Below are 288,358 nucleotides of genomic sequence, written 5' to 3' on the forward strand. Positions count from 1 at the left end.
TTCTGCCCTTCATAACTACAGCTACAGTTCAAACAGCCTCTACAGGGATTTGGAGGCTTAAAGAAGTATCCCAAACGACTGGAAATCAGAGATCATTTCAATAGACTTAGCAATATCTACAGGGTTCTTTTTACCATTATTGGCAATACTGCCCTTAGACCCTGGTGAGAGAAGCCCTGCTCTGAGCTCTACGTTCTGACTGGAGCTACATCACAGGTAAAGAGGTCATGGAGCCAAGGTGCTCTTGCAGCTGGGGACTGGGGCTGGCTCTCTCCACACTGCCATTCTGGGAAGTCTGAGAATTCTAAATTGCAACCTGACCTCCTTCATGGTGGCGTATTTGTCAAGATAGGAGGATAAAAACATTTTACCTAACAGTTTGCTAGACTGACTTAAAATTTTTCAATATTTCAAAATATGGTATGTGGAAATCTGTATGACTTCATTTACATGAAATGTTCAGAATAGGCAAATCCATTGAGACAGAGAATAGATTAGCAGTTGCCGGAGGCTAAAGGGAGGAGGGGAATGATGAATGACTGCTGATGGACGTGGGGTTTCTTTTTGGGATGATGAATGTGTTCCAGAATTCCATAGTGGTGATGGATACACAACTCTGTGAAGACAGATTCCTCAACTATCTGAAAGTAGAGTGTTCCTATGAAACTTTTCCTAAGCTAAAATGTCCTAAAGCAAAGAAGCAATTACTATTGGGGTGCAATTACTCTTGCAACCACTATTGGTGGTTCAGTCTGTTGAGTGACCAACTCTTGATTTTGGCTCAGGTTGTGATCTCAGGGTCATGGGATCGAGCCCTGCATCAAGCTCCGAGCTCAGCATGGAATCTGCTTGAGTTTCCCTCCCTCTGCCCACCGCCCCCCCCCACTTGTCCACTCTCTCTCTCTCTCCCCCCCCCCTGAAATAAATAAATAAATCTTAAAAAAAAAAAAAGAAAGTACTATTAATTTGTATGGGAAAATTGAGTTTTCCCAGATCCGAATTATCACCTCTCTTGGGCTTTTCGATACCTTAGGACACATCTTGCTAACAGATGCACAGAATAAATCTAGATAAAGCACAGAGGCTCACAGACACAATTCAAAAGCTCAGGTGGCCTGTTGCTGGGATGCTGAGTGTGGTTCCCAGTAAAGGAGCTCGGCAGCACCACTCTCGCTGCTCAGGTGCAAGCTGCCTCTCTTGATGCAAAACAAATGCTGCATGCTATTTTCCCTTTTCTTTGTAAAAGTGAAAACACTCTTCAGATTCCTTTCAGTTAGCAAAAGCAGCTGCTAATGCAGGTTTTCCATAAAAGAGAAGTGGCCAAACTTGAACTTTCAAAAAACAGGGGATACTTGTACTAAAAGTCGGTGAATTATATGCTTTAAAAGGATGAGTTAAAAAAAAAAGGATGAGTTTAGTATTTGAGTGATATTGGAATAAAGCAATTACAAAAATATGTAGACTTCTGCAAAGAAGAGCTAAAAAATAATTTTGCTTTAAATTCAACCAAAAGTAGAGATATTTCTAATATTTGGAGCCAAAAGAAATGTAAGTATAGTGCTGGTGAATTTGTGTTTCTTAAGCCTATGCATGTTCCTATCTCTGAATATAAGGACATTTGCACCTATACAAAAGTGTATGTATCAGTGAATTAAGGTATGTAGTCATTTACTTATTCTCCAAGTGATGGGTGGTGGGAGGCAAGGGCTGGAGCATGAGGAGGATGCAAAAAAAAAAAAAAAACAAACAAACCTAGGAAACCATATGTAGCCTTTATGAGCTTATGGTATACATGAGTCTATATAGGGCTAGTTGTATAGAGTGATATGTAATGTAATTCAACTATGCCACAACTACCTATACACTTGGGAGAATACTCCAGATGTTAGTTCCTTAGTCTGCTAATTCTGAGGGTGAAACTCGGGATGCAAGCGCCGACAGACCCCACAGTTTAGACATCTTGCTCCTAGCTGCCTCTGACCAGAGTCATGTAATCCTTAGTTACTGTTAAGGAAACCTGTAAAAATGCCTCAGGAAATAATATCAAGTTGCCTCCCAGAAAGTCTGTGGGATGCTGTTCTGCCTGAGATAACAAACATAATGTGCCATGTATGCAAGAAAAAAAAAAAGTAATTTGCAGCTTAGCGATAGTTACAGGATGTAGCACTTTTGCCTTTGTACTCTAGGGATGACATCACCAATGCAATCTGCTCAGAATGTTTTGCAGTTCCAAGCCCCTAAAGCAGAACGACCAGGCCCCCGAAGCAGAACGACCACCTCGCTACAACCACACCGAAACCAGATTGGGAGACGCCGGAAGGGATAAGAGGATCAACAAAGGAAATATTATAGCTGACCCTAATCCGTAATCAATCAGCATGACCCAAGGCCCCGAGACCCTTACCCTGACTTCTCACCCTTTAAAAACCCCTGCTTGTAAGCCACTGCGGCGTTTGGGACTATTGAGCATTAATTCCCTCCTTCTCCTGGGTGGCGCCACATCAATAAATAGCCTTTCTTCACCGCAAAAGCTCCCTCTCAGTTGTTACTGGCTTGCTGCCCATCGGGTGGACGAACCCTCGTTGGGTTCGGTTACAAAGGTTGGACTGCATGTTAACTTTAAGATTCCTTCCAGCTCTAACCTTCCACAACGCGGTGATTTCATCCTCCTCCTGCAGCCGTATTAACTCGGTTCAGGAGTGAAGTAGATAATTAAGTCGTCCAATCAACATATATTTATTACAGTTCCTTATTATGTTTATCTATGTAGATAAGAAATTGTATTTTGGTGAACTCCCACCTATAAACGCCAACTACTCGGTTCAGCAACTCTTTCTAAGCTTCCGTGAGACGGGAGGCCCAAGATCACGTGCCAGTCATCGCCAGTGGTTGCTATGGAGCCCAACACGGTCCAAATCGGAAGTGGTCCTTCAAAAGGACTTCCCCGGGAAACTCGTATGTGTGTGTGTATATATGTACATATATACATACATTTTAAAAAAGATTTTATTTATTTATTTAACAGAGATACAGCGAGAGAGGGAACATAAGCAGGGGGAGTGGGAGAGGGAGAAGCAGACTCGCCGCTGAGCTGAGAGCCCGATGCGGGGCTCGATTCCAGGACCCTGGGACCATGACCTGAGCCGAAGGCAGATGCTTAACGACTGAGCCACCTAGGGCCCCGGGAAACTCGTATTTGAAAAAGAATGCTGTTGGAATTCGTTTTTTCTTAAAGTAAACCCATAAGCAGAGATACAAACTTTCACTCCCAGGACCGAGAACGATGCCTCTCCTCCTAAGGGACTTCACTCCTTCAGCGGCGGAAGGGGCCGGAACCAAAGAGCAGTGGCACCGGTTCTCCTGAGAGCGCTTCTCCGTGACGACCCAGACTCCACCCCCGCAGGGTTGCCGTGGAGACGGAGGGAGCTGTGTGGATGCGGAGAGGCGCTGAGGCCCGGCCTTTGCTGTCGGTCCCGGGAAGGGGCTTACCGAACCAACGCCAAGATGGTTAGTGGCTCGGAACAGTGAGGGAGAACTTTGAGTAGGACCTAGGATTGGAGATCAGAGGTTCCCAGCACACTTCTGCTTGAAGTCTAGGAGTGTCAGCGGAGGATGATCTCCCTGCCTTACCCCTGTTCTCACGGGAGACAGGGATGCAACTGTAAACACCTCGAAGCTTTCTTCCCCCTGCTTCTCCATTTCTCCGCACCTAAGCTGCGCGTGGGGCGGAAAGCAGACCAAGGAAAGGCTGAGATGACAGAAGCGGCGCGAAAGCATCTCTTAGCCCACTCGAATGAACTGATACAGAAGATTAGGTGTAGTAGCCGTTGGGTTCAGCTCAAGTGCAGGGTGATGGCCCTTTGAGTAAAATACGTGTTACAGAGAGTTTGAACGGGCTTCCCTGGGGTTCGTTGGTAAGGATTTGACATGCAAATCCTAGAGCTGTCACTCCGAGTTTAAAACTGACTATCGGAGTTGGATCATAAAGCTATCTTTGTCTTTGTTGCTTCTTTCACAGATGCTTTCAAGGGCCAAACCTGCTGTAGGCGGGGACCTACCGCACACTGACAAAAGAAAGAAGAAAGGTAGGAAGATTCCGAAACTAGAGGAGCTACTTTCACAAAGAGATTTCACTGGAGCTATTACCCTATTGGAGGTAATGTGCAAAGAAGGTTGCTTCTTAGGAGGTGGATACCAGAATATGGATGCATGCTAGGGTGAATGTTGGTTCTATGCTCTTGGAACAGGTGGGTGCTTTTCGGGGGCTTCCTGTAAATCTAGTCAGGCGCAGATTGCAGATTCCGTGTCAACGATAGACCTGATTAAAGATGAACTAAGAAGAGAGACTTACTTCTTGAGGGATACTTTTAATTATCTCTAGTCCCACTGATGGGGAATTCAGCTATATAATGGAGGGACATTTAGTACTGTATCAGTTCACACAGTGTTTATCCTGACTGCTGACCAATATATGCTTTATTCCTATTATATGTTATAAAATTTGGATCATTTAAATAATACCATCATGCTTCATGCTTATTGTCTAGAATACTATATCTTCAGAAAATACTTCGAATCTCTATGGCAGTAGTTCTCAACTGTTAATGTGCATCAGTATCACCTGGGGTACTTATTCAAATATATACTCCTGGACTCCCACCTTAGGGATTCTGATTCTTTCCAAATCAGTCTGTGGTGGTGCTCAGGAACCTGCATTTTTGACAAGTGGCCCAAGTGCTTCTGATGCAGGTTGTCCAAGGATACTACACTTTGAGAAACTGCCTTGTGGGATCACACGTTATAGGAGGATGAAGGGGGGCACCAAGAATGAAGAGAAGAGCTTTGCCAGCGCAGCCTAGTTATGTTGTGCCAGTCATTTCTCCATCGCACTGCTTCGGTTATATTACTTGTAATCTATCAACAATAACTGTTTTAATTAGCTTTATATATTTCTCAGTCTTCCATGTATAGTCTTCTGTTTCTCACTAGCTCTGATATCAAGCACCTTGTTTGACTTTTTTGGTGTCAGCTTTCTTATCTTTAAAGTGGGGAAGTTGGGGGCGCCTGGGTGGCTCAGTCAGTTAAGCGTCTGCCTTCGGCTCAGGTCATGATCTCAGGGTCCTGGGATCGAGCCCCATATCAGACTCCCTGCTCGCAGGGGAGTCTTCTTCTCCCTCTCCCTCTGCCCCCGCCTTTGCCCCCCCCCAACTCATGCGCTCTCTCTCTCTTTCTCAAATAAATAGATAAATCTTTAAAAAAATAAAGTAGGGAAGTTGACTTGGAAAGACCTTCTAGCTCTGTAAATCAACGGACTCAGTGGTAGGTATATGTCTAATTTTTTAAAAAAGATTTTATTTATTTATTTGACAGAGACAGTGAGAGAGGGAATACAAGCAGGGGTTAGTGGGAGAGGGAGAAGCAGGTTTCTGGCGGAGCAGGGAACCCGATGCAGAGCTCGATCCCAAGACCCTGGGATCATGACCGGAGCCAAAGGCAGACCCCTAACGACTGAGCCACCCAGGGGCCCCATATGTCTAATTTTTATCAGTCCCTATTTCTCTTCTCTCTTTTCTTTAAGACGATGACCACATTTTCCTTACTGTGTAATCCCACACTGTTTTTAAGTTGTCAGGGAGGCTCTATTCTGTGCTTACATTCTTAGGTGGGCAGTCACAGTGCTGTGATGTATGGGGGTGGGAACTGCTGTGTTTGGGGGAAGGAGGTCTCATGAGCTTTCCTGTGGTTCCAGGTAATTCCTGAAGCAAATTCAGGGAGCCTTCAAATAAGAATTTCTTCAGACTTAAGACACTGTACTCAAATCCACAGCATTTTGTGAAAGGAAGATTTCTAATGTTATGGAGTTAACTACAGGAGTAAGTTCTTATTCTAGACCAGAAAGTATTAATGGATGTCTTCATTTTGTAATAGTCAAGGCACCTAGGGTTCTATACCAATGATCTATAAATATGTGTTGGCTCCCTGTTTAATTTTTTACCAGTTTTTTGGTTTATCAGCCTGTAGAATGGAAAACTCTCACCTTACCATGGGAGTTCAAACTCCTCCTTCAAGGCCTCACTCCTTTCCTCCAGAACAGGACTTCGGTTCACTGGGGAATTCATAAATATTTTTTCACAATGGACATAAATGAGGCCAGTCTTCTAAATATCCTTAATTCTGATAGGCCCTGGTAAGCCTATTCAAGAGTAATAGAATGATTTAATGGCTTATTCTCAGTGAAAGGTCATACTTATGAATAAATATATGTGTGCACCACTAGGACAGATTTGAAGTGTGAGTTGGAGGGCAGTAGAGCATGGAGGGTGAGAACACAGGTGGTGGAGTCAGTGGGCTGTGGTGGTCCCTGCTAGTACCTTCCCTGGCTGTGGTGGTCTTGAGTTCATTGCTTAATCTCTCTAACGTTCAGTTATTTGGCATTAGATACTTTGCATAAATCTCGTGTTCCTTAATAACCCCCAAAATTGTAATGGGAATAACTCTTAAATACTTTCTGGAATAAGGTGTCAGTAAATACAGGAAAACAAATGTGAAATATTTGAAAATATATGTTTCTTTCAACTGGAAATATTAAGTGAACTAGATTTTTCATCTTGTGAATGTCTAAGAAATAATCTCTCTGTGCTACAGTTTTCTTGAATAATGTATAAAGCAAACATTAAAATTCTTTTAATTCCTAACATTGAAAGGAATTGAGAAGATCATACAGTCATACACATTGTTTCAATATAGCCTGCTTCAGTTGCTCTGCAGCAATAATTGTTCCAGCATTTGATGATGCTTCTTGGAATAAATAAAATGTATATTCTGTTGTTGCAACATTCAAAAAAACATACGTTTCTGTGACAGAAGGAAATTGTGCTGGAGTGCCTGGATGGCTCAGTCGGTTAAGCATCAGACTCTTGATCTCGGCCCAGGTCTTTATTACAGGGTCGTGAGTTCAAGCCCCACGTTGGGCTCCATGCTGCGTGTGGAGTCTACTTAAAAAAAAAAAAAAAAAAAGGAAAGTAATTGTGCTGAGTTCCCTAGGTATAGTCTTAATTAAACAGTATTGTCTTACTTTTATTACTTGCGATTTCCTTGCTGATTTATCAGTAGTTTAACATAGCAGGGTTTTTTCTTTGTTTGTTTTTAATTTTTTTAAAGATTTTATGTTTAAGTAATCTCTACACCCAGTGTGGGATGCAAACTAAAAACCCCGAGATCAAGAGTCACACACTCCACTGACTGAGCCAGCCAGGCACCCCAACATAGCAGTTTTTTAAATAGACGGTTTATTCAAAGTCTGTCTGTCTTTTTCTTTTTTCTTTTTTCTTTTCTTGTCCTTTCTTTTCCTTTCGTTTCTCTTCTTTTCTTTTTTTATGAAATTTTAACCTGAAGTTCAAACGTCATGTTGGGGAACAAGAAGCTGATACTAATCTGTGGATTGGATACTGTGCTTTTCACCTGGGTGACTACAAGAGAGCTCTGGAGGTTAGTAAAAAAAAAAAAAATTACAACACAAGGATTTTGAAAAGTTATTAAGCTTTGTATTATAATTATACATGCTCCTGGTAAAATTCAAACAATACAGGAGGGAACAAAGTAAAAAGAAAAAACATCACCTATTCGCCTTCCGCAATCCTATTTCTTTGTTAACAGAGGCAACCATTGGCTCTTGTTTGATGTATTGCTTCAGAAATCTTCTATATAAGCTCAAGTATATATATATATATACACTGTATATATATGTATATATATGAATGTCTTGTTTACTCTTTGCTTTTAGATATATACTAATGAGATTGTTCAAAATATTAATGTTAGTATTTCTTAAGAAAATCTTCAGAAGAAAAATAAACCCTTTTGATAAAATTTCCATAATGCTTTTCTCAAAAGAAGTTCATTTTTATTTTGTTTGGTTAATTTTAGACATAAAAAAGGTTATCTTTATATTTGTGCAAGTTGAGTTTTGAAAGTTGTTTTTCTTGGTCATTGTAAACAGCATCTATGTAATGAGCAATCTATAGGAATATGAATCTAGATAAAATTATAGTTGACTTTTGTCAAGCAGTTTTTAAAGCATAAATGAAATTGTTTAAACATTTCCCACATATTCTTACCCCCCAAATGTAACCTAAGGATATTTATAGAACATGCATAACCAAAATGAAATGTCCAAGATCAAGTAATGAGGAGAGGAGGTATGACGAAAAACAAAAACAACAAAATCAGTGAGGGCAAAGGGAAGATATGAAAAGGACAGAATAGAAGCTGGTAGTATTTGTGAAAGATATAGGGGAGAGAGAGTAGCCCAAAAGTAGTAAGAAAAATAATCAAAGGTATCTGGTATATACTGGTAAATAGTAAGAGTATATGGAAAACATAGTTACAAAGTAAATCTCAGAAAGTGTTCTTGTCAGGAAAAAAATGCCTTTTTAAAATGTAAAGCCAAATAAATAAAGCCAGAAAACAATTAGAATGAAATTATATTTGTAGTATATTAATATCAGATTTTAAGTTAACTGAACCTATGCATTTCTTATAAAGTATCTTTTGTTTTCCTTTTTTTTTTTTAATTAAAAAAAATTTTTTTAAAGATTTTATTTATGGGGTGCCTGGGTGGCTCAGTCACTTAAGCGTCTGCCTTCAGCTCGGGTCATGATCCCAGGGTCCTGGGATCGAGCCCTGCATTGGGCTCCCTGCTCCATTGGGAGCCTGCTTCTCCCTCTTCCTCTGCCTGCATGCTCTCTCTCTCTCTCTCTGTCAAATAAATAAATAAAATCTTTTAAAAAAGTAAGATTTTATTTATCTGAGAGAGGGAGAGATAGCGAGAGGGAGTATGAACGGGGAGGAGATGGAGAAGCAGGCTCCCTGTGAACAGGAAGCCTGACTGGGGGCTCAATCCCAAGAGCCTGGGATCATGACCCCAGCCGAAGGCAGACCCTAATGGACTGAGCCACCCAGGCGTCCCTCCTTTTTTTTTTTAAGATTTTATTTATTTATTTATTTATTTATTTTTGAGGTGGGGGTGGAGAGGGAGAGGGAAAGAGAATCCAAAGCAGGCTCCACACTGAGCTCAGAGCCAGATGTGGGGCTCAATCCCATGACTGGGAGATCATGACCTGAGCCAAAACCAAGAGTTGGAAGCTTAACCGACTGAGCCACCCAGGTACCCCTTTTGTTTGTCTTTTTAAGTTAGCAAAAATAAAAAATATTTTAGTTATTTTTCATTTCGGCTATTTGTTAGCCCATATCAATGTTAAAAAGGAGAGAAAAAAACAAGTTTAAAGTGGAAAACACTGCCTGGGTGGTGCAGTCAGTTAAGCGTCAGACTCAGTTTCAGGTCATGATCTCGGGTGTGAGATCGAGCCTAGCATCCAGCTCCACACTCAGCATGCAGTCTGCTTGATTCTCTTCTCCTTTTGCCCCTCCCCCCGGGTGTGCATCTCTCTCTCTCTCAAATAAATACATAAATCTTAAAAAAAAAAAAAAGATTATGTGGACAACAGCCCCTCCCCCCCAGCCCCCCATGGGTAGGATTGAGTTGTAGCTTCAGTATTTAACCTTGCAGGTGCAGAATAGTTGAGGAGCATATAGGATTCCCTAAATGCAAAGTTGCTCAATCTCAGTAAGAAATCCTATTCCATTATAGAGGAATTGCTCATCGATTGCTTTACTGCTGAAATGAGATCCCTGCTTAATATATATTTCAGGAATATGAAAATGTGACAAAAGAGGAAAATTGCAATCCTGAAGTCTGGGTGAACCTAGCCTGTACCTACTTTTTTCTTGGGATGTATAAACAAGCTGAAGCCGCTGGATTTAAAGGTAAAATGGCCCCTTTTAATATCTAGTATTCATCACTAATGGTATGAGTTATTTTGGAGATTTTAAAACATTTAATTCCTTTTTCTATTGAGGAAAAACCAAGTGCAATTAGAAAACTAAAAAATAGGGGCACCTGGCTGGCTTACTCCATAGAGCATGTGACTCTTGATCTTGGGGTTGTAAGTTTGAGCCCCATGTTGCATGTAGAGATCACTTAAAAACAAAATTTTTTTTAAAAAAAGAAAAGAAAACTAGAAAATAGATTTAATCTTCAAAGAACATTGAATCTGAGCAACTTTATGTTTAAAGAGAGAGTTAATCTCTGTGCTGCTTCCTCTCCCCACCCCACCACCCCAGAAGCTACAGCAGACAAGCAGGACGAGAGAAGCAAAAAGGGCAAGTTATCTTTTTTAGGCTCCCTCATAGTAGGATATTCATGTTGTAGGAGTTGGAGGTAGCTGTCTAAGCCCTAGGGATGTGGATTTTATAGCTGTTTTCCCTGCTTCTGAGTGAGAAGCCAGGTAATTTCTGCTTGAAGAATCTAGACTTGTTTTCATTTGCTTTACTTGTCCTGACAGCTGTCTAAGAAGAATTGGACATCAACTTGCAAATAAGAATAGGGCAAAGAGAAACAGGGGAGGAAAGATTAAGAATAATGAGAGTATGAATCAAATTAAATTCAAAGAAATGTAGAGAAACTGGGCAAGGGAATGTTTGTTAGGAAATTTGTTAGGGAAGAATATATTCCAGGATAGAATTCTTAGAGAATTAACTGATATATACATATTTAGGAACTATTCCAGCTCAAATTCATGGATCATGTGGAACTCGAAGCCTTTCTTCATTTGAACCCAAACTGTTTCCTGTGTATTCATGTAGTTTTTCTTAATCTAGTTATATGGGCCTTTAAGTTACATATTTATCTCATGTTTCTAGACTTTATCTGTGCCTAGAATAGTGTTAGACACATAGAAAGTGATCAAGGTAGCTATCTATCTTTCCATATAATTTTTTTCTTTTTAATGCTTTGAAGTATGAGTTTTTTCTGTAAAGAGATGTAGGGTTAGGTATCTAGAATTAGGAAAATTCTTCAACAGTGCAAAGTGGATTTGGAACTTGAAAGGTGTTAACCTTTTCGCTTGGTTGACTGTTTCAGTGTGGCAGATTATCATGCTAAAAGATCTGTGGAGTAGAGATTGGGCTAGTATTTAAGAAAATAAGGCCATATAATTGAAGAAAAGGAGATTTCAGAAGGAATTGACAAAGAATACTTGGAAGAACAGCTGAATGACATGGATTTCTACATGAATTGGGATAAACATAACTTTATTTCCAGTGTTTGGTCAGTGTGTGAACAGCACAGCAATGGGCTGCTACTGGAACTGTATGTGTGGCGTCCTGAGCTGTGGGTCACCATGATAGAAGCAAGTAGAACAAGTGCTGGGGAAGAAGAGAACAGTTTTTTTCTGGTTCCTGATGCCATTGCTGCTACTGCAGGTAGAGATCAGACTAAAATAGTATATACTATAGTAGAGACATATCAGGGTCACACAGATAAGGTTTTGGGAAGATTATCTGAGTCTCATGTCATTCTTGCACGGGACTAAGTGCCATAGACAATTAATAAGCAGTTTGAACGTTTTTTTCCAGCTCCAAAAAGCCGACTTCAAAACCGCCTCCTCTTCCACTTGGCTCATAAGGTATTTATCTTCTCATTTCACATTTTTTGTTTTTAAAATATTTTTTCTTCTTTCTTGTTAAAAACAGTGGTGAAAGATAATGAACTAGAAATGCTTGTTAATGATATTTCTAGAACAAGTAGAATATAGGTATTAATTTTATAGGATTTTCTTCCCCTTAGTATTCTTTACACTACTAATTAAGAGATGTTAGATTTTAGTTCTTCTTTTTTTTTTTTTTTTTTTTTTTTAAGATTTTATTTATTTATTTGACAGAGAGAGAGATAGCGAGAGCAGGAACACAAGCAGGGGGAGTGGGAGAGGGAGAAGCAGGCTTCCCGCCGAGCAGGGAGCCCGATGTGGGACTCGATCCCAGGACCCTGGGATCATGACCTGAGCCGAAGGCAGACGCTTAACGACTGAGCCACCCAGGCGCCCGATTTTAGTTCTTCTTAAGTAGTAGTCATTTAAGATTAGTTTGTTTCAACTATCCTATTGTTTCTTGGAAGCAGACTGAGACACCTTAACTCCTAGAAATACACACTTTTCAGAATTGCCTTATAGCAATAAGTTTTGTTTTGTTTTGTTTTTTAGGAGAGAGAGCGAGCATGCAAGAGCAGGGGAGGGGGACGGGCAGAGGGAGAGCGAGAGAGAGAATCTCAAGCAGGCTCCATACCCGGTTTGGAGCCTGATGCAGGGCTCGATCTCACGACCCTGAGATCATGACCTGAGCTGAAATCAAGAGTTGGATGTTTAACTGACTGAGCCACTAAGGCACTCCCCTTTTTAAAGTTTTTTTTTATTCATTTAAGTAATCTCTACACCCAACATAGGACTCGAACTCACGACCCTGAGATCAAGAGTCACAGGCTCTTCCAATGAGCCAGATGGGCACCCCAAATTTTCTTTTCTTTTCTTTTTTTTTTAAGATTTTATTTATTTATTCATGAGAGACAGAGAGAGGGAGAGAGAGAGAAGCAGGCTCCCAAGGAGCAGGGAGCCCGATGTGGGACTCAATCCCAGGACCCTGGGATCATGACCTGAGCCGAAGGCAGACGCTTAACCATCTGAGCCACCCAGGCACCCTCTTTCTTTTTTTTTAAGTAAGCTCTACACCCAAAGTGGGGCTTGAACTCATGACCCCAAGATCAAGAATCACATTCTCTACCTACTGAACCAGCCAGGCACCCCTGATTTATAGCAGTAATTTTGATCATCATAAAATGGTTTTTTAAAAATAATTTTCCATGTTATAGAAGTTACACATTAATTCTATTAAATAAAATATAAGTAAGCAAAAATTGAAAGAGGAAATAACATCTACACCCACTAAAAAGGAGAATTACAGACCAATATCCCTGATGAACATGGATGCAAAAATTCTCAGTAAAATACTAGCAAATCGGGGCGCCTGGGTGGCTCAGTCGTTAAGCGTCTGCCTTCGGCTCAGGTCATGATCCCAGAGTCCTGGGATCGAGCCCCGCATCGGGCTACCTGCTCAGCGGGAAGCCTGCTTCTCCCTCTCCCACTCCCCCTGCTTGTGTTCCCTCTCTCGCTGTGTCTCTCTCTGTCAAATAAATAAATAAAATCTAAAAAAAAAAAACAACTAGCAAATCGAATTCAACAGTACATTAAAAGAATTATTCATCACAATCAAGTGGGATTTATCCCTGGGCTGCAGGAGTGGTTCAATATTTGTAAATTAATCAATGTGATATACCATATTAATAAAAGAAAGGACAAAAACCATATGATCCTGTCAATAGATGCAGAAAAAGCATTTGACAAAATACAGCATCCCTCAACAAAGTAGAGATAGATGGAACATACCTCAACATCATAAAGGCCATATACAAAAGACCCACAGCTAATACTGTCCTCAATGGGGGAAAAACTGAGAGCCTTTCCCCTATGGTCAGGAACAAGCAAGGATGTCCACTCTCACCATTACTAATTAACATGGTACTGGAAGTCTTAGTCTCAGCAATCAGACAACAAAAAGAAATAAAAGGCATCCAAATTGGCAAGGAAGAAGTCAAACTTTCACTATTTGCAGATGACATGATACTCTACATAAAAAACCTGAAAGACTCCACCAAACAATTGCTGGAACTGATACATGAATTCAGCAAAATCATAGGATATAAAAATCAATGTGCAGAAATCTGTTGCATTTCTATACACCAATAACAAAGCAGCAGAAAAAGAAATCAAGGAATCGATCCCATTTGCAATTGTACCAAAAACAATAAGATACATAGGAATAAAGCTGACTAAAGAAATAAAAGATCTATACTCTGAAAACTATAGGGCACTTATGAAAGAAATTGAAGAGGACACAAAGAAATGGAAAAGCATTCCGTGCTCATGGATTGGAAGAACAAGCATTGTTACAGTGTCTATACTACCCAAAGCAATCTACACATTTGATGCAATCCCCATCAAAATACCACCAACATTTTTCACAGAGCTAAAACAATCTTAAAACTTGTATGGAACCACAAAAGACCCTGAATAGCCAAAGCAATTCTGAAAAATCAAGAGGCATCATGATTCCAGATTTCAAGATATATTACAAAGCTGTAGTGATCAAGACAGTATGGTACTGGCACAAAAACAGACACATAGATCAACGGAACAGAATAGAGAACCCAGAAGTGGATGCACAACTATATGGTCAACTAATCTTCGACAAAGCAGGAAAGAATGTCCAATGGAAAGTCATTCTCTTCAAATGGTGTTGGAAAAACTGGACAGCATCCTGCAGAAGAATGAAACTAGACCACTTTCCTACACCATACACAAAAATAAATTCAAAATGGATGAAAGACCTTAATGTGAGACAGGAAACCATCAAGATCCTAGAGGAGAACATAGGCAGCAACCTTTTTAAAACCTCAGCCATAGCAACTTCTTACTAGACTCCTCTCCTGAGGCAAGGAAAACAAAAGCCAAAGTGAGCTATTGGGACTTCATCAAGATAAAAAACTTCTGCACAGCAAAGGAAACAATCAACAAAACTAAAAGGCAGCCTAAAGAATGGGAGAAAATATTTGCAAACGACGTATCTGATAAAGGGTTAGTATCCAAAATCTACAAAGAACTTACCAAACTCCACACCCAAAAAACAAATAACCCAATTAAGAAATGGGCAGAAGACATGAATAGACACTTTTCCAAAAAGATATCCAAATGGCTAACAGACACATGAAAAGATGCTCCACGTCACTCATCATCAGGGAAATACAAATCAAAACCTCTCATACCATCTCATACGTCAGGATAGCTAAAAATAACAACACAAGAAACAACAGGTGTTGGTGAGGGTGCACAGAAAGGGGAACCCTCTTGCACTGTTGGTGGAAATGCAAACTGGTGCAACCACTCTGGAGAATGGCATGTAGGTTCCTCGAAATGTTACAAATAGAACTGCCCTGGGGTGCCTGGTTGGCTCAGATGGTTAAGCGTCAGACTTTGGCTCAGGTTATGATCTCAGGGTCCTGGGATAGAGCCCCAAGTCAGGCTTCTCGCTCAGTGGGGAGTCAGCTTCTCCCCCCTCACTGCCCCTCCCCCCACTCATGCTCACTCTCTCGCTCTCTCTCTCAAATAAATAAAATCTTAAAAAAAAAATAAAAATAGAACTACCCTATGATCCAGCAATTGCACTACTAGATATTTACCCAAAGGATACAAAAATACAGATTCAGAGGGATACATACACCCCAATGTTTATAGCAGCATTATCGAGAATAGCCAAACTATGAAGAGAGCACAAATGTCCATTGACTGATGAATGGATAAAGAAAATGTGGTGTATATATATATATGTACATATATATATATATATAATGGGCTATAATTCAGTCATAAAAAAGAATGAAATCTTGCCATTTGCAATGACATGAATGGAGCTAGAGTGTATTATGCTAAGTGAAATAAGTCAGTCAGAGAAAGACAAATACCATAGGATCTCACTCATATGTGGAATTCAAGAAAGAAAACAGATGAACATATGGGAAGGGGAAAGAGAAAAAAAAAAGGAGAGAGGGAAATAAGCCATAAGAAACTCTTAACCATAGTGAATAAACGGAGGGTTGATGGAGGGAGGTGGATGGGGCATGGGCTGGATGGGGGATGGGCATTAAAGGGGGCACTTTTTATGATGAGCACCTGGTGTTGTATATAAGTGATGAATCACTGAATTCTACTTCAGAAAGCAATATTGCACTGTATGTTAACTACCTAAAATTTAAATTAAAAAAATAATAAAGGTAACTGCATTTCAACCTTTTGGTATCTTATATCTCCTTTTAAGGTAATTATTTTTAAGGGGCACCTGGGTAGCTCCATTGATTAAGCATCTGACTTCAGCTCAGGTCATGATCATGGGGTCCTGGGATCGAGCCCCATATCAGGCTCCTGTTCAGCAGGGAGTCAGCTTCTCCCTCTGCCCCTCCCCCTGCTCGTGCTCTCTCTCTCTCTCTCTCTCTCCCCCTCTCTCAAATAAATAAAGATAATTATTTTTATACACATATGTACATTTTGTTCATTTTTTGTTTTGTAGAATGAAACTCATGCTGAATATATATTTTTGTCTTCTGCTTTTTTTTTTTTACTTATCTTTATACAATGAGTGTATCCCTGAGTCACTAGTCTTTAAGACTGTGACTTTTTAAAATGGTTTTTAGGGGCGCCTGGGTGGCTCAGTTGGTTAAGCGACTGCCTTCGGCTCATGTCATGATCCTGGAGTCTCAGGATAGAGTCCGCATCGGGCTCCCTGTTCGGCAGGGAGTCTGCTTCTCCCTCTGACCCTACCCCTTCTTGTGCTCTCTCTCTCACTCTCTCTCTCAAATAAATAAATAAAATTTAAAAATCTTTAAAAAGGCCTTTATAACATTTCACTATATGCGTGTATCATAATTTATTTAATGTTACCTAGTTATTTGACTTTTAGATTGTACATTGTATGTATATATGTATTTTTTTTAATACTTACAGCACCCCGTGATCATGACAAATGCATTCCTAATCCCCATCACCTATTTAATCCATCCCCCCACTCACCTCCCCTCTCGTACCATCATTAAGAGTCTGTTTCTTGGTTTGCCTGTCTCTCTCTTCTTTTTCCTATGCTCATTTGTTTTGCTTCTTAAATTCCACATATGAGTGAAATCATATGGTATTTGTCTTTCTCTAACTGATTTATTTCACTTGGCATTATACTTTCTAGATCCATCCACGTTGTCCCAAATGGCAAGATTTCATTCTTTTTTATGGCTGAATTATATTCCTGTGAGTGTGTGTGTGTGTATACACACACCCACACACATATATATATCCATATATATACACACATTTATCTATCTATCTATCTATCATCTATCTATATACATACATGCACGGATTCCCTTTCTCTAAAATAAATATTTTTTAAAAAATAAAGCTTTTAGGGACGCCTGGGTGGCTCAGTTGTTAAGCGTCTGCCTTCAGCTCAGGTCATGATCCCAGGGTCCTGGGATCGAGCCCCACATTGGGCTCCCTGCTCTGCAGGAAGCCTGCTTCTCCCTCTCCCACTCCCCCTGCTTGTGTTCCCTCTCTCGCTGTCTCTCTCTCTGTCAAATAAATTTTAAAAACTTAAAAAATAAAAAAGCTTTTAATTGATATTGCTAAATTATTTTACAGAAAGTTTATCAAATCATCCATAGGCAGTATATAAAAATAATTATTCTTAATGCATTTAAAAATTTCATAGTATAATTGTCCATCTCTATTTAGTTCTTTCAGTTTTTGCATTACATGTTTTTCAGACTCTATCATTAAGTATATACAAATTTAGAATTGTTCTGTCCATTTAGTGGATTGTAATATCATTGTGAAATGTCTGTCTTTATCTCTAAAAATTTCTCTTCACTTAAAGTCTACTTTGTCATATTTGTAGAGTTACACCACTCTCTTTTAGCGTTTGTCTATTATATCTCTTTATATACTTTTTTAAACATTTTTTAAGATGAGTCACCCAGGTGCTCCTCTCTTTACATACTTTTAAACTTTCTACCTTACTGTGTCTTTATATTTTAAAAGGTCTCTCTAATAAACAGCATATAAGAATGATAAAAAGAATAGGGGAAAAAATAGAAAGGAAGGAGGAGGAGGAGGGATCAAGTAATTAATATTAGCTGTGATTCAAAGTCTTTCCATTGTCAAGGCTATGGCTCCAGAGGCTGTTTTCATTCTTTCTCTGAAGGAGAGACAGGGGAGAAGACAAGGAACTGAAGGGAAATAGAGAGAACTGAGAGAAAAAATGGCTGAAGGAGGAGTTAAAATCTCTGTACCATAGGTGTTGATTAACTGTACTCTAACATGAATCTTTACATGTCTTTTTCTCTCTGACAATTTTAGTTTAATGATGAGAAGAAGTTGATGAACTTTCATCAGAATCTTCAGGATATCACGGAAGATCAACTCAGTTTGGCCTCAATCCACTATATGCGATCTCACTACCAAGAAGCTATTGATATTTATAAGCGAATACTCCTAGATAACAGGTCTGTGTCCTTTCATGTCTACTCCAAATCTCACTTTGTTAGCTTTTTTCTGGAACTGGTTTGGCTGAGGACCTAGTGTCCTTTTGATCTATTATCACCATGTGTTCAAATCTGTTTAGCTAATAATGTGGTCAGATTAAGAACTTCTTATTCTCCAGATCAGGATTTCTCCATTTTTATTTCACTATCACCCTTCCAAGGAGCCTTTTTGGTCTCCCTCCTCCCCCATCACCTTCTCATGAAAGTTTGAAACCACAGATGTACTGTATGTGCATTTATATACTGAACATATATCTATGCTTTATACTTAAAATGAGTACGATTTTCCATTTCTTCATAAGGATTTTTACCCCTTTGGGGATGATATGGCCCCTGTTGAAAATGCATGATCTAAATGTATCATTTCAGCATTGTAATAGGTTGTAGGGAATTTGCTGACAAAATTAGAAATAAACCATTCTGAAGAACTAACATTCCCACTTTATCACTGACCACTGGGTATCTTTCCCACTTCCCAAAAATACCTCATCCACCTGCCTTCTCCCCTTTTGCTTACCTGCACCCAACCCATTCCCCTTCTCAGTCATTGAGTCTGCCTGCTTTGTATGTCCATCCTTTGTCTGATGTATGCTTATTTACAGTTTAGACCAGTTACAGCATACATTAGTTTAGTCTTTTTAACATGAACTGGTAGGAGTTGAATGCTTCCCTTTCTCCTTTAGTTGTCATCTCTCGTTCTACTTAAATCAAAACATCCAAATATTACAATACAAAAGAAAAATATTGCACTGATGATATCTTGCCTTCTTTCTTCAAAAGGCAAATTCATGTCCTCCTCACCTGGTTGTCCATTTGAGCCATTAAAAAAGTCTTTGTAGTTTGACAACCTTACTATGAAGTAGACTTAAACTGTTAACCCTTAATTCTTTCATCTAATAGGGAATACCTTGCCCTCAATGTATATGTGGCCCTATGTTACTACAAGTTGGATTACTATGATGTGTCTCAAGAAGTTCTGGCAGTTTACCTTCAGCAAATTCCTGATAGCACCATCGCACTCAATCTTAAAGCCTGTAATCATTTTCGCCTTTACAACGGCAAAGCAGCTGAGGTAGTGATGGAAATATGTTTTTAATTTACTTAATTCCACTTTGAATAACCCTATACTTTTTGGGTTATTCATAAGACTCTATTATTTGTAACTCCTGGTTAATATCCCTTTGTTATCGCCAGGGTGATTCTATGAGAACCAACTATATGTAAATATTTATATTGATTAGATATTCAAAAAAAATGTCGATTTCTGAATTCTGTGTGTCTAATGTATTGTAGATATCTTTACCTAGATGCTTTACATTACCTTAAATATGTCAAAACTAAACAGTTCTCCTTCTTCCTCTAAAATAGGTTTGTGACTCTGTGGTTCATTGTCACCAGCATATAAATCACATCGCAAGCCTAGGATTTCCATCAGTCTTTTTCTTCACCACCCCATCTAATCATCTACCAGTTCCTTTCAGTTCTGCATCCTAGATATCTCTTTGATCTATCCTTTCTTCTCCTCTACCACTGCTCTAGTCTGGGCACTCCTCATCTTTTATTTCGGTTCTTTAAATAATTTCTCTGCCTCTAGCCTTGTCCTCTCCAGTCTAGCCACTGACATTGTTCCACACACCATGCTCTCCTACTATCATAGCTTTTCTCATTTCCTGGAATGCCTTATTCTGCTTGGTACAATTCACCATCTCTTTCAGGATTATCCCAAGAGGCAATAGTGATAAACATTTTATAAATACTTAGAAATTAGCTAACTTCTAGGCACTGTGCAGAATGCTTTGTATCTATTATTTAGTTCCCCTGACAATCCTGTGGAGAAATTCTGCTTTAGCTTTCTTTATGTAGGAAACTGAGAGTGCATAGTAGACCATACATGGGACCTCCTTTTATTTAACACTATATACACACACATATATACACATATACAGAGAGAGAAAAAAGAGGGCATGTTCTATACTATATTTATTTACAGATACTTATTTATTTATGTAATAAACAGGTGATTTTTTTTTAAAGATTTCATTTTTTTAAGTAATCTCTACACCCAACATGGGGCTCGATCTTACAACCCCAAGATCAAGAGTCACACACTCCACCAACGAGGCGCCCCTATACAAGTCATTTCTAGATTAACAGTGTGAGGGGGGCCATGGAAATTACTTCCTCAACCATTATTTTAGTTGCTGTCAGAAGCCACCAAGATTCAATGTAAAATTTGTGCATGTGTCAAAATTTTAAAATCCCACCCCTGCCCAAAAAACAGTCCCAGCTGGGATCGTGCCACTGGAGGAGGAGGGAAAGGAACTGAAACCAGCAAACTAACTCTATCAAAGCAAAATTCACTGTGTAAATGTAATAGCAAGGGACATTATTACATCGCTGACAGCAGACTCAGCTCCTGAGTGAAACAGTGTTTAGTAATTGTGGGAGAGGGGTGGAGTGGAAAGCATGTGTCCTGTGCATAGGCCCAGATTCACTTTTTGTGGCTTATGTCGATGAAAGTGGTCTGTCTGGCAATACAAATGCCCCCTACTTCAACTGCTTAGTATGCAACCGAGCAGTCCATTTGTATGTTGTGTATAATACGTTCTTGGGTGTACTCACTTCAACTACAGAGTCCCTGGAGTCTGCCTAATTGGCTGGTTTCCAGCGTCAGCAGTTTAATAGTAAACTGGTTCGCAATTTGATCTCTTTAGAGTTTATGGCCTTTGGTAAGAGCAAATAAAAGAAATATATTCTTGCCTTTCTACCTTGAGTTAATCTTGGGGATTTGCCAATATTTTCCAGTCTATTAAATGTTTACATTTTGTCTGCACGTGTTCTTTCCATAGTCTGGTATGGGTAGCGAGGTTAACCAGTATTCTGTAGGTCTAGCATGATGCAAGTCAGGGCACCAAACTATATTTCCTATCCCCCAAAAGACATGCTTTTTCACTTGAAATTGTGTCTGTGCCATTTACATATTAATTTTATAATGTATTCCAGCAGGAGATGACTATGTCAAATGTACCTTGACAAGCTTTTTTGGGGAGGGGGTTGTTAGCAGTAGAATATAGTTTGTGTTTGCCGATAATTTTATTAAACCACTTAAAAATCAGGCATTCCTCTAGTAATTTGTATAATCCATCCAATATTCTATGGTTCGTTCTCTCCACAAACACCAATAGCATTCCGCCCTTCTGTAGTAAGCATGATATAATCTGTACCGATTCACTTAATTCTTGAGGTACTTTAAATAACTTGCCCAAAGTTTTATGACTAACAAGTGACAAATTCAGGTCTCAAACCCTTGTCTATCTGACTCTAAAGCCCATAGACTTACCTGCAAATTTAGGGGTACTTTCTTCTTTTCTCTTATATGTGATTATAGGTAGATAGATAGATAGATATTTGTAGATATATATAGGTATATATGTAGATACAGATATAAAATGTCATGCGTGCTATTTCATAGTTGCCTAGTTATCTTTCATCTAGACAAGCTTATTGAGGATTGAAACTGTGTCTTTTGACATGTGTGTCCTGGTACCTGGCACAACGCACACACAAAGTTGGTATCAATTAAATATTGGTTGAATGAGAATACTAAGACTTCACACTTAGTATGACTAAGAAATTAAGGGAGACTCGTGTTTAAAAAAGGAGGAGGGGGCACCTGGGTGGCTCAGTCGTTAAGCGTCTGCCTTCGGCTCAGGTCATGATCCCAGGGTCCTGGGATCGAGCCCCGCATCGGGCTCCCTGCTCGGCGGGAAGCCTGCTTCTCCCTCTCCCACTCCCCCCTCCTTGTGTTCCCTCTCTCACCGTGTCTCTCTTTGTCAAATAAATAAATAAAATCTTTAAAAAAAAATAATAAAGAAGGAGGAGGTTCAAAAGAAGTCAATAAAAATGAAGATTGAGAAAAAGCCATTGGGTTTCATAGTATTTCCTACAATGTCCTACTCTGATTAGGATATCATTATTATTGGGGTTCGAAACTAGATGACAAAGAGATAAGCAATGGGTGAGTAATTGCTTGGATTGGGATTTGTCATAAAGGCTATGGCAGAGGGATGACAAGTAGGTCATGGAGCAGTAGAAGCAGTGACAATAAGATGCTGCTGAAAGGAAGGGGAATGCTAGTTTCAGAGGATAACTAGTTAAAAGAACTTTTTCCCCCAAACTGGGAAGGCCTCCAGAGCAGTGATTAAGAGCAGGAGCTTTGAGGGCGCCTGGGTGGCTCAGTTGGTTAAGCGACTGCCTTCAGCTCAGGTCATGATCCTGGAGTCCCGGGATCGAGTCCCACATTGGGCTCCCTGCTCGGCAGGGAGTCTGCTTCTCCCTCTGACCCTCTCATGCTCTCTCTGTCTCATTCTCTCTCTCAAATAAATAAATAAAATCTTAAAAAAAAAAAAAAAGAGCAGGAGCTTTGAAATCAGATAGACCCCAAATTCACTTCTGGGTGGTAGGTGTGTGGCTTTCAGTGAACTACTTAACCTCCTTAAGCATCACCTGCAAAATAAGGAAAGTAATAGACTGACTTATTATGGGTCTCTGTAAAGATTAAATGATATGATGTACGTAAAGTTTCTAACTTGATATACATAGTAAACTCTCAGTAAATATTAACAATTATTACATATTTTGGAGGCAGAAAGATTGTCAAAGCTATCTATCTTTTCCTTTATGTTTGGTGCTTTCTGTATCTTGTTTAAGATGATTTCCTGGCCCAAGATCATATTCTCTGGTATTATCTTCCTTTTTTAAAAAAAAAATTTATTTTTTAAAAATATGTAATCTCTACCCCGGGTGTGGTACTTGAACTCATGACCCCGAGATCAAGAGTCACATGCTCTTCTGACTGAGCCAACCAGGCACCCTTGGTATTATCTTCTAAAACCTTCTTGTTTTGCCTTTTTTAAATCCAAATTATCTATATTTATACTATATTATATTTATTATTTAAGATTTTATTTTTTTTAAGTAATCTCTACACCCAGCATGGGGCTCAAACTCACAACCCCAAGACCAAGAATTGCATGCTTCATCGACTGAGCCAGCCAGGCACCCCTATAAATATATTATATCTAAAAGGTTTAATTTCTCAATTAAAAGACAAAGATTGGCAAATTAGATTGAAAAGACAAAACCCTAATATATGTTTTAAATATAAGGACAGAAAATTTGAATGTAAAAGGATATGTTTCATGCAGAATATTTCTTACATGGTTTCTATCATTGGTGTCATGCTTTTAGAAAGGTCATTTTCACTTTAACATGGATAAGATGATCCATATCTTCCATTTTTAGTTTTATTTTTTAACATCTTCATTGAGATGTAACTCACAGACCCTATAATTCACCCTTTTAAAGTGTACAATTCATTTGTTTTTATTATATTCACAGATATGTGCAATCACCACCACAGTTTTAGAGCATTTGCATTACCTCAAAAAGAAACCCCATGCCTCTTAGAAGCTCCATCAACCCCTGGCCCCCCATTCCCCCAGCCCAAGCAATTGTGAATCTGCTTTCTGACTCTAGATTTGCTGATTCTGGATATTTCATAAAAAAGTAATATATAATATGTGAACTTTTATGACTGTCTTCTTTTACTTAGCATGTTTATAAATTTCATCATGTTGTAGCCTATATTAGTACTTCATTTTTATGACCAAATAATATTCTATTGTATCGATAGACTACATTTTATTTTTCCATTCATCAGCTGATGGACATTTGGGTCATTTCCACTTTTGGCCTATTATGACTAATGAATGCTGTTATAAGCATTTGTCTACATGTTCTTGGACATGTGTTGGATGTGTTTCCATTTCTCTTGGGTATATGTCTAGGAGTGGAATTGTTAGGTTATATGGAGCTCTATATTTAATTGAGGAACTGCCAGACTGTTTTACAAAGTAGCTACACCAGTTTACATTCCCACCAGCAGTGTATAGGAGTTTCCATTTCTCTACATCCTGGCCAGCAGTTATTATCTGACTTTTTTATTGTAGCCATCCCACTGGATGTGCAGTGAAATCTCTTTGTGGTTTTGATTTGCATTTCTCTGATGACAAATGATGTTGAACATCTTTTCATGTGCAGTGAGTTCTGCTTTAAATTCTGTGCCCTAGGCATCTCACTTGGCGCAGCCCTAGTTCTGGCTGGCCCTGCCTGAGATCAGAACTGTCCTCATGATACTAAAAGATTTTGTCTTTTCACTTTCCTTTGCTCAAGTGTGCCATGAAGCTTTCCAGAGACAGCATAATTTCAAAATAGATCAAATGCAGATGCAGACATGCCAATCTAGCTGTCCTCTTTTAAGCCAGACATTAAAGAGATTTGCAAAAATATAAAACAGTACTACTCTTCTCACTAAGTTTTTGTTTTGTAAATGCAGTTTTCTTAAGTGAAAAATATTTATGTTAATGTGTAGTGGGCTTATTATTATTTTTGATTAATTGAATACTTTAAAATTTCTGTTTTAATTTCTAATACAATATATATTGTACTGTGGGCTATTTATGTGGGCTATGACCCACTAAAACAAAAGCTCTTTGGGATCCTTAATAATTTTTAAGATTATAAAAGAGATCCTGAGATCAAAAAGCTTGAAAACTGCTGATCTAGCCTAATATTACCAAACACTTTGGAATTGCTGCTGTGGACAAGAGAAGGGATTAATAAAAGGGTTGCTGAGGCAGATGCGTAATCCCATATGAGATCAAATAGAACAAGTTTGTAGTGATTAGTGAGAACAATCAAGAATTTAATTATTTTATCCTGAGAAGCTTAGCTACCTAACTGATGGAAGTTGAAAAAGGAGGAGAGGAAAATTACTCAAAATTATAGATTGGCAAGGTAGGAATAACAGAAAGCTGAGGAAGGATAAGTGAATCTAAGGTGTTAGTGAAGATGCTGGAAATGACTGACCGTTTGTTCTACAGGGAGTGAAGGGGGTAATAGAATACAGAAGAGATCTGATAAGTCTAATAAATAATAGGAGAAGGTATTTTAATTGTGCTATAAGTAAATAAAGGCCAATGCAGCAGGAAGGAGGTACTGTGAGAATTCGGGATATAGGTGGAATGATCAGATTGAAGAATCAACCCCAGTTTTCAAAAGTTTAGCTCCTTTATCACCTTTGACTCTGCAAGAAAAGATTAAGTAGGAGTCTTCAGACGTGGGCTTACCAGTTTCAAACTTGCTGCTTAGTGTAAGGTTCAAATCATTTATTGTTTATAAGCCGCAATGTTCCCATCTGTAAAATGAGGTTAACAATCACACTGACTCTTAGAGTCCTGAGGAACAAATGAAATAGGAATGAAATGGCATGTTAAACTCTGTAAACTATAAAACATTGTGCAATTATGTGGCATAAGAACTGTACACTTGTCATTTTCCTAAGCCTTTCCTTTTTCAATTTCAGGCAGAACTCAAAAGCTTGATGGACAACGCTTCTTCTTCCTTTGAATTTGCTAAAGAACTCATCAAGCACAATCTGGTGAATAGCAGTTTCCTGTCTTGACTGAACTGAGTCTTAGCCTACTTCGGTATTTCCCAGCAGTTAGAAGGGTGAATGAAGGGAGATATTGCAACAAATACTTCTCTACTCCAAGTGAACCCCTCCTTGCTATGGAGGAGAGAAAATTAAGTTTCAGATATCAGGTCCTTTCCTCAAGGAAACCCCTACTGGGAGCGCAGTAATACATACATAACATTTAGAAAGAAGTGCAAGGCAGTGTAGGTCCAAGTGTTCATTCTGTTGGCAAAGACCAAAAGACATGTATCCTTGTGGGTTACAATAAACGGGAAGGATTTTCTGGTGAAAGTCCAACTCGAATTCATCTTTGAAGGATGGCTGAGATTTAGAGGGTTCGTTGAACGCAAGGATATGGAGTTAGAACAAAAATGACATATGTGAAAGATTATGAGCAGGCTAAGCTTACTAGAACAGAAAGTGTGTCCTGGGGCATAGTGAAAAAGAAAGTCTTAAGGAAAAATAAAGAGGCGGTCAGGTTTAAGGCTGGACTCTGACGGCCATTGATAAAAAAAAGTATCCATATTCAGGTGAAGTTTAATTGATAATGCAATATTGTGGACACAGAGCAGCTGCTTTCAACTCAGACACCTGGGGACACTGGGAAAATTACATAATATTGCTGAGTTTCAGATCCCTCATCAGAAAATGGCATTAATAATACCTACACCTTTTCCTTCTGATTTCTCTATTCCTCTTTTTAGCACCAATTCTGCTGAGACTCTCTCCTCCCCTTTACCTCTGATATCTGCTTGGTCACTTAATCCTACTGATTCTTTCTTGGCAAAGTCTTATATTTATTCCATTCCTTCTCTAATTCAGGCCTCCATCACAGATATAATTTTCTCTGGATAGTTTCTATTATGAGCTTCTGCCTCTTTTCACTTCTCATCTAGTTTATCAACTTAAATTTTTGTGGAGAATGATGTGTTAGAGATAGTAGTCTGGAAATCAAGCTTGGAGAGAGATTAAGACTGGAGAGTAGATTTAGGAGTTTCATAAGAGAAATGATAGCTACAGTTCTGACAACTAAACATGGAAGAAAGGAGAAAAATATGGTCCCAAGAGAGCGTTTAAGGAGCTGAAGGAAGGAGAATAAGCAGATAAAACAAGAAAGGGGGGATGGGAAATATCACCTAGATAATGCAATGCCATTTACAACTGCACATTTTAATCACTTGGGAGGTTTTTAAAAATAATGATGCATGGGCTCCACCCCCCAGAGATTCTTATTTAATGGTTGGGCTAGGGCTCGGCTATCAGTATTTTTTTTCTTAACAGTTTCCCAGGTGGATATAATGTACAGCCAGAGTAAAGAACCATGATATGTATATATGACTAGAGGGGGTATATCAGCTAGTAAATAGAGATTACCCTTGGAGAGTGGGATTAAAGAGAGAAGTGAGAGTATGGAAATTGTCCTTTGTCCTTTTGTAATACTATATATGTTTTTTTCCCAATGAACACATATGACTTTTATAGTTTAAAACAAAGTCTAAACATACTAAGCGATATAAATGGTTGTTCTGAGCATTGGCTTTTGCAGTCAGACTTGAGGTCAAAATCAAGCTACACCATGTACTAGCTTTGGACCTTTGGGTGAGTCCCTTAGCATTGTTGAGACTCAGTGTTCTCATATGTGCCATAAGGGAAATTACAGTACCTACCTTATTTTCTTGTGAGGATTAAATGAGGTAATGTATGTAAGATACTTTACACAGTATCTAACATAGAGTGTTTAGTAAATCATGCTTTTGTGGTCATGCTACAGCCATCAGTGTCCAAACTACAGACACATCATTGAGCAAGAGGACAGAAGAATCCATTGAATTGGTTAAAGGAGTTAATTCATGACTTGTGAGAGTAAGTTCACTAGTGTGCTGGGAATAGGAATTAAGGAGTGAGAGAATAATAAGGTTGAAGCAGTAAGCCACACAGTTTTGAAGTGTGGCATTGAAAGGAAGGAGAAAAATAGGGTACTATCCGGAGGGAACAATGGCACTAAGAGAAAGATTTTTGTTTGTGTATGTTTAAAGTTGAGAAGTAGGACCAGGACATATGAAGATAGAATAATTAATAGAGAAACAAGATCCAGATCAAGTTGAAAGTTATGAGAATCCATTGGATTGGGAGAACAAACATTGTCAAAATGTCCATACTACCCAAAGCAATCTACAGATTTAATGCAATCCCTATCAAAATACCAACAGCATTTTTCACAGAACTAGAACAAACATTCCTAAATTTGTATGGAACTACAAGAGACCCCAAATAGCCAAAACAATCTTGAAAAAGAAGAACAAAACTGGAGATATCACAATCCCAGATTTCAAGATATACGACAAAGCTGTAGTAATCAAAACACTGTGGTACTGGCATAAAAACAGACACATAAATCAACAGAACAGAATAGAGAACCCAGAAATAAACACACAATTATATGGTCAATGGCTCTTCGACAAAGGAGGCAAGAATATGCAATGGGAAGAAGTCTCTTCAACAAATTATGTTGGGCAAACTGGACAGCTACATGCAAAAGAATGAAACTGGACCACTTTCTTACAACATACACAAAAATAAACTCCAAATGGATTAAGAACCTAAATGTGAGACCTGAAACCATAAACATCCTAGAAGAGAGCACAGGCAGTAATCTGTCTGACATCGGCCATAAAACATTTTTCTAGCTATGTCCCCTGAGGCAAGCACAACAAAAGCAAAAATAAACTGTTGGGACTACATCAAAATTAAAAGCTTCTGCACAGCCAAGGAAATAACAAAACAGAAAGACAACCTATTGAGTGGGAGAAGATATTTGCAAATGACATATCCAAAAAACAGTATCCAAAATATATAAAGAACTTAAACAACTTGAGGCACCTGGGTGACTCAGTTGGTTAAGTGTCTGGCTCTTGATCTCAGTTCACCTCTGGATCTCAGAGTTGTGAGTTCAATCCTGCCTTGGGTTCCACACTGGGCGTGGAGCGTACTTAAAAAAAAAAAAAGAACTTCTACAACTCAACACCAAAAAACCCCAAATAATCTAATTTAAAAATGGGCAGAAGACCTGAACAGACATTCTCCAAAGAAGACAGACATACAGATGGCCAACAGACACATGAAAAAATGCTCAACATCACTCATCATCAGGGCAATGCAAATCAAAACCACAGTGAGATATCACCTCACCCCTGTCAGAATGGCTAGACTCAAAAACACAAGAAACAAGTGTTGGCAAGGGTGTGGAGAAAAAGGAACTTTGTGCACTGTTAGTGGGAAAGCAAACTGGTGCAGCCACTCTGGAAAACAGTAAGGAGGTTCCTCAAAAAATTAAAAATAGAATTACCATGTGATGCAGTAATTCCACTCCTGGGTGGAACCCAAAGGACATGAAAACACTAATGCAAAAAAATACATGCACTCCTATGTTTTTTGCAGCATTATTTACAATAGCCAAATATGAAAGCGACCCAGTGTCCATCAATAGATGAATGGATAAAGAAGAATGGATACAATGGATTCCAGTGGATACCATGGAATATTATTCACCCATAAAAATGAATGAAATCTTGCCATTTGGGACAGCATGGATGGATCTAGAGAGTATAATGTCAAGTGAAATAAGTCAGTTAGACAAATACCAAATGATTTCACTCATGTGGAATTTAAGAAACAAAATAAAGAAAGAAAAAGACAAACCAAAAAACAGACTCTTAACTATAGAGGACAAACTGGTGGTTAGCAAAGGGGAGGTGGGTGGGAGGACGGGTGAAATAGGTGATGGGGCTTAAGATTACACTTACCACGATGAACACTGAGTAATGTATATTATACACCTGAAACTAATATAACTAATATAACACTGTATATTAATTATACTGGAATTAATTTTTTTTAAAGTCATGAGATCAAGAAGACAAGTAGAAGAATTAATCTTAGCAAAAGAAGGGAACATCTCAGACGAGGAAGAATCAAGAAAGATGACCAAGTGGATATTTTTGAATTAGAAAGGAGAGATTAGGTAGCTCATGTCTGATGGCCTTGATTTCTGTATATTTATTTGTGAAACAACTTCCTATGTGCCAGACACTGTGCTAGGCTCTGGGTACACAACAGTGCACAAAACTGCTTTCCTGAATGGTATTTTGTTTTGGCTCTTCTCTATAGCATTTACTGTCATATAACATAATACTTACGTGTTTGCTGTTTGAGGCTCTCTCCCCAGTTGAGTGTAGCCTATGTAGTGACGGGAGTAATTCGTTCCTGCTGTAACCCCAGTGCTTACTACAATTCCAGGCATATGGTAGGTGCTTGTGAGTATTTACGGAGTTAATTAAATGTTACCTACTATGTACCACACATTTAGCCCATTTTAACTCATTCAATCCTCATAATAGTCCTGAAAGGTAGACATTATTAATGCCATTTAGAGATGAGGAAATAGGCTCAGAAAGGTTATATAAATTCCTTCATGGAGCTTGTTTGTTTGTTTTTAGAAAGAGAGAGCAAGCGGGGAGGGCCAGAGGGAGAGGGAGAGAGAATCCCAAGCATGGGATTCTCCATGCCCAGCAGAGCCCAACATGGGGCTCGATCCTACAACCCTGAGATCATGACCTGAGCCAAAATCCCAAGAGTTAGATGCTTGGGGCACCTGGGTGGCTCAGTTGGTTAAGCCTCTGCCTTCAGCTTGGGTCATGATCTCAGGGTCCTCGGATCAGGCTCCTGCTCAGCAGGGAGTCTGCTTCTCCCTCTTCTTCTTCCTCTGCCCCTAACCCTGCTTGTGGGTGTGCTCTCTCTCTGATAAATAAATAAAACCATTAAAAAAAAAAAAAGAATTGGATGCTTAACTGACTGAGCCACCCAGACACCCCCTTCGCAGAGCTTTTGATACAGAGTATCTGTCTAGAAAAATGTTTTATTAATTTTGGGGTACTTTAAGAGTTTTCTGCAGTTCTTGGGGCGCCTGGGTGGTTCAGTCATTAGGCATCTGCCTTCGGCCCGGGTTGTGATCCCAGGGTCCTGGGATCGAGCCCCTCATTGGGCTCCCTGCTCAGCGGGAAGCCTGCTTCTCCCTCTCCCACTCCCCCTGCTTATGTTCCTGCTCTCGCTATCTCTCTCTCTGTCAAATAAATAAATAAAATCTTTAGAAAAAAAAAAGTTTTCTGCAGTTCTTATGAAGAGAAAAGGAAAGGTATACAATAGGTTTATGCCTTTATTCTGTTTCTTACATTTATTATAATTTAGATAATAGCTTGCTTTCAATGGGGTCAAGGTGGTGTGTATACTGAGAGCTTCAAAAATATATTCAAGGAATAACTGAGTACCCAGTTGTAAGTGGCAACTCCTTAATTAAACATTTCCACCAATAAATATATTCATACTTATTGCTGTAATAACAGACTTTGTCTGTCTTTAGGTTGTTTTCCGAGGAGGTGAAGGGGCTTTGCAGGTTTTGCCTCCCCTGGTTGATGTCATTCCTGAAGCTCGGTTAAACTTAGTGATTTACTACCTTCGTCAAGGTAAGAAAAATTTGTCTTGGTTTTGCTTATAATGAGATATTTTAGAACATTTAATCTCTAACTGAACTACTTGCTTACCTTTTAAAATCCATAATACTTCCAAAAATATATTTGCAACAGGTTCATAGGAGAGAACAAATTTATTGGTACTTAATTTGTTGTACCTTTTCTCTTTATCCTCTCTTTCCTCTTCTGTTGCTTCCAACCTTCTCCCTCATTCTGTTTTTCTTTCTTCCTCTTCTTTTTCTGTCTTTTGTTCTCTACCCATTCTATTTCAGTTTTTCCACTGTTTTTACTTCCCCTTCCTTGTGGTTCTTTTTCTATGTATAAGGCACATCCACATTTTCTTGAGTTTCTTTTTTTTATCATATTTGCTCTAATTGTCTGCCTTTCTGTTTCTTTGTGCTTCCAGCTTCTTATGAGAAATATTATGATTCAAAGATAATGTGATATTTACTGCCCCTAAGTAAGGTTAAAATTGTTAGACACGTGCCTAAGCAGTCTTTGATCTAACGGTTTTGAGTGCAGGATAGTAGCTACCATGCACTGGTGGTGGCACTCTGTCATGGACCCTGGACTAACAGTGTGGGCCTTTTTAGGTGCATGGTAGAAACCAACCAGACAACATAGTCCTCATTGAGGAAAATGTAAGTGTTTATTAAAATAAGAACATGAACTTGCAAACAGTTCTATTTGATATGTAAGCACAAAGAAATAGGCGTTTGGATAAGAATTAAATATCTTATATATTTTAGAAATTATTTATTATAAAATTTTTCAAACTAAGCAAAATAGTTTAAACACCCAAAATGCACACCCAAAATATTCATTCCAGATTCAACAGTCTTCAAAATATTGCCATTCTTTCATCCATTCTCCCTGTCCCTTTTTGTTGCTGAAACGTCTTAAAGCAAATCCCAGACTTCATGTCATTTCACTCCTACATACTTAATATATATTGTCTTTTTAAAAAATTGGTTGTTTTACTTATATAACTACCATGCCATTGCTATTTAATACCCAGTCCATATTCTTAGCTTGAACATTTTTTTAGGTGCTTCATGACTTACAGGTTTCCTAAGATATTTGGTTATATTTAGGATAATTACTCCACATTGAACTTGATGGAGAGTTAGAGGACAGATAAAACAAATCATACTTGCCATGAACGTCTGAATGCTGAAGGATCTTACCTTTTCGGGACTGTTTCAGAAGGGTTTGCTGGAATACAGACTATTATAGCTACTTATTTCTTGTATTTCAGATGATGTACAAGAAGCTTATAACTTAATTAAGGATCTGGAACCTACTACTCCTCAGGTAATTGAAAATGTGTTACCATTTTACTAACCAACTTCTGTTGAAAGTAGAATTTCAGAAAGATAGCAGGAAGGCATATTAGAGAAGATTCCAGCTTGTAGAATCTCGGGAAAGACCATATATATTGATTTAGGAATGTCCTGTGAGACTTTCGATATGAAAATGAACATTCTGGATTTTTTTTTTTTTAAAGATTTTACTTATTTATTTGACAGAGAGAGACACAGCGAGAGAGGGAACACAAGCAGGGGGAGTGGGAGAGGGAGAAGCAGGCTTCCCACAGAGCAGGGAACCCGATGCGGGGCTCGATCCCAGGACCCTGGGACCATGACCTGAGCCGAAGGCAGACGCTTAACGACTGAGCCACCCAGGCGCCCCGAACATTATGGATTTTTTAATGTTTTTAAACTCCCTTATATGTGGTCATTTCCTCCAAATGGATCAGGTTTGAAAAAACTAAAATCTAGAATTCTGATGGAACTAACAAGATATAGAAACTTATCTCATTAGTATAATTGTAACTTGTCTTTCTCCCCTACTGGATTGTTATTAGCTCTTTGCAGTCAGGGCCTGTGTCTGTTTGTATTTCCAACACTATGTACACTAGGCATGTAACAGACATTGCACTTACTGAATGAAAGACTGAAATGTTTCTAGACCCCATGAAATCTAAACAGATACATTTCTCCAGGGTATTAAAAGTTTCAGCATCTTTTATACTGCTCTTTTTATGAACCCTCTTAAATAAAAATAGTACCTACATAAAAAATTTATAAAGCTTCTAAGGAAGGTATCTATCAAAGAATAGAGCCAAGTCTGACAGCGATTAAGGTGAGGCTCCAGGGCTCCAAAAGAGATAATACCTTACAAATGGAGATCAGAGGATACCTTTTTTTTAGGAAAAGGATTTTTAGCAAATAAAAGTTATTATATGATTAGAAAGGGAAGATAATATATATGATGTAGTCACAAAGAATGGCAGTGGCTAATAAAGTGATAAAAATTATTACGTAAATGTTTTATTGTTAATTTTTTCCACTGAGTTGAAATAAAACTTCTCAAGGTTTCCACTGAGTTTTTCTGCTTAAGATTGTAAATTTACAAATATGGTGAATTTATTATATGGACACTTTCCTGAAAACCAAATGAAAGTCTCCTAATTATTTCATTCAAGCCAGGGATGGAACAGAGAAAAGTGACTCTGGGTAACTTTTGATAATATATATATAGCATTAAGTCGAAATTAATTTTCATAGCTATGCATTCTTCCGAAATTAATTAGTGTTATTGCATGTTGCCAGGAGTATATCCTCAAAGGAGTGGTCAATGCGGCCCTTGGCCAGGAAATGGGTTCGGTGAGTATGAAATCACTGGTAATCTATAGTTGCAGTTATAGTGTGTGGAAAAGATCAAAATGAATGTTAAAGTTCAACCAGCAGTAAGCTCACAAATAGGCTTATCTACATTTCCTTTCCTGTCTCCATATCCCCCAACCCAGATTCCATTATAAAAAGAATTCTGTGATTTAAAGACAAAAAAAAAAAGAAAGCTTTAACTCTAAGAATTGCTGTTTCCTCTTTTAAAAGCCCAAATTTTAAGCAGTGTTTATATCTAATAATAACTGAAAATCATTGCACAGCTTCATTCTTATTTTCAGTGAGTTTGGTTAACCTTGCACACCCCTGAGCTATAATTTTGGCATCTGTAAAATGGGGATAGTTGTTTCTTTGGCAAAGACTTTTATAAACACCCAAACATTGTTTCAAATTAAGTTCTTATTCATCTGAATATGGCACATTAAGTTCTTTTGGGAACAAAGTGGATATAAATAAATATTTTTATCTCTAGCTCACTCTACAGTGCCTCGTATAGCAGATAGGGCGTAAATAGTTATTGAATAAGTGAATGAGTGTATTGAATTGATACTCCTTATAACTGTGGCTCCTACCACAAGGTCTAATATATGATAAAAGAGCAGTATCTGTTGAATGTGTGAATGAATGACTAAATGAATGAGTTCATTTAATGAAGTTACTTTTAGGATAGAGTTTGGGGATTGGATTTTTTTTCTTCTTTTTTTATCTGACCCAGGGAAGGTTTTAATTTCGTTTCAGGTTATGATTCTCTAGTGCTTATGCTAATAAAAATTAGTTTGTTTGGGAGAGGATGTAAAACAAGGGTGTATGTTAAATCCTGGCACATATTTTAAAACCATAAAGTGTAATACAAATAAAATATTTTCAGCTTCTGTCAGCTCTCTCAGCTCTGCTTTGTTTTTCAGAGGGACCATATGAAAATTGCCCAGCAGTTCTTCCAGCTGGTGGGAGGGTCAGCGAGTGAGTGTGGTATGTCTGAAATCAGTACTCATTCACATGATTCATAATTGGAGTTGGTCATATATTGACTGGTGAAGTTTCAGTCTCTGTCCAGGGTTACATGTGTCAGACATGAAAGAAAAGTATCAAAGTATCAAGTAGGAGGTCCTGTGGGAAAGACACAGGAGAGAATATTGGGTTAGCTCTTCTCAACATCTCAGCTGAAGTGGGATGAGAGATTATATAAATAGAAGAGAATGAATATAATCTTTAGTTCATGAGAGTTTTTAAAATTTGATTCTGTTTTTGATCTGAAATGTTAACTTTTATTGATTTTTTTTTTAATTTTATTTTATTATGTTAGTCACCATACAATACATCATTAGTTTTTAATGTAGTGACCCATGATTCATTGTTTTCATATTAACACCCAGTGCTCCATGCAGTATGTGCCCTCCTTAATACCCATCACCGGGCTAACCCATCCCCCCACCCCCCTCCCCTCTAAAACCCTCAGTTCGTTTCTCAGAGTCCATAGTCTCTCATGGTTCATCTCTCCCTCCAATTTTCCCCCCTTCATTTTTCCCTTCCTTCTCCTAATGTCCTCCATGCTCTTCCTTATGTTCCACAAATAAGTGAAACAGTATGATAATTGACTTTCTCTGCTTGACTTATTTCACTTAGCATAATCTCCTCCAGTCCCATCCATGTTGATGTAAAAGTTGGATATTCATCCTTTCTGATGGCTGAGTAATATTCCATTGTATATATGGACCACATCTTCTTTATCCATTCATCTGTTGAAGGGCATTTCGACTTCCCACAGTTTGGCTATTGCAGACATTCCTGCTATGAACATTGGGGTGCATATGGCCCTTCTTTTCATTACATCTGTGTCTTTGGGGTAAATACCCAGGAGTACAATTGCTGGGTCATAGGGTAGCTCTATTTTTAATTTTTTGAGGCACCTCCACACTGTTTTCCAAAGTGGCTGTACCAACTTGCATTCCCACCAACAGTGTAAGAGGGTTCCCCTTTCTCCACCATTTGTTGTTTCTTGCCCTGTCAATTTTTGCCATTCTAACTGGTGTAAGGTGGTATCTCAATGTGGTTTTGATTTGAATTTCCCTGGTGGCTAATGATGATGAACATTTTTTCATGTGTCTGTTAGCCATTTGAATGTGTTCTTTGGAGAAGTGTCTGTTCATGTCTTCTGCCCATTATTTGACTTGATTATTTGTTTTTTGGGTGTTGAGTTTGAGAAGTTCTTTATAAATCTTGGATACCAGCCCATTATCTGTAGTGTCATTTGCAAATATCTTCTCCCATTCTGTGGGTTGCCTCTTTGTTTTGTTGACTGTTTCCTTTGCTGTGCAGAAGCTTTTTACCTTGATGAAGTCCAAAAAGTTCATTTTTGCTTTTGTTTCACTAGCCTTTGGAGATGTATTTTGAAAGAAGTTGCTGTGGCCGATGTCAAAGAGGTTACTGCCTATGTTCTCCTCTAGGATTTTGATGGATTACTGTCTCACATTGAGGTCTTTTATCCATTTTGAGTTTATCTTTGTGTATGGTGTTAGAGAATGGTCAAGTTTCATTCTTCTGCATGTGGCTGTCCAATTTTCCCAGCACCATTTATTGAAGAGACTGTCTTTTTTCCATTGCATATTTTTTCCTGCTTTGTCGAAGATTATTTGACCATAGAGTTGAGGGTCCATATCTGGGCTCTCTATTCTGTTCCATTGGTCTATATGTCTGTTTTTGTGCCAGTACCATGCTGTCTTGGTGATCATTGCTTTGTAATATAGCTTGAAATCGGGCAACGTGATGCCCCCAGCTTTGTTTTTCTTTTTCAACATTTCCTTGGCGATTTGGGGTCTTTTCTGATTCCATACAAATTTTAGGATTGTTTGTTCCAGCACTTCGAAAAATGTCATTGGAATTTTGATCAGGATGGCATTGAAGGTATAGATTGCTCTGGGTAGCAAAGACATTTTAACAATGTTTATTCTTCCGATCCATGAGCATGGAATGTTTTTTCATCTTTTTGTGTTTTATTGATTTTTCAAGAGCTCTTTATATATTCGACTTTCATCATGTCATAGATATTTTTTCGGTGGGTCATTTGCTTTTTAATTTTCCCTATGGTATTTTTTTCACATGTAAAAATATTTAAATCTTATCGAAGCTTATCTTTTTATAATGATATCTTACATAGATATCTAGCTTAGAAAGTGCTTTTGTGCCCCCACAGTTATATAATATTCACTTATATTTCCCACCAGTAGTTTTGTTGCTTCATTTTTATTATTAAAGTATTGACTTCATCAGTCAAGATTGAGTGTAAGATTTCAGGAAGGGCTATTAAAAGAGCTGATAGTTAGCCAGTATGAACTGATATGGCTATTTGTACCAGTTGTCTAAGGCCAGCATCTATTTTGACGAACAGTATTTGGGGTGAACTAGTTGTTAAATATTTTTGTCATCCCTGAATATTCATTTTCTTTCAGATGTTTCACTGAAACCATTTATTGAATAATATTTCCTTTCTTCATTTGATTCATTCATACAATAAAAATTTATTGAAGTGTTGGGGATATAGTAGTAAACAAAACGAACAAGTCCTCCATCCTTGTAGAGCATACAGTCTAGTGGGACAGACAATAAACCCAATAAAGAAAGAGATTATATAGTATATCTGACTGTAGTAAGTGCTATGGGGGGAAAATTGAACAGAGCAAGAATGAATAGGAGTACCAGTGGCAAGGGTGGGGGTTAAACTAATTCTCTACTATCTCAAACAGGAATCCAAAAACAGACAGAAAGTTGGTCAGGATCAAGACCAGATGGTTCCATGGCAAATGATTTCTCCATTTGGGATTGGAAGTGCTGGGTTGTCTTAGATGAGTGATGATGGAGACTAAGCCATGTTAGTTGAATGTGCACGTGTCAGAGTGGGTGAGAGACTCAAAGCCCTGGAAAAACATCTGAGGAATACTGTACCCTGCAGGGTGGGTGTTCATTCTGGAGTCTGTGAGTTAGCCCCAAGAGAGATTATTGGTCACTCTCAAGTACTGTGACCTCCATTATGCTGAGGTTTTGTCCACTGAATAGAATCTATAATTTCAGAATCTGGAAAGATGTCTTGGAATACATTCCTATCTCTAAATTATAAAGTAACTCAAATTTCAGCTAAAGAGAACTTTCAGTTTCATGAATATACCTGGTTTCTTTTCCCATTCCATTTCAGATACAATACCTGGGAGGCAGTGCATGGCTTCCTGTTTCTTTCTGCTTAAGCAATTTGATGATGTCTTGATATACCTCAACTCATTTAAGGTCAGTATAGAATTTTCTAGATGAGTTTGTCTACAAAATATATAATGTGTCAGAAGTAAGTACTTTTAGAGGGACACCTGGGTGACTCAGTTGGTTAAGTGTCTTCCTTTGGCTCAGGTCATGATCCCAGGGTCCTGGAATCTTGTCCCACATTGGGATCCTCACTCCACAGGGAGCCTGCTTCTCCCTCTGCCTGCCGCTCCCCGTGCTTTGTGCTCTCTCTCTCTCTGATAAATAAATAAAATCTTTAAAAAAAAAAAAGATACTTTTAGAGATGGCCCTTTTACTATAGTGACATTGAAGGTGTCAGCTAATTCCTTAAAATTATTTTTGAGTTTATCTAGTATAATTGATATGTTATATTGGTATGTTAATACTCAATGTGACCTATTCTTGGGATGTTTTTCAGAGTTACTTCTACAATGATGACATCTTTAACTTTAATTACGCCCAAGCCAAAGCTGCAACAGGCAATACCAGTGAGGGTGAAGAGGTGGGTACATGCTTTTGATGCATTCAAATGATTCTGTTTAAAAACATTGTTATCTTTAACTTTTTGAGGAACCTCCATACTGTTTTCCAGAGTGAAAAAATAGATGAACATAGGGGAAAGAAAAAAAAGAGAGGCAAACCATAAACACACTCTTTTTAAAAAAATTTTTTTGTTGTTATGTTAATCACCATATATTACATCATTAGTTTTTGATGTAGTGTTCCATGATTCATTGTTTGTGCATAACACCCAGTGCTCCATGCAGAACGTGCCCTCTTTAATACCCATCACCAGGCTAACCCATCCTCCCACCCCACTCCCCTCTAGAACCCTCAGTTTGTTTTTCAGAGTCCATCGTCTCTCATGGTTCATCTCCCCCTCCGATTTACCCCCTTTCATTCTTCCCCTCCTGCTATCTTCTTCTTTTTTTTTTTCTTAACATATATTGCATTATTTGTTTCAGAGGTACAGATCTGTGATTCAGCAGTCTTGCACAATTCACAGCGCTCACCATAGCACATACCCTCCCCAGTGTCTATCACCCAGCCACCCCATCCCTCCCACCCCACCCCCCACTCCAACAACCCTCAGTTTGTTTCCTGAGATTAAGAATTCCCCATATCAGTGAGGTCATATGATACATGTCTTTCTCTGATTGACTTATTTTGCTCATCATAACACCCTCCAGTTCTATCCACGTCGTTGTAAATGGCAAGATCTCATTCCTTTTGATGGCTGCATAATATTCCATTGTATATATATACCACATCTTCTTTATCCATTCATCTGTCAATGGACATCTTGGCTCTTTCCACAGTTTGGCTATTGTGGACATTGCTGCTATAAACATCGGGTGCACGTACCCCTTCAGATCCCTACATTTGTATCTTTGGGGTAAATACCCAGTAGTGTAATTGCTGGATCGTATGGTAGCTCTATTTTCAACTTTTTGAGGAACCTCCATACTGTTTTCCAGAGTGGTTGCACCAGCTCGCATTCCCACCAACAGTGTAGGAGGGTTCCCCTTTCTCCGCATCCCCGCCAACATCTGTCGTTTCCTGACTTGTTAATTTTAGCCATTCTGACTGGTGTGAGGTGGTATATCATTGAGGTTTTGATTTGGATTTCCCTGATGCCGAGCGAAGTTGAGCACTTTTTCATGTGTCTGTTGGCCATTTGGATGTCTTCTTTGGAAAAATGTCTGTTCATGTCTTCTGCCCATTTCTTGATTGGATTCTTTGTTCTTTGGGTGTTGAGTTTGATAAGTTCTTTATAGATTTTGGATACTAGCCCTTTATCTGATATGTCATTTGCAAATATCTTCTCCCATTCTGTCGGTTGTCTTTTGGTTTTCTTGACTGTTTCTTTTGCTCTGCAAAAGCTTTTTATCTTGATGAAGTCCCAATAGTTCATTTTTGCCCTTGCTTCCCTTGCCTTTGGCAATGTTTCTAGGAAGAAGTTGCTGTGGCTGAGGTCGAAGAGATTGCTACCTGTGTTCTCCTTTAGGATTTTGATGGACTCCTGTCTCACATTTAGGTCTTTCAACCATTTGGAGTCTATTTTTCTGTGTGGTGTAAGGAAATGGTCGAGTTTCATTCTTCTGCATGTGGCTGTCCAATTTTCCCAACACCATTTGTTGAAGAGACTGTCTTTTTTTCATTGGACATTCTTTCCTGCTTTGTCAAAGATTAGTTGACCATAGAATTGAGGGTCCATTTCTGGGCTCTCTATTCTGTTCCATTGATCTATGTGTCTGTTTTTGTGCCAGTACCATGCTGTCTTGATGATGACAGCTTTGTAATAGAGCTGGAAGTCCGGAATTGTGATGCCGCCAGCTTTGCTTTTCTTTTTCAACATTCTTCTGGCTATTCGTGGTCTTTCCTGGTTCCATACAAATTTTAGGATTATTTGTTCCATTTCTTTGAAAACAGTGGATGGTATTTTGATGGCAATTGCATTGAATGTGTAGATTGCTCTAGGTAGCATTGACATCTTCACAATATTTGTTCTTCCAATCCATGAGCATGGAACGTTTTTCCATTTCTTTGTGTCTTCCTCAATTTCTTTCATGAGTATTTTATAGTTTTCTGAGTACAGATCCTTTGCCTCTTTGGTTAGATTTATTCCTAGGTATCTTATGGTTTTGGATGCAATTGTAAATGGTATCGACTCCTTAATTTCTCTTTCTTCTGTCTTGTTGTTGGTGTATAGGAATGCCACTGATTTCTGTGCATTGATTTTATATCCTGTCACTTTACTGAATTCCTGCATGAGTTCTAGCAGTTTTGGGGTGGAGTCTTTTGGGTTTTCCACATAAAGTATCATATCATCTGCAAAGAGTAAGAGTTTGACTTCTTCTTTGCCAATTTGGATGCCTTTTATTTCTTTTTGTTGTCTGATTGCTGTGGCTAGGACTTCTAATACTATGTTGAATAGCAGTGGTGATAGTGGACGTCCCTGCTGCATTCCTGACCTTAGGGGGAAAGCTCTCAGTATTTCTCCATTGAGAATGATATTCGCTGTAGGTTTTTCATAGATGGCTTTTATGATATTGAGGTATGTACCCTCTTTATGATATCGAGGTATGTACCCTCTATCCCTATACTCTGAAGAGTTTGATCAAGAAAGGATGCTGTACTTTGTCAAATGCTTTTTCTGCATCTATTGAGAGGATCATATGATTCTTGTTCTTTCTTTTGTTAATGTATTGTATCACGTTGATTGATTTGCAGATGTTGAACCAACCTTGCAGCCCAGGGATAAATCCCACTTGGTCGTGGTGAATAATCCTTTTAATGTATTGTTGGATCCTATTGGCTAGTATTTTGGTGAGAATTTTTGCCTCTATGTTCATCAAGGATATTGGTCTGTAATTCTCCTTTTTGATGGTGTCTTTGCCTGGTTTTGGGATCAAGGTAATGGTGGCCTCATAAAATGAGTTTGGAAGTTTCCTTCCATTTCTATTTTTTGGAACAGTTTCAGAAGAATAGGTATTAATTCTTCTTTAAATGTTTGGTAGAATTCCCCTAGGAAGCCATCTGGCCCTGGGCTTTTGCTTGTTGGGAGATTTTTGATGACTGCTTCAATTTCCTTAGTGGTTATAGGTCTGTTCAGGTTTTCTATTTCTTCCTGGTTCAGTTTTGGTAGTTGATACATCTCTAGGAATGCATCCATTTCTTCCAGGTTATCTAATTTGCTGGCATAGAATTGCTCATAATATGTTCTTATAATTGTTTGTCTTTCTTTGGTGTTAGTTGTGATCTCTCCTCTTTCATTCATGATTTTGTTGATTTGGGTCATTTCTCTTTTCTTTTTGATAAGTCTGGCCAGGGGTTTATCAATCTTGTTAATTCTTTCAAAGAACCAGCTCCTAGTTCCGTTGATCTGTTCTACTGTTCTTTTGGTTTCTATTTCATTGATTTCTTCTCTGATCTTTATTATTTCTCTTCTCCTGCTGGGTTTAGGCTTTATTTGCTGTTCTTTTTTTTTTTTTTTTTTAAGATTTTATTTATTTATTTGAGAGAGAGAGAGAATGAGAGAGAGCACATGAGAGGGGGGAGGGTCAGAGGGAGAAGCAGACTCCCTGCTGAGCAGGGAGCCCGATGCGGGACTCGATCCAGGGACTCCAGGATCATGACCTGAGCCGAAGGCAGTCGCTTAACCAACTGAGCCACCCAGGCGCCCTATTTGCTGTTCTTTCTCCAGCTCCTTTAGGTGTAGGGTTAGGTTGTGTACTTGAGACCTTTCTTGTTTCTTGAGAAAGGCTTGTATTGCTATATACTTTCCTCTTAGGACTGCCTTTGCTGTATCCCAAAGATTTTGAACAGTTGTGTTTTCATTTTCATTGGTTTCCATGAATTTTTTAAATTCTTCTTTAATTTCCTGGTTGACCCATTCATTCTTTAGTAGGATGCTCTTTAGCCTCCATGTATTTGAGTTCTTTCCAACTTTCCTCTTGTGATTGAGTTCTAGTTTCAAAGCATTGTGGTCTGAAAATAGTCAGGGAATGATCCCAGTCTTTTGGTACCGGTTGAGACCTGATTTATGACCTAGGATGTGATCGATTCTGGAGAATGTTCCATGGGCATTAGAGAAGAATGTGTATTCCATTGCTTTGGGATGGAATGTTCTGAATATGTCTGTGAAGTCCATTCGGTCCAGTGTGTCATTTAAAGTCTTTATTTCCTTGTTGATCTTTTGCTTAGATGATCTGTCCATTTCAGTGAGGGGGGTGTTAAAGTCCCCCACTATTATTGTATTGTTGTCAATGTGTTTCTTTGCTTTTGTTATTAATTGCCTTATATAATTGGCTGTTCCCGTGTTAGGGGCATAGATATTTACAATTGTTAGATCTTCTTGTTGGATAGACCCTTTAAGTAGGATATAGTGTCCTTCCTCATTTCTTATTACAGTCTTTGGTTTAAAATCTAATTTGTCTGATATAAGGATTGCCATCCCAGCTTTCTTTTGGTGTCCATTAGCATGGTAAATGGTTTTCCACCCCCTCACTTTCAATCTGGGGGTGTGTTTGAGTCTAAAATGAGTCTCTTGCAGACAGCATATTGATGGGTCTTGTTTTTTTATCCAATCTGATAGCCTGTGTCTTTTGATTGGGGCATTTAGCCCATTTACATTCAGGGTAACTATTGAAAGATATGAATTTAGTGCCATTGTATTGCCTACAAGGTGACTGTTATTGTATATTGTCTGTGTTCCTTTCTGGTCTATGTTGCTTTTAGGCTCTCTCTTTGCTTAGAGGACCCCTTTCAATATTTCTTGTAGGGCTGGTTTCGTGTTTGCAAATTCCTTTAGTTTTTGTTTGTCCTGGAAGCTTTTTATCTCCCCTTCTATTTTCAATGACAGCCTAGCTGGATATAGTATTCTTGGCTGCATATTTTTCTCATTTAGTGCTCTGAATATATCATGCCAATCCTTTCTGGCCTGCCAGGTCTCTGTGGATAGGTCTGTTGCCAATCTAATGTTTCTACCATTGTAGGTTACATATCTCTTCTTCCGAGCTGCTTTCAGGATTTTCTTTTTATCTCTGAGACTCGTGAGTTTTACTATTAGATGTCGGGGTGTTGACCTATTTTTATTGATTTTGAGAGGGGTTCTCTGTGCCTCCTGCATTTTGATGCCTGTTTCCTTCCCCAAATGAGGGAAGTTCTCTGCTATAATTTGCTCCAATATACCTTCTGCCCCTCTCTCTCTTTCTTCTTCTTCTGGGATTCCAATTATTCTAATGTTGTTTCCTCTTATGGTATCGCTTATCTCGAATTCTGCCCTCGTGATCCAGTAGTTGTTTATCTCTCTTTTTCTCAGCTTCTTTATTTTCCATCATTTGGTCTTCTATATCACTGATTCTCTCTTCTGCCTCATTTATCCTAGCAGTTAGTGCCCCCATTTTTTATTGCACCTCATTAATAGCCTTTTTGATTTCGACTTGGTTAGATTTTAGTTCTTTTATTTCTCTAGAAAGGGTTTCTCTAATAACTTCCATGCTTTTTTCAAGCCCAGCTAGTATCTTTAAAGTGATGATTCTGAACTCTTAGATCCAACATCGTACTAATGTCCGTATCGAGTAGGTCCCTGGCAGTCGGTACTACCGCTTGTTCTTTTTGTTGAGGTGATTTTTTCCGTCTTGTCATTTTGTCCAGAGGAGAATAGATTAATGAGAGAACAGAATGCTAACAGGATAACAACGTCCCCAGAAAATATACTCTAAACAAATCAGAGAAGACCTGAAGCCAGGGGAAAAGAAAGGAAAAGAAAGAAAAAAGAAAAAGAAAAAAAAAAGAAAAAGATAAAAACAAGCAAAAACAGAACAAAACAAAACAAAACAGAATATGATCAAATATGATCAGGCTGGTGCATAGATTAGTGCCACACACTAGATTTTGGGTGTATTTTGGTCTGTTAGAAGAAAGTGCCTCCCAAATTTTTAAAGAAAGAAAAACTTATATATGTACAAATATAAGGGTTCATATGATGAAGGGATGGAATACGACTGTAAAGATGAAAATTATAAAAAATTTTATAAAAGGAATTGATAAGAAGTTGTTTGAGAAAAGAAAGAAGAGGATTTTAAAAAAAAAGGAAAAAAAAGGAGAGAATGTGATCAGGCAGGAGAGTAGAACAAAACCATACACTAGAGATTTAGGGTATATTTTGATCTGTTAGAAGAAACTATCTCAAAATTTTAACGAGAGAACAACTTATATATATATATGCCGAAAATAAGGGTAACTACTATGAAGGGATAGAATATGACTCTAAAAATGAAAAATAGAAATGTCTTTTAAAAAAGGTATTGATAAGATGTTGGTTGAAAAAGGGAAAAAGAAAAATTCAAAAAAAAAAAAAGACAGTTAAAAAAAAAATTAACTTTGAAAGACTAAAGAATCATGGTAAAAAAGGCATGGATTCTATGTGCAGTATTCCCCTAGCGCTGGAGTTCTGCCGTTCTCATTGATCAGTAAACTTGGTCTTGTCTGGCTGTTCTCGCTGATCTTCTGGGGGAGGGGCCTGTTGCCGTGGTTCCCAAATGTCTTTGCCGGAGGTGGAATTGCCCCGCCCTTGCCGGTCTGGGCTAAGTAATCTGCTCGGGTTTGCTCTCAGGAGCTTTTGTTCCAAGCTTTCGGTACAGCTTTGGAGGCCGAGAGTGAAAATGGCAGCCTCCCAATCTCTGCCCTGGCGGAGAACTCGGGGTCCCGCTCCTCAGTGCGCCCCCAGAGAAAAGCAGTCAGTCACTCCCGTCTCCCCAGTCTCCGGCCGCACTCCGTGCTCACCCGGCCTGTGACCAAGCGTTTCTATCTCTGGCACCCGACCCCGTGTGGAGTCTCCAAACCCAGCAGATCCCTGCGGTGCGCTCCCGCGCTGCTCCTCCCAGGGGAGGAAGGGGAGTCTCCCCGGATCTGCTGCTTGTTGGGTCCCTGCTGGAGGAGCAGTGGCCCGACTGTGCCGTGGATCACGGTTTATGGGAACCCCGAGCTGAGAGCCCGCGCCTTGGCTCCGTCCCTGCAGCCGGCTTCCCCGCTCTGATACCTGGGAGCTCTGCCGCACTCGGCACCCCCGGTCTTTCTGTGACCCCAAGGATCCTGAGACCACACTGTCCCACGAGGGTTCCACCCCCTGCTTAGCCACTGGAGTGACGTCCCTCAGCGGAGCCGACTTCTAAAAGTTCCGATTTTGTGCTCCGCGGCTCTATCACTTGCCAGAAGCGGCGGACGGAGGCCCCTCCCCCGCCGTGTATTCTCCCGAATATCGCCTCGGATTCACTTCTCTGCCCATCCTACCTTCCAGAAAGTGGTTGCTTTTCTGTTCAGAGAGTTGTTGCTATTCTTTTCTTCGATCTCCTGTTGAGTTTGTAGGTGTTCAGAATGGTTTGATCCCTATCCAGCTGAATTCCTGAGACCAGGCGAAATCCTGGTCTCCTACTCCTCCGCCATCTTGCTCCGCCCCCCCCCCCAAACAGACTCTTAACTATAAAGAACAAACTGGGGGTTGCTGGAGGGCAGGGTTGAGGGATGGGCTAAATGGGTGATGGGAATTATGGAGTGCACTTGTGCTGAGCACTGGGTGTTGTATGTTAAGTGTTGAATCACTAAATTCTACACCTGAAAGTAATATTACACTGTACATTAGCTAACTGGAATTTAAATAAAAACTTGAAAAAAATAATTAAAATAAAAACATTGTTATCTTTTTCTCACTGAAATAAAAAGTTCAGGGGCAAAGGATTATAAAAATTTCCTTTGTTCTTAGGTTACATTAAAAAGTACAATGTAAATAGACATATAGATTTTATAGGCATATTACTGTTTTCCTTTTTCTGCTATATTTTATAAAAGCATAACATATGTTGAGAAAAGTATCCAAATTAAAGTATAGAGCTTGATGAATTTTTGAAGTGAATGTACCCAAATAATCAGTCTTCAGATCATGAAACATTATTGTCTTAACTCCATAGAAACGTCCTCATCTCCTTGTTTGAGTCCGTCCCTTTCTCCCAAGGCTAACCACTATTTTGACTTCTAATTCCATAGACTGATTTGGAATCATTCAAAGCAATTCAGTTGAATTATTCAATTCAATTTCGTTATCATTTAGCAAATTGTTCCACTTGTTATTATTCAAATTCTAATTATTGTCTAACTTCCATTATGTCTTTGTGAGTTATTTTAAAACATGTGTCATAATTTTCAAGTATGTGTATTATCTTGCCCAGGCTATTTCATTTTGATTTCTAACTTAATCGTATTGTGGTCATCCAGTGTACTCTGTATTACACCAGTCCTTCAGAATTTGTTGAGGCTTGCTTTACTGCCCAGTAACATGGTCATGTGTCCTTGAACAAAATAGGTGTTACGCAGTTGTTAATTATTCTGTTCAAATCTTCTATATCCTTACCAAATTTCTTCGGTCAGCTTGTGATATCAATAACTGAGAGAAGTGTGTCAACATCACCATAGTTTTGTCCTTTTCTTAGTAGCCTGTAGAGAATTTGACCATCTGTAAGGCTACACTAAGTATTAATCAAATAAAGCAAGCTGATATGGTATTTTTACCACAAAAATATCTTCATGTTTATTCTCTTTCTTTCCTCTTCTTACAGGTTTTCCTTTTAATCCAAAGTGAGAAGATGAAAAATGATTACATTTACCTCAGTTGGTTAGCTCGGTGCTGTGAGTCTTCTTTTAAATGTTACAGAGGAATCCTCTTTTTCTTCTCTGTTGCATAATCTTCTGGATGGAAATTAACAGTGAACATTTCTAAATTTGTTTCATAGAATGAGTAAACACTGAAATTAAGCATCGTTAATACAACTCAATAAGGGTGGTCCTGTACATGTATTACATACATTTACCTTGTGATTAGTTCTACCATACAATGTTGACCTAGCATGAACAGTCCTGAAAGATGCCAAATTTTTCCATCAGCCCTGTTAAAGTTTCCAGAATCTCAGTTTACAGGGTTCTTTGTTAAGTGATACTGTTATGCTAATTTTACCTTTTCATTATGATGCAGGCCTGAAAAGTGATAAAATGTCAAAAACGTAATCTTTTTGTATATTATGTAGCCTACAACCTCTATCTGTCTCTCCCCCTTCATTATCTTTTCTTGCTTCTTTTTTTCCCCTGGATTTAAAATGTTCACAGAGTTTTTAAAGTCATGGGAAAATTTCAGCAATCAGATGTTCTAAGTGAGGCTGAAACTATATAAGTGGGATTGAATGAATGATACATGACTTTTAAGCAGATGAGAAAAGTGGGAACTACTGGAAATCAACCCAATCTAAAAACAAACAATTATGTGAATCCTAACTTAAGTATTTTACATATGGTAGAGTTCTGATGGAGAACCAGCTTAATGCTAACATTGCAAACTTTCTACATAAGAGTTGTTTACCATTTCTTTGTCTGTTTGGAACATAGAACCAAATCCAAAGAATAACAAGATGCAGAATTATATTTCCTATACATTTAAGAGGAAAAATCTTTGCTTCTTTTTGTAGATATCATGAACAAGAAACCAAGACTAGCCTGGGAACTTTATCTCAAGATGGAAACCTCTGGCGAGTCCTTTAGCCTCTTACAGCTCATTGCTAATGACTGCTACAAGGTGAGTCTGAGTGAGATCTAAAGGGAAAACTGAAGATCAGTCTCACGTGCTACACTGATTAATTATTAGGGAGAGGTGTCCTAGAGATTAAATGGCCGTTGGTAAGAGGATTCACATAGAACTATCAGAAATGTCATCCCTGGGGCTCCTGGCTGGCTCAGCTGGAAGAGCATGGGACTCTCAATCTCAGGTTTGTGAGTTCAAGCCCCATGTTGGATGTAGAGATTACTTAAAAATAAAATCTTTAGAGGCACCTGGGTGGTTCAGTGGTTAGGTGGCTGACTCATGATCTCAGCTCAGGTCATGATCTCAGGGTCGTGAGTTCAGGCCCCATGTTGGGCTCCATGCTAGGTGTGGCACCTACTTTAATAAATAAATGAATAAATAAAATCTTTAAAAAAGAAAAAGAAATGTCATCCCTTTCATGAACAAACTGAACTCAGAGATAGACAGCATTTCAGGGTTTTACATGTATATTAAGTATGTATGCATATAAGTGAAATATGAAACAATGTATATGAAACAATGATTCAGAGAGATTGTTTTAGATTTCTAAAGGTTGTGTGTGAGTCTTTAGATACCATCCAAGTAGAGATATTCATCTGGTAGTTGGAAACTTGGTTCTGAAGCTCAAGAAAGATGTCTTCTGACATGTAGAGACATAGATTTGGATAAATCATCACCATTTCAATAGTAATTAAAGCCCTGGAAAACAAGATTACCCAGGTAAGGAAGGAAAGTGAGAAGAGTAGAGAGTTGCAAACCAAACCTTGGGGAATACTTAGGTGCAAATTGTAGACAGGAGAGACAAAGGAACCAGAAAAAAAAAAAAAAAGAATAAAAAAGCACTCAGATTTAGTAAAGGACTGTGTGTGTATGCAGGAGCGGGTCTGTGTGTGTGTGTGGGGGGGGACGTTGGAAAGGCAGGGAGAAGGAGAGAGGACTTTGGGGCCCTATCCTATAGATTAAAAGCTTTTTTACAAATTAGCCTCAAATTCTGGAAATTCCTTTTTTTGGAATATTTCTTCCTGTCCAAAAAACATGCAAATGTTAGGTAAAGAGAGTCTAGTGTTAAATTAATTAATAATAGCTCATTTCAAAATGAATCATTACTAAAATAAAGTCAATCACCATCAATGGAAAAGGTTTTAAAACATGGGAAACTTAAAAATGTTTAACATGACTTAGTAGATGGCAATGACATTAAGTGAGTTAGAAGAGACAGAGGGAAAGAAAACATTCAGAGAGGAATTTTGTTCAGTTGTAAATGTATTAAATCTGAAGTGTGTTTGGGGCTCCAGGTAGAGAGGTATTACATGGGAAATTATCAGGGCGAGCCTGGAGCTCAGATGTTCATGTGAGAAGTCAGGATTAGAAATGCAGTTTTAGAAGTTAACAGTAGGGGCACCTGGGTTGCTCAGTCAGTTAAGCATCCAACTCTTGATTTCAGCTCAGACTGTGATCCGAGGGTTGTGGGATTGGCTCCGTGCGCTGGGCATGGAGCCTGCTTAGGATTCTCTCTCTCCTCTCCTCCCTCTCCCTCTGTCCCTCCCCCTTCCCCACACGTGTGCATGCTCTCCCTCTCTCTCAAAAAAGAAAGAGAGAGAAGTTAGCAGTAGTTAATGGTGGTGGTGGTAGTGGTCGTAATAGTAATAGTAGTAGCAGCAGCAAAGTATGGGAGAGAATGAGGTTAACCAGTGAATGGGATGAGGAACCACGTGGACACCAGTGTTTAAGGGATAGAAATAGAATCAGTGAAAGAGACAGAGAATGAAGATGGACATAAAGAAAGAAAAGAACCGGGAGGGGGGGAAAGTGCTTTTCATTCCTGTTTTTCTTGTTTCTATTTTATCAAAAGCGAAGGGAGAGAATGTCAAGTCTGCAACCTGATGGAACTGTATGAGACCTGAGAAAACAATAGTGCGTAGACAAGAGAATGAGATTAGAAAGCAGATTCAGTGAGTGTAGACTACAGTAAAAAAATTTTTTCAAAAAAAAATTGATGCTAAGGATAAGGGAGGAAATGTGTTGCTAACTTAAAAGGGAAAACGGGGTTAGGGATTAGGGGTGGGGGAGTATTTTTCCAGGTGGAGGGAGAGGTTTTTTCCTTTAGAGTAGGGAGTAAGAGTATATCCTTAGGCAGTGAAGCTGTTGAACAGAGAGATATTAAAGATTCAAGAGAGTAGGAACATTTTTTTTATTATTATGTTACGTTAGTCGCCATACAATACATCACTAGTTTTTGATGTAGTGATCCACGCTTCATTGTTTTAGAAGATTTAAGGAACATTTTTGACGGAGGAAGACCCTAAAAGAGATGAGAGGAAGATGGGGTAAAGATCAAAGGAAGATAATGACCTTGAAAAACAATTTAGCATAACCTACTGTCTCAGTGGCTCCATGGCCACCCATTAGTTTGGTGAGTCACTGGAAGGGTTCACATGACTCAAAGTTACACTCATGGCTGAGACTTATTACAATATAGAAAAAGCAGGAAAAAGATATGTATAGGAGAAGACTGGAGAGGTCAAATCCAGACTTTTTTGCCCTCCCTCTGTGCTAATTGCACACTCACGTCTTTCTCCAGCTGCAAACTACAGAGACATGTGCGAGATATCCAGGAAAAACAGAAAAAGCAAGTAGGGAAAAAATGGCAGAATTAAGTCCTAACATGGCAATAATTGCATTAAATGTAAATGGTCTAAATATGCCAATTAAAAGGCAGACATTGACAGGATGGATAAGAAACCATGACCCAACTATGTGCTTTTTACAAGAAACTCACTTCAAATATAATGACATAGGTAGGTTGAAAGTAAAAGGACAAAAAAAATATATACTGTGAAATAGGCAGTTTCTTTAACAAACAAACATATGCTTACCATATGACCCAGCAATCACCCTCCTGGGCATCTATCCCAGAGAAATGAAACCTGTGTCTACACAAATACCTATTCCCAATGTCAACAGCAGCTTTATTTGTAATAGCCAAAAACTGGAAATAATCCAAGTGTCCTTCAGTAGTGAATGGTTAAACAAACTGGTTTGGGTTGGACTACTACTCATGGATAAACAGGAATGGTGATGACAAGCCTGACTCCATTTCTTGATGTTTGACTGCTGACAGCTTTTAAGCCTCACCCTTCCCTCTTCCCCCTGTGCCCCACATCTGGACAAGATGATAAGAAATGCTAGGTAGTCCCTTCTCTGACGCCATCAGGTGATTCAAACCACACAAGCCCCTGCTCCTGCTCGGGAACCTCATTCCAGCCCCACCCCCGGCCACAATAAAAACCCAGCCAGTCTCCTTGCCTTGCTCTCTCAGGCCATTTGGAGACTGCTTGAGAGGCCTGACCTACTTCCCCCACAGAACTCAATTATATAAGTAAGAAATCTTTCCATGCTCTCTTGGTGTGTGTGTGTGTGGCATCATCACTCTTGATATCCAAACCAACTTTGGGTGGAGGTCCCTCCTACTTTTTTAGAGTTATATAATAGGAGCAAACTATTGGTACACACAATAACTCGGATTTTTTAATCTTTTTTTTCAAAGACTCTATTTATTTGTCAGAGAGAGAGAGAGCGAGCACAAGCAGGGGGAGTGGCAGGCAGAGAGAGAAGCAGGCTTCCCGCTGAGCAAGGAGCCTGATGCGAGACTCGATCCCGGGACCCTGGGATCATGACCTAAGCTGAAAGCAGATGCTTAACTGACTGAGCCACCCAGGCGCCCCATAACTCGGATTTTTTTAATTGAAGTATAGTTACACACAATATGACATTAGTGTCAGGTGTACAACATAGTGATTTGACAACTCTGTGTGTTATGCTGTGCTCACAGTGTAGCTACTGTCACCATACGCTATTATAAACCATTGACTGTATTTCCTATGCTGTACCAAAATAACTTGGATTAACAAGGAATAACGAGGACATTATCCTGAGTGAAAAAACTCAATCTCAAAGGGTCCTGTACTGCTTGATTTCATATACATATATATGATATTTGTGAAATGACAAAACTGTAGAGATGTAGAACAAATTGGTGAGGGGCACCTGGGGGGCTCAGTCGGTTAAGCGGCTGCCTTCAGCTCAGGTCATGATCCTGGGGTCCTGGGATCGAGCCCCACGTCCAGCTCCCTGCTCAGTGGAGAGCCTGCTTCTCCCTCTCCCTCTGCCTGCCACTCTGCCTACTTGTGCTCGCTCTCTATCTCTCTGTCAAATAAAATTAAAAAAAAAATTGGTGATTGCTGGGAGTTAGGGCTGGTGAGCAGGGAGGGGAGCGCACATGACTATAAACAGGTAGCACAGCCTTGTGGTGATGGAATAGTTCTGTATCTTGATAGCAGTGCTAGTTACGTGAGTCTACACATTTGATAAAATGACGGAACTACACGCACGCATTGTAGCAATGTCAACTTCCTGGTTTCGATACTGTGATATTGCACTATGGTAAGCCGTAACTGGGGGAATTGGGTGAAAGGTACATGGGACCTCTTTGTACTGTCTTCATAACTTCCTGTAAATCTAGAATTATTTCAAAATAAAATGTTCTAAAAAATGAACCAACTAGAGTTATGTCCAGCAATATAGATGCATCTTAACATATGCAAGACACAAAAGAATATTATGGTATTCGTATAGATAAAATTTTGAGAGGCAGAATTTAATTATATTGTCTAAAGGTATATACATAGGTAATAAAACTGTAAAAAAAAGCCAAAGATTTTGACAAAAACTGATGACCATAAAAGTTGGAATAGTAGTTGCTTCTGGAGGGAAGGAGAAGATTGTGGTTTGGAAGCGACACAGAGAGCTTCTATTTTGCTGTCAATGTCTTGTTTCTGGACCTGGGTAGTGATTACACTTGCACTCATGTTATAGGCATTAAACTGTACATTTGTGTTTCATATACCATTCTCATTGTTATTTCACCCAAAGTAATTTGAATAGAATTTAGGAAGAAGGATTAACCTTGAAAAGGAATAAGAACACTTCTTCCTATGAAATGGGCAGAAATGAGGGAAGGATGAATGAAAGTACAAATATAATTTGAATTGAAGGGAGGAAAGTTGTGTTTTCCCTGAAAGATAGAAAAACAATAAGCTAAGAATGAAATAGAGATCTTAAGGAAACTGGCAAAGGTTTAGAACAACAGTTTACAGGAATTGAGAGGTAACTAAACCACCCTGAACAAGGGGGATTGCCCAGCAATTTGAAGCCTTCAGCGAATGGCAACACTACATTTATAATGGCCAGTCAAGAAAACTCATCTAAGCAGAATTTAATGGTATTAGGCATGCTCTATGAGGCCAAGGAAATGTGTAGTATATTTGGGAAAGAGGTCTATCAAAATGAAGTAAACATTTAGAAGATTTGGTGTTTAGAGTAGAAGTATCCATCTAGGCATTTTGAGAATTTAGGAACAAGGTCAAGAAAGGTAATGTTCTCTTGGGTTGAACATGATCAAATTAGCATAAAATGAATGATAGTAGTCATTTACAGAAGGTATCGAGGAAACCTGAAAGATACCCTGCTCAAATCACAATCATTGGTTTATCATCAAGATTACACTATAATTAGAAGAAATGATAAATGTGTTGATTAAATCATAGCTTGACTATATGTAGGAAAAATGTTATATTGTTGAAAACTGAATGAAGGTAAGTTGATATAAATTGAACTGTGTACTCAAATTGTGATTTTCCTTTTTGTTTTAATAAGAAATTGAAGTTTTATCCAGTTTGCTAGCTGAAAATGTTATCACTAACCATACACTTTTTTATACAGTTCTGTTTCATGGTATGTTTACATTTAGTTTCATTCTGTGCAATCTTTTGAGTACAAGTATTATCACAATATTTTCTTTTAATCAGATGGGCCAGTTCTACTACTCAGCCAAAGCTTTTGATGTCTTAGAGAGACTGGATCCCAACCCTGAATATTGGGAAGGCAAGAGGGGTGCCTGTGTGGGCATTTTCCAGATGATCTTAGCTGGAAGAGAACCCAAGTAAGTAATCGGACAAGAGACACTACCTCTGTCCTTTTGCTGGTTTGTGAGGAAAAAGAATTGTTTTCTTGGATGCCATCTTCTGAAAACCCAAAACTATAATGATGTTTTATAATGATGAATAGAAGATTAAGGTGTTTCATATTTCTATCTGACTTTTTTCCTCCAGAAATTTTTTATGTTGTAAAATCGGGTCATTCTAAATCATAGGTACTAGGGACAGTGAGCATACTATAGCTTTCAAATGTAAGAGTAAGATCTATATTTGGCTCCAAATGAATTGTCATTTTCATAAAAAAAAGTCTTTTTCAATCTCTTCTACTCTTTCCTTTGCCTATTGGCTTTTTCATGTCTTTTAGTTTAGGCTTCAAAGAATTAGGAATGGAGTGGGTATGGTTGATAATTCTTTTTTTTGTCTTTTGCCTTCCCATATTCCAGGAAATACCGAGACAGTAGAGTACATAAAATTAAATGGCATACAGTTCCACTTGTAACAAAAATGAAAATACTTAAAACTAAATTTCGTTTTCTAAAAATAACTTTGTGGAATGTATCTGTTACTGGTAAATGAATAGGAGATGTGATTATTTTTTATAAGTAAATAATCTATCAAAAATTACTTCATGCCTTGTATTTACTTCCAATCCTAAATACAAGTTTAAAGAATTTGATTAGGTGAAAGAAGATGCTTGAGGGAAAAAAGAAATAGAAAATACAAATGAACTCTTATGGAAGAGGATCAATAGGCAGTCACCTATACATTTGGTAAGGTAATAGGGAAGTTTTAGTATGCATTACTTAAAACATGAGTTTTAATTTTAATTAAATTTAAATTACTTAAAACATAAATATTGGGGGGGGGACTCCTGGGTGGTTCAGTTGGTTAAGCATCCGATTCTTTTTTTTATTTTAAAATTTTATTTATTTGAGAGACAGAGAATGAGCGAGCGAGAGAGTACAAGCTGGGAGAGGGGCAGAGGGCGAGAAAGAAGCAGACTCCCCGCTGAGCAGGGAGCCCCATGCTGGCTCAATCCCAGGACCCTGGGATCATGACCTGAGCCGAAGGCAGATGCTTAACAACTGAGCCACCCAGGAGCCCCAAGCATCCGATTCTTAATCTCAGCTCAGGTCAGAAAAATTAATAACATGTATATAGATAGTATAAGTAAATAAGGAAAACTTGGGTTAGTGAGACGGAGTTCATAGAATTTCCATTTTATGGAATATTACTCAGCCATCAGAAAGATTGAATACCTACCATTTACATCGACATGAATGGAACTGGAGGGTATTATGCTTAGCGAAATAAGTCAATCAGAGAAAGAAGATTATCATATGGTTTCACTCATATGTGGAATATAAGAAACAGTGCAGAGGATCATAGGGGAAGGGAGGGAAAACTGAATGGGAAGTCAGCAGAGAGGGACAAAAACCATGAGAGACACTTAACTCTAGGAAACAAACTGAGGGTTGCTGGAGCGGAGGTGGGTGGGAGGATGGGGTAATTGGGTGATGGGCATTAAGGTGGGCACGTGATCTGATGAGCACTGAGTGTTATACGCAACTGATGAATTATTGAACACTATATCTGAAACTAATGATGTACTATATGTTGGCTAATTGAATTTAAATTGAAAAAAGAATTTGCATTTTACTATGCCACCATAAAAATAGAAGGCTTGGGAGTTCATAACTGGTTTGTGAATACATAGTGACATAGTCTATTACTGAAGATGTCCTACTGGAAGTATGTGAAGAACAAGTATGAGTTTATGTTCCCTCTTAATTTACATGCTGTATTGAAACACTTTGTCCTTTCAAATCTTTTCCTCAGAGAGACCCTTCGAGAAGTGCTCCATTTACTGAGAAGCACAGGTAACACCCAAGTGGAGTACATCATCCGGATCATGAAGAAATGGGCCAAAGAAAACAGAGTGCCTGTCTAAAATAGCTCCAGAGTCCTCGGGAACCAGTCAGCACTTTGATATGAAATTGGAAATCATTTTCCTCAAGTTTAATGTAAGATGCAGGGCTCTGTTCTTGGACATTTCCTTCCTTGCCCTTCGAGCCAAGATCAGTGACTGACTTGCTTAGAACTAGCGTCCTGGCTGAACTAAGTGCCATAGTCCACGCTGTGGCCCCTGTATGATCCGACTAGCAATAAGACTTTGGACTTGTCTGGTGCCTTTCTTCCAAAAATACTCAGAGAACTCTTACATAATTTGCTGACTTTAAGGAGAATGGCATCATTTTTTTTAATATTGGCATTCCATGGCATTTTCCCCTCACTGCAATAACAAATGCCTTTAATGCTCAAAAGTCACTATCATTCTGTCATCTTCATCTTAGCCATCTGTACATTATCCCATTTTACTGCGGAATTCCAGAAAGAATTTCGTAATGCGTTTCTGAATCTCGGGAGAACAGAGGTTATAAGTAGCGAGATGATTCTAAGAGTGGCAGTAAGATCCTTTATCAAACTCATTAATAGATAATGGACTTTGGGGATTACTCTTGCAGTAATTCTGATGATAAATAACATGTTACAGTAGAGTAACAGGAGTACTGGAGTTTTTTAAAAGGTGAGTGCTATGAAAAAAATCTGTGTGGTACATTTAAAGGTATCCAAGAGATAGTATACAGATTGCCTTAGTCACTTCTCCATTATATTGTAGGGAACAAAACAGGTTAGGGATTTTTTTTTCATATACCGTGCTGAATAAACATCAATTTTGAAAGTAGGGCTACAAAGATTATATATATGCAGTGTGGCTATTTATTAATATAATGATAATAAAGCATGAACTGTGCAGAGCCCTTTGATGAACCTCCTAATGGCTGGACTCTGTCCTAAGTCATATTCCGGCCCCATGTTTCTGAGTTCTTGCGACATAAACCCATTATACGACTGAGCAGTTTTAGACTCACGGCTGATTTTTCAGAAAATAGACATACCTGTTTTTCTCTACCAGATTACCTTTGTTTCTTTTTTTTTTTGTATTTTGTTTCTGTTAGTTTAAGGCCCCCAGCCTTACAGGTGTACAAAGTGCAGAGCCATCCCTGTCCGGCATGAGAACTGAAAGAAAATCCTAATTCCTTGAGCACTACAGACAGCTTAGAGAATTCACGCCCCCGGCACGCGCTGCGGCCGAGGAAGCTGTACGGCATGGAGCCGGGAACATGGCAGGGGAGCAGCCAAGGAGAGAAGATCAGTGACTTCAGGGAGCCTTTGCTTTCTGGACAGTTGCAAGAGGTCCTTTCAGTTCCTGTCTTTTATCTTAGACCCAAATCTAATCAGTTCAGAGCACAACTGGCCCGAATAACTGAATTTTAGAAAACAAAATTGCATCATTTTTTTCATATGCCAAAGCTTCTACTTTCTCATTAATGCTGTTCCTACTTTTTCAGTAGTTGGTTCTCAGCATCTAAGGTACTCGGTGGATCAGAGCTGGGCAGAACCTGCTATAATTTTAGAATTATCTTGTGACTCTTACTTACTTAAAATATTAGGAAACATAGTAGTGGAAAAAGACAGACGGAACACCTCTGTGGCTTTTGGCAAAGAAATTTGTCTTCCAGTTAATTGCTATTATTTTCAAATTTCCTATACTTGATAAGCTTTTCCATTGATGGTGATTTACTTTTAAATGAGCTTTTGTTGAATTTAACACTCTTGTGTCTCCCTGCCATTTTCCTGTCTCTTGGGAAAAGCAGATATTCCAAACGTAGCAATTCCTGGAATTTTTAAACTAATTTTTAAAAAGTTTTTAATCTATAGAAGTGAGCCAAAAAAGCATAAGGACTAGTTTAAGAGGGGTACCATCCAATTCTGTTAGTAAGGATAGCTACTTCTGAACTGTGTTGACGGAGTCTCAAGATTGCAGAGTCGCGCTGCAGGGCGGCTTCTCTTACGTGTGATGATACAGGAGAGAAGGGGGATGCAGGCTGAGGAATGTAGGGTCGTGTGTACAGTTCAGAACATCCCTGTACTATGTACAGTTGGTAGCAGAGATTACTTGCAAATGGAAAACATTTCTAATTATTTTTGTATTTCAAAAGAATTATTATATTGTACTGTAATACACCCAAATTAAAGTTTATTGTTTGGTCTCATTACGGTATCCTGTTGAGTGTGGTGAATGCAGGTCCTGGGTATGTCATGGGCCTTCTCCCCTTTCTTGACCCCAGAGTGGAGGGAAAAAAATAAAGTTTGGGGCTCCACAGGTACTCTTTATGAGAGAGGAAAGTAGATATTTTTTTCGAAGCTTGTCCACTAGGGCTGTGGTTCCTGCTTGGGCATATTAAGTTTGGCTCTTCGCTGAGTCATAGCTCATTTCAAAAGTGTTATAGCCAGTGCATGGTATGATACCTTGCACAAGAAAGCTCACTGATACTTGTTCGCTGAATAATTAAGCATATCGTAGCTGGTAGAGCAAAGGACTTGTGAGACCTGACCTCATATAATTCTGACTCCCATCTAATTATTGTTTTATTGTGTGCCAAGCATATCCTAGGAGCTAGGGATGCAAAGATAGATAACGCAAATCCCGACCCTTAAGAAGTATATACAACTGAACACAGTAGTGTGTGATTGTTGTCAGCAATAGGAACAAAGTATTGAGAGAAAATAAGGCAATGGGTTGGGGCGCCTGGGTGGGTCAGTTAAGTGTCCAACTCTTGATTTCCGCTCAGGTCGCGATCTCGGGGTTGTGGGATCGAGCCCCGCATCGGGCTCCATGCTCAGTGCGGAGTCTGTCCCTCGTCCTCTGCTGTTCACGCTTGCTTTCTCTCTCTAAAATAAATAAATGAATCTTTAAAAAAAATAAAAGAAGGCAATGGGAATGTTTGTATCCCTTATAAATTGACACCTCCTGCCTCCTTGGGGAGCAGCAATCAGAATGGATCCTGAAACTCCGCAACTAGCAAGATGCCCCGGCTTCCAGCATGTGTGCAGCATGTGCGACATACATCCAAGCACATGGAAGCCGAGGACTGCTTTCCCGCTTTAAGGCTTCGTACACTTAAATAGTGGAGAGCAAGTGGGCATTACCAGATCATAATACTTATATCTACTTTCTAATGGCAAAAATGAATTTATGATTTACTACTTCCTCTACTTAGGAGTCTCTTAATTTGACTTAGATAAATGGTCATCTCTGCTTCTTCATCCTATAAAATACTTCTGAGGTTTCTAGGTATGTGATGATAGTGTTCAAACAGTATTCTGCCTATTTAGAGATGCTGTCGGAGAAGCAACCCTAGAGACCTGGTGATGTGCCTGAAACCTTAGCTCCGGGCTGCAGGACTAAGTGAAGAACCTAAGTCTCCACACACTCACTAGATGAATACAGCTGATAGGTGTGTATTGAGTGTGTAGCATATGGTCTAATTTATACTTTTTGTTGCAACAAAACCCTTCCTTGAAATAAAATCTAGATGCCATATACAACCAGAGGGGGACCACCTTGGTGGTTGGGGCAAAGGGGAGGAAAGAACCAGATGCAGCAGGGCCCCCACTCAGGCTGCCCCTCTCAGGGCGACACACTTTACAGACCATATATGGAGTGAGTACACTGCTATGTGAACCTAAACTGTGCCTAAACTATGGATACATCTTACCTAATTTTATTCATCATAGTTTTTGTTTATGCATTCATGTATTCATGTGTTTATTTGGTCAATTACTTATATCCCACTGTGTTCCAGAAAAGATTTGCAATAAATTACCAAAATACATGTTACAAAATATAAATAGAAGGCATTTAAGAATAAAAGAAGCCAAGAGTAAAATTCCTACACAAAAGTACATACCAGAATTACTAAAGATGGGCCAGAAGTTCACCTTTAGGCTTCCTACCAACTAAAGCAAAGGATGAAATATAACCAGATAAAAAATTCACAGTCCAACTATATGTGAATGAACTCCCTAATGGGAAGAAAAAACTGGATTCTCAGTGATCTCTGATTGTTCATGGGGTTCTAATTAGGTTTTCTGCACTATAATGAGACATAACTACATGCTTCACAAAAATCTCAAGGGAGTCTGATTGCTTCCCTAAACATGTACAGGTCATTCCTACTATGTACAATTAAATAATTACACTTGCCCTTCTACTTTTAATTTCCTCTAGAAACATATAATAATACTCTCCTTTGCCAGTTTTTTGACTGAGGAGTAGTTATTAATATGATGGAGCTGAGACATGTTATTCAAGTTTTTAAAATTCCAAGTGGGGGCACCTGGCTGGCTCAGTTGGTAGAACATGGAACTCTTGATGTCAGGGTCATGAGGTCAAGCCCCACGTTAGGTGCAGAGCCTACTCAAAATTTAAAAAAAAGAACTCAAATTACAAGTATATGTTGGGATGAAAATGTGGGTAACAGTGACCTAAAGAATAATTGCAAGGTACTGTAGAAGCAGTGAAATGATGGGATAGTGTAGTTTATACATTTACTGAGGAGAGTCAATAAGAAATTTAGGGAAATTTGTTTTCTCTCTTGTCATGTAAGTAGCTACATAATATTCTCAATTTTGCCTCTTGGCCTACAAAACCTAAAATATTTACCATCTGGGCCTTTACAGAAAAGGTTTGTTGAGCCCTGCTCTAGAATATTGCCTTATCAGCCTCAAGTGAAACTTTCTGCAGTGGGACATTTAAAAAGACAAATTGTTGGGACATGACTGAGGTTCCACACTGTATAAGTCCACTGACATATCTAAAGCTGTCAAGTTCACAGAAGCAAAAAGTAGAACGGTGCTCACCAGGGACTGGAGAAGGGAAAAGCAGTGGTTTAATAGGTATAGTTTGAGTCCTCCAAGATGCACAAGTTCTAGAGATCTGTTTCACAACAATGTGAAGATACTTCACGCTACTTAAAAGATGATTGAGATGCTAAGTTTTATGTTATGGCGTTTTTTGATCACAATAAAAAAGTAAAGGTACGTAGAAAGCTATGCCATCCAAATACTAGTCAGAAGAAAGGTGGAGTGGCTGTCTGAAGAAGCAGACAAAGAAGACTTCAGAGCAAAGAGCCCAGGAAACCACCTGAATCGTTCACCTCGTTTTTCAAATATCAGTGTTGCTCCCAATATCCCCGGCTCTTTGAACAACTGTTCTTGCCAAAGGCTAATTTATTTTCTTTGGATACTTCTATCAGCTGCTGCAAGCCAACAGAATTTAATTAACTCACCATTAGTAAACGGCTTTCCTTGCTTGTTTAACAAAAGAGCTACTCGGAAAAGTACTTTGGTCGAAGCCTCATTCTCATTTATTCTTGTGAAGCAATTCTGCTGTGATGAAATATCATTTTACATTTTCTAATTTTTTTTGACCTGTGTTTTCCTGTGAGTTGGGACTGTTGTAATGACTGCTTTGTCTGGTCGCGTGGCCTATATTGCATTCTGTCCCCACTACCACAGTGTCATTACGTAGTAAGCATAATGGGTTGCCACCTAATTTGACACAAAATAATTCACACTCCACTCTGCCTTAAAGGTTCTAATGCCACAGGATGAGGACCCATTACTGGAATTTCTCTAATTATCGAGTGTGTGGATCCTAATTATACATTAGAAGAAGGGAAAATGACCACTAGATGGGTCGTGGGCCAGTGGACCCATAGTAAGATGGCCTTTGGCCAGGACTATATTTATTACCTGGGGCCTGTACTCCAACAGTGGTGTCGTGGCACATTCTAGGACCCTGTGTCTCCTAGTTCTCGAGAGATCTGGGTATTCCTTAGTGTCCTGTCATCTGAGTAAATGGCCATAGGTCCTTTTTGGGAAAGGATTGAGGAAATCATGAAATATATATATATATATATATATATATATATATATATATATACACTCATACAGTTCTATGGGTTTTGGCAAGTGTATACAGTCATGTAACAAGCACCAGATAGATGATTTGGTTTTGTACAATAAAATTATTTTTAATAAAAAATCCCAGGGTTTTTTTTTTAATTTTTATTGTTATGTTAATCACCATACATTACATCATTAGTTTTTGATGAAAAAATCCCAGGTTTAAGTTTATGCTCACTCTCTATGGTCACAACCACTATTCAGAAACTGGGATTTGACCTGGGCAGAGGAACTAAGAAGGGCAATTAAAGGAACGTTGACGACAAAGAGAACTAAAGCTTCTGGGGCGGGGAGGGGAGGTGGACACAAGTTGCAAACAATCAAAAATCCAATCGATAAAAAAAATATGATGGACAAAGGGCATTGGATTTCTTAGCAGCAACTCTGGAAGCTACAAAACAATGCTGCCGTGCTTAAGAATTCAGAGGAAAAATTATTTCCAACTAGAAATTGTCATTCAAATACATAGTAGAACAAATATCTTTTCAAACATGTATATCTAACATAAAATTATCTCCTGAATTATGTGTTAGACCAAGAACATGGGAAAAAAGACTAAGGAAACACAAAGACATAGCATATAACAAGTGAGGACATATAGGAAGAGCAGGTGAAGGGGATCCCCAGGATAACACAGGGACATACTTCAAGACACTGTGCAACAGTCCCAGAGATCAACCAATACAAACCGGAGCAGGTCAGAGACTCCAAGAGAGACTCATTCAAGATTAAATAGAATACCTCATTTATTAACAGACTGAGAAGAGAGTTTGGAGATAAGCTCCATAGAAGACAAAGCAAATGAGACAATCATTATTAAAATGTTCAGGGAAGGAAAAGTAATCATAACGTACTTCATGGCTCAGCTGTAAAAAGCGTGTATAAGTCATAAAACTATAGGCACTGAACACTGATTCAACCAAAAATTGATCCAACAATGTTAGGAGGAGCGGGGATAGAAAGTGACCATGTATGGGGGTGTGAGGGAGAAAAAGCTGTCTTCATATTTCATTGCACAAAGATAAATGAAAAAAAAAAGTCTACAATTTAGTTCTAACAAGCAGGGGAGGCCGAGCAAACCAAAGAATTGCAGAGATGAGCCATATTTGCAGGAAGCACTTTGCCCTGTAGCAGAGAAGACATTGTTGTGAGCATTAAGGAAAAGAATAAATACAAGCCTCTGAGTCATAAGCTTAATACCTGCGAGGTGGACACATGGCCCTGGGGGCCCCAGATACGCATATTCACCAAAACAGCGGATCCAAGAAAATGCATCTTCCTCAAAGATGAGTAACTCAGACAGATGAATGGACAACACAGCTAAGGGTCTATAGAAAATTAACACAAGAGAAAAGGAAGGAAGGAAGTCAAACGGTAAACAAAAAATATCACCAGAAAATTGGTGATATGTACGTGAAAGCTGTAACTAAATACTTTACTCTGACAGAAAGGTAGAAAATAGTGGTAACTCACTGATATTTCATCTTTAAGGCATCATTAACAGTAATAAATAGTATATAAGTGTACTTTACAATTCCAATTTAAACATAAAAAAACATAAAGTATAAAAAAGAGAAAATACTGGGGTAGCTGGCTGGCTCAGCGGTTAGAGCATGCAACTCTTGATCTCAGGGTTGTGAGTTCGAGCTCTGTGTTGGGCGTGGTGATTACTTAAAAATAAAATCTTAAAAAAAAAGAGGGAGAAAATACTAAATTTCATCATTGGTCATAGTGTGGAATTATAGACAATGTCAAAAAGAAATTGAGGATTAAACGTATTATAAAATGATCTTATTAGAACAAAAATACAAACCTTCCAAATTATCAGAAGTAACATACACTAAACAAAGCAAACAGATCAGTTTAAGGGGGACGTTTAAAGAGGTTTAAAGGAGAGAGCATGACATAAAATAATGTGTGAGATCTATGCTCAAACATACCTCTCATGTCGAAAATGCTAATGGGCTCCACTCACCTATTACAAGAAAAAGATTGGCAGATTAGATCACAAAGCAAAACCTAACTCTGCTGTTTACACATAAATGTTGATAATAAAAAGATGGGCAATAGCATAATTGGGCAAATGCAAATAAAAGAGAGCAGGTGTCACAACCAAACAGGGTTGAATCCAGGTCAAAATCATTAAGCAAGTCAAAGAAACACAAACACATTTTGAATGATAAAAGGTCCATTTCTCAATGAAGATATAAGAGTTACGAATATGCAATGAAAGAAATAGCATCAAAAAAACAAAAATGAGGGGCGCCTGGGTGGCTTAAGTAGGTTAAGCCTCTGATTCTTGGTTTCGGCTCAGGTCATGATCTCAGGGTCCTCATCTGAGCCCCACATCTGGCTCCCCGCTCAGCAGGGAGTCGGCTTGTCTCCCTCCCCCTCTGCCCTTCCTCCTGCTCTGTGTGTCTCTCTCTCTTCAATCAATCAATCAATCAATCAATCTTTAAACAAACAAAAATGGTAAGAGCTACAAGGGCAGTAGTAGTAAAAGATTCCAGTTCACAGCAGTTGAAATGAAAAAATATAAGTAAAAGCATATAGGTAACTTAAGTATCACAACTAATAAGGAATATTGTTAATATAGCTTATACCTTGAAAACAGAATGACTTCCTTTTCAGGGAACCCTAGAACCTTCAGTAATGCTGACTGTAAATTAGGCCACAAAGCAAATAACATCAGTCAGTTTTGTAAGTGCTTACGATGCTCCAGTCACCTGTCAAAACACGTCATATATATTAACTCACTTAAACCCAACAACTTAGAAGGTGTGTATATTATCATCCACATTTTACAAACTAAGGTACAGAATGCTGAAGTTGCTTGCACCAAAGTCACAGAGTTAGTTAGTAACCAGGCATCTCAAAAATAGAACCAATGCACAGGTTTTAAATCACAATGTCGTAAGTAGAAGTTACCCACAAAACTAAGAACCCTGCCACCTAAACATTAAGAAGGAAAAGAAAAAACAATTTAGCCAACTGAAAAAAAAACAAAATAAAAACAAATAGCAAATAAAAACCTGGACAAAAACCCTCTCTTCATTTTGGGGTAAAAGAGAATATCCAAACTGTTTTCAAACTGGATTGGAGATAAAGCTCAGAGGACAGGTGAAGTTCTTGAATCCTTATTATTAATAAACAGAAAAAAATATTAAAACGAGTGACTTAAGCACCTTATCAAGAAGTAGGGGCGCCTGGGTGGCTCAGTCGGTTAAGCATCAGACTCTTGCTTTTGGCTCAGAACATGATCTCAGGATGGTGAGATTGAGCCCTGTGTCGGGGTCCTCACTCAGTGTGGAGTCTGCTTGTCTCTCTCCCTCTCCATGTGCCGTTCCCCCCATTGGCACGTGCTCTCTCTCTCTCTCTCTCTCTCAAATAAATAAATAAAATATTTTTTTAAAAAGAAGCTTCTTTTTAAAAAATATTTTAAACATAAGGACTCTCCAAGAAAAACTAGTAAACTCTGAAATCAATTTAAAACTAGAAAAATGGTGGAGTGCGTGGGTGGCTCAGTTGTTAAGCGTCTGCCTTTGGCTCAGGTCATGATCTCAGGGTCCTGGGATGGAGCCCAGCATCCGGCTCCCTGCTCTGAGGGAAGCCTGCTTCTCCCACTCCCCCTGCTTGTGTTCCCTCTCTCGCTGTGTCTCTCTCTGTCAAATAAATAAATAAAATCTTAAAAAAAAATAAAAAATAAAATTAGAAAAATGGTTACAACTAATAAGTAAGTGAAGGAATTGGTTGGTTGAAAAAAAAATTTACCTTTATCTAATGAATCAAGGTGAGGGGTGGGGGTGGGGAAACGCACATATACAAAATACTACAGCTCTTGGATAAATTCACAGAAGTGTAAGCATGAGGTTAAAGAGAGTGTATACTAGTATTCTGACAGATGTTACTGAATTGCCATCCGCTGAGGTTATTCGGACTCTGGTCTCCACTAGCAACTAGTGAAAGTGATTGTTTCCCCGTTCCCCAGAAGCGCAGTTTGGTATTATCAATTTTGTTTCGTGTGTGTCATCCTGATAGGTGAAAAATAGTATCTCTGCTTAGGTTGTTAATGTTTTTTCTTTTGGATTCAGTCTTTGCTAGAAGTGGAATCAGTGTTTTGCTTGAGTCATCGGAAGAAGCTGGAAGCTTTTCTTCTATTATATATATTGCACCACTTTAAGTAATAGTAGACCTATTGTTCAATAAACGCATGGTAGAATTTCCCTATGAAACTGGCTGGTCCTAGGCTGTTTGTTTTTTGAAGTGAAGGTTAGTTCTTTGGCAACATTCTTGATTTCTTCTATGGCAATTGAGGTGTCTGGATTTTTGTCATTTCTGGAATCACTTTTGTTATACGTGATGTATTTTTTCTCTAGGAAGCCATCACCTTGATTCACAGTGATTTCACCACAAAGCATCATCCACAATTTTGTTCCGCCATCTCATGCAGTGGACATCAAGTGGACCCCTGACAGGCTCCTTACCCTTTCTTGGAGCATTGCTCTGTCTCCCATCCCCATCCCCCGCATCACAAGTTCCTGGTAGCCATACCTTTTTCACAGTTGTTTGATCTGGGGGTGAGCACCAGACCCAAACTAGACCAGTCAGAGAATCCTCTCTACAATTTTGGAATTGAGTGTAAAATTTTCTTGTCTTAGTCTGGGCCGGTCTCTCCAACAAAGAAGATGTAAGAACAACAATAAAACAACAACAAAAACTGGGGGAAGTCTAACAAGGCCGTATTTTTAATCATGCAACTTGGGGAGCCGAGAAAGCTAGTCACAGAGAGAGGGAGGCAGAATGAACAGATCTGAGAGAGAAGCAGAAATGAGACAGAGAATATTGCCAGGAATCCACACAGCTTTTCTGGTCCCTGGAACTAGCATTCTGGTTCCAGCTTCTTGGGTCCTGATTGCATTCCTTCCAGTGGGTTCTGGGAGATATTCCCGCATCTGCTTTACAAACTTCTCTGTGTATTCAACTCACCTATGCTGATTTCTTTTATGATACTTGAAAATGAAAGTTATCTTATTATTCAGTTCTGATCCCCCCTGCCCTGCTTTTAAGCTTGTTGGGACAAGGCAGCTCACTCCATCCTCCCAGGTCATTATAGTCCATTTTGAAGGCCATGGTCATGTCTTCCCTTGTTCTATTTATCCACATCTTCATCATCCTTAAGAAGTAAGTCCCTGTTCCTGCCATAAAATTTTCCTAATTATTCCAAACGTTTTTGATTTCTTCTCTCTCTGGATATCCATGTACCATTTGTGTATTTGGGGAAGACCTGAAAAACATTTGCCCGGCCATGCCAAACAACACCCAAAGCTTTTTCCATTGCAAGCATCTGACTCTTCACACAGAATCTTATAGACCTCCTGCTTCTGCAGTGTGAAATTCCCATAGCCTTGCTCCATGGTCATGACCTCATGAATGTTTTCAACTCTAAATCTACTATTAGTTTAGTATTTCATTATTTAAAGCACAATTTGCAACAAAACCAATTCTGCCCAAGGGAACCTTTCAACATAAATTCCATGAAATTTCCCTTAAAATTGGAAAACAGAAAATTATTACACTTTATAAGCATAAAAGCTGAGTAAACATACAGAAAGTCCATCAATACAGTCACTGTATAAACAAATTGTGGTGTATTCATAACTGAAATACTAAACAACAAGAAAAAAGAGTAACCTACTGATAATATGCAATAACATGGATAAATTTCAAAACCATGATGTTGATTGAAAGAAGCCAGACATAATATATATGAGTACATACTGCATCATTCTGCATAATGTTCAATAACAGACAAAGGTAGGGGTGCTTGGGTGGCTCAGTCGGTTAAGTGGCTGCCTTCAGCTTGGGTCATGATCCCAGGGTCCTGGGATGGAGCCCCGCATCGGGCTCCCTGCTCAGCGGGGAGTCTGCTTCTCCCTCTCCCTCTGCCTCTCCCCTTGCTCATGCTCTCTCTCTGTATCTCTGGGTCTCAAATGAATGAATAAAATCTTAAAAAAAAAAAAAACAGACAAAGGTAATCTATGGTGGATAGAAATCAGAATGGGAGTTACTTCTGGAGGATACTGAATGGCAAGGGACATGAAGTACCTTTCTGGGGTGAAGGAAATCTTATTGCATCTTCAGTGAGTACTAGGGCAAAGGGCTATATACAAAACGTTCATCAAGTTGTATGCATTTTTCTGTATGTTAAGAATTTCTTAATTAAAAAAAAAGATGCAAATGTTTAGTTACCAGAGGTGGCTTCAAATCAACACAAGCACAGCTGGACTGTCTCCAGCTGCTATAAACCTCTTCTCTTTCTAAAACTGGCCATACTGTGTCTCTCCTCGGATCGCTTTTTAGTTTTGTGAATATACATCCAGAGATATTTTATGTATGTATAAATAATACATTATTTCTCCCTTTTTAACACAATGTTCTTCCTCTTTTTACACAAATGGTAGTATACTAAAGATTGTTCTGCATATTGCTTTTTTCACTTAAGAGTAGATCTTAGTAGATCTTAGATCTTAGATCTTTAAAAGAATTCCATTGTATGGCTTAGCTCATCATAAGTGAAATGTATGCCAAAATCAAATAAATATATCAGCTTGGCAAACAAAGAGCAAAAAGTTTGATAGCATAATATGTTGCTAAGGGTACTGGGAAATAGGAATCCTCATATGGGGAGTACCTGGGTGGCTCAGTTGCTTAAACGCTGTGGCTCAGATCATGATCCTGGAGTCCCAGGATCAAGCCCCAGTCGGGCTTCCTGCTCAGTGGGGATTCTGCTTCTTCCTCTGCTCCTTCTCCCTCTCCCTCCCTCATCCACTTATGCTTGTGCTGTCTCTCTCTCAAATAAATAAATAAAATCTTAAAAAAAAAAGAAACAAAAAGAAACCCTCATACATTGCTAGTGGAATATATACTGATACTTCCTTTGGAGGGCAATTTATCAAATCCAAAATGCACATATTCTTTGATTCAGCAGTTGAGTCAGGTTGAGCACATTGCATTTGCTGAAGAGTTGTTTCAATTTCCTTTCCTGTGAGCTAACTCTTCATGTTCATATCTTTCTCCACTTTTTCTATTAGGTTATTATTGTTGTTTCCCCTTGATCTGTAGGAGTTCTTTATAGATTAGGGAAATTCACCCTTTGTGAAATATGTTGCAAAATTGTTTCCATTTTGTCATTTGTTTTTGACTAGTGCTGTTTTTCTTTCCTGCAGCGATTTATTTTAAATAGTTGAAATTATCAGTCCTACTTGGAAAGGCTTTCCCTAGTGTGAGATTATTTTTTCAATTTCAGCTGATTTTTTCAAAAGTGTTTAGGATTTCATTTTTTACATTTAAAGCTTTGATTCACTAGAAATGTATCCTTTCGTAAGGTGTGAGATACAATTTTATTCTTGTGGGGATGGCTACCCAGTTGTCTTAAACTATTTACTGCATAACCCATTCTTTCCTCACTGATTTGAAATTATTGTATATTCAACAACAGAGAGACAGGAAATGGAAAATGCACAAGTGGAAAAGTGGAAAATGATTATAGAAGAGGAAACTTTAAAAACTAACAGGTATATGAAGCGATGCTCAACTCCCTTAGTTATGAGAGGAATGCAAATTAGAATAATAATGACTGGCAAAAATTAAACTGGATTTGATGGTGGTGGTGGAGCGGAGGGCTGAAGGGATATAGGAACTCTCATGCACTCATGCAACCATTCTAGAGAGCAGTCTCTTAATGTGTATGTGTGTCCTAGGACTCAGTGGTTCTCACCTGAGCATATGTCCCCAAAACATTTTCACACAGATCCAAAAGGGCATATGAGTGTGTTCATAGTTGCACTGTGGTGGTGTGGGGGGGAAGCAGGAAGTAATTTGAGTGCTCATCACTAAGAGAATAGGCAAAATGTGCTGCTGTAGATTACTCAAAAGTTGTAAACTGGTGGGGTGCCTGGGTGGCTCAGTCGGTTGAGTGGCCGACTCTTGATTTTGGCTCAGGTCATGATCTCAAGGTCAGGAGATGGAACCCTGCGAGCTGGGCTCTGTGCTCAATAGGGAGTCTGCTTGAAATTCTCTCTCTCTCCCTCTCCCTCTGCCCTCCTCCCCTGCTCTCTCTCTCTCAAATAAATAAATCTTTTTTAAAAAGTTATAAACTGGTATATTATTACACACAGCAACATGGGTGGATCTTAAAAATACGGTGTCAAGTGAAAAAGAAACAGAATGAGATTTATAATAAATTTACTTTTTTTTTTTAAAGATTTTATTTATTCATTTGAGACAGAGAGAGAGAGAGAGCATGAGCAGTGGGAGGGGCAGAGGGAGAAGCAGGCTCCCCGCTGAGCCAGGAGCCAGACATGGGGCTCAATCCCAGGACCCCGGGATCATGACCTGAGCCGAAGGCAGATGCTTCACCATCTGAGCCACTCAGGCGTCCCTAAATTTACTATTAAAAATATATACATGTAAAACCACATATTTACAAAGTCACATAGAAACAAAAAGTTAAACTTTATAATTTCTGTCATTGGAGATAAGGAACGATGATAAGGTGAAATTTCAGAGAGGGGCAGGAGAGAGAGAGATTGAGATGGGTCATCAATGATGATAATGTACCACAAACCAAGTATGATTAGTTCAACCTTCTTTGCCTGAATTGAAAACCAAACCAAACTCAAGGTTACCAACAATCTCCGTTTTGCCAAGTGCAGGAATCAGCTCCCTGTCCTCATCTTACTAGACTTGTCAACGGATAGTTGACAAGCCACTTTCTTGAAATGCTTTTCTTCTAAGATCATGTTACTCTTCTACTTAAAATTTTCCAATGGCTCGGGTTTCAATTATTATAAAATCCCAACTCCTTACACCATTCCGTGTAAGCTGACTCCTGTCTCCCTCTCAGATTTGCCTCTTCTATCTCTCTCCACCTAGTCACTTTGACCTTTCTTCTAACTCACCAAGTTTGCTCCCTTCACAGACTTGGCCCTTGCTTTTTTTTTCTCTTTTATATTCTTCCTTTTTGGATCGTCCCAAAACATTCTGGTCTTGACTCAAATGTGTCTAACATAAGAAGGATTAACATGACATTGAACTGTGGTCTGTTCTACTTTTTTATGTTGATTGTCACTGCTATTGCCAATTAAGCTTTCTCCTATTGTTCAACTCCAAAAGGCAACCATCTTACCATATTCATGGAATTTGGGGACAACCCTGCTGCTCTGCCTGTAAGATGTAACACTAAAGGAGAAGCACTAAGCAGTGGGTTTGGTTTGTCCCTTTTCTCTATATGTCTCCACAGGTGCAAGATTACCACACGCTGGACTGAACATTAATCTTCAATACGAGATTTGAGAGCTGGTAAAATTATCAAATTGCTGTGCTGAAGATGTCGTAGATAGTAATTTTTCATGAAAACGGTATGAGTAGCTTGATCTCACAGGATATTTTATATTTGTTGTGTATTTTATCCAACAAAAACAAAATGCATGATCTTATAGCATTACAGTTAGATAACGTGAATATCTTAGATATCTTAGATAATCTAAGATCTTAGACAAAGATATTCTGACTTTGCATTCAAGAGGAATTGACTTCGACCTCTTTGCATCCTCCTCAAAGGCCCTTACTACTGAACAAGGAAATGCATAGGTAGACGTGCTCTACCCCTAAAAAATCCCAAAAGCAACAAAATTAAGTTTTCCTCATCTATTCAGTCTCTAACTGCTAAGGTGGCTATCCATTTCAAACTGGTGATTGCAACCAGTTAGAAGACTATGAAATCAATTTTAAAGGTCAAAGCAGCATTTTAAAAAAATGAAATAGACTACAATAGAATTTAATTGGATTGAAAGTATTAGGGCACCTCACTAATCCTTATTCAAGGCTAGAGTCCAGGAGACAGCTGATATATGAGCAGATATCTCACTGGAATTCCTGGGTTAATTTGTTGGACAGATAACATTGTACAGTCTAATTTTATTTATCACAACTACCTGTGATTTATGAAATGATGTACAGGGGAATTTTATTTGCTGATAGGAAATCCAGACTCTTCAATTGAGTTCCAATGAAGAACTTAAAGTATGTTTTTGGGGAAAGGTGCATCATCACAGATGGTGTATGTGTGCGCTATACATGTATGTGTGTGTGTGTGTGTGTACTATTTATTAATCAAATCAGTGTAAATTGTTCTCAAAGAAGTTGCTTATTAGAAGAAAAAGAAATAATAAAGTTAAAAATACAGGAGCTGTGTTCAGTTGTACCTGCTAGATTTGGAAGTGCAGTGAAAATACTGGGAAAAAAAATGTTCCTCTAATAATCAGAAAACAGACTTTACATTTCATTCAAAGAAGAAAAAGATAATGCATTTCTGGCAAAGGAAAGATTAATATCTTCAAAATTAAAGGACATTTGAAAATATAGCATATAAATCCTTAAAATATGTTCTTAAGGAAAAGGGCATAAAGTTATTGGCACAATTTCTCAGTTGCTTCACAAACATTAATGAGAAAGACAATCTTTGTGTTTAGTTGTGGCAGAAGAGAAATGGTTCATACTAGGTGCTAAGAAACTGCTTCCTCCAATATGTCGCTGCATATGTTTTTGGCGGCAAAGAGGCTGATAAATTCAAAGCTATGCTTCCTGGCAATAACATAATATCAACTCAATTATCACAGAACATTGAGAAGAATCAATGATTACCATGCAGGCATAGTCCAACTTGATGAGAGTACTAATACTGCGAGTTGTGTAATACTTTTATGCCAGATATGTATAGCAAAACAATTTTATAGAGGAGTTATTGTCTGTATGGAGAAAAATATATTCACAATTAGAAAACAGCATTTAAGTCAATAAAAAACCTTTTTACAGTTTATAATGGATAAAATGTTATCCATTATATTAATGGATAATAATGTATTAAAAAACTTTATACAATTTAAAATAGAATTGCAAGTGATGGGACAACAAATATGACTGGGAAACTATAGAGATACAAAAAAATTATTGAAAACTACTAAAAGCAGAAGATAATTTAAAATATGAAATGAAAATTATATGAGTCATTTGGTTTTCAAAACCTTAAATAATTGAATTAAAGTTGATGTTCTATGAAGAGAATAAATTATTGTGGTTTAGTACCTCACTTACACAGAAAAAATGATTGCCATACATGAAATTTATCACTATGTTAGACTAAGATTAAAGAAATTATTGCTAAGAAGAAAGTGAATTCATGTTACTATTCACAATGCCTATGTATGTGAAGTAGGATTTTCAATTTGATCCATTTTAAAAATAAAGTTAAAGATCAGGCTCAATAGTAGACCAGATGTATATGCAGCATTGTCCTCATGCATTCTGGACTGGAATAAACCTATGAATAGGCAAAGACTTCCATGGTATTAAATAAAACCGTTACTAATTTGCTTCTGTACTATTTATATTAAGATTGGTTTCTACATTGTATTATAAAATACATTTACATTGTATTAAGTTTGTTGTTCTTCCTTTATTTTACACAATACATTTTGTGAAACTTGTATTTCAGACACGTATGTGTGTGTATACTGGGTTTCAGTGTAGAATCTATTTCTTGCTGTGAGTTGTGGTTCAAAAGTCGGAAAAACAATGCCCTAGGAGTTAGAAGATAACTTTGGAAGAGTAACACACCTGCAGAATGATCTGACCCACAGACCACCAGTTCGCTGTCTGAGCTAAACTGTGGATGATATTGACTATGCATTCCATATGAAGTATAGAATTTACTTTGTAGGTAAGTTGCAGCTAGGACAAATAATGGTGTAATAAAAATGTGTTTTAGGGGCACCTGGGTGGCTCAGTCAGTTAAGTGTCCACCTCTTGATTTCCACTCAGGTCATGATCTCAGGGCTGTGGAATCAAGCCCCCCCACCCCCAGTGCAGAGTCTGCTTCAGATTCTCTCTCTCCCTCCCAAATAAAATCTTAAAACAAAAACGTGTTTGAGAAGCATTAATATAGTCCCATTGCAAGACTGACAGGAAGAGACTGGGGACAGAAAGGTCACTTAAGTGCTACTAAAATAATCTAGAAATGAGACCACTAGTGCAGAATCAGAATGGGAGCAACTGCAAAGATAATGGAGATAAAACAGAGCGCCAAGGAAAAATGACAGCAATTTAGAGCTGGGAGGGACCTCTGGAGACATCCATTCCATCTCTATCTTCATACAATTAGTAAAAGTAACAGTTAAAAAATTGAGAATTTGTCTATGACCTCTTACTGACTCAATCAAATAGTCATCAATAGGTGTTAACATTGTTTATCCGGTTATTGAAATTAGCAGCAGAAGGTATGAATTCTCTTCAGGATTCAGAGAGCGGGCCCTCAAATTTGCGTTCCATTTAATGGATTAAAATGGGCAATAAACTCATCCTTTTAAATCTGAATTCCAATTAATCACAGGTGTGCCTACAAGGCATTCCCAATCAAGGTTCCACTCCATCCCGAAATGGGTCAGTTAGATTCCACTTTCATAGAGTATGTTCCCTAAAATATCACCAAATCCTCTTGAGAAGTTTTCTGTTAATTTCAACAGTTTATGGACGAGCCCAGAACTGTTCATTGACTCGTTCAATCACCCAACTGCACAACGGTATTGAGTATTTTACGACCGTGACACACACATTCCCCACCGCGGCCGGGCGAGAAAAACAGGAGTCGGTCTAGGAAGGGAGGCCTGTGGGAGTCAGTGTTGCGCTCTGCGGAGAGAAGCCGCAGGGCGAGTCCGGCTGGAGTTAGCCATTTCCTTTCTTCCCTCTATACTTCGGGCTGCGGGGCGCTGGGCGGGCAGGCACTGCGGCTGGTCCTCGCGTCCCTCAACCCTTTCTCCGTATCCGCCTCGAACAACCTGCTTGACAACCCCAGTTCTCTAGAGCCGAGCGCGGGAGGTATGTGCCCGGCGGGCCCCAGCGCCATGACGAGGTCAGTCCCAGGCACATCCAGACGCTCGCACCTAGCTGAGCCCCACATGCGTCGCCGGTTTCCGGGTGCAAAGGGGAAGCTCGGGAAACCCCGGACCCCTCCCTTTTAGGAAGGGCGCAGACGGCGTCGTCGTTTCCAAGGAAACCGGCCCTGCCACAACGTCACTTCCGCTGACCTGTCTGGACTCCAGACTGTTGGGAGGAAAAGAGGAAAACTGAGCCGCAGCCACGACGGTGGACGCGAGCGTCTCCTGTCTGCGCATGCGCCCGCTCAGCGGCCTGCTTCTATTTATGTGGGGGATCCAACATGGCGGCTGCGGCGACCCTGGCGATGGCGGTGGAGCCCATCAGAACATAGTGGCGGGGAAGGGGGCACGGTCCGCACTCACGGTGGCGTCGGCAGAGACGACTGAGGGTGGTGGAGGGAAGAAAAGCGACGGAAAGCAAAAGGAAGGGCGGGCAGGCAAACAACTCGGCGTAGAACCGAGCGCCGGCTCGAGCGAAGGCAGAGGGCCAGAACAGTGGGGATGGCGGAGCCACGCAGAGTAGCGTTTATTAGCCTGTCACCGGTGAGGCGGCGCGAGGCCGACTACCCGGGGGCCGAACGCGAGCCCGAATACCCTCGCGAGCCCCCCCGGCTGGAGCCGCAGCCGTACCGCGAACCGGCCCGGGTGGAGCAGCCGGCCCCGCGGGAGGCTGCCCCCCGGTCGGACGCACAGCCCCCGCCGCGGGAGAAACCGCTCCCCCAGCGCGAGGTCAGCCGCGCCGAGCCGCCCATGTCGCTGCAGCGGGAGCCCCCGCGGCCCGAGCCGCCGCCGCCGCCGCCGCCGCCGCTCTCTCAGCTGCACTTGCAGCCGCCCCCGCCGCGAGAGTCGGCTTCCCGGGCCGAGCCGCAGCAGAGGCCGCCGAGGGAGACAGTGCGCCTGGAGCTGGTGCTCAAGGATCCCACCGACGAGAGCTGCGTGGAGTTCAGTTACCCGGAGCTGCTGCTGTGCGGAGAACAACGGGTACAGAAGATTCTCCCTCACCCCCCAGTCCCGGGGAGCCTCAGGACGCGTCCGCCTCTCCCAGTGGTTCGCACCTTCCGACGCCGGCTTTGCGCGTCTCAGGTCGCCTGGGAGGGTGGGCTGGAGGGGGCAGGGGCCGAGCGGGTGGACGAGTGGTTGGTGCTGCTTTTCCCCTGCTCCCTAGGGTTGGCCAAGGCTCCCACCCGGCTTCACCAACCCCCCCCCCCCCCCCCCCCCGCCTCGTGCTCCCGCTCCAAATGCCGCTCCGAGCCGGTTTTCCTCTGCACGTTTCGAGACCTCAGAATTTACTCCTTTCTGCTCCCCACACAAAATTTGGGGTCTCTGCAAGTTACGTGGTTGGGTTTTCCTTGTGGAGCTCCAGCAGTCGTTCCAGTAGAAAGGAAGAGAAAACCTTGGGGGACACGCCCCCCATCCGAAGCAGCGAGATAGTGTAACCCCTCCAAAGCATCTTCCTCTTCATCACTATTTGTTATGCTTGGCGCCGAGATGTGCTTGCGAGCGTGGGGGTATTTCTCTTAATTGAAGGGTATTTGAAAGTAATCTAAAATTTTTCAGACTAAGGATTCCACTCTAGGAATGAAGAAGCGGATTAGTTACTTGGTTACTTATTTTCTTTCTCACCTTGGTATTGCTATACCTACTTAGCTTTGTTTTCTCTAGAGCTTGTTTTTACTGTAATTGAATGGGAAGGTGTCTCCTGTTCTATTTGGCGCCTACCGTCATACGCTCTTATTTTGAGTGTATATCAAAATAAATATCGTTTGGAGAACGATGAAAAACAGCTTTGAATTTTTAGGAACTGTTGAAAATATATAGGTATGCCTTTGATGGAACTGGTGAACAACAGTAATAGGAGAGGTTTGTTGGTAATTGTAATTTTTATTGTAGGTTTTGGTGATCTTTAGAAGTAAACCAGAAGGGGAAATGATAGAGTAACAGTAATAAGAGAACAGTTTCTTCTGTTGTTTAGAGATTATGCTCGTACGTTTTGCTTTAGCACAGGTCTAATGGACTCCAGAAGTCATTTGTTTTGTTTTCATTCTCAACTATCTTTATAGTTAAAACAATGATTCTTTGGTTTGAAAATATCATATTAAATAATGTCACTGGATTTTGTTTATTTTAAGGCAATCTTTTGATCATTATTTACAAATGCTGTTGTGTGGTCAAATCACTACTAAATGTTTGCAGGCAAAATGAATTGTTAAGGGTAGAGATCATTTTGGCCATTTCCACAAACATTTTGTCCTTCAGACCTACGTTAGTGCCCCTACTATTTATAAATGTGATGTTATTTTTTTTCCAAAAGCATTTTGAAAATACTAGATTGGAGCATTTTTCAAATTGTATTTGATCTAATCTAAGTGAGTTTGCAGTTTTACTCCCTAACCTACTTTATAAATTACGGATGAAAAGCATCATATTTGGGTAAAAGTACATTATGGTAGCTAACATTTACTGAATTCTTCCTATGTGCATGCTAGACACCCTAAGTAAGGTGTATGGCTTATGGAATTTAGTTCAGCAGAGCTCCTTGAGGTAGGAACCATTATCCCCACTTTACAATTGAGGAGGCTAATGCACAAAGTGCTTGTACGTAATTTTATTAGTACTTCTTTCTATACCAGTACCAATTCTTAGTAAAACAAAATTTCTTAAAATTGTATAGTTTAAATTTAGAGGATCCTGCCAAAATGAACAAAAATGAGAGTTATAGTAGAAATACAGAGATTTCTGTTATCCTCTTGATGCTATGATATTCATGCCATGATAAATTAATAATAGATATGTACCTTTTAATTATGACAAAAAAGTTAATTTTGACACCCTTCCTTGCTAATCTGATATCAGAACTACTAGTTTCCTGTAATAGGAGAAAGATAAATAATTCAGTTTAATTTTTCTGTTTATACTATCAACTTAGAGGTATATTGGTCAAATTTTCTTGTATATTCAGCCATATGTCATTTGTTGTATTCTGAATTTAAAAAATCCATTGTTTATACAATGCACCTTTGTGACCAAGTTTTGCCAGATTTACCAATGATTACTCCCAATGAACGTATTTATTACATAAGGAATTATAGAAAACGTTTCTCTAAATGAAGTTGTCATATTTCCATGAAAGGAAATCCTAGTAGTAGAAACCAACAAAAAGCACAATGAGACCAATAGAATTGATCTGCAGAGTGGCGATTCCCAAATTTGGTTTTTCTTCCCCTCAAGGAGAGTCTAGTTATTTTTAAGGATGTTATAATATTTTCAAAATAGTCTAAATTTTGAGTTGTTGTAATTGAGCAATTTATCATGTAACAGTTTGAGTAGAAAGGGGAGGGAAAGAGATGGTATAAAATGAAAAGAAAAAAGATTCTAAATTTTGAAGTAGCCATCTATCACTGAATAAGATTTTAGTTGATAGGTATAGTTATAAATCTGTCGCATGTGAATACCACCTATATTGGGTGCATTTAAATCATCCCCCTTCATAAATATGAAATGAGCAGTAAAACCCTGATTAACTGAGTGCAATCAGAATTTTTTGTACACTCTTTTTTAATGAGGAAAAGCACAGTTAAATGAGCATATGTTGGCAAAATATGAAAAACAAAACCCCTTCTTGTCAGGTCGTAAGGACACAGGGTAGCTAAACCTTTAACCTTGTTATCTCTGTAGACTACTAAACCCTGAGTGAGGTGGTTCAGGATGATGACTGAGGAGCTGCAATCGTCTCTGTCCTCAAAGATTAATTTGTTCACCATTTCTGACTAAAGAGAAATAGCACAGTTTAGAAATAAGTTCTGGCAGTAATTGATATGCAAGTAATTTTTGTTTAACTCATAGTAAATCAGAGAGTCACTTAACCAGAACATCCACTTGCGAATGTGGTTAATTGAGCATTTACTATAAAAAGAAGAATAAGTGATTATAGTGTCAATGTAGTTATACTCTTAGAGAATTCTGTACTATTCCATTGCTTGTCATACTGCATATTTTCGGTAACTTGTGAAAGATCTCCTGAAGATGGTGTTAATGAGTTAACATCAAAGGACAAAATTATTATAATCTTATTGCCTATCGGTAGTTGGTAATTTTGATATTTACTGATTTGCAGATTAGAAAAACATGAAGCTCATTTAGAGCCTTGATTGTGGGTAGGGGTTTATTTCTTAATATGAGAGAAAAGTGAGTCATTTTTCTTAACTCTATTTTTATAGACTGTCAAGAGATTTACTCTTGAGTCCTCTATAAAGTCTATACAGAATGTTATATAATGGCATTTAAGGTGATTCTTATTAAAAAAATACAAGTCCATGTGTTTATATTTCACATATAAAATGAGGCAGACCAGTAATAAGACCTTGTATTTGGACTTCACAGTGACATGAAGCAACAGTTGATAATGTCAAGGCATGGTGGTTGCTCACTGTCCTTTAGTCTTAAGTTAAGGCTATCCCCTGAACATGCCTAGTATTTATTTCATTGTCGGTCTCTTCCTGCTGGTTTATTTATTCCTTTCAGGTCATATATATTTATTCCACTGGTAACGCTGACTGGGATAAAGGATTCTGTAAATACATTACTTATTTCAATAGATAATTTAAAACATTGATTCTGAAATTAATTTTTTAAGCTTTAAGAGTATCCCCTTATTCTAATGCCTTAGGTCTGTGAATTGTTTGTATTTATTCTTTTCATATTTTTCTGTCATATTTTTGGACTAATCGTATCTCAGCCTTCATATCCAGGATGAAGTGTGTCATTTCCCAAGTGTGCAGATCTTTGTCCCTTCTGCATTTTTTTCTTCAGGTTCAGCCAAATCTGTATCCAGTCTTTCAGTTGTAATATACTTTATTTTTAATTACTTGAAGATGCTACTTCAGTAAAAACATCTAACCTTCCTTTTTTAAAAGATTAACTTTCTAGTCAGTTGTCCATAATTAGATACAAGTAGCATTTTTATTCATATGCAGCTCCTTGTTTTCCCTTTTTTGTATTGAAAACCTCTATTTTTATGAAAGGTGTCTGCTAAAGTAGTAAACTTGAATAAAGGATGTGATTTATCTTTTTGTTTTGGTAAATAGATGGTAAATGTGGGATCCTAGCTGTGTGTGTGGTTTTTTAAAACCATGTATTATGATAAACTTTCATTCTCCCCTGGTAGAAGGAAGCCACAGTAATGTAATCTATTTGCAGCTTTCACTTTTCTAGCTTTAAGAGTAGTATGTACTCCCTGAGTGAATATTCATGGACAAGAAGGAGGTGATGTAGATTGAGGTTTTGATGCTGGGCCTCAGCAGAAGGCTGTAGCAGCTACAGGTACCCTTGTGATAGCTCAGGGCAGATGATTCAGGGTTGATGCCGATTAATAACCTGGCAATCCTTTGAGAAGCATTTCCTGACCAAAGCAGTTATTTTTTGGGGGAAGATCTCAAACTAGAGTTATAAGTGGGATTTTCATTTTTACCTAATTTTCTTGGGGAATTTTTGGCCTTTTTATTTTCGACAGGGTGACCATAGATTATTTTGTAGGAGGAGACAATTTGATTTGTTGAGTTCTTAACCAACGAAAAACTTGAGAATGTGTAAGAATCCATTAAAACTGCAAGTATTTTTGCTACAAACCAACATTTCTTTCTAGTTATTTTTAATGCTTCTAACTTATTTGTTAATATTTGGAAAATTTGACTGTAATTATTAAATTTAAGGATACATTAAACTCCAGTTGAAGTAATATTAATACTTCTATTTCTTTTCCTCTTTACTTTGAATCAGAGGAAGCCCATTCACACAGAAGACCCATTTATTGATGAGCATCAAGAGAGGCAAGAAGTGGAAATGTTGGCTAAGAAGTTTGAAATGAAATATGTGAGTATAATATACTCTTCATTTAGGTAATTTTACCTTACTGGCTTTCCCCCCCCCCCCCTCCTGGGGACAGGTTGGGAGGGCTTATAGTATCCATTGCCCACCTTATTTTGTTCTCATAAATTGAATCCAGATAAATGGTTAGACAGAGATTCTGATAGGTTTGTGGTGGCTCTAACAGTAGCCATCATTTATTGTACTCCTTCTAGAGTCCAGGCAGGTTGCTTAACATATATTATCTCCCATCCTTCTAGTAAAACTACATAGTAAGTAATAGTGACCACATTTTACAAATGAAGAAACTGAGGCTCTGAGCTCAAGGTCACACAGTGGCAAGAACCAGGCTGCATAGCCAGGTCTGTCTAGCCCTAATCCTTTGCCTTTTCCACTGCCATTGAGAAGGCTACTTTAATTCCTCTGGTGCAGTAGTTCTCAAGCCTTCCTGCCTCTTTCGAGTTTAAGAGAATGAATGTGTGTATTTCTAGCACACACATTTCTGGGATCAGAATCAATCAGCAGCAGCATGGAATTTCTTTGAAAGTATCTTGTTTACCTTAAACATTCATGTACGTTTTACATCCTGTGCCATATGTAGATTGGTATTTGTTTTAATATAAAAGTGAATTCTAATTACCTGATTGTGCAGTTGCTTAACACTTTTCTCACATTTTCTAGTGTAATTGAGTTTGTAGGAAAGCTCCCTCCCTCCCCATCTTTATCCTATGGCTTTACTCCATGGCACTTTGCTGAAACATAACTCATGAAAAGCAAGACCCCTTCTGGTTCCTCTCTGAGCATTAAAAAGTATCTCACAGAGATAGGAAGTCAGCTTACATAGCCCTGTCATTCCTGTTATCCTCCAGATGCAACTGGGATCTTGATTGACAGTGGTTGGCTCCTTGTGCTAATGAATCTGTTTGGGGTGGGGGAAATGTATGAGAATACTTTGGAATGTAGGTCAGGTTGTAGGCCATACTTTGCCACCTACAGATTGTCCTTTGGTGAAGTTATTTAACCTTTTTGGGCCCCAGTTTTCTTTTTTTGAAGATTTTTCAAGGCTCCTTCTGGCTTTATATTCTGTGACTATATAATACTTTTAGGGATGGACTGGTGGGTGTTTTGATGGAAAGAGTAGCAGAAGTTGTTACTTAAACTGTAGTGTTTAATTACAATATAATGTTCTCAAATTATAAATCATAACATACTATGGCTTTTTTTTTTTTATATTTTTATTTTTAAGTAATCTCTACATCCAGTGTGGCGTTTAAACTCATGATCCCAAGACCAAGAGTCACATGCTCTACTGACTGAGCCAGCCAGGCGCCCCTATGGCTTTTTTATACAAGTTAATACGTTGGTGAAATTTAATGTTTTAACCAGGCAATATATTTACATGGTTCAGAACTGAAAAATTATAGAGTGAAAAATCTTTCATTCTGTTGTTTACACACATAATCTCACTTCCTAGAGGCATGTAATGCTTTTGGGGGTCCTTCTAGAGATGTTTATGTATAACTCTGTATACACATGTATTAACCCCACCCCCACATCTCTTTTTACACGTTGCAGAAGATGCAGTTCTGCTCTTTGCTTCTTTCCAGTTACTCTGACTTGGGAGATTTTTTCCTATCAGTACAAAGAGAGCTTTCTTCTCTCTCTCTCCTTCTCTCTCTCTCTCTTTAGGGCTGCATGGTATTCCATTGTGTGGACATACCACAATTTATTTAACCAGTCCCCAGATGATCTAAGTTGTTTCCAAAAATTTGCTTTTGTAAATAGTGCTACAGTAAATTACTTAGTAGCATGGCATTTCACACATTTGTGAGTTTATCTGTTGGACAGATTCCTAGAAGTGGAATTTTTAGGTCAAAAGATTTATGTGTTTATTTAGTTTATTTAGTTTGGGTATATATTACCAAATTACCAGGTCCTTAGTTACCAGTTTCCATTCCCTCCAGCACTACATTAGAGTGCTTATTTTTCCATAGGTTTTAGAACTAAGGATTAGAATTGTACTTTGCAAATGGAAAAATTCCTAGCATATGATCCTATAAGTAATGTGATTCAGTATGTGATGTACTGCCTCAGAGTTAGCATTAAATCATCTTGGGGAGCCCTTGGATCGTACTTGGCATGGAAAAACCAATGTTCTGAAGAAGTTGGTTGATGTGTAAACTTGAGTTCCACCAAATAACTGGGATATCTCCAGGCACTGTCATTGTGCAGGGATAAAATGTTGCTCTTGTTATAATTCAAGTTAATGGGCTGTAATTCTCTAGATTTTTCTTTTGGCTGCTCTCTTATTTCCATTCTAAGTAGAGATTTAAAATGTCCTACCTCTTGAAGCCTTTATTTGCCGTGAGTATTATAGGTATTAAATATGTATATTATAACAAATTATTTGGACCCTTGTAAGAAAAACGTCCAGCTAAAAATGACCTGGAAGAAGACGCTTCATCCAGCTCTAGGCTCTGGGCTGTCACAAAAGATGACTCCTAAACAACTAAGGTTTTTTTGGTATTCAGTGGTAGCAAATTCAGATGTCTATATATGTCTATTTAGACTTATGCATATATTATATGTTTATTTGTATTTTAAGTAAATAAAGTTTTAAATATTGTATGTAAAATCTTGCAAAATGTTAACACACCAAGGTTACATTTCCCTTAAAATTTTTTTTTGGCAGTGATAAAAAGAGGGCTTAATTCTTAGAGGCTTATAAAACATAAAACTAGCCACCTTTTCCTCTTACTTTTGTTTCCTTCATATTATAATTTAGATGTTCTTGTCATTATTTCTGAAAATCACTTAAGGTTACTACTAGCTCTTTGTTTCTTGGAACAAGAGGTGCAGTTTTTTGTTAAGTTTTGTATGTAAAAAAAGTATTTGAGCATTTACATTGGACATACAAAGGGGCATGATAGTTATTCTCTCCTGGAGCTTTCAATACAATTGGGAGGACTAGACATACATATGACACACAAATGTAGTACCAAACAGTGTCTATGGAATTGAAAGACTCTGGGGATTTGAAAGTGAGTAGAAGGGCCAGTTCCATTCTTGAAATTGGAAGGAGTTTTGGAGACTTTGGTGCAGAGTCATTGAATGGATTCTTCCAGTCTCTTGTGGAACCACATTTCTCTGTAATCCCTGGAATAGCTTTTCTAGCCTTTGTGGGATATCCAGTGGATAAGAGGCAGCAACAATGTATTGTAGTGGAAGGAGCACAGGATTATGAGTTAACACAGCTGGATTCTGATCCTGTTTTTGCCATATTAACTAGCTGGGTGACCTTAGTACAGGCTCTTGGCTTTTTTATGCTTTGCTATCTGTGAGGGGAAAACAAGATCTGCTTAGCCAACTTTATATTTATAGCACAGGGGTTTTGTCAACGTCAGATGAAAAAATAGATTTTTAATGTTGGAAATATTTAAAGTGCTATCTAAATAAGAAATACTGTTTATTTAAACATAACACTCTTGTAGAGAACTGCTGTGTCTTATTCTGTACGTGTCATAAATTCTTTGTAACATAAACATGTACGGGATTTTTTAACCTCTATTAACTGACTACCCCACAGATTTTGATCTTTTAGTTTAGTTCAGGCATTCTGTTCCAAACGGCCTTTATCTTTAGTCTTTCAGTCACTGTTTACAGGTTCTTCTTCATTATTAGGGTCTTCTTAAAGACCACAATAAATTATTTGGAGTCCTTTAAGAAACTCATTGGGCCAAAACTGAATGAGGAGAAGACACTTTGTCCCAGTGCTCTCACAAAAGATCACTCTTAAACAATCACTGAAGATCTTTATTGACTATGCTTTACTGTCTAATAGATCCTTTAGTGTTCTGTAGTTCAGGAGTAGCAAAGTCAGATGTCCCCCAGGTGCCCACTGAACTACCAGTGAAGCAGGCCAGGTGGACAGTAAAGTGGGGGATTATCTGAACTAGGGGACAGCTGCTACTCAGCGCCAGCCCTTGTCACTTTGCAGGGACCTGGGCTTAGGGTTGCCAGATCTTTACATGTCTCAAAAGAAGGCTGAAGTCTGGATTTTCCTCTTTCTTTTCTTACTTTTAAACATTGGCTTAAAACACCTGCTGGATGAAACAAAACATCTCTGGGCCACATCCAGCTCTCAAGCCCTAGTTGGAGACCTTGGTATACTTGCTTCACTATTTTTTTTTCTAATGTATTTAACTCATCAGTCCATCTACACTTACATTCTGCCCCTTCTGTTCTGTGAGCAGAGTGGTTGGTACAAGTGGGAGGGCATGCCATTTCCATCGTGGAGGAGAATGCGTTTGCGGGAAGTTTCAGAGAACTGAGCAAGTTAAACTGCATTGGGGGTTTCCAGATATGGGGACAAATAAGACGCACTGAGGGGTGGCTGGGTCTATAAGTGATGTTAGTAACGAATTGAGTGGTTTGTTGGAAGGCTGGGAGGCAAGTTTCTGGGCTTCTTGTGGTGTTGAGTATGTGTAGCTGTTGCTCGTGCTGGAGAGGAGTTGTGTGTGTGACGTGGAACAGGCTGCCGCTTGTGGGAGAAGGAAGGAGAACAGTGGGGCTTAGGACGTGCCCTTTTTCTTGCAGCAGTTGCTTGGGGAAGAAGGATTGAGGCAGTCTTGGTAGTTGAAATGCAGTAATAGAAATTACAGGGAGTATAAAATTATTAAAAATAGCACCCTGTATCGAACAGTTTGTTTTTTCCCCTCTATCCTGTCCTGTTTTTATTGCCTGTGTCTTGTCTCCTCTTATGTGACTCTTTAGGTAATGTGACGGCGCATGTTCAGCATCAGTTGCTACACATTTTCTTGGGAAAAGAGCAGTACAACTCTTCGGTACTTAATTTTGCCTAAAGTATACTAAATTGGTTATTGTACATAAATCTTGTTATAGAGCTAAGTCCAACTTTGGACACTTCTCTACAGGCTCCAAGTTTTTCTTGTTGGTCACTATGGGAAGGAAGCAGGATACAGTTTAGAGACTTGTGTTCTTTTCCTCATTGTCAGTTTTAAGGCTCTAAATGTTTAGGCTAAATATCCTACTTTCCTGAATATCCTCAATTTCCAGCTCAGTTTTTAGATGGTTTCTAGACTGTGTATCCTTTTTCTGAGGCTGGATGTACCATAGATCAGCAAATACTGTTCGTACTTGTTCTCTAAGCCTTCTAGGGCATAGAATAACCTGTGGTGGATGGAAGATTTCTTTTAGTGATTTTTCTCACTCTGTTACCCCAGCCATCTTGAAAGATCATGTCATTCTGGAATTGGATATAAATTCAGTAATCTAAATGAAAGTGCTTAGCCCAGTATCTAGTGCCTAGCAGTGGCTCAGCTAAGACTGTTTGAATCTGAATGACCTATAGAATAGGAAGACATGTATTCTGCCAAGCATTTTTAGCATTTCTGAAATCACATTATGACTTTAAAATTCACTTACTTTGGGACGCCTGGGTGGCTCAGTTGGTTAAGCGACTGCCTTCGGCTCAGGTCATGATCCTGGAGTCCCGGGATCGAGTCCCACATCGGGCTCCCTGCTTGGCAGGGAGTCTGCTTCTTCCTCTGACCCTCCCCCTCTCATGCTCTCTCTCTCTCATTCTCGCTCTCAAATAAATAAATAAAAATATTTAAAAATAAAAAAAATAAAATAAAAAAATAAAATTCACTTACTTTACCATATAGACTTTGAATACCACATTTAATGCTTAATTCTATGTGATTTTAAACTCTCAGAGCCCTAGTAGCTTCATATTTATTTTAAAAGGGAGGATAAAGGTAGATTTGATGGTATAAGAGTAATTCTGAGCAGTCTTCTAAATAAAGCAGTTGAAAAAAAATAAAGCAGTTGTTCAAATGGAGTTAATACTGTTTTCAATCAAAAACAAAGTATATTTATAAAAAGTCTTGATTTTCTTGTTATAAGGCTTTTAAAATGGATTTTGTGCTGATATGTTTTAAAGAATGGCAAAGCTTTTAATTTAATTTAATTTCCAGTATACTTAACATACAGTGTTATATTAGTTTCAGGTGTACAATACAGCGATTCAACAATTCTGTACTTTACTCAGTGCTCATTATGATAAGTGTACTCTTAATCCCCTTCACCCATTTCAGCCACCCCCCCCCCCAATTCTGGTAATCATTAGTTTGTTTCTTTATGGTTAAGAGTCTGTTGGTGTGCCTCTTTTTTCCTTTGTTCATTTCTTTTGTTTCTTAAATTCCACATATGAGTGAAATCATATAGCATTTGTTTTTCTCTAATTGACTTATTTCACTTAGCATTATATCCTCTGGATCCATCCATGTTGTCCCAAATGGCAGGGTTTCATTCTTTTTTTTTTATGGCTAAGTAATTTCCATTGTATATATATATACCATATCTTCCTTATTCATTCATCTACTGATGGACACTTGGGTTTCTTCCATAATTTGGTTACTGTAAATAATGCTGCAATAGGAAATGGCAATATTTGGAATAACTGTAATTTCCAGTGAGTGACTTCTTCACAGTAAATACTGCTCAGTTGAGTGGAAAGGAAATATGCTTTTACACTTGAAATAATTATGGCTTGTTTAAAAAGTGTCCTCAAATATGAGACTGACACAAGTGGATGTGAGAAAACATTTATGCACTCTTTCTAGGAGGTTTAAGAATTCTCTACTCATATTAGATGATCATCTACACTTGCTGAGGGGTTAGTGCTTCCTTGGGAACTTCCTTGGCTGGTTTTCCTCTATATGTTTTGGCCTTGTGTTAGGTCTGGTCCATAAAGATCAACATGGTAGGACTTTGGGTAAAACAGTTTAGATAAATACTTGTTAACACCACCACAAAAGAAATTCCACTTATGAAGCACAAGTACCAGTGTATTTAGCTTTATAGGTCAACAACATTACTATATATAGTATGATACTACATATACAGCAAAAACATAACCTTTTAAAACAAACTGAGGTTGGGGGGTTTTTAAATACAGGGCAAGGAAGAATTCTTTAGTAATAGTTTTTTGTTTTGTTTTTTTGCAGTTACCAGTTGTAATCACTTGCCATGACATGCCCTTTCAGTTACTTGACCCCTTTTAGTTAAATTCTCTTCAACTTCCTTAAATCCATTAGGAACAATTGAGAATCAGCAGTTTTAGGGTATTTGGAAGGAAGGCCCTATATCCTAAGCGGTGATTAAAGAAATCTGTTTAGGGGCGCCTGGGTGGCTCAGTCGTTAAGCGTCTGCCTTCGGCTCAGGTCATGACCCAGGGTCCTGGGATCGAGCCCCGCATCGGGCTCCTTGCTCGGTGGGAAGCCTGCTTCTCCCTCTCCCCCTCCCCCTGCTTGTGTTCCCCCTCTCGCTGTCTCTCTCTGTCAAATAAATAAAATCTTTAAAAAAAAAAAAAAGAAATCTGTTTATACTGTATCTGTGCTGTTAAGTCAGCTCTTGGTTGTCTTTCCATTGACTTAAATTTCTCCTCTTTTCTATCAGTAGGTTAAGAAAATCAACAGAAGTGGAGAAGGATAAGGTTGTGACTGGGCTGGGACAAATAGGGAAGCTTGGTGACCAGGAGATATTTTCTTCTCAGTTATAAGACTGGAGTCTTAGCATTCACTGTCAGGCTTCCTCTGTCTTCCATAGGTGATCAATGAACGTTGCTTATTAGTTAGGTTTCTTATTACCTGGAGGCAACTGGGGGAGGGGGTCCTGTACTAAGAACATCTTTTTTTTTTTTTTTAAGATTTTATTTATTTATTTGACAGAGAGAGAGAGAACTAGTAGGCAGAGAGGCAGACAGAGGGAGAGGGAGAAGCAGGCTCCCCGCCAAGCAGGGAGCCCAATGCGGGGCTTGGTCCCAGAACCCCGGAACCATGACCTGAGCCGAAGGTAGCCACTTAACCGACTGAGCCACCCAGGCGCCCCTCTCTATCTTTCTCTTTCTTTCCTTCCTTCCTTTTCTTTTCTTTCCTTTCCTTTCTTAGGTTTATTTATTTATTTTAGAGAGAGAGAAAGAGAGAGCAGTGGGTGGGGAGAGGGAGAGAATGTTCAAGCAGACTCCTGATGAGCACGGGGCCTATGGGGGCTTGATCTCAAGACCCAAGAAATCACCACCTGAGCCAAAACCAAGAGTTGGATGCTCAACTGACTGAGGCACCCAGGTGCCCCTTGTTTGTTTTCCAGGTTAGTGTTATAGTGTAATCAGACAGCATTGACTTGAAACACTGATTATCAGGTTAAACAGGTACTAATGATTCAGTAAGTCATTTTCTTCTGAGTCATAGTAAACCAGTGCCCTAGGGGAATAGATTTAAAGTGGGTTCTTCATTTTAGGTGTAGCAAAACCCAAGGTTTTCTTCTTTAATTTGGGAAATAAACTTTGTGTTTTTATCAGAGGCATTTATCGTGTAAACCGTGAAACATCAACAACTGCAAAGGTCCAGGGAACTTATCAAATAAGACTTTGATTCTACTGCAGGGAGTCTCCATGCTAAGGCTGCTGGAAAAGAGACCAGTTCAAAACAGGCCTAACGGGGAGGACACTGTGATATAATCCTTTGCCAATTTATCTTGAGTTCCTTTAGGTGAAATTTTAATATTTGTGAATAGTCTTTTTGGCAGTTCTCCAATGTTTGGTTTCAGTTTATACCATTTGCGTATCACTGGACTTGAGCATAATTGGGGAACTAGAGAACTAGAGGGTGGAGAATAGAAAAGTGGAGGTGAGGCAGAAAGGGCAAGCCAAGGGAGAAGTGTTTCTAGGAAGTGTAGGAGATGAGAAAAAGTAAATCGAGGCCAGAAAACTGTACTCTAGTGGCCTCTGTGATGAAGGAAGGAACTGTGATGTGCCTGACCGTAAATGCTTTGGCAGAAAGCCATTGATAGGTAGAGGAAAGACTATTTAACCCCGGCTCTTGGGGAGGAATTTAAGAAAGAGCTCCTCAGGCGTGAGTGAGTCAAATACAGCTTGTCCACAGCTATTTCCCACGGTGGGACTAGTAGAAGCAGAACTGTATACTGAGTGAAAACCCAGTAGTATTGAACATGTGGTGGTCCAGACCTAAGAAAATAAAATTCTGAATAGGTAATACATGTACTTAACAAAAATTCAAAAGATACAAAGAGGGGAATAAGAGGTAAAGTAAATCTCCCTCCTAAACCTGACTCCCACCTAACCAGTTCCCTTCTCAGAGATCATCACTGTTGGAGTTTCTTTTCCTAGAGATGTATTTATATAAGCATTTCATATTTCAAAGATTTTGTTCCCTGTAAAAGAATATATAAATACAGATAAACAGAAGAAAATAAAAATCGCCTAATCATCTATAATCCCACTGCCAGGCGTAACCACTATTAATAGTTGGATGTGTATCCTTTCAGGGCTTTTAAAAATGATTGTGTGCTTACAAGAGTGCTCTCTTGCACTTAAAAAAATTATTTTTAATCATCCAAGTAACACGTGGATACATTCCTATTATTAAAAACAAATTCAAAGTGTTACAGCTCTTTTACAATTTGTCCAGCAGGTTTCCAGTTCCTACCAAAAGAAAAAAAATTCAAATGATACATATTAAGCCAAAATCTTCCTTCACCACTGCCTCCAATCATATCCCTTCCCTATTGGTAATACCGGTGGTGATCTGCTTGTTAAAATTCTTTGAGCCATTTTAGATACATCTGTAGGCATATATTGCTGTGTTGTGTTTCTCATAAATGAGATCCTACTGTTTGTATGAGAATTAAAAAAGCATGATCTTGTTATTTTAATGTCATCTCCACAATTACCCGTTAAGTTGGACACTGTCACATGCTTAGTGAATATTACCTTTTCTATGAATAGCCTGAACGGTACATAGCATTTGGTAAACTGCTTTTGTTGCCTTCTATATTATTAAATATTCCTCTACCACATTACTTTAAAATGGCTGTTAACGTTGAATGCATGTGTCATAGTATATGTAATTTATACCTTCATTATTGTTATGCTATAATTGATAGGATGCTTGGTGAAGATCTTAGACTTGTAAGATCCTTTTTTGAGAAGGATTATTATTAAGATTAATACTATTACTGTTAAGTAAAGCTTTAGCCATTTTGTTTACTATCATTGATTCACATTTACTTAATTAGCCATTTTATTGCATGTATTAGATTATGGATTCATAACTATTAATAACAGCTATACTTTCCTGTGGTAACTGCTGACCACCTTGACTTGACTTAAATGTTCCTAAATCTCTCTAGTTATGCCTTGTTTGTACTTCTGCGTATGTGTGATTGTGCCCATTCCGACAGAACCTATTTGCATTTTAGTGTTCCCCAGGTAAGTCTACAGGTAGCTAGCTGTGCCTAGACAAAAAATATGTTAGGAGAGCTGAAGAAGATCATTTTGATTTTAAGTAGAAAGCATCAAGGAGAAAAAATTTAAAACTTACTAGCTGGGAAGGGTGGGAGAATTCAGGGAGGAGTAAGATTATTCCCAGTAAGGGGAAGGCGGAGGAAAGATAAGCTTAAGTGTGTTTAGGAGGAGAGTGGACAGATAGATTGAATGGATCCAAATGTTCAAGTTGGAAAATTATAAGAAAAAGTTGGAAAGGTAGTTTAAATCAATATGTAGTAGGCATTTAATTAATGCCATATTAAAGGTTTTTGATTTATTTTATAATAGCTGAGTTGCTTCTGAAGCATTTTGAGCAGGGGAATGATATATGAAATGGTATTTTAGAAATACTAGATGATATTATGCAGGATAGGTTAGAATAAATTAAGGCATTCATTACATTTAAGTGAAAGACAATAGCCGACATTATAGCAATGGCGGGTGGAATGGAAAGGAAATTGTAGATGTGAATATTCACATGAACAAAGGTTTGTGGAGAGAGAGTTGAAGTAAAATCATCACGAGGGGTTCTAAAAATCAGCACTATTGATAGATAATTTAAGTACATATAATTAATTCATTTTAATTGTACAATTTTATGGATTTTGACAAATTACACAGTTGTATAACCACTACCACAAACATGATTTAGAACAATTTCATCTTCCCAGAAAGTTCCCTTTTACCTCTCTACAAATAATCCTCTCCCTTTAGCCCTGGTCCCTGGCAATCTCAGATCTACTTCTTGTCAGTATAGGTTTTTTGTTTGTTTTTGTTTTGCCATTTCTAGAGTTTTCTTTTTTTTTTTTTTTTTAAAGATTTTATTTATTTATTTGACAGAGAGAGACACAGCGAGAGCAGGAACACAAGCAGGGGAGTGGGAGAGGGAGAAGCAGGCTTCCCGCAGAGCAGGGAGCCCGATGTGGGGCTCGATCCCAGGACCCTGGGATCATGACCTGAGCCGAAGGCAGACGCTTAACGACTGAGCCACCCAGGCGCCCCTCTAGAGTTTTCTATAAATGGGAATCTTAAAGTCTTTTGTGTCTGGCCCCCTAGCATGAATTCAGCCATGTGTTGCATGTTATCAACAGTTCCTTCCCTTGTATTGCTGTGTAGTAATCCTTTTATATGGGTGTATCACAGTTTATCCATTCACTGGATGATGGGCATTGGGTTGTTTCTAATTTTTGGCTGCTATGAATATAGGTGCTCTGAACATTAGCATACAGGTCTTTACGTGAACATATGTTGTCATTTTTCTTTACTAAATAACAATAGTGGGATTGTTAGGTCATATGGGAAGCGTATGTTTAATTTTATAAGAAACTGCCAAACTTTTTCAGAATGGCTATATCATTTTGCAGCAGCCACGTAGGAGACCTTACTAGCTCCACATCCTTGTGAACATTTGGTATCATCAGTCTTTTTTAATTTTAGCTAACAATGGAGTTTTAAGGCAGAAAAATAGAATGAATGAAGTGGGAATGTCAAGTGGGAGAAGCTAATTTGGAGGTGACTGACAGTGGAGACACTGCTTCAGTTTTTGGTATTGAGTTTAAGATGTCTCCAAGTGGGAAAATAACCCCAGAGATTCTGTAACTTCTCTTACAGAACTTAAAAAAAAACAAAAAAAAGATTCGTTTATTTAGAGAGAGAACAAGTGCGAGTGGGGGTGAGGGGCAGAGGGAAAGAGAATCTGAAGCAGACTCCCCGCCGAGTGCGGAGGCCCCACTTGGTGCTCGATTCTACCACCCTGAGATCATGACCTGAGCCAAAATCAAGAGTCCGACGCTCAACCGACTGAGCCACCCAAGCACCCTTCTTTTATAGAACTTTTAATAGAATGGCACTTTGAAGTCAGGGAATCATGAGCTCAAGATTGGCTCAATTACTTTCCCTGTGATCTTAGACAGGTTATTTGCCCTTTCCAAGCTTTAGCTTTTCCCATTTGTCAAATATGAAATGTAGGTAGTTACACTTAGAATAACGTGCTAATGCGGGGTGCCTGGGTGGCTCAGTTGGTTAAGCATATTACTTTCTATATAGCGTAAGTTCTTAACAGATATTCTTGAATCTAAGTAGTAGTTCGAAATAAGCTTACATAGAATTATCAGGTCAAATAAGGTAAAGGGTTTTAGAAATTGTTTTAGTATATTTCCATTATGACATTAATACTTCATAGAAAGTTTGGAAAATAAAGAAGAAGCAAAAGAAGAACATTCAAGAGTATGGCAGAATTCTTGGCAGATTCTTTCAGATTGCTTTCCAAAAGAGTTTCATGCTATACTGTTGCCAGCAGTGCTTGAGTGGTCCTGTTTCTTCTCCATTTTGCCAGAATTTAAAAATTTTATAATTTGATAGATGATATAAGTATCTTTAATTCCATTTATTTGATCTATTAATTACTTTCCACTGAGTTGTAATGTTGCCTTTCTCGTGTTAAATTCTTACATACTAGGTTAAGTTTCTGAACATTGTCCATTTATGTTTATTTTTATATTCCTAGTATAACGATTTTAACTCCCATACTTTTATTTATTTTTAATTTAATTTAATTTTTAAATTTTAATTCCAGTATAGTTAACATCTGGTGTTATATTAGTTTCAGGTGTACAAAACAATGATTCAGCAATTCTGTATATTACTCAATGCTCATTAAGATAAGTGTACTCTGAATTCCCTTCACCTGTTTCACCCATTCCCCCCCCCCCCACCTCTCCTCTGGTAACTATCAGTTTGTTCTCTATAGTTAAAAGTCTGTTTTTTGGTTTGTCTCTTTTTTTCCCCTTTTCTTCATTTCTATTGTTTCTTAAATTCACATATGCATGAAATCATATGGTATTTGTCTTTCTCTGACTGACTTATCTCACTTAACATTTTACTGTCTAGATCCATCCATGTTCTTGCAAATGGCAAGATTTCATGCTTTTTTATGGGTAAATAATATTCCTCTGTGTGTTGGTGTGTATATACACTACATCTTCTTTATCCATTCATCTACTGATGGACCCTTGGACTGCTTCCATAATTTGGCTATTGTAAATAATGCTGCAGTAAACATAGGGGTGCATATATCTTTTTGAATTACTGTATTCATGTTCTCCAGGTAAATACCCAGTAGTGGAATTACTGCACCATATGGTAATTTTATTTTTAATATTTTGAGGAACCTCCATACTGTTTTCCAGAGTGGCTGCACTAGTTTGCATTCCTACCAGCAGTGCACAAGGGTTCCTTTTTCTCTGCACCCTTGCCAACGCTTGTTTCTTGTGTTTTTTATTTTAGCCATTCTGACAGGTGTGAAGTGATATCTTACTGTGATTTTGATTTGCATCTCCCTGAAGATGAGTGATGTTGAGCATCTTTTCATGTGTCTGTTGGCCATCTGTAGGTCTTCATTGGAGAAATGTCTGTGCATGTCTTCTGCCCTTTTTTCAATCAGATTGTTTTTTTGGTGTCGAGTTGTGTAAGTTCTTTATATATTTTGGATACTAACCCCTTACTGGATATGTCATTTGCAAATATCTTCTCCCATTCAATAGGTTGTCTTTTTGTTTTATTGATTGTTTCCTTGGCTGTGCAGAAGCTTTTCATTTTGATGTAGTCCCAATAGTTTATTTTTGCTTTTGTTTTTCTTGCCTCAGGAGACAAATCTAGAAAAATGCTGCAATGGCTGATGTCACATTATTGCCTGTGCTCTCTTCTAGTATGTTTATGGTTTCAGGTCTCAACATTAAGGTCTTTAATCCATTTTGAGTGTTTGTATATGGTGTAAGAGAGTGATCCAGCTTCATTGTTTTGCATGTTGCTGTCCAGTTTTCCCAGAACCATTTGTTGAAGAGACTGTTTCCCACTGTATACTCTTGCCTCCTTTGTTGAAGATTAATTGACCACATAATCATGGGTTTTTTTCTGAGCTTTCTATCCTGTTCCATTGATCTATGTGTCTGTTTTTGTGCCAGTACCATACTGTTTTGATTACTACAGCTTTGTAATATAACTTGAAATCTGGGATTGTGACACCACCAGCTTTGTTTTTCTTTTTCAAATTTGCTTTGGCTATTTGGGGTCTTTTGTGGTTCCATACAAATTTTAGGATTGTTTGCTCTAGTTCTGTGAAAAATGCTGTTGGTGTTTTGATAGGGTTTACATTAAATCTGTAGATTGTTTTGGGTAGTATAGACATTTTGATAGTATTTGTTCTTCCAGTCCATGAGCATGGCATATCTTTCCATTTGTATCATCTTCAATTTCTTTCATCAGTATTTTATAGTTTTCAGAGTACAGGTCTTTCACCTCCTTGGTTAAGTTTATTCCTTGGTATTTTATTATTTTTGGTGCAATTGTAAATGAGATTGTTTTCTTAATTTCTCTTTCTGCTACTTCATTTTCAATGTATAGGAATGCAGTGAGTTGGGGCACCTGGGTGGCTCAGTCAGTTAAGTGTCCAACTCTTGGTTTCATCTCAGGTTATGATCTCATGGGTCATGAGATCAGGCCCCGTGTTAGACTCCGTGTTCAGTGGGGAGTCTGCTTGAAGATTCTCTCCCTCTGACCCTCCCCCCAAATGTGCCCTTTCTCTCTCTCTCTCTCTCTCAAATAAATAAATAAATCTTAAAAAAAATGCAATAGATCTCTGTAAATTGATTTTATTTCCTGAGACCTTACTGAATTCATTTATCAGTTCTAGTAGTTTTTTGGTAGAGTCTTTAGGGTTTTCTATATATCGTATCAGATCATCTACAAATAGTGAAAGTTTTACTTCTCCCTTCCGGGTTTGGATGCCTTTTATTCCTTTTTCTTGTCTGATTGCTCTGGCTAGGACTTCCAGTACTATGTTGCATAAAAGTGGTGAGAGTGGATTTCCTTGTCTTGTTCCTAATTATAGGGGAAAAGCTCCCTATTTTTCCTCATTTAGGGTGATGTTGCTGTGGGTTTATCATATATGGGCTTTTTTTTTAATGTTGCTAACTGCTATAACTTTAAATATATTTACTGTGTGACAGGGCTAGTATTCTTCATTTGTTTTTATATTTTTTCATGAACTAAGTTATTTTTATATTAGTTTTCATATATCTTTGGGTTTTTATATTCTTTTTAGAGCTTTCTCTCTGGGTTTTTTTTTTTTTTTTAATGTTATGTTAATCACCATACATTACATCATTATCTCCCTGGTTTTTGGGTGAAATAGTCACTCATGTACCTAATTGCTTGTATGTGACTTTTCTTAACAGAATAACTCCTATCCTAGAAATACCTCTTTCTGTCCCCCAACTTCTGATTTTGGGTTTTGTTGGGGTTTTTTTTGTTTTGTTTTGTTTTTTGACTTCTGATTCTAATGGTAGATCTGTAACCTAGCTGTAAGGGTTCCAGTTTGCAGACCTGGCAAATGGAAAAAATTAGAACAACTTATTATGTGTGTTGCATGTAAGCACACACATGCTGAGTATATATGTGTGTATATGTATATATGTTACATATATGTCTGTATGTTTAAGGTTGCCAACTAGTATTTCTTGAGAAGGATTGTTGTTTTGAGATTATGTCTTTAATGGCCTTACTTAGCAAAATAAAAAAAGGGTTGTCACCTTGTGTTGGTCTTCAGAATTGTTTTTGAAATTTACCTAACTTGTAAAAGCTAAAAATATGGGAACCACTGCTTTATCTCACACCATAATGACTTTCTTGGTGGTAATGGTGTAGTGTTGTTTTGTCCCCCCAAAAGCATACAATGAAGTCATAGCTTATGGGGGTTAGGTTTTTTAACATCTGTATGTAATACAAATATAACATTTAGTCAGAATTACTTTTACAAATTATGTTGGTGACATCTCTCAGCAGGTCCAGCATAACCATTTTTTCCATCAAACACTGGAACAGATCATTTCTTTGCATGGAAATAAGATAGAACAGTTTGTTTTTATTTAAGGGCCATGTTGCACAAAACTTATCCATCTTTCACCATTAGAATCACTTTACATTGAGAGATACGCACTGAGAATTGAAACTGAATAAGAGATTCACATCTTGCATCCCATGCTTCCTGCTGGACTTACTCTGGTTCAGTGGTGGCGTGTTGGTAGGCAGAATCCTTACCGCTTACTGTTTTCTTTCCTTTTTCTGAGCATTTTCTTCCTCATGGCCCACTCCTGTGCTAAAAACAATCAGGGGTCAGGAGGTGTTAGGAAGATGCTTAGAAAGTATAGTTAAATTCAAGTGAATATATTTGAATATCTAAAATGAGTCTTAGAGACTGAACTAAACACTTGTTTTAGTAGTGCCACAATAATATTAGTAGGTGTCCTGCTCACTTAAACTACTTATAACAAGCTTATATGTGACTTTTAGTATACAGGTAACATTTATACCAAAGATAGAATGAGTTCTTTATAACTATAATAAAGGCTTCTTTAAGTATGACATGAATGGGGTGCCTGGGTGGCTCAGTCAGTTAAGCGTCTGCCTTCGGCTCAGGTCATGATCCCAGGGTCCTGGGATCGAGCCCCTTATGGGGCTTCCTGCTCAGGGGGAGTCTGCTTCTCCCTCTCCCTCTCCTCCTTCCCCCTGCTCATGCTCTCTTTCTCTCTCTCAAATAAATAATAAAATCTTAAAAAATAAAGTTACTTTGTCCCCTCCTTTTCATACCCTACTCTTTGAGAGCAAGTCCCTAAATACAATTTAACATTCAAAGTGTGGGGGGACTTAAATTCAACCTCTTGAAGGTCGGGATTATCTAAAGAAATTACTTGGCATTCTTTTGACAGGTATTTTTTAAGTTTATGGAAACAGCATGAGTACTGATATCAGTCTAACATATCTGTTTTTTGCAGGGTGGGAAACCCCGTAAACACCGGAAGGATCGGCTACAAGATTTAATTGATATAGGCTTTGGCTATGATGAGACAGATCCATTTATTGATAACTCAGAGGCTGTGAGTAATGTATCTTTAATATAGCAGCAATTCTTTGTTTGGGATAGAAGTCAAGGATAAAGTTACTAAAATAGTTCAGTATTTGTTTTTACTAACCAATCTTTTGTTGATGTACATCTAAATTGTTTCCACTTTTATGTGCTTACAAACAGTTGAGCATCTGTGTACATTTATCTTTGTGTACTTGAGTAAATATGTAAGATAATTAGTGCAAATATATGTATAGGATAAATTTCTAGCAGTGGGATTTACTGATCAAGGGTATTTACATCTTGAATTTTTATTGATATTTCCAAACTTGGGCAGGTGTATTTTCAAATGACCTGTAGATAAGAACCATATGAACTTGAAGATTGGAGCTACTGGGTGGAAGTTAATCTGGCAGACATCTTTAAAATGTACTTTATTTTTTTGTTGCTGCCAACCCTTACTACACTGGTGGTGACTGAATGCCATCCTTTACTGCCTGTCTGTTTTGATCACGCCCTGCAGCTTTTCCCCTGGAGTCCTCTTTCTCTTATAAAATGAAGAGGAATTTAGGAAAGCATTTAAGGACTGTAGCAGTCCATTGACCACATAGCAAGTGAAAGAGGGCATATCGTGTTTGGGAGTAGGTAAGGTATATGTTCTTACATTCTTCTCAGTGCACTAAAGTAATCTAAACCCTGGACTTATGGTATCCTCTGCATTGTACAGTGATTACTTAGAATATACAGAAAGTGACACCAAGGTAAGCATTGTAGTATTACCCACAAATCAGTATTTCTTTTTCCTGGCTTCTATAGATGAGTACAAGGCATACAGTGGTAGGAGAGTGATACGTAGAACTTCCAGCAGGGCATAGTGGATACCCTGTGATACTCCTAAGTTATTTTAGTGTCTTGACGTAAACTGGTTTACCATACCAGATAGCCTGGTCTATAGGAGTAAAATACTGACAATGCCCTTTGGAGTAGAGAAGTCTTCTTGTTACCAGAAAGGTTGACAAACCTTTTTGTAGGTTAAGGGATGAATGTTTTTAAGAGTCTTGACCTTGATATGAAACACAAGTCAAAATTCCTAGATTCTAGACTTGACTCGGTTTCTAAAGATTTCTAAGGAAATCTTGTAGCATTACCCAGTTTTCTCTGCTACAGTCAAAATATTTGAATAAAGTGTTTTCAGACTGACTTTTGCAACCCATAATTGGATTATATATCAATTTAGAGAGTGTGGCCAACATTTTTAATGAAAATGAAGTAGAATAGAATAGGAGCTACCATAGCAAATCATAGTAGATTATGTGTTTTTTAATGTGTATATGTGTGTGTGCATGCACTGGGTTTTGATGTGTAATGTATTTTCCACTTGGGTGGTGGTGAAGAAAATTTGAAAGCTACTGCTTTAATAAATAAGGACAAATTTTGTAGGTATAAGTTGTTGTATAGAAATTTTAGAATTAGTTGCTGACATTTAGAGGACAAGGTAGGTTCCTGCTTTGTAAGAGGAAATTGAATTAGAATACATCTTGTTTATTGACTTGCCAAATAATTTTGTATCATTATCTTTAATAGATTATTGGGTTCTTTTTATGAGATAATTCAGACATAAGACAATTATAATCCAACCAAATGATTTTCTTTTCTTTTCATTGATTGTATTACCAGTAAGCTTTCACTGTTTGTAATTATTTGATAGAGAGTGAAAATAATCTGGTTCTATTTAATTGTCAGAATCATGTACTACTTATTACTATAAATACCTGAAAATAAATGCTTTTGAAGATTATTTTTAGTCTCACTGATATTGCCAAATTTTGTAAAGACTAAAAGAAAATGTTTTTCTTTATTATTAATAAATTATAATACCAGGCATGAATAACACTTTTATTTAGGTTGTTTCTTTTAAATTTCACTAGATGTTGTCATTGTTACACAACCCCAAAGTATTGATGTTAAATGATTTCCTCTGGGTCACAATTGCCAGTCATTGAAAGGATCTAAATCCAGGTCTTCTGATTTTCAAGTTCAGTGCTCCATTGCCTCTTAACACATTGTACTTAAAAGGCTAAATTAAATATGCATAAAGAGCTTGTTCTCCTGAGGAGTGTTCCGATAGGGAAAGCTTAGTAAAATACTGCAGCATACAGATGTTGAATACACCCATGTTGCCCTATAATGTAGTGATGAACCTGTTTCCTGTCGGAGAAGCTGCTTGGTGTAGTGGATAGTTTGAAATACAGCCAGAGCCTCTACCATAAGCTTAAAAAATTATTCTGGCAAGGTTCTTAACCTCTAAATTTGGTTTTCACTTATAAAATGGGAATAATATTTGTCTTTTTTGCCTCAAAGGTATCAGGAGGACCAAGTGAAATAATTTATATGAAGAAGCATTGTAAATTATAAAGCAGTGTAAGCAAAAAGTACAGATGTGTTTGTCACAATTGCACATTTCCAAAAATAATTACTACAAAGTCATTTCACTTTTGATTCTCTGCTCTTCACATCACTCCTTTGCTTGCAGATAGTACTGGACCCTTTCTGAAGGTTTTACCAATAGGTCTTTATAATAGCCCATCAAGTGAAGCAACAAGAAAGCAATTCATTCCTTTTCTCCCCCCCACTTCATTACTTTTTGATTCAATATGATTAAACTGGAAATTCTTTCTTTTTCTATTCACCATTTAATTGAAAAGGATACAGGTTAAAAGCAAAATTTTTGTACTTAGCCTTAATATTCTTACAGTAACTAGTACATTCTCTGTATTCCTTGTCCATGGCAAAGGATTCTCCTTAAAAATCTAACTTTCTTAAAAATGTAAAATATGAAGAACCTGTAACTAGCGTTCTGGGGACCTCCGGTAGCAGGTATCTAGCTCTGTTAGATAAGTAGTTCCTTTTCTCTCAACCACTATGGACTCCATCATTTGGTGAAGATTGACTTTCATTTAAAGTTTGCTTTTTGTCCATTTTCATCAGGTGAGAAGTGATAAACTTTAAAATCCAAGCTTAGAGGACATCATCTTAAGTGGTATTTTAGGTCTGACTGTCAGTCTAGTTTAGATAATTTGCATCTCTTGTTCCAAGCAAAGTACCTGGCTCATTACAGTGTATGCTTACTGAACTGGGCAGTTTTTTTCTGCTTCCTTTTTAAACACACATGCTATTTTTGTTTTAAAAATTTTCACCTTGGGTGCCTGGGTGGCTCAGTCGTTAAGCGTCTGCCTTCGGCTCAGGTCATGGTCCCAGGGTCCTGGGATCGAGCCCCACATCGGGCTCCCTGCTCCGCGGGAAGCCTGCTTCTCCCTCTCCCACTCCCCCTGCTTGTGTTCCTGCTCTTGCTATCTCTGTCATATAGATAAAATCTTTAAAAAAAAATTTTTTTTTCACCTAGAAGCTTAGAGCTAAGACAGAAGAAATAACTTTGTTATTCTTTATAATCTCCTTATGAGTAAAATTATATACTGATATGATAGGAAATGAAATTTATTCTTTGCCTGGACATTTAGTCATCTGTTTTAACTTGTTTCAATTTCTCATCAGAATCATTTGTTCTTGGGGTGCCTGGCTGGCTCAGCTGGTAGAGCATGTGACTCTTAGTCTCTAGGTTGTGAGTTTGAGCCCCATGTTGGGTGTAGAGATCACTTAAAAAATACATAAATATTTATTTAAAAAAAAAAAAGAATCCTTTATCATTAAGAATAGTAGTAGTGATCTTTAAATTTTTCTCAGCAGATGATAGATAGAATTTGCGTTGTTATTCCAGAATTTCCGTTCTTTATAAATACTGAGTAATCCAGGCTCATTTTTATCCCAGATATTAACTTTTTCTAAATTTATTCCACAAACATCCTCATTGCATTCAGCTTTGTAGTTAGGATTTAAGAAAGATGCTGACATAGTGATTGAATTTCTTTGAGATGTTTATAGAATTAATAATAGGCTATGTCTAAAACCTTTTTTTTAAAATATAGTATGACGAGTTAGTTCCTGCTTCTCTAACAACAAAATATGGAGGCTTTTACATCAACACTGGCACTCTGCAGTTTCGCCAAGCTTCAGATACTGAAGAAGAAGATACCACAGACAACCAAAAGCACAAGCCGCCCAAAGTAAGTTTACCCAGCATTGCAATAGTAATGAGTGTTCAGTTAATAGGGTGTACTTTTTAAATTAACTTGTGAATGTAAGGAAAAGTAAAATGCTAACATTGTTTAATGAATCTATAGTTATTTACATGCTTTAAGGTAAAATTATGTAGATAAGGGGAAATTGATACATCATAGTAGAATTGTATTTTCTTTTAAAACTTCTCTCTCCATATGTGGTCTAATAATCTACTGTTTGGGGGTTAAGGGTAAGTTTCTAGGATAAGTTAAGACTTGGTATAGAAATAGGGGCGCCTGGGTGGCTCAGTTGTTAAGCGTCTGCCTTCGGCTCATCTGCCTTCAGACTTGGTATAGAAATGATTAAAAGCCATTACCTTTCCTAAGATGTAATTTATAAAGCTAATTCTATGGAATGTATATATTGTTTTAGGAAACATACAGAGTGTCCTTAGTTAAGTGTTTCTTGAAGTGTGATCCAAGGACTTACTTGTACCAGAATCACCAAAATGTTTGTTAAAAACCAGGCAGTGTTCGTAAACCCCAAGAATCTACATTTATAACAAGCACTCCTAATGTACACTGAACTTTGAGAGAAAACACTGCCCTGGATGGTAGATTGATAACATCAAAGAGTAACCCATTGATACTCAGATAAGTCTTATATTCTTCTATCATTTGCAGATTCCCAAAATAAAAGAAGATGATATTGAAATGAAGAAGCGGAAGCGGAAAGAGGAAGGGGAAAAGGAGAAGAAGCCAAGGAAAAAAGTACCCAAACAATTGGGGTACGTAAAATTAAACATTATAAGGTCATAGCATGACTAGCTGCCCTTTTAGGAAGATATATTTAGCATTAATTCATTCAGCTTAGCTGGGTCTAATTTAATACTCTATTTATAAATGTCAGTGACTGTTAACTTATATTTTAATAATATATTAAGTATAAGTTATTAGTAAATAGAAAGCTTTGTCATCTTAATTTTTTTTTTTTTTGCACATATATACTTTATTAAATTTTACTAGTATTCTGTAAGGGAAAAACACACAGACGAGTAGGCTACATTGAAGAAATCTTATTTTTATAAGAGAGTTAAGCCTTTAAGATACTTCCAGGTATTATCTTCAGTCATGCTTCTTACCTTTATTCTTGAACTCCAGGTAATATTCAGCCCCTACAGCTACCACAAATGCAGTAAATCCCCATTTGAATCCTTTTAACAATGCACCAACAGAGGAAACATTGTTTGCAAAGGCACCCGTGTATCTCCAAGCTCCATTGCGCCCCATGGATCCCTAACCCGTGTGCAGTCAGCTTCTCCTGGACAGTTTCTAATGGTGTCCTTTCTATCTTCCATTGTTTATAATCTGGAAGTTCCGGAGCGCCTGGGTGGCTCAGTCGTTAGGCATCTGCCCTCAGCTCAGGTCATGATCCCAGGGTCCTGGGATCGAGCCCCGCATCGGGCTCCCTGCTCAGCGGGAAGCCTGCTTCTCCCTCTCCCACTCCCCCTGCTTGTGTTCCTTCTTTCGCTGTGTCTCTCTCAGTCAAATAAATAAATAAAATCTTAAAAAAAAAAAAAAAAAAATGTAAAATCTGGAAGTTCCAGTTTACTATGGCCATGTTCATGCCCATATCTTTGGGCCATGTCTGACAGCAATCTGACCTCTCACGACACCCAGTATTCAATGTCATCTTAGATTTTAATTAATTAATTAATATTGTATTGATTGATTGATAAGTAGAAGGCTTTATCATTTTAGAGACTCATGGTGTTTTAGATCAGATTTACATATTAGTTCATTAAGTATTTTGCTCATTACAACTTTTTGCCAACAAGAACCAGCTTGAAAAGATGGTATAAACCTTAAACAAATGTTTTAAACTTTTTGTGCTAGAACTAAGCTAATTAGATGCCTGAGGATTGAGGATTGGCAGTAATCTTTGTGTGAACAATTTATAGTTGTTTTACTATTTAAAAAGTCAGTTATTTAGCTCTGCTTCACACTTATAACTTGTACAGTGTAACTTCACACTTGTAACTTTAGGTAATGATATTGTCTCTAAAAATCAAGTAGAATTTCTCAAAAAAGTTCTAAGAATAAAATGTTTGTACCATGCATTCATAAAATTACCAGTTGTTCTTGGTTCTCCATGACTTTTTTTGGAGAACTAAGGGACAGAAACTATGAGAGGCTTGATTTTCTTCCCCTCCTTACCAGGGGAGGTGCATCTGAATTTTTTGGGTTATCAGTATTCAAAAGGATATAGGGAGGTATTTATCATCCTGTAAGCATGAGATTTTAGTGACCCTGGAGTCATTAAGTAATTAAGGAAAAATATATATTACTAATGCATTTATTATTTACAGTAAGCTTCTTTGGGAACAAAGTCTATAATGCCTTTTATTGAATTTGTCATTTTCTCAAATTCATAGCTTATTCATGCAGCAAATATTTATTAAGTACTTGTATACCAGGTATTGTTGTGGTTTGGAGTATATAACAGTAAATGAAACATGGGCTTCCCTTGAAGGTACAAATCATCTTTTTTGATTCTGTAGTGCGCATAGAAGAATATAAGCCATAGAATGTAGAAAAGATGTCTAGAGAAAGTGATAAACTGAAACCATCTTTTCCCCATGGTTTCTGTAGGGAGAACATTGTCATAGAAAATTACCCATATATAATTGCCTCACATGGCTGTTCCCAGAATGGAAAGCGAAAATGATCAGAAGGTAGCAGCAGATAGAATAGGGTCTAGAAAGATTTTGCATTTCTTTGGCAGTTTGTAGCACAAACCACCTGGAGTTGGAGCGCCTGGGTGGCTCGGTTGTTAAGCATCTGCCTTTGGCTCAGGTCATGATCCCAAGGTCCTGGGATGAAGCCCCACATCGGGCTCCTTGCTCGGCGGGGAGCCTGCTTCTCTCTCTCCCTCTCCCCGCCGCCCTGGTCCCCCTGCTTGTGCTCCTTGTCAAATGAATAAAATCTTTAAACAAACAAACCCCACCTGGAGTACCAGCTTAAAGTTGTACTTGTGTGAGCTCTGGTTGTAAGCAACTCTGTTTTCAGCGAAAGTGTGTTTTTTTACTTGGTTAATTTCTTAGGTGACCACTTTAAAGAAGTGCTTAAGAATGTGAGCATTCCAAAAGGAGTAGTAAGTTTAACTTCATATATTCTCATAAACCTGAGCTACATTCAGTTTTGTTTCTTTCTGTTAACTTTAGTCCATTCATTTTCTTCACTCTGATGGCCATTTACCTGTCGACCTTTCCTCAGTGACAGTCCAGATGATGAGGAAGATGCTTTGATAAAATGATAATTTAATAAGAAATTTGCTCTCCCACCTATCAGATGATTGTTTTGATGATCTGTGTCTGCTTATTTACATGAGGCTTTAAACATTAAAATCATACATAGCCTAACGGATGACTTTTTTCTTCACAGAGTTGTGGCTCTAAATTCCCACAAGTCTGAAAAAAAGAAGAAACGTTATAAAGATTCTCTTTCTCTAGCTGCCATGATACGAAAATTTCAGAAAGAGAAGGATGCATTGAAGAAGGAGCCTAACCCCAAAGTCCCAGTGAACTTAACGACCTCCTCTCTGAATAAACCCCCCTCCACTGCTGTAGCGTTGGGAAATGATGTCCCGGACTTAAATCTGAACAGTGCTGATCCAGACCTCCCCATTTTTGTTGGCACAAATGAACATGAACTGTTTCAGGAAGCTGAAAATGCCCTAGAGATGCTAGATGATTTCGACTTTGACAGATTACTGGATGCTGCTTCTGATGGTAGCCCCCTCTCTGAGTCAGGGGGAGAGAATGGAAACACCACCCAGCCAACCTATGCCTCTCAGGTTATGCCCAAGGTAGTGCCTACACTCCCAGAGGGTCTACCTGTCCTTCTTGAAAAACGCATTGAAGACCTCCGTGTAGTAAGTGTAATAATCCCCTTGTTTCTTATTTGCTACATGAACTTAACAATAAATGCTTTTTGTAAGACAAAAATAATAACCCACAATTCCAGCACCCATATAAAGAACTTATAATTTTCTATATTTCCTTTTAGGCATTGGCTGTACACATAGGCCTTTGATTTTAAGTAGAAATATGTATAACTAGTTATAGCATCATATGGGTGATCGTTTTATTATTTTATTTCATCTTATACATTTTTTAAAGATTTATTTATTTTAGAAAGAGTGAGAGGATGCTTACACAAGCGAGCATGAGGGGGGAGGGGCAGAGGAAGAGGGAGAGAATCTTCAAGCAGATTCCCCACTGAATGCGGAGCCTGAAGTGGGTCTTGATCCCAGTACCTTGGGATCATGACCTGAGCTGAAATCGAGTCGGACACTTAAACGACTGAGCCACCCAGGTGCCCCTCATCTTATAAATATTTTTCAGCATAGGTTTCATAAATACAATTTTTATTGTAAAAAAAGTCGTGTAAAGACAATAGAGGGAAGATAGGAGCAAATAGTAACATTTCAAAAGTATACCTGAACTTGGTCCAAACTGTATTGGCATCTAGTTCTTTTATAATTGATTTTTCCAGCTATTCCTTTCCAGCTAATCACATTTAGTAAGCATGCACTGTGTTCCTATTAGGACAAACTTGAGAGCTGAGCTTTAGCATGTCACATTAGATACCTCTCTAGATTGACTTGGCTTCATAATCTTTGTTTAACTAGCTGCAAATCCAGATAAATGTCATCACACTTATCCATTTAATCTCAGGGAGATAGTATTTTGACTTAAAATAACATGCCAGTGGGCACCTGGGTGGCTCAGTGGTTAAGCATCTGCCTTTGGCTCAGGTCATGATCTCAGGGTCCTGGGATCCAGCCCCAGGTCAGGCTCCCTGCTCAGCAGGGAGTCTGCTTTTCCCTTTCCCTCTGCCCCTCCCCCCTCGCCAAACCTAGCTTAAAATGCCCTTTCTGATTATTTTGATTATTTTATTTTTTTAAAGATTTATTTGAGAGAGAGAGAGCATGAGAGGGGGGAGGGTCAGAGGGAGAAGCAGACTCCCAGCTGAGCAGGGAGCCGGATGTGGGACTCGATCCTGGGACTCCAGGATCATGACTTGAGCTGAAGGCAGTCACTTAACCAACTGAGCCACCCAGGCGCCGATTACTTTAATGTGTTTATTTGAACCCATGCCATATTTTAGTCCTAATTTTTTTCCTGACTACAAAAGTGAAATGCACAATACAAAATGTATTATCATACGTAGGGAAAGATCCCCCATAATCTGACATTCCCCACTCCCAGCAGAGATAACCACTATTAAATTAATTTATTTTTCTAGATCTTAATCCATGCATTTGCAAATGGTATAGTATTATAAAAAATAATTAATGAGGTGGTAATGTATGGACTATTCATCTTGCTTCTTTCTCCTGGGATTATAGTAACCCAACTTAAGTCACATTTTAAAATTTACTAATCATCTTTATATTTACTTCTCATAACTTTTCCTAAAATTTAAATATCTGATTACAGAATATTTAGATTTATTTAATTTTTCTGGTAACTGGCACACAGATTTGGTTTAGCAATTCTGTTTTTTATTATTTAGCATTTCTTCTGAAGTGACTTAATTTTAGTTCCCCTGTATTTTTACTTATTTTAATGTACTTCATTAGTCCAGAACTTAGCAAAGTCTGTTAAAATATCTCATTGCCAGTATTTCTTAGGTTATAAATTGTGTTTACCATCGTTTTTGCATTATTTCCATGATGTGTTGTTTGACCTATAAAAGTCTTGATCTTTGTGATGATTATCATTTGAAGGTGACTTTTTGTGCTATTACTGCCTTTTACCTTGAATTCAGTTTTGTCTGACTTACTGTCTCCTGTCTCTTTATTTTTACATATAGCTTTTCTCATCATTTACCTTCAACCTCTTTGATTTTCTTTATTTTAGCTTTTTTTTTTTTTAATTTATTTGACAGAGAGAGACACAGCGAGAGAGGGAACACAAGCAAGGGGAGTGGGAGAGGGAGAAGCAAGCTTCTCGCCGAGCAGGGAGCCCGATGTGGGGCTCGATCCCAGGACACTGGGATCATGACCTGAGCCGAAGGCAGGCGCTTAACGGCTGAGCCACCCAGGCGTCCCTTTAGCTCTTTTTCTTATAGACAGCATGTAATTTCTTTATTGACCTCATCTGAGTCTTTTCTCTTTTAACAAATGATTTTATCTTTTTACAGTTGTTATAATTATATAGTTGATCTTTGTCATTTTCTTTTTTATCCTGTTCTCTTACTCATCTCTTTTGTTTTCATTCTTTTGCTATTTTCTGTGCTTATTTTTTGAAAAGTATACAATCTGTAGTCTCGGTAATAAGTAGGTTTTTTTTTTTTTTTTTTTTAAAGATTTTATTTATTTATTTGACAGAGAGAGACACAGTGAGAGAGGGAACACAAGCAGTGGGAGTGAGAGAGGGAGAAGCAGGCTTCCTGCGGAGCATGGAGCCCGATGTGGGGCTCGATCCCAGGACCCTGGGACCATGACCTGAGCTGAAGGCAGACGCTTAACGACTGAGCCACCCAGGCGCCCCTAATAAGTAGGTTTTTTATTTAATCTCCTCAGCTACCTGTGTAGGAAATACAGGTATTATTTCCTTTTTATGGTTAAGAAACTTGAGGTAGGTTAAATAGCTTGGTCAGGTCCATGCAACTAGTAAGTGGTGGAGCCAGAATTTAGCCACAAGGGTTCACCTGACTCCAAAGTATGTATGTGCTTTTTGCTATCCCATGTTGCCTATCCCTAAAACCTTTAGTTTCTTCTAGGTTTTAAAACGTGTTAGTGATGTGACCCACATTTTGCAAGATACTTTTTTTTTTTTAAGATTTACTTATTTGAGAGAGAGAGAGAATGAGAGAGAGAGAGAGCACATGAGAGGGGGGAGGCAGAGGGAGAAGCAAACTCCCTGCTCAGCAGGGAGCCTGATTCAGAACTTGATCTTGGGACTCCAGGATCATGACCTGAGCCGAAGGCAGTCACTTAACCAACTGAGCCACCCAGGCGCCCTGATTTGCAAGGTATTATTAATAATAATAGCTCTTGGGGTGCCTGGGTGGTTCAGATGGTTAAGCCTTTGCCTTTGGCTCAGTTCACGATCTCCAGGTCCTGGGATCGCACCCCATGTCAGACTCCCAGCTCAACAGGGAGCCTGCCTCTCCCTCTCCCTCTGCCTCTTCCCCTGCTTGTGCTCTCTCTGTCTCTCTCTCTCAAATGAATAAATAAAATCTTTAAAAAAATAAAAATAATAGCTCTTGTTTATTTAGCAGAAACCTGTACTCTGTATTTAGTACAGTGCTGCTGTGTCTCACATAGCATTTACCATTCAGGAGACAGCACCCTGTTTGGGTTTAGTGTACTTTACCTACTGTGTAGTCTAATCCTCCAACAATCAAGTGAGGTAGGTAGTATTCTTCCATTTAATAGATGAGGAAACTAAGGTTCAACAGGTTAAGTGATTTGCCCAAGGCCACGTAATTTTTAAATGGCTGAGCCATGATTCAAAGTCAGCATTTAAAGGCAGGACCGTGGAGCTCCATAGTAGGCACTCTGTCTGCTGTGTTATATGCCATTCAGTTTCACTTAATAAATAAAATTGGTTAGTAATGAGTGTATTCCATCTTGTAAAAGCTTTGTCATATCTTATATACCAAAAACTGTTCTCTCTCTCTCTCTGTAATAGCCCTGCCAGGTTTAATACGGGTGCTCCCTAACTCCTTAGTAGGAAATCATCAGTGAGAAGTTTGATTTCACTTACTGGTATCTATGACTTCGCTATATGTTTTCTTTTGAAATATGAGATGGTATTTTTTCTTTGGGAGGTAAGAAGTCATCCTTGGCTTAAATGCTTATGTCTGTGTGATAAGGAATTGCTTCTTGTGGCTCTTTTCTTACTTTGTAATATTCTTCCACTGTTCAGCCTCTTGACTTTTTTTGATTCATTTCTTGAAGTTTAGTTTTCCTTATGCCTTTCATATATTTCCACCCACTGCACATACCCAGTTTTCATTCTTTCTAAGAAGTCCTGAGGCCCATCTTAGCAATTTTCTTCTATTTATTGCATGTACAGTTGTCAAATAACTTGGTGGATTGACAGAGTCAGCATATGGCTTGCTCAGATGATTAGATCAGGCTTCTTGATGTTTTATATCTCACGGACCGCAACTACATTGTTTGTGATTTTCCCAGTAAATTTTGCTTATGGTAGGGTGTGCTGATATACTTGATTTCTGGTCACCTGGTCGAGGTGACAAACATAATGATGAAATTAAGCTCATTGCATGAATTTTTGCTTATCCCTTGTTAATAACCTCGCCTACGTTTTTTTGTTGTTAGTAATTAGGTGGAACCTAGGCTGGCTGCAGTAAGCAGGTATCTTTGTACAGGGTGGCAGTGTTGCGCAGTTGAAGTCAGAAAGCTTGTGGTCTGAGTCCTGAATCCACCACTTATTAGTAGTGTGATTTGGGAGCATGTCATGTAACCTCTGACAGATTTAAGCTTCCTTGTTTGTATAGTGGGGGCTGTCATACCAATGTCATTGGCTGTTATGAGGATTAAACATGGTAATGAGTATAACATATAGAATATCAGACAGATACTTTGTAGACACTGTCGATAGAAAGTGAGATATCCGCTTATCTTGGAGATCACAGCAATAATTAATAAACCCATGGATAGTCAAAGTCCACAAGATACACAAAGCACTAAAAAGTCTCGTACGTATAATTTTGTTAATTTAGCAGGATTGAGAAAAATTAAATACAGAGATAATAGGAAACAATGGTATATATGCTAAATTTGTTTGAACACTCTGTAATTGCCTACTCATGCCAGGTACTAAGCTGGTTATGGAGGATACAAAGTAATGTAAATCACAGTAGCCCCACCCTCAGGAAGCTTATTCTTTAGTAAATAGATATGGAAACAGTGTTTTTATTGAAAGCATATTGACAGGACCCCTGGGTGGCTCAGTCATTAAGCGTCTGCCTTCGGCTCAGGTCATGATCCCAGGGTGTTGGGATGAGCCCCATGGCGGGCTCTCTGCTCAGTGGGGAGCCTGCTTCTCCCTTTCCGTCTGCCTGCCTCTCCCCCTGCTTGTGTGTGTGCGCGCGCTCTCTCCGTCAAATAAATAACATCTTCCAAAAAAAAAGAAAGAAAGAAAGCCATATTGACAATCTTATGTTTCTCTAGGCTGCCAAACTTTTTGATGAAGAAGGAAGGAAAAAGTTCTTTACACAGGATATGAATAATATTCTTCTGGAGTAAGTAATTTTCTTCTTTAATTAAAAAACCTAAAAAGTTATTTAAACTTTAAGAATTCATTTAAACATATAGTTGGTTACAACTTTACAGGTTGATATTATTTTAGATTTAAATGTATTTTTTTTGTCATTTTATATGAAAATGTCTTTCTGGAACAGCTCTGAGTATTCATATTAAATTTGGTATAATTTTCCTTCTACTTTCATTCAGACTTGGAAAAAATAATTCCATTGGTATCTAGCAAGGTTAATTATAATTCATACAAACATTTATAGCCAAATGGAAAGTATGGTTTAATGAAGAAATTCTGGTTGTGAGGTAGGAGAGAGGCAGTGTGGAGAAGACAAAGGAAAAATGGGAAGGGGAAGCTGAAGGCTGAGATACAAGATACAGATTGTATTTAAATTAGTGACAGTTTTTACTGTTAGCTGGAGTGTGATACTAAGGAAGCTGCAGCTTCTAAGACTGTGGTCCAGTAAGCTGCCCTTGTAAACCTATTGGCTTATAAATTTTGACCATTGGTTTTAGAAGTGGAGTGTATAATTGGCTGCAAGCAGAACTGCGTAAAAAAAAGCAATCCTGAAAAACAAAGTGAGGGTTCTAGAGGGGAGGGGGGTGGGAGGATGGGTTAGCCTGGTGATGGGTATTGAGGAGGGCACGTTCTGCATGGAGCACTGGGTGTTATGCACAAACAATGAATCATGGAACACTATATCTAAAACTAATGATGTAATGTATGGGGATTAACATAACAATAAAAAAATTAAAAAAAAAAAAAGCAATCCTGGAGAAAGCAGCAGATTTTACTCCGCTCACATGAAAATAATGTGTGCCTGCTTTTGGTGGTTCAGTAGTATTATATACAAAGAAACAAGCAGTGTTTCCTTGAGAGCTTGTTTGGAGGTTCTAGCAGGGGAGCGCAGCTACTCATATACCCTTGACCGAAGAACGGTCCTCCTCTATCGGGGAAGGTCGTCCTCTTCGACCGAGCGCGCAGCTTCGGGCGGGACGCACGTGGAGCAGTGAGGGAGGAAGGGGACACCCGCCTAGCCAGCCAGATCAGCCGAATCAACTCTGGCGATCAATGGGGTGACAGATGTCGCAGCCAGATCACCCTCACATCCACAAGCAGTGTTTCCAATACTGTGTGTGAGTCCTGTCTTTTAAATATATATTGGAGGTAGTTTCTCATAAGATACAAAGGATGATGGACTGGTTTGCTTTGATAACTATTTTCTTTTTTTGTTTTTCCCCCTCCCCCTTGATAACTGTTTTAATTAAGTGCAATCTCTCTTTCTCCGGAGTACTTAAAAAATCTTTTTTGTCCCCCATGGACCCATGAAACACATAACCTGGTGTGCTACTGGTATGGTGACAGACGAATTTCTTGTTCCTGTTCTTCTTTATTTTAGCCAGGGATTTTCAGATTGATTCTGTCTGCCTGGAAGCGAGGCGAATGCTTCCTGCCTGCACCAGCTCCTTTTACACCCCAGATTCAATAAACAGTGTAACCATTACTCATCGGAGCTGTCCCAGATTCCCTAATCAGGAATCTGACTGGCTGCTTTTTCTTTCTACTCGAGAGCCCTAAGTTTACTGGATCAGGTCCTTTTCCTGTGACTGACACAGTGCTTTTTTATTTTACTCTTCTGTAAGAGGGACGGACTTTTTCTCCCCTGAGAGAAAGAAAGGACCTTCCTTGGGACATAACATCTCAAATAAGCAGAATATCAGCATTCCATGAACAGGCTTCTCTCTTTCTTCTTCTTCTTTTTTTTTAAGTAATCTCTACACCCAGCATGGGGGTCGAACTCATGACCCTGAAATCAAGAGTCACGTGCTCTACTGACTGAGCTGGCCAGTTGCCCCTCCCCACCTTTAAAAAATGTTTTTAATTTTAAATTTTATTTATTTATTTATTTATTTATTTATTTATTTAAAAGTAGGCTCCATGCCCAACGTGAGGCTTGGACTCATGGCCCTGAGATATGAGTTGCATGCTTCTCCAACTGAGCCAGCTAGGTATCCCCCCCGCACCAGACTTCCCTTAAGCCTCCCTGTGTCTATCTTAAATCCTCTCGTTGGAGCCTGTTTTTTTTTTATTTCACAAAGTGTGCCTCCAGTTCTATAAAACCGTAGTATTCAGAGTTTAATGTTCTCCATTTTAATCACTTATTTATGCCCCTGGCGTCTGTTTCTACTTCCCTAAACAAACATCCCTTGGTTCTCTGGACTGAATCGATCTTCTAAGGGCACATGGTACGTAATTATTTTGGGTAGTAAATTCCTATGAAATTGTCCAGGTGTATTGGCTCTGCCTCACCACTGCTTCCTTACTCTGGGCAGAAAGAGGGGTGAGTTTGTTGGAATAGGAAACCTTTCTCTTTTTGCTTAATTGAATTTGACTTGGATCAGCAGATATACAGCTTGCCAGCTTGATCTCTTCCCCTCTTTGCCCCTTTACCTCAAGCATACATTGCTAACAAAATCTTGATACTCTTTGCCTGTGATCCCAGTCCAGCCTGAGTTGTGTTCAGCAGTTGCTCTAAAGTTGTTCAGGGGAAGGAGGGATTTACATCCCTCTTGTGTGTTATCAATCGACACATCAACAGGCTTTTGAATTGCTGTAAAGTAAGAACTATTTTGGATTTTGTGTTTGGGTTACTGCTCCCTAAGTCTTTCTTCAATTTCTAGCTTTCAGTGGTTCTGTTATGTGGACAGTATTGGTAGGATATTTGGAATACTTGAGGAAGAATTCAGGAAATTAAGTAGATTCCAGAATTCACTTGGAGTTAGTCAGCTTTTCTTTTACTAGTGTTTTCAAACTGATTGAATGAGATATATATTCTGGGTTTTTATTAAGATTTTATATATTTATTTGAGATACAGGGCATGAGTGGGGGGGAGGGGCAAAGGGAGAGGGAGAAGCAGACTCCCCACTGAGCAGGGAGCCCGACTTGGGGCTCTAGCCCAGGATCCAGAGATCATGACCTGTGCTGAAGGCAGACAATCAACTGAGCCACCCAGATGCCCCTATATTGTTTTTTTTTTTTTTTAAGATTTTATTTATTTATTTAGCAGAGAGAGAGAGACAGCAAGAGAGGGAACACAAGCAGGATGAGTGGGAGAGGGAGAAGCAGGCTTCCCACGGAGCGGGGAGCCCGATGCGGGGCTTGATCCCTGGGCTGAAGGCAGACGCTTAACGACTGAGCCACCCAGGTGCCCCACCCCCCAATATTCTGTTTTTTAAAAAGAGGGAGAAGGGTGCCTGGGTAGCTCAGTTGGTAGAGCATGTGACTCTTGATCTCAGGGTCATGAGTTCCAGCCCCACATTGGGTGTAGAGCTTAACTTTAAAAAAATAAATATAAAAAGAGGGAGTTGATGGGATAGGAAAATAAGTCATATATCAACTATGGGGAAATGACTGTTTCTAAAATTCTGTGTGAAAATACAGGTAAGACTAAGTATTCCTGAGCCAGAAGAATCCTGTTTATAAAGTTGACCATTGCTTCAGCTAGGGATTCCTATGTTGCGTTTCTTGGAGGCTTCCTCAGAGGCAAATGAGAGCCCTTGTAAAGATAGGGATATAGGGGCACCTGGGTGGCTTAGTTGTTGGGCAGTCTGCCTTCGGCTCAGGTCGTGATCCCTCATCGGGCTCCCTGCTTGGTGGGAAGCCTGCTTCTCCCTCTCCCACTCCCCCTGCTTGTGTTCCTGCTCTCACTATCTCTCTGTCAAATAAATAAATAAAAATCTTAAATATATATATATATAGGGATATAATAGTGGGTTTCAAGCTTATTTATTCACAAAGTCCAGTGTTTGTCCTCTAATGCATTATCAGCAGATGGTCCCAGTATATTTTTATCCATTTAGAACCTGTAGTGATCGCACGTTCATAATTTATTATCAGAGGTTTGAGACCCATCCATCATAACTTTCATGCATGGATATCTGCTTTGCAGATAGACTTCACTTAAAGAAGCAAAAGAACCTGGTGGGTAGAAGGAGGCAGGCTCAGGGAAAGTTTGTTGCTTTAGGGGAAACTTTATTTCCCTGAAATGTGAAAATAACTGAAATTCAAACTTTTCATTACCGTGTGTTTTAAGTACTTCTTAGACCTTAGAAGATTGGAATTCTTAGTGAGAAAAAAAAAAAAATTAAATGTGTGAGGGATGGGTGCTTAAATTATACTGTTCTCAGGTAGGAATTTGTTTATGTTTGTGATAGACCGATACAATCCGTAACCTTTAGGGTTAAAACGTTTCTCTGATTGGCTTAGGAGTAGGGAGTCAGGTCTTTGTGCTTTTGAGTTTCCCCCCCTCTTTGGAAACCACTGATTTTTATAAGTATGTCACTGAGTCACTCTGTTCTTACTTCTCTTACTACTTGGAGTTTCTGTTTTATTTTCAGCTGCAACTAATCTTTAATAACCGGGTAAGCCTAGAAAGCCCCCTACCCAGAGTCTAGACTTTTAATTAAGATCCACACATAATGTTACTTAACCAAATGTTTATACACAGAACTCATGACAGTAGTAATTGTTTCCCATATGATCCTCTGCATTTTGACCTTCTGGTTCTTATGGATTCTAAGCATTTTTCCATTTGTATGTGTTTGACTTCTCTAATACCAAGAATTTTTATTGCCAGTGCTAAGAGCATAGTTTTCCACATTTCGTTGTTTCTGAAATTACAGTGTATCTTGTAAGTGATGGACATATTTGATATGGGAGGGCTTCTTTTCTTCCCCAAAAGCTGTTAATTGAATCTTTGGATTCATCTTCTATTTGTGAAAATTATTTATTAAATCTATCTGCCCCTTCTTCTGTAAGAGAATGTGATGATCTGGACGTAGTTTGTTGCCGAGAGCCCCAGTTTGGTCTTGGCCTTCAAATTAACATCTGTTCCTGTCTTTCTACAATAGCACTTGCCGGATACAGTGTCTTCCATCTTGGAAGAAACCTCAGTTATTTATTAGTAGACTTGTCTGGCTGAGAATATGGCGGCTGTTAAAACTCTTTTCCTTTTTTTTTTTTTAAATAACTATTAAGTTAAATACCCTTTTAACAACTTACTTTTGGTCTAAAAAAACTAATTTACAAACGGAAACAGGAACTAAAGAATTGGAATAAATGGAACAGACTATTAAATATCTAGTTTGTGCAGTGCAGGCACAATGAGGGAGACAAAGATGGATGAAAAACAGTCTGTATCTGTAGCCAGAAGGGCTTCACCTTTTCCAAATCTGCAATTTTTTCAAACACCTGTAAGGAAAAAATATTCTAAATTCATCGAAACTGTGTAACTCTCTAGCTTAGCAGTTGCAATAGGGGAGAGAGGATATGAATATCTCTTTGAGGAAGAGCTTTTAGTAGAGTTCCTGTGTTTTACCCAAAAATGTAGACTTTGCCCCTGTTCTTCAAAAAATTATTCACCAGTTTATTTATGGTTATATAAATTCTCTCTCTATTTTCTCCTTGAAAAATACTGTCTAGGAAATCATGCAAAGATAAAACGAAAGAAGAGTCACTGCACTGCCTTTGCCTCCTTGCTTGTATCGGTACCTGAAAGAAATTCTGTACTATTTATTTGTTGTTGTTTTTGTTCAGCATTGAGTTACAGCTACAGGAACTAGGCCCTGGCATTCGTAGTGGTGTCTACTCCCATCTTGAAGCTTTTGTGCCATGTAATAAAGAAACACTGGTAAAACGTCTAAAGAAGTTACATCTCAACGTCCAGGTAAGACAAGGAAAATCCTATCCATACCTGAGGTTTTACGACCTATAAAGAAACTGGTTTCTGTTTGGGGCTTTGGCATATTAGCTGCTTTATAGTCTTATTGTATGTATTGAATAACTGTAGGAGTTACCAAAGGCACATTGGATCACTTGAAAAAACTTACTTTTCAACAATTGATAAATCTAGATGAGAATGTTTTCTAAGGCATAGATTCTTGGACTGGTAAATTAACTTCAGTTCCACAGCTGACACAACTTTGCCCTCAAAAAATATCTGACAGATTTATAACTCAAGTTTTTTTATTACTGAAATGGATCTATGCAGATATGGTTCACACCCACATTATACAAACCAGTGGAAAGAATCACAGGGTTACATGTAAACTTAGAGATTTTTTGGTGTAATCATCCATGTTTTGCTAGATTCTCCTCCCCTACCACCCCATAAGTAATTGTCCAAGTTTGAATGCTTCCTGTGGTCAGAAACGTATTTCATTGTAATATCAGAAAATTCTTCCATGCACTGAGACAAATTCAGGTGCTTTCCACCCCGTTGGTCATAATTCTACCTTTGAGTTCATTCATAAATCTAATCATTTGTCACCTTCACAGCTTTCATGTTTTTGAAAGCTTGTATTATGTCCCCTTCTTCACTTCATGTAAAATGGTTTTTAGTACCTTCACTGTCCTGATTACTCTTCCCTTTATGATTTATTTGATTATATATTTTTAAAATATTTATAACTTGCGGGGTGCCTGGGTGGCTCAGTCGTTGAGCGTCTGCCTTCGGCTCAGGTCATGATCCCAGGGTCCTGAGATCGAGCCCCGCATCGGGCTCTCTGCTCGGCGGGGAGCCTGCTTCTCCCTCTCCCACTCTGCCTGCTTGTGTTCCCTCTCTCACTGTCTCTCTCTGTCAAATAAATAAATAAAATCTTAAAAAAAAAAAAAAAAAATTTAAAATATTTATAACTTGCAAGTAATGGAAAAGAACTTAAATAGTTTAAGACAAAAAAGAACATTTTTTTCTATCAATAAAGGTGTTTCATGGAATTAAGGGAACTGATAATTTGGATTAACCCTTGTTTCTCTCTACCCATATCCCCGTGTCTCATTTTTATCCTTTTATGTGCATCTGAAAATACGATTACTGTATTCTCAAGGTTTTATATCACGGAAAAGCCACACACACAGACTGACTCAGCCCTCTCATCCCAATCCAAGTTCTTGGGTCAGAAAATCTGATTATACTATCTTGAGTCAACCAAAATTTTTCTGGCCAGAGGTTGGGAGTCACATAGCACAACATGGCTGTCCAAGGCCCCCCATGGCTCTAATGGGGGAATGAATGTGGTGCCCTGGACCACTAGTGATGTGATCTGAGAGACATAGAATTATTTATTGTAAGTGTTATACAGCTGTTAATGAAATAGTTCTGACTCTTGGTCTTGGCTCATTTCATGATCTCAGGGTTGTGAGACTGAGCCCTTTGTCAGGCTCTGCGCTGGGCATGGAATCTATCTGCTCAGGATTCTCTCTCTCCCTTTCCCTCTGCCCCTCCCCAACTCACTGCATGCTTGGGTGCACCCGCTCTCTCTCTCTTTAAAAAAAAAAAAAAATTCTTTTGAATTGAGAATTCTTTGTCAGTTTAAAGCAAAGAAATAAATGAAATTACTTGAGGTCACAGATTTTGTGTCTGTGCCTGGCTCCTTCAGACGTTGACAGTTGGAGCATACTGCCATACCGTCACATGGCAGAAATGGGCACCAGTGAGAAAGGATCTAGAGGCAGGAGAACAACTTTTTATACATTATAAGATATTTTCTAAGGAACATTTCAGATTTGATGTTTGGAGTTATTTAATATCCCTTTTGGCTGTAGAAGAAGACATTTGTCTTAGCCCTTGCTTTTCTTTATCTGGTTTTATCATGTGTACTTGTAATCCCTAAATATTATACTGTTTGATTTTGCATATTTTTGAGCTTCATATAAATGGAGTCATACTGTCTCCATACTTTTCTTCTGCAGCTTGCTTTTTTACACTGAACCATTATGCACCTCAGATTTATCTATGTCTTTACATGTGGTGAACTCCATTTTTGGAGTACATTTGCTGGGCAGTGTTTATGGTGTTCCATGCTATAAATATATCCCAATTCATTCATTTTACTGTTGATGGATATTTGGGTTGTTCCCAGACAGATAGTCTCAGCTACGTAATTACGAAGGATCACCTAGGAACCATGATACTGGATGTTCACATTTCTTAATGGGATTTTTATAGCAGACACTGTCATATGTGCAATAATATTTATTAGTTGGTATGTATGAAAATAGCAAGAGTCTTCCAGTTTCCTCTTTCTCTTTGGCCTTGACCTTGCATTTTTGCTTGCAGCATAAGTCACAATTAGGAACAATAAATGACAGAACAGGATGTCAACATCCTGTTGGTAGTCACCCAGACCAAATCCTATGTTCCAGTGTTGCAAAGCAATATCTCCTCTTATGGTACTGGTTCCCCACCATAATGGGTATCAACCAGCAGTAGTTTGCACAATGTAGATTTTGTTTTATTTGATCTTAAAGTGTCCATATAATTTATTGGCCGGGACATTTTTAAGAATGTAAAGGAATACATGTGTGTGTCAACTAAACTCAAAAATTTTTTAAGAAAAAAATGTAAGGAACACTATTAATTATGCTGGGGTAACAAGCAAAAACTGGGGATTCTCGTTGATTGCCTGCGAAGTATGGTCATCCTAATTTTATATCCAGTATGCATTACGAAAAGTCAGTGTGGTAGAAGAAGTGTCTGCATTTAAATATGTTTACATTAAAAAAATATGTTTACATTTCAAATCCATAATCAGTGTCTTTTGTGGATCTGCTTTAATTTTTGTAAATGTGTTTTAAAAAACTTGTAGTATATTTTTTCCTCAGGATGATCGTTTAAGAGAACCTCTGCAAAAACTGAAACTGGCTGTTAGCAACGTGATGCCTGAACAGCTATTTAAATACCAGGAGGACTGCCAAGCTCGTAGTCAAGCTAAGTGTGCCAAGTATGTACCTCTTCTCTTTGGACCGGCTTTTGCATTTGAGAAGTATTTTTAGCTCTTAAGGATTGGTCTTGTGTAGACGTTCTCACCAAGTAGAAATCCACATATACCACTGAAATGGTATAATTGAGTATTTTCTAAATGACACAACACTCCCTATTCAGTTGCTTTGGTGTCAGAAGCAAAAGGTCTCTTGATTCAGTGTGTGGGTGTGATCCTAGCAAGAGCTGTGGTACTGGTCAGACATTTCACATGTCAGCCAATTTGACTGGCTGAAGTTGGACACAAATATTTTCTGAACCGAAAGGTAAGTATTCATGGCCTTATGTTACAGTTTGAAGACCTTATTTACCAAACCACTTTATAATGCATTTCAAAGTATTATGTATAAAGATAGATTCCCCATTTACTTTCCCTTTTGAGTTAACATTCAGTTAAGCATTTTACCAGGTGTCTCTGGAGCATATCATAGGCACTGTTGGGTTAAAACTCTGCTTCATGGGATGCCTGGGTGGCTCAATCGGTTGAGTGTCTGCCTTCGGCTCGGGTCATGATCCCAGGGTCCTGGGATCGAGTCCTGCATCAGGCTCTTTGCTCGGCGGGAAGCCTGCTTCTCCCTCTCCTACCTCTCCCCCTGCTTGTGCTCTCTGTCTCGCTCTCTGACAAATAAGTAAATGAAACCTTTAAAAAATAAAAAAAATAAAACTGCTTCTAAAATCTTTTTCATTTTTAGGTTACAAACAGATGAAGAACGAGAAAAAAATGGATCCGAGGAAGATGATGATGAGAAACCAGGGAAACGTGTCATAGGACCAAGAAAGAAATTCCACTGGAATGACACCATCAGGTAAAATTGAACCGAAGCCTTCACTTTTAACCAAATAGATAATGCAGAACTAAGGTTTCTAATAAAAAGAATATATAGTAAATGGAAGAGTAGATTGGAAGCAACCAAAGATTAGTGTGTAGGAAAAATTCAAAGGAAGATTGACTTCATCCTGATATTCTTAGAGTGCTCTCACTTTTATTTTCATATCCTACTTTTTATAAGCTAATCTTCTAATAAGTAAGTCATACTGGTTTCAGAAGGTGAAGTACTCCATATACTTGTGTAATCAGTCATCTTTTTTACCAGTATTTCTGTACCCCAAGTAGAGGGTTTGGCTGCAGGACTATCCCTTTCAATCTTTGGTGCCTAGATGAAAGGTATCAAAGGAAATTGTTTCATATTGGGGATTTGGCTGTAGTGCAATGAGTGATGTATGTTGGAAAGTATTTATCTTCGTGTCATCTTCTGAATTCTTGAGATAATATTCTTTATTATTGCTGTCAGATTTATGTGCTTTTAAAGAAATCTGTTTCAAGCTTAATTTTCCACAATTTGCAGTCAGATTTACATATAAATATATATTTTTAATCTGTTTAGAACTTTGTTATGTAACCTTGTTGAGATCAAATTGGGATGCTATGAGTTAGAGCCAAATAAAAGCCAGTCCGCTGAGGATTATCTTAAATCCTTTATGGAGACAGAGGTGAAACCATTGTGGCCTAAGGGCTGGATGCAGGCAAGGTAAGAAATATGACATCCTAGATTTTACTTTACTTTCTTATTATTGCTATTATTAAAGATACATGTATATATACACATACACACATATGACATTCATTTTGCTAAGAACCTAGTCATCTCAGATGATCTTTGCCTTGAATACTTCAAGCACTTAAAAGACAAAACAATTAGTCACATGGACATGGAGATACAGAGATACACATAAAGGGTAATTTTTTTTTTTTTTGCCAACCACTTTTTCTTTATTGCACCTGAATTTGCTAATAGAGAAATGGGAGGAGGAGAAGATGGTTATGAACTTTGCGGGGGGAACTTCACATGGGTATCGTGAAGATAAGGAACTGAATACAAAATGGAGAGTGTAGAAAAAGTGATCCCAACCTTAGGTTCTGTTGAAAATAGTCAATGTAGAGTGGTATCTCAAAAATTAAGAGTAGCCCAATTTAAAGTTTAAAGAGTTAAGAATGTTAAAATTAATAGACTTGGCTATCTCTGTCATCTTAAAGCGTTCCGTCTTAAATAAAAAAAAATCTGTTGATCTGTTAAAAGATTTAAATAAATGTGCTATAAAACTCCCCATAAAATAGATTATTGAATTTACTCTGTGCCATTATAACTTTCATTTGATAAATGAACAAGTAATAGACTGTTGAAAACTATGTAACTAAAACGAGAAAGTGGCTATCATTATCTGTTACACAAAAATGATCATGTCTTTTTAACTTTTGCAGAATGCTTTTTAAGGAAAGCCGGAGTGTACATAATCATCTTACTTCTGCTCCGTGAGTAAAACAGACTCCAGATTTCTTCATTTATTTTTGCTCACCTTACGTGCTTTAGTAAACAAGTGCTATTTATTAAATGCTAGTTGAGGTAGTACTTAAACATACATTTAAACAATCTCCCATTTTACTACTGCTTTTTTTTAAAAAAAATCATTTTTCGGGGCGCCTGGGTGGCTCAGTCAGTTAAGCATCTACCTTCAGCTCAGGTCATGATCTCGGGGTCCTGGGATCGAGCCCCGAGTCGGGCTCCCTGCTCAACGGGCAACCTGCTTCTCTCTCTGCCTCTGCCTCTCCCCCAGCCTGTGCTCCCTCTCTTACTCTCTCTCTCTCAAATAAATAAAATAAAATCTTTTTAAAAAATCATTTTTACTGTTTCTATAGACCTAAGAACACATTTATCTATTAAACAGTTCTCAGGCTAGTCTCCAAAAACCTGAATGTGTGCTGGCCTGAGATTTGGTAGTTAGGAGCCATGTAAACAGGAAAGCTCTGATTGTTTCCTTTGTTCCTGGGCCGCCTTCCCTCCAGTTCTTTGGTGTCCTTTTTCTTTCCCTCTTAATGACCATTAATGTAGCTAACTTATAGCCTTGTGCATTCCAAGATGGTTTCGTATACATACCTACCCTGCCTTGCCTTGCAAAGTGTTTTATTCCACAAAATTAACTTATTCTTCATTTCTTTCCCTTCTTTTTAAAACTAGGTATTTCCTTAGTGATGTGATTACTAAAGAAAGGTCTTTTAACCTGATAGGAAGTAGTAAAAAGCTGGGGGTTTTGTGGTTATATTTTTGGGTGAATACTGGTTGACTTCAAGAATTTTATTTTTACCTACAACTTAGAGCTATTGCTCTGTAGCTTAGAAGTGTAGTAATAGTTAATAAAATATTAAATTAGCAAGTTACTGAGAATTTATGGATCACTATAATTCAATATTCTAAGAGGTCTGGTTAACAACTGGGTAACCTTACAAAATTCTGTCTCTTTATACAATTATAATGGAAATTTTTACAACTGTTAGGAAGGACACTTTGTTAGCATACTGTTAGATTTGTATTGAGTTGGTTGTGGTTGTCAGTTTTTGCTATTCTTGTTTATTGCTGGTGGTTTAGTTATCCTGGGGCAGGGGATACATAGGTACTGGTATCAATAATATTTCTGGCCTTTAATTTCCCCATAGTTATAAAATCACATATGTGTTACAATTCAGGTATGAGGAATTCCTTTAAACCTAAAGCAGATGTTTACAGAGATCCTTTTCCCCAGTTTTTTTTTTTTTTTAGTAGCTTTATCACTATGACTAACTTGTGTTTTGTATCAAAAAGTGGAAATCTGTGGGATACGTGGGCCTGGACATCTTTTGCCCCAATGGTCTTTATCAAAAAAACTTTGAAAATTACTGTTGCCTTAATGAAGTCGTAGACTGACAATTTTAATCAAGATATTTGTTAATTTAATGGATGACATTTCAACTTAGTGAAGTAGAAATACTCAGTGTGAGGTATTTTAGCTTGTTAATCCTTTAATTATTCAACAGACATGGAGTACTTTCTCTTATTATGGAACCCATAAGATTTTCTTCAAACTTTTTCACACTGGTTCCCACAGGTTTCAGGTTACATAGTATTTTTCTTGCCTTTTTTCCCCTGTCATTTTGACATTTTTTATTTGAATTTTTATATTAAAATATTTTTCTCTAAAAACAAAGATTTGTTTTGTTTTTAAAATGATATCTCATTTACAACATCTTGACAATGGTTCTCCTCAAATTATGGTTTAATTTGAGCTGAAAGTTTCTTGAAGCTCTGTTTTCCTATAAATAATTATAAATTCTTACCAGTTCTTTGAAGTGAGTCTCCTTAGGCAGCTTTGTTACCCTATCTTGAGGTTTTGTTTTTTTTTTTAATTTTGAGTATTTACATTTAATTTTTAAAAAACCTTTATCTACCATTGATATTTTGCTAATGGTTTGGCCTTTTTTCCAGTTGATTGAAATTGGAGGAAATGTTACTGTATATTCACATATAAACTGAGCACTTATATATAGTTCCTTCCTTCATAGAGTTTTCCAAATAGCGTAAGAAGTTACTTACCCATGTAATGACAATATTATAATTTCCTAATGGTGACCTAACTGCTACTGAAATGGCCTCCTTTTTTATCTTTTGTCTTAGGGCAAAGAAAAAGGTGATTCCTGCACCTAAACCCAAAGTGAAGGTAAGTATTGAACCAAATCTTTAATTAGTCATAATTGGGGAATGCTGAAATACATTCTTAAGATGCAAAGGATATATGTATTTGGCATAGGTGGATAGGTACTATATTTTTAAGAAGGGTATTTTTTAAATTTTGTAAAAATCCTAGAACCATTGTATTTCAGAGAATTAAATTGTAAGATTTAACCTAATAAAAGTTAGAAGCGTTCTATAAAATATAACAAATATCCTTTAAAAGCATAGTTGAGATTGCAAATAGATAATAGAAATCCCTAAGTCCCAAAACAAAGAAGAAGCTGCCAGAGTGTTAATCTGTCATTGAAACTTTGGTTGCCTTTAGGCGCATTTGCTGATTTTTATCCATCACTTTATGGTTTATTTTTAAATTTCTTCTCAGACCATAGCAGATGGGGGTATCTTCGCCTTATATAGGTTAGGAATTAGACTGAAACTCTGTAAACCTGGGACTTTCAAAGGGTAACATGTTTAGTAAAAGAAAGGACTAGAAAAGAAATCCACTCACCAGCAGAAAGATTAAGGAACTTGGGTGTCTTGGCCTGAGTTCTAGATTAGGGGAAGGAAGTCCTTCCTGAGAATTTTCCCTGGTTTAGGAGTTTAATTTACACTGCCTACAAGACCTGGGAAATCCTCAAGCTTTGAAAATAACTTAAAGGGATATTAGATTAGTTATTAACCCAAGGCAAATGGCAAATCAAACTCTCTCTGGAAAAATGCAGTTTCATCCCAGGCCCCAAAGGCTTACCACATATATACCGTGTCAAACATGACCTTAAAATGTGAAAACATAGAATACATAAGGAAGTAAGTTACTATGAGTGAGAGTCAGCAGAAACATCCAACAGAATTAGATCCCTGAGAAGGGCAAGTGATGGATTTATTGGGTTTAGAACATAAAGGAATTTAACTTGTTTAATATGTAAAGAAGGAGAAGAAGGGATAAAAAAAATACTAAAATAGACAAAGCAGAGTTGAAAAAGAATCACGTATAATCTATAGAAGTGAAAATTGTAATCATTTGAAAGTAAAATTGTAAAGAAAGCCCACACCCTTTAGGTTTTAGACTTTCCCCATAGCCTTCATCTCTTTGAATAAATGAGTTTCTTGGCTTCTGAGATTATGGCCAGAAGGTCAATATTTGTTATTCTCTAGCCTTCTTAACTTTTAGTATTAGAGGTTCTTTGAATACAGAGTAAATAGTCTTCTTTTTCTTACCTACCTCATTTGTCTTCTAATCCAAATAATATTGAACCAGTATTTCATCACATCTGTTGAGTTCATGCTTTGCTTTGACACTGTATTTTTAAACTCCTAATACTCTCCATAAAGTGTTGGTTAAATTTTGATACATCTATTCAAACATATGATTATCAGAATTCTAATAATGACAGGGATGGTATAGGGGAATTGCCTATTTTGTTTGTCTTTGTGATTAAATTACTGTTTCCTTTTCCCCAAATGGAAAAACTATATTGCTGATTTGTGTTTTTCCTACCCTACCACCCCTCAAATACCTATTTTAGTTATAAAGGTAATATAAGGAAGTACAGTAGAAAATGCAAATACAAAAAAGTAAGAAGGAGAAAAGTAAAAGTATCCAGGAAAAAAAGCTCTTCCTTTCTAGTACACTTCTGGAGCTCTGTCCTTGCCACCCCTCCTTCGATCCATCCAAATAGCTATTCATTTATTCAGATTGAATTAACATTTTATAAATGGGATAACCTGCTTTTTAGACTCAAATATATACCCTGGACAATTTATCTCTGCTAGTATAAATTTATATAGTACCCTGGTGGGTGGATTTAACATTATCCTAGAAGAAAAAATTAATTCAGGGGCACCTGGCTGGCTCAGTCGGAAGAGCATATGATTCTTGATTTCAGGGTTGTGAGTTCAAGCTGCACATTGGGCCCAGAACTTAAAATAAATAAATAGTAAATAAAAATGAAACCAGTATATTCTTTAAAAAAAATTAAAAGTTCCTTTAAAAAAGTTTTATATTGGTAATGCTATCATTATGATTCCAATACATTCCCCCACCCTCAGTTTGTATACTTTTTTAATAAAAAAGGTATTTTCACGGCCTGTCAAGCAGACGTGTCTCATATGTATTACCCATTCATCTTAACAGACAATTTTTTTTTTTTAAGATTTTTATTTATTATTGAGAGAGAGAGAGAACATGAGAGGGAGGAGGGTCAGAGAGAGAAGCAGACTCCCTGCTGAGCAGGGAGCCCGATGCGGGACTCGATCCTGGGACTCCAGGATCATGACCTGAGCCGAAGGCAGTTGCTTAACCAACTGAGCCACCCAGGCGCCCCTTAACAGACAATTTTGACCTTAGTGCAGTTACACTACAAAATTCTGAGAGGCAGTGGAGTTTTCAATCAGGGCTTTTAGACTAGCAGCTTAGAAAAATTGCTGAGGAAGTTAGAGTTTAACAGCCTTCTTACCAGCTTCTTTACTGTAATACCTTAGAAGGTGATGGTAAAGACACTTCCTCTCCATTCTTTCCCCACTATGGTTAAGGTAAGTGCTGTGATTGTATAAATTAATGTGTAATTTAAGACTTTGGGTTTAGGTTTATTTGGGTTTGTTTTTAAGAGACTAATCAAAGAAACTTTGAAGTGCTTTTTATGTAATAGTTTTATTTCTTCTTAATCTTAAAAATGATATGGGACGCCTGGGTGGCTCAGTCAGTTGGGCGTCTGCCTTCGGCTCGGGTCATGATTCCAGGGTCCTGGGAGCGAGTCCTGCATCAGGCTCCTTGCTCGGCGGGGAGCCTGCTTCCATCTCTCCCTCTGCCTGCCGCTCCCCCCCACTTGTGCTCTCTCTCTCTCAGAAATAAATAAATAAAATCTTAAAAAAAAAAATCTAAAAAATGACATGAGTCGAATATTTTATATTTCCCTTTTAAGGGAAACAGCTTTTTTTTTTTTTTTTAGATTTTATTTATTAGAGAGAGACCGAGCACGAGGGGGTGGGGGGAGGGAGAGCTCCGCTTTGAGCTCGGAGACTCACACAGGCCTGATCTCAGGACCCTGAGCCGAAACCAAGAGTCGGAAGCCCAACCAACTAATACATTAGTCCCAGGCACCCCGAAACAGTTACTTTTAAATTCTTTTGCTCTTGGAATATTTTAAATTCTGCTCTAATTCTCTTTTTTCTTCCTTGAATTTTAAGAAACTTAATTTTTTTGGGAAAAAAAAAATTCTCTTAGGTATTCAGAATTTTAATTCCCATAACCTTGTTTTCTTAGTGTATAGTGCCTTGCTCATAGTAAACATTTAGTAAATATATGTTGAATAAATTACAAATGACCATAATGAATAGAAGACTTAATTTAAGTATGCTTGGATTGAATCCCAGTTTATGTACCACTTCTCTACGTACTGGCTATGAGTGGCTATAGGACAGGGCATACAGCGGCAGAAACACAAGGGAGCAGAAAGTGAGGGTCAGTATCGTAGCAAAGCATACTGGAGAAGAAGGGCAGAGTCTTAGAATAAAGGCAGAATTTCTCCTAGGTACAAGGAGAATAAAAAGAGAATAGTCCCTGAACAGATGGATTTGGAATAGTATCTGAAGATCTGATGCAGGTGGGGTGGGGTGAGGGAGGGTTTCGCCAATAATGCAACTAGTATACGAATATTCCTTTGGCTTGGTGTCAAGTTTTCTTAGAAGAGCTTACTAAGGTACGGCAGCTGTGTGCACTGTATCAGATGCTTTGGCTTCTGAACGGTTCAGTCAAGAGCTCTATCCTGAGAACTGTTCTGGTTTTTTCAGTCTAAAGATTTCCAATAGAATTTTAATCATTGTGAGAAGTTCTTAGTCCTTTAAAAAAAACAAAAAAACTAATACTTAGTAATTATTTATTAATCATTTAATTTGTTCCAATATAATGCCGTTTATGCTAGGAGTGTAGTCCAAAAAAGGACCAGAAAACTCCTGCATCGTTGGTGGCTTCAGTTGGTGGTCCCTCAACGAGCTCTAGCACATCTGCCGTGGCCTCCACCAGCTCTAGCTCCACACCAGCCCAGGAGACGATCTGCCTGGATGACTCACTAGATGAAGACCTTTCTTTCCATCCACCTGCACTGGATCTTGTTTCTGAAGCTTTAGCTGTTATCAACAATGGGAACAAAGGCCCTCCAGCTGGCTCAAGGATAAGCATGCCAACTGCAAAACCTCGTCCAGGACTGAGAGAAGAAAAATTAGCAAGTATCATGAGTAAGTTGCCGCTGGCTGCTCCTAAAAAACTAGATTCTCCTCAGACTGCACATTCATCAAGTCTTATTGCTGGTCACACAGGGCCAGTACCAAAGAAACCCCAGGATTTAGCTCATACTGGCATCTCTTCAGGCCTTATTGCTGGTTCTTCAATTCAGAACCCTAAAGTTTCCTTGGAACCTTTGCCAGCCAGGCTGCTTCAACAAGGACTACAGAGGTCGAGTCAGATTCATGCTTCTTCCTCTTCCCAGACCCATGTGTCCTCTTCCCAAGCCCAAGTTGCTGCCTCCTCTCACGCTCTGGGGACACCAGAGGCCCAGGATGCTTCTTCGTTAACACAAGTAACAAAGGTGCACCAGCATTCAGCTGTCCAGCAAAACTATGTGTCTCCATTACAAGCAACCATTAGTAAATCACAGACCAACCCGGTGGTGAAGTTAAGTAATAATCCCCAACTTGCCTGTTCATCCCCGCTTATTAAGACTTCAGATAAGCCACTTATGTACCGCCTTCCCTTATCTGCTCCCTCACCTGGAAATGGTTCTCAAGGGCCCCACCCCCTGGTTTCTAGGACAGTGCCCAGCACCACTACCTCCAGTAACTATTTAGCCAAGGCAATGGTGTCACAGATGTCCACGCAGGGTTTCAAGTCTCCCTTCTCAATGGCTGCATCCCCCAAACTTGCCGCGTCTCCAAAACCTGCCACATCTCCTAAACCCTTGCCCTCACCTAAGCCTTCTGCCTCACCCAAGCCCTCTCTGTCAGCTAAGCCTTCAGTATCAACGAAACTTATTTCTAAGTCCAACCCCACTCCCAAGCCTCCTGTACCCCCAAGCTCTTCCAGTCCAAATGCACTAGTAGCCCAGAGTAGCCACTCCAGCAGTAACAACCCAGTCCATAAACAACCCAGTGGGATAAACCTCAGCAGACAGTCGCCCACCTTGAATTTGCTGCCCTCTAATCGCACTTCAGGCCTTCCATCCACAAAAAATCTTCAGGCCCCTTCAAAGCTCACAAATTCCTCATCCGCTGGAACTGTTGGGAAGAATAGCTTGAGTGGGATTGCAGTGAATGTACCTGCCAGCAGAGGTAGCAGCCTAAACTCAAGCGGAGCGAATAGGACTAGTCTCTCTGGGGGGACAGGAAGTGGAACACAGGGTGCTACTAAACCGTCGTCTACTCCACATAGACCATCCTCTGCCTCAGGGTCTTCAGTGGTAACAGCCAGTGTGCAGGTATGTATGTTACGTACGTTCGTGGGATAAAGTATAAGATTGTGCGGTCTTTCCTGTGAGTCCGTTTAATAACTATGTACGTAGGTTGTTCGTAATAGTTTATTACAGCTTATGGCCAAGGAATGTTCCTGATGTTCACATCACAGTAATGGGGATACTTGGTGGATGAGGTTTTTGTTGGGATGTCATTTTTTTTTTCTTCCAGGTAAAGTAGCACATACGACTTTTGCAATTTTTGAAAAACACATAATGCATATTTAAAATATGTTGTCAAAATTCACAACAAAGTAGTAACTTACGAGTTTAACATACCCTCACTTGTCTCCTTTCTCCCTCTCTCTAGTCCCCTTTCTCCTGTCAACTTTTTTATTTAATCAAATTTATACATTCATGGTTATTTTTTTTTTCCTTTAGCCATTTCTCTTTTCAAATAAAATTCTTATTTGGCATGAATTTTGCAGTTACTCATATGTAATTCTCTGTGTCAAATTACTGTCGATAATCCTTTTATACCACCGGTTTCCCCATTCGTGAGTTTTTAATTTAAATTTATCTCACAGTGGGAGTGCTTCACTCGGAGTCTTTTCAGGAAGACTAACACAAAACTTACTTTACCTTAGCTCCAGCATACCTGATCATTTCTGTGCTGTCACACTTAGGTATGTAGACTTCTCGGGTCCCTAACTGTCTCCTCCCAGTGTTATAAATACTGTTCCACTGACCTTTGCTTAGTATTGAGGATTACAGGGAAGTCTGAGGCCATTCCAATATTTTGTTCCCTTGTATGTGTTTTCTTTGCCTAAATGCTAGTAGGAGTTTCTCCTTTTCCTTGAAATTCAAGTATCCTCAAATTATGGCTAGGTTTTATCTGGAAGTTAATACCTGGTGGCTTTTTCAGCTCAAGAATATTTTGTTCTATGATGTGTTTCATTATCATTTCTGATCCATTTGGCCTAGGTTTGTTGAGAACTCTTTATCACTCATATTTCATCTCTCTCCTTTCCATGTCATCTTCTCTGTCATTGTTTTCATCTTTCTGCTACTCCTTGTATTCTGAGACTTACCAGATTTGTCCTTCATGTGACCAGTTTGATTTCTTTAAGATTCTTCTTCCCTGTCCCCCATCCCAAAAAGTAATACATATTCACTGTAGGCAAATTCACAACAAAGAAAAGTCCCCCATTATCCCACTGCTGTTTATATTTTCCTGGTACTTTTTTGGATTCTTGTCAAGAAAATGGGTTTCATATAATATGCTGTTTCATAACAAGCTTTTTAAAAATATGTAACATTTTGTGATGTTAGTTCTTAGGTTCCCAAGTGTTTTTTGAAAACATGACTTTTGTTGATTTGTGGGATTCCTTGTCTCAGAAAGCGTTCTTTTTACTGCCTCCTGTTGATGCGGAATAGGAGCATCTAATGAAAGAATTTTTACCTTGGTGTTTATAGATATTTTCTGCTCTTCAGTACAAGCTAAGCATTGGTATTCATAAACACACGAAACCCACATCATCGCTCTGCCATTACTGTAGGCTTAGTAATGAATTCATTTATTCCAGAATTCTAATATAAAACAAAATTCAATTAACTGATACTTTACTAGTTGAAATCTAGGATGTTTTATCTGTTTAGTTTTACTTTCATCAGAAATAAAATGAAAAAAAAAACACCCACTGATTAGGGATTGTATGTTAAAATTTAAGTTATAACTAAGGTCTGGGAGTTAGTTCACATTCCTCTTTGTGATACCTTTATTAAAATGTTGACTGTGTTTGACGTTAATCTTCAATTTGAGTAAAGGACAGAATCATAACAGAAATGCCAGTTCCCTGCCACAGGGGTCCCCCTTCCTAGTATCAGTTACTTTTAATTCTCATAGCTTTTTCTGTGTTTTTAAATATTAAGAATGGATGGAAGACAATTTATTCATTTTACTATTATCTCTTAACTTCTTATCATGATAAAGCTTTTAGCTGCCTTTATACCTTTGCCATTCTCCTGAAAGAGTAAAAGTACAACTTTTGGTTAAATCCAGGACTATGTAAAATATTGTCTCTCTTGAGCTAAATCGTAAACTATGGTTTCATTTGCTTTAAGTTTTTGGGTTTTTTTCCTGAAGAAAAATTATCTTTTTTCCCCCTTCACTTTGAATTTAAGGTTAAATCTTTCTCTAGCCTTTGTCATCTCCAGAGTCTCTCAGTTCTGTCCCCACCCTGCTGCCACCCCCTCAGCTCTCCCCCTCCTGCCAGTCCTTCTTGTATTTGATCATCTATCCCAGGAGAACCTAGATACTTAGCATACCAATTCATTTGTCAGCAGGGAACCCATATGGCAAAATTTGTGTTTCCAAAAAGTTAACTACTTTCTTCTAGTTTTCATCCTTTCCAATATGACTTTATGATTTGAAGGCCTTATTGTTCCTGCCTTCAGATCTGATCCTTTTTGTTCTGTCGTACTGGTTTGACTGAAGAAAAGGTCAGTAATTGAATAAGGTTGATCGTAACTTTGGGGGAACCTGTGGTTTGGTTTTGTTTTTTTGTTTTTTTTTTTTTAACGTAGTCTGTCATTGAAACCTCGTGGCCTCTAAATCCTGTCTCTCTAGCACTCTTAACACTAAAGGGAGATTCCCTATCTGTGCCTGCAAAACATTCGGCTCCTGTCTGAAAGGCATCTTCAGCTGTCTGTTCATTTGCAGAGTGAAAAGGACAGGCCCTGAGTTTAACAGAAGTTAAAATCTTTCCGGGTTCAGATTATTACCTCTACCTACTTTCTATTTAATAACTTCCTGCTCAAGGCTTTCCTCTTCTTTCTTACCCTTCAACTTACTGATATTCTATGAATCCATTTCTTTGCCACTTTATAATTCCCAAAATAATTAACTCATTAAGCAAATGTTTCTGAGGTATTTAATATGTGCCAGGCACTCTTCTAGGTGCTGGGGAGATAGGGTAAACACCATACTCAGGATCTCTCCGGTCATGGAGCATATATTCCAGGTAGAAAGATAAAACACAAATTTTTGAAAAACATGTTAAGTGCTATGAAAAAATAATATGACAAAGTGTGATTGCTGCTAACATAGATAAGGGAGTTGGGGACAGCCTCTCTCAGGAGATAACATTTGATCTGAGAATTGAATAAGCAGGCTAGTCATTTGGAGATAGGAGGGAACAAACAGTCCAGGCTAGAGAGATGGTAGGTGTGAAGACACTGAGATAGGAAGGAGCCTGATGTGTAGGTATGCATGGCTGGACTACGGAGAGATGGATAGGTGACGAGGTCTGAGATCAACCAGAACCATGTGATGCAGGACCTTGCAGGTCACGATAAGAACTTGGGGTTTTAATCTGTGCAGTGGGAAGCCATTGGAGGGTCTTCATTGATTTATATTTCAAAATATCCCTCTGGTTGTTGTAGAGAATGGGGGGTGGATGCACTCAGCGAGATAAAATGTGGTTTAAAAAAATTCTCGATAGATAGATAGAATGCCCACTGCAGGAAGAGCATGGTTTTCCTTCATATTTTCCCCTGGGAATGAAATATGGAGGTCGTGGAAGTATTTTTGATTATGGAGCATTATCCTGAACTGTCGGCCTGTTTTAGGTTGACCGCTTCTCTTGTATGCTTTCGAATGATATCAGCAGTAGGATACCTGACTTTTGAAAGGTCTCCATCTTACAGGGAGAGAGAAATTTATAAATGCCATGTAATATTTAGGTAGTCTGATGTTTCATTTTAGTTTTATAAACAAAAGTGGATATGGAAGTTTTTTGAAAGTACAAAATATTATACAGTTATGGCATGGTATCATTTTTTATTGCTCAGTTAATTTGGGAAGTTGCCCTAATTTACGTTTTCCAGCTATTTTAATACTTCAGTTAGCCTTCTCCAGAAAAGCTTGAGTTCTCCTCATTTGCTAATAATGCTATCTAATGTTCCTCTCTAGGGGGCTCCACTTGGGGCACATGGTCTTGGAGTGTGTGCCTCATATTATCCTGAGATTACAAGAGAACTATGATTTTAAAAAAACTCTTTTTAATTCTTAAATTGATGCAGGATACCTTCTATCCAAATTGCTTCAAAGTGTCCTTATTTCTAGCTTAGTAATTCTTTCCAGTGTATCCATTTTGTATATCATGGTTGGCCAGTAAGGGAAAGACTAGAAAATAAGAAAAGTAGCCAAGTCCAAGCATAAAGTGATGAAGGTTTGTACTTAAGTGTTGGAGCAAGTAGTGGTTTTAAAAAAAAAAAAATGGGTATGTTGACAGTGAGTTCACCTTGTCCATTTTTTTATGATGCCTAAAAACTAAGGTTTCAAGCCCTGGTGTCGGGAAAGAATGAGACTACTAATGATAGCATTTTAGATATAGGATGGTGTCACACGATTATAGGAACCGATGAGTTCATCTATTGATGAGTGTTCCATATCCAAGTGCTGTTCCTCCCTGAGCTTTTAGATTTACAGGATTGAAACTGAGATAGGATATAAAATTGAGAGCTAACAAAGGAGATAAGGGAAGGGAAGGCTATTGGAGAAAGAGTGAAAAAACCAGATTCGAAGCCTTCTGGAGGGTATTCTTCATTTTTTGTTTAGCAGTGGCATGGACTGTTAGGTGTAAGAAATGTATCCACTGTGATGTGTATGTATGGGAAGATCACTAAAACTTTTCTCATATATTAACTAAGAAATAAAATGATCAGCCCTTTATTAATAATGTTTACTGGAAAAGGAGTGAGCACACAAAATAAACCTGATAATAGTTAACATTGATTATTGACTTAAAAATATTCGAAGAATTCAGTTTTCTTGACTAAATTTAGAACTGTAAAATTTTTGGCCAGGGAAACTTAGAATTGGTAAGATAAGACTACAAAAGAAAATTCATAGTTGTACAAACTATCATAGATAATATCTGATACTGAGACAATTTTATTATAATGTTTGTTGATAAGTACATGTAGAAAAGAAAGTCAAAATGGGAAAAGATTGCTGAATAGAAAATTGTTCAAAGAATTAAATTAGCTTAATGAAGTGTATTTAACTAATTTCTTAGGGAAAGTTAATGTTATCATATTTCTTTCTGATTTAAATGTACTTTTCATACACATGGCATCAAAGCCCAGATAGAGGAGTAGTATGAAAACACCTTTTACTGCAAGGAGTCTTTAAGTTCTGAAAAGTAGTGAATATGGAAACCAGCTTCCAGGGGTTAAGGAGAAACTAGATAATGTGGGGAATGGAGGGTATCATTTAGTAAATTTGGTTAACAAAAGGAATACAAATAAGTTTGGTTTTTCTAGGGTTTGAGGAGCAGCCAGGAATAACTGTAGTTGTTTAAAAAAAAAAAAAAAAAAGATGAGGTCTCTGTATATGGCAAGACAGAGGAAACTTGGAAAAAGATGTAATACTAGATATTTGCACCAGAAAGTTTGGCATAGGGAGATGCATGGCATAGGTCAGTTTTGGAGAAGAGGCAGGTAAAGCTAATAAAGGAAGAGGAAGAACATCCAGATGGCCTCGTTTCTTTAACGTGTTCTGATGAAAGCAGAGGGTATTGTGTTATGGGCTCTGAGAGAGTTCTTGTCTGGAACAGTAACCACATGGATTGTATCAGGAAAGATGGTAAAACAAACAATGAAATTACCAAACATTTTCAAAGACCAAATTGAAATTGTATGGAATTAATGACCAGTAGCTCAGATCGAGGAGCTAGGGGCAAAAGTAGAAAAGTGGAAGTCTGAGGTGAGGAATGAATGAATGAGTGGTAATACAGGCGTTAAAATAAGGAGTTTAAACTGGCAATGAAGAGCTGAGTAGAGAATTAATTCCAAAACCAATATGGGTAGGTCTCAGAAATATATTTTTCACCTCAGTCTTCATTTTCTGTCTCATAACATTTCTGTTAGAGTAGATATAGGACACAGTCTTGCACCCATAAGGATATTAAATAAAATAAATCAATTCAGGTTAAAGATTTGATTTCTTATGTATTTTGACCCCTGGTTTCTGCAGTCCACAGCAGGAGCATCATTATTGGCTAATGCCTCACCTCTGACTCTCATGACATCACCTTTGTCTGTAACAAATCAAAATGTGACTCCTTTTGGGATGCTGGGTGGCCTTGTTCCAGTGACCATGCCCTTCCAGTTTCCCTTGGAGCTGCTTGGCTTTGGAACGGACACAGCTGGAGTGACAACCACCTCGGGATCTACCTCAGCCGCTTTCCACCACAGCCTAACTCAGAGTAAGTGCGGCTCCTTAGGCATTTGGCTGCCTAGTGTGACAGAACAGCAAACCTCAGGAATTTATACTCATTGAGGGTAGTCCATTTGGAGTTAGTGAAGATTACAGAATTTTTTTTTTTTTTTTTTTAAGAAATGCAGTTTATTTCATTTAAATATAGTCAAATTACCGGAATCAGATTTTATTTACAATCCTTAAAAGAACCGTCTATACCACATTTCTATCTTAATGAAAGTAATAATAAGAGGAAGTCCTATTTGCTGGGTTATTTGCATACACATACGTTTATACATATAAATTTTTCAATGTATGTGCTCTAGTTTAAGAAGGACTCTGAAGTCAGGGGCTGTACTTATATTAGATAAATTAAACTATTTTCATTTTTGATCTAAGAGGGCTCAAATCTTAGGTTGAGGAAGATCACTGACAAGTCTGTTTTTCTCTCAGATTTACTAAAGGGTTTACAGCCAGGAGCTCAGCATGCAGCAACACTTTCCCACTCACCTCTGCCTACACACTTACAGCAAACATTCAATGGTAAGAAAGCCACCTATTTTTTCCTCTTTTACTATTTATATAGACTTATAGATTGGATTATAAACCTTTTCTGAAAACTGAATGGGATGACAAAGGTTGGGAAAAAACAGGTTTTCATGACTGAATACTCATTAGCAACAAACTTTTTTTTTTAAGATTTTTATTTATCTGACAGAGAGATACAGCGAGAGAGGGAACACAAGCAGGGGGAGTTTGAGAGGGAGAAGCAGGCTCCCCACTGAGCAGGGAGCCTGATGCGGGGCTTGATCCCAGGACACTGGGATCATGACCTGTGCGGAAGGTAGACGCTTAACGACTGAGCCACCCAGGTGCCCCAGCAACAAACTCCTTATAAAAGAAAAAGGAACTAGGTACGAGGCCTTTTGTTACATGTGAAAAAAAAACCTTTTTGAAGACATGTGTTTGTTATATTGAAATCAGGACAAAGAAGAGGTTTCATAAAACAATGTACAAAAGTCATGTCCAGTGATTGTAATAATTCATATGTATTGAAGGTTTACTAAGTGCCAGGTAGTCTTGTGACTACTTACATGTATTAGCTAATTTAATCCTTGTAACAGACCTATGAGTGAGCTAATGATGATCCCCATTTTTATAGACCAGGAAACTGAATTCGAGGGAAGCAACTTGCCCAAGATGATAATCCTAGGAAGTGAGCTGAAATTCAAATCTGGGAAGTCTGACTTGATAGGCTGTATTCTTAACCATTAAACTTTTCTGCCTTTTAGCAGTGATTCAATCTATACGATCCAAACTGTATGCATTAGATACTTGCAGGCCAGCTAGATCACCCTGAAATCTGAAATTAGATAGTGGACACTGGACATCACATATTGGCCTCCAGGTTCTTGCTTTCACTAGCAGTTGGTCTCGGTGTACTGTTGATACTATTCTTGAAGACCATTTTCAGGATCTTTTGAACAGGAGTAACTGTTCAGCTGCCCTCTTAACTTTGGAAGTTGACTGGGACCTCACTATTCTTTTTGGCCACTGCATTTAAAATGATCTTTGAACAAGTTTACAGTTGACCACATGCAGAAATGGGAGCTATATGGCAATCTCCAGGCAGCAGGTTATAATTAATCCTGCAAAAGACCTAAGTGTTAAGCTGCCTCAGACTCAGCCCTCGGAAGAATGACTGTAACTTTTATATAGTCATTTTATATATAATATAAACTTCTTCTAAAAAGGCCTGAATAGTAAATATTTTCAGCTTTGCAGGTCATATAATTTCTATCCACAACTCCTCGACTCTGCCCCTCTAGTGCGAAAACAGCCATAGACAAATACATTAACGTAAGTGTGGCTGGGTTCCAATGAAACGAGAAAGCAGTGGTGGGCCACATGTGGCCCTGGGGCCAGACCTTGGTCTAAAGAATCTCACAGTCCAGTTAATAGGAGTCTTTTATTTTGCTTATTTACGGGCGCCTCTTTGGGCACAGCCCTACCTTGCCATGTGATGAATTTAATCATACCGCAGGTCAGATCATTGTCTCTACAAACAAGTACGTAATACCGCACTGTAATGGAAAAGCCATGCCTTCGATGTTGAATAGTGTTCTGTTCATACGGCTTTTGAAACAATTATCCTGTCTCATTGATCTATCATTTCTTCAATAGAGGCAGTTTTTTGTTTTATGTCATACGGGAGTAATTTAGCTATCACATTAATGAACCTAGCAATGTGACTTTCATGGTCTCCTCCAGCCTTAGGATTGATCTTGTAGTACAGTAATTTGTTCCTTTTCACCCGTGTGTTTCTACCATTCATGCCTTCCCCTGACTTTTTCTCTCAGGCCTAGGAGAGGGACGCTTCATTGTCCTTGCTAAGGCAGTAACCTGTTAAACTTTCTCTACATTTTGTTAGTTCTCAAGCTCACTGAGTCCCACTCTTGCCCAGTGTAAATAGAATAACCAACATTTTCCCAACAAAAGTTAAAAAGCCATATGTAAACCTAGAAACCATTGTTCCCAAGGAGCAGACTTTCCTTATCACTTGCAGCTTTTGCCAGGTTAGGATCAAAACAAAAACTCAGCTGGATTTTTCACTTACCAGTGTGTTGCATTCATTTACGTAAATAATTGAGAATTGATTATCAAATGCCATGTCATGGCAAGAAATTTAATTTCACTCGCAAGAAAATGGAATTGACCTTGTTGTCTAAAGAATTGAGAGATGTGGTAGGTTCCTTAAACATGGGGATTATGTCTTTTATATTCCTTTATAATCCTCACAGCATCTGACACAGTTGGCTCTGAGATAGATAATAAATACTTGCTGAAATAGTATTTCGACTGAAAACCAGTTGAACCACAGTCACTTGAGATAAGAGGATTGTTTTTGTTGCGTTAATTTATCTCCTTTATGTTTCTGAACCTCTGTGCTATACCATGTAAGATATTAAAGGTTATCTTTTTAGCAATGTCATTCACATGGAAATTAAAAGTTAATTGTTCTCTTTGGGGGTTTTTTTGTTTTGTTTTTACCTATTTTTTTATAACATGCCAACCCATGCCAATTAAACACCTCTTTTCTCAGATGGAGGCCAAAGTAAAGGGGACACTAAATTACCACGGAAATCTCAGTGACTTCCCAGCAAGCAATGGAGATGAGACACTCAGCCGGCGGATGGAATCTACCTGATGGGAAAGTCCTCATGTGGTCCTAGGGCTGCCGTTCTGTCGATGTTTACATTCTCTCGTCCCAAGCACTGTGGTGAGGAGGAAAAAAAGAAAAGAGAACGTTACTTGAGTAAAGCCAGGTGCAGGAGGAAGAAATGCTTTCATGCAAAGTTAGTGACCTTTGGTCTCCTCTAAAGAAAGACAAGGTTACCACATTAACTGACTTGAAAGAGACTCAGTTGTCAAACCCACAGAAGTACAAATTTGATTTTTCCCCGGGGGAGGAAGAAGGAATCTGAGGATTTGGGTATACTCCATCCATCCTGGGGGTTGGATCTGAACACTTGTAGACATACTTGCATAATAAAAGGCAATATATCTGGAATTAGGCCAGTTTGTCAGGAGTAACAATCACGTCTATTTGAATGGACTATGCAGCACATTTGCCGCACCGATTAATGACCCTGTGTCTGCTACAGACAGTAGCTGAGTAAATATCGTACCCTCACAAATCCTGAACAAACTTGAATCTTCTCCAGTGTGTAGCAACTCCCCATGTAAATCAGTGGACTAAAGATGCTTCAAGAAAGTTATTTTAGCACAGTGATATATAAAATCATTGAGATTTTTAAAAGTCAAGAAATTGAGCCTGTTGCTCTTAACAGACGAAACTTAGATGTCCCCTTTTTGTAAAAGGGTCAATTTCATCTTCCATTCAGAAGCAGGTACTTAACTCTTCTTCAGGTGATTTGTGCATCTGGTATTGACTGGTTAATTCTTATTTCCATTCTTGATGTTAAAATGTGGCTTTGTTCACATTTTTCTCTTCAGAAATGGGGATCTTTGATGTAGGGCTGCGACTTTGGTGCTCTTAGCCCTTGCAGGCCTACCGCTCTGAACTGTAAATTTCCCCAGCTTCCCCTCAATTCACAACTTCTCCTGGTCTTTTAGCTAGTGGTACTTCAGGTGATTCTTAATTATTGATATAGACAGGTGTAAGTGTGTACTGCACATGCCTCTTCATTGGTCATTCAAATGGCATATATTATATTTTTGGAATTTTTAAGATAGTATTTTAAAGGGAGGAATTACATTAGGATCATTACGTGTACAAGGGATTATTTTTTATAACAATCACAATGTATTTTTACTCCCTGTATCCAGTGTAGTGAAATGGATTTGGAGCATTTGGGATCTTAAAGCTTTATTAATATTTACTGAGAATATTGGTATGTGAGTAAACCTGCAGATAATAATAAGACTGCTTAGTTATTGTAGCTTCCTTATGCAAATACATATTCAACAAAGGATGTTAAGGGAGAAATTTATGGTTCCTTTTGGATACATTTAATTTTTTTTATTTATTTTTTGCCTCATCATTGGTCTTGTCTCTATCAATCTCTCTCACTCTTTTTTTTTCTCCCTATTTAGACTTCCGAATGTTTTCAAACCATGCCCAAGATTGGTGTAAGCTTGATCCATTTATAACAGACTAACCTAAAAAACAGCATCAGATTGGTAGTAGCAATATTTGCATGTTTTCATTACAAGTCACCCTATACCTTTAAATTTATTCAAAGAAGTATATTAACGTGGCCCCTTTTTTTCTTTTATAAGCAAAAGTCCCAAATAGCCTATAGGACTGAATGAGTTACCACAGATCTGTTGAGATCTGTGTTACCTGTATTTTGACTTCAAAGTCACATTGGCTTGCTTCATAGCAAAAAGTTAATAAGTAACTGAAAACTTTAGTTCCAAGAACTTGTTAAAGTAAGGGCAAAGGATTATTTCAGAGGAATCATTGATATAATTACTTGCCTCTAAGAATTTAGTTTACCAGTAGAACAAATAAGAATGTTGTGTCAGCCCCAGTAGATACTTTGAAAGGATATTGGGATGTTGCCCAGCGGTTTGACTTGAATTGAATATGTTTGATTAAAGGTTGTTTGGCTTATTTAATTTAGGGAAGCTTACCCAATTCTTGAGTTAATACAATGTGGTATACCTGTTGCTTTTATCTAAGTTGGAAAAAAAAAAGTCTTTGCTAATACTGTATAGGAGTTTGCCTTTGGGAAGCTAGCCCTGCTTTCACTCCCCACACCACGAGTCAGAGTGCATATTAATCTCTCTTCCTGCTGATAGTTGTGCATGTATTCATCTGTGTGTATACATAAATTTATTTCTGTATAAAAATTCATTGCCAGTTTAAGTCAGGGAATAATTTCAGTTTCTTAAATCCATCAGTTCTGAATCATGCCATGGGAAGATCCCTGGTGATTCTTTTGTCTCCATTAGAGAAGAACAGGATTATCAATTCTTCCCCCAAGTATTATTTTATAACTAACCAGTAAAAATATCTGGAGGCCCTTGGCTCTGAGAAGTCATATATATGGAGATGATATTCTATTTTCTTCAGTCTTAATTCCATGAGGACTGCTGCCAGATCCCGCCCTCAGCCCCATACCACATTTTCACTAACTTACGTCCGTTTCAGTCAAGACTACCCTTTTGTGTTGTACAGATGAAACAAGCATCTTTCTATTTCTTAATAGATAAGTATGATCAGAGAGCTCCTACATGTAAATACAGAACTATTTCTTTTCTAGATCATAACATTGAGAATGGTGGCCATACTTTATGGGCACCTGTCTTTACAGTTTTTCTTACTAAATACAAACATATAAATTGGTTATTTTTTAGCACAGAGACTTGTGACTCATACTGTATTTTTGCACTTAAAAGTCAAATCATGTTATTTTTTAAAATGGTGAGTAATCGGAAAGGATATAGAGCAATGTGTATTTCTGAAGAGCATTAGCAACATCCCAATGCAAAAATAATCAGCACACTTAATTCTGTCCCACTCAGCGGGATTCTTGATTCAGGAAAATTAAGCTGTTTGTTTTCAACGGTCTTGTACTTTAAATTGCCTTCGCTGATGTATAAGCTGTTACTGTACATACAAGTTAATCCTCAGTATTCACAAGCAATAATGGTCAGCAAAGTTGTCTTCCGAGATAGCAGTGCTGAGCCTCAGTTGGAGACTGTTTGGGAGCAAAGTGTCAAGCTCATTCCGAGCCTCCAAAATCAATGCAAGCAATAATTCCACTGTAACTCAATTATAATTCTTTCTAATATGCTTCTGAGATCAGAGGGTAAAATAAATTATGGTTTTAAACTGAAGAAAAACGTTTCGGAAAAAGAAGTGAAGTTAATCTGAAGTCACAAAATCCTGATATTCTGAGGAAATCAGAGGATTGTGTTCGTACATTATTTTATGCCTACCACCCCTTTGATGGATGTTGTTAGCCCAAATTACACTTTTTTTTTATATCACAGAAGTTGAATAGGGTTTATTGCATCACCAAGGAAGGGGGAAGAACCGGGCACATACATGTCTGGATACTGTGGGTTTGACACCTGTTTGAAAACAACTTACTGGAAAAGATTTTTAACCCAGGATTTTTTTTTTTTTTTTTTTTCCTTCCCAAAGCAGATCTAAATTGTTTACTACCCAGGGTTGGAAAGGGCAGGCCACTCTAGTCTTTCTTCTCCGGTTGCCCTTACCACACCCCTTCCCGCCTCTACTTGGTTCACGACAGTTTCTGAGATGGAAACTCTACTGTTATTCAAACTGCCATTGATTGTGAGAACTCTCTGTCCCTTGGGACTGTCTCCTAGAACTCCAGTTGTCTATCATGTTTGCTGCTACACTTGTACAATGAACTTTGCCTGTATTGGTTGATTATAATCTGATTTACAGTTCTTTATCTCTAGGAGGTTTTGTCATATAACTTGACCCATATATAGTTAGGATACTTTATTTTAGGAGTGTACCATAAAAGCACACTGGTCCCTGAGTTCTTTTTATTATCATGTAGGTTTTGAATTTGTGTTGGCTTACTTTTTGTTCGTTGATGTTTTGTTTCTCTTTGTTTTAAATTAGAAATAGCAGAGTGAGAAAAATCTATAATCAGGCCAAACTTGAGAACTTTCCCTTGTGCTTCAGCACTCTAGTTTCTGCTGACCATATGTTCTCAAAAGGGGCACTTTCACTTTCTATTGTGCATGTATGATTGTTTTGTTTTTTGCTTTTGTAATAATGAAGCAGAAATGCAGTAGTGGGTAAATGACCGATTACAAACATGCAGTTTTATTTTATAAAATTGAAGGGGAAAAGTTTAACTCTCTGTAAATCATTTCTTAGCTCTGGTAAAATGCTTCTATTACTCCTCTAAAACATGCTCAATTCAGGCCTTTGTCTTTGTTAAGTGCCTTTTTTTTCTTTCTTTTTCCCCCTCTTGAAAGTGTTCTCAGATATCCTAAAGTACAGGCTAATAAGTCAGGGGATTCAGGAGGAAGAATCTCAAACTTGCCAACGTCATGTCATGCTGTAATATTCTTCCTTTTCTTTATATGTATAAGGATATATGTGTAAGATACATACATATATATGTGTGTATATATGTATACATATGTAATATATATATGTGTATATATACACACACACACATATATATATTTATAACTAGTAGCTGCTGTACCATTGCATCCTTTCCAAACACACCCCTTTCGATGTTTGCAAAACTTCTGGCTTGTTTATTCCATTGCGTTTAGTCAATTCAAATGGGTAGATTGGGAAATTGTCTTTACACAAGATGCTATCTTCCCCCTTTGAATATCTGTTTGTAGACGTTAACAAAAATACATAAATATAATAAGTCATTTATTTCAATTAAAGTAAATTTAGTGGACTCATTGACTCTTCCTGGATGTAACCCACTGCTCTCTGCCCTTCCAACTTGGCATGAGTAACACTGGAGAAAGCATTGGAATAACAAGAGTCTTTTGAGGGTCAAGTTGATAAGGTGCACTTGGCAGGCAAGACTAAAGACGTGGGGGAGCTAGAGTTAGAAGCTCCGTATTGTATCTGAATAAGTTTTGAAGGAAGTTAGCAACTTTGTCCACATTAAGCGTGCATATTTTCTTCTGGAAAATGATCTTCGAAGAATTCATACAGCTGCATATCTGTGAAAAGGTTAATAAGCTTAGACTTCAGATACTCATGTAAACACTCATATAACCTATAGCATTCTTGAGAGAGCTTTAGTTTTCTTTTCATTTGCCAGATAATTACATTTGGCTTAATCTGATTTTACAGCTATTTAGATTTCTCCCTTGAGCAGAATAGCGTAATCTTCAGTATCTAAGATTCATCTGTTTCTTGTTGAAAACAGATATGACACATAAAGGGAGACTAAGTTGAACCAATCCTCAGAGCCCAGTACAAATATATCTAATAAGTGCCCCCTTTAAAGACATTTTAATTGGGAAGAGGAGACTGGTGACTAACAGAAAGCGGCAGCTCCTGGTAGTGTTACCAAAGCGCTTATCAGGCTGCCTCAGCTCAGACGTCTTACTCTTGAATTGCTATATTTAACAGGGGGAATATCATTTAACCTTCGTGCCTCAGATTACCCATTAGAAAATTGGGTATAATAATATTCACCTACCTCCCAGGGATATCAGAGACTTTACTATTTCAAAAATACTTTGAGTTTTTCTAAAATATCCTATATAATTAAAAAAGTATTACCATCTTTCCACAGAGGCTAAAAAATGTTTCCCTATGATGGGTATAGAAAGTACCATATGATTTTTAAGTTTAAAGAATAATCACTGGAATTCTACTTTAGATGCAGATTATTTAAACATATTTGTGGTGGGATTAAAATGGTTAGTTTCAGGTTAACAAGGGGGGGGGAGTAACACTAAGTTTCTTAATTATAAGTAGTTTTTTTTTTAGCCTTTTAGGATGTTAATACATGTGTGCTTTCTGCCAAGGTTGTGGGGCTACAGCTAGGTAGAGTTTGGGTGATTGGTTATTGGAGTTGATAAATGACCCTGCAAGTTTTATCTGCCTCACTTTCCCATCTTCTCAATCTAATTTCCTTATACCACTTGTCTGGTGATGGATGGCTAAGCTTTTAACCTTTCAGGAATGAATGGGCGTCTCCTCATTCTTGTGCATCAGAGATTGTGTCCTAATCCTGTCACTACAGGTCTGTCCGGCTTCGTGCCTACGGGGCAGGCACTACACACAGTCAGCGGGGTAGACATTAGCCAGTCTACCTGTGTGTAACTTAGGCTTCTTCCACCCGTGAAAGAGTCAGAGCCGTCCACTGCTCAGGTTGTAGGACAATGGGAGAGGGGAGGCAAGATTCACTTCTTAGCTGGGACGTGGGGTGGGAAGGGGAGGGATAGAAGGAAACATGTTTTGCCCATCTCTGAGGAAGGAATGAAGATCATTTTATCCCACCTCTCATCCTGGCATGTTAAGTAGCAAGACTTAGAATTTATCATTTCAAACAACAACAGCAACAGGAAAAAAATGGATGCTGCGTTTGTAGTTAGGGCTAAATGCTAAGCAACAATTGTTAGAGAGTGTGTGTAGATTTAAATTATAGCACATATTCAGGGTCAGGAAAGAAGAGAATGTAGAGAGAGAGGAACAAATTACCCAGCTCAAGTGAGTCAAGAGTAAGCACCAGGCCCAAGCAGACAAAGCATCCGGGTTAATTCCCACAATCGGCCAAGGCCCGTTTAATCTCTAGTGATAGGATGTTCTTGTCTTAAAAATCACTTTTTGGTTTTTTATTGCTTTTTTCAAGATAAAGCCTTAGTTAGTAACCTCTAAGTATCAACTATGCAGATAAACATACTCTTTATTTTCCATACTTTCCCTCTTTTTCCATTCTTCAAATACAGCTGTTAAATGACTTCTACCCAAAGAAATAAGGCATAAGGGTTTTGTTGAATGTGTGTTTGTTCCTCTAGGGAACATAAAACAGAGATATTTTGTGTGTTCATCTATCCTAAAATGTGAACTTTATATTCAAAAAAACTTAATTTTACTGGTGCAAAACTGTAGTGAGAATCATGGAATGTCTTTGGGTTGTTAAGATGAAATCATCCCAGTGTTCAATTCTGAGAAAGTTCTGGAATGTAGAGAGTGAGGAACAAATTACAAATTCTAGATTCTGTGGCACAGTGTTCAGGTATGTAGAGCAGAACAGTTGGTCAGACTCTAATTAAAAATAGCTTTGAATATTTATTGCTGAATTCCTTCTTTCTTCCTTCTTCTTACCTCTAGTTTGAGCTCTTAAATTAACCATTTCATTAGCCAGTTGCTACACTAGAATATCCACTGCATATTGTTAAGAGTCCTGAGAGAAAAGGTTAGACTTTCACTTCCTTTTCTCACTCACTCTGGCTGTCTTTCCTGGGTCTTCACTGCATTCAGAAGTGAAGACTGCAGGCATGGTCCAGGACAGTGTTCCTATCCTAGCATAGACTCAGACAGGGACTCGGAGGATTATCATCAGACTGCCTTTGAACAACTTTGAAATGAAAAATTACATTTTTCTCAGATACTCCCGAAGTATCATTTGCTCGAAAGTAGCTATTTGTGATCTTTATTTAATTTCTTCATACTGTAATTCTTTAACTTCTCAATCTTTCTTACATATTGCCATTTATAGTGGGTTAGCAGTTTTCCAAACTGTTTCCCAAACAGGTCAAGGATACTTTCAGAAATCTCAGTAGTATAATTAAAGGGGTCTGTGTGTCCAGGATTTGGAATCAAGTTCACTGGTGACTGGAATTGTTTTTTCTCTTCTCCCTTGTATTAAAAACTAGATTTCTCTACTACTGTACAGTGTGGTTGCTACAATTCATGGCTTCCTCTTAATACTTTTCAAGGTTATTCAAAAGAGATGCAGACCTTTGTTAAGGGTTCTTATTTCTCATAATACTCTGCCTTGCTTATTTTCGTACACTTCCCCTGGAATAAACCTGCTTTGCAAAGGTCTGTGTCACACAGGCCATATAAATTCTTAGAACCAGTTTTATGTTCCTCAGAAAATTGTACATTATTTGCTCCCATTTTGCTAATGATAATATAATTCTATTTTATCTTAAATCTAGTTTTAAAATATTTTATAATAGAGCACTAATGGAAACCTAAATGAAATACAAAAAAGATAACTATTACTCAAGATAACTTGGAAAATACTTCTGTTTTTGAAGGTAACAACTCCATCTACCCTCTAAGCACATTTAAGAGTCAGCAGTAACTGAGACCAGCCAGTCAGCATGTTTTTCTGTGTGACAGCCTGCCTTTAATTTGTCAGACCTTACCTATCTTGTATTTTCTGTCCTTGCGGCCATAACCTTTCCTCATTTGTTTGCTATTTTGTGCTGTTTGCAAGGTTAGTGTGCCCTGGACCAGCACATAAGAGTTTTTCTTTCCCATGCCTGCAAAACTACCAAGGATTACCCTGATTTTGGCTAGGGACACTAAAAGACAAAGAAGTTATTCTCAGCTGATAAAAGTATTGCTGTTTTATATAGTTAGTTAGAAAGTTGGCCGTCTTTAGCTGACTTTTTAAATCCTGGCTATGCCTACATAATTAATTACATATACCATCTGAGACCTTCCGATAAGCAAGGGGCCTTTCCACCGGTAGAGGTAGGTTTCCAACCTACAAATAATTTCCTCTGATCTATGGCCAGCCACAGAAAAGATTCAAGCTTTGTATTGTCCTTTTGTTGGCTGTCATTGAAAAATTATAGAAAGTATCAAAAATACCAAATTGTCCTTAAGAAAAGTATGTAATCTGGGGCTTGCCCTTGTGTTTTGCCTCACTAAACATGATTGTCAAGCTTAAAAGAAAAGGAAAAGAAATCTCTGGCTGGTGAGAATTTTGTGCCCCAAATAATATGTTAATCAAAGTCTACCAAGGTAACTAAGTGATAGGTGTTTTCTCTCTTTTATTACAAGCAAGAAAGTTTATTTGCAGTTGTAAAATTATTGTGGGACTGCAGACCAATTATTTGCTATAACTGATTGGGAATAAGGATTTTAATTTTTAGTCTGGGTAAGCACATATTTCCAACACTTGTGGTATGAATTCTGATAAGGGAAAGACTTTTGTTTGGTAACAGAAGGAAAAACAGGACTTACTGATACAGTGAACGTTCACTCTCTAGAGGAACTTCCCTCCAGGTACACATCTTCCTCTTACTTTAGCCGCCTCCACACTGGACAGAGCTGCCAACATGTTCCACAACCGATCTTGAAGAAAGGGGCCTACAGAATCGCAGCTCCTCTGGGTGAAGGGCACTGATTACTCTCTTGCATTTGTTTATAGGGAGGTGCGTTTGTGCTAACTTGAAGGGATATGCTGTATTTTAAATAAGTGTGTGACTTAATATTTTGGGATTTTTTTTTTCCTCCTTTAAAACTGGACCTGAACACAGCTTTGAGTTGATATTTGTAATAATCTCAGGACCTGAAAGATTGTAGCATTTAGTGTGTCTTAAAAATTATGTACTGTACCAGCCATGGATTTTTGTAAATATACCTGTCTCCCTTTTTTGTATTATTTTAGTAAAAAAAAAATAATAATAAATTTAAATAAAAGGGGGTGGTGATGACATGTGGATGGGTGTGGGTATGTATGTGTGTGTGTTTGTATAAGGCTCTTTTGAGACGAACTGGTGCTTGTTTAATTTCCGGCTCTACTTAGAGCAGGAATATGGACAAACTGCTGCTACTGAACCCTGCACTGAGCCTAGGTATTTCCATTTTGTCTTTCCCCGTGGTTGATTGAATATGGGCTGCCAGGAAATTCTTCTTCCCACTGCCATCTTGCCTTTGCATTCTCTGTTCTGCACACCCTGTGAACTTTAATGGTAACGCTTTCCAAACTCTGGGTGGTTTGCTGGTCTCTAGTTTTCAGAGAGCTCTTGTCACTATTTTCTAAGAAGAAAGAAGGACAGGTAAATTTTTTTAACCAAAAAATAATCACACATTTCATAAAACCCTGATGAATTTTGGATATGTGAGAGGGCTTAAACATTCCTAAATATGGATCTGTGAAGTTAGTAAATTAGCCCCCGTGGATATACTCCTTCAGTGCAGGGAATTTTTTTTTCTTTTTTCTTTCTTTTTTTTTTTTCTTTGCAACAGCCTTGCTCATATTCCAGGGATAGCTAGCAAACCCCTGTTTTAAAGCAGGAGCCTTATTTGATTCAGTGTAGATGTTTCCTGTCTATCCTTCTGTGACAGGACCTTTTACATGAGTGTTTTTTTCTTTTTGTATGTGTTATGTGTTGTATTAAATAAAGAGGAATGTACATATTATTCTCGTGTCTGTTGTATTATTTGGCTAACTTGGGTTTTAGTACCTCATTCTTTCAGTAGCGGTTGAGTGTCTGTTGCCTGTGTTGTACTGTGCTGAGCGCTATCAGAAACAGAAGGAAAGGGCAGGGTCCCCACCTTCAGTGTATTAACAAACACTCTGCAATCTCATGACAAGTTAAAAGATAACAGTTCAAAATTTATCACAAAGGTGTGGTCCATTGCTGCCTGACATACGAGTTCAGAGCAGGGAAGAAATTGGACTGGAGAGATCTGGGAAGACTTTCAATTGGATGGCACTTGAGCCAGGTCTCAGGATAGTGGGATTTGGCTAGGAAGAAGGAAAAGGGAATGTCCTGAGCAGAGTCAGGAAGAAGCAGGAAAGAGACTAGGCTGGTGTGTGGTGTATACTGGGATTAGTAGAAGCCAGACTGGGAGTCCTGCAACACAGGCTCACTAGGTTCTTCCTTTGGGTTATAGGGGTGTGTGTGTGTGTGTGTGTGTGTGTGTGTGTGTGTGTGCGCGCGCGCTACCAGGCTCAAGGCTTGAAATGTAGATGTGGGAATTATTTGCAGAAGTGATCATCCTTGGGGCGCCTGGGTGGCTCAGTCATTAAGCGTCTGCCTTCGCCTCAGGTCATGATGTCAGGGTCCTGGGATTGAGCCCCGCATCGGGCTCCCTGCTCAACAGGAAGCCTGCTTCTCCCTCTCCCACTCCCCCTGCTTGTGGTCCCTCTCTTGCTGTGTCTCTGTCAAATAAATAAATAAAATCTTTAAAAAAATAAAAATAAATTTACATCTTAAAAAAAAAAAAGACGTGATCATCCTTGGGGGAGGCTGGCTGGTTCAGTCAGTAGAACATCTGACTTGATCTCAGAGGAGTGGGTTCAAGTCCCACACTGGGTAGATTACTTCAAAATTTTTAAAAAATAAATGACCAAAAAAAAAAGAAGTGGTCATTTAAATCCTTACTTGTAGAAGACTTCGGTAGAGAGGCACCTGGATGGCTCAGTTAGTTAAGCGACTGCCTTCGGCTCAGGTCATGATCCTGGAGTCCCGGGATCGAGTCCCACATCGGGCTCCCTGCTCAGCAGGGAATCTGCTTCTCCCTCTGACCCTCCTCACTCTCATGCTCGCTCTCTCAAATAAAATCTTAAAAAAAAAAAGATAAAGGGTAGAAAAAGAAGTCAACCTTAGAACTCTGGGGAAGGAGTGGGGAAAGGATAAAGAGATAGAAAGCAACTTGTTGGAGAAATTGAACAGTTTATCATTTATAAGTGTGTTTGTATATATGCATAGAAAATACGAAAAAGGACTTACACTCCAAAATATAAAAAGTGGTTGATGAGTGCTTTTTCTTTTTTCTTTTACTTACATGTATTTTTAGTGCTTTATCATTAACATGAAGAACCGTTAAAAGGGATGGTCCTCATGCATGGGGGAGGAGGATAGGCTGCAGTTGTTTTTACTACAAAACAACATTTAAGGACAGATTTGCCAAAGCCAGTTCTTGGGAAGTAATAACCCCTAAAGATAATTGTTTTTATTTGACTACACTCAACTATGTTGTCACCATCTTGTAAATGTGTATTAACATATTAAAGGTGTTATTGTAAGCAAGATTTTTTTTTTTTTTAATGTAGACTCCATGCCCAATGCGGGGCTTGAACTCGTGACTCTGAGATCAAGACCTGAGCTGAGGTCAAACAACTGAGCCACCCAGGTGCCCCTGTAAGCAAGATACTTTTAAATCTATAATTTCCCCAAGCTTATTTGACCATGGAATTTTTTTCATGTGACTCCAATTAACAAATTATATAAGGCATGTAAAGCACTTAGCACGGTGACACGTAGGAATCTGCACTAGTAAGCCTTAGCTCTTATCATTCAAACTAGTTCTCTTTTATTATTTATTATATTCTGTAGTTTAGAAAAGTTTCTAAGAAGATACTTAGCTCGAGGAGTTAAGGATTTCAGAATAAACTTTAGAGAGCCAACAAGTAATCAGGTAGAAAAATGCAACCAATCTTCTAGAGTTGAATGAGGGTCAGGGGTCCAGAGGGTGGGGTTTTTCAAGAGAGTATAGAAAAATATATGGAGCAGGAAGTATGTTTTACACTGTCCGCGTAGGCAGGAAATTGTGTCAGACCTGAGGTTTGGGATGGGAGAGTGGTCGGCTAGGACCCGAGTGCATGGAACAGCAACTGCAGATGGAGCTCTAAGGCGAAGGTAACAAATTGGCGATGGAGTTACTTTGCTTTTATAAGTTGATTCTAAGGGGAAAATGGATTGTACAAAGATTTCTGTGCAATGGTGTAAAAGTTTGAAACAGTCTAATGCCATGTTAGGATTGGTTAAGTAAAGAAAAATAATAATATTAAATAAAAAATTTTAAAAATAAGAAATGGCCAAGATGTCCAGGCATTAAGAAAGAGCAGTTATAAGTATAAATTCACATAGGCACAGAAAAATATATAGGAAGACTTAACACTCCAAAATCTAAAGAGTGGTGGTATGAGCGCTTTTTCTCTATCCTTTTACCGAAAAGTATTTTCAACAAACGTGGATGACATGAGAAAGGGTTTTTTTTGTTTTTAAGAAACAAACAGGTGGGCTTGGTTGAAGAAGGGGAGAAAGAAATGGGAAAGATTCCTTGTCTCATCACTCGGAGAAGGGAAAAGAAAAGACCTTATTTCTTCTGCTCAGATCCTGCTAGATCCCAAAATTGGATCTGTTTTGGAGGGAAGACAGTGAACTACTTGATACAAAATAAAAGAGTTCTCGGGGCACCTGGCTGGCTCAGTCGGTAGAGCACGCAACTCTTGATCTCAGGGTCATGAGTTCAAGCCCCACGATGGGCATGGAGCCTACTAAATTTAAAAAATAAAGATTTTTTGGTGGGGAGGAGATTATCCTTGCACTTGGGGAAAAAAAAAAGTACCAAGTACATGGGCATACATTGAGTGCAAAGCCTGTCTTTCCTAGCCGTGATTCCTCTTTCCTTTTCTCAGAGCAACCACTGCTACTGATTTCTTCAGTTCCCTGACTCTTAAACATAAATTTAGCAAACATACCCTGCTATATGGTACTGGTATTTTTTTTTTTTTTCAGTTATCTTGGAGATTATTCCACATAAGTACATGGGGGTCTGTTCTTTTTGACAGCTCACAGTATTCCATACTTGTGGTGTCACCACTATTTATTGTATCTGTTTTTAATTGATGAGCATTTAGATGACTATCACAAGGCCAACTGTAATATCCTGTGGATGCACATCACGCAGACAGGAGTTCATTGTCATAGGTAATAATGACCTGACATACTAGATGTGAAAGTCAGTGTCTGGAATCTTTGACTTTGCTTCTTATCCAAGTAAAGCTTTGAGAAATCCTTGAGAAATCTTTTGCTTAAAAGGGTTTTGAAAAATTGGAAATCAAAGCAGAAGAGCTGATTCTGGGCACACTGCGGGTTGAATTACATGGCAAGTGAGATCATGAGCTTTTTTGAAGGATGGCCCCCTCTGATGCCAGTATCCTCTGGTATGTCATGAGGGTCTTTACCTCAAAAACGATGCTCTCTCCTATCAGTGTGTGCCTTGACGTGGCTTGGTTTTTCTGTCTGTATATTTACCTCTTCTGTGTCCCTGTGTCTGTCCCTCTGCCATTTCCCCACTCTCTTTTTTTCTAGTAGGTGGTATAGCATGAAAGAGAACAGGCTGACATCAGACAGATGGGTTCCCAAGTCCCTACTATGAAGCTGTGGCACTAATTTAGACAAGATGCTTAGCTCCTTTTAGCCTGTTTCCTTATTTCTACAGTGGTGATACCCAATGGTGGGGGGTGCGGCTGAATTAGAGACTAGATACGGAAAGCACCTAGCACAGTGCCTAGCACATAAGAGCTCATTAGTGGTGGCTATGTTATTCTCTCTCTCTTCTGCCTTTTTTCTTAAATTCATTTCTTAAATTCATGCTTCCTCTTGCTCTCCTAACGTCCCAAACTACAGAGGTGAAGCCATGTTGTTTTAAAAAAAAATCTTTCCTTTTTTTAATACTTAAAGTACAGAAGTGGATAAACATCAGAATTCTTTGATCGCAGATGTCAAACCCCTGGCTTAAAAAGTAAAGAGAAACTTCTCTAAAAACTAAAGTCTGTTAAACAAAACAGTAAAGGGAATCTTTTGGTTCATATAACTGAGTAGTCTAGAGGTAAGCCTGGTATACGTGAAGCTTTATCCAGTGATTCAACGTCATCAGGATCTAGGCCTGTCTCTGCGCTGGCATTCCAAGTGTCAGATTTCACAGATAGCCCTCTGACAACCTCAGGCTCTCCCATCATAGCCAGATGGACACTCCAGCTCCAAACTATATGTATGTGTTGTATGTAGTTTATTTTTGCTTTATCGTACCTCAAATGCAAAGCAATGCATTAATCAGGGGCCTCAATTCATAGCACGTGGTCATCATCACTTAGTACAAGAACTCATTCCCTCACTTTATTATAAATTCAGTTTTTCCTTCCTTCCTTAGTCCCCAGTCTCCTGTGTTTAATAGGTGCCCACTTGATATGTGCCCTTTGCCATCCATGTATACTTCTAAAATAGTGTTATTTCGTGTGTGTACATATTTAATTCATACAAATGGTCTGAGGCTATAAACCGTGCTGTTTCCTACTTTTCTAACTTTTCTTAGATTTGTCTGTGTTGCTATGTGGACATCCTGTGTGTTGCTTATCGCTGCATAGTATTCCACACTATATATCGACCACAGTTTACATATCTCTTTCTCTGGAGGTAGACACCTAGATTGCCTCCAATTTCTTATTACCGCAAGAAAGGCTATGGGTAGTCTTCTGCAAGTTGCCTGTTCATCTCTGCTCATTATTCAATTGCACTTAATCTTTTTGTTGTAGATAATAAATCTCTTATCAGTTTTGGATGTTTTTGATATTTTTGTCTGTAACCTCTTTTAACTTTGTCAATGACATCCTATATTGAACAGAAAATCTTAATTTTTAATAGTCAAATTGATCCATTTGTCTATATGTATGTGTTGAGGGGTTTGTTAGGAGATATTTCCCTCCCCCTAGGTCACAAAGATATCCTCCTACACTTTCTTCTGTTAACTTTATAGTTTTAAATTTTATCTATAAGGGATTTCTGGGTACTTTACAATTGTTGCTTTTATGAATGGTATGCTATTATCCATTATATACTCTAATGGTGTTTACTGGTATCAAGGAATGCTACTGATTTCTGAAAGTTGAGTTTGTGTTCAACAACTTTGCTAAACTCTCTTATTCAAATAACTCATTTGATTATTTTATTAGCTTTTCAATGGAGATGATCATATAATCTACAAAAAATGACAGGGGTGCCTGCTGTCTCAGTCAGAAGAGTGTACGATCTCGGGGTTGTGAGTTCAAGCCCCATATTAGGTGTAGAGATTGCTCAAATAAGTAAATAAATAAACTAAAAAAAAAAAAATGACAGTATAATCTCCCATCCCAATTCTTTTACTTTTGTCTTATCTTAGAGCATTAAAATGGTCCTTTAATACAGTATTAAACAGTAGTGGTGAAAGCAACATCTTTGTTCCTTTGTTCCTTATCTCAATTTTCTCCATTAAGTGTGGTGTTTATTCTAGATTTTTGGTATATAGTTTTTATGAAGTTAAAAAAGTTCTATTCCTAATTTTCTGGGACTGTTGATCATAAGTATGAGTTGGATTGTATCAGGTGCTTTCCCTATAACACCAACAACATGATCAACACCTCCAGAAAATTTCTTAGAAATGTATTCATAATTCTTATAATCTTTGATGTATCTTTGTTTTCCTCTTTCATTCTTGGTTTTGTTTATATGCATCACTCCCTTTTTCTTCTTCAGTCTTGCCAGTCTTATTCAACCTTCAGTCTTACTAATTTTTCAAGGAGCCATGAATTTTATTGGGTACGTAAATGTTCATTATGGTTATATCTTTTTGATCTAGTTTTTTCCACCAATATTTAATGTCCCTCATTTTTCTTTATGATGTGTTTTGCCCTAATGTTGTTTGATATCCCAGGTATCTATATTCTGAATAATATTCCACTGTATGAATATATCATTTTTTATTTATCCATTTATCAGGCCGTTTGCACATTTTGGATAGTATGAATAATGCTGCTATGAACATTTTTGTACCGTAGTCCCCCCTTATCCAAGTGGTATATGTTCCAAGACCCCCAGGGGACGCCTGAAACCATGGAGAGTACTGAACCCTATATATGTTTTTTCCTACATACATACCGATGATAAAGGTTAATTTATAAATTAGGCACAATAAGAGATTATCAATAATAACTAATAATAAAATAGAACAATTATAACAATATACTGTAATAGAAGTTATGTGAATGTGGTCTCTTTCTCTCAAAAATACTATATTGTACTCACCCTTCTTGTGATGATATGAAACAATAAAATGCCTACATGATGAGATGAAGTGAGGTGAATGACACAGGCATTATAATGTAGCGTTAGGCTACTACCCACCTTCTGACCATGCCAAAAGGGAGATCATCTGCTTCCAGACCATGGCTGACCATGGGTAACCGAAATTGCAGATCAGGGGGACTACTGTACAAGTTTTTGTGTGGATGTATGTTTTCACTTCTCTTAGGTATGTACCTAGGTGTGGAACTGCTGGGTCATATGGAAACTCTCTGTTCAACTTTTTGAGGAACCACGAAACTGTTTCCCACAGTAGCTGAAACATTTTGCCTTTCTGCTAGCAATATAGAAGAGCTTAAATTTCTCTGCGTCCTTGCGAACACTTGTTATTTTCCATTTTTTGATGAGAGCTATTGCAGTAGGTATAAAGTGATACTCATCCTTTTAATTTGCATTTCCCTAATGACTCATGGTGTTGAGTATCTTTTCATGTGCTTACTAAGTACTTAGTATATTAGTATAATTATAGTAGATACTAAGTATACTAAGTGTAAAAGTACTTCTTCAAGGAGAGTTTCCAAAGAGACTTTGTGCTGTAACCTTTCTAAGGCCTTGCAAGTCTGAACTTATCATTTTTACATCCTCACATTTATAGAATAGTTTAGCTGGATATAATATTCTAAGTTATTTTCCTTCATCACTTAGAAGATATGGCTTGATTGCTTTTTTGTCTCCAGTGTTTGTTAGAAAAACTAATGTCAATCAAATTCTTATTCTTTTGTGGACTAACTGCTCCTTCTCCCTAGCTTTTAGAATTTTGTTTTTGCCTTTGATGTTCTTAAATTTCACTATAATGTGTCAAAGTTTTGTTTTGCCATATTTATTCTGTTTGGTGCTCCATGAGACCTATGTATTGGAATCTTTTTTATCTTTAATTTTTTAAGTTCTTATGATTTCTGTAAATATTCTCTTTCCTAAATCCATTTTCTCTCTTTCCGGGACACATATTATACAGATATTTACATTATCATCACCATCATCATCATCATCATCATCATCTCTTAAATATTCTTTCATATTCTCCATCTCTTTCCAGTACCTTCTGGGAAAATTCCTTGAGCTGATCTGGATCATTATTCATTTTTCAGCTATGTAGCCATTCTTGTTTATATCTAATCTATTGGGTTTATTCACTATTACATATATCGTACCCAGTATTTCCATTTGGTTCTTTATAGCTACTTATTTGTTAAAATTGTCCTCCTATCTTGGGAAAGATCTTTATTATGCTTATTTTAAGTTCCTGATTTGCCTTGTTCCATTCTGGTTTATCTAGTACAGTTTGTTCCAGTTATTGTCTCTTTTGGTGTGACTCCGCTCCTCAAGTATCTGATTATTTTCACTTGTGAGCTTGTTTTTTCCAGGGTTTATAAACAGCTTTCTTAGCTGGGGATGTCTACTAAGGGGAGAGGCCAAGGTGGGGCCCTAGAATGTGCTTTTAAGAACCAGGCTGGGAGCCTCAGAGGGCATGTCCCAGAGCCAAGTCCCAGGCACCAGAGTCAGATCTTGACCCAAACTGTGGCTCCAGTCTTGTGGTTATTGTTTTCTGCTAACTTGCTCAGAGTGGCTTATTTCTGTATGTTCGGTGATTTTTTTTTATTATATATCTCTGCACTTTGTAACTTCAGCTATGGGCATTCTTTGAGGCCTAGATTTAAAGTATGTCCCTCTAAAGAGTATTTGAGTTAGCTTTTTCCAGGCTCCTTAGGAACATTATCAACCCACGACCACGTCAAACTAAATGTTAGTTTAAGGATTTCAGGGCCTCAGAGACAGGATGAATTTCAACCACAAATGCATGTGACTGGTTACTGCTGGTGGTTAGGAACTCTCACAGAAGGTTCTCCACCATGCTATCCCACCCTGAGCTGAGATTAAAACAGAAAGGTCTTGGGGCGCCTGGCTGGCTCAGTCGGTAGAGCATGTGACTCTCAATCTCAGGGTTGTGAGTTCGAGCCCCATGTTGGGTGGGTGGAGAGATTTTTTAAAAGATAAAATCTTAAAAAGAAAAAAAAAAAAACAAAAACAGGAAATTCTCTTCTTAGTGAGGTCAGGGATATTTTTTTCATTCCCACCAATGAGGTCAATTTTGGGGGTTCCATCATTTTGTAAGAGTTTTTTAATAATTTTTTAAAAAGATTTTATTTATTTATTTGTGAGAGAGAATAGGAGCAGGGGGAGGGGTTAGGGGAGGGGCAGGCTCCCCACTGAGCAGGGAGCCCAATGAGGGACTCGATCCCAGGACCCTGGGATCATGACCTGAGCCAAACGCTTAACCGACTGAGCCACCCAGGTGCCCCAATTTTGTAAGAGTTTTTGATCTGTCCTCCCCCCATGCAGATCTGAGGGTTTCTTTCCTTCTGACGGCCTACGGCAAATTGAAATCCAGACTCTAGGCCACCAGGGATCGACATATCTCTTCAGGGCGAATGTTGCTGTCAGTGCTCACTTTCCTATTCCTCCTCCTTTGTCACCTCTGGCTATTCTGGCTCTTTTACTGTCAGCTCTGTCATGCTTTGAAAAAGTGGTTTTTTGTGTGTTTGTTAAAATCCCACCCAGCGCTTACGGTGTTTTATATTGCACATCTCTCTTTCTCTGCACATCTCATCTTTCATAATGTCAAAAACAAAAGTCCTATATATATTTTGTATAAAATAGTTTATATGTAAATACATAATATGTACATATTAATATTTAATATAAAATTATAATACATATGCTATTTAGTATTCAATTCTATATTAACTGTACATCCACAGTCCGGCTCATAAGTCAGAGGACTGCTTGTCATCTGCAGTGCACCAGGGTGTCCTGATGAAAGGACAGGCGTTCCATGAGGAGGAGGGGTTGACAGTGGTAACTTCATTTACTAAAATAGGACTCTTTCTGTGTCAGTTTCACCAGAAACCCCAAAGGCTGAGAACCAAACAATAGGCGCCAAGTCTGTCCTCGTTCTAAAGGGAGGAGGAGCTGGTCGCCTCTGAGGTGCAGGCTGAGAGATTGTGACATGGATCCTGGGGCGCACTAGCTCGATGCTGGGAAGGATGAGCTTGGCATCCGGCCCCGGCGAGGTCACAGAATGTGAGAGGATTTCTGTGGACGTAGTTGGCAGGATGCTGGATGTTTCCCCGTCTCCCCAAGCAGGAGAGGGTGGGGGCGCTTCCTCTCTGCCTCATGCCAGAGGAGGGGGCACTTCAAGAGGACCATTGGAAGAGCCTGACACATGCTGTGGAGTTTGAGGGACACGGGGACCGGTGTCTGGCTCCCTCCTAAAAACCTACAGACACACTGTCGGGCGGCTAGCTCCTTGAGAAGACAGAAGAGGAGAGAAGGCTGCGTTCGGAATGGCTTGCATGCCCAAAGCTCCTGAGTTCTGTGGGCCTCATGTGGTTCTCAAGAAAGGGAGCCAGGTTTGGTCATTTTAAGAAGGCATCCAGCTGAAGGAAATCTCTGGAGGGTTGAGATGACCTCAGTGGCAGGGAGGCTGGGGTAGGAATCCTAAGGAACTAGAGAAGGCACGACCTACAGGGGAACTTCGGGTGAGATCCCCAGGATGGACAGAGTCTTGAGAGCCCATGAGAAAGCAACCCTGGAATCTGCCCCTCCCAGAGGACACCAGCACCAGATCACCCCTCTGCCCGAGTAAGGACAGCAGGCCCAGAACTGCAGCCGCTGGGAAGAGGGAGTGTGTGAGAATTCCGAATGACGCTGACCATGACCCCCATTCTCCCTCCGATCGCCAGGCTGGGGAAGGGGAGAAGTGTGAAATTAACTGGCATTTGAAGTTGTAATAGATGACTGGAGGGGACTTGTCAGCGCCCAGGAAAAGAGACTATTTCTGAAATGAGGAGGAGGAGGAGGAGAACTCTTCAACCTGCTTGTTACTTCACAGAGACTGGAAAAGCCAGAGATTTCATCCGGGCAGAAGGAAAAACAAAGCATCCCCAGCGGGTTTGTAGGGGCACTCGCGAGAACATAAAGCCGCTTGCTAGTTAGCCCTGCAAGTCTAGCTCGTTCCACAAACCGGTTGCATTTGAGGAGCGAAGAGCAGATCGGGGAGACGGAGAGGTTGCCCGTGTCCTCCACCCCTCACCGCTCATTTTTCAGCCCACGGCTGTCTCAGCCGACAACGCGGCGAAGTTCTATTGGGTGAAGTTTGGAGTTTTAATGTTACACGAATTGGACTTTTTTAAAAACCAAAGATAAAAGGCTAATCGTCCTGCTCTCTCTTGGAATAGCTGTGTGAACCACCCACAATTTCATGCTGGCGAGGAAGAATTCAGCCAGGAGGTTCTCCAGCCGAGCCGAGAGGAATAAATTGTTGCTCTCTGCCTGCATCTAGCAAGTCAGCTTGCTTGTTACTAGTCACATTTCCTTCCGAGTATCATAATGTACTGTAGTTTATACGCTACAGGAGGTTGTCGGTTACATTAATTTGATTAAGAGTAATACCTTTATAGAAGGAACTACTACGTAATGCAAAGTAGCCAGAAAATCCTGTAAACAACCAAGAGAGGGAGCGATTATCTTGTTGCAAAGTATTTACAAGAGTTGTCAAACTTAAAAATTAATGGCTATTTTTCTTTTACAAAAGAGGCAAGTGTTTCTTAATTGCTCTCCTTTTCTGTGATGACGAGAGGCTATCAGGAGGTTAGGATGCTGCTGTGGGGTCCACAGTCTGGTCTTTGTCAGCCAGCGTTCATTCCCACAGCCGTCTGAGCTACTCTATCTCTCCGTGGTACAGGGACCGGAATTCTGGAAACGACATCTCCCAAACTCCTTTGCCTTCAAGGTTCTGGGTGCGCTTTCTTTCTGCCAGTGTATGCATGTGAGATTTTGTAGGTGGGAGGGAAAAGTGGTATTATTTGTTTCTCTGGCAGCACCTACCAAAATGGGTAGGTCACAGTAGACTTCAAGTTCTGCCCTAGGCTCTAGGTGATCTGTGAGCCCCCCACCTCGGTCCTTGGCGCAGCACTGATCAGCAGTGGGGGTTCCCTGCATTTTTCTGACCTGGGTGACAGCTCCAACCTCCTAGTAACTGCTTAGAACTGCTGAAACGTGGTGGCAACTTCCCCAAACTCCTCCAGTCCTTCTAAACGTGCCCTAAGCATCTCAATGCCCTGTTTGCTTGGAAGGCATGCAGTGGGTTCTCTTTTGCTGACTGACCCCTGAGGGTCACAGCACCTACCTAGCTGGTATTGTGAAAGAAATGAACATGCTTAATGGGTCCCTTTTAAGTTAAGAGTAATTTTTTAAAGCTACAAATGAAACATTAACTGCCCTTTTTAAAAGAAACTCATGCTATGAAGAGAGAAATTTGAAAATCGGTCTTTAGAAATATTTATCACTATGTGATTCTGTTGCCCAAAATAATGTGTTAAACCAACATTTTCAAAATACTGAAACGTACTGAATTACATTGTTTTCAATAAAATAAACAACAATCTTTCTTTACTGAGAGAAATTAGGACTTTTTTTTTTACCGTTAGTGAATAAAATAAAGATATTTTCCAAATATTGTATGTTTTGTTTTTAAAAACAGCCTTTTAATTCTATTTTGTGCATTTTTTTAACGTATGTACTACATTGATTCAGTAGTACATGAATATAGTTTAAAAATAAATGCAGGGACGCCTGGGTGGCTCAGTCGTTGGGCGTCTGCCTTCGGCTCGGGTCATGATCCCAGGGTCCTGGGATCGAGTCCCACGTCGGGCTCCTTGCTCGGTGGGGAGCCTGCTTCTCCCTCTCCCTCTGCTGCTCCCCCTGCTTGTGCGCTCTCTCTGACAAATGAATAAATAAAAATCTTAAAAAAAAAATGCAAACACTTATGGGGGAGGCATAAGATTTTTACCGCTGTGGACACACAATCAAAAAAGTTTAGAGGGGCACCTGGCTGGCTCAGTCAGTGAGCTCAAGCCCCACGTTGGGTGTAGAGTTTAAATAAGTAAATAATAAAATTACCCTCATTAAAAAATGAGAAATCACCGCTTTCGGACACACATCTATAGTATCACAACTGATGGAAACCAGTGCCTATGCATGTATATTCTCCCAGATACACCCTCTTTCATTAGTCCTGGCTCTCTCCCACCAAAAACTCCCCCAGATTCCCATGTGACTGGCCAGGTAGCCAAGTCACTGCTGTAGTTGCAGAGTTAAGACTGAACCCTCTGGGTCTGTTCCTGCAGTTTCACTGGGCATAGAAAACTTGTCCCAAAACTCCTCCTCGTCCCTCACAGAGCCTGAAGGACAGAATGGTGGCCTCATGATGGTTGGAGAATGGAGGTTGGGTCTCTCTACTTAAAAGTACGGGCACTGTCCCACCCTGACACATGCAAACACACCCAAGCTCAAGATGCTGGATCCCTCACATCAGTTGGATCTCTGCTCAAAATGTCACCAAATCATTAAGGACATCGCTGAACATATATTAAGCAGCAGGTTGCAATCCGCTGCCCCCAGCTTTACTTTTCTCCATAGCACTCACCACCGGTTGATAAATTTGATGTTTGATTTGATTACTGTCTGTCTTTCTAGAATGGAAACTTCATGAGTATAGAAGTTTTACGTATTCTGCTTGCTTTTGCTTCCCTAGCATCTGGAAGAGTGCTTGACTCATGGCAGATGCTCAATAAAAATTCACTGAGTGATCAAATAGTTGCTTTCCTAGCCACCCTTGACCAAAAACATAGGAACACGGCCCAGCCTGTAAAGTGCTCTGGGACATCATCGTTCACACATTTGCAATCCTAGGTTAATATAAGGCCAACAGAAGGGGTTTGTTTGAGAAACTGCTTTTAACTTGATTGCTAACATTTAAAAGTTAGGGCATTTCTGGGGCGCCTGGGTGGCTCAGTCGGTTAAGCGGCTGCCTTCGGCTCAGGTCATGATCCCAGGGTCCTGGGATCAAGCCCCGCATCGGGCTCCCTGCTCGGCGGAAAGCCTGCTTCTCCCTCTCCCACTCCCCCTGCTTGTGTTCCCTCTCTCGCTGTCTCTCTCTGTCAAATAAATAAATAAAATCTTAAAAAAAAAAAAAAAAGTTTGGGCATTTCTTAAAAATGCTGGATTTACAACTATTGAAAAGTCAGCGGCTCGGGCAACACTGGCAATACATTCTTACTTAGCAACATTGAGATTGAGCTGAAAAGCAGCTAGCTCCTTTGCAGCAGGTAGAGCCCACCTGGCCCGTTTACTCTTGTATTACCTGCCTGGTCTCTGCTGTAGGGTTTTGAGTTTGTAGCCTTGCAACAAGGAACCTAAAGATTTTCTAAAGCTGCAAAATTGAGAAATTTGGCTAAATTGTCACCCACGAACTTTTTCAGACTGATTTGCTGTTTTGTTGTTGCAGAGTAATTCCAGAATTGCGTGGAATTATTCCCAAACAATAGCCATCTTATCATCTTTAATGATTCTTTGCATAAACTGGGTTTAGCTGAGCAATTCTCTGCTCCGTCTGACGTTGGCAGAGACTGTGGTCTTCTGGAAGTGCCGCCGGATTGGGACATTCAAGATGGTTTACTCCCAAGGCTGGCAACTGGTGCTGTCAGCGGAGAGCTCACGTGGGGGCTAGCTCAGTACTCCTCCATAGGCCTTGGGGATTTCACAGCATGGTAGCTCGGTAAGACGCAGGAAGTGAAAGTTGCCAGTTTTAAGGCCTGGTCTTCTATGGATGGCCTAGAATGTCACTTCTGCTATATTCTATCGGTCAAAGCTAGTCACAAGGCCAGCTCAGATTCAAGAGGGGGAGGGGCGGGTGGGATGGGAAATGAGCTTCAGCTCTTGATGTAAGTAGCAACGTACGTATACAAAGAGAAGACTGTTGGAAGGCCATCTTTGGAGGCTAGTGGCTACATACAGCTAACATTTCATGATTATTTACTCTTTCTTAGTGTGAGAATGGCTTAGAGCAGAACAAGAGAGTCTCTTGGCCATTCAGTAAAAAGGAATTCAGAATTACTTATTACTCCATACCACAACATACCAAGTTATCAAAGACCCATTTCCAATAAATTCTCCTACTTCCTCAGAGCTGGCTTAAATTTGCTACATCTTAGAAAGCTGGTTAAACAAATTTATATTGTTAAACAACAAAAATTCAGCTAAATTTGAAAGATCTAATGGGCTTTATTAATCAAGGCATGAATCAGGTAGCATCCCATCCAGCGAGTATAGGGGAGCTCCAAAGGGCTACAGAAAAGGAAAGGCTTTTTAAAGGTAGAAATCGTTGAAAAAAGGAAATTATTAGCTAAGAATCCATTGTTTCAAGCAATGCCGCCTTCCTGAGGGGAACGGAAGGAAAAACGGAAGGAGTCTATCAATTTCCTAGTGCTGACCAGGAAATTTCCCTAGTGACTGGTTATAGGTTCCACTTCTAGGGGGTTCTAACTGCAGTCAGGTTAGGTGTTAATTCTTGGTTTACTGACTTGGGGTCTTAACCTAAGTGAGGCCATTTTCAGCCTGTGGTTTTCTCGTTAACAATATTAAGAAGAGAATAACTGATAACATTCTCCCCAACCACTACTGTAGATGTGTCTTTTAAAATCAGATACTTGTGAATTAGAGGTTGATCAGTATTTTATGAATGTCACAGGGAGAGATTAATTCATTCACATTAAGTCATTCTAGTCTGGTTTCCTCTAATGTCAATTCTGGAAGTGTCAGGATTCCAGCCAGACTATGAACCGTTACCCTGAAGTTGGCCACAGCTAGAGCTGGGGGACCCTGACAGGGACCCAGGAGGAAGGAGCTGCTAAAAGTGGGAATTCAGGGGCGCCTGGCTGGCTCAGTCGGTTGAGTATCTGCCTTAGGCTCGGGTCATGACCTCAGGGTCCTGGGATTGAGTCCCCGATGGGGCTCCCCGCTCAGCAGGGAGCCTGCTTCTCCCTCTTCCTCTGCCCCTTCCCTCCACGATCTCTCGCAAATGAATGAATACAATCTTTGAAAAGGAAAAAAAAGTGGGACTTCAGGAGTCTGAGCAGTTGCATCCTGGCTCATGGGGAAGATGGTGGAGTGGAGACACAGGTAACCTACTTGTAAAAGGTAAGATTAACATGTAATCTAGAGGACCTCGAGGAGCTCAGAGGTGAAATGAATCATTTTAACTTTACCATATTGCCCACAGAGGCCTAGGGCAGTGTCTGACCTAGACTTCCCGAGGAAACTGGAAGCCCAAAAGGTAAATAGCAATATTAACACAAGGTTAAACCTCAGGCGGAGGGAATTAACAGAGTGGAGAAGACATGAGAGAAGCTGGGACACCTGGAGCAGAGGGTGCGCGGAAACAAGGAGAGATACAGGCAAGGGTCCCGTAGTCTCAGGGGCAAGGGGGAGCCACTGCGAGATTTTAAACGAGGAGTTAAGGTCGCTGATACTCAGAAGTGACTTATCCAAGTTGCACAATTAGGAAGAGAACCAGAAAAAGAGCTTCTAATTATTTCTAATTAACTAATTCCTAGTGAATTTATAAATTCCCGCTGTCCCACGTTTATCTCCGACCCGGCAATTCCGAACATAACGTACACGCCCCTAACTCGCCAATGGCTCTGCGGAAATGGCCTCAGCGCTCCAACCGGAAACAGAAAATGACCGATGAGGACGCCACCTAACGGCGGGCAGGAGGCAAGCTAAATCCGGAAAGCCGCTACACCGGAAGGGGCCGGCTGTTTCCGGTAAAAATCCGACACCTCAGAAGCTCAGAGGGCGAGTCTCCGAGATTCGGCCAGTGTACCCAGCGCCCTCCGCTCGGCGACATCGCATGCCCACCTTTGCGCAGGCGCGGAGACTACCGGGCAGGCAAACGCGTACGCAAAACCGTGCGCGCGCCCGTTCTCCGTCCGGCGCATCGGTGCTGTTTCGAGGGTAAAGACTTTGGAGCAGGAACGCGGACTCTTGTTCTCTGAACTACAACTCCCAGCATGCCTCACCCCTCATATTGGTACTAGATGTGGTTTCTCAGGATAGGTTAAAAGGGGATCTAAGTGACGATGACGTACCAAAGAGGAAAAAAAATTGAATACGTTGCTGGAGCGCCTCGCTCACAGAAGCCCCAGTGGCCTAATGGATAAGGCATTGGCCTCCTAAGCCAGGGATTGTGGGTTCGAGTCCCATCTGGGGTGATTAGCTTTTTGCATTGAAAATGACTTTGCCGTTCTTAAAGAACTACACCGAAATATGCTAACTTAATTTTACTTTTTTTTAAAAAATGGGAAGGATATGTGTGGTTTTCCTAGGTGATGGGCTACAGTTTGAGAGAATAAGAATACACCATTTCCTTCTTCCGAGTCGTACACTGCCGTCAGATTTCTGGGAAGTCAGTACTTTGAATTCTGCTATCCCCTCTAGATACCAAAACATATCTTTAGTGTTCTGTTTCAAATCAACACCTACTCCCGCCAGGCGCACTTATTCTCGAGACTCAGCGGTCAGCTAATGACGTTTTAAATGACGCAGTCAGCAAAGAACCTCTCCCTTAGCCCAGCCTTTCTCAGACTTTCTCGAGGACCTGGTGAGTCAGTTACACTCGGCTTTCGTTTGCTTCTCTCTTAACTCCTTAGGGTGCCTCTCGGTGTTTGATTAGTAAGGCTCCGCAGAGATGGGAAGTGAGATATTCCACTGTTCTGCGTTCGATGGGGGGACGTAGCAGTCTGGGTCCGATCGTACCATTTAGCGGCTGGGCTCGGGGGGAGGGGCGTAGGGCGCCATTGGGCACCACGCTCCGAGGACGGGAAAATGGCGGCCCTAGGGTCCCCGGCGCGCACTTTACGAGGCCTTCTACGGGAATTGCGCTACATGAACGAGGCCATGGGCCGACCCTATCGTGACACCGCGGCCTATCGGTACCTCGTGAAGGCTTTCCGTGCACATCGGGTACGGAAGCCCGAGTCCGGTGCTGCAGCGTCCCTTCCACGGGGAGGGGGAGGGGGTGGGACCTGGGCAGGAGTAGGGAGCGTTGGGCCTCAGCGCCTGCATTTCTGTAACCGACCCTCCTGCCCAGCCCTGGTTCTGGCCAAACAAATCCAGGCCCTAGGCCCTGGTCTGTGGCTCAAGCCCAGGAACTAAGGAGCAGGACAGCAAAGTTGCCCTGGGATGGAGTCGTCCCGAGGATTTCATTGGCTGGTCTTTTGCAGGTGCGGAGGAGAAAGATCAGAGTGAAATCGAGGAGATGGGGGAAAGTAAGAGATATACTTGATGGAGAGTGTAGAGTTACTATCTACAGCATCTGTCCGCCATTCTCTTCGCCCTTCCTCTAGTAGTTACTCTGAAAACCAATTTTTGAGGCAGAAAAGGGAACTGTAATGAGGAATATTAAGAACTTGGCAGGAACTGTGTTTTACTTTTACTTATGTTGTATCTCATACCCCACTTAAGGAAATGGTGCCTTGTAGAGCTGAACTAGAAACCTGTAATGAGATTGTGCTGTCACAACATTAACGTGATATCTGACCAGATACATTTTTTCCTTATGTAGCAGATAAATTTGAACATATGGGAGGCCATCCTTGGGAAATTCTTATGCGAAATCCACACTCCATATTCCCCTTAGGCAAGAGCAGGTAGAAGCGGTTTTATTTTTCAAGTGGGGCAACTGAGGCTCAGGGACACTGACCTGTGCGAGTACTTGTATAGGAACAACTGGAACCTCAGTTCCCAGATAGGGGTCTTCCATTTAATTGTTGCCTTTGGAGTTACGGATCGGGCTTCGAAGGAATTTGAAAGCAATCTCTGAAATACACGTTGGAGAGTCACTTTGGGCTGTAGGGTAGGAAGCTTACTGTCTTTTGAGCAATGTGGGAAAAAGAACCAGCATCTTGTTGAATCTTTGAGCCATGGAAGTTGGAGTGTAATATTTTAGAACTAAAATTCAAAAAAAAATTTTTTTAAGATTTTATTTATTTGACAGAGAGAGACCCACAGCGAGAGAGGGAACGAACACAAGCAGGGGGAGTGGGAGAGGGAGAAGCAGGCTTCCCGCGGAGCAGAGAGCCCGATGTGGGGCTCGATCCCAGGACCCTGGGATCGTGACCTGAGCCGAAGGCAGACGCTTAACGACTGAGCCACCCAGGCGCCCCTAAAATTCAAAATTTTTAAATTTATGTATTTTATTGAGTAAACTCTATGCCCAACATGGGGCTGAAATTCAAAAATTTTCTTTTTTCTTAAGATTTATTTATTAGAGAGAGAGTGGGCAAGGGGCAGAGGAAGAGGGAGAGGGCAAGAATCTCAATGGACTCCATGCTAAATGTGGAGCCGCCACCAGGCTTGATCCTAGGACCCCGAGATCATGACCTGAGGTGAAAAACCAAGAGTCTAATGCCTAATGGACTGAGCCACCCAGTCGCCTCCAAAATTCAAAAAATTTTAAAAGGCCAAAATGTTAGGGACTTTTAGGAACTTGGCTAAAATTATGGATAAGATGCACCTGAGTCCTGTCTTTTAGGAAGCTTGCAGTCCAACTGAGGAGCCATACAGCAAAGCACTTAGAATAAGTGCTAAGAGAATAAACAATAGGTGATCCTCGTATAAAGAAGTAGTGGGATTTCAGGAGGAAAGTCAAGGGTCAGCCGTGGGGCAGAGAGAGAGGGAGAAGCAGACACCCCCCCACCCCCACCCCGAGCAGGCAGCCCAATGCAGGACTTGATCCCAGGATCCTGGGATTATGACCTGAGCTGAAGCAGATGCTTAACTGACTGAGCCACCCAGGCACCTTCATTCTAAGATTTTTAAGGTGACAGGATTATAGTTGTACCTTATGGAGGCAATATTATTGCCCTTGAGAGAGGCTTGGTAATGGCTCTCAAATTCCTTGGAAATACATTTGAAATTCATGCTACAAATTCCAGAAACACCATTCTGTAGAATGCATATGAGGCTATGGGGAAGGCTTTCTGTTTCTGCTGGCGCAGAGCTAACTCAGTAACCATCTATGCCCATTTTCTTTATCTTTTTAAGATTTTATTTTTTGACAGAGACAGTGAGAGAGGGAACACAAGCAGGAGGAGTGGGAGAGGGAGAAGCAGGCTTCCCACTGAGCGGGGAGCCCGATGCGGGGCTCGGTCCCAGGACCCTGGGATCATGACCTGAGCCGTAGGCAGATGCTCAACGACTGAGCCACCCAGGTGCCCCTCTTTATTTTTTCTTAAACTGAAGGGGTTCATTTAGGGAGGAACCTCTGCTTTCTCCTTAGAGAAAATACAGTTTTCTTTTACCCTTTTTTTTTTAAGATTTATTTATTTGAGAGAAAGAGACACGGCACGAGCAGGAGGGGCAGAGGGAGAGGAAGAGATCTCAAGCCGACTCCGCACAGAGTGGCACTCTATCCCAGGACCCTGAGATCATGACCTGAGCTGAAACCAAGAGTTGGATACTTAACCGACTGAGCCACCTAGGCGCCCTGAGTTTTCTTTTTCATTTGATCTCTTTTGGTCTCTAGTTATTCATTTACTGTGTATATTGTTGACCCTTCTCTCCTGACTCATGATTCAGGCTCAGCTGAATCAAGATCCATATTCTCCTGTCCTACACTAAAGTAGAATTCCTGTTTCAAATCCTATCAATTGGGCTTATATAATAGACATGGATATTACCATTTGTTGTTTGACATTGGTGTTGGTTGCTCATAAATTTTTAATTATAAAAAGTTAAATGATTAAAGCAGATGAATTCTTTTTTTTTTTTTTAAGATTTTATTTATTTGACAGAGAGAGACACAGCGAGAGAGGGAACACAAGCAGGGAGAGTGGGAGAGGGAGAAGCAGGCTTCCCGCTGAGCAGGGAGCCCGATGCGGGGCTCGATCCAAGGACCCTGGGATCATGACCTGAGCTGAAGGCAGACGCTTAACGACTGAGCCACCCAGGTGCCCCAAGCAGATGAATTCTTTTTTTGAGCAGTTTGAGTGCCATTTTTACTATGTGATCTGCACATCTTTGTGTGTGTGTGATCTTCAGATCTTAAACCACACTTTCTAGTTTTCAGATTCTAACCCTACATATTGAAATAAAGAAAGGTGAAAGAAAGGGGTTTGCATAGGCCCTGGTGCCCAGAGATTAATCTGGAGTTAGATATACACAGGGCTCCTTAAGTCACTTGAAGCATGCACACATCTCGGTTTCACCTTTTCTGCTCTCTGCTCACAACCTCAGAACACAAAACTAGTCAAGTAAAGGACAGTGTACTAAATCTGGAAATTATGATGAAGAGAAAACAAGGTTTGGAGTCATTGGGGACTTCTGAATGGATATAGTTTCCAGCTACTTATAGTCATCAGACTCTGGATTTTTCAGATGGATAAGTACATTGAAAGCAAGTATAATTAAGTAATATTAATATATGCATATTACTTTTATATATAAAACCTTCATTTTGTTACTGTTGAGGACAAAGCTATTATTTTTCAGACAAAATGGTTTTACTTTTCATTGAAAGACATATACAACATTAACCAAAGTCAGAAATATAAAAAGCAGACTTTCATTTGTTTGAAGGGGAGAAAGTTCTAGATTTTATTCCTTAGGCGACATTAATGATTATAGTTCCTCATCTCTGTCAGTAACCAACCACTAAAGCCTCTCTGGGCTTTGGTTTCCTCATTTGTAAAACATTTGCAAGACAAGGGAGTTGAAATGACTTTTTTTTTTGGGATTAAAATCTGAGGACACTCAATGAAACTCTTCAGGGATACTCCTTGTGCAATTCCTCTTCAATTAATTGGAGGTCAGCTTTCCCAATCACCACCAACTACAGGGTGCCTCTACGTATGTAATTAGTATATACATATACATATTTATATTTCCTCTGTACAGTTTACTTTCATTCTAGAGAATGCTTATGAAATCTGTGTGGCCCTGTAGCTTAGCTGGGCTGCTAATAAAGTATGTGCCCTTGCTGTTTTCTAGGTTACCAGTGAGAAGCTGTGCAGAGCCCAACATGAGCTTCATTTCCAAGCTGCCACCTATCTCTGCCTCCTACGCAGCATTCGAGAACACGTGGCCCTTCATCAGGAATTTCATGGCAAGGGTGAGCGCTCAGTGGAGGAGTCTGCTGGCTTAGTGGGTCTCAAGTTACCCCAGCAGCCTGGAGGGAAGGGCTGGGAGCCATGAGAATGGAGAGAGTCCTTGGATGCTGCCGTCATACAAGAATTTCATCATCTTTCAATATGTATTTATCATTAAACTTTTATTTAAGTTTAGGGTTTTTCTCTAATTTTGTTGACTGAGTGTTTCTTAGGGAGGTTTCATCCTTTCAGTGAGTTTACTGAACTTCTTGTATTAGGCTGATTGATGCTCTTGATCTACTTTTAAAACTCTATTATTTTAAAAGTATACAAACTTACTGTTTTAAGTAACTCAAATGATATAGAATATAAAATAAAGGTGTCTTTTTTCTTTTCCTTTGTCCCTCCCCTATTGCATCCCCATTACCAGGTGGTTAACTGTTGCTAACAGTTTGGTGTGTCTTTGTAGCTGTTTCCTATATACAGGCATATAATTATATATATATATATATATACATACATACACATACATACACACACACACACACTCAGTATGCACACTTTACTTAAAAATACACAAATACAATGTGTTTAAGGTCCTGACAGAAAGGAGTACCAAACAGGGTTACTGAGGAGAGTTAATGAAGGGGTATAGGAAGATGTGGGCTGAATTACAGTCAACAAGTTGTAAAGCTCCTAGGGGCTAGCACCATTTGGACGCTATTACCTCCGTAGGCTGACAGAATTGACCCTTAGGCATAGGAATATGGCCACCACTCAACTACAGGCCACAGGGAGGAAGTCTAGAGAGAGGGCGATGGAATGAGCGTGCTGACTTCTGCCTTCTAATCTGTCAAATTGCTCTTCCTCTTGAATTCTTATCAGCGTGAAAGGCTCCACCATGCACTTGGCTGATCAAGTAAACTTTGACTTCGTTCTGTATTTCTGTCTCCTCACTCTCCGTATCTAATCAGCAATTTCTGCTTCTGCAATGGCTCTACTATCCTTTTCTCCCTCAGTCCTCATTGCCTCTCTTCTAGTTCAAGCACTGATAATCTTTTGGCTGAACTATTAAACTAGTCTCCTCAATGGTCTCTCTACTTCTAACATCCTCAAATAGAAATTACTGTTTCTGAGAACCATCAGCAGTTCTTTGTGCCCACTTTATTGTCTATGTCAGTTTCTTGTAGGCATGTCTTATGACTTATTTTTCCCTGGACTGCAAGCTCCTGAAGAGTAAGGACCATGTCTCATTCATCTTTGTAGTCTTCAAAGCACCTTCCACAGTGACTTTACATGTAGCATTATTCTGTATTTTTTTTTTTTTAAGATTTTATTTATTTATTTGACAGAGAGAGAGACCGCGAGAGAGGGAACACAAGCAGGGGGAGTGGGAGAGGGAGAAGCAGGCTTCCCGCCGAGCAGGGAGCCCGATGCGGGGCTTGATCCCAGGACCCTGAGATCATGACCTGAGCCGAAGGCAGTCGCTCAACCCACTGAGCCACCCAGGCGCCCCAATTATTCAGTATTTTGAATACATGGCTCAGTGAGTACTATTCACTAGGAGGTGTACAATCCGAACGGATCTGTTCATAAAGCAGTTCAAAACACCATCTAAGAGATTAACATGAAAACAATAGTATTAAGAGGTCAAACAAGCATTTATGCAATTAATGGATCAAAAAGATAGAAATACTTAACATTTTTTCCCTTGCTTTATTTCATCGGCATGAGTATGTTATTATCTGAAGATGTTTTACTTCGGTAAAATGAAGAAAGCAAAAGGATTAGGGTAGGTTCGTGTTTTGCTTTCCTCTGTTGTTACAAGAGTGTATATACAATAAAGATTTGGGGCAGAATTGCCTAAGCAACTTAAGAGATTTATTATGGGTTTGAAGGAATAGAGACCTAGGTTTTAATCCTTTTTATAATTTTTAATCCTTTTTATAATTTACCAGCTGTGTTACCTTGGGCAGGTTAGTTGACCTGAGCTTATTCTCTCTTCTGTAAAATGGGAATGCCAACAAGGTGGTTGTAATAAATACATAAAATACTTGCACAGTACATAATGAATGCCTGACAAAAAGAAAATCTTATTTTAATCATTTTACCATACCCTCATTCTTTTATCATGAACCTTTCTCTTAAACCCTATTGCCACCTGTATTCTGGATTATAGACTATATTATTATATATAATTATATATATTATTTTGTTTTTATATATTTTATATTATTTGATTATATATTGTTTTTACAGTTTAAATAATTTGCTCAAAACATTTCTATTCATATACATTCAAACCTGTGCCTCTTGCTAATGGACTTACCAAAAATAATTAGCTGAATTCAGTTTTAGAAATAGAAGGAAATGATTTTGGAACATAAACTATTAAAGATAAACTTTCTATACCAGGAAGTTCCGAGAACTGAGGTTTTGGCACTGTGTTAACTTACTATAGGTTTTTTTTTTTAATCTATCCATTTTAGAGAGAGAGCACACACGTGAGCAAGGGGAGGGGGAAGGAGGGAGAGAGAGAATCTCAAGCAGGCTTCACACCCAGCGGAGCCCGATGCAGGGACTGAGACCATGACCTGAGCCAAAACCAAAAGTCGGACGCCCAACCAACTGAGCTACCCAGGCACCCCTACCATAGCTTTTGATGTGGTACATGCTTTATCACATTCCTTCATTTGCTCTTTTTCCCTCTCTCTGATTTTAACTGCTTCCTCTCGCTTATAGTAGCATTTAAACATGCTCAAGGATCTTCCATCTAAAAACACTCAATCATGGGGCGCCTCGGTCCCTCACACTCAGAGCGGAGTCTGCTTGAGTTTCTCTCTCCTTCACCCCCTGCCCCTCCCCATCATGTTCTCTCTCTATGGAATAAATCTTTTTTTTTTTTTTTTTAAGATTTTATTTGAGAGAGTAGGAGAGACTGAATGGGAGGGGCAGAGGGAGATGGAGAAGCAGGCTCCCCGCTGAGCATAGAGCCCGATGTGGGGCTCAGTCCCGGGACTCCAGGATCATAACCCAAGCTGAAGGCAGATGCTTAATCGACTGAGCCACCCAGGTGCCCCTCTGGAATAAATCTTTTAAATAAAAAAATAGGGGCGTCTGGGTGGCTCAGTCGGTTAAGCGTCTGACTCTTGGTTTCAGCTCAGGTCACAATCTCATGAATCATGAGATGGAGTCCCACACTGGGCTCTGTGCTCAGCAGGGAGTCTGCTTAAGGATTCTGTCCTTCTGCCCCCCCCCCAAATAAATAAATCTTAAAAATAAATAAATAAAAACACTCAACCTCTTACACAAATGCCTTTACAGCTTCTACCTCTTCACAAATTGAGTTATTTATTTATTTATTTATTTTTTTTTTTTTTTTAAAGATTTTATTTATTTATTTGAGAGAGAGAGAATGAGAGAGAGCGAGTACATGAGAGGGGGGAGGGTCAGAGAGAGAAGCAGACTCCCTGCTGAGCAGGGAGCCCGATGCGGGACTCGATCCAGGGACTCCAGGATCATGACCTGAGCCGAAGGCAGTCACTTAACCAACTGAGCCACCCAGGCGCCCACAAATTGAGTTATTTAATGAATTGATGAATTATACTCATTTTCTACATTTTTAAATTTTTAAAGTTTTTTTACTTAGGTAATCTCTTCACTCAACATGGGGCTCAAACTCACAACCCCGAGATCAAGAGTCACATGCTTCTCTGACTGAGCCAGCCAGGTGCCCCTCATTTTCTACATTTTATTTTATTTTTTTTTTTAAAGATTTTATTTATTTATTAGACAGAGACAGCGAGAGAGGGAACACAAGCAGGGGGAGTGGGAGAGGGAGAAGCAGGCTTCCCGCTGAGCAGGGAGCCCGATGCGAGGCTTGATCCCAGGACCCTGAGATCATGACCTGAGCCGAAGGCAGTCGCTTAACCAACTGAGCCACCCAGGCACCCCCATTTTCTACATTTTAAAACATGAAATAGGCTGTAGTGAGGTATAATTTATGTATAATAAATATACCCATTTTAAGTGTGCAGGTCAACGAATAACGACAAGTGCATACATCTGTGTAGTAATAACCCCATTAAAGCCATAGATCATTGCCATCAGTCCCAAAAGTTGCCCAGTGCCCCCTGCAGTCAATCCCCTTCCCCACCCGTGGCCCTAGGCAACCACTGACCTGCTTGCTGTCACCATAAATTAGTTGGGCCTGCTCAGGGATTTCATTCAAATGGAGTCCTATAGTATGCATTCTTGAGTAAGCTGCTTTTGCTCAACGTACTGATTTTGAGATTAATAATCCATGTTGTTGCAGCATTTTCTGCATTTTTCACTGCCCAATCATCCTCAATCCACTGTAGTCTGGTTTCTGCCCCTCCACTCTACCAGAACTGCTTTGCAAGGTTACAAATGAGGTCACTAAACTCAGTGGATCATTCCTTACCTTGCTTGATCTCCAGGGAGCACTTTTTGTTTTGTTTTGTTTTTTAGTAAACTCTACCCCCAATGTGGGTCTTGAACTCATGATCCCGACGAGCTCAAGCGTCCAATGCTCTACTTACTGAGCCAGTCAGGTGCCCTCTAGGAAGCATTTGACACGACTGACCATTCTTTTCTCTTGGCTTTGATGACATCACATTCTTGTTTTCTTCTCTTGCTCTAGCCATTTGTCTTCAGTTTACTCTCCTGCATGTCCCTAATATGTTGACATTCTTCAGGTTCAAATCTAGATCGTTACCTCACACTTGATAGTCTTTCCCTGGGTGAGATCATCTCTACTTCCCAGGCTTCAATTATCATCAAGAGGCTAACTCCAGTCCAAGCCCTCCTGTAGCCCTCTATGTCCAGCTGCTTCAAAGACAACACCGCTTAGATGATTCAAAGGCATCTCAAATTCAAAGCATCCAAAATGGAACCTCATCATCTTCCCCTGTAAATCTCCTCTGTTACTGACACTTGTACTCAGTAGCTCAAACTAGAAAACAGTCATTCTTGACTGCTTCCTCCTTCATACCCTCAGTTAAATAATCACTGAATTAATTAGATTCTACCTCCTAAGAATCCCCTGAATCTAATACTCTAGTCCAGACCTCTTATCTCTTGCATCTCTTCCCTGAACCACTTGCTTGTCCCTTGTAAATGTAGCACATAAAGGCACATATTTGGCTTCAGGGTACTTGCTAGTTGTGTAGTTAATAGCTTTGTATTGAAACTGAGCTACACTTTTGGTAGGTTTGTAGGGTTAGGGATGCAAAACACAAAGTCTAGGGCCCACCAAGGTAGGCACTCTAAGAAATCCACATCCACTTGAATCTAGAACCCTGAAGTTCACCCTCAAGGAAGAGCTGTAAGTAAAAAGTCCTTGCCAAGTTTTCAGCTCAGATTTTTGTCATTTTGGTGGTCAAGAGGAATTGAGGCCTTGAACCTGTATTACGGTGGTCCTTGACTCGTAAGGTCTTCAGTTACCTATCAGAGAAAAATAAAGATCTCTGAAGGAAGATAGCATTATATCCTACTTAGACATATATTATTCCTGTATGTCTCTTTTCAAATACATGGTTCAACATATAAAGATAACCAAACACACAAGAAAACAAGACTCGCTAAGTGAAAACCAGCAGAAACAACAACAGAAACAAACTACAAAAAACTTCAGATAATTGGATTTAGCAAACTCGGATTACAAAACAATTATGTTCACTAGGGTCAAAGAATAGACAGCCTTGGAAATTTTATCAGGGAACCAAAAACTATTAAAAAAATGACACAGTAGACATGAAAAAGAACCCAATAAAAATTCTACAACTGAAAAAATAAATAATTCAATTGATGGATTTAACAGCAGACTAAATACAGCTGAAAGGAGACAAATGAACTATAAAATTTGTCAAAAAAATATCAAGAAGGCAGCTTGGCAAGACAAGGTAAAAAATGCAGAGAGTAAAGAGATATACAGGATACAGTGAAAACTGTCTAAATAAACATTTATTTGGAGTTTCAGAAGTGGATGAATGAGAAACAATATTTAAGAATAGCTAAACATGGGGCGTCTGGGTGGCTCAGTCGGTTGACTGGCCGACACTTAATTTCAGCTCAGATCATGATCTTGGGGTCCTGGGATCAAGCCCCACATCAGGCTCTTGACTCAGTGGGGAGTCTGCTTGGGATTCTCCTCTCCCTCTGCTCCCCTCCCCACCATGTGCATACATGCTCTCTCTCTCTCAAAATAAATAAATAAATCTTTAAAAGCTGAATGAATCCTAAAAGCAGAAAAAAATAAATCCACACCCAGATACATCATAGTAAAATTGCAGGAAACCCAGAGCAAAAAGAACAAAATTTTAAAATCTTTTTTTTTTTTTTAACGATTTTTTATTTATTTGACAGAGAAAGACACAGCGAGAGAGGGAACACAAGCGGGGGAGAGGGAGAAGCAGGTTCCCCGCAGAGCAGGGAGCCCGACGTGGGGCTTGATCCCAGGACCCTGGGATCATGACCTGAGCCGAAGGCAGACGCTTAACGACTGAGCCACCCAGGTGCCCCAAGAACAAAATTTTAAAGCAGCCAACTATCTGCAAAGGAGTGACAGACTTGGCAGGAGCAATGGAAGGTAAAAGGCAGCAGAAAGATGGAATGAATATGCTGAAAGAAAGTAACTTCAAACCTAGAATTCTATGCCCCAAAAAAATACCCACCTAGAATAAAGAAAGGCAAAAGAAAGACTGTCTCAGATCAACAGGAATGGGACAGTTGCCCACTAACAGGCCAACACAAAAGCAAACTCTGAAGCAGATTAGGCAAACTTCTGTAAAAAGCCAGATAGTAAATATTTCAGTCTTGCTGGCCATACAGTATCCGTCACAACCACTCAACAATGCTGTGGTAGTGCAAAAGCAACCAGAGACAATAGTAAATGAATGAGCCTGGCGGTATTCCAACAAAACTATTCAGAAAAACGGGCAGTGGGCTGGATTTGGCCTGTGGACTGTAGATTGCTGACTCCTGTCCTAAAGTTTAAACTTCAGACAAAAGGGAAATGATCCCAGATGGAAAGGCAGAGATTCCAGAAGGAATGAAGAGAAAAAAAAAAGTGGCAAATAAATGAACAGTATATGAAGTTTGATTTTAAAAAAACATAGAACTAAAACATGATAACAACGGTATATAACTTCAGGAGAGGTTAAATGGAGTTAGTTTTCTAGGTTCTTTGTATTATCTGGGGGAAGTGAAAAGGTATTAAGAATGCCTGTTATAACTTTTAGGGTAACTACTATAAGAATAAAAATAAAACTTCCAAACTACTAGAAGGGGAAAACATGGAATGATTAGAAAGCAGGCAGGAAAGGAGAGAAAATTGAATAGATGAGACAAATAGACAAAATAAGAACTTTAAGCCCAAACATATGAGTAATTACATGAATATAAATGAATAAATGCTTCAATTAAAGGACAGTAAATATCAGATTATTAAATAAAAAAAGCTATATGCTGTTTTTAAGAGACCCATTTAATGTAAGCAACCAGAAAAGTAGGAAGGAAAAAACTAAATTCTCTTCATTAACACATTAATTACTCAACATGTTAGTCTACTTCCCTCCTAAGGATATTGTTCTTCAGAAGATCATACTGTATATATGTATATATAATATGCCTCCCTCTAGGACAGAATAATTTGTACACTTTTCTCTTATTGTAAATTGTTTTCAAGATTTTATTTATTTATTTGAGAGAGAGAAAGAGACAATGCGAGTAGAGGAGAGGGGCAGAGGGAGAGGGAGAGGGTGAAGCAGCCCCCACTGAACAGGGAGCCTCACGTAGGGCTCGATCCCAGGACCCTGGGATCATGAACTGTGCCCAAGGTAGACGCTTAACTGACTGAGCCACTCAGGTAAATTGTTTTCAATGATATTCATAGTATTGGAGTTGTTGGAATTTTGAGTTCTTTGAATAATTGGAGGGAACCTATTTTGTCAGCTACAAAAGACAATGTAATTTAAAAAATTTTATTGGCTCAATATGCATTTTGGTTTTAGTTTTTTTTTTTTTTCCAGTAATCTCTACACCTAATGTGGGGCTTGAACTCACAACCCCTAGATCAAGAATCACATACTCTACTGACTGAGCTTCCCAGGTGCCCCTTGGCCCAATGTGCATTTAAAGGGATCTCAGGACTATTATTATTATGTTTTTTACTAATCTTGCTAATAGATTTTAAGTTCCAGGGTGATGCACATAAATTTTTAATGAAAACCTTTTACCATTACTTCTTTTCCAAGTATGTAGGAAGTACCTATATCTCATTTTAAGGAATTAATATTTTACAAAAAAAGTCAAAATATCAAGCTCGGCATTTTCTGTTAGCTTATTTAGTCCTCACAACTATGCTATAAGGTATGTGTGTTTAGACCCATAAACATGAGATTAAGACATAAATTACTGAAGGTCCCAGTTAGCAATCAGTCGACTAAGATTTTGAACCCAAGGTGATGGCAAGCTATGAACACACAGGCTTTCTTTCCCACTGTCAATGCTGCTGATACACTGAAAAGGCCTTATTCTTCAAACTCATCTTTTAAACAGGAAAAAAGAAACTTTCTACAAGATCACCTTTCCTTTCTGAGAATACTACTTAATTTTTATAGTTCCAAATTTAGACTAACAGCTTTCCGTTAAAAATAATGATAATCAATCCGAATCGGTTAGGTCATCGTTTCTTAGTGTATTAATTTCGGGTGGTATTTCCTGAACTTGATTTATCCTAATTCGTGGGGGGGGGGAGGGGTTAGCCTCTATGCATAGATAAAGGGAAATGACCCAAATGTCAGATCTCCAGGGCTCCTTTTGTAGAAGGTCAAGGCAGCAGTGGGGAAAGGTTGAGCGTACAGTGTTCTGGGTGGGCCTCTGAAAACGAGTTAATCGGCCAGTGAATAATCCAATACGCCTGTATTAGCTACTAAGACTGCTAACCTCAGTCGAACCGAGGGGTAAGGTCTCCACTTACTTTCAACTCGGGGTAACCCTCTGGCACATTTGCTAATTTGGGTCTGGTTCGCCAGCACAGCGTACCGCCCAGCCCTAGCCCACTCGCAGCTGGTAGCGTGAGGTTTGGCGCCTCGGGCAGATCCGGCTCGAGGGTCGTTTAATAACCCGAGTCTCGCGAGATCTGGGGCAAAGGGGGCGGGAGAAGCTCGCGTGCACGCGCCCGAGAGCCGTTAGGGTGGAACCTCTCCCGGGCGGGGCGGGTGGAGCAAATACAGTTGGACGCCAGTTGGTGGAGCCCCCGCGGGAAACAACTAAGCGCGAGGAGCGTGCGCGCTCACGTCGCGGCGACGGTGGCGGCGAGCGGCGTCAGAGCTAGAAGGGGGGGCTGACGGCTTCTGGCGGGTGGCGGTGTTGGAGGCGAGAGCTTGCTTAGCCCGTAACGCTTCTGTCCCAAGACCCGACGGAGAGCGAGGGAACGAGGGTTGCTTTCGAGGGCTGCTGCCTTCTACTTACGCATCGTCGTGAGGAGCGCAGCCCGGACTCTCCTACAAGCCCTCCGGCTCCCTTTCCACACGCCTTGAGGCGGCGGCGGCGGCCACTGAGACAGCGTCTCACCTTCCCCCACCCCTTCCCCTGTCCCCCCCGCCCGAAAGGGCCCGGTCTGCGCCCCACCCCCGCCCGCTCGCTACGCCGCCGCCATGTCGGCGCAGGCCCAGATGCGCGCAATGCTGGACCAGTTGATGGGCACCTCCCGGGACGGTAAGTGTCTGCCAGTGCCCTGGGGGTGGGGGAGGGGAAGGGGAAAGCGAGGGGAAGGGGCTCCGCGGGCGTACCTGGGCTTGCGTGTGTGGCTGAGTAAGGGGCTCCCAGATTGGTAACACGAGGTCCCGGCTCCCGTCCCATCCAATCAGGGCTGGGCAGGCGGGCTTGGGGGGCGGTGACCGAGCGGATTGGCGGGAACTGCTGCCAATGGGGTCAGGCGGGGCCTGGAGGTAGAAAGGAGAGTTTGAGATTCAATGTTGACTTGTCTGGGACGGGAGAGCCCACGTCTCTCTTGGCGTAGTCGGTCATCCCGTTTTGTGGCTGATGAGGTACCGGTGGACCGCTAAAGCCTCCGTCCCCTGAACTAATTCCTTACCCAGAGCTTTGGGATCATCCCTCGCCGCCGCCCTCCAGAGCATCCAGAGAGAACTGCCCCACCCCCGCCCCCCGCCCCTTACCTGGGTCTGGAGAAAATCTTCACTATGAACCCAGTCCCAGAAGTGCACACTCGATCCCACAGAAACAATCCTTCTTATGGAGAAATCTGACCCAAACCATGGTTTCTTGAAGTGGGTGTGTTTGGCCCCATTTTGTGAAAAGAAAAATGTTATGGCCTGTTTTTTCCGAGAGACCTCCATTTTGTTAGAGAATTTAATAGAAGCTTTGTTCAGTAAATATTGACAAGTCTTGCATGTGCCCCAAATAGAACCATTTTGAAAATGTGGTGCCCAGTGAAGTAGAATTGAGAGAAACAACGATCCTTTTAGGCGCTGAGGATAGTTTGTGTAGAAAATTACTAATTGCGGATCTTTTTTGTCGTAAAGAGAATTCCTAAATGCAAAGATGAAATGCTGTTGCTTTTTTGGTGATGATGATAATGTATTATCAAATTGAGCTCAAATCCATGCTAATATGGAGGAAAGGTCTAGTTCAGTACTTTCTCTCTTAAAAGCAAAAACACTTGCTTATTTTTATATGTTGCTTGTTTAGGCAGATCGTTTCTTAGCCATTAAAGAAATGCTTTTTTCTTGAAAAGTTACTTAAATTGCTTGACGTAAGAGAAAAGGCACACTTATATTTTTAACAGTTGCTCTTGTAATTTTCTTGAATACTTTGCAGCAAAATATGTGAGTAGGTTAAAAAATGTATATTGAATTCAGATATTTTTCTCAGTGCATACAGAGAATGGCTTTTCAGGGCTCACAGTTTAGTTTTAATAAAAACCCATATTGGGAACTTGTCTTCCTAGGACACATAGACAAATAGGTGGAGGTGGCAAACCTACTTGTGCTTGTGTAGAGAGGAGGGGAAGATTGGGAAGGAAATGAATTTTGTGTAGTAAACCCTTGCAAGTTAACATTAATTAAAAATACCCCTGCAGAAACTTCTACCTGTTCATTTTTCACTGTTAGATAAGAATGGTTATTTTATAACTGCAGCATGTCTTAACATTGCTCCTTTTCCATAATGAAGACGGTATTGGGAAGGGACCTAATTCAGGATTTTAGCTGACAGAATAACTAATTTTTGTAGTAAAAGTATGGAATCATTTAAGATTTTACATGAACTTTTTAATCCTAGATGGATACCATTTTTGGTACCTTCTACATGGATTGAATTTTCTAATTTTACTGGGAGGGTAGTTGGATCAAAGTAACTGCTATCACCTGATATCACCTGATAAATTTCCAAACGAGGTAGCCAATCTAGTATTGTAAAGCTACATTAAAAATATATATATATATACAAATATATATTCCTGTGTGTGTAGTCAGCAGAAACATGGATTTCTTAAAATCCATTCTGCTTTGTATACAAATAAATTTACATTTTTTATGTGTATGTTACCGGATTTTTTTTGCCTCCAGACTAAGAGGATTTACCAATGAACTCATGTTAACGAGTCCACGATATTATTTAGCTGAAATGACTGGATTTTCACTGCTGTGTTGGGCCAGAAGTAAGAAACATACTACTTTCAAGGAAAAGAAAAGATACCCATATTAGTTCTTTTATGTATACAAGATAAGAATCAGAACATTCTTTTCCTTACCAGATAATGAGTTTACATATTTCATCTTATGATTCAGGACCTTTAAATAATTAGGATTGTTCTTTTTTAGCATACAGTCAACTTCAAGTTATCCAGGGGTAGGGGAATATGGATACGTTCCTGAATAACACCATATACTTTAAAACCATATAATGGAAAGCTTTGTATTGGACAAAGGAACAGCTTACAGGGAATGCTGTTGGGTGTCTTTGGCACTAAGAGGTGGAAATGGGGATCCAAGAGGTGGGAGAGAGATGGAAAAGGTAGGTAGGGGAGGGTGTGTTTAAGGCAGCTCTGCGCCCCCCCCCCACTTTTTTTTTTTTTTTTAATCATCCGAGACTGACTATAAAACAACTATTGTCCTCTGGGATAGTGGGATTCAAGGTTGCCATAACCCCTCCTCAACCCTTAGTGTCCTGTCTCTGAGGGAATCTGAAGTGGCACCAGAAGCCTAGGGCACTGGGAAAACTTTGTTTCCCTTTCACCTCCCCCTCTCCTCCACCAGTAAAAATATTTATTCCTTCTTCCTCTGTCCCAACTCAGTTTTTAATTAGTTCCTTTTTAAACTCCTTGGAGATGTAAGTCTGTACCTTATTTTGAGTTACTTAATTCAGTTAATCATATAGATTACCTAAGCTTTATTGAAATTCTCAGAAATGGGAATTTTAGTGTCAAGGAAGTGGAGAGGTAATTTTGGATCACTGGGCACTTCCAGAAAGGACAGTCTTGGGTGAGTGGTGGAAGTGGGGGGCTTTGGACAACCAGAGGGCAGCATGATGGTGCTGGGAGGCTGGGCAGGGGGATGACCAGGAGGTGGGAGAGGAATGCATAAGGGTGGTGGGAGGGCCAAAGACAAACTTTGCCTTCTTTGCAATTTTGCCTAGGGCCCTGGTGGTGGCAACCGCCTGTGTGCCACTGAAAATCGTGCCGATGCCTGGCATACTGCATAAATGGAAGCAGGGTACCGCGTGAGTTGAAACATTGGTCACACTATATAAAGTTTGTATATGTGAATCAGTGTAACTCATACCCATGTAACTGGGGGTCTGACTGTATTTGGATTTTTCTGATAAGGCATCATGGGCTAAGGAAAAGAGCTCTGGGCTGAGACTCAGGAGACCTGGTTTCTAGCCCCAGCTGTACCTCTAATTGTAACCTTGGGTAAGTCACTTAACCTTTTTTGCCTCAAGTTAAATCAATAATCTGTTAAGTGGGAAACCAAATAATTTCCTATGTTACACTCAAAAACTGTTCAAAAATAAGTATATTTTAAGTTTTTTTTAGGAGAGAGAAACCATAAGTAGATATAAATTAGTATGTTATTTTATCTGAAGTTTGAGGTAAATTAAACTTTATAAATACCTTTCTCTTGTAGTTGTTAGCATTAATAGAAGAAGAGGGATAAATTTTTCCCGAACATAGTCCATTTGAAAGGGAGGAGCAAAAAAAAAAAATGAAAGGGAGGAGCAGTAAAGTAAAATTGAGGCAGCAATTTGAGAATTGTCTATGTGACAGTTGGAGGAACTCAGTGTCCTTGCACAGACTGTAGTTATTTTTTCTGAGTTGGGTTAATTGCAGAGATGTCCCTTAGCTAAAGCTCTTTTGCCAGCAAATAGAATTTGGTTATAAGCCTCTGGTCCTGACCCCTAAAAGGCCTGGCAAGGTGCAAGGGATAGGAATTAAAATGGAGGGTATGAATTTAGATTATATCCTAAGTTTAGAAACCAGGGAATTTACAGAAGTAGTTTTAAGGACTCCATATTTTTTAATTACTTATAACCTTTAAATGGCAGACATCATCTCTGAAAGGTTAAAACAGGCCAGGAATGGCAGTCACCTCCAACACACTCCCTCCCCCCACTTCGTGCCCCAAATGACCAGTGGACTAATAGAATGTAGAACATAGAATAGAATTTTATTGCATCATTAGTTGCCCATTATGATTAGGGAATGTCTAGGGCAAGTTAAAGCTTTCAGATAATTGTGCCTCTTTTTGAGGGTAATCTTTCTAAACATACAATGATGTACTTCCTTAGATAATAGAGTACATTTAGTCCTAATTTACTATTTTTGATGATCAGTTACATTGTGGGGTAGTTTTATAGAATGTAAAATTAAAAAGGGTACTACTCATCCTAGGAGGTAACCAGGAAAATAGAGTTCAGAAAATCATTTACTTGTTCCTGATATAAGGTTAGTGATACATAACTGTTGAACCTGTAGGATAGTGTGACATTGCTGCCTTTCTGCAAAATAAACCATTGAATCAAAGATAGAAGTAGTGTTTTCTTCAGTGGATTTTCTTCATAAAGTCATCTTTAATCTGTGTTCCTTGACTTGTCATCAACATTGAGAGCATTTTTTTTTTAATTTTTCTCATTAGCATAATGAGCCATATTTATTTCTTGGTCAGTTGTAAGCCATTCTATTCCACTTGGATTGTTCATTTTAAGTGAAGGAGGCATAGCCTTTAATGTACAAGCACACATTTTTAAAAATGATAATGGGTATATCTTACCCCAGAGCTTGTAAATTCTTTTAACATAAGAAATTTTGGTGAAAATAAGGTTAAACGGTAGTTAAACATCAGGCTAAATAAGAGTTGTAGTGAATATTTGACTTCATCAGAGGTTCAGGCATATCAAAACACTGAAAGCTCTGTTAACTTCCATATGGTGAAGCTGTTTTAAACAAACTTTAACTCATTTTGCATTTTGAACTCTGAATATTTCAGTCAGCAAAACAGCCCAGAAAACAGTAATAGTATCATTTCATATAATCTTGTTTTGTCCTTGGATTCTCTACAGTTGTTTAGCTTTCCTCAGGGAAGCCTATGCTTGTGAGATATTCTTTTACTTTGGGTAAAGAAATAAATTGAAACCAAAGAAAAATCATTTTGTCTATCACTGCATAAGCTCTGTAAGCAGCAAATAAGTGCTTTGATTTGGATAAGATGTCACATAAGGAAAAATGGTGATGAGCTGCATGTTCAAGCTAGGTAGCAGGAAAGGTGTCCTGGGTCATGGTCTTTTAATGAGTCAGATATTGGTGTTCAGTATCAGGTGGTTCGTACAGACATTAAAGCTTGAAGTTTAGGCAAGTGGTGGGATTCAGGCAAGTGGTGGGTTGCAAAGATAGGTAGATGGCTTAAAACTGAAGGTCACTTAAGTGTGGGCAAAACTAGATAAATGAGGCATATTCTCAAGGATGGAATTCTAGAAAGGTACATGAAATGGGTTGAATCCTAAAAGCCCAGGGCTATTAGTATAATCTATGAGGAAATATAAATGATTGTTCTAACCAGCTGAGTCTACTAAGAAGTTGTAGACGAAGAAGATGAAGAAAGTTGGAACATTTTGCTGGAGAAAGAATGAGGGAGCGAGAGAGAGGGTATATTTCTAACAGGAATCTTGTGAATTCAACACCTGCAGAAAAGTCATTCTGCTCCTTTTTGGTTTAAGTTCTCATGCACTTATAGCCGCTAGGGTAGAAATTGAAAGGCAAGGCCAAAATACATCAGTTAATCAATTTTTATAAGGTGATTGAGGTTATAGAGAAGCGTAGTTTTGTAAAAACTGAATAAATGTCATACTTTGCTGTTTAACATGGGCTAGAGAAAGGAGTCTTTTAAAATTTTTTTTCTAACAAAAAAAGCTCACTAGATATTGATCCATATGTTCTAATTTAGTTGTGAACCATGTGCAGTGATGTTTCACCTGTGTGATTCAACATGAAAAGAATTTAACCAGCTGCCCTTGCTGAGTCTTTTGTCATGTCTCCTGAATGCATGGTAAATTGTTTTGTTTTTATCTTCTTGAGACTTCAGTTTTCTCTTTCAGAGTTAGAACTTTCCAAAGTTTTACTTTTCAATAAAATAAGTTGGATATTTATTGGATAGTATCTATAGTATACTTAGCTGTTCACTGCCTCTTCATTTTGTCCTACTATTAGATTACACAGTATACCCTTTTTTAGTTATTTGAAGGTATATTTTAGATCAGGATTGGCATTATGGCTCCCCTGCATTTTGTAAATAAAGTTTTATATGAATACAACCATGCCCATTTGTGTACCTACTGTTCATTGCTGCTTTGCTTTAAAACAGCAGAGTTGAGTAGTTGCAAGAGACATATATGGCTGGCGAGTTTGAAATATTTGCTGTTTGGCCCTTTAGGGAAAAGCTTGTTGACCAGTGTTTTGATGAGTGATTCTCAAAGTGTGGTCCCCAGACTTTAGCAATACCTGGGAACTTGTTAGAAATGCAAATTCTTGGGCTGACTCCAGAAATTCTGGGGATTGGAACCAATAATCTGTGATTTAAGAAGCCTTCTACATGACTCTGATGCACATTAAAAGTTTGAGAAACTCTGTTCTAGGTAAATGTTTCCCAAATGTTAGTCACACATACCACCTTGACTGTTTTTTACTGTTTTCTGTTTAATATTTTCTTCATGTCAACTCACTTTCTAAAAATTAAAGTTAATTTTAAAATGAAAATTTATGTCACCAGAAAAATACAGTGAGAACAGCATGGTATTTTAAGAGAGAACTTAAGATTCAAAAAAAAAAAAAAAAAAGATAGCTTAGACTCTGTTGTCACACGTGCTAAACATTAGAACTTGTTAGATGTTAAGCACCAGATGGACTTCATCATGTACTTTTAAAGTTAATCATGATAATCACTAAAAGATTCAGTGGTGTTTAAAATGTTGGTGAAATCCTGTTGGTGAAATTGGATAACACCTAAAATCATCTTTTGTATAAATCTCATACTTCGGAAAATACTGTTCTGGTTATTCATGTGAAAGAAAAAGCTGTTTGAACTGTACATACCCAAGCCCTGAAGTAGAAATGAATGACCAGAAGAGATACATACCTATGAGATAGAGCCATCTAGGAGTCCCTAGAGAGGTTCATCTAGCCCACAGGGTGAAATTACCTCACTTAGCTTGAATTCTCACCTCTCCAATAGTGTTTTGGCCCATGGTAGCCAGCAGTTCTGTGGGATTTCACCAACCTGTTTGACAATGGGAATGTGGAAAGGTGCCTGGCTCTGGGAAAGGTTACTTACAAAAGATAGACTAGAAACTGGGGGGAAAGTGGCTGTGGTTTTATGTTGTGGATAGGGGAACAGCATGATATGCTTGCTAGGAAAATAGTTGATTCATTTCAGATTCTAGAAACCATGCTTTTGTATTTTGAGAAATTCCCATGTTACTTAACTTCCCTAGACATGTTGTTCTGTGTATTTACTGGCTGATGTGCTTTAGGGTATAGTAATTGTTGATAGGAATCGAATCTTTCCTTTCCTTTCCCGAATATCCCCAGGTTGCTGAGTTGCTTTAGTTACTTTCTTCCTTTCCTTAGAGATTATGGATACATTTGTTTCTATTGTCTTTTGTCTCTGCAATAAAGTAGTGATACAGGACTCTAATCTTAGAGGGACTGAAAGTCTAGTGGGGAATGAAGGTTTACACATGAACAGTTCTGTTTATTTATTTATTTATTTTTAGTTTTTTTTATTTTTTATTAGAGCACAAGCAGGGGGAGCGGCAGGCAGAGGGAGAGGGAGAAGCAGGCTCCCAGCTGAGCAGGGAGCCTGATGTGGGGCTCGATCGATCCCAGGACCCTGGGATCATGACCTGAGCCGAAGGCAGACGCTTAACGACTGAGCCACCCAGGCGCCCCCAGTTATGTTTATTTTTAAGTGATGAATTCTGTGATGCTGATTATAGGGGTCTAATTTAGCAAAAACTGTTAAAAAATACAAAAGACTATCAAATACCTATAGGAGTGAACAAATGTTATTTTGTATATTTTCTTCAAATTAAAAACAAACAAAACAAAACATTACAAATGAAGTCCCTCTGTCCCCTTCACAGTCACAGTCCTTTCTCCAGAGGCAATCCTTGTGAATTTGGTGTGTATTCAACGTGACACAGTATTTCTGCTGTGTCGTTTCAGTAGTTGTAAGGCTCCGTCTCCTTCATGGTAATCTCTGTTTTTCATTTTAACTTCCTTTATCATTGAGTTGTTTGTCACTTTTGTCCTTTGATATTCTCATTTCTTTTCCTTTCTTGTTTCTTTCCTTCACTGTTTTTTGATTTGGGGAGGCTCTGCTTAGCTTTTATAGCTATAGCCAACCGATGAAAATTTGTCTTTTTGGTAAATCAGCCAATCACTTTCTCTCTGGTTCTTTTCAGCTATATCTTCATAGCCAGAGATAGCTTTCATTACTTCTGTTTTTGTGTATAGAAAGTTCTGGATGATAGAAGGCACCAGATAGCCCCAGTACAAGTGTTACTGTATCAGCATAGCAGCTCTGCAAGTAAGTATCAAAATAGAAAATTTAGCAGGCTGCAACTTTTTAATGACTGACTTTCCTTTATGACATATATCATAAAACACATTCTATATAATCTGCTTCTAGGATTTAATTTTTAGGTAACAGTTTTTTCAGGCTTTTCTAATGTATTTCTTAAATCTAGAAGGAGAAACATGTTGATAGATTTCCTAAAGCATAGATTCCACCACCACCCCTGCCAGTGGCCAAGATTCTATGCTTGTGTAATGAGAGAAGATACAGTTGTGGCGAGGGGTGGAATAGAACCCTTGGAATGTAGCTACTTTAGTATTCCTGTTCTCACATTTCCATCACCATTCTGTTAGCTCTTAAATATCCTGTAAGCTTTTTCACCTAATAGCAAGGCTGTTCCCCTGTCTCGTTCCTTATAATTTTGTTACATGGATGTTCATAGACAAGTAGGCTGGTAGATTTAAAAAGTTATTTTAGCATTATTAATCTTTGATCATCAGTAAGAATGAACTTGTTCTAGCAATTTCTACAATGGGCATTGCGGTTTTTAAGTATTTTAAGTTCTTAAGTATTGGGCTTGTCTTGGGGGTTCTGATGGGATAATAGTAGTACCTATTTGTAATTATAAACTCTATGGAATGATTAGGAGGGATAGCCTTTCTGGACCATATAGTACCCTTACTTTTGCATTTTTTCTGGGGGAAAAGAAATTTGCTACTACTTACTTGGTATGACTTTATAAGTTCTGTTAGATAGAAGTGACTATATTTGGAAGGGACAATGCCATAATTGGTTTTTCCCACTGCCACCTTTGTCTGAGTACTCTTTCTTTCCTTATGTAATAAATACATTCCTGAAAAGTTTGACATGTATCATGTCGTGTTAACTGTTTCAAAGCACCTATAGTCATAATATGTTAAGATGTGGTAGTGAGTCCTTTTACAAAACAAATTCTATACTTTGAACTGTATAGTGAATTAAACTAAGTGTATTAACATTTACACGGAGTAATAGATTTCTTTTTAAAAGGATAATTACAAATGAGTTCTTATAGATGAGCTTTAGGCTGAGTTCTAAAGGAACAGCAAAGGTAGGTGGGACAAGTTAGTGGAGTTGATGTGAAAGTTTGCGAAGAATGTAAAAGTAATCACACTGGTTTTTCAGTGCAGCAGTCACTGTGCTGCAGGAATCACCTGCTTTTACCTCTGAAGACAAGGGTTTCCTGGGACAGGGCAAGTTTCTTCCTGCCCTGTACTAGACTAGAGATTGGCCTTTATGTAGTTTTTTTTATATAGTTTCTGTGTTACTATGTGGACTCAGTAGCTGATATATTATAAGAAGTGGTAATAAGAGAGTGAAACATTTCTCTGCATTTGATGATTCCGAGGCACAGGGAAATGAGAAACTTTAAGCTATCAGTTATACACCTCTTTTTCTTGCTCTGCTTTCCTTTCACTGAAGGGATATGGATTTTATTTCAGAGGGAATGTGCCTATCCTGTCCTAAGCCAGTGGTGACACTTGTTCCCTAACAAGTGTACCTGTGGGGAGGGCTTTGGTTGTCACATTGGAGAATATGGGAGGGCTTTCCCTCTTCTGGCCCCATTTATAAGCTAGGGGTTGCTTCCATTTGCTTTGTGTGCTGTTGAGTTTTCTTCTCTGTTTTCCCTAAGCTAAGCTCTAAGCTAATTCTATACAAAAGAAATACTAATTAGTTGTTTTTATAAATTGTTTGCCATTAATGCCTGATAATATGCAGTAAAATAAGGATTCTGCATACCATTATATATGTCAAATATTACAAACTTTAAGGTTCTTTTAATTACAATACTAAACTCAGTTCACTTTTGCTTAGCCTTCACAGTTGTTGATCACATAGCATGGTCATCCACTCACAGCTTAAAAAAATACAGGGAGCATCGGAGAGAATGGGTAAAGTAAAATTTTGATGTTTTTAAAATAGCACCTAAATCTATGAAAATTTATTTGATTTATTGTTTGTATGGGAGGGAGAGGGTGGGTGGCACTGGAGGGGGGAGGGGGTGGGCATTGGGAAAATAGCATGCACCATGTAAATTGTCAGATACCATCTAGGCTGAAGTTTTAAGTGTTACTACTACAGTTTAAGTCTAAGTCAGTTTCAGAAGAGGCAGGACCATAAAATAGCGGTGTTGGGATTTACAGTGGGCTTATTTTCCCCTCCCAACAGATTGAAGGGGATTTTGAGCATAGCAGTGTTTGAGTACAGTCTGGGCAGGAGCTGCCACTTTAGAGTGGCCTGTCTGTGTTCCCCAAGGGAAACTGCCTCAGTACCACGCTAGGCCCTGGTAACTTCCTCAGAAGCTTTGAGAGCAATAATAGGCGTTCCAGTTTTTATTGTACACTTGCAACTCAGGTGTTCCCAAGTACAAATTACAATTCATGAAACTCATGGAGGGGTTGAACCAAAGAGAGAATTAAAGTTTTTACTCTGAAGTTAGTTGCTTGGTAATAAATATTAACAGAAATTTTGATGCTTCCATTCAAATGAAGAACACTTTGCCTACCAAAGTTATAAATCAAGTTGCTAATTCTAAAAACTTAGATTTAGTTATGTACAAAGCCTAATTAATTATTGTAGAGGTTACAGGGCAGAGAAACCTCCATGTTTTTATGGGTAGGACACTGTATTGCTGTTAATTCAGATAACTTGGTTTAATCTCTGTTCGTTATTTTTGAACTTTTTAAACTTTGTTTACACTAAAAATCTGGATTGAAGAAAAAAATGAAAAAATTAAGAAATCAAATTTTACCCGAGAAATACTGTTCTGGCCTCAGCTTTGCTATTCCCCTACATGTAGCCATTTTCCAAAGCCGAATTTGACTTGGAGTATTTACTATTCCCTAAACCTTTCTGCCTTTATAAGCTTTGTCAAAGATAATACTCCAGTTTGAAATGTTCTTCTTCTTTCCTGTGGTCTGAGTCCTATCTTTTCTTTAAATTTTGGCTTCTACTTTTTGTATGAAGCCTTTTCTAACCTCTCCATCCTTGGTGGCCATTCTAGTCTTAGAATTCCCGAAGTACTACTGCTAGAGACATCCATTTGGCATTCGGGTCATGCTACTTTATTACTTGTTATTTCAATTAAGTGTCCTATTTCTCTGTCACCATAATGGACTCCTTGAAGGTAGAGAGCTTGTAATTATATGCCTATTTGTAACCCCATTGACTAGCACAGAGGATATATGTGCACTAATAGGTTTGATTCTATGATTTGGATCCAATGTTAGTGTAAGAGGGTAATTGTTTTTTTTTTAACTCAGGTTATTTTTATATGACTATATGCCCAGAAAACCCAAAGATACAGTATTTGAATTCATGAAGTAATTCTTTTTATTAAAAGATCTGGTTCATAATTGTTTTCTATTAATTGTAGTCTGCCCCCCCCCCTTTTTTTTGAAATGGGCGCTGTTTTACCTTGTTTCTTTTGAAAAACATGGTTTGGGCCAGATACCTTGATAGAAACCAAAATTACCAGTATTTTTATTTTAAAATTCTTTGTTGGTTTAGCTAAATTACACGTTTCATGGCATAAGCCCAAATAAATTTATTAAACACTGCATGGTAATGTAGCCAAATTATTTTAAGATATTAACCTTAAAGTCTCTTAAGTAAAACTTTAAAAATACCAATAAACAGATACTTAGTTGCTAGTCCATCTCGGGATATTTCTGTATCTGAAATTATTAGGGGTTTTATTATTTCATGGTCTTAAAGGTTTTTCTAATGTGTAAGCTAATATTTGATAGCTGTATTTATTGTGTTTGCAGTTATCAAATGTCTATAGAGCAACCATTCTTATGCAGTGAGAAGTTACTTTAAAATGCTTTTTTGCATTTATAGAAATATGCTTTTTGTAAGAGCTCATTGGGGATAATGTTTGCTAAATTCGTATTTGGCATTCTTATATTTTGCCTGACAGCTGTGTCTTCAGGGCACATGTATCTTAATATTAGACTTAATGTTGTGATTTCTGAAGCAAAAACAGTCGCCCTACTTTACAAAATGTTTGATTAGTAAAACTTCTAAGAATCTTGATTTTATTTTAAGGCCTGGTTTATAATATTATTGAGCCATTAGTTTGACATAGCATTGAAACAATACTGTTGTTGCATGCTAAAAAGCTTAGATACTGTAGTAGGGAGAGTCCTAGATATGTAAGGGTTTTTGTGGGTTTTTTTTTGTATTTAAAACTACATCATCTTTAAATTTCTTAGCATAATTTGGGTACAGATTGAAAATAAGACATTTTTTCTTACATGCCAGTAAGCAAAAAACTTGAATATATAGCATTGCCCTTCTGGTGCTAGCTTATCATAGTACCATTCTAACGTGAACTTAGGCCCTTGCCAAAGCCTTAATGAGATAAAGTCTTTAAAAAAGCATTTTTTTTTAAAACCCTAGTTGGCCCAGAGACCATTTCCCAGAGTTCTAGCGCTGGACTTTTTCCTATCTATGGTCAGTCTTATTCTTCTGTAGGGTTACACTTGTTAAGTCAATATTTTGCAAAATAAAACACCCTGATTTTGTTCACTTTTGTTTTCATATACAAGAATCTTTACAGTCAACATGTACTTCTAGATGCTGTATTGAAATTGCTGGCAGAGTCTATTCTATACAAACTGAACAATCTGGCCCCTTGTTTTATTTGTAAAGGTTCAATGTATCTATGCCTGCCTACTTCAATCTGCAAGGGAGTGTCAGAAAGGCCCCGCATTCGCCGAGCCGTGAGTTATCACTAACTTTTCAGATGTGTTAATGAATGTGGAACAAAAGCAGTTGTGTTTAAAAGGAAAAAAGGACCATCAAAATAACCTTTATTATAGTAGCAGGCGTGAACACTAAATGATTTATTCCAAATTGTGGTGTCAAAGTAACCTACTTGAACTAGAGACTAGCCTCTAGAAAACCTATTGTTGAACTGCTCTGAAGCTATCATTTTAGCTATAAATTACTTTTCTTAAATTTTATATACCCTGATTGCAAATGAGAATGTTCTTTAAGTCTTTTTAATGGAGTTAAAACAATTTGAACAAAATCTTACCCCACCTAAAAATGACATATTTAGTTGACTTTGCATTAAGCTCTTCAAAATAAGACTATGTGAAAGGGGTAAAGGTTTAACCTTTTTGTTATTCACATGCGAATAACAGAAATTAATTTAAATAATTGAATCACTTCCTAGATGAGTTTTTGGAGTGCCCCAGGCATCATGTGAAGTACAGAGGTATTTACAATCTCTTTTGGTACCAACAGTTCTCGCTTCAGTAATTCATCAGTAGGTTTTCGTTCATCAATGATGATATCAATTTAAGGCTAGAATAAAACACCTACATTTCTTAGGGCTTATCATTCTACGTAGAAAAAATGTCCTTAAGAGTTTTTTTTTCTTTTTTTTCCCCAAAGAGATTCTAAGCAAAAAAAATTGTAACTAACATCTGTATTTTGTTACTAGAGTTAGTTACCTTTCTTTTTCTTAGACTCTTTAAAGTTTGAGTTGGATAGGCATATTTGATTAGGAGGTTGGATGCTTCTGTTGCTTAGGAGGTGTACTGTGTTATATGAAGACAGAATAAATTTAAATATACCCGGTTTGGCCATATGTAGCACAGATCACCTAAAATTTGAAGGTATGGTACCTTTGGAGGCATTAAAGTTAACGTTTCATTTAGGCAATGTGCCTTTGTCTGACTGGTGTGTAAGTCCTTCTTCCAGGTTTGTACACTCTTAAACACGCTATTCTACCCTCTCTAACTCATCCCAGCAGCAAAAGGGAGACACTTCAGCTGGAACAAAATAGTGGAAGAAATGGCGTCTGGGGTTCAGTGGGGATTCGCAGTGTGTATGCAATGTTTGCAAGATTACTTTTTATGTTTTTCAATTAATGTAAATAATTACAAAATAAATCTATGCTTAGCATCAAGTAGGGAACATTGTATACCAGTAGAAACTCTCCTAGTGGGTCTGCTGCAAGTCACTTAACCTCTTGGGGCCTCAGTTTCATCATCTGCAGTGCGAAGGAGTTGGACTCGATAATCTTTAAAGTCCATTCCTGCTCTATATCCTATGCTTTTCTGAAGTACTCTGTTTAACAGAATGCATTGCTTTCCCACTTTGACTATTTGAATTACATTTGCAGTACACATACTGCAACTGCATGTCTAAAATAGTTTTTCTATAGGATGTTATATAAAAAACTAATCCCTCTTGAGCTGATTTATAAATAAATGTGTGTGTGTGTGTAACCACACAGGAAAAGCTAGAGATGATAGGGCTCTCAGAAAATAAGTATTTTCCAGTTGTCTAACCTTGAATGTTATTAACTTTTCTATATTGCAGGAGATACTACTCGTCAACGAATCAAATTCAGTGATGACAGAGTATGCAAGAGTCACCTTCTCAACTGTTGCCCCCACGATGTCCTCTCTGGAACTGTACGTATTTATTAAATTTATTATTTGATGATTGGTATCCTACAGAAATGAACTACTTGATAAAGACTTAATTCTTTGTCAAATTATTATGCAATGATTTTTTTTCTATTAACATATAATGTATTATTTGTTTCAGGGGTATTATGCAATGATTTTTTTAAAAACAGTGTTAGAGGAGGGATTTGCATCCCTTATATTGTTTATTCAGGTTGATGATTTAAAGCTGCAAAATGGAATTCCTCTGAAAAGTCATTGCTGTCCTTTGCTTTATAATTTTTTCCATTCTTCAGAGAAATTTCTGAAAAAGCATTTATTTGGAATATAAAGGCAGTTATTATACTGTAGTTGCACTTTTAGTTCTGAAATTATAGAAATGATTTTTAAAATAGTTTTCTTTACTGTTGAGCAGAGTAGACTTTTATCCAAAGCATTATGTTTACATTTGTACACATTATACTATGGAAATCATAGTGAGGAAAACCTAATAGTAAATACTTAAATTCACACAACTTAATTTGCTAGTAGTGTTGTCACTTAAAATGCATTTATATTTCTGACTCCTAATGATGTAAAGCTCACTTAATTTAGATTTTATATCTAGTGATATTGGTTGACCTTGGAGTATCATCATTTTAATTTGAAAAGATAAACCACATGATGGTGGACCTATTTAAATGGAACAAAGGATCTGATTTTCTGACTTTGGGGTTTGGTTGAAATGATTACTCACTGCAAGAGCTTCCCTTCGCGGCATGTGATGGCAGAGGAGGACTAGTAGGAGCTAAACATTTAGCTGGCTTTATTTCTCATTTGCCAGAAATGACTGAAATGAAGAAAAGATTTCTGACTTCCATTTTCAGACATGATGAGTTCCTGTAGTTAAAGTAGTCTAAATGAGTGTTTTTTTCTGGGTAGGAAAAGTTACATACCTCTAACAGAAATCAAGGCATATACAAGAGGAAACACCGCTGTCTTTTTCCAGTAGGAAAGACTGTTCAAACTGTATTATGTTAAAAGAGGGGGAAAAAAAGCCTACATTTAAAAATTTATGTGATACCTAAATTTTTTTTTTAAGTGTAATAACGTAATCCAGATTCTGAGCACTTGAATTAGAACTATGACAGATAATTAACCCTCATTCCTACTCTTTAGAATGTCCATAAAATATTTTTAATGTGCTTATAAAACATTGAAATCTGTAAAATAGGTAATTATCTGTAGTATACTTTGATTCTCCGCATTTACTATTGTATTAAATTTAATGGTCATTTTATTTAATGTCTAAATTATAACTTCAAATAATTTTTGAGGACAGGCTTAATTAGCAAAGTGACAAAGTTAGTTTTTTTATTTTTTAAAACTATAAAACCCGCCATAGCAAGACATGGACATAGTGTTATATTCTTCAGGTATGCCATTAATAATAAAAATCTGACATCACAGTTGTGCTTTATGTTTTATAATGTACATAAGCAGTTATGCTCATTTATTTCTTTTTTTAAAGATTTTTATTTATTACAAAGAGAGTGTGAGCCAGGGGAGGAGCAGAGAGGGAGAGAGAGGGACAAGCAGACTCTGCACTGAGCGCTGAGCCCAGCGTGGTGCTCGATCCCAGGACCCTGAAATCATGACCTGAGCCAAAACAAAGAGTCAGATGTTTAGGGGCAAACTGAGTGGCTCAGTTGGTTAAGTGTCCGACATTCTCTTTCTCTAAATAAAACAAATAAAATCTTAAAACTGTTTTGTGATCCACAGTTAGCCGTAATGATAGTAGATGAGTATTCAAAATCACATAGTTCTATTGATTTAAAGTATAATTGGGACCAAACCCAAGTTTTACTCAGCATGTTTTCTACTCTGTAGGGAATACTTAATTTTTTATTCTGTTAAATAAAAAAGGATGAGTGGTTGGTCTTGGACTTCCCTTCTTGTAAAGTTCTTGCCTGGTGGATTTATAAGATGCACATTTTCTCAAATTCTAACATCTCTGAAACACATATTTTAAAATGATGATAGAAAAATATTATCTTAATTGGTAACATTTTCTTATAGTACAGAATTGAATGGTGTGGCTTAAAATTGACGGTGCTTGGGTGGATTAAAAACAGTTAATGAATACCCTTCTACAGGCACTCGCCAGGGAAACTCTGGATGAAAATACCTCCTTTTTTGTCAATGTAATAGACCTGAGATTGCCTTATGTAAGGACGATACTAAGTAGTTGGGAACCTCTGTGAGAATTTAGGCAGAGCTTGTACAGATGGCTGTGGGACTTTGTGAGACTCCAGGGTTGTCCTATAGAGTGGTCTCCTTGATAACTCAGAACCATCCATGGTGTGACTTTCTGATGACCCTTATTAGGAAAAAGAGCTATTTATAACAGTTCATCCTGTGTACAAATGGTTTATAATTACAGAGTTATGACTTATTTAGCAACCAGTCTCTCTAGAACAACTTTTTTGGCACAGTCTAATAGTTCATACCTCTTTATGTTGAAATGCCTGTTTCTCTTTTTCTTTTTTAACACGTTAGATGAAAATAACTGAATTGTAACTTGATTTTATAATGCTTTTTCTTTGTTGTATAACTAAATTTTACCCTTTTCCTCAGATCTGTCACTTCCAGCAGAATATGACTCACTAGTACTCTAGATTATTTAGCAGAAGAATATACAGAAATGTATTTTCTGGCATTTTTGGAGATGGAGAGTCTGATTTCTAAAAACACTCACGACTGACTATTAGTATGAAATATTTGAATAGAGAGTCAAAATAATTGTGTGTGTATATATATATTTGGGTTACGATTTTTATAAGAAGCATGACTTTCTTGTAACTGAGGAAGCTGCTTTATTTCAAAGGCTTGTATTATTCTCCTAGTCATCAAGAATATTGTCTTGTTTTAGTCTCATTCTTTTCCTCCTTTTGGCACACTTACTTTCTTCCTGTTCTAGTTACTGTGCAAATAGTAGGCATCATCCCCTTTCAGATTTAGGCAAAACAAATCTAAGCAAAGTTGTCCTTTTTCCCCCTGAACACATTATTTCTGGTACATATCTTCCCTGAAGATAAGTACATCGAAGTGCTTAAAAAATCTTTCCATCTAGCTTCTTGTGATCTTGGAAAAAGATGTGTAGTAGTAATAATTTAGAGGCATTAAATCTAAAGCAGAGATGGTAACAGAAGCTTGAAATTAAGATCTGCAAAGATGAAAATGTATACTCTCGTGATGTGCCTGTCCTAAAATCAGAAATGGCCACTACTAATTTTATCACAGCCTTCATCGTAGTACGATTTTAGGGTTGACAGACCGTCATGTATTGTAGTGTAAGGTCATCATTTCATAGGTGGGAAAAATTAAGGCTCAGAGAAATTGTGCTTGTCAGATGTCTCACAGAGAATTACAGTATATTATACAACACAAGAATCTTGGAGTTATTTAAGTCTAAATACTTTAAAAAATATTTTTATGGTTTTTGTTAGTTTTTTAGATAGCACATTTACTTAGGGCAGTGACTTTCAAGTGTTTCTGAAGTATCTTTGGAGGCATTTCATGCACTAAGGTCATGGGGACTGGCGGACTGGCCAGTCTTTCCTATTTCAATGGGAATTTTACACATTTCAAGTTTAGGTATTTTCCATGAAATTTTGTTTAAAAAAAAAAGAGATTTTACTGCTCAGAAATAGAATTTAAAGTTTAAAATTGAGAAATACAAGGATAAAGTAAAATTTTTTTCTGCCTTTTTGAAGTGATTGAGTAGGAATATTAGTTGTCAAAAATTCTGACTGAGTTGATTTTACGTTGCCCAATAAGTTCTGGTTTTTATCTGAAGTGAAGTTTTTACTAATTGAAAGTCCTTTATTGCTTTTTAAACTATTCTGTTTAAGGGCTGGTCTAAAATCAGTTACTTGGGTACATACAAGCCTGAACTTTAAAACTGTTGAAGTCTATTTGATAGTACATATGTAAAAGCCATGAAAGTATGGGGAAGCAGAATAAGTGATAAGAAAGAAAGAAACCACAGAATTTTCTCAACCAGCCACTAGAATGTAAGTTTCATAATAAGGGCAGGGATGTTTTGTTCTGTGCTATGTCCTCAGCATCTAGAACAGTGTCCCTCCATTGTGTTGAAAGAGTAATCAGTCCACCCATAAGTCTGTTAAAAAACTAACTTGAGTTTGAAAAATTAACGATTGTTAGTGGGAAATGTGTTACCTTTTAACACGTAAGGAGCTGGAGAGTATCTTGGGTTTGTTGAGTTGCTTATCTAAATAATGACAGCAGTAGTTCCACATGCAGATGGGGAAAAATTAGTCTTTAGGTACTCTAAACTCAATTTCTCAAATTTGTTTAGGGCTATTTTGGTATTTTTTAGCAGTTGTTCTTAGCATTAGTCCAGATAACTGGCTTCATTTTTTTTCCTTTTTAATTTACATGACAAGAGCTGCCCAATTTGTAAAAATGCCAGATTTTGCAACCTAAGTTTTACCAGTTTTGGCCTTTTTTTTTTAAGATTTTATTTATTTGTCAGAAAGTGCAGGGGAATGGCAGGCAGAGGGAGAAGCAGGCTCTCTGCTGAGCAGGGAGCCCAATGTGGGACTCAATCCCAGGACCCTGAGATCATGACTCGAGCCAAAGGCAGACGCCCAACCCTCTGAGCCACCCAGGCGCCCCCAGTTTTGGCTTTCGAAGTATATTTTATGTCCTTGTATTAAGCAGATTTTGGTATTTGCATTTTATTCAATTAAAAAATGTGCATTCCTTTAACAAGCATTTATAGAGATTGCCTAAACCAAAACACCTTTGGTGCCTAGGAAGTCAGAGGCACATTAAAAGCTTCCCAGTGAGGGGCGCCTGGGTGGCTCAGTCGGTTAAGTGTCTGCCTTCGGCTCAGGTAGTGGTCTCAGGGTCCTGGGATCGAGCCCCGCATCGGGCTCCCTGCTTGGCGGGAAGCCTGCTTCTCCCTCTCCCACTCCCCCTGCTTGTGTTCCCTCTCTCGCTGTGTCTCTCTCTGTCAAATAAATTTAAAAATCTTTAAAAAAAATAAAAAAATAAAAGCTTCCCAGTGGGGGCGCCTGGGTGGCTCAGTTGGTTAAGCGACTGCCTTTGGCTCAGGTCATGATCCTGGAGTCCCAGGATCGAGTCCCACATCAGGCTCCCTGCTCAGCAGGGAGTCTGCTTCTCCCTCTGACCCTCCTCCCTCTCATGCTCTCTGTCTCTCATTCTCTCTCTCGCAAATAAATAAAATCTTAAAAAAAAAAAAATTAAAAAAGCTTCCCAGTGAATAATTAAAACTTTACTATTAAACTTTAAAAACTAAGTCCTCAATATTGTTTATAGCATTGTTGGCAAATTGGCACACGAATACCCTGAACTATTCAACTTGGGGTACGTATGCCCTTGGGAAATAACTTTTTTCTGTCGTACTAAGTAATCTTGTAGTCATTAATTTTATATACTTAATATACTTTAGGCTTATGGAAGTAATTTAAAAAAAAATTTTTTTTTTTTAAGATTTTATTTATTTGTCAGCATGCGCACGCTCAGGCGCACACAAGCAGGGAGAGTGGCAGAGGGAGAAGCACGCTCCCCGCTGAGCAAGGAGCCTGATTCCAGACTCAATCCCAGCACCCTGGAATCATGACCTGAGCTGCAGGCAGATGCTTAACCAACTGAGCCACCCAGGTGTCCCAGAGATTTTATTTATTTATTTGAAAGAGAGAGAGAGAGAGCGCGCACAAGCAGGGGGAGGGGCAGAGGGAGAGGGAGAAGCAGGCTCCATGCTGAGGAAGGGAGCCCAACGCAGGGCTCCATCCCAGGACCCTGAGATCATGACCTGAGTGGAAGGCAGACGGCAGATGCTTAACCCCCTGAGCCATGTAGGCGCCCCTGAAGTGATTTTTTTTTTTTTTTTAAGGTGACCCAGAGACCATGTATTCTAGCATCTTGTTCTAGTTTAGTGTGTCTTTAGTTGAGGTTGCTCAGCAAATTTATTCATTAATTGGATTAATGATTAAATAAAAATACACAGTTGATCCCTGAACAATACAGGGCTAGGGGCACCAAGCCCTGTGCAGGTATAAATCCCTGTTACAACTTTTGACTCGTCAAAAGCTTAACTACTGATAGCCTATTGTTGACTGGAAACCTTACTGATAACATAAACAGGCGATTGACAATATTTTGTTTATATTATGTGTGTATATGTATATTTATAAATTGTATTCTTACAATAAAGTAAGCTGGAGAAAATGTTAATGAAATCATAATGAAAGTACATTTACAGTACTGTACTATGAAAAATGCGCGTATAAGTGGACCGACCTGCGTGGTTGTTTAAGGGTCGACTGTACATGCATGTAGTTGAGATGAACTATAGTGTCGATGGTCAATTTTTATAAGTTAAATTACAACTTAATTGTACTTTTAACTTTTATTCTATAATGAATCATTCTGAGGGAAGAATCTTTAACTTCTGTAATAGAAAATTTTAACTATAAATAGAAGTAGAATTGTATAATGAACTTCATGTACCCATATACCAGCTTCAGTAAATCTTTACCACATAGCTACCTTATTTATAATCACTTAATGTCCTTTTGTTTGTTATTTTGAAGCAAATTTTAAATCTTGGACCTATCTGATAGGATGAATCTTGAAAAAATATAAAATAGTAAAGACCAGTTACTCCCAGGCTAAGTAGAATGAGATTTGGAAGTCATTGTTAAAGCATATTGTTTTTCATAGTTCGGTACTTTGTTAATATATTTCGGTGTCATATTTCTGTATAGTGATTCTCAATAAATGCTTATTACCTGAGAACCTCAAATCATCCTCTCAGTATTCCCTGAACTCTTCAGATCTGTTTTAGAGATGTGTACAGTTTTATAAACTGTTCTAACAAGTCTGAAGAAACTAGTGTGTCTCTGAGGCTATTCAGTGAAAAAGAGAAGGTGGAGTTACAAACACATCATTTGGATGTAGACAGTGAACACAGAATAGAGCAAGCACATGATAATAAATGAAACTTGAAACAAATATTTTTGTTGTACTAGGAGCTTAACGACAAACATCAAGCAAAGTCACAGATTCTCTGTCACTGGAAATATTTTTTAAACTGATGAATTTTACCTTGATATACAGGTGGCAAGTCAGATGACTTACTGAAATCCTTTTTAGTTTGATGATTCTCACTCATTAAGGGAACTTGTAAAAGCATTTGGTATTTTATTTTGACCCACATACAGTAAAACATTGTGAATGTATTTTGTCCCATAGGCATTACAGGTCTATAGGATCAAAAAATATAGGCATATATATTAATGTATTTGGGTAATATAATTTATGAAATTTCCACATTTCAGTTCTTATGTTTTTTTCCCTTTTATGGTATTTATTATAGTGTTTGGAGTAATGAAATTTAATGTTGAAATTAAGAAGAGTAAGAAATAGAAAAAGGTGAGGAAGGGAAGGTGGGTTGAATGGAGAAACTAAAGAGAATTCTCGGTAAAAGTTAACAAAAAATTTCTCTTCAAAAAATGATTTATTGGGACACCTGGGTGGCTCAGTCAGGCAGATGCCTAAAGCTCAGGTCATGATCCTAGGACCCTGGGATCAAGTCCGGCATCAGGCTCTTTACTCAGTGGGGGGCCTGCTTCCCTCTGCCTGCCGCTCCCCCTGCTTGTGCGCGCTCTCTCTCTCTCTCTTTCTCTCTCTCTCGGAAATAAATAAAATCTTTTAAAAAAAAGTGACTTATTTTTTCATCTCTTTGGGAGTGGTACTGATTGCTGAGATCAGCATTCATTCACTTAAGTACTTACTGAGGACCTACTATGTGCTATGTTGGGGATACAGAAGTAAACACCACAGGTTTCACCTTTAAGTGGTGGGAGCTAGCATTCTGATGTGGGAGACACACAACTAAGTGAAAAGAAATAATGTGATTTCAGGTAGTGATTTAAGTTGCTAGGACAAAAACATGGTTAAGTAACTTAGACTGTCTGAGATAGTGGTCCAGGGACTACTCAGGGTGGATAGAGAAAACTGTTCTGTTGATAAAGTGACATTTGAAGAGATCTAATGTTAAGAAATTTAAGCCAACCATTTCTGAGCAGGAATGAACTTAGCACATGTTGCTTCCTCACAAAACTTTTGGTGTTTTCCTATTGTACCTATGGCCAAAAATCTAAAATCCTTAGCCCAGTCTACCTCTTCCTTGAATGAATAAATTGGTTTGGTCCTTTTTACCAGACTGATTTATTCATTGTTGTCTCACTATTTTCTTTCCCTAACATGATTCTCATTTTAGCTTACCTCATTTTCTCTTGCTGGAATAATGTTTCTTTACACATTTATTTTATTTTTATTTTTTATTTTTTTTAAAGATTTTATTTATTTATTTGACAGAGAGAGAGAGAGAGCAGAAACACAAGCAGGGGGAGTGGGAGAGGGAGAAGCAGGCTTCCCGCCGAGCAGGGAGCCCGATGTGGGACTCAATCCCAGGACCCTGGGATCATGACCTGAGCCGAAGGCAGACGCTTAACGACTGAGCCACCCAGGCGCCCCTCTTTACACATTTAAATCCTGCCTGGCTTGCTGTATGTGATTGCCTGAGCCTATGGCCTTTTAGCCTCTGAACCCCAGTGTAACGCCTGCTCTCTATGCTACTGAATAGGCATTTGTTAGTTTTTCTTGTTTATATATATGTTCTCTCTCTCTTCTCAATTAGTATCATCTTTCTAGGGCAAGGACTTTTTTTTTTTCAAGATTTTTTATTTTTTATTCGAGAGTACAAGCAGGGGGAGCGGCAGGCAGAGGGAGAGGGAGAAGCAGGCTCCCCGCCAAGCAAGGAGCCCAATGTGGGACTCGATACCAGGATGCCGGATCATGACCTGAGCCGAAGGCAGACGCCCAACTGTCTGAGCCACCCAGGCGCCCCAAGGACTTTTTTTTTTTTTTTTTTTAAAGATTTTATTTATTTATTTGAGAGCGGATGAGAGGAGAGAGAGAGCACATGAGAGGGGGGAGGGTCAGAGGGAGAAGCAGACTCCCTGCTGAGCAGGGAGCCCGATGCGGGACTCGATCCCGGGACTCCAGGATCATGACCTGAGCCGAAGGCAGTCGCTTAACCAACTGAGCCACCCAGGCGCCCCCCCAAGGACTTTTTTTTTTTTTTTTTAAGATTTTACTTATTTGAGAGCACGCAATGGAGATCACAAGCTGGGAGGGAGCCCAATGCGGGACTCGATCCCAGGACCCCGGGATCATGACCTGGGCTGAAGGCAGACGCTTAACCAACTGAGCCACCCAGGCACCCCAGGGACTTCTGTTTCAATGTTATCTAGATATCTTTGCATATCTTGGTTTGGGATGGATAAGAAAATATTTCATGCTGTGTTCTTCAAAAATATTAAAAGCTAGAAGAAGAGCTCTGTTTTTCTTTATCCACTCAGGGATAAATGGACTTGGAAATGGAATGTACAAGTGGGAATGAGCAGTTAGTAAATGGGAAGTGGTAAAAAGCAGGAACTAATCTCTGCATGCACAGTGTGCCCCTTTCCTCTTCTCCCATCATTCATGTTGGACTGATTGATTTGAATACCAGGATTGGAATTAGGAAAGAAATACCGTAATTTTTATTTTAAGACAATATGGCATAACTTGAATGCATACTCAGGTTTTATTATTTCAAGGCTTTTTCCATATTATACTGGGCTTTCTCTTGTTATTAAGCTGGGGTTTGAATCAAACATTGAACATGGATGGAAGAGAGATTTTACAAATATGAGGAAGGAAGAAAGTTAAAGGTGTAAGAAGTGAGAATCAAAGTGTAGGTGACTTGTGTTTTAGAAAATAGCATTGACATTGGAGGGCATATGTAAGGGTTCACGTGGTCAGCCAGGTTCCCATGCTCTGTCCTGCTCTCGTGTCATTGTTTCACTTTTTCTCCAGCTGGTGTGTGTGCTTTTTAGTACTTAACCAATATCACTATATTCTTGGATTCCTTGCTATTTTTTTTTTTTAAAGATTTTATTTTATTTATTTGACAGAGAGAGAGAGACAGCGAGAGGGAACACAAGCAGGGGGAGAGGGAGAAGCAGAAGCAGGCTTCCTGCGGAGCAGGGAGCCCGATGCGGGGCTCGATCCCAGAGCCCTGGGATCATGACCTGAGCCGAAGGCAGACGCCCAACGACTGAGCCACCCAGGCGCCCCGATTCCTTGCTATTTTTGTACTATATCTAAATTATTGTTATATTTTGATGTGTTCCACCCTCGTCTTGAGACTCTTAAAACAGTGTAAGAAAACATAATAAAAAGACACATGGGAAGAATTATTATTTTAAACAAACTAATTAGTGTAAATAAATAAAAGAATTAAAGCCAGGTTGGATAACAGTAAAACTATTGCTCTCATGAAGGTGGTTTTTACAAAGTTAAAATTACCAAGCAGTGGGGTTTGTTTTTAAATCGTAAGTATGATAATAGGAATTTATACTGTTATTCTCAAGCATTCGTCCTCATCTTCTCCCTCATTAAATTTTCTTGTGGCAATATACTATGGTCTTGCAGGTGGCACCGTTCTTTAGAAATACTTTTCAAGGGGCGCCTGGGTGGCTCAGTTGGTTAAGCATCTGCCTTCGGCTCGGGTCACGATCTCAGGGTCCTGGGATGGAGCCCTGCATCGGGCTCCCTGCTCAGCAGGGAGTCTGCTTCTCCCTCTCCCTCTGCCTGCTGCTCTGCCTACTTGTGCTCTCTCTCTGTCAAATAAATAAAATCTTAAAAAAAAAAATACTTTTCAATATTTCTGTTGTTAATAAATTGACTTAGGGAAGTCGGATTTGGGGTTCCTTTATAATTTGTTAATGAGGGTCTCCTATTGAATACTTCTAACTTTAGAGGAAGAATATGTAAAACTGTCTGCTTGGAAAACTTAATTGGGTAAAGCAAGCCTTTAGTGAATGTAGTATTATATATGTACCATACTGGATACTGCTACTTAGAGTTCCTGTTGTTACATCACCTTCAACGTGTCCAGAACAAAATGTTTCCTTCACAGACCAACTCTTCCATTTGATTTAGTCATTTCTCTTGGTGGCATCATCATTTACTCATGCTTGAAATACTCCTGACCTTTTCTTCTCAACACTTCATTTCCAGTTGGTTATTGGTTAGTTGATAGTTCCATTTAATTAGTTGATTGAGAGTCATTGTGTTATCAAAAGAATATTGAACTATATTAAGGACTGGATTTAAATTTTTACTCTGCTCCTGCCAGCTTATAGTCTTAGGCTTATGATCTTATGACTTCTCTGAGCCTTGATTTCATTGTTGTAGGAAGGTGGTGATGGAATTGATGATTTCAGAGATCCTTCCCTCTCTAAAATGCTTTTATTCTTCTCTAGCACCCTATTTTACCTCCATCACCTGCTTTCCCTTTTCTAATTTGACCCTATGGCTTTATTTCTGGCTTACCCTAATAGCCTATCCCGCCTTGACCTATTTCTTCTTCTCAGTCCATCCAGTAGTATGGTGTTAATGCTTCTAAAATACAGATTTTATCATGTCCTGTTTCTGTCCAAGTAGTTAAGCATTCTTCTTTGCCTATAGAGAAAATTCTGCATGTTGATTCATATTCAAAAGCTTCAACAATCTAGTCAGAATCTGTAACTTGATTGATGCAGCAGTCTTGAAGTATTTGAGAAGAGAGAAGTTCAGAGAAATTAACTGAATTTCTCAGAGTTAAATGGATAATATGATGTTAAGGGAGGTCTTCTGAGTTGCTGAGTACCCAGTCTGTCTTATTTTATTACTTAGACAATAAAGTTTTCAAGTAAACGTGGAAAAAGCATAAAACGTGAATATTTTCCATTATATATCGTCCCCCATCCCAGACATAAAGCCTGTCAACAACTTAATGTACCTTTTTCACACTCCTTTGTGTGTGTGTGTGCATGCGTGTGTGTTTTAACGAATGACATTTTTTGATTTTTTTTTTTCCACCTGTCTTGGAGAAGTTTCCAAATTAGTGGTCTATATTTTAAAAACATGCCTACATAATATTTCATAATATGGCTGTTTCCTAAATTAATTATTCAGTGACTATTATTATGTTCATAGTTTTTGGTTTTGGTGCACAGTGTGGCAATGAAATCTTTGCATGTGCATCTGTGTGTATATATATGCACCTGTTGCTTTAATGTCTTTATTTTTTTCATTGAGAATATAAATTCCTTGATAGCAGGAATTATCTTATACTGTTTTATAATTCCCTTAAGGATTTAGCTCATTGATCTGAGTAAATACAACAAAGCAAGAATATTTGCAATTCTTGAAGTGGTTATTATGCCTAGTTTCTTTCTTTTTTTTTTTTTAATTTTTTTATTGTTATGTTAATCCCCATACATTACATCATTAGTTTTAGATATAGTGTTCCATGATTCATTGTTTGTGCATAACACCCAGTGCTCCATGCAGAACGTGCCCTCCTCAATACCCATCACCAGGCTAACCCATCCTCCCAACCCCCTCCCCTCTAGAACCCTCAGTTTGTTTTTCAGAGTCCATCGTCTCTCATGGTTCCTCTCCCCCTCTGATTTTCCCCCCTTCATTCTTCCCCTCCTGCTACATTCTTCTTCTTTTTCTTTCTTAACATATATTGCATTATTTGTTTCAGAGGTACAGATCTGAGATTCAACAGTCTTGCACAATTCACAGTGCTTACCAGAACACATACCCTCCCCAGTGTCCATCACCCAGTCACCCCATCCCTCTCACCCCACCCCCCACTCCAGCAACCCTCAGTTTGTTTCCTGAGATTAAGAATTCCTCATATCAGTGAGGTCATATGATACATGTCTTTCTCTGTTTGACTTATTTCGCTCAGCATAATACCCTCCAGTTCCATCCACATCGTACTATGCCTAGTTTCTATCACTGATTTATTATTAACGTATTACTGCCATTAGTTTATAACTGGCAGTACACTCAAATGTGTAGGTCAGCCCTTTGATTTGCTCTACTATAATATGTTTATTTGTTGATTTTGATGTATAATTTCTGCATGCCTCTGTTCTGTTACTTAGATTTTTTTTCTCCAAAATTAAAGTGGCTTTTTTTTCCTGATTGTAAGAATAATACGGGTTCATTGCATTTAATTCAACCAATATCAAACCAGTCTCACATCAGTGTCTGTACATGAATTTACAAAAATGGCATTTTGCTTTTCTTTGCCATCTCTTTTTCCCACTTAGTATCTAGATCATAATTTCTAATGGCTATAGAATGTGCTGTATGACTATGCCGTAATTCAATTAATCAAAACCCTGTTGCTAGGCTCTTAAAATGTTTCTAATTTTTTACATCAAAAACATCATTGTTAAAGTTTTGTCCATTACCTTTGTGTACTTACTTCATTGTTTCTTCAAGTTCTTAGAAGTAGAATTCCTTAGTTAAATCATCACATTTATTTAGTAGTCATGGGTTGTGTAAAACCTGGTCTTTTATATAGGAGGGGAAAAATAAGAGAAACTTCCTCATGAAGCTTAAAGTCCATTTGAGGAGATAATGTTCATTTTTGAAATTTGAAAACAACACTTAGAAAAGCACTTAACAGAATCAGCTTTGCTAAACAGTAAAGTGTAGTACAAAATGCTGAGAGGTTGTAAGGGAAGTTATCAGAATTAGATATAGTTATTTGGTCAAGACTTCACAAAGGAAATGAATTTAGGATGGAGAAGACAAAAATGCAGAACTGAATTTTTCCAGTTAAAAATAAGCATTTTTCTCATTTACAATCTAAGAATTTAGAAGTCTTAAAAATTCCAAGAATAAACTTGTGGGAAGAATGTAATTATGAAGTAAATTACTTACTAAATTTAAAAATTCAAAAACTCTCCCTGTGGCTTTCATTACAAATAGAGCCTTTGTAAGGTAAAATAAATAACCGAACATTGTATTATGTTCAGTTTGAAACTCATTTATTTTACAAGAGAAGCAGCAGCAAGTATCTGTGCCCTGAGTGTTCAAAGCACTATTGAACCATCAGTGATGAAGTCAGGATTGATTCAGGTTTTGAGGATTGGTCCATACTTGGTCATGGTGTGATTCTATCCTGGTTCCCTTTGTGGTGGCTTTTTAATTAGATGACCGCGGTCTCAAAGAGCATTAACATGGGCAGACTTCATTCACTTTTACATTGACAGGTAGTTGTGTTTGTTTTGGCTTGCTTATTCTTTATTTTAAATACTCCCTGTGTGTATGACAGTGCCAGAGTATGTTTTTATTTTTATTTATTTATTTATTTATTTATTTTTTTAAAGATTTTTTTTAAAAATTTATTTATTTGAGAGAGAGAGAATGAGAGAGAGCACATGAGAGGGGTTAGGGTCAGAGGGAGAAGCACACTCCCTGCCGAGCAGGGAGCCCGATGCGGGACTCGATCCAGGGACTCCAGGATCATGACCTGAGCCGAAGGCAGTCGCTTAATGAACTGAGCCACCCAGGCGCCCCAGAGTACGTTTTTAGTCATGATGGTATGGATAGAGGAAAATAGATGACTAGTATCTAGAATTCTGAAAATCTCTATACACCTACTGTGCTGCTAGATCCCTGAAGAATAAGCACTGAGGCTATTCTAGGCCAAAAAAAAAAAAAAATTATAGCTAGGCCCTTCCTCCTAGGACTTTGGTGCCCCACAAATCTACTATTGTAAGCTAGACTAGACTGGAAAGCTGCAGAGCTCATGGCCCAGGATAGTGTCAAGTCCAGGCGGTCTACCTCCTGGAGGACAGTAGCACACAGGGAATAAGAGAGAAGAGTAGCATAAAATACTGAGGAAGGAAAGAAGTCCCAGCAAAATTGATAATCCATGGAGAGGTGAAGAAGACCTTCCCCTCCAGAACTTAGAGCAGTTTTATACTGGGTTGCATCTTGACCACCCTTGCTTGTTAAGCTCAGGGCCCTGTATGCCAAATGTTCTTTGTCCTCTTTTACCAGTTTGATTCATTCAACAAATATTTATTTATTTATTATTAGTATTCTTTTTAATTTTATTTGACAGAGAAAGACACAGCGAGAGAGGGAACACAAGCAGGGGGAGTGGGAGAGGGAGAAGCAGGCTTCCCACTGAGCAGGGAGCCCAATGTGGGGCTCGATCCCAGGACCCTGAGACCATGACCTGAGCCGAAGGCAGTCTCTTAACCAACTGAGCCACCCAGACTCCCCACAACAAATATTTATTAAACATTCTTATATACCAGGCAAATTACATAGTAGATAAAACAGAAAAAAATTCCTTGTCCTTGTGGAGCACACATTCTAGTGAAGTAGTAAAAATTTCCCCCTTGCACAAATTCCCCTCCAAGGCATATATCCACCCCACCCCCCACCCCCAAACTTCTTCCTCTTACCAAAACTCAGCCTTACAGCAGTGGTATAATTGTGAATTGTGTCCTTTTTGGTGTTCATTTTGTTCTTGACCCACGTAGTTGGCTTTTTTCCTTTGGTTGGTTGTATGATTTAAGTTTAAAGATAGAGCAGAGGAAAGCCTAGAATTCCTGCCAGTGTGGGTAGGCAACAGAGATGTTTAGGTTAAACAGTGAGACAAGATTTTATAGACTCCTTTTAGGTTTTTATTGAGAACAGATTGGAAATCTAGTTAAGCAGAGGATAAAGATAAGGGAGATAAGTGGAGGAAAGGCAGCTAGACGACTGCTTTGGGTATCTGCTATGTGCAGAACACTAGCATGGTAAAACAGAAGGGGTGTTAGACTAGAAATCAGTCTAACCAGATTTTCTCTTAAGTATCTGGAATAAGTGTCTTTCTGGGCTTCGTTTCCTTTGTCTGTAGATTGGGAATAAAACTAGATCAGTGAGTGGTTCCCAACACTGTACTTTTTTTAAAAATTTATTTGATGGAGAGAGAGAGACAGCAAGAGAGGGAACGCAAGCAGGGGGAGTGGGAGAGGGAGAAGCAGGCTTCCCGCAGAGCAGGGAGCCTGATGCGGTGCTCGATCCCAGGACCCTGGGATCATGACCTGAGCTGAAGGCAGACGCTTAACGACTGAGCTACCCACGCGCCCCACCAACACCGTACATTAAAAAACACCTGGGAGGCTTTTACAATTCTGTCTTTGGAGAGTAGGGCTTGGACCTGTTTTCAGAAGCTTGCGTCAATATTATTACCCCGGGTCTAGGTTAAAAACAACTGCATTGGATCAGTGTCATTCCCAACTGGCATCATAACATTTTAGGAAATAAGTGTAGCATCCCATTAACAACTGTAGCTGTAGAAAAACACATACAAAGGGAGTTGTTGGAGAGATTAATGTTAAGATACCAATTAAGAAACACTCGCTGGGGTGGCTGGTTGACTTCTGTTGGTAGAGCATACAGCTCTTGATCATGAAGTCATGAGTTCAGATCCCACGTTGGGCATGGAGCCTACGTATAAACACACACACACACACACACACACACAGGTTAAGCAAAGATGGTAACAATGTTCTTTTGTAACTTTTTCATTACTGTCTTATTTTCCTGCATATTTTAGGAGCATTACATTTTTTCCTATAGCTTCTTAAAAATGTTGCTCAATAAGCAGTTTTGAATTTCCACACATTAACAGCAAGTTTCAGTTGCTGTTTAATGTCATTGGAAGATTTAGTTAATCCATAGACTTATGAATGAGAGTGAGCAGTGGGGCCTGGAAAAATCTCAGCATGCCCAGCAACAGTGATACATGAGAGCCATTAGTGGGATGAGAACTTATAATACTGGTGAATATTCCTTATTATTTCCCAAAGGATAACTTGGAAGACATAGTCTTTATTTTCCCACACATTCTTTTATGTAATTAGTAACCGAGGTAGTGGTTTTGCAGAGAAACTTATTTTTTAGATAATCATAAAATGTCAGAGTTGGAAGGAGGAAGCTACTTAACAGTTGAATTCTTTCCTCAGTATCTTAGAAAAATGGTTGTCTAAACCACATTGGGATCTTTCAGTTATCTGGGAACTCACTCACTCTTGAGGAACTGTATTCTATCTTTGGAAAGCTTTGATCGTTAGAAAGTTGGTGGGTTTTTTTTGTTTGTTTTTGTTTTTAATTTGAGAAAAAGTTAAAATCTGACTCTTGGGTCCTTTGGGGCCATAATAAGATCTATTTCTGCTTCATGCTGAAAAGTTCTTTAGTTGATTGAGGACTAGGTTCACATTTTTATTTTTCTTGGCCAATCACATCTGTCTCGCAGCTTTTTTTGTATAGCTTGGATTGGAAACACTTGGTCTAACTTATATGCTTTTGAAATGTGTTACCACACAGAGTGTATCTTTTGGAAGAGAGGTGTTTGCCAGCCTTCAGCAAGAGATTTCTTACTTTGTTCATACTATGTCCTGTAAGTTAATTTATCTTAGTCATGCCACACTGTAACTCTTACACTTGACTGGTATGTTTTTAAATTTGTCTTAATTTTCTGCTCATAGTTATTTGTAAATTTGCCTTCTTAGATATGGCCATAAAACTTCATATTTATTTTAAATTTTATCTATCAATTCTTTGGAATCTTAAAAAATTTTTTTTTTATAAGATTTTATTTATTTGACAGAGAGAGACACAGCGAGAGAGGGAACACAAGCAGGGGGAGCAGGAGAGGGAGAAGCAGGCTTCCCGCGCAGCAGGGAGCCAGATGTGGGGCTCAATCCCAGGACCCTGGGATCATGACCTGAGCCGAAGGCAGACGCTTAACGACTGAGCCACCCAGGCGCCCCTTAAAATTTTTTTTTAAAGTTTGTTTATTTTTAAGTAATCTCTACACATAACTTGGGTCTCGAACTCAAGACCCCGAAATCAAGAGTCACTTGCTCTTCTAACTAAGCCAACCAGGTGCTGCAGTTCTTTTGAGTCTTTTTTTTTTTTTTTTAAGATTTTATTTATTTATTTGACAGAGAGACAGCGAGAGCAGGAACACACGCAGGGGGAGTGAGAGAGGGAGAAGCAGGCCTCCCGCCGAACAGGGAGCCCGATGTGGGACTCAATCCCAGGACCCTGTGATCATGACCTGAGCCGAAGGCAGATGCTTAACGACTGAGCCACCCAGGCGCCCCAGTTCTTTTGAGTCTTAATCCAGTGAATTCACTATTTTTTTAGCTTGGGATATTGTACTATAAAATAGACGTTCATATCCTTTGTTATATCCAGGTTGTTGGCGAAAAAGTTAAGACAGAGTCATTTCTAGGTACTTATATATAAAGCTTAAGGCCTAGACTTCTGTGCCAGTGATTGTTCTAGTCTGTTTCTTGCTACTAGAAACATCCCTCTGCTTGACACTGGCATTTTTTTTTTTTTTAAAGATCTGCCTCCTAAATCTGTAAAACCTCAAGCATTCTTTTCTTAGCTTTTCCTAAGGTTAGTTTGCTTCCTCACACATTTTAAATCCAGTTTAAATATATCCTCTTCAGAAAGACCTTCTCTGATCACCAAGCAGCCTCTCATTGTAATGGGAGCATTACTATTTTATTAAACCTCTTAACTGTATTCAGAGACACAATTATGGTTAATTATTTGTTTCCCCTCTTCTGAATGTCCGCTCCATGAGGTCAGAGACTGTATGTATCTGTGACAGTTAGCTCTGTGTCCCTAGCACCTAGCATAGTGCTTGGCACAAGTGGGTAGACAGTTAATTGAAGGAATGACTTTACTACTATAATGTTTGTTGTACTTTAACTTTATGCATAGTTCGTGTAACAAAACCAAAGGCAGTATTTACTATACCTTTTCAAATTATTGTATTCTCTTTTTACCAACCATTAAGCAATTCTGAGACATTCTATTGATAGGATAGCATACTTCCAATTGGAAAATCTGTTTTACTTGGATCATCCATTAATCACATCTGTAAATATCTTTGCATACAGCCCAATTTTTTCCCTTCAATTTTCCCACTAAAGGATTCTTGAAGATCTTATCAGTTGCCCGGATAACATGTAAAAATGGGCAGATTTTTAGGAATTTTTGTCTCAAGAGAAAACCTCTGGTTGGGTAAATAATGTCTAATTGGAATTCTAAGTAGGAGGATCCTAGGTTCAATGGGAGTATGTTTTATTTCCCTGATACATGCTTGTAAATAGGATTTGATACTTGTTTTTTGTGAAGTTATATCGAGTCTTAATAAATTTCTTTTTACTAGTTCACCTAGAGTCTTGTCTGGAATCCTTATCAAGGTTACTGGTCTAATGTTTGAGGACTCCATCTTTATTTGAAAATCAGAATGTTCTGGGCGCCCGGGTGGCTCAGTCATTAAGCGTCTGCCTTCAGCTCAGGTCAGGATCCCAGGGTCCTGGGATCAAGTCCCGCATCGGGCTCCCTGCTCCTCGGGAAGCCTGCTTCTCCCTCTCCCACTCCCCCTGCTTGTGTTCCTGCGCTCGCTATTTCTCTCTGTCAAATAAATAAATAAAATCTTAAAAAAAAAAAATCAGAATGTTCTTCAAAGAGTATTGACTATAATCTGCAATTTTATTTACATATTCTTTTAGCTTAATTTTAAACTAACGTTGTCTTTTCTGTGTTAATGGGCCAAGTGAAATTTGTTTTGATACAGAAGCTAGAAGCTTTTTTCAGATTTTTATAGTTTTCCTTGTCTGTTTGCTCTTTTTTTTTTTTTTTTTTTTTTAAAGATTTTATTTATTTATTTGAGACAGAGAGAATGAGAGAGAGCGAGTACATGAGAGGGGGGAGGGTCAGAGGGAGAAGCAGACTCCCTGCCGAGCAGGGAGCCCGATGCGGGACTCGATCCAGGGACTCCAGGATCATGACCTGAGCCGAAGGCAGTCGCTTAACCAACTGAGCCACCCAGGCGCCCCTGTTTGCTCTTAAGTACAAAAGTAATCACTGTTCCCATCTGTTGGTAGAATTGATGTGGATTTTTTTCTGGTACCAAGTTTTATACTTGTCTATGAAATTTTGTAATTTGAAAGTCCATAAATAAAGAAGCATCTGTAAGACTTAATACGTATTTTGAAGAGAACTGTGGTTGTTAATGAATTTTTGAAAAATGTGTTTACTGTTTCAGTAATACGTTTTTTTTCTCCCTCCCCAGAGAATGGATCTTGGAGAATGTCTGAAAGTTCATGACCTGGCTTTAAGAGCAGATTATGAAATTGCATCCAAAGAACAAGATTTTTTCTTTGAACTTGATGTATGTGATTTTGCTTTAATGGGTTTTTTTTGTAGTAAAACATTTTGAATATGGGTTAATATCTCTATAGGAAAAGGCTCTTAGCAAATTATCTTCTTTGTGTTTATATGAAAAATAGTACTAAAGTAAGATCATGTATTTTCTTGACTAACAACATTTTTTTAAAAAATACAAGGTGAAACTAGGTATTTTAAGAAAATGTGTAAAAATCTGTGCAATGCATATATTCTTTTGAAAAACTGTTCCAGTAAAGTTGTGATGATTAAGGAAACCTCAATTTAAGCACATGTAAACAACAAATTTCTGATGTATTTAAGGCCCTTTAATAATCTACTGAATTTTTAAATTATTTTTATTTTTGTATCTGTGAATATATATATAGAGGGAGAGAGAGGATATTAAATAACTTTTTTATGTAAAACTAATAGAAGAAATATTAGAGTAGAAGGTACCATTTACGTACCTTAAAGGCTCAAGGTCTGATTTGTTGTTTATACAAACAGAATTGTTTGTTATAAAAATAGGGAAACTTTTTTTATATTTATATAAAACATACCAGTTAGCTTTACATAAAAGATACTCATGAGCACACATCTTATGATACTTTTTACAGTAAGGTATAATAGGTATTTTACTTGGTTTGGAAGATAAAGCACTCAATAGGCACCTCCATTTACTTCTAAGAATTTCTGCTAATAGAAATGAAAATCAGGAGTGCCTGGGTGGCTCAGTCAGTTAAGCATCCGACTTGGTTTCAGCTCAGGTCATGATCTCAGGGTTGTGAGATCAGGTCCTGCATTGGGTTCTGTGCTGGGCATGTAGCCTGCTTAAGATTCTCTCTCCCTCTCATTCTCTCCCTGCCCCTGCACATTCTGTCTCTGTCAAAAAACAAAACAAAACAAAAAAGTGAAAATCATCTATGTAAACATAGTTTAATATGGGGCTGGAACAGTTGGAGAAAAATTAATTAGATTTTGATTTAATATATTCTGGGCTGAAACCATCATCTGAATGTAGGGATATGGATATTTGGGTGATTTTCCATATTTTACCATTTTTCTTTTAGTGGTTTGGGCCTTGCAGAATATTTTTATAGTTGTCTCATTTATCAATGCTTTAAAAATTTCTAATGGGTTAATTCAAAAGGGTCTTCCCTATTCTGAGGTGATAAGAGTTCTCTCATGGTTTCTTCTGGTATTTTTTATGGCTTTATTTTATACACTTAGATCTTTGAACCAAGTTAAATTTATGCTGGTCTAAGGAATTGAGGTATAGATTTAGCTTTATTTTTCACCAGATAGCTACTTAGTTGACCCAGCACTACTGATTAGTACATCTTTTTCTTCTCACTGCTTTGAGATGCCACTTTTATCTTCCCATAAGGAAGTTTTAATAGGTAAATCTTGTGAATTTAAAGATGAATTTTAAATTAAAAGAGCTAAAAAGCTATCTTTTTTTTTTTTTTTTAAAGATTTTTATTTATTTAAGAGAGAGCACGCACCCGCACGCACACACAAGTGGAGGGGGGGCGGGGGGATGCAGAGGGGGAAGGAGAAGCAGACTCTCCTGCTGAGCAGGGAGCCCGACACAGGGCTCAATCCCAGGACCCCCCGGGATCATGACCTGAGCGGAAGGCAGATGCCTGAGCCAGTGGCCAGAGCCACCCAGGCGCCCCTAAATAGCTATTTATTTGTCATCACAGCTAAGAGCTTTTAAATGAGCCTGTTTCTTTTCACTTTCAAGAAATTCTCAGAATTTGCTATGTGCTGAATAAATTTATATTTTTAATTAAACATTTGTATTTTAAATTCACTCTATTTCTGTACAGTAAGATATGAAAGTCCAAATTGCTTAACTTGGGAATAAATCTTAAAAGTTTAGTTTTAAATGAATTACTACTTAATTACAGACATGCTAATATATGCCTGACAAATGTCATTAATATAATTATTGAACTGAATTTTTACAATGTAGACATTGCTAAAATTCTGACTGGTTTATTCTTTGAAAAGAGATCAAGTTTTCCTGATTGTAACATTTTCATTGTGGAAAATTTGGAAGCATGGAAAAACAAATTATTAAAAAATATCCATATATTCAAAAAGAATTACTGCTAAAATTTCATGTATGCTCTTCCTTTTTTTCCTCTGCTTTATTTTAGAAAATTGGGATTTTTATGGCGTGTGATACTGTGTAACATGCTTTTTATTTACAAATAACATTTTCTTGTATCATTATTCTATTAAAACCTTTTTTAATGGCTGAAGATCAAAATTTGTACGTTACTTAGGTATTTAGGGTATTTACAACTTTACACCATAAAAATAACACTGTGAGGAACATCCTTGAATATTCAACCTTCTGTATATCTGATTGCTTTCTTAAAAGGCATTTCTGGAAGTAAAATTACGAAGTCAGGGGACATTTTTAAGTCTTTTTGATACCAGTTACCACATTGCCTTTTTTATTTTTTTTATTTATTTATTTTTTAAAGATTTTATTTATTTGAGAGAGAGAGAATGAGAGACAGAGAGCATGAGAGGGAGGAGGGTCAGAGGGAGAAGCAGACTCCCTGCTGAGCAGGGAGCACGATGCGGGACTCGATCCCGGGACTCCAGGATCATGACCTGAGCCGAAGGCAGTCGCTTAACCAGCTGAGCCACCCAGGCGCCCAACACATTGCCTTTTTTAAACACTGCACTGATTTGTGGTTTCTTCAGCAGAGTATGAGAATGGTAATTTCCTTATAGTTGTTTACCTTTCCTGTGAATTATTTATGTTTACTCTTTACCAATTTGATGAGTAGAATTTTTGATTCATAATTGAAGCTGCTTTTTGTTACTTTTTTCTACCCTATTAGCATTTTTATTTATTTTTTAAAGATTTTATTTATTTATTTAATTGACACAGAGAGAGAGACAGTGAGAGAGGGAACACAAGCAGTAGGAGTGGGAGAGGGAGAAGCAGGCTTCCCGCGGAGCAGGGAACCTGATGCGGGGCTCGATCCCAGGACCCTGGGATCATGACCTGAGCCGAAGGCAGACGCTTAACAACTGAGCCACCCAGGTGCCCACCTATTAGCATTTTTAAAAATAAGGTATAGGGGCACCTGGGTGGCTCTTTTGGTTAAGTGTCTGGCCCTTGATCTCAGCTCAGGTCTTGATCTGAGGGTTTTGAGTTCAGGCCTTGCATTGGGCTCCACGCTGGTGTGGAGCCTACTTTAAAAAATAAGAAAATTATGTATATTTTGAGTAAAGATATCCTGAATATAGTTGATTTTTCTGGTGTAATTGTCTTTCAATTAAACTTTGCAGGCTATGGATCATCTTCAGTCATTCATTGCAGATTGTGATCGAAGAACAGAAGTGGCTAAGAAAAGATTAGCAGAAACTCAAGAAGAGATTAGTGCTGAAGTGGCAGCAAAGGTAAGAATTTCAATTATTTCATTAGTACTACAAGATACCATTTCAGTTCACTAATTTTAACTTTTTATTTTGAAATAATTACATCCACAGGGGCGCCTGGGTGGCTCAGATGGTTAAGCGTCTGCCTTCGGCTCAGGTCACGATCCCAGGGTCCTGGGATCGAGCCCTGCATCAGGTTCCCTGCTCAGCGGGAAGCCTGCTTCTCCCTCTACCTCTGCCACTCTCCCTGCTTGTGTTCCCTCTCTTGCTGTGTCTCTGTCAAATAAATAAAATCTTTAAAAAAAAAAAAAATTACATCCACAGATTGCAAAGACATAAATAGGGAATTCTCTGAACTCTCCCTTTAGCCTCCCCTATTGTTCACATTTTATACAACTGTAGTACACTGTCAAAGCCAAGAAATTGATACTGGTCCAATCTTGACATTTTACTCAGATTTTACCAGTTATGTGTGCATTTTGTGTGTGTGTGTGTGTGTGTGTGTGTGTGTATGTAGTTTTGTGCAGTTTTATCATGTGTGTAAGTAACTTGGGTAACTACCACCGTAATTAAATTACTTCCCTGTAGCATCACCATGAGACTCCCTCATCTTACCTCTCTATAGCCACATCTCTTCCCCCTTTCCCCTATCTTCTGGCAACTACTGTATTTTCCAGCTCTATAATTATGTTACTTTACTGAATATTACATAAACGGAATCATGTAACCTTTTGAGATTGGTTCTTTTCACTCAGCACAGGTTCCTTGATTCATACAAGTTGCTGCGTATATCAGTAGTTCATTTCTTTTTGAGCAGTATTCCATGGTATGGATATACCACAATTTAACCACACATTGAAAGATGTTTGGATTGTTTGCAGTTACTGGTTAACACCAGTAAAACTGCAATAAACGTTTCATTTCTCTGGGATAAATGCCTAAGAATGCAATTTCTGGGTCATGTGGTCATACAGTAAGTCCATTTTTAGTTTTGAAAGCAGGTGTCAAAACTTTTTTCTAGAGCGGCTGTACCAGTTTACACATCTACCAGTAATGTGTTAGTGATTTGGTTTCTTCACATCTGTGCCAACATTTGGTGGTGTCACTAATTTTCATTTTAGCCATTCTTAGACGTGCGTAGTGATATTTCTTGGTTTCAGTTTGCATTTCCCTAATGCCTAATGATGCTGAACATTTTTTTCATGTGTTTGCCATTTATGTACCTCTTTAGTGAATTGTCTGTCTTAAACCCATTTTCCACATGGACTGCTCATTTTTTTTAATGTTGAGTTTTGAGTGTTCTTTAGATGTTCTGTTTTACCCCCCACTTTTAAAAAATACTTTGTTGTAGGAGCACCTGGGTGGCCCAGGTCAGTTAAGCATCCAACTCTTGATCTCTCAGGGTCCTGAGTTCAAGCCCCACGTTGGGCTCCATGCTGGGTGTGGAGCCTACATAAAAAAAAAAAAAATTTTTTTATGTCAATTTACATGGAAGGGGTGGAAAAAGGGGTGCCTGGCTGGCTAAGTCAGTAGAGCATGCAACTCTTGATCTCTGGGTTGTGAGTTTGAGCTCCACATTGGGTGTAGAGATTACTTATTAAATAAATAAATAAACTTTAAAAATACAAATAAAAACTAGAAAGAAGAGTACAGTAAATCCCAATGGATTCATAGTCAGTTTTTTGCTCTTGTTTCATTGTTTTATTTATTTAAAGATTTTATTTATTAGAGAGAAATGGAGCAGGGGATGGGGCAGAGGGAGAGGGAGAAGCAGACTCCCCACTGAGCAAGGAGCCCAATATGGGGCTGGATCCCAGGACCCTGAGATCATGACCTGAGCCGAAGGCAGACGCTTAACCAGCTGAGCCACCCAGGCACCCCTGTTTTATTATTTTAAAAGCATATTCCAGATGTCACATCATTTCACCTCTAAAACATAACCATAAAAATCACATCCATAAAGTTAACAATTTTTTAATATTATCTAACATCCTGAATGTGTTCATTTTTCCTATATAGAGTTGGTTTGTTCTAATCAGAATCTTAAAATTAAAGTCCATATAGTGCATTTTGTTGATTTGATGACTTAATACTTTGAAACATTTTGTGCCGTTCAGTATAGTTTGTACATTTTATGAAAATGCAGAATGGCGACAGAGTTTACCCAGATAGAGTTTGGATGACAGCATTAAGTACAGTTCTCAGAGATGGATGTACAGAAGGAAATGGATTCCTTTGTTTGAGGAAAGGTTTTTTTGTTTTTTGTTTGTTTTAAGTAATCTCTACACGCAATGTGGGGCTCGAACTCACAACCCGGAGATCAAGAGTTGCATGCTCTACTGACTTAGCCAGCCAGGTGCCCTGAGGAAACGGTTATTTTTAGTGTATGTGCTGCCGAAGCGAGCACAGAAACGGTTATTTTTAATCACCTTTTTCTGAAATGTTCTCTAAAGATGGGATCCTAAAGTGCGGGGATCTAATGTTATGGTTGAAAAAGATCCACAAGTGCTATCTTGGTTTATATGGCATTTTATTGGTTATCTATCACTGTAAAAATGTTGTTTAACAAATTACCTCAAAACTCAATGACTTAAAACAGTATTTTAGCCCATGAGTCTTCAGGTAATGATAAGGCTGAACTTGACTGGGAAGTTATTCCTGTCTCAGCTGGGCTCACTCACATGTCTTCTGGTCAGTCAGAGGCTGTTGAACCCAGAATGCTAGTCTGGCTGTGTTCTTAGGGTAGTGGAAGAGGTACAAAAAATGTCATACAAGTGCTTTCTAAGCCTTCCCTTCTGTCATGTTTGCTACTGTCCTATTAACTAAAGCCAGTTACATGGCCAAATTCAGAATCAGAATATGATGGTACTAATTATATAGCAAAGAGATGGATACAGTGAAAGGTTAAGAGTTTAAAGCATAATCCAATCATTCTGTGACAGATATTGAAAAAAAAAATACCACTTTGTTTAAGAGGTAAGAAAATGATAATAGAATTGAAAATTTCTTTGAGGGATAAATATTTTGGATTGAAGGACATTTGAGAAGTAAAGGTTATTGGCACACCAGTTTGTTGGGACTGGATGTCCATAACAAATTAAAATCTTCTTTGCTAATATAATTGGCCACACAGCCTGAATACTTACTTTGTGGCCAATATAAAGACTGTGTAGGTATCATATGCCATTAAAACAATAGGCATGAGCTATATTCTCAGGATGACGGTGATGAAGAGGAGGAGGATGACACAGATTCCTAAGGCAAGAATTTATCCCAGGGGAAAGACATGAACTAAGGCTAAGGTACACAGAGTGTTATGGTAGTATACTGAAAATCAGTAATGTGCTGTCAGTGTATGTGCAAGGCACAGTTTCTCATTTCTCACAACTTTATGAGGTAGGTATTATTCCCACTTCTTTGGTGAGGAAATGGATTCAGGTTAAGTAATGTGGTCAAAATTACATAGCTGGTAATTGGTTTGGCAATAAGCCAGACCTTTTGTTTTTTGTTTTTTGGTTTTTTTTAAGATTTTATTTATTTGCAAGAGAGACAATGAGAGACAGAGAGCATGAGAGGGAGGAGGGTCAGAGGGAGAAGCAGACTCCCCGCCGAGCAGGGAGCCCGACGTGGGACTCGATCCCGGGACTCCAGGACCGTGACCTGAGCCGAAGGCAGTCGCTTAACCAACTGAGCCACCTAGGCGCCCAAGCCAGACCTTTTGGACTCTAAAGTCATATATTTATCTTAAAGAGTATCTGCCAGTTCATTTCTTTTTTTTTTTTTTTTTTTTTTTTAGATTTATTTTATTTATTTGAGAGAGAGAGCGCACAAGAGGGGGTAGGGTTCATAGGGAAAAGCAGACTCCCTGCCCAGCAGGGAGCCCAATCAGGACTTGATCCCAGGACTCTGGGATCATGACCTGGGCCGAAGGCAGTCGCTTAACCAACTGAACCACCTAGGCACCATACCAGTTCATTTCTTTAACTCCTGTTTGAGCCTATGCTATTTGTTGGGCATTGGAAATACACAGATGGGAAATATAAATAGCTTTCTTTAAGGTGCTGTGATATGTATCTAAAAGTATATACATAAGTATATATATGTACAAAAGTATATGTGTAAAAGTATGATATGTACTTAGCGTCATGAAAGATAAAAAGATGGCATTAAGGAAGGTTTGGCTCTCTGCTTATGTTTAAGTGGGGGTGAGATGTGGTGATTGATCAAGAGTATTTCACAGGATAGTTGAATCTTGTTGAATGAATCGACATATATGAGTTTGGACAAGGGGAGGTAAGGGATGGTGTCTGAGGAAGAGGGATGACATCCTTCTGCAAAGTCACAGAGGCAGAAAACAAGAGTAAATTTGGGAAACTAGATATAACTATAGATTGTGTTGTGACGTGGGGGAACAGCAAGAGATGGTTTGGAAAGGTACGTAGGGGCAGATCATGGTAAACGGTATTTTATACTTGGAATACACTGCCAAAGCAGAGGTTGTAAAGTAATAGTTAAATTGAGATCAGTTGTATTCCTGACCTCACTGCAGTGAGGGCACGTAGGCTCAAAACATCCTCATATCCCACCAGTTCATTTATGATATGCTCAGAAAGCATTATTTATACTCATATTGCCTTAGATAAGTCTTCCCTGAGCATTTATGAAATATTTTGAACTCTGATAATTTATTCTGCTTTTTATTCATGATCTTCTTTTCTGTTTATTTCTAGGCAGAACGTGTTCACGAGTTAAATGAAGAAATTGGTAAGTTGTTGGCCAAGGTGGAACAACTAGGAGCTGAAGGAAATGTGGAAGAATCCCAGAAAGTAATGGATGAAGTAGAGAAAGCACGGGCAAAGAAAAGAGAAGCAGAGGTAATACAATTTTTAATGGTAATATGTACAGCCTTACTGTCAAAACCTATTTGATTGGAAATTATTGAAAGTTATTGCTAGTACAGGCAATTTAAACCATTTAAAAAATTTAGTTAGTCCATATCATAGTAATGGATTATGTATCAAAGTTGTGGGTTTTTTTGTTATTACTTTAGAGGCTTTGATCTGTTGAAATTTATAACTAGAAAATGAAATTAAACTAGCTAGTCATACACAGCAGTCACATACAGAATGCATAAATGCAGTTCCTATGATACCCTCCCTCCCTTGACTTTACCACCATGTGACCATAGCATTCTCCCTTCTCTTCTCATCTCAGTACAGTCTGCTAGTACTTTGGGAGCCTCCTCCTCTCATTCTTTCTCCATAGCACAGGTCAAAATCTCATATCCTGCAAAGTTCTATTTTGTTTGCCACTTCATGTTTTTTTAGAAAATTGGGGTTTATCCACAGAGGGTTGTATTCTTTCATTTTGCCATAGTCTCCATTGCTCTTAACTCTAACACACCTCAGTTTAATTTGTTCTTATTCTGCCCTCTTAAAATGGAAGCCTAGATAATTGGTTTTAGCCCATTTGATGCTACAGATTTTCTTCTAGGCACAACCGTAGCTGCATCCCCCAGAATTTCATATATTGTTTTTATTTTCATTCATTTCAAATATTTGCTAATATTGCTTGTGATTGCTTCTTTGATCTATGGGTTATTTAGGAGTGTGTTTTTGTATATGTGTTGTTTTTCTAAATATTTTTGGTTTTAATTTAGTTCTGTTGTAGTGAGAGAACATTTGTGTGATTTCAGGTCTCTTAGATATATCAGTACTTATTTTGTGCCCTGAATGTGGTCTTGGTGAATGTTCCATCTATATTTGAAAAGAATGATACTCTGCCTTATTAAATGGAGTGTTCGTACATGTTAATTGAGTCAAGATAGTTGATTGATTATTAAAGTTTTCCATAGCCTATTGATTTTCTGTTGTATTTACTGAGAGGAGTATTAAAGTCTCCATCTCTAATTGTGGTAGATTTAAACCCAGTGTACTAGTAATTACGTTAAATGTAAATGGTCTAAACATTCCAGTTAAAAGGCAGAGATTGTGAGACTAGTTTTTTTTTTTTTTTTTTTTTAAGCAAGACTTAGTTGCACCTGGGTGACTCAGTCTGTTAAGCGCTTTCTGCTCAGGTCTTAAAAAAATAAAATAAAAGCAAGACTTAACTATATGTTAGCTACAAGAAATCTACTTTAAATATAAAGAGAGATAAAAGGTAATAGGATGGGAAAAGATAAACCATGTAGCCATTCTTGTTAATTTTAAAGTCTTAAAATACTTAGGATTTCTTTAAATGTCATTAAAATCATTCCAGAAAATAAACACTATGAATTTTTTTAAAATTTTTTTTAAGATTTTACTTATTTGAGAGAGAGAAAACACTGGAGAGAGAGAGCAAGCATGAGTAGGGAGCAAAGGGAGAGGGAGAAGCAGGTTCCTTGCCGAGTAGGGAGCCCAATGTGGGCTCGATCCTGGGATCATGACCTGAGCCGGAGGCAGATACTTAACCAACTAAGCCATCCAGGTGCCCCTAAACACTATGAATTTTAAAATGCAGAATATTTTATAGCTCATTTCCCCAAAAGACTCAAGTAATGAACCTTAGTAAGCATTATTACTTGCATATTTTGAAGTTTTCATGAGATTTCATATATATGTATTTGAAGATTTTCTACTAGCACACAGTGGCTTAACATCTTTAGCATGTTATGTTTTATTGTCAGTTGATTTTTACTAGGAACAGTGCATTAAAAAATTTACTTGCTCATTATAGATTGTGTTCAGCTGCACATAGTAGAAAACTTATAATGGCTTAACCAAGAAAGGGTTTTGTTTTTCTCATTTATTAAATAATTGTGATTAGGGAGTCTGGGGCTGGTACAGCAGCCTCCTTGATTCCATCAAGCACACAGGCTATTTCTGGCTTTATGTTCAGCCATCCTTACTACATGGATTCATCTTTATGCTTATCAGTTTATGTTGGCAGTACGGCTACCATGCCTGAAGCCTTTTCTCTCTACATAACTAGAAAGAGGAAGAAGAGTAACAAGGCACAAAAATTGAGTTGACTTGCCTCTTAGTGTCATATACTTGTTTTTCTTTTTTTTTTTTTTTTTTTTAAGATTTTATTTATTTGAGAGAGAGCTCACGAGAGAGCATGAGCTGGGGTGGGGGGTGGGCAGAGGGAGTGGGAGAAGCAGAAGCAGATTCCTCGTTGAGTAGGGAGCCAGTGAGGCTGATCCCAGGACACCGTGTTCATGACCTGAGCCAAAGGCAGGTGCTTAACCTACTGAACCACCCAGACACCCGTTTCTCTTTTTTAAAAACTTTTATTTTGAAATATCTTCAGAAAAGTTTAAGAAATAGTATAAGGAATTCCCCTATATCCTTCACCCAAATGTTAACATTTTACCATATTTGCTTTGTCTTTGTCCTCGTGTGTGTGTGTGTGTGTGTGTGTGTGTGTGTGTGTGTGTGTATTTGAACTGTTTGGCATTAAGTTATAGATAGGATGTCTCTTTATCCCCAAATACTACAGTGTGTATTTTCTAAAGACAAGGATATTCTATTACATAACTGCAGTAGAGTGATCTGAATCAGAAATTAACACTGATACAGTACTATTAATGAATCTGAAGACTTTATGCAGATTTTTCCAATTGCCACAATAATGTTCATTTTTACTAGAAAATTCTTCTTTGTTTAAAAACCCAGTTCAGGATCATGTGCTGCATTTAGCTGTTAATGTCCCTCTAGGCTCCTTTAATCTGGAACTTCAGTCTTTGTCTGACATGATCTTGACAGTTTTGAAAAGTATAGGCTAGTTATTTTGTAAAATGTCCTTCAGTTTGGGTTTGTCTGGTTTTTCTTCCTGGTTAGATTTTTGACAGTACCATTGAAGTAATGTTATATTTCCTCCGAAGTCACATGTTAGTGATTTGTTCCATTTCTGGTGATTGGCCTCTTTTTCCACTGTGAAGTTACAGTACTTTCTTTTTGTAATAAGTATCTTGGTATTGACATTTTTGAAACTGTAAATATTGTTTCCCATCACTTTCTGGTCCACAGGTGATAGCAGCCATTTTTTTTTTTTTTGGTCTCAGTCTATTGACTCCCTTTGAAAGGACTTTTCTATGGATTCCATCCAACAATATCCACTTGAGTATCTCCTTAGCCAAAGCTCTGTGGAGGCTGGGGAATGTAATGTCTTCTAGCTGGGCATGCTGCTGGCCTCAAAAGGAAAAAAAAAAAGGGTACAGTGGGTACATAAATCCACTAATACTTATTATTTCATTAATGAACTTAAAATGGTTGCATGTAAGATTTCTTTATCTCATTAAGGCACCTTTCATTGCTTGTGTTACAGAACTATTCCACTTCATGGAAAGTTTTTTTTTTTAGTTTTTTTTTTTTTTTTTTTTGACAGAGAAAGATAGCAAGAGAGGGAACACAAGCAGGGGGAGTGGGAGAGGGAGAAGAAGGCTCCCAGCTGAGCAGGGAGCCCGATGTGGGGCTCGATCCCAGGACCCTGGGATCGTGACTTGCTCAAGGCAGATACTTAACAACTGAGCCACCCAGGCGCCCCCCTCTTAGTGGAAAGTCTTATCATTTATATGCCCTGTCCACATTTTTCCAAAGGGGTAGAAAATGGTCTGTGGGAAAGAAGGCACTGGAAGGAAACTAACAGTGTCGAAGACATGTATTCTTTCTCTGCTAGGGTGGATGACTTGTTCCTTGGTCCTTCACTGATACATAGTTTTGGGGTTGCTACATCTCATTTTTAACAAAAATTGTAGAAAACGAAGCATTGTAGAACACTGAGAAAATTTTTTCCCAAAGTCATATTCTCTATTATGGTAGAATTCTTTTTTTTTTTTTTAAAGATTTTATTTATTTATTTGACACACACATAACGAGAGAGGGAACACAAGCAGGGGGTCTGGTAGAGGGAGAAGCAGGCTTCCTGCTGAGCAGGGAGCCTGATGTGGGGCTCAATCCCAGGACGCTGGGATCATGACCTGAGTCAAAGGCAGACGCTTAACGACTGAGCCACTCAGGTGCCCCTATCATGGTAGAATTCTTATAATAGTTCTTGGCAAAGTGCAGTTGAGTCTCTGATCTTTTACCTCCAGTGGAAGAGATCCCAAGGACAGAGAGGATGGGAATATGAGGAACCCATCGTTTTTGTGACAAAAATAGCCATACTTTTGTTATTCGTTAGAAAAGATTTTTTTGTGTAAACATAATGTATTTTGTGTAATGGTGTGGACTCAGGTTTATATGAACATTGTTTTTCTCACTTTTGTTTAGGAAGTTTATCGGAATTCTATGCCAGCTTCCAGTTTCCAACAACAGAAACTTCGAGTCTGTGAGGTCTGCTCTGCCTATTTAGGTCTTCATGATAATGATAGACGACTGGCTGATCATTTTGGGGGTAAACTGCACCTGGGATTTATTGAAATAAGAGAGAAGCTTGAAGAATTAAAGGTACATTGGTAAATTAATGTCATATGCTTTATCTCATTTAGCCATCCATTGTTTTGATGTGTATTAGTTATCTTTTTGTATAAAGGTTCTTGACTATGAGTCTGCTAAGAACTCATACCGAAAAGTGTAAGATTATAAATGGAGATAACAACTGGTTTAATGGATGATGTCTGAGAAACAGACTTTTAAATAATGTCCCCTTATTCTGGGAGGTAATATTTTGTGTTAAATATGACATTGAATTAGGAGTCTGGCAAACTGGGTTCTAAACTAATTCTTTCATGTAAATTCCCCCCATATTTTTATTTTCTTTGAAATAAAATTAACAATATAGTATTAGTATAATATTTATTTTATTTTATTTTTTAAAGATTTTATTTATTTATTTGACACAGAGAGAGAGAGCGAAAGCAGGAACACAAGCAGGGGGAGTGGGAGAAGGAGAAGCAGGCTTCCCACGGAGGAGGGAGCCTGATGCGGGGCTCGATCCCAGGACCCTGGGATCATGACCTGAGCCGAAGGCAGACGCTTAACGACTGAGCCACCCAGGCGCCCCTATAATATTTACTTTAAAGGAAGATTGAGAAAATGAGACTAGTATTTATTTGAAATATTTTGCAGTTCTTCACTAAATAGCAAGCTTGTAGGACCTCTAGTTTTACTTTATGCTCCTACTCCCATTTCAGCAAGGAATTAGAATGAAACCTATCTTTAAAAGACAGTTACTGTCACGTATATGGGTATTATGAGAAAGGCAATACAGTTCTTACTCGTGCAGAATTCTTTTGAGAAGATACGGAAACAACATAGGGTATTTCTAAAGATGTAAGCAAAATCAGAGTAAATGGATATAATCAGTTTACTTTCCAACAATCTGATGTGGCTAGTTTTTTTAAAAATTGTGGCACTGTAGCATTTTGTCATGAATGGAAGAATGGCTCAAAGATGGCAAACACTGGATAGTGAAATTAACCCAGGTTCTGTAGTTTGACCTTTAAAATAATGAGTCAGATACACTTAGGGACATATCCATATTTGTAATTAACAGTGAGCTCTTCTAAGCATTCTGAGTAGCTGGGATGATTTTTGGTAAGTTTTTATTTAAAATGACAAAAGTAAGTTTCACCTTATCAAATGGTTACTAGGCTCTGAATTAAAACTCAAAAATAGTACCTATTTGGGAATCTTCGCAGTTAATAGACCTAGCCACAGGACTGTTTAGTGTCTTACTGGTATTTTTTGAAGCAACAGAATTGGGATGGGAATTGGAAATGACAGAAGACATTTTTATTTTGGAAATTAGGGAATAGGAACTTGTAGTGATTTATAATGCTTAATGTCGTTTAAAAAAATACAAAATATGTGCACCTTCTTGGCTCAGTTGGTAGAGCGTGTGCCTCTTGATCTCAGGGTCGTGAGTTGGAGCCCCATATTGGGTGTAGAGATTACTAAAAAAATAAACTTGAAAAAATACAAAATAATGTTAGAAAACATTCATAGGAGAAAAATCTTGTAGAAATGATTTTGAAATATTAAGTCATGAAGAAATACAAAATTCTACAAACGTTCCCCAGAAGGGGGAAAGATTTTGGAGACTAGACTTGTAAGCTTAATGATTTTACCCAGCAAAACTTTTAATTGTTATTAAACAGATTTTGATGTTACTTATACTGTATCGGGAACCAGATATAGTAGAGTTTAGGGTAATTCTTGTTAAGAATGAACCCAATAAATAATGCTCCTCATTTTTTATTATTTGACCTGTCATTGTCTTTTAAGAGAGTTGTAGCTGAGAAACAGGAGAAAAGAAATCAGGAGCGCCTGAAACGAAGAGAAGAAAGGGAGAGAGAAGAAAGAGAGAAGCTGAGGAGGTATGGAGTGATTAATTGAATAGTCCAAGTATGTGAAGTTGAAGGTCCCTGGCTCTAAAAAGAGATGTGATTGATACGGGATTTTAGGTGTTAATCTAGACATGGGAGATTTCTGTTTACTTTTGAAAATATTACCATGTGAAAGTGTTTATACAAATATGTTAAGTTACGGCCATTTAAGTCAAGGTGATTTCCTTCAAAATGTGTGGAAGGGTAAATAGTCACATCCTTATTTTTTGTAAGATTGACTACAAAGCTTTTCTAGCCTTCTGATTTTCATAATGGCTAGATTTGTACCAGATTGGTATTAAACTATTTTCATTTTTGTGATATACTTTATTCTTGACAAAGGTTTGAGTTTTGGGGTACCTGGCTGGTTTAGTTGGTAGAGCATATGGCTCTTAATCTCAAGGCTGTGAGTTGGATCCCCACATTGGGTGTAAAGATGATTTAAAAAAATAAGATCTTAAAAAAAATTATTTTACATCATACTTTGATTCTGTAATTCCTCAATTCTAGGAGGTATAAACTATTAAAATTGTATAAATAATAGCCAGATGTATGCAGTTCTTTTTATATTGGCATTCATTCGTTCATAAAACCATATTCTTCATATTTAGAATGCTTAAATATACTGAGTAACTTTTACCCATTGACAACAAATTGTGTGGCATCATGGTGGCAGTATTCTTTGAATTCATGTAAATAACTTTTTAAATAACATTACAATGGACAGGTATGCCACAAAAGAATTACCTACAGTTCTAATTTATGGTGTTCCCTTAATTGTATTGCATATCTCTGAAATTTAAATACTCTATCTCCAGCAGATTTTGTGCCTAATTAAAATCCTTTATAATATATGACTTGATCACGCCAGCTTTCCCCAAGCTTTGAGCATGTTATATTTATTTCAAGATGTTTAACTTTGTGTTACATGGCTTGTAGCAGGTAATATTTTTGCACTGTAATGAAAAAATGAAACATAAGTACATATGGATATTTTACCTTTTTAGGGGAAATGCTGTCATCATCCATTGATAAATATGTTCTTCATTTACCATAATTTTTTATCTCATAGCTTTATCACTATTCTCTTTTGTGTACACTGAGTTTCTATGGGAATCGTGCTCAGCATTTTGATATAAGACCATATAAGTGGCATTAGAAATCTCAGTTTGTTAAAATTCTGTATGTAGTGCCACTGATATATATGATTCAACTGAAATGATAGTTGAATGAGAAGGAAAAATTCTTTGCCATGACTACATTTTCACGTCTGTAGATGACAAAGTATATCACATCTTACTCCTTTGTTGCCAGCTGACCGATTTCTTTTAACATTGATTATAAAATGTAATGCTATTTCAGAAATGTTTAAATTTTTTTTTAAATCTGTCTGTGAACTTGAGGAAATACTATAACCAAGAATGAAAGATGAAGAAATCATAAGGAAGTACAGAGTTAAGCAAGGTGGGATTCCACCTGTGGTATTGAAAAGGATAATGATAAAAATCACTGCCACTTACTAAGTTCCTATTATCTATCAGGCACGGTGCTAAGAATTTACCTACGGTAGTTCATCTAATCCTTATAATCCTCCTGTGAAATTTCTATTACTGTCCTTGTTTTGCAAATGACAGGCAAAGCTTAGAGAAGGTTTATAATCTGTCCAGGTCACAGATAATGGTGCAGCCAGAGTTTTAAAACTTGAATCAGGCTGAGTCAAAAGCCATCCTTCAGTTGTGCTATGTATTCCCCACAAAAGACACCTGTGGTTTTCTAGTACCCATAATATTAGCCATTACTATTTATTGAGTGTTAATTGTGTGCTAGGGAATCATGTGTCTTTTTTAAGAAACGGATGTTGTAAGATTGAATTGGGTGTTCTAGGGATTATAGTGTGAGGTTGCAGTTTGAAAGTGAATACATCTCAAAAAAAAAGAAAAAGTGAATACATCTCAGATTATAGAAAATTTTCTCTGTTCCCAGAGGGAAAGAAGAAATAACCGAGATATAAATAACAAAGACTTTTTCCCAGGTTGGGAATTGATTTCTGGAGAATTAGTGAGTGGTGATGTACCATGTTATAGTCTCCTAGGAGCATACTCTTTTTAAAAGCCAGGTATCCTAGTTAGGGGATTTCATATGCCAAGGTGGGAAAGTCTGTATAATTATGGTGTATTTTGGAAAAATTTGTGTGCATTCATACATGCCTTATATTTATAGAATTAATAAAAAGATTAGGAATCAGGAAGAGTGTAATTTTAACAGTACATTGTACTTTGTCTCACTTAATTCTTTTTTTCTAAAAATAGATATTCTTTTTTTAGGTCTCGATCACATAGCAAGAATCCCAAAAGGTAAGCATACACAAAATATACATAACTAGTGAAGTTGTTTGTTTTTTTTCAGAGGTAGTTTTTATAGATTAAATATCTTTTTAAAATGAATGAGAATTACTAGGTTAGTACTCTTAATTCTTTTGTAGTTCAAGTTTGGGCATTGTGTTTTAAGATGAAACTGGTTAGAAGGTACTCGTGAACTATAACTTTATCAGAGTAAAGTTATATATAGTGTCGTGGTGTTAAAAGTAAAGCTAAAAATACTGGGGTGCCTGGTTGGCTCAGTTTGTGGAGCATATGACGTCTTGATCTTGGGGTTGTGAGTTCAAGCCCCATGTTGGGAATAGAGCCTACTAAAAAAAAAATAAGGAAAGCTTAAGAATATTTTAGAATATTTCTTTAAAATCTTTAGAAGCGCAGGTTAAATACACGACAATTTATTTTAAAATCATTTTGGGTGGTACATGTCAGAAACGCAGGTCTAAGAGGTTATACCTGTTGAAAATATAAGTAGGTTAAGTAGTGGAATACATTTTTTTAAAGATTTTATTTATTTGAGAGAGATAGCGGGCATTGGGTCGTGGGGTGCAGGGCAGAGGGAGAGGGAGAAGCAGACTCGCCACTGTGCAGGGAGCCCGATGAGGGGCTTGATCCCAGGACCCTGGGATCACGATCTGAGCTGAAGGAAGACACTTAACCAACTGAGCCACCCAGGCAGCCCTAACTGAATACATTTTTGAAAGAAGGATCCATAGTGGGTTATTGAAGAGAAACTAAAATGCTTATTAGTTTACATCTTGATCTTCACTTTATATGAATTATCCCTTTGTACATTGATGACAAAAAAACTTTAAAATTTTGACTTTTGGCATTAAAATTTGAGGGCTTTTTGAAGACTTTATAGTTTTTACTAGTTGCTGGTAATTTTTTTCTAACTGAGAAAGGTGGGGAAAACGTGTATGTCATCATTTTTAATACTTCATGTGCAGTTTCCATGAGTCCATCCCCACCTAGAATGCCCTTTCTTATTGTCAAGTCCTACCATTTTTCTTGTTCAGATCACATCTTTTTGAAACCTTCCAGGTACTCTTATCTCTAAAGAGTAATTATTTCTCGAGAACTTTTCCCTATAAACTAGAGCATTTGTTGTTATAAAAGAAAAACCTGCCCAGTTGTGTCAGCCAATTTATATTGTTGTTTCTGAAATCTAGGATGAGAAATAAAAACATTGGGGCACCTGGGTGGCTCAGTCCTTTAAGTGTCTGCCTTCAGCTCAGGTCATGATCCCAGGGTCCTGGGATCGAGCCCCGCATCGGGCTCCCTGCTCAGCGGGGAGCCTGTTTCTCCCTCTCCCACTCCCCCTGCTTGTGTTCCCTCTCTTACTGTCTCTCTCTCTGTCAAATAGATAAATGAAATCTTTAAAAAAAAAAAAAATAGAAACATTAATTGGTGATACTGTTCTTATTTACCGGTTGATTAATGCAAATTAGTCCCTTTGTTGAATAGATACTTACTTAAACTGTGTACATAGAACATCTTCAGATATTGAGGCCAGATATTTAATTTCTACTGTTCTACTCCCAGCTACTTGCCTCGTGATTACAATAGCCTCTTGACTGGTCTCTTAATTTCTGTACTTGCCCAGTTCTCTTCTCCACCTGCCTTTCACACATCAGCCAGAATGAGCCCTTTAAAAAGTGAAACAAATTACATCAGCCCTCTTTTCAAACTCTCCAAAGGTGTTCCATTTCACTTAGGAGAAGTGGAAATCCTCGCCATAGCTTTTAAGTAGAGTGATCGATCTGAGAGTGGGGTAGGAACTAGTTTATGTGTTTTGTCAGCATATTTATTAATAACTTCCCCTTGCTCTTTATATAATTTATCATTGAGAGCATCCTGGTTTGAATTATGAGGTACTGGGTCATCCTGCCTGTAGGTAAGACCCCTGAATTATTCCCCTTGCTCACTTCATTCCAGCCAAACAGGTATCTTTTAGTACTTCAACATTCTGAACTTTCTTCTACCACAAGGCCTTTACACCTGTGTTCCCCCTACCTGAAGCACCCTATTTTGAGATGGCTGATTAGCTGATTACCTTATTTTATCTTTGCTTAGATGCCGTTTTACCAGAAAAGCCTTTTCTGTCTATCCTTTATAAAAGATTATCACCTCATTTCTGTCCATTTTTACCTCCTTAATATATCATTTCTTTACTAGCTGACGTATCTTTGTTGACTGCTAACATATCTGTGTGGACTTCTTTCTGGAGCATAACCTCCATGAGGTTAAGGACTTCGCTTTATTTGCTGCTCAGTCTTTTTCTAGTACCTAGAACAGTGCAGTGTACACCCAGTAAATACTTAAAAAAATTTTTTTTTGGATTTTATTTGAGAGGAGAGCGAGCGGGAGAGCACGAGTGGGAAGAGGGGCAGAGGGAGAGGGAGAAGCAGATTCCCCGCGGAGCAGGGAGCCCGATGCGGGCCTGGATCCCAGGACCCTGGGATCATGACCTGAGCCAAAGGCAGATGCCCAACGACTGAGCCACCCAGGCGCCCCTAAATACTTTTTAAATGAATAATTGTCTAGAATTTTTTAAAAGATGAATGAAATTATACATTGAAAGACATAGATTCATTGTAATAGCTCAGAATGAGTGATTAAAGAAAATACCATTTAATAAAACTTGGATTGAATGAATTTTCTTTTCCCTATGCTCCTTTTCAGAGATACTTTATTGTTGAAGTACTCAACTGTGGTTGATGCTGGGTCCACTATATATGTCGTTCTTTGAATATAATGTTGACATAAGCTGAATGCTTTTAAACTTCATTTAACAAAATCTTCACTTGAAAGTGAGCTGTTTGTAAATTGTATCACCTGAATATGCTTTTGAATTTATCAAATTATGAGAAAATATCACATTCTTAAAGTGACTCAGTTTTTAACAGCTTTATTGGGGTATAATTTACATACCATAAGTTCACCCATTTAAACTGTACAGGTCAATCATTATTTAGTGAATTCAGAGTTGTGGAACTGTCAAAGTCAAGTGTAGATCGTTGCCATTACTCTTAAAATGACCTTTAGAAGAAAGTTGCATAGCTTTCTTCCTGCTTGTTTTCTCTGCACGTGCCATTTCAGCCCTCAGCCCACACTATGTTGTTAGTTGCGTGACACAGCGGAGGCTACACAAGTGTTTGTCTTGGCTTCTTCAAAACATTTTTCCTTTTCTCTACTGTTCTCATACTTTTTTCAATTCCGATAAAGTTCTCTAAACTGATTTATGTATGTTAGTTTTTTCTCCCAATTTAAGTACTGCTTTAATAGAGAACTGTGTTGATTATCCTGTGACTAAGTATATTGTGGGCATTTAGACTTATTTTGATGGTCCTGTCACCTTTTTAATTCAGAGTTAGTGACTTATCATAAACAGTAGTCTTTCTCCTGCCTCTTCTCACTTTTATCCATATCCATCAGGTACATACTTTGTTTCTAAAGTATACCAGAAATCTGAGAAGTTTAAATGAAATACAAATCCATAAATCATCTAGAGAATACAGTCCAGTCCTTAGCATGTAGTAGTGTTATGGATTGTCCTAATTTTTATATTTTTGGATGTAAATCTGTACAATATTGATTGAGCTCTGAGACTAGTGTTTCATTTGTATTTTGAAATTCTAGTATGTAGTTAATATGCCACCATTTTATTCTGGTGTAGATGTAGCTGACTTGAAATAGAACTGGCATTAAGTCAGGTTACTGAGATAGCATCTGTCTTAAAAGAGGCTTTAGCAAAGGAGAAATGCATTGCTGAGAAAGCTAAAAACTAAAGCCCATGTTTTTTGTAGGTCCAGGTCCAGAGAGCATCGCAGACATCGCTCTCGCTCTATGTCACGGGAACGGAAGAGGAGAACTCGATCCAAATCGCGGGAGAAACGCCATCGCCACCGATCCCGCTCGAGCAGCCGCAGCCGCAGCCGCAGCCACCAGCGCAGCGGGCACAGCTCGAGAGACAGGAGCAGAGAGCGATCCCGGAGGAGGTACTGAGGCATCCGTGAGAGGAACGGAACTACCTTTATGGTTTAGAGGTGGAATACTAGTGGTTTGCAACTTGCATCTGGTCACATGTACACATTTGTGTGTGAGTGTATAACATTTTTTTTTTCCCTGATTATATGGGTAGTTAAACAATACACTTAGGAGCCAGAGTAAGAAATTGGAACCAATATGTGCTACAGAGGTTATTGCTTTTTCTCTTAGTGTATTTTGGAAAAAAAGTACTTTGTGGGCAATTTAGGTACCAATACTCAGTTTTTGCAGTATGTACTGGTGGATTATGGGTTCTGAGAAGCCCTTTCATTTAAAGAGTTTAGCTTTGTTTGACTTACTGTTTTCCAAACTTCTTTGAGCTGGTGCACTTTTTCAGAGCAGACACATTCTGGTATGTTATTTCATCTGCACTCTAGGTATACATTGCTATAGACAGTTAGCTTGGTGGGGCCAATTCAGAATCTTGAGGTTAGACTTTCTTGGCATGAAAATTTGAAAGGTGCAAGGAGGGCAGATCTAGGGTGTGGTGCGTTGAAGGACCTGAATATCTGTTCAGGACAAAGGATTAGAATGTGATAGAGCCTTAGCACTCAAAACTACATCACCAAGCTCCCAAAACTTCTCAGGTCACAAGATGGTCTTTAAGCCAGGTCATTTCTATGGAACATAGAAACCATGCGTACAGTTGCTTTTTTCATGACAACTCTTCTTAAGCATATATGTAATAAACCTTTTTTGAGTGCCTAGCACCTACTAGTCTTAAATTTTCTATCGATTACTCTCCATAAAGCCCATGATAGAATTCCCAGAAAGCTGATAAAAATCTTTTGGCGGGGGTGGGGGAGAGGACAGAAGCCTTTCCTTGAAATCACTCACTCAAAGAGTTGGTGAATAGGCTTTCACTGAATATTTTCTTCTGTTCTTGCCTTGTTCCAAGTAGGTCCTTTTCCCTCCCCCAGCTTTATTGAGGTATAATTAATTGACAAAATTTTAAGATATTTGAGGTGTACTTTGTGGTGATTTGATATATATGTACACACACGTTATGAAAGAGTTCCCACCAGTGGTTAATTAACATATCCTTCACCTCAGGTGTTTATCCTTTTTTTTTTTTTGAGAACATTCACGTTCTACTCTTATTAGCAAACTAGTTCAAGTAACTTTAATCAAAAAGAATTGTACACTTGCTTCTATACTAGGCCTAGTAAAAAATAACCAGGAAGTATACTGTGATTGAGCAACTTTATTCAAGTTAGAACACAAGACTAACATCTTTGATAATAAACAGACCCTTAAAGTGCTAAAGTGTACATTCAGAGTAATATAGGAGTTTAGATGAGGGAAATACCATAGAAATTAAAAAAGGCTTCAGATAGATAGTAGGTAAAACCAGGTAGTAAAAAGATATTCGAGATGGAGTAAATATCACAGACCAATGCAGAGAATGAACAAATTCCCCCTGAGAACTGCGCTGTATGTTTTGAGAGTCACCCTACTGCTTGATGGAAGGTCTAGAGAGTTTGTTTTGTGAACTTGCCCCAGGTAATTGTTTCTGGTATTTGTGAACTCTCGAAGGGAGGGGCATGTCCCCTCACCAGGGTTGTGTTATCATAGTCCCCAATGGTTCCTGCATTTATGAAGTTGTATAGGACATATTTCTATCCTACATGACACCCTTAATATTTTCAGCATGTTTATAAACAGGTTTATTTTTGTAAAACTATTAAAAGTTTTTGGTTTTCTCAAGAGCACTTCTAATCTCGACAACTTACTCTCTTTCAAAGCAGCCTTCTGTGTTTTTACCAAAAATAAGCAGCCAATTGCTATATCTTTGAGTTTAAATTTCAAGGTAAAGGCCCTAGTTACAAGTCTTACGGTTTGCTTTTTCCGTAACTGTGAAATAGTGGTTTGATATGATTCTGTTGGTGACATTTCCCTGGCAACAGTTACCTTAATAAATGAGGACTTACCTGCATTTTTCTACTTCCTGGTCTGTTCAAACACCTAGTGCAGTCTTGAGAGTCAGACTACTTGGGTTCAGTGGCCTTGGCCAAGTAATCTCATTATCCTGTCTTCCCCCCCCCCCCATCTTTGAAGTACCTGTGTTATTAGGATTAGTGGTAGTTTGAATGACATAGTGTAAGTAAACTGCTTATGGATGGGACGTTGTAATCCCTCACAGAATCGTAGTTGATGTTCATCTCATGGTTATTTTCCAATTAGTACTGACCTCTGAGACTTACCTGCAACTGTGTCCTTAAGTCTTAGGCATCATTTCTCTCCATATTCTATTCTTAAAAAGATTGTGGAGAGAATTAGTGTAACCAGACATGCACTGTGATTTTTTTTTCACATCTTTTTAAAATCATGCTTATTAAAACCTTAAGGTAGAACATGCTCCAAATTGACATTAATTTTTGAACCTTTTTGGTTGAATCCCCCTTATTTCTAAAACTGAGTATAGTATTTTTTCCTGCCTTAGAAGTTCAAAGTATTACTTGACCCATGCTCAGAATTAGGATCTGAGGTCTGGTTAAGTGAGATTATATATAAAGTACCAGGTCACTTGTAAAGAACCAAGTAAATGTAATATATATTACTGATTCATTCTAGATGTTGAAAGTATAGATTTTATATTCTGATCCCATAATATCCTTTGATTTTTCCTTCTGATTGAATCTCTGCTAGGAGCTTGTTATCACTTACCTTTCTTAATGAAATTGGGTATGGGAATGGAGAGTTGGTATCAAGAAACTGTTATGGTTAATCAAGATATAGGGTGATCATCTTTCTGTGTCTTCCATTCTTATTTTTTTCTCTTGGTTGAATGAGCTCACTCAGGAAGAGTAAAGAAGATTTCAAAAATAATAAATGGTTATTTAAAGCCATTTCATTGACTAATTCTCTTATCTAAGTCAAGTTTTGGCAGACTGTTGCCTGCAGGCCAAATCTGGCCCCATAGCCTGTTCTTTGAATAGCTAGTGAGCAATGGGTGGTTTTTACATTGTTAAAGGGTTGATAAAAAGAAAAGGAAGAAGAATACCCCCTTAAGTATTTACACTCTGGCCAGACAGCAAAGAAAAAAAGGTTTGCTGACCCCCATTCTAAGTCCTTAATTTCCACCCAGTTTGGCACCTACACTGTTTAGTTAACACTTCCACTTTTTTAAGGTATTGTCTATATACTATTTTTATATTAAACACATTTGCCATGAATTAGAAAACCTTTATGATTACCTCTGAGATGATAACATCCTCCATTAAGTCATTATTGTAGCTTATGGTTTCTGACCCTTAACTTGTTTTCACTCATCTCCCTTGTCAGATTGGGTAGTGCTCTTTTCGGTCAGAAAACTGGCTCCTCTGTCTTTCTTGGATGTATTCTGTATAACTTCAGCTTTCAGTACCTTAATATTTATCCGATTCTTTCATTTGGATATTGGGTTTCCCAACACATTTTGCTCCTCAAATTAATATTTTTCAGATCCTCAAAAGAAAGATTCAGAGACCAAGACTTAGCATCACGTGACAGAGACAGGAATTCAAGAGACAGATCACCTCGTGACAGAGATCGAAAAGATAAGAAGCGGTCCTATGAGAGCGCTAATGGCAGATCAGAAGACAGGAGGAGCTCTGAAGAGCGCGAAGCAGGGGAGATATAATTAGCTGTGTACATATCCTCAATCCTTAAGCTTCCTATGGAGTTACATACTATTGTTTAGTTTACAGCTGTTGGGGGTAACAGTGAGCAGTTCCAGACTCCGATCCAGATAGGCTAGATGCACAGTATCTAACTTGATCTGAACTGAACTTGTTTCCCTGATAAAGCCTAAAACTACATCCATAGTTTCTGGTGAACCTGTAATGCGATTCTGAAAGTACAGTTTTATATAATAAGATGCCGATATCTTTATTCTTTCTAGTAGGAGTGATAGTGAACGAATTGTGTTGCTTGCCTTGGGATTTTTTGAACATTTGTAAAATGCTGTCTTCCTTTCTAGTCCACAAACAACAGCTTCAGAATTTTTCTTTTTAATTCTTCTTCCTCTGACTTTTGTATCCCCTAATACCTCCACCCTCTAATTATAAGAGAAAGGGGGAGCAGGGAAGCAATATAACTTCTGTTCTAAGGTTCTGTTCCCATTTATTACTAGCTGATTACAGAGCATTTATACTGGAAAGTGTATTAAATACTGAGAGTTTTTGTTTTGTTTTACGGTGCCTATTTAGAGTTGGAAGTTGAACAGCTGTTGCATTACATACTTTGCTTTTTTTATTGAAATTTTGAAATCAAACATGTCTTGATTTTTCTGTTCTATTGAATTGCTATGTTCAGGATGTTTTGGAAAGGGGGGTGGGGGCAGGGACTCTTTCATAAGCACTTGTTTTATTTTGTGTGTGTGTGGAGTATAAAGGCTACAACCTTATTGTAAAAATTAATAAAATGAAACAATCACCACCACCATCATTAAACTGTAACTTGTCTAGTAAATTGTCACTAGAACTATTTGCTGTGGGCCATTTCTTCTGTTACATCTTTATTAGTGCCTTACTGTGCAAGGCACCAAAGGAAATAAATATATACTTGCCAAGATGAACTGTTGCTCCACCTGGGCCCCTTGCTGACTGTATTCCAGCTACTTCAGGGCTGTTTGTAACAGTTGCTATGGAGAACGACCAGACCTGGAAAAGAAGTTGGGTTTTTCTGTTTTTTTCATTCAGCAAACTAAAATAAAAACATCGTATACTCAACGAGAATAACAGTTTCTCCACTGAAGAGCTATGTACCTATTAGTGATTTTAAACAGTAGTTGGGAGGTATCCCTTGTGATTCTAGAAAATCTGGGAACAAAAATACTTGAGCCAAGTTAGGGTCTGTATGATCACCTTCTAACAGTTGTCTTTGGTTCCCCAGTTGTCTTTGGTCAATATTAAATTGGCAAATTTAATATGACTGAGATACATGGGCCACAGAAAGAAATTCTAAGTCACAAATTTACGTCTAAAAGGGACACTCACCAAGTTTACTAAGCTGTGTGTCATTAACTGAAGGTTTCCTGCCATATGTGGTTGTACACACTCCAGTTGATGCATAATTCAGTCTGAGACCCATCTCCCCAGTAGCCCATTTTCTTTTACTCTTGGTTTCTGAGAAAATTTTTTTTTTTTTTTTAAATCTCCTTTGGATTTAGTACCTTGGGGTGTGGGAGTAAGATCAAACAGGTTAAGCTGGTAGATACAAAACGACTGTGACCAAACTCCAAAACATTGGAAAATGTTTTAGCATTGTTTAAGTGAATTTTTTACTATCTCTCTGCCTAATTGTATAAATGCTTATTAGCTGTTAAGGCAGTTCTAGTTTGTAGGGCAGTACAGGCTCCACGACTCAGCAGGTCAGCAGGAGCCAGTGACGGACATCATCATCTTGGGCTGGGCTCCCATGTTAGAGCACTTCAGCTGCCTGGCTCTCTAACAGTCTCATTTTAAAAATCCTTTCAGAATAATTCTGTTGCTTAGGTACTTCTAATATTTGGACTTCGGGATAAACGATCTACATTTTAAATCATCACCCTTAAGCCAGGCAGCTAGTCTGAATTAGAATAACCCTAAAATCTCATCTGTAAGAAGGTGGAAGAGGGGTCAGTACCATATCCTCCATACTGAGAGGGATCTTAACACCAAAGATGATCCAGGGCATTGTACAGCTGTCTTCTACCCCTATTTTCTAAGCCGTATTTTCTGCAGCTATCTGGACCTTAATCCCTGTATCTTCTGGAGCAAGGAGCATGATGGTGAGGTCACAGTTATCTATAAAGTGCCACCACCTGGTATGGAGGGAAAGGTGGCAGCAGAGGACACTAGGCTTGCCTCATCCCACAAACACAACTATCCATTCATCCTAAATACCCCAGAAATCAACCTTAAGACTGGCAGACCAAACTCCACAAGTAAAACCGAAGGTAGGAAGTATAGAGATGGAGTTTGGGGAGAAATGGGTCCTGGCTGCTGCAGAGAGGAGGGAGCCCTGGTTATGGAGAAGGTAGAGAGAGGAACACATGGGGGAACACAAAAGGAGAACGTTTCCTCATAACCATTGGTTTGGAAAGTGAGAGGAGCTGAATTTGAGTTCTTGCAACCAGTGGGACTTAAAGCCAGATGTTTGTTAGCAGGCTGGGCTCCTGGAGAGTCCAGTCTGGAGGCTTCGCAACTGCTCTTGGAAAGAAGGCAGGCAAACAACCTAGGGACAGACAGTGTGGAAATAGTGATCTGAAGAGTGCCGGCGGAACCCACAGGTGGGGGGGGGCGGCGGTGTGGAGATTATTTTATCTTCTTGGAGCGTGACCAAAGGCAGCATTCACAGAGATACAGCTCCAAGAACAAAGAAGCTGGGCTGCCCTTGCCTGCCCTTGCCCTCCCACACGCCTCAGTATAAACACAGAGCCACCTGCAGGAACTGGCTGCCTAACTGGCTTACAGTAAGCCTCACACCCCTGTGCTTCCGCAGAACTGCCCTTCTCAGTCAAGCCTGCTTTAGTCCCAAGTGTGGCGAGCCCCCTCATCCAGAAGACTGGCACAAACCCCAGCCCATACCATGTCTCCCGACCAGAGCCTCATTTCCAGTGAAGGTGATAAGTTTCATCTCACAAGCAGATCAAAGCCCACCTAACTAAAACTCGCCAGCTAAAACATTCAGGCCAGGGACCACACACTGACCATGGCAGGCAAGGGGAGCTTCTGGAGATAAACGGCCTGAAGGATAGAGGAGCCAGAATACACCAGCAGAAAACATGCACCACACACGGAGACACTCCCTGAAGCACCAGGCCCTGGGCACTACATGACCTCTTCATAAGGCCATTACTTTACTTTAAGGAGCAGGTGACTTAATTGGCTAACCCACAGAAGCAGGCAGAGACTTAGACAAAGTGAGAAGGCAGATGAATTTATCCCAAATCAAAGAACAAGATAAGGCCATGACCAGAGACCTAAGTGAAACAGAAGTGACATGTCTGAGGAGAATTTAAAGCAATGATCCTAAGGATACTTGTGGAGCTTGAGGAAAGAATGGAAGACATCAGTGAGACCATTACTACAGAGATAGGAGTTTTTTAAAAAAAAAGTGCAATAAATGATACTAGAAGCATGCATGATGCAATGAACAGGCTGGGCGAAGCAGAGCAACGAATGAGCAGGCTGGGAGAAGCAGAGCAACGAATTAATGACTTCAAGTAATAGAAAGTAATCAAGCTGAACAAAAGAAAAAAAATTATACAAAACGAGAATAGACTTAGGGAACTCACTGACTCCATCAATGTAGTAACATACCATAGGAGTCCTGGAAGAAGAGAGACAAAGGGGACACAAAATTTTTTTGAAGCAGTAGCTGAAAACTTCCCTACGCTGGGGAAGGAAACAGACATCCAGATGCAGGAGACACAGAGAACACCCATCAACATAAGCAGGCCAACACCAAGACATAATTAAATTTACAAAATATAGTCATAAGAAAACCTTAAAAGCACTAACACAAAATAAGACCGTTACGTATAAGGGAAAACCCACAAAGCTATTGGCGGATTTTTCATCAGAAACTCTCCAAGCCAGAAGGGACTGGCATGATCTCTTCAAAGTGCTGAAAGGGAAAAGTCTGCAGCCATCAGTACTCTACCCAGCAAAGCTAACATTCAAAATAAGAAAAATAGTTTCCCAAACAAAAATTACAGTTCATGACCACTAAACCTGCCCTGCAAAAAATATTAAAGAAGAAATAGAAGAGACAAAAAGTGACAGTATGGAGGTAGGAAGCAAATGCAGTAAAAATGACTTAATATTTAAAAAAAATCCTTCAAGGGACTCTCAAAAGATGCAAAATAGGACGACATATACCTAAAATGTGGGGAAGATAGGAGTCAAGAATGAGTTCGAATTTAAGCAACCATCAACTTAATACAGATTGCTAAATGCAGAAGTTATATGCAAATGGTATAATGGTAACCACAAATCAAAATATAAATATTCAAAGAATAAAGAGAAATTCAAATCGCTCAAAGCGAGCAAACTAAATGACAGATAAAGGGCTAGTATCCAAAATCTATAAAGAACTTACCAAACTCAACACCCAAGGAACTAATAATCCAATCAAGAAAAGGGCAGAAGACATGAACAGACTTTTCTGCAAAGACATACAAATGGCCAACAGACACATGAAAAAGTGTTCAATATCACTTGGCATCAGGGAAATAAAAATCAAAACCACAATGAGATACCACCTCACACCAAAGGGGCTAAAATTAACAAGTCAGGAAATGACAGATGTTGGCAAGGATGCAGAGAAAGGGGAACCCTCCTACACTGTTGGTGGGAATGCAAGCTGGTACAGCCACTCTGGAAAACAGTATAGAGGTTCCTCAAAAAGTTGAAAATAGAGGTACCCTACAACCCAGCAATTACACTACTGGGTATTTACCCCAAAGATACAAATGTAGTGATCCAAAAGGGCACCTGCACCCCAGTGTTTATAGCAGCAATGTCCACAATAGTCGAAGTATGGAAAGAGCCCAGATGTCCATCGACAGGTGAATGGATAAAGAAGATGTGTATATATACAGTGGAATATTATGCAGCCATCAAAAAATGAAATCTTAACATTTGCAACAATGTGGGTGGAACTAGAGGGTATTTATGCTAAGTGAAATAAGTCAATCAGAGAAAGACAAGTATCATATGATCTCACTGATAATGTGGAATTTGAGAAACAAGGCAGAGGATCATGGGGGAAGAGGAAAAAATGAAACAAGAAGAAACCAGAGAGGGAGACAAACCATAAGAGACTTTTAATCTCAGGAAACAAACAGGGTTGCTGGAGTGGTGGGGGTGGGAGGGATGGGGTGGCTGGGTGATGGACATTGGGGAGGGTATGTCTGGTGAGCGCTGTGTATTGTGTAAGACTGATGAATCACAGACCTGTACCCATGAAACAAATAATACATTGTATGCTAATAAAACAAAAATTTAAAAATTAAACCAAACCATGCAAAAAAAAGGATCAGAGAAAATCCCCACAAACCACCACAAAACAGTAAAATGACAATAAATGCTTGTCAGTAATTACTTTGAATGTAAATGGACTAAATGCTCTAATCAAAAGACATAGGGTGACAGAGTGGATAAAAAAACAACAAAACAAGACCCATCTATATGTTGCTTACGAGAGACTCATTCAAAAAAAATTTAAGATTTTGGGGCGCCTGGGTGGCTCAGTCAGTTAAGCATCTGCCTTCGGCTCAGGTCATGATCCCAGGGCCCTGGGATTGAGCACCGCAACAGGCTCCCTGCTAGGCAGGAAGCCTGCTTCTCCCTCTCCTACTCCCCCTGCTTGTGCTCCTCTTCCTGCGCTTTCTCTGTCAAATAAATAAATAAAATCTTAAAAAAAAAAATTAATTTTACTTTGAAGTAATCTCTACATCCAACATTGGGCTTGAACTCACAACCCCTAGATCAAGAGTTTCATGTTCTCCCAACTGAGCCAGCCATGTGCCCCAAGAGACTCTTTTAGACCTAAGGACACTTGCAGATTCAAAGTGAGGGGATGGAGAAACATCAAGAGGATGTCAAAAGAAAGCTGGAGTAGCAGTATATCAGACAAACTGGACTTTAAAGCAAAGACTGTAACAAGAGACAGAGAAGACCACTATATAATAGAGGGGACAATCCAACAAGAACATATAACAATTGGAGATAATTTATGCACCCAACATGAGAGCACCCAAATACATAAAGGAACTAATGAATAACAGTATCAGGCTAGTAGGGGACTTTAACAGCCCAGATATCAATAGACAGATCATCTGAACAGAAAATCAAGAAACACTGGCTTTGAATGACACACTGGACCAGATAGACTTAAAAGATATATGCAGAACGTTCCATCCTAAAACAGAATACACATTACGTTCAAGTGTACATGCCACATTCTTTAGATCACCCATTAGCCCACAAAACAAGCCTCAACAAATTCAAGAAGAGCAAAGTCCTCCCATGCACGTTTTCTGACCACAACATTGTGAAACTGGAAGTCAACCACAAGAAAAATTCTGGAAAGACCACAACACATGAAAGTAACCTAGCATGCTACTAAACAAGGGCGGGGGCGACGGACAATGGGTCAACCAGGAAATAAAAGAGTACATGGAAACCAACGAAAATGAAAACAACTGCAGTCCAAAACCTTTGGGATGCAGCAAAGTGGTCCTAAGAGGGAAGTATACAGCAATACAGGCCTACCTCAAGAAGCAAGGAAAATCTCAACCTAACCTTACACCTAAAGGAACTAGGAAAAGAACAAACAAAACCAAAACAGCAGAAGGAAGGAAATAATAAAGATGAGAGCAGAAATAAATGATATGGAAACTAAAAAAAAACCCCAGCAGAACAGATTAGTGAAACCAAGACTTGGTTCTTTGAGAAGAACAAGACAAGTGATAAACCTTGAGCCATACTTAAAAAGAAAAAGGACCCAAATAAAATCATGAAAGGAGAAATAACCAACACCACAGAAGTACAATCATAAGAGAATATGGTAAAAAACTATATGCCAACAAATTGGAAAACCTAGAAGAAATGGATAAATTTCTAGAAACATCAACTACCTATAAATGGAAACAGGAAAAAATAGAAAACTTGAACAGATTAATTACCAGCAAAGAAACTGAATCAGTTATCAACTCCCAACAGACAAAAGTCCAGGACCAGATGGCTTCACAGGCAAATTCTACCAAACATTTTAAAGAAGAGTTAATACCTATTCTTCTCAAACTATTTCTAAAAATAGAAAAGGAATAACTTCTACATTCATTCTAGGAGGCCAGCATTACCCTGATAGCAAAACCAGATAAAGAGACCACTAAAAAAAAAAGAGAGAACTACTATAGGCTAATATCCTTAATGAACATACATACAAAAGTCCTCAATACTAGCAAACCAAATCCAACAATGTATTTTTAAAAGTGACCACCATCAAGTGGGATTTATCCCTGGTTTGTAAGGGCGGTTCAATATTCACAAATCAATCAACATAATATACCACATTAATAAAAGGTTACACATATCATTTCAATTGATGCAGAAAAAGCATTTGACAAAGTACCAACATCCATTCATGCTAACAACCCTAAACAGAGTAGGTTTATGAAGTCCATATTTGAAAAACCCACAGCTGGGGGGCGCCTGGGTGGCTCAGTTGGTTAAGCGACTGCCTTCGGCTCAGGTCATGATCCTGGAGTCCCGGGATCAAGTCCCGCATCAGGCTCCCTGCTCAGCAGGGAGTCTGCTTCTCCCTCTGACCCTCCTCCCTCTCATGCTCTGTCTCTCATTCTCTCTCTCTCAAATAAATAAATAAAATCTTTAAAAAAAAAAAAAGAAAAACCCACAGCTAATACCATTCTAAATAGGGAAAAACTGACAGCTTTTTCTCTTTGGTCAGGAACAAGACAGGGATGTCCGCTCCCACCACTTTTATTCAACGTAGTACTGGAAGTCCTAGCCACAGCAGTCAGATAACAAAAAGAAAAGTCATCTGCATTGGTAAGGAAGAAGTCAAACTTTCACTATTTGCAGATGACATGATCCTCTATGCAGAAAACCCGAAAGACTCCACTTGAGGACAGATGCTTAACCGACTGAGCCACCCAGGCACCCCTATCTTTTGTATTAGAAAGCTGTAGTAATCAAAACAGTATAGTGCTGGCATAAAAACAGACACATAGGGGCACCTGGGTGGCTCAGTCGTTAAGCATCTGCCTTCGGCTCAAGTCATGATCTCAAGAGTCCTGGGATCAAGCCCAGCGTCAGGCTCCCCGCTCAGCAGGGAGCCTGCTTCTCCCTCTCCCACTCCCCCTGCTGGTGTTCCTTCTCTCCCTGTGTCTCTCTCTGTCAAATAAATTAAAAAAAAAAAAAAATCTTTAAAAAAAACAGACACATAGATCAATGGAACAAAATTGAAAGCCCAGAAATAAACCCACAATCATACGGTCAGTTAATCTTCGACAAAGGAGGCAAGAATATCCAATGGGGAAAAAGACTGTCTCTTCAACAAATGAAGTTGGGAAAACTGGACAGCAACATGCAAAAGAATGAAACTGGACCACTTAACATCTTACATAAAAACTCAAAATGGGTTAAAGACCTAAATGTGAGACCTGAAACCATAAAAAGCCTAGAAGAGAACACAGGCAGTAATCGCTCTGACATTGGCTATAGCAGTGTTTTTCTAGGTATGTCTCCTGAGGCAAAGAAAAACAAAAGCAAAAATAAACTATTGAGACTACATTAAAATTGAAAGCTTCTGCAGAGCCAAGGAAACAGAACAAAAAAACAACCTGAATGGGAGAAGATATTTGCAAATGACCTATCTGATAAGGGGTTAGTATCCAAATATAATAAATAACTTATTTAACACCCCCAAAATAAATAATCCAGTTTAAAAATGGGCAGAAGACATGAACAGGCATTTCTCCAAAGATGGCCAACAGACACATGAAAAGACGCTGAACATCACTCATTGTCAAGGAAATGCAAGTCACAACTACAAGGAGATATCCCCTCACACCTGTCAGAATGGCTAAAGTTAACAACCCAGGAAACAAGTATTGACAAGGGTGTGTGAAAAAGGAACGCTCTTTCACTGTTGGTAGGAATGCAAACTGATGCACTGTGGAAAACAGTACTGATGTTCCTCAAGAAGTTAAAAATAGAACTATGCTAGGATCCAGCAATCACACTACTGGGTATTTTCCCAAAGAATACAAGAATAGTAATTCAGATGGATACATGCACCCAATGCTTATAGGAGCATTATCTACACAATGGCCAAATTATTGAAACAGCCCAGGTGTCTATCGATTAATGAATGGGTAAACACGATATGGTACAATGGAATATTACTCAGCCATAAAAAATAATGAAATCTCACCACGTGCAACAACATGGACGGATCCATGGAAGGCCTGATGTAAGAGGAAGGAACATCAGTGCAGGCCTAGGGATGATAAGACAAATGTCTTACAGACAATAGACCTGGCAAATCTTTCTTGAGCAACAACACAGTAGGTGTTTGGTCCTCATTAGCTAATACCAGCCCTGGCTTTTCAATATTCTTCATTTTTGAGGGATAAGGGGTATGACCACTCTAGCTACTTCCTGCTGAAAAGGGGCATACATAGGATTTGACGAATGAAACTGCCTTGCATCTAACTGCAAACATTCCCTAGTACTAACTTGAATCCCCAGCCTTCATGGAGCCATTATTTCGGAACTCTGGTGTACAGACTTAGCATCTTATTCTGCATTGCACAATGAGGTTAAGTCAGTTAATAGTCGTCTCATTTCAGAAGGCTGTCTTGCCAGTGAGCTTTCAAAGTCCAGTCTATCATGTGCAGTTTTGTAGAAATTAGCCAGATCTGCAAGGAAACCAGAGGAATTCAGGATCCAGCCTCATTTTATAGGTAAACAATCATTCAAGGATGATCAGAACTAGAATATTTCTCCCATAAAGGTGTGTTATTTTATTTCCTCTCTAAAATCACTGTCAAAGGTAGCCAAATTAAGAGTTACTTGTTTGTAAAGCAAATCCAGTTTTAACATACTTGGCCCAATTATTTACATAAGTGCAGCAAGAATAGTGATTGGCCATATAGGTTCTTTGAAATCCACTTTGCTAGACTGTCTCGTAAGGAATTTCAGATTGAGCCTGTGACAGCTTTTCAAGGCTAAGAGCCAAGCCAAATATTTGCCATCAGACTTGTCTACGAATACCCATAGAATTGGGTTACTTCCTTCTCAAGGTCCCCAAAATATCCTGAAATTCTTGAGCCTGCCAGGAAGTGACCCTCCTTACTCACCTGGTAGGACTCCTGGGAGCCTTTGTAAGCAAGGTACCAGACCGATTATTTCCCCGGGGCTTCATGGGCTCCATAAAGGCAATCTTAGTTCCTTAAATGCTATCTGGTCATATTTGAGCCTATGCAGCTCTCTCTCAAATAGGACATTCCAGTCAAAGCCTTGGTAATATAACCAATGTTTCCAATGGTGTCCTTTCACAGGGAGAATAGATTCTTACTGGATTTATTCAAGTAACTTTAGTTGGTTTCCCATTTTGTCATTGCTGCAGGCCCAGCGGAACCCTTCTGGATATGAAATTCCGTGTAATTCACAACTCACACCTGGCATTAAAGACCCCCAGGGCCTGTAGTTGTTTTACTACCATGTTTTCTTTAAGAAAGCCTCTTGTTGGGGGTGCCTGGCTGGCAGTCAGTAAAGCATGTGACTCTGGATTTCGGGGTTGTAAATTCAAGCCCCACGTTGGGTGTCAAGATTGCTTAAAAATAAAATCTTGAAAAAAAAAAAGCCTCTTGTTGGTTAGCAACCCAATCCAACTGGCTTCCCTTCTTAACCAAGGCATATAAAGATTTTTTAAAATACTTTTTATTTTTAAGAATAACAATCTTTTATTTTTTTTAAAGATTTTTATTTATTTATCTGAGAGAGAAAGAATGAGACAGAGAGAGCATGAGAAGGGGGAGGGTCAGAGTGGAGAAGCAGACTCCCCGCCGAGCGGGGAGCCCGATGCGGGACTCGATCCCAGGACTCCAGGATCATGACCTGAGCCGAAGGCAGTCGCTCAACCAACTGTGCCACCCAGGCGCCCTTATTTTTTATTTTATGAGTTCATGAGTCACATGCTCTACCCGACTGAGCCAGCCAGGTGCCCCTCAACGGTCTTAATAACTGCATTAGATGGGAAACAAAAGGTGTCCAGTAACCCAGTAAACCAACAAGCCTGTCATCCCTTTGTTGTTTGAGAGACTGGAAAGGTTTGTCTTTTATCAATGACCACCTCAGCATCACTTTTGTCTTACCCAACCAGATGATGCCCAGGAACTTGACTGACCTGGCCCTTGAATCCTGTTGGTATCTACTTCCCATCCTACGACTAAGTAGGCAGCTGCTTGAGAGGGAGGCTAAGTCCGCGCAGGTTAACATCATGTACGTAATGATAAGGCACTGTCTCCTCTGGCGGCGAGCATTGGTACTTTAGGGAGCCAGCAGCTGTAGGTCCCATTGCGCATGACCCGCGAGGCTAGATTTCACTTCTCAGCTACACAACCAGAATTCACCTGGTGTCATCAGAGCCCGGTCCGGAATGGCAGAGTCTGCACGAGAAAACACTGGGGAGGAATCCTGCTGATCTTGTAGATCGAGACTAATTGGACCGTAATAATTAGTCCCTCATAACCATCACTCGCCTTTATTTCTCCCCACAATTTCGAGGGGTTTCCATAGATCAGTGGGTATTCAGCCACATTGTCTATTATTGTCTGTTAGTGCGAGACCAATAAATGGTTCATTCAACCTGGGGCCTCTGGCCGACACCTACTGCAGGAACTGGAGGACAACGCCGGCCTAACCCTAGTCTCTAGGGATAGAGGGTTAGGAGAGGAGCCGTTTGTGACACACCGGCTTCTCTGAGCCTTCCTTCTAGGGAGTAAACTACTTTCTCTTAGGCAACGCCTTCCGTAGGCTTAGCAAAACTGAATTGGGTTGTATTTTCTCTTGGGATATTAGATCCTGCCACACGTGTTCACAAGCAACCTTGATGGCACCCCTCTCCGCCATTTTGTCGTGGGCAGGGTCCTTCTGTTTTCACCCTATTTCCTCTTTGAGGGATTCTTTCAGTTTCACTTAAGTCAGTCACCATGAAACTACTGAAGAAATGCTCTGATTAACCCTAGCGGCCAGGACACACACTGAAGTCGGGTACCATGCCCCTGGGGCTGACCGGAAGACACAGTTCTCCCCACCAGAGGAAAATTCTTCCCTGGGCCTCTGAATGCTGGGTGTAAATGGCATGTTGCATTCCCAGTTCACGTATAATTTCTCGTAGTTCTTCTATAGAGGCTGGGTTATCTTAATGCTAGCATTTATCCAATCAATCAAATTAGCTAAGCGCCTGCAATCCTCACCCATGCCTGAGGCATGTAATCCGTGTCGCAAGGCTGACTGAGCAGTGACTCAGGCCTTTTTTTACATGGCAAACCCATTTAACAGACTGCCGTCTCCCCCAGTATCCCGCAGTCTAACACCGGGGCTGCCACCCCTTCCCAGACCTTCTGCTTCCCCACCATCTCACGTAGCACACCTAACAACTCCTCGGGCGTTTTTAAGGCGTCCCCGTACTCACGCACTGGTCTGAAATGCTCCAAAGACCTGGCCAAGTCTCCCCACATGGTCATGGGGGGCCAGCTTGGCATTTTGAACCAGCAGCGGCCCCCTCCTCCAACCCCCTGCCTGTCCCCCTCCCACTGCTCCCCAAAGACCCCTGGCTCTCCCCCAGCACGGACCCTTTACCCAAGCTTGTTTTGTCTTCAGTATCCTGCTGACTACACCAATTGTCTAAACGTGGAGGAGGGTCACTAACATATCCTCCAGCCTCAGCAGGCACTTTTAGACCGAAAAACGAAGCCAGCCACCGAGTTTTACGCAGGGTGACTTACTGACATGGACAGGAGGGAGTGCAGAGGACCGTGCACCATCCTCCCCACCGCTATCCAAACCTTCATCCCCAGCTTTTATGGAGCGAGGAGCATGCTGGCGAGGTCCCGGGGTAGTTACCTGAGTGCTGCCCCCCGTGCGCCAGAGGGGAGCGCAAGATGGAGGGCCAAAGATGGCGTCAGTGTTCTCAGCACTCCTCCGGAGCTTTCTCCGACAGTTCTTGGCGCTGTCGTGTTATCTGGTGACTGGAGTAGAGAGTATCCGTTTAGTCACATTTGCAAAAGCCGTTGGTCCTCTGAGGACATCCTGTTGAGTGTTTCCTTTGTTGAGGCCTTTGTTCTGTCATCAACCATTTCCCCCAAAGCTGAAACTTGAGGGAAAAACTCTCCATTTCTAAGTAGACTTGTTTTTTTCAAGAAAGACTTTCTTACTCCTCTGATAACTCTAAAACTAAGGTTTACTTTTCTTTATCAAAATATAAATATTTTGAAAAACATTGTCTGTTTTTCCCATCTGAAAAAAAAAAACAAAGCTGTTTACATTATGATTTTATTATACCTTGACTACTGATGATATTTAGAATTTCCCAGAGTGTGAGTAAGGCAATACAAAGTTGCCCTCTGTTTTCCTTTCCATTGCTTGTTCTAATTTGAAAACAAAACCCAGCTTCAGGGGAGTTAGGAAAGGCAGGAGAGGGCCGAGTGAACAGGGTTTTCATGCCAGAGGCCAGGCAGGGGGAGCCAGCCAGGCCGGGCCCACCAGCATGGGGTGCAGGGGCCTCCGGTGAGGAGGGCCTCGTGGGGTGCTGGCACCAGCCAAGACGGAGGTCAGATGTTCTGGGTCTACAAGTACATACGGAGATCAGGCCAAACTCATGGCTACCATAGCAGGGCTTAGGCTGGGAGCAAGGCACTCAGCCTCACAGAACTGGGCTCTCCGTCAAGGATCCAGCAAGGCAAGGCCACACAGGGGAAGCCAAAAGCTGGCAGCAGCACCAGAATCTGCTCCAGTACTGCTTTGGAAGAGCGGCTCTCAAGGTCCCCAATCAGTGCGCTTCTGTACTGGATACTATTGACTGCCTGTAACTCAAATGGGCTTAAACGGTCGTCTCTACTGGTCCCTGTGATTGAGTTCCATGTGACAGCTCCATACGTAGCTTAGCACCTAAGCCTTATATCCAGGTAGAGAGACCATTCCATTTTGGGTCTCAAAGAGCAAGGCATCTTTTCCCAGAAGCCTTGGGCAGACTTTTTCCTCCCATCTCTGTGACCCAGACTGGGTTGTGTTCTCATCTGGGAACTAAAGTGAGCAGAGAAGGACATACCTGACTGGCTTAGGCCTGGCCTCTGGAACCCAACACTGGCCAGGAGTCTGGAACTGCAAGGTTGGCAGGATTGGTTAGGTGTGTCAGGCGCCTCCCAAACTCCCCCCCCCCCATGCACCCCCACTGCCAAACTGGGGTCACTGCCAGACCACATGGGTGCTCCACAGTGGAGGGGGCAGGAGTGTGCAGCAGATGAAGGAGAGACAACCCCAATGTCCCCACTGATTCCTTTGCTTGAACACACTCCGTGGTGTTGGCAGCCAGACCAAATGCTGGGGCAGAGAATAGACCTTGCTTTCTGCATCCTCCCGGGAGCCTGGTACAGAGACACAGCCGATGTGCAATAAACGTGGAATGAATGAAGTGCCTCATTAACCAATATGATTTCAGTGGATTCACACATCACTTTATCCTATCACCACACCCATTTTACAGGGTAGGAAACTCAGCCATGCCAAGTGACTAATCAAAGTCACAAGGGAGGCACCTGGATGGCTCAGTAGGTTAGGCGTCCGACACCTGATCTTAGTTTGGGTCTTGATCTCAGGGTTGTGAGGTCAAGCCCCGTGTCAGGCTCGATGCTGGGTGTGGAGCCTATTTAAAGTCACAACAAAGTGTACACCTTTGTGTTGGTGAGCCTGAGGCTCTTCCTGGCCTAACATAACAGGTATGTCCTGGGCTGGGAGAGGCAAGAGGGGATGAACAGACATCCCAGGAAGGAGCAGAAAAGGCCCAAATGAATGAAGGTGGAATCGTATACAGCACTAGGCATAGGACTGTACCCTTTCTAAAACCCTTCTCATAGTCTCGTTTTACTTTGATACTGCTTCTAAAGCTGAGAATAACCGATGACAAGCCCGTATGTATCCAAGTTGGGATACATGAATTTAGTCCCCTGAATTTTTTGAGAAAATTTTGGTACAAATTGCTTGAAATCAGTGTTAAAAATCTATCGAGTGATAAATTAAGAAGTAGCCCGTGTCACAACATATTCCTGTGTCGAAAATGTTTATAGTGAATCTAAGCCTAACTCCTGCAGCTTACTGGAAACGAGAGAAATCCAGAATATTTGTCACTCTACAAGACAACTGGCCTTGTCTGTCCAAAAACTCAGTGTTTCAGAAAACAAGTTCTAGGTTTAAAGAGATTAAAGGGAACAATAACAGTGCTCAGACCCTGACTGGATCTTTGTTTAAAATACATTAGTGGAACAACCAGGAATATTGGAACATGGATTGAATGCAAACTTAACGTTAATTTGATTAAGTGTAATAATGGTGGAATTACAATTACGTAGAAAAAGACCACTATTTTTAGGAGATGCACGCCGAAGCATATAGGGGTGAAGTCTTGAAGTCTACAACTTATTTTCAAATGGTTCAGCAAATTTATACACACACACACACACAGACATAAAGCATAAATGTGGCAAAATGTTACTTTGTTAGATCTAGGTAGAGGGCATATAGGAGTTCATCCTATCTTTTTTCAATGCTCCATTTTGAAAATTTTCACAAAGTTGAGGGAGATCTTTAGATTTTCCATGTAAATCATCACTTTAAAAATGCTCTGTCAGGGGAATGCGCCTGGGTGGCTCGGTCGGGTGTCTGCCTTTGGCTCAGGTCATGATCCCGGGGTCCTGGGATTGAGCTCCACATCGGGCTCCCTGCTCAGCGGGAAGCCTGCTTCTCCTCCTGCCCTTCCCCTGCTCATGCGCACTCTCTCAAATAAATAAAATCTTTAAAAAATAAAAAATAAAGATGCTCTGTCCTTCAGGCAAGGTTTTTCCAAATATGGTCTCTCACCATCAGTATGAGAATCACGAAAGAAAACAGAGGAATGGCCAATGAGCACATGAAAAGAACCTCAACATCAGGCATCCAGAAAAGGCCAATGTAATTACAGACTTGTGGTATCACTGTAGGGCTCTGAAACTGATGTAACGTGTGTGCCGATGACACTGGATGAAAACAAATGCAAACAGAAACCACACCGAGCTAGCACTTCACACCCATGAGAATGGCCACAGCGAAGAAGACTGGCAACATCGGGGCTGATGAAGATGGGGAATGGCGAGAACTCAGATTGTGTTGGTGCAGGGATTATAAAATGGTCCAGCTACTTTGGGAAACAATCTGGCAGTTTCTTACGCACACATCCTTACCATACAACCCAGTAATCCTCCTCTTGGGTACCAAGAGAAAGGAAAACCTACCTCCAAAGACTTGTATGCGAATGTTCAGAGCAGCTGTATTCATAACAGCCAAAACCTGGAGACGACTGTGAGATCACCAACCCGAGCAGAGAGAAAGTGGGGTCCACCTCTGCAGAGCAAACAGCTATGGACCCGTGCAGCAACACGAGCGAGCCTTAGAAAGCAAGAGTACATACTATATGCCTTTTTTCTATGAAATCCTAGAACAAGTTCAACTCACCTGTAGAGACAGAACACAGATTCACCTGGGACTGGAAGTCAGGGAGGATTGGCTGCAAAGGGACACGAGGGAACTTTCTGGGGCCTGTGGGACATATTCTGTATCTCGCTTGGCAGTGGTGACAAAGGCAGCTATGTTTGTTGCAAAGTACTCCCGAGATAGGTACATTTTCTTTTGGTCAAACTGTATCTCAATAAAGTTGATTAAAATCTATTTACATCTCTTCCCCCCCACCCCCATGGGCTCTTTTAGACAGGGTTTCTCAAAATATGGTTTCTGGATTATCTGCTTCAGCATCACCAGGAAAGCTGGTAGAAATCTGCCCTACTGAATCAGAATCTCAGGACGGGGTGGAGGAGGAGTCAAATATGCCGGACACTGGCGGCTCTTCCACCACTGGCCGGCCATCTGAATGGACCCCAGAGGCTGCTGGACCCACCCGTGCCAGTGGCCGGTCCCCACAGCTCCGTGACCCCAGCCAGTGCTGGGGGCAGCGCCATGATGACATATGGCTCTCACACACCAGCAGCTGGTGGTGCCTGGTGGGAAAAGAGACTAGAGCAGTATCTCAGGAGGAATTCCATGCAGACCAACCTGCTGCGTAAGCTCCCCAGCCTGTTTTGCAGAAAGGGAAAGATGCACTCTGACGGCCAGGCTGGAACCTGTGAGAAGGCCTCTCAGCGAAGGAAGTAATGACAGGCTGTAAGCAGGGGCCGCCACAGGACCCACTTCAGAAGCCAGCAATTCTCAAGCTGGGCTGTGCGTCAGAATCTTGTGGACCTTTTTAAAAAGTCTAATTCCCCTTTCAATCATAGTAGTACATAAATACGGGCTCTTAAACAAAAAACCCCATGAATATGGCTTTAGTAATACTAAAGTATGCATATTTAAAAAACAACATTGGTCCCTCTGTAATCTTATTCCTTCTGGGGATGCTGAAATTTTTTAAGTGTACAGCTTGATGAATGTTTATGTATGTGTCCACCTGACCCTGTTCAAATCAAGAAGCAGACCACTTCCAGCACTGTAGAATATCCACTTCTCAGTTCATCTTTCCCCACATAACCACATTCTCACTTCTGTCACATCAATTAGTTTGAAGGCAACCACTTTAAATTATTTTTGCCATTTCTTCTAGTATTTTTTCCATATTTCTTTTTTTTTTAAAGATTTTATTTATTTATTTGAGGGGGGGAGGGGAAGGGCAGAGGAAGAGGGAGAGAGAATCTCCACAATGAGCGTGGAGCCCGAGGCGGGGCTCGATCTCACGACCCGGAGATCATGACCTGAGCCAAAACCAAGAGTCGGATGCTCAGCTACTGAGCCACCCAGGCACCCCTCCAAATTTCTAAATAATATGCTTACACTGCTATTTCTTGGTCTGCCTATTTTGGACAGGAACTAGTAGCTTCTTAGGACAAGTAGATCCAAAGTTCACTCTCCTTCCCCTTCCTCGCCAGGTGAAACTTAAAAACTTTAGGACTTCCAGGCTGTGGCACCAACTGCCCCACCCTGGCCACCTGTGCCCCGGGTGCCCCCCACCTGTGGTCCCTGGCCTTGAGCTGGGAGCAGCCAGAGAGCCAGGCTCAGGACCTCGCTGAGTAGCGCTCGGAGGTGTGAATGGAACCTGTTACCAAGCTCCGGAGTTAAATTGTAGTTGGAGTAAGAAAGCCATGAGAAACACCAGAGTGCTTCTAAGATTTTTATTGCTTGTCAAGTGCACTCTTAGGACCCCACCCCTTTCTGCCAGCCAGCCCGTGCATTCTGTACCAACTGTTGGTGTGAATGGGCCAGTAAAGGTTTCTGCTTGAGAGGAAGCTGAATGCATGGCCTGCCCCCGAAGAGGAAGGTCGGTTGGCCCAGGACAGTTGGGTCGAGGGTTCGGCACCAAGATAAGATGCAGGTACTGTCTCCGGTCACTGGGAGGGGTCTGGACAGGCTGCAGGGACTAAACCAGTCCTCCGGCCGCCCCCCTGTGGCCACTCCCTCTCGCCTGAAGGCCCCTCCCTGAACCCCAACACAGACATCTTCAGGCTGGTGTCCCCACACTTGCCGGTGGAAGAGCTGCCTCGAATCTCCCCACAATTCCGATTTCCTTCCTCACTTGGACCCCCACGCCTTGCAGCTCCCTGGTTCTCCTGCCCGGGCCGGGGGGCCGAGGGGTCCCGTCCTCTGCATCTTCCCACCTCGGGCATCAGCTGCTCAGGAGTCCCGCCAGCGCCGCACACCGCAAACCTTACCCTCTGCCAGCTCGGGGCCGGGAAGGAAACCCTCCTCTTCCCTCCTCCGGGGGCGACCACTCACTTGCTGTCCTCCAGACGCTGTTGGTCAACGGTGTCGGCCACGCGCCCAGCCGCCCGGAGGCGGCATCCCAGCGGAGGCTCAGGCCCTGCGCTCAGGTGAGACCCGCCGGGCAGCACTGGGATCGCTAAGGCCTCGGGTCCCCCAAGACTGAGGGGGTGTGCAGGTGTGATTAAGCAGGTGACGGAGAGGATGGGAAATGGCCACTTTAATGAGGGAGAAACCTAGGCTCAAAAATGCTAGAGAAACCATTCCAAGGGAACCGCTTCAGAAGCTGGAAGGGCCACAGAAAGCCTCCTCGCCCTTGGACGTGACCTGCCTGAGCCGGAAGTCCAGTCCCTGGTTGGCTCAGAAAGGGCCCCTTGAGCACAGAGCAGGGAGACCCGGAAGTCTGGGTCCAGGGAAGAGGCTGCCCCAGCTAGCAACCTGGCTTCCCCTGGGGGCGCTGCATGCCCCCAAGTCTCAGGACGGGCGGAACCCAAGTCACTTGGTCCCCTTGGCGCAGACCCATGGTCTTGGCGAGGCACAGTCCAAAGCTACCAGCCTGCCTCCCTCCAGGGCCCCACACTTGAGCTCCGGCTGGTCCTCCTCTTCCTCCGGGAGCCTGGGGAGGGTGACAAGAGGGGACAGAGCTCAGGATGATGGCCCCTGCTGGCCTGTGTGCCTGCTGCCGATGGGCGTGGCTTGATCACTGCACAGGGCCGGGGAGTCTGGAAAGGGCCCTGGGGTGGGAGTCACGAGGATGCCCCATAGCTCCAGAGAACCACCCAAACCCCTCTGTGCAGCACCCCTTATCTACAGAACAGGGTGACGATCCTGCTTGGGTGAATGCTCTGGAGACCCAAACAAGGGATGGGGTGACCAGGACTAAATGACACTAAGGCTCCAAGCCAGGTGGGGCAAGGAGGGTAGGGTGTCTCCCAAGAGGTACCCGAGGCTGCTGGTGGAACAAGGGGCTGAATCTGGGAACAGACAGACGGTGGATCCAGATCAGCAGTGGGGGAGGTGCCAGCAGAGGGGAAGGCCCCAACCCCTCTTTGGCGTCTACTGTGATGTCATTCTGGTTATACTGGGGACAGAGAGGCCACCCACCCAGGCCCATGGTCACTCACAGCGGGGGCGATAGTGGGGCCCCGTCGATCCAGTGCCAGCCCTGGGGGCCTCGCCGGGCCGCCACCCAGGAGTACTTGGTGACTGGGTATCTGCTCAGGAAGTCCTGAAGGAGAAAAGCAGCTGGTCACCCTTCTTCCAACACTAGTAAGGCTGCCCTGGGGCTTCTGTGCCCCCCTCCCTGCAGTACCCCCAGCAAGTTCCCAGCTCACCAAGAGAACGGACCCAGCTCAACCCAGCTCTCCCCAAACACCAGGAATTGGAAAGCTGTATTGGAGGCTTGCTGGTCGGCAGACACTGGGGACCGGAAATGGGGGGGGCCCATCTCAGCCTCAAGGGGAGAGAGCATGTTAACGCCGGTGCCCACCAGGCAGCGCAAGATGGGTACTGAGGGGACAGAGAAGAGGGGAGAAAGCACATCCAGGTAGCAAAGAGGCGAGGGCCAGGGCCGATGCGGCTGGGAGCAGGGGGCCAGCGGTGCGCTTCTCAGTTACGTCGCATCCGCTCAGCACATTATTAAGAACGTTTTTAGGGGCGCCTGGGTGGCTCAGTCGTTAGGCATCTGCCTTCAGCTCAGGTCATGATCCCAGGGTCCTGGGATCAAGCCCCGCATCGGGCTCCCTGCTCGGCGGGAAGCCTGCTTCTCCCTCTCCCACTCCCCCTGCTTGTGTTCCCTCTCTTCGCTGTGTCTCTGTCAAATAAATAAAATCTTTCAAAAAAAAAAAAAAGAACGTTTTTAAGAAAGACAAGTACAAAGACCGTGGAGCCATGAGAGGCAAGTTATAGGACATCAGGGGTTACCGTGAGTATAAACGCTGACTCCGAGTTGTGGCACGATTACGGTAATGACAAAATGTGTTGGCACGAGAATGCAGACATACAAGGAACGACAAGAACCACAAGTACGTTGGAGAACTGTTAGAGATGACCTTTCTCTTACATATTTGTCCTTGGCGTCATCTTGTTTTTAGCAACTAATGAAAGGAAAAAATGGTATTTAAAAATGGTGTTAGCTTGGAAAAAGATGCTTTAATGTTGTAAGTGCGGGCGTGAGGCCGCGAAGCCAGCGCGGTTCCAGAACCTAACTTGCTGCCACGTCACATGAACGGTCACATCCTTCCTACCACTCCGATGAGTGATGCCACTTTGGAGAATAAATCCAAGAACATGAAGGGGAGAAAATGAACTACCCAAAGGTAACACAGTGTTACTTAGAAAGAAAAAATGGAAACTACCCAAATGCTCAGCAATCAGGAAGTAACTGGGCACATTACGGGATATCAACATGATGGAAGATTACAATGCTGCTCAAGATGCCAAGTACGTGGAAAATGTCACTATGAAATCACGCTGAGTGAAGAAAAGCAGACCGCACCAGGAAGTACACGTTGCTCACAACATCCAGAAGCCTCTATTCATGAGGGAAAATTAGAAGGAGACTGTCCTATGTGAGTTTAATGTATGCCCAGCTCTTCCCTAGAAAACTTGTCTAAGTTGAGGAAGCCAAAAGCTCCGTATTTAACCCTGGTTATTAGAAAGTAAGCATGAGAGCAATGACCGTCCCCTCGGTGCCACTCCTAGTGGTCCTTTGGGTCTCAGTGTAAAGGTCACTTCCCGTAGGGACACCGCGTGCCCACCCCCTCCAAGGTGAGCTCCCGCCCCCGGGCCGCCGGAGCAGGACTGCAGAGCTTGGTGCACGGCTTGTCGCTTTCCGACCTGGGACGGTGACCGCGGCGAGGACGGGGAAGGCACACACAGCCGCACGTGGGCCGGAGCCCGGGCTGGGGCCCGCCAGCAGGGCTGGGCAGGGAGCTGGCGAGGCGGCGGCTGGCAGGTGCGTCGGAGGGCAGAGCCGCGCTGGGCTCTGGCTGCAGCGGGGGGGGCTCCTGCGGCCGGCACCCCCTTCCTGGGAGCGGGCGGCGGCCGGTTCGGGGAGGCACACCGAGGCATGGGGCTGCTCCCAGGGCCGGGACACCCCCTGTTCAAATTCCGTGTATGGGACCTTAGGCAAGTACCCAAACTTCCAGAGCTTCAGTATGGGCCTCTGAAACGGGGGGCCCGTCTGTACGGAGGCCCGAGAGGATCTGTACAAAGCCAAGGGCACCGAGTCCACGCTCGGCCGGGTGGTGTGCAAACGCAGCCCCCGACACAGGGGACCTCATCTGATGTTCCCAGCACTGCCGAGGGGCCCCTGCCCTCAGTCCTGGCCCCAGGCCACCCGGCTGTCCCTCGCTTCCACCTCCGGGCCTCCCATGACAGCGGCGTGGCCTGTCCCTGCCCACTCACTCCTTTCCACCCTTCCTCGCAGCTCCGACTCCATTCACTTGTTCTCACCGCTAGCAGAAATGATGGTGTGGGAAAAGCATCATCCAGAGACGAAAATTCCAGAAACTTGCCAATCAGCTATGGTTCACAGACCTGCGCTGTGGTGCCGCCGCCGCGGTCCCGGGGCCTCCACGGCCTCCCGCGGGGGCTGCTCCAACTTCGCCACCAAATGTCGGGCCGCGTGGGGACGGGAGCCCGAGCGGAATGTACTTGAAATCCCACATTTGGCGTCTTAAAGCGGAGGTAAATTACCTGCTCTGCCCTCAAGCATTTCTTTTTTAAAAGTTGTGGTAAAATCGTATCACGTATCCCGGAATTGAGCGTTTTCACCATTTTCAAGCGTCCAGGTTGGTGGCACTGGGGTCATCCACACTGCTGTGTGACCATCACGGCCGTCCGCCCCCAGAACCTCCCCATCTCCCTGGGGGGAGAACTGGTGTGCACTCACCCCCCCCCCGCCACGCCACCAGCCTCACTCTGTACATTTCCGCTTTCGTATTCAAATGCTCCGGTTAGTTAATTGTCTTAATCCCAGGATGGGTCCGTCTGCGTGGTTTCCCACCTTTCTGCAGTCAGCCTGTGTGGCTGACGGTCCGTGCGCGCCCCGGGTGCTCCCCGCGCCCTAGGAAACACAGCTGTGCTGAAACCAAGGGCGCAGACGGCGCTTCAACGTTCTTCCTCTTCTTCCTCTTCTCTCACCGTGAGCAAACCGAGCTCTTGGGGAGGACGAGACCTGCTTCTCCGAGCTCTGCATACGGCTGCCGCCACAGGTATGTCCCTGGGCGTGTGCGTCCCAGCTCCGGCAGCCTGGCCTTTGCCCACCGCCTCTGCCAGCCTGTCTCCAGCTACACCCCGCCCCCCCAGTGCCTCCTGGAGCTTCTGGCCCTCGTCCAGGGCTCAGAAGGATCCCAGAGCTCCCCAGCCATCATAGTCCAGAATTTAACTGCCTGGGACCCAAATTCTCGGTCCTTTTGCAAGGAGCTTACCCAGACTTTTCTATACTTACTTATGTTTCAAATAATTGATCCTGTATGCTTAGTTCCACAAGAATTCTTTATCCCAAGCTTGCAGTTTGGATGGTGTAAGCTCATCTCCCCCTTGGAGGACACACCAGCCACAGGGAGGTTTTTGCTCAGAGGGCTGAGGTCATGCTGAACTGAACCTGTGTACTCAGAGGCGGCAGGGCAGAGGCAGGCTTTCTGAGGACACGTGCTGGGCTCGGTGGGTCCCTGGCAGGCTCGGCCCCCTCCCCCAGCTCCACCGCTGTCCAGGGACCCACCTCCGTTCCCATTCCCGCTGGCCTTCATTTTGCAGATGCCACAAGGGAAGGTTCCTCAGCACAGCCTATTATCTGACAAATATAAGAACTCTGGGCCTGGCCCAGGCCCCTGGCAAAACCTTTATATACTGATCTTCTTCATAGGCTACTGTCCCCCTGGCATTTCCTCCCAATTATACATAGCCCACATTATTAGCAGAACGTTTAGAAAATTTAAAAAAAAAATAAAACTTTAAGGAAGAAGAAGAAAAAAATCACTCGTAATCTTGCCCCCAGTGGTAACCATGATTAGAATAAGGAGTATACATATTTCCTTTCTGTGTTTTTTCTTTGCATCTATCTTTTTACCATACTGAGATCCCAGATTTGGTGTTTTCCCATCTACATTGTATCTTTTTCATTTCTCCATGTTTTTTGAAACTTTAAGTGTTATTCCTGGTGGATAAAATAACCCACTGTAAAGTATTTTCTCCAGCAGTTTTATGTCCACCTCCAGGGAACTCTCCCAGAGAGAAAGAGAAAGGCAGGGACCCCCTTCCCTGTTGTACAGTGCAGAATAGCTTTGGGGTCAGGACTGGGCAGGAACAGCTCAAGAAAACAAAAGGTCACATATGAGAAATCTTAAGTAAAATATTAACAAGTCAAATCCAGAAGTCCTGGGGAAGAAAAAATCATGGCTAAGTAAACTATCTCAAGAGGCCTAGAATATTAAAAACAAAACAAAACAAAAAAACAAACAACAATGTAATTCATATAAAAAGAGATTCAGGGAGTAAACAAAAAGATATCATCTCAATAGACACACAAAAAAGCATCCAATGAAGTGAAACTCATTCAGGTTTAAAACTCTTAATAAAATAGGAATAGAGGGCACCTGGGTGCCTCAGTCATTAAGCGTCTGCCTTCGGCTCAGGTCATGATCCCAGGGTCCTGGGATCGAGCCCCGCATCGGGCTCCCTGCTCAGCGGAGAGCCTGCTTCTCCCTCTCCCACTCCCCCTGCTTGTGTTCCCTCTCTCGCTGTGTCTCTCTCTGTCAAATAAATAAAATCTTAAAAAAAAAAAAAAGGAATAGAAAGGAATTTTCTGAAATGATAACAGAAGGGGAAAATAAGAGATAAGAGCAGGAGATGACAGCACATGAGAAATGTCAACAAAACTTGGGTAGCTGGACAGCTGTAATCGGCTGAGCAGACCCAAGAAAGCTCTGTGGTTTTTCAAGGAAAAGGTTGAGTGAGAGGAAGCTGAGAAAGATGCCAGTTGGAATTGAGAAGCCCCCAAATGCTCAAAGATTAGAGGCAACAGGTCCTTCTGGAGGCCAAGCTACGGGAAGAGGGGCCTGGAGAAAAAGTTCTGGTTAAAAGTCCTAAAAAGAGGGCGCCTGGGTGGCTCAGTCGTTAAGCATCTGCCTTCGGCTCAGGTCATGATCTCAGGGTCCTGGGATAGAGCCCTGCATCGGGCTCCCTCCTCCGCAGGAAGCCTGCTTCTCTCTCTCCCACTCCCCCTGCTTGTATTTCCTCTCTCGCTGTGTCTCCCTCTGTCAAGTAAATAAATAAAATCTTTAAAAAAAAAAAAAAGTCCTAAAAAGAAGCAGTGAATGCCTCTCTCCTACCCCTTCCCACAAAATCCACTCACCCCTCCCAATACAGCAGATCACCAGTAGAACTTTGAGAAATAAACTATAGGGGACCGGGGGATCCAGAGCACTAGGTCTGGCTGAGGGTTGGAGGTACTTACGCTAGAAAAGGGGAGGGATTAAGTGCTACGTTCTTACAAGTGAAACCTTGGTTCCCTTTCCCCACTGCTCCTGGAATGCTGACATCCCACCATTCACTTAAAAAAAAAAAAAAAAAAGAAAAAGAAAAAAGAAAAGTTGAGCCCCAGCCTGATGTCCCCATTGCAAAGCCCGCCTCTAAAAAAGTCCATTGCATCCCCTCACCACCACCCTGACAGAGCTTCCAATCTGTTCTTTAGTGCCTTACTCTTAATTATGACAGCTGAGGATCATCAGACATTTTAGGAAATTTTCTAACATGAAGAGACAAAAAAAAAAAAAAACCCACAACAACTCAGTACATAGAATAAAAGGTACTTGCAGAAAAAACAGACATGATACAGGGAGCAGAACAAATTTCAAAAACAAAGTTAGATAAAACTACTATCTATAATGAGATGAGAGAGGGGCGCCTGGGTAGTTCCATGGGTTAAGTGCGTGCCTCATGACCCGCTCAGGTCATGATCTCAGGACCGGTCCTGGGATCGAGTCCCCCTGCCCTGAGCAGGGAGCCTGCTTCTCCTTCTCGCTCTGTGTGCATATGCTCTTGCTCTCTCTCTCTCAAATAAATGAATATTTATAATGAAATAAGAGAAGATACTGCATCCTTGAAACAAATAGGACACCATAAAAAAAGGACATTTGAAGAATCAAAAAAGAGTTCTCAAAATTACAAATAAGGCAATAGAAATAAAAATGAAGAAAAACACCGACAAAGGGATAGGACTGTTCAGTTTCAGGACAGAGGGAGAACAAAGATAAAGGCCCTGAAATTTGGGGGGTGGGGGGGTGGGGGAGTCACATAAAAGGATCAGAAATCAGACTTATTAAATGGTAAGACTGAACACTGGAAGGTAACGGAGCAAAAGCAGCACAATTCTGGGGGACAACTATTTCCACCCTAGAATTCTATACCGAGCCAAGCTGTCAGTCAAATAAGGTTAGGATAAAAGTATCTTCAGACATGACAGGTCTCAAGAAATTTACCAGGCATGCACTTTTTTTCCAGGAAATTTACAGCGTATGTACTCCACCAAGAAAAGGCTATAAACCAAGAAAAAGTCTTGAGATCAAGGAAACAGGGACCCCACATAGGAAAGAGGCAAAAGCAATGGAGGCAAGATTCCAAGACAACATATACCTTGAGCACTGTGCACCTTCCCTCCACAGGACAGATCAATATAGTGATTAAACACCTAGTTCTGTGGTTTCTTGATTAACGTCTGCCACACTCACTGCTCTGTTAGCCGTGTAAAGGTGGGGACTGGGTGTTCTGGGTCATCCTAGAATCCCCAGTGCCAAACACAGTGTAGGTGCTCGACAAATACTTATGGAATCACTGAGGGAAGGAACGCTCACGGTTAACTGCTTGGCCAGAGCATCCCCGCTCCCCTCTTCCCAGCTCTGCCTCCACTTAGAATGAAGGGTAAGTTGAAGACCTTGGAACCCTGATGTCTGGTCCTCCTGCATGTCACGTTATTTCCCCAGGCTTTGGTGATTTTCTCTGTAATGTAGAGATGGACTAGATCTTTGCTAGCAATCTGTGATCTGTAATGATACCTACATCCTTCCACAGCCCACCGCCTCCTTCTCACCTGGGTGTGGCTCAGCAGCGGGAGGGTAGCCTGGTGAGCTGAGCAGAACGCCTGGCTGGCCTCCCAGGCCTGAGCTTCGGTAGAGACGTAGTAGCAGTGCTCCTCGGACCACATCCAGCCCTGGGGGCACGGCCGGCACCTGATCCCTGCAAGCACAGAGACCACTATAAAGAACTGAATGTATGCATGTTAAAAAAAAAAATCAAAATCTAGGGCTCCTGGGTGGCTCAGTCTGTTAGGCATCTGCCTTCAGCTCAGGTCATGATCCCAGGATCCTGGGATCAAGCCCCGCATCGGGCTCCCTGCTCAGTGGGGAGCCCGCTTCTCCCTCTCCCTCTGCTGCTCCCCCTGCTTGTGTTCTCTCTCTGGTTCTCTCTCTCTCAAATAAATAAAAATCTCTAAAAAAAGAATAATGAATAAATAAACAAAAAAAAATAAAAATCTAGCCACCGTTTTGAGTGAGGGGGCAAATCTGGAGCGTGGAACTGGCAAGCCTTGGGACGGCAAGCAGGGTGGGCAGGGCCCGGGCAGGCTGTAGAGTTTGTGCGGTGCACAGAGCGCCCCCAGGTGGGAGCTGTCAACCCCCTGCTTGTTAGAGCACAGGCTGTGTCCAGTGGGAGGCAGGAGCTCTTTGTCCCTCTGTCTGCTCAACAAGCCCAGTGTCTTCACGCGGCATCTGCCCAGTGGGGATGTCTCCTTCTAATTCTCACAAAGCTGCTGTAAGGACTAGATGCCCTGGTGGTGGACAGAGGAGGAGAGGGGACCGGGAGGAGGCACCATACCTGCTCTAGAAGCCAGAGCCACGATGGCGACTGCGGACACGGCCAGAAACACAGCCATGACCGCCAGGGCCCAGCGCAGGGACTTCATGTACATAGGCAGCCCTGGGGGAGGGGACAACCAGGAGAGACGGGTTAGAAGGAGCCAATCCAAACCACACCCAACTCGGAACCACACTGACTCACACACCAGCACCCCACCCCCTTGGCCCAAGACACCACAAAAAAACACTCAATTTAGGTTAGAACTTCCTATTTGGGAGAAAAATGCTAGAGGATATTCTGCTTCTTAAATTACTAGAAGACCTAAGAGTTCGTTCAAGAAAGAGAACAGATGACTGGCTGACAACCATTTGCTGAGCACTGAATGTGCATGAGACACAGGGCACAAATACCACCAAGAACAGGGCCAGACCTCTGCGCTCACAGAGCTAAGGGTACCAGGAGCTACCCCTCCAAATGAGAGGGATGCGGGTTCCATTTCAACTTCAACAGATCTGGGTTCAAGTCTGGCCTCCACAAGCCCCCCACGTGTTTTTGGTGTTTTCCCATTTTTTTTTTTTTTTAAGATTTTATTTATTTGACAGAGAGAGACACAGCGAGAGAGGGAACACAAGCAGGGGGAGTGGGAGAGGGAGAAGCAGGCCTCCCGCGGAGCAGGGAACCCGATGCGGGGCTCGATCCCAGGACCCTGGGATCACGACCTGAGCCGAAGGCAGACGCTTAACGACTGAGCCACCCAGGCGCCCCAAGGTGTTTTCCCATTTTGGCAGTGCAATCACCTGCCTCTTCTATCTCTCCAGGTCACTGGGGGCCGATAGTGAAGCACCGTGCAGGGTGTGCTTTGCAGGCAGGAGAGCAGGACACAGACGTGAGCCACCAGCAGCTCAAGGCCCCGGGGGACCCAGTAGCTGGAGGGAGGCTTCAGGTGGGAAAGGAACTCGCAAGACTGAGCCGGGCAGGAGGAAAGGCGGCGGCAGAGGCTCAGAGAGAGAGAACGTGTTCGAATGTCAGCTGCTGCCCTGGTGATGGAGTGACCGGGGAGGCCAGAGGGGAAAACGGGGAGAAGAAAACACAGTAAATGGTTAATCACGGCCATCGGCAGTTGTAAGCAGCTTTCCACCTGGAAACATCTGAAGTAACTGAGCACTCCTGAATTTGATCTCTGCCCGGACACAGAAGCATGAAATCAATTAACGCAAAAGAGGCCTCTCTTTAGATGTGGGTTCAATTTAAACTTCCCGGGGGCGCCTGGGTGGCTCAGTCGGTTAAGTGTCTGCCTTCGACTCAGGTCATGATCCGGGGGTCCTGGGATCGAGTCCCACATGGGGCTCCCTGCTCAGCGGAGAGCCTGCTTCTCCCTCTCCCTCTGCCACTCCTCCTGGCTTGTGCTCTCTCTCTCTCAAATAAATAAATGAAATCTTTTTTAAAAAATTTAAAAAATAAACTTCCCAGACACTTGGCTGCCAGGGGCTGGAGGACCTGCCAATATCTTGGGGCCGAGGGCTGGGAATGCCACATATCCAGCGTAAGGGTCCCAAGAACTCAATTATCATATTTTTGCCAAAACCTGAAACAGCAGAGGTTAATTCACCAGCAAATATTTTAGTATTTTGAAAAGACTAATTCCGTTTTTAAAACCACATGCATATTCGTATATACCTCCATATGAATGCACACAACACATACACATAGAAAGTTGGGAAACATTTCCAAGGCTTTTCATAAAACACGTTTTCAATCATAACTCAACTTTAAAAGCACTTTTGAAGTCCTTGATTTCCCATTTCCATTAGGAAAAAAACACTTGCTTCAAAGACTGAAAAGGGCAGTGTGTTACACCAATATACGAAGAGTCACATTCCATCTGTGACCTTTCTGGAGTTTGCTTTTTTTTTTAAATTACATAATCTGCTTCTTAAAGGGATTTGACCCAAATTTTCATCAACTGATAAATGGATAAACAAAATGTAGCATATCCACACAGCAGAATATTCAGCCAGAAAAGGTAGGAAGTGCTGGTGCGTGTTGGACAGTGGCTGAACACGGAGAGCTTTATGCTGCTAAGTGAAAGAAGCTTGTCCCAGAAGGACTCATATTATATGAGTCCATTTATGAAATGTCTGGAATAGGCAAACCCACAGGGACAGAAAGTGGATCAGTGGTGGCCTGGGGGAGTCTGGGGGGTTGACAGCTAAAAGACACAGCATTTCTTTTTAGGGTGTTGAAAATATGCTAAAACCAACTGTGGTGATGGTTGTGCACCTCTGGGAATGTACTAAAGACCACTGGATTGTATGCTTGAAGCGGCTGGAGTGTGCGGTTATATGAATTAGAACTTGATGAAGCTGTTATAACTCGATGAAGCTGTTACCAAAAAAAAGTGATTTGAATAAGCTTGGAATAAAAGATACATATAAATGGAGAGTCTTAAAATAAAAGCAGAACTAAAAAGCCTGGAGAAGAAAAGGAAAAATCTACCAATCACCTCCGTCAATGTAACTACCGTGACTGCACGCTCTGGCCTTTCAGAAAAGAATGCATAAAAGAAATAGAGCAGGTTACACAGGCCCACACACCTTCTACTCAGGGCTGCGCGGCTGACCTTGGGAATGGCCTCCCGCAGAGCCAGCGTCCTCCCAAACTTCCAGACAGAGGAAGTCCTGCCTACCCCCTTTCCAAAGCAATTCCTTTTTTTTTTTTTTTTTTTAAGATTTTATCTATTTATTTGAGAGAGAGAGAAGGAGACCGAGGCGGCATGGGGGAGGGGAGAGGCAGAGGGAGAGGGAAAAGCAGACTCTCTGCTAAGCAGGGAGCCGGATGATTGTGGGGCTAGATCCCAGGACCGTGAGGTCATGACCTGAGCGAAAGGCAGACCCATAACCAGCTGAGCCACCCAGGTGCCCCTCCAAAGCAATTCCTAATTACACAGGTAACCCAAAACATTCTCCTTACAAAAAAAATGAAAACACACATAAAGCTAAAGTCCCCTCTAAACCCATCTTTACCCCACTTCCAATTCTGGACGCCCTTAAATTGAATTCTCTCCTGTCTGCAAACACACCCAGTCCCACGTGGCAATAATAACATACATTCCCCTTTCTTTCCAGCACCTTCCCTTCGGCCCCACTCTCTAGCTTCCACCCGATTTCCTTTCCCAATCTCGGAATGACATCTCCGATGTTACAGTCTGTTTACTCTTGAACTGTGAGTCCATCTTAATTTGCCACATTTCCTACCCACAGCTGAAACACTGTTTGCTTCCTCCTAGTCAGATCTGGTGGCCTGGGGTGGAACCAGGTTTTGTGGGACTTAAAGGTTATTCAATTGGGGGGGCGGGGGGGAATCTTAAAAAAAAAGAAAAGAAAAGAAAACTTCCAAATACAAAGCTCAGCATAGGACTGACTCAGAGGGCTCGTGCCAATGAGGGTCCGCGTTTGTGTCATTTTTTCAGGTAAAGTTATTACAAACGCCCCCGCTCCTCCAGCTGGGCCTGACCGTACTGGGCATCACCCTTCAGGGCCCCATTTCCTCCAGGCACCCAGCACTGAGTACATTCTTCCTACCCATCCCACCAAAATTCTAACTACTCCTGAGTTCCTAGGCCACCCCACCTCCTCCAAAAGACACCTCCTCCCCCAGCCTCTGTTCTCACTCTCAGCTTGAGTCCTCCCTGCCCAGACCCTTCCTGGCTCCATCCCAGGGTGACCTGTATTTATACTTTTTTTAGTCTTAGACCCTTTAATTAATCTGACAAAAAGCTGTAGACCCATTGTGGTAGAGAGAATGCCCCCACCCCCACCCCAAAGACGCCCATGTCTTAATCCCTGGAACCTGTGAATAAGTTAGGTTACATGGCAAAGGGCACTTAAGGTTTTGGTTGGAATTAAGGTTGCTTATCAGTTGACCTTAAGATGAGGAGATTTTCCTAGATTTTCTGGTTAGGCCCAACGTAAACACAAGGGTCCTTAGAAACAAGAGGGAGGCAGAACAAGAGTCAGAGAGGGCAGCAGAAGGAATCAGCCAAACATTGCTTGCTGGCTTTGAATATTCCGAGTGGCATGAACTAAGGAATGCAGCATCCTCTAGCTACAAAAGGCAAGGAAACAGAATCTCCCCTAGAGCCCCCAGGAAGGAACACAGTGCTGCTGACAGCTCGGCTTTAGACCAGTGAGCCCACATCAGACTTCTGACCCACAGAACAGTAACATAATAAATTTGGGTTGTTTTAAACCACTAAGTTTGTGGCAATTTGTTACAGCAGTGATAGGATAGGAAATACATCTTTGGGGCGCCTGGGTGGCTCAGTGGGTTAAGCAGCCGACTCTTGATTTTGGCTCAGGTCATGATCTCAAGGTTGTGAGATCGAGCCCCGTGTGGGGCTCCACACTGTGCCTGGAGCCTGCTTAAGATTCTTTCTCCCTCTCCCTCTGCCCCTCCCCAGTCTAAAAAAAAAAGACAATATACCATCATTCAGAAAATGTGCTCACACCAAACTCTGCAAAAGCCCGAGTGATTTGTGTCCCTGAACTCTACCCAAGACCAAGATGTGGCAGAGACCCTGGGGCTTTGAGGCCTGTCTAGCTGGCCTGGTCTTCCTCTCCCCTGGCCAAGCTGTTGGCACTCTGCGTCCCGAACTTTCCAGTTAGAAGGGGCCTTTGCCACCCCCAAATCCTACTCACTTTTCAACGCTTACTCCAGGAAGCTTTCCCATGCCCCCAAGCTCACCAACCACTCCCTCCTGGCTCCTTGTCCAAGATTGTTTTTTGTTTTTTTTTTTAAAGATTTTATTTATTTATTTGACAGAGAGACAGCGAGAGAGGGAACACAAGCAGGGGGAGTGGGAGAGGGAGAAGCAGGCTTCCCGCCGAGCAGGGAGCCCGATGCGGGGCTCGATCCCAGGACCCTGGGATCACGACCTGAGCCGAAGGCAGACGCTTAACGACTGAGCCACCCAGGCGCCCCTTGTCCAGGATTGTTTATATCTTTTTTTTTTTTTTAAGGGGGGGGCAGAGGGAGAGGGAGAAAGAATCCTAAGCAGTCTCCACGCCCCTCACAGAGCTCGGGAGGGGCTCAATCTCACCACCCTGAGATCAAGACCTGAGCTGAAATCAAGAGTCAGAGCCATAACCGAATGAGCCACCCAGGCGCCCCTCCAGCCTCCTTCTTGTCCCCTGACAAGCACCCCATCCCTCAAACGGACCCCCTCCCCCACACACCGCCCCCAGCAGTCTGGTCCCTAGTCCCCACGCAGTAGCTGCTGAATGGGGGAGTGTTTGGGGCCAAATGCTCCTCAACATACGCGGAAGGAAAGAGGGAGGGAGCCTGGGTCGGGGGACCCGGTTCTCGCCGGCACCGTGAGGTGATCCTGGAAGGCTTCCCCTCTCCCGGAAGTCGTCCCACCTCTACTTCCCAACCATGCCGCGCACACGACGAGGTAATGTGCAAGTTCTAGCGGGGGGGAGGCGGAGTGGTGGTGGAAAGGTTTTACTCTTTCACTGCAAACAAATGCAGTCCAGTTACCTAGCCCCGACTGTGACCGATCCGAGGCGGGACAGGACAGGTGGGACCGGGGCAGCGGGGCGGTGGTCCGGGCCCCCTCGGCCCTCCGCCGCAGTGGCCCGGCGCTCGGTGGCTGGGGGGAGGGGGGGTGTTGCGCTCAGGCGGCGTCGTTCCCTCCCCGGCCGCGCGGGCTTACCTATGAGCTTTATGGCCCGGGGCAGCTTGTCGTCGCCGCCCGTCTCGGCGCGGTGCAGCAGCGCGGCGTCCTCCTCCTTCTCCAGCCCCAGGTCCCTGCAGCGGCCGCGGCACGTGGGGGAGCCCGGGGGCTCCGAGCGCCCGTCGGCGGGGCTCGCCCGGCCCTCGGCGTCGAGGCCGCGCTCCGGCCGGGCGGGGGTCCGCGGCAGGAGCGGGAGGGCGGGAAAGGAGTGGCGGGAGAAGGCCGGGGACTCGGGCACCGGCACGGTGAGGAAGCGCGGGGACGGCGCCGGCGAGGGCGCGCGACTGCCACCCGCCACGCCCACGGACTTGACGCGCACGTCCACCTGCAGTTCCACCGGGGCCCAGGTGCCCTGCGGCGGCTCCCCGGGCGCCAACTCGGCCCCCAGCGCCTCGCCGGCCCGGGGCTGCTCGGCCGCGGTGGGGCCGGGCGACGGCGGCTCGGAGCCGGCGGAGGCCTGGCGGCGGAAGGCGCCGTAGCCCAGGCTGGGGGCCGGGAGCCGCAGGAGCGCCGGGCGAGGCGGGGGCAGCTTCTTCCCGCCGGAGAGGTCCTGGCCTGCGCCCGCCGCTTCCTTTACGGCGCGGGCCAGACTCGGGCTGCTCTCGGGACTCTCGAGCCGTCGCTCCTCTGCGGGCACCTGCGGCTGCTCTAGCCCCGCGACCTGGTTCCCCAAGGGCTCCATTGGGAACTCGGCCCCGGGTGGGTCTCCTCCGGACGCCGCCCGGGCCCGCTGCATCCGGGGAGCGGAGCGACCGAGAGATGCAAAGCGAGCGCACCTGGGCCCAGGTATGGAGTCGGCTTCACCTCCCGGGTCGGGATTGGCCCAGCCTGGTCGCGGAAGTTTTCAGGCTACGCCCCTCTGGCCCCGCCCACCCGAAGGACCCCGCTGGGATTGGCTGCGGCTGGGATTCTGTTGGCCACGCCCCCTTAGGCTCCCCCGGGCTGCGGGGAAAGGAGCGGAGGAGGGCCTGCCCGCGGGGTTACCGAGAAAGAACTGGAAGTAGAGGCAGAAGGGAGAACCCAGAGCCCCGCCTGACTCCTTCCTCTTCTTTGTCCCCAGTCCCACGGCCCTCTGCCATTGCGCTGATTTTGAGAGTTACAGTCTGGGCTGAGAGCGGTTGGCCAAATGTGTAAGAGATCCTGGGACCTCAAAAAAACAGCGGGTCCGAAGGAAATTGGGCGGCCTGAGGAAAAGCAGCAGAGCTGGTTGTCCCGACAGTGTAGTGGGGGAAGGGGCACCACACCTGAGTGGACGTCCCTACAGCAGAAGTCCCAGGGACAGCCACTCTGGAGGCATGACTCCTACTACGCTAACTCATTAAAAACTGGGGGATGAATAAGCGTGAACGTGTATTTTCACGGGGAGAGGAGCCTGGCCCCCAGTCAGCCTGGTGTGGTGCGGTACACGGTTCCCAAACCTGGCCAGTGATCTGAATACCATTTAAGAGTATACATAATCCTGGCTGGGCTTCAGCCGGACTTTCTGCATCTCATAAAGGGAGGAGGCCAATGGTTTTTAACAAGTGCCCCAAAGTAGGATTGACAGATAACATAGAAGCCACTCTGTTATATCTGAATTTCAGAAAAACAAGAGAGTTTTTTAGAGTAAGTATACACCAAGCACTGTGTACTTGTATTTAAAAATCATTCATTATCTGAAATTCAAATTTAATCTCTCACCTATATTTTTTAAAATATTTATTTGAGGGGGGAGGGGCAGAGGGAGAGAGAGAGAGAAGCAGACTCCCCGCTGAGTACAGAGCCCAAGGACTGGACCCTGAGATCAAGACCTGAGCTGAAATCAAGAGTAGGAGGCTTAACCAACTGAGCCACCCAGGTGCCCCTGCCACCTAAATAGTCTTTTAAAAGATTTTATCTGAGAGAGAGAGCACAACTACATGAACAGGGGGAGGGGCAGAGGTAGAGGGAGAAGCAGACTCCCCACTGAGCAGGGAGGTTGAGGACCCTGGGACCATGACCTGAGCTGAAGGCAGCTGCTTAGCTGACTGAGCCACCTATATTTTTATTGACTAAATCTGGCAAACCGTACCCCAGGGACTTCTATCAGATTGGTCTTAGGAGCAGCATCTGTTAACACCAGGGACAGGTTACTCCTAGGGGAGAGGGAAGGAAGGAGGATGTGGAGGAGAAATGCCAGGAAGGGATGGCCCCTGAAGACAAGTAATTGCGAGAAAAAGTCCAGTGGAAAGAAAGTGCTATATGAAAATATGTTGTTTAATCCCTTCAAAAATCCAGACTACATATTTAATGTGGGGACATATCCATGCATGAAAATCCATTTTAAAAAGGTGTGAAATGATATGCACCAAAGTGATAATAATAGTGGATTCTGCTGTAGATTGTTTGGGGGGTGGGCAGGGGAGATAGTCTAGGAGACTTTAATCTTATCCATAATGTTTCCACTCTCTAGAAAGAGAATGTATTTATATATATTCTTAAATAAAAATCCATTTTTAAAAAGATGGCATGTTGTAAGATTTTTTTTAGAGCTGATAAAGATTACTATAAAAATTAAAATAATTCACAGGTATATAAAGTATAAAATATAAAGGCAAGGTCTCTACCCTCCTTTTGACCTCTCAGAGGTAGCTGCTGTCCTGAGAGTGGTGCAGTACAGGGTTCTTGTCCATTTCCTGTGACTTGGAGCTAAGCGAGGAGCACCCTGACTTGCTTTCCTGCTTACATATCTTCTCCTGGGATGATGATTATCAAACAGTTTATAACATCAAGGATCTCTAACCTTCCAGATGTTTGGGCCCAGAGAGGGTCAGTGAGGAAAACACAATGGGCTTATTAGACTCGCTCCCATGACCTTGTGGGGGATACCCCGAGGCCTGGCTCCCCGGGCCACAGCCCACCGAACTGGGCTGTGCTCCTGACTCAGGGGCACCCAAGGGCATCCACATTCCATCTTGAATACCGCATCAGCCAGGGCCAGAAATGGAGCCGACACTGACAGCCAGAAGCGGGAGCACAAGCTACAGTGGACTCAAAAGGTGGCCCTGGCCAGTCCTTCCAACCTGCTTTCTGGATTCTGTCCACAGTTGTGTGCAGTCCCACTTTGATTTCACACACACTTCCTGAGCAGAGTCCCTAGCCTGTGGGCACACAGCTCTGGCACATTCTGGGGAGCTGGCACCCTGACGATCTCCTGCCCTTTAATCTCTCCCTTCCTACTGGCTCTTTCCCACCATCAGTAAACATGAGCACCTTGTAAATGCCTCCTCCGCATCTCCTCCTCTAGCTAACACTGGTTTCTTCCTTGCACGACCAACCTACTTGAACGCTCACTTTCTCCACTGCATCATATCCTAAGCCCTCCTTAGGCCACCGCAGTGTTTCTCGCCCCGGCTAGTCTGTGGACATTTTCCCTGTCGAGGACACCACACATCACCAAATCCGGCAGATTTCTTCAGTGCTTGCTCTGTGGCTCTCCTCACACTGTGCTTTGCTGGTTTTCCTGTCTGCTCCCAAAGGCTTCTCACTCTCCATTAGGTCACTGACTCTCCAGCTGTCCCTCCAGCCCAGATCTTTCTCTGGACCTGGACCATAACAGTTATGCTATGGGTTGAATTTTGTCTCTCCACCCTGCCCTGACCCAAATTCATATGTTCAAGTCTTAATCCCCCAAGCCTCAGAAAGTGACTTTGCTTGGAATTAGGGTGGTGACTGTGATGAGGTCATCCCAGAGTAGCCTGGTTCCGTCATCCAACATGACTGGTGTCCTTATAAAAAGGGGATATTTGGACACAAACACACACACAGGGAGAACACTGTGTGAACGTGAAGGCGGACATCAGGCTGATGTGTCTACCAGCCAGGGAAGGCCAAAGATTGCTGGCAAACCACCAAAGACAGCAGACAGGCCCAGGGCAGATTCTTTTCCCACAGACCTCAGAAGGAACCATCCCTGCCGATGCCTTGACCTTGGACTTCCTGCCTGCAGAGCCGGGAGATAATACATTTCTGTTGTTTAAGTGGCTCACTGTGTGTTACCTTGTCACCACAGGTTGCCACGGCAAACGAGTCACGGGTCGAAATGGCTGCCTGCCCTGGCAACGGCTCTCTGGACGGATGCAGGTGGTCTCTGCGTCCCCCCATCTGCGCACCCCCACCCGTCATCATGGCAGACACAGCTGGCCCAATCAGATTCTCCCTCACAGGAATTTTGGCACTTGATCTGAGAACCCCAGGGCGGGGAGGTGTCACAACTCCAGCAGGGCAGCTCCCTGGGGAGAAGACCCACAAACCCTTCTTCGGGTCCCTGGCGTTTCCCTGGTTTCAGCCCTTCCGGAAGCTTCCTTGTCCATGTGTGTGGATTTCATGAGACCCCGCAGTATCTCTCCCCTACCTCCCTTTTTTACCTCAAGTTAAGATATCATTTTCCACTCTGACTGCAAGTGGCAGAAAACCCAAATTCAACCACCGGCTGCCTTGGGCTCCATGGGGCTCCCTCAGGCGAGGGCCGCGCTCTGGAGCCATCTCCGTTGTGCCTTGCATGGTGAGCCATGGGGGCTCTGTGGTCAGAAGGCCGCTGACACCCGTGTGGTGGGACACCCTAAGGCAGGTGCGTTCTCCAGCGGTTTCAAGGGGGTTCCGATCCTGGCTGTCCCCAGAGAAGAACTACTACCTGCTGTCACCCTTCCCTCCATCCTTCTCTCCCACTTTAAAATCCTTTTTTTTTTTTTCTGCTTACAACAGCCATACATGCTTGTGATACAGAACTTAAATACTACAGAAATGCACGCCATAGAAAGTGATTTCATGGAGCGCCTGCGTGGTTCAGATGGTTAAGTGTCTGCCTTCCGCTCAGGTCATGATCCCAGGGTCCTGGCATCGAGCCCCACGTTGGGCTCCTGGCTCAGAGGGGAGCCTGCTTCTCCCTCTCCCTCTGCCTCTCCCCCTGCTCATGCTCTCTCTCTCTCTGCATCTCTCTGTCTCAAATGAATAAATAAAATCTTAAAAAAAAAAAAGAAAGTGATTTCATGCCTCCAGATGTCCCCGTTATTAACATTTCAATATAGAGTCTTCTGGACTTTTTTCTATGCCTATCTTACCTATGTTATTATATGTACATATATTTTATTTCTAAAACTTTACTCATATTAAATCCATACCCATACCTCATTTATTTAAGCAGTCTCCTGCTGGCCGACATTCGGGCAGTCAGTCCTGTTTCCACAAAATCACTGCAAAAGCCACAGTTATAATTCAGTGCCATCCTTGTGCCTTGTTTTTCAAAAATCCAACTGATGACATCTTCAGAATAGCTTCATCAAAATGGAACTGCTGAGCCAAAGCATGGTCACAATTTCACATTTGATGGACAGTGTCAAAATTCCCCAAATTCTCCGCGAGAAGCTGAAGGAACCACAGATGAGGGGCTGTTCCCCACAGCCCCCTCAGCACTGGATGTTATCAATTATTTAGTCTTTACCAATTTGATGGGTGAAAATACAAAATTTCAACTTGCATTTCTTCAGTTATGAATGAAGTTGAACACACCTCCATTTGTGAATCGTGTTACCGGGAAGTGTCTTTACCAGTCTCAGGGGCTGTGTAAAGGGCTGCCTCTGGGGCCAGTTCCAGATCCTGGGCTGCTTCCAGAAAGTGGCTGAGCAGGCACCCTTGTCCCTTCTTCCTGCCCCCACACCATGGAGTTCACTGGTCCAGGGAGAGTGATGGTATCTGACTTGTCTGAACAGACCCAAGAGTTACAAAAGCATAAACTAAATCATGGCTGGTTTCTCCCAGGGAGGAAGCCAACATCCCTACCCCCCACCCCCCACCCCCCAGGCTCTTGGCTGATGTCCCCTCTGGCATCCTGAGCCCTTCTAGGGCTCCTGGACACACAGATGGGAGGAGGAGGTGTAGTTTCTGCATGGCTGGCTCCCTGGCCCGGTCCATCCTCGGCTCACATTCCACCTGCTCAGAGGCTCAGAGGAACTCCCACCCCCCGCGTCCCCTGTCCCTCACCTGGGGACGGTCTTCAGGGCACTTCAGCACTCTCTTTGGTTAACAAGTTCATATACTTGTTTTATTGTTTAATGTTTGTCTCTGGCCTTCTAGAAATCATTGCTGTGCTCCCAGAACAGTATCTAGCATGTTCAGCTGATGTCGCCCCCAGTGGCTTAGTGAATATTTATAAAATAAAGACTGCTAAACGGGCATTGTGTAGGGGGGTTGGCATATCTTGCTCATTTATTCTTGTTCTCCCCCATTTTTGACACATTTTCAACATTAAGAAAAAATGGAAAGAATCAGCAGTGAACACTTGAATCCTTTCCTCCTAGCTTCAGCAGTTAGCATTTCACCATTTTGTTTGCCTGTCTCCACACAAACACACTTTTGGTTGCTGAACCATGTCAGTGTGCCGCAGACCTTAGGAAACTTCGCCCTCAAATACTGCAGCGCGCATTTCCTAAGAAATCATGTTGTCCTAAATAAGTACAATACCATTCCCAAACCAGCAACTGAGCAATTACTCCATACCAGACGATACTAAAGAGATCCTGTTTAAATGTCCCCAATTTTTTTCAAACCAGGCCGCAATCAAGTTCGTATGTGGCATCCGGCTGTTGCGTCTGTTTACTTTGTCATAACTGGGAGGAAGGCACCAGAATTCCTACTGCAGGGGTGAGGAAACGGAGTCAGAGAGCCCAGGATCCCATGACTCCTGAGTGGGAAGGCCAGGATGCCGTCACGCATCTCTGACTCCCAAACTCCTCTTCTCTCCCCCTTTCCTGCTTCTGGCTCCCCTAGTCCCTCCCTCTTGGTGCCCCGGAGGCTTCACTCCCAGTCTCTAGCTGATCTGGTCCATGCGAGTCATGAGCTGGGCTGAGGTCGAGGTGCTGACCCAGTTATTCAGCAGGCTAGGCCTAGCTTTCAAGTTCCTCCAGCTACACACTCACTCCGCACCCCCTGGCCTTGTCTCTGTTGCTCTCTGAGAGCTCAGCCAACAACTGGGAGTGACAGGCAGTCCTGTTCCTACCTCATTCAGTGGACGATCCACCTTCAGTAGCCTGGGCAGGGTAGAGACTCACACGGCTCCCGTGCAGGAACTAAAGGTGTGTGGGTACAGCTGCCACAGGGATCGAGAAGACATCCCACCCGGAGGCATGCAAGCTCATCCAAGGAGACGCCGAGAACAGCAGGCAAACATCTCCCTGAGTCATCAGCTGCTTGCTTTCTGCAAGTCAAAACAGAGATCCTCTCTTGCTGGGAGCTCCACCCCTAGAACTGTTCCTGTGGAGAGCAGTGCGTGCATGCTGGGTCATGAGTGACGTGTGTGTGAGTGTGTGTGTGTGTGTGAATAGATAGCCCCAACTTAGTAACATCTGGGGCAGACCTAGCTCTCCTGTGGATAACGGCCCCCACCTTAGCTGACCTCTGTGCATCTGGGGCTCAGCATTTGAAACAATCTGCCCAGGGGCAGGTGTAAGCCCCAGGAGACCAGGGGGAGAATGGACAAGGGAGGCAGGGGACACGAGACTCAGAGAAGCACCCACCATCCCCTCACATCACAAGTGTGTAAAAGACTCCATCAGGCTGAGGGGAGACCCCCATCACTGGAGTCTGAAAACAGTAAACGCCCAGGAGCACCTTGGTGAGGGGGGCCCCAAATTTGGCCTAGTGGGTCTCCAGCCTGCTGACTTCAGACCTTGGAAATTTTTAGCCTCTATCATTGGGCGAGCTACTTCCTTATAAGATTACGTAATATATATCATTCCTTTTTTTTTTTTTTTTAAAGATTTTATTTATTTATTCATGAGAGACAGAGAGAGAGAGAGAAAGAGAGAGAGGCAGAGGGAGAAGCAGGCTCCCAAGGAGCAGGGAGCATGATGCGGGACTCAATCCCAGGACCCTGGGATCATGACCTGAGCCGTAGGCAGACGCTTAACCATCTGAGCCACCCAGGCGCCCCTATATATTATTCCTTTTAATATATATAAGGAATTGGCTCACCCAATTAGAGAGGCTGAGAAAGTCTAAGATATCTCCTATTGATTCAGATTTCTCTGAAGAACCCTGACTAATACAGCCTTTGTGCGTGAGTGTCAGACTCCTCCTCCTGGGTGTCCTTGCAGAGCGACACCGTCCAGAGGCAGCCTCCACACCCCTCCGATCACCCCCTCATCCCCAGTGGGAGGCCCTGCGCCCTCCCTGCCCTTTGGGAGCAGCTCTCTGGCACTGTGGGAACACCGGTCCCCACCCGGTATCCTCCATCCTTGGGCTGTTCTTTGGACTCAATCCAGAGTCCTCCTCTATCCCAAATCTCCTGTGTTATGATTATTTTATAAGCCTAGACTTTTAAAAATAAAACACTCAACTCTCCCTGGGGGCCAGGAACGCTATCATTTTCAGGACAAAAAAGTCTAACTGTCCCGTGAAGGGGAAGAAGCAGAAAATCCCTCTTTTTTGGTAATGAGTCAGTAGGAGAGTAAGAGTGCTAACTGGGAATCAGACTACTCCTACCCACTGGCCTTGTTTCCTGATCGCAGTCAGGAGCAGGTGTGACGAGGTGCTCCGCTCCAGGGGGGCTCAATCCTCACTCACGTTAGAGTCTAGGTGAGTGCCACCCCTGGGCTAAGCCGGTCCCAGTCCGAGCCGCTGGTGCGCACCCTGGTCAAGGCCCCTCTGCTGGACCCTGTGCCCGGGGCCCCAATGGGTGACTCATTACAGAGAAGATGTGGGGCATCTTTCTGCAAGACCCCGAGTACCCACTCCAGGCTGGATCGTGCAGAGCTCAGTGAGGCCAAAGACCCTCCTGATTCTGGTTCCGCCTGGATCTGAAAGATGCGTCCTCCCAGGGAAGCTGGGCCACCTGGTGCCAGGATAGACAGCATGCTGGAGCCAATGGGCAGCTCTGGGCTGCTTGGAATGAAAGAGCAGATACAAGGCCTTAGCAGCCCCACCACCAACTGGGGCTCGGTCTCCCCTGACTGTCTTGGGCCCTGAAATTGGCTCCATCAGAACTGAACTGACCTGGCTGCCTCTGCCTGCTCGAGCTGTGGGGTCACCTGGCTGAGGCGTGGGGTCACCTGGCCGAGGCACGGAGTTCCCTGCCCTCCTAGGCCCTGTTCTCAATCCTGTTCTGCATCTGTGATGGCGCCCTCTCACCTGCCTCTAGCTGTGCCCTCAGCCCCCTCTGCTCACCCCAACATCGGTGGGCCCGCTTCCTGAGACCCGTCTCAGATGGGGGAAGGGCCTCGAACACTCGAGCACTTGTCCATGTGAGAGAAAGGAGGGTCCTGCGTGAACACTGTGACTCCCCAGGGACACCCTCTCCCCTCACAAGGGAATAGCCCCAGAATTCAGGTAAGCTCCACATGCTGCACGCCCACCCCCGTCATGGCCACTCCTCCCTGCCAGTCCCCATGGCAGCACACCTCACGGCCAGATCTTCCCTCAGGCTTTCATCCAAACCACACGTCCCTTTTCTCTAGGGCCTCAGGAGTCTGACCCCACCTCTCACCCACAGAGCCAGCCATGCCTCAGGGGTCCCAACGACCCAAGACTGGCATGAGCAGGGGAAGCCCACAGCCGGGACATTGCTTGACCATGGACGTTCATGAAAACCTCTCCTGCACCTGTTGGGACCGCCCTCAAGGTGTAGACCCTTCCCATCTGACCAAAGATGGCCCAGAAAGAGCCTGAAATCCCCTCACTGCCCCAAAAGTGGGAGTTGTAAGGACCTTCTGTGGCCCAAGTTAACAAGACAGGTAATGAGCATGGCATTTGACGGAGACCAGGAGCACTGGACAATAAGACACACTGATGCTGACTCTGCGGCATAAGGCTCGGCCGGGGAGGGGGTGTCCTCGGGCCACACTCTCGGTGCTATTGTGCAAACGCTTTCCAAACAGCCAGAATATTTGGGCAGACGCTGTACAGTGCTGCATGGTAGTGAGCATTACATGATTGCCAGCCTGTCAAATACAAGGAGAGGGAAGGCCAGAGAGAGATGGTCAGAGCACACGGTAAGGCGGAGATCTTCCCGGGGCACTGGACGTGTGTGTCAAAATGACCCAAGCTTTCTAGAGGACATTGAAGAGAAAATGCAAGCAAGTCGAGAAAAAGAAGCTTCTGTCCCCAAAGTAAAAGCCAGATCTGTGAGTTAGTGAAGAAGTGACATCTGAGGGGGAGGCTATTGATCTCTGGCTGTAAAGGAAATCTACTAAAGAAAATAGTTGAAACAGTTTGCTCAAACTTCCTATTTTATTTCTGTAAAAGGTGATATCCGGTTGTCCTTTTTGTGATGCAGACAGAACTCTCCCTACTATGTACCATGAATATTATCCATTATAAATATATATAATATCCATATATATGTAATAGGGTACAGTGGTTGGAGGAGGGCCAGACAAGTGGGAGCATGACACACATAGAGAGAGAGAGTATTGGATGAGTTTCTGTCCTAATTATAAACATGTGAATCCTTTGGCCCAAGTAGAAGTCATCTGCCACTCAACTCTAGCTGACATGAACAAAAACCCTCCACAGAGGCAAACTGCTGGGGGAAGGGCCTTACATCCCTAACAATCTTGGGACCAAGTCCATGGGCTCCATCAAGGTCCCCGCTTCTCCATAAAGGACTAGACACTTCTACTAGTGGGGACCCATCAGAGACCCCAGGCCACAGGGGACCACAACATATGCCAATTCATGGCCACAAGAACCTACCCTCACATTCCAAATTATAAGTCCATATATATAACCTTGACAGGAAATTCAAGGTCCAAACCGGGAGATGGACCACTGTCAAGTTTAAAGGTCTTGCTCCCTTTGCTAATGGTTCTAAATTTCGTGATGAACTTCTACCCGTTAGAAGAAAACTGAATTTACTGTTTTACTATAAAGATGTGTGAGGGGATGAGAGTCAAGTCAGTCGTTCTCGATAGAGGTTCCTTTGAGAGTGCATCAAAGCTGGCAATATTCTCCCCCCTGTAGTAAAATACACACCTTTTCAGTTTTCAGTTTTAGGGGGTCAGAGATTATAGGCCACCCACGAACAGCCACATAAGGCCCTCTGGTCTACAGGATGAAGCTCTAACCAGTGGCTTCTTGATTTCACCGCATCTCTGCCCGTGAGGCGTTCCCAGGCCATCTGCGGCAGGCTCTTCTCCACCTGCCTCACCCAAGCCCCAAACCCGGATTGTGGATCACTTTATATGTGACAGATTTAAATAACTCAAATGCCATGACTCAGATAGCATGACAGCCCCTCTGGCCACCATGCTGGGGAATTAAACACTGATTTGCAGCCAGAATTAGGACATTTCTGCAAGCAAAACCCATCAACTAACACAAGCATTTAAGTTATGGTTAACCTTAAGGAGACCTTCACGATGATGATTAAGAAAACTTATGATGTGAAAAGCCAAAGGGACAACGTGCTGCGACGGCTCGGGCAGGCCAGGTCTGCGAGGCCTTCTACGGACGTGCCTGTCCCTGGCTACTGAGGCAGCTCCCGGCCTACTCTGGTTATTGAAACCTCCCTCTCCCTTATGGTCTGGGAACACATAAGGAAGAGATTGTCTGGCTTGTCTGTCTGTCTTGGAGATTTTATTGTTTACCTGGGGATAAGAACACAATCCTAATACAAACCTGATGCAGAAAGAAAAACTTTCTTGCGGCTTTTATGAGCTGAACGTCCCCTCCCTCCCACATCCCTTTTCATGTCACCACAGCAGTGGGTAGAAGATGAGGGCTTTACCGCCATCTTGTTTCGGGTTCTTAAGGGCCTCAGTTGAATTGTGTCCTCCCAAATTCGTATGTTGAAACCCCAACCCCCAGCACCTCAGAATGTGACCTTCTTTGGAGATGTCATTAGTCACGGTGAGGCCATGGGGGGCGGCCCTCATCCAGTATAACTGGGTAATTATGAAAAGGGGAGATCTGGACACAGACATGCATCCTGGGAGAATGCTACGTGAACATAAAGGCAGATGGGTGTGATGTGTCTACAAGCCAAAACCCATCAGAGATCGCCAGCAAAGCACTGGAAGCTGGGAGAGAGGCCAGGAGCAGGTTCTCCCTGAGAGCCCTCAGAAGGTGCCAGTCCTGATGACTGGTGGATCTTGGACTTCTCGTCTCCAGACGTGTGAGACAGTACATTTCTGTGGTCCAGGCCACCGAGGCTGTAGTACTTTCTTGCAGCAGCCTGAGGAAATGTGTATGTTTCCCCTGGTCCTCTGGTAGACCAGGAGGAAACACCTCAACCATTTCCAACATCAAAAAGTCCTTAACTGCTCAGATTTTATAGACCAGATGGAAGAAACATAAACTCACCTTTGGGGCCTCCTTACTCTTTGTCCACTGGGACTCTACTGACCTTTCAGTCTAGAGGTGTGTCTTTGCACCTAAAGGATTCTGGGAACAAGAGAAACTGGGGCAGGCTGTTCACAGCTTGGCTTAGGGAACCAGGCCAGAGTCAACAAAACAGTGCAAATACATGTTTTCTGCCTAAAAAACTTTATAATCAAATACCAGGCTTCTACAAGAACACTGACATTGTTCCCCAGCAGTGCCCCTGACGGAGACCACAAACACCAGAAAAGGTTTGGCCCTCTGGCTAACACACAGTGGACCTCCAAGGGAGTTTCTACTTGTGGGAGAAGCGAGGTGACTGTGGCCCACAGAAACCAAAGAATCCTGGGCTGGGACTCCATGCAGGAGCCTTTTCTCCAAAGACAGTCACCTAACTCCCCAAGGGCTGCAGCCTGCCCCTCTCTGTGTCTGAGAAAGAAAAGGGGGCCCCTGTGGGCAGGCTCTTGGAGAGCAGGTGAATCTGAAGAGGGCTCCCCTTCCTCTTGGCCGACACAGCCCTTGCCAGGTTGCATGGCTTTGTGATCAGGTAAGGGCTGAGTTCCAGATCCCAGTGCCTGGTGCCCACTCCTCCACCGCCACCAGGTGCCCTTGTGCAGTGAGCAACCTGCACAAACATACATGGCAGCTCTGATCGCTCTCTCTGTCCTCAGTTTGCATCTGCTGCTATTAAGGCACTTATCCCCTTAGTCCCTTGATCTGTAGCAGGACTAACTTTCTTTGAGATTTGCAGACCACTGGCCTTGGGGGTGAAGGACCAGACTTTCTCAGAAGATAAGGTCAGCTTCCGCAGATGCCAGCGAGTCTGTTCAGGATCATGCCGACGACATAGGACTAAGCACCTGGACACCTCCTTCTCCAGCATGCAGCCCCCTTCTCTCCCCTCTCCCCTTTCCCTTCCCCTCTAAAATCCTCTGGCTTCGCCTGGAGGGAGAAGATGGTCTTTGAGACATTAGTCCACCAGCTTCCCAGTTGCCTGCTTACTGAGTAAAATGACCTTTCCTTTCCCACCATCACTTGTCTCTCGAGGACTGATTTTCCAGCAGCGAGCAGCCCAACCTGAGTTTGGACCCGGTACTCCGTCCCGTAACACGCTCCCTCCACGAAGCCAACCTGGGGGGATGCAAGAAAACCCCTAGTAAAGTTTCGGGGCTGTCTACAAATAGGCGACTGGAGTCTTGTCCCCACCTGGATGTGTGCCGCAGAGCGCGCTTGTTCCTTGGGTCTGCGCTGCAGCAAGTGTGAGAGCTGGCTGTCCCGGAGGCCTTTCCAGGAACCTAGGAGTTCTGTCCCCCCCTGCCCTGTCTTCTGCAGCTGGCGCTCCGGGAGGGCAGGCCTGGTCGGAGCTGGCGGAGCTCCCTCCGGT

General features: G+C 40.3%; 5 protein-coding genes, 3 long non-coding RNA genes and 3 other non-coding genes across 19 annotated transcripts in view; 7 read left to right on the forward strand and 4 right to left on the reverse strand.

Annotated features, from left to right (window-relative positions):
• Window positions 1-3,407: 3,407 nt before the first annotated feature.
• On the forward strand, window positions 3,408-58,349 carry IFT56 (intraflagellar transport 56). The gene is made up of 18 exons (XM_036098454.2): window positions 3,408-3,507; window positions 4,019-4,156; window positions 7,396-7,488; window positions 9,711-9,825; window positions 11,476-11,525; window positions 17,904-18,049; window positions 18,989-19,160; window positions 25,515-25,589; window positions 31,042-31,144; window positions 32,409-32,464; window positions 33,766-33,819; window positions 34,746-34,809; window positions 38,027-38,115; window positions 38,525-38,608; window positions 47,223-47,292; window positions 48,123-48,229; window positions 54,103-54,236; window positions 56,071-58,349. The coding sequence occupies exons 1-18, from the start codon at window positions 3,505-3,507 to the stop codon at window positions 56,180-56,182; spliced, it is 1,665 nt and encodes a 554-aa protein (XP_035954347.1). The 5' UTR covers window positions 3,408-3,504; the 3' UTR covers window positions 56,183-58,349.
• A 17,022-nt stretch (window positions 58,350-75,371) lies between these two features.
• Window positions 75,372-150,103, forward strand: UBN2 (ubinuclein 2). Its single transcript, XM_036078321.2, has 17 exons — window positions 75,372-76,079; window positions 80,874-80,966; window positions 98,160-98,261; window positions 102,214-102,351; window positions 103,030-103,133; window positions 105,790-106,279; window positions 111,560-111,630; window positions 117,241-117,370; window positions 120,307-120,425; window positions 121,156-121,269; window positions 121,849-121,992; window positions 122,724-122,774; window positions 124,948-124,990; window positions 128,925-130,472; window positions 136,486-136,717; window positions 137,164-137,253; window positions 139,814-150,103. The coding sequence occupies exons 1-17, from the start codon at window positions 75,600-75,602 to the stop codon at window positions 139,861-139,863; spliced, it is 3,999 nt and encodes a 1,332-aa protein (XP_035934214.2). The 5' UTR covers window positions 75,372-75,599; the 3' UTR covers window positions 139,864-150,103.
• On the forward strand, window positions 90,442-90,494 carry LOC118524169 (U7 small nuclear RNA). Its single transcript, XR_004911598.1, has one exon. It is a non-coding gene; the product is annotated as a U7 small nuclear RNA (small nuclear RNA).
• Window positions 150,104-158,488: 8,385 nt separating the features above from the next.
• On the forward strand, window positions 158,489-158,561 carry TRNAE-CUC (transfer RNA glutamic acid (anticodon CUC)). The gene has a single exon. It is a non-coding gene; the product is annotated as a tRNA-Glu (tRNA).
• Window positions 158,562-162,115: 3,554 nt separating this feature from the next.
• On the reverse strand, window positions 162,116-166,587 carry LOC144379605 (uncharacterized). Its single transcript, XR_013442894.1, has 2 exons — window positions 166,354-166,587; window positions 162,116-162,371 (listed from the first exon to the last, which is right to left on the reverse strand). It is a non-coding gene; the product is annotated as an uncharacterized LOC144379605 (long non-coding RNA).
• A 46-nt stretch (window positions 166,588-166,633) lies between these two features.
• TRNAR-CCU (transfer RNA arginine (anticodon CCU)) lies at window positions 166,634-166,706 on the forward strand. Its single transcript has one exon. It is a non-coding gene; the product is annotated as a tRNA-Arg (tRNA).
• Window positions 166,707-167,255: 549 nt separating this feature from the next.
• FMC1 (formation of mitochondrial complex V assembly factor 1) lies at window positions 167,256-171,776 on the forward strand. The gene is made up of 2 exons (XM_036111465.2): window positions 167,256-167,457; window positions 171,484-171,776. The coding sequence occupies exons 1-2, from the start codon at window positions 167,320-167,322 to the stop codon at window positions 171,685-171,687; spliced, it is 342 nt and encodes a 113-aa protein (XP_035967358.1). The 5' UTR covers window positions 167,256-167,319; the 3' UTR covers window positions 171,688-171,776.
• A 147-nt stretch (window positions 171,777-171,923) lies between these two features.
• Window positions 171,924-181,961, reverse strand: LOC144379604 (uncharacterized). Its single transcript, XR_013442893.1, has 3 exons — window positions 181,397-181,961; window positions 175,762-177,047; window positions 171,924-173,195 (listed from the first exon to the last, which is right to left on the reverse strand). It is a non-coding gene; the product is annotated as an uncharacterized LOC144379604 (long non-coding RNA).
• LUC7L2 (LUC7 like 2, pre-mRNA splicing factor) lies at window positions 180,883-242,210 on the forward strand. 7 transcript variants are annotated; one of them, XM_036107602.2, is made up of 13 exons: window positions 184,278-184,346; window positions 187,067-187,168; window positions 191,549-191,625; window positions 194,390-194,460; window positions 196,073-196,167; window positions 216,260-216,358; window positions 219,673-219,783; window positions 224,493-224,636; window positions 229,017-229,193; window positions 230,973-231,064; window positions 233,398-233,427; window positions 237,258-237,449; window positions 240,943-242,210. In XM_036107602.2, the coding sequence occupies exons 4-13, from the start codon at window positions 194,403-194,405 to the stop codon at window positions 241,118-241,120; spliced, it is 1,176 nt and encodes a 391-aa protein (XP_035963495.1). In that variant the 5' UTR covers window positions 184,278-184,346; window positions 187,067-187,168; window positions 191,549-191,625; window positions 194,390-194,402; the 3' UTR covers window positions 241,121-242,210. The 7 variants fall into 7 exon arrangements, 6 of the variants coding, with proteins under 6 accessions (XP_035962172.1, XP_035964254.1, XP_035962806.1 ...); XR_013442892.1 differs by lacking the exons at window positions 187,067-187,168; window positions 191,549-191,625 and adding an exon at window positions 180,883-181,322 and having other exon boundaries at window positions 184,263-184,346; window positions 237,258-237,550; window positions 240,943-241,077; XM_036106279.2 differs by lacking the exons at window positions 187,067-187,168; window positions 191,549-191,625 and adding an exon at window positions 180,886-181,322 and having other exon boundaries at window positions 184,263-184,346.
• Window positions 242,211-259,454: 17,244 nt separating this feature from the next.
• Window positions 259,455-275,460, reverse strand: KLRG2 (killer cell lectin like receptor G2). 3 transcript variants are annotated; one of them, XM_078059629.1, is made up of 6 exons: window positions 274,624-275,460; window positions 268,929-269,030; window positions 268,147-268,292; window positions 261,389-261,563; window positions 261,179-261,282; window positions 259,455-260,670 (listed from the first exon to the last, which is right to left on the reverse strand). In XM_078059629.1, the coding sequence occupies exons 1-6, from the start codon at window positions 275,378-275,380 to the stop codon at window positions 260,485-260,487; spliced, it is 1,470 nt and encodes a 489-aa protein (XP_077915755.1). In that variant the 5' UTR covers window positions 275,381-275,460; the 3' UTR covers window positions 259,455-260,484. The 3 variants fall into 3 exon arrangements, with proteins under 3 accessions (XP_077915755.1, XP_035968319.2, XP_077915756.1); XM_036112426.2 differs by lacking the exon at window positions 261,389-261,563; XM_078059630.1 differs by lacking the exons at window positions 259,455-260,670; window positions 261,179-261,282 and having other exon boundaries at window positions 261,427-262,150.
• A 4,535-nt stretch (window positions 275,461-279,995) lies between these two features.
• LOC118551366 (uncharacterized) overlaps window positions 279,996-288,358 on the reverse strand; it is an 8,792-nt gene continuing 429 nt past the window's right edge. Inside the window, exons 2-3 of the long non-coding RNA XR_004925141.2 lie at window positions 281,657-281,854; window positions 279,996-280,362 (exon numbers count right to left, since the gene is read on the reverse strand). This is a non-coding gene — a long non-coding RNA (uncharacterized LOC118551366). The remainder of the gene's footprint in view (window positions 280,363-281,656; window positions 281,855-288,358) is intronic.

This window comes from Halichoerus grypus, chromosome 12 (assembly GCF_964656455.1).
Source record: "Halichoerus grypus chromosome 12, mHalGry1.hap1.1, whole genome shotgun sequence".
NCBI lineage: Eukaryota > Metazoa > Chordata > Mammalia > Carnivora > Phocidae > Halichoerus > Halichoerus grypus.

Excerpts from the sequence above, each read along its gene's own strand:
- IFT56 (XM_036098454.2), top strand. Across the intron at positions 38,116-38,524 it reads TATACCTCAACTCATTTAAG|AGTTACTTCTACAATGATGA; the intron begins GTCAGTATAGAA and ends GATGTTTTTCAG. Across the intron at positions 38,609-47,222 it reads ATACCAGTGAGGGTGAAGAG|GTTTTCCTTTTAATCCAAAG; the intron begins GTGGGTACATGC and ends CTCTTCTTACAG.
- UBN2 (XM_036078321.2), top strand. The coding sequence starts at position 75,600 with ATGGCGGAGCCACGCAGAGTAGCGTTTATTAGCCTGTCACCGGTGAGG. Across the intron at positions 80,967-98,159 it reads AGAAGTTTGAAATGAAATAT|GGTGGGAAACCCCGTAAACA; the intron begins GTGAGTATAATA and ends TGTTTTTTGCAG. Across the intron at positions 124,991-128,924 it reads CACCTAAACCCAAAGTGAAG|GAGTGTAGTCCAAAAAAGGA; the intron begins GTAAGTATTGAA and ends CGTTTATGCTAG.
- FMC1 (XM_036111465.2), top strand. The coding sequence starts at position 167,320 with ATGGCGGCCCTAGGGTCCCCGGCGCGCACTTTACGAGGCCTTCTACGG. Across the intron at positions 167,458-171,483 it reads AGGCTTTCCGTGCACATCGG|GTTACCAGTGAGAAGCTGTG; the intron begins GTACGGAAGCCC and ends GCTGTTTTCTAG.
- LUC7L2 (XM_036106279.2), top strand. The coding sequence starts at position 184,309 with ATGCCTGGCATACTGCATAAATGGAAGCAGGGTACCGC. Across the intron at positions 196,168-216,259 it reads ACGATGTCCTCTCTGGAACT|AGAATGGATCTTGGAGAATG; the intron begins GTACGTATTTAT and ends CTCCCTCCCCAG. Across the intron at positions 224,637-229,016 it reads CAAAGAAAAGAGAAGCAGAG|GAAGTTTATCGGAATTCTAT; the intron begins GTAATACAATTT and ends ACTTTTGTTTAG.
- KLRG2 (XM_078059629.1), bottom strand. The coding sequence starts at position 275,380 with ATGCAGCGGGCCCGGGCGGCGTCCGGAGGAGACCCACCCGGGGCCGAG. Across the intron at positions 261,283-261,388 it reads GAGCTGGGTCCGTTCTCTTG|GACTTCCTGAGCAGATACCC; the intron begins GTGAGCTGGGAA and ends TTTCTCCTTCAG. Across the intron at positions 260,671-261,178 it reads GCCCCACTATCGCCCCCGCT|GCTCCCGGAGGAAGAGGAGG; the intron begins GTGAGTGACCAT and ends CACCCTCCCCAG.